We start from the raw sequence: 204,574 nt of genomic DNA on the forward strand, positions 1-204,574 counted from the left end.
AGGTGAATTTGGGGAGCGAGAGGCCGCGGAAGGTAGGGAACAGCTTTTGCGGGCAGAGAGAGGATGGAGACTGGGGAGGAGGGGAGAATACAGGAAAAGCACCCCTCCCCAAAAGCAGCTGGAGAGAAAGTGGAAAATTGGAAACAGCCGCAGGGACTAAACTAAAAAGGGACAAAGGAGAAAGGAGGAAGGAGAGGGCTTAAATTCCATTAAGACTGTAAACAAGGGGAGCGCAAGGGCTGCAACTCCGCAGCTCGATACCTGGCGGTGCTCTGGTGGGAAGGGCGAATCCCCAGGAACAGAGTGGGGTCTGGGAGGTTCTTGGGCCACACGGGGAAAAGCGGTTCCACTGCTGCAAGGACATTTGGTAGAGGCTTGAGGCAACCTGGGCCCAGTAGACCCCAGAGAATGGCCACATTCGCTGGTGCCGGAACAAGGTCGTTAAGGGTGAAGCCGGGTGCCAGATGTGTGTTGTGATTTTCCATAATCCCTGAAATGCTGCTGCTACACTGTCTCACGAACTTTTTCTGGGGCAGGCTGGCACCTGGCCACAGTCTCAAGGCACCAGTGGCAGCAGGGTCCAGGAAGCGTTCCTCGGTGCAGACGACATTAGGCCATTGCTCATTTGGCCATTGCTCGGTGAGACCCTCCTGTAGAGGGGTGGAATGGGTCAAAGCCACAGTCCTTCGGAAGTAAGGGGCCAGGGAAAACAGCCGCATCTGAGACAAAATTCGGGAGAGGTACTGCCTGGGGCCTGGTCATGGAGAGTGAAAAAGCAGCGAGTGGACAAGAGCTGAAGACAGAGGGTAGGTGCTCGATCGCTGATCTGGGAGAACAGACTGGGTAGCTGGGTGTCGCCATTTTCCCCCTCCTGCACATGCGCATACGCACCTACGAGCGCCGCAACAATCCACCCCAGTAGGCTAGCAGCGCCATCTAGTGGAGAGCGGAGCTGTTACACTGAGCCCCGCCCAACTGGGCCAACTTCACTCTTCAAGAACAGAAGTCTCGCTGCCGGCTTAGTTTATGGACTATAAAGCGCTACATAGACCGACTTCTAGGGGAAAACGAAGCAATTTCAGTCCTACTTCAATCTGTTAGCAGGTTCATCTATTCAACTTTCTTTCTTTTTTTCTCTTTTACACTCTTTCTTTTTCTTGAATACAGAAAGAGAAAAAATTTATTTTTATTTTCAATTTTTATTAAAAATATTTTTCTTTAATTTTTATGACTGTATTTTTTACTTTTGTGTAAATTTTTTCAAATTCTATTTCACTTCCATCATGTTATTTTAGTCTACTTCAGTGTATTCACCTTTTCAAATTTTCAATTTCTTTTTTTCTTTCCTTTTCTTTTTTCTTTCCTTTTCTTTTTTCTTTTTTGTTTCTTTTCTTTTTCTTGATTCGTTTCTTTTCTTTTTCTTGAATGCAGAAAGAGAAAAACTTCATTTTTACTTTCAATTTCTATTAAAAATATTTGTATTTAATCTTTTACTATATTTTTTGCTTTTACGTAAATTTTTTCAAATTCTATTTTCCTTCCATCATTTTATTTTAGTCTACTACAGTGTATTCACTTTTTCAAATTTTCAAACGATTTCTTTTTTTAATCTTTTTACTTTTTTCATTTCTTTTCTTTTTTCTTAAATACAGAAAAAGAAAAAACTCATATTTTTTTTTATTTTTATCAAAAATATTTTTCTTTAATTTTTTTCTACTATATTCTTTACTTTTGTGTATGTTTTTTCAAATTCTATTTTACCCCCATCATCTCATTTTAGTCTACTTCAGTGTATTCATTTTTTCAAATTCTCAAATGATTTCCTTCCCCCGCCTTTTTTTTCTCTAATCTGTCAAACCATTTTCAACACCCAGACCAAAACACACCTAGGATCTAGCATCATCTATTCGATTTGTGTGTGGGGGTGTGTTTTTAATTTTTAATTTTAATATTTTTTAATTTCAATTTTTCTATCTCATTAATTCTTTTTCTCCCTTCAAAATGGCAAAACGACGGAATTCACCCCAAAATAAAGAGCACGAAGAAATGACAGCCAGGGATTTAAGCAACACAGATACAAGAAAGATGTCTGAACCAGAATTTAGAATCACGATAATAAGAATACTAGCTGGAGTCAAAAATAGATTAGAATCCTTTTCTGCAGAGATAAAAGAAGTAAAAAATAGCCAGAATGAAATTAAAAATGCTATAACCGAGCTGCAATCACGGATGGATACAGTGGTGGCAAGGATGGATGAGGCAGAACAGAGAATCAGCGACATAGAGGACAAACTTATAGAGAATAATAAAGCAGAAAAAAGAGGGAGATTAAGGCAAAAGAGCACGATTTAAGAATTAGAGAAATCAGTGACTCATTAAAAAGGAATAACATCAGTATCATAGGGGTCCCAGAAGAGGAAGAGAGAGAAATAGGGGTAGAAGTGTTATGTGAGCAAATCATAGCAGAAAACTTTCCTAACCTGGGGAAAGACACAGACAACAAAATCCAGGAAGCACAGAGGACCCCCATTAGATTAAACAAAAACCGACCATCAACAAGGCATATCATAGTCAAATTCACAAAATACTCAGGCAAGGAGAGAATCATGAAAGCAGCAAGGGAAAAAAAAGTCCCTAACATACAAGGAAAGACAGATCAGGTTTGCAGTAGACCTAGCCACAGAAATTGGCAGGCCAGAAAGGAGTGGCAGGATATATACAGGGTGCTGAATCAGAAAAATATGCAGCCAAAGATTTTTTAAAAAAATTTTTTTTAAAAGGGGGAGCGCTTGGGTGGCTCAGTCGGTTGGGCATCTGACTTCGGCTCAGGTCCTGATCTTGCAGTTCGTGAGTTCAAGCCCCACATCGGGCTCTGTGCTGAAAGCTCAGAGCCTGGAGCCTGCTTCAGATTTTGTGTCTCCCTCTCTCTTTGCGCCTACCCCACTCACACTCTCTCTCAAAAATAAAAATTTTAAAAATTAAAAAAAAAAGAAAAATATGCAGCCAAGAATTCTTTATCCAGCAAGGCTGTCATTCAAAATAGAAGGAGAGATAAAGAGTTTCCCAGAGAATTATATTATATTATAATATAATAATAATATATTATATTATATATAATATATATAATATATATATATTAGAAAGGACCAGAGAACACCACCAGAAATTCCAACTCTACAAGCATCATAATGGCAATAAATTCATGTCTTTCAGTACTCACTCTAAATGTCAATGGACTCAATGCTCCAATCAAAAGACATAGGGTAACAGAATGGATAAGAAAACAAGATCCATCTATCTGCTTCTTACAAGAGACCCACTTTAGACCTAAAGACACCTTCAGATTGAAAGTAAGGGGATGGAGAACCATCCATCATTCTAATGGTCAACAAAAGAAAGGCAGAGTAGTCATACTTACATCAGACAATCTAGACTTTAAAATAAAGACTGTATCAAGAGATGCAGAAGGGCATTATATCATAATCAAGGGGACCTAACAATTGTAAACATTTATGTTTACAAGAAGACCTAACAATTGTAAACATCCACCAAGAAGACCTAACAATTGTAAACATTTATGTGCCAAATGTGAAAGCACCCAAATATATAAATCAATTAATCACAAACATAAAGAAACTCATCGATAGTAATACCATAATAGTGAGAGACTTCAACACCCCACTCACAGCAATGAACAGATCATCTAATCAAAAAATCAACAAGGAAACAATGGCTTTGAATGACACACTGGACCAGATGGACTTAACAGATATATTCAGAACATTTCATCCTAAAGCAGCAGCATATTCATTCTTCTCCAGTGCACATGCAACGTTCTCCAGAATAGACCACATACTAGGACACAAATCAGCCCTAAGTAAGTACAAAAAGATCGAGATCATACCGTGCATATTTTCAGACCACAATGCTATGAAACTTGAAATCAACCACAAGAAAAAATTTGGAAAGGTAACAAATATTTGGAGACTGAAGAACATCCTACTAAAGAATGAATGGGCTCACCAAGCAGTTAAAGAGGAAATTAAAAAGTATATGGAAGTCAATGAAAATGATAACACCACAACCCAAAACTGCTGGGACGCAACAAAGATGGTCATAAGAAAAAGTATATAGCAATCCAGGCCTTCCTAAAGAAGGAAGAAAGATCTCAGATACACAACCTAACCTTACGCCTTAAGGAGCTGGAAAAAGTACAGCAAATAAAACCCCAAACCAGCAGAAGACAGGAAATAATAAATATTAGAGCAGAAATTAATGCTATCGAAAGCAAAAACACAGTGGAACAGATCAATGAAACCAGAAGCTGGTTCTTTGAAAGAATTAACAAAATTGATCAGTTTGATCAAAAAGAAAAAGGAAAGGACCCAAATAAATAAAATCAAGAATGAAAGAGGAGAGATCACAACCAACACAACAGAAATAAAAACAATAATAAGAGAATATTATGAGCAATTATATGCTAATAAAATGGGTAATCTGGAAGAAATGGACAAATTCCTAGAAACATATGCACTACCAAAACTGAAACAGGAAGAAATAGAAAATTTTAACAGACCTATAACCAGTAAGGAAATCGAATTAGTAATCAAAAATCTGCCAAAAAAACAAGAGTCCAGGGCCAGATGGCTTTCCAGGAGAATTCTACCAAACATTTAAGGAAGAGTTAACACCTATTCTCTTGAAACTGTTCCAAAAAATAGAAATGGAAGGAAAACTTCCAAACTCTTTCTATGAAGCCAGCATTACCTTGATTCCAAAACCAGACAGAGACAACACTAAAAAGGAGAACTTTAGACCAATGTCCCTGATGAACATGGATGCAAAAATCCTCAACAAGATATTAGCCAACCGGATCCAACTATACATTAAAAAATTATTCACCACGACCAAGCAGGATTTATACCTGGGATGCAGGGCTGGTTCAATATCTGCAAAACAATTAATGTGATTCATCACATCAATAAAAGAAAGGACAAGAACCATACAATCCTTTCAATAGATGCAGAGAAAGCATTTGACAAAATACAGCATCCTTTCTTGATGAAAACCCTCAAGAAAGTACGGATAGAAGGATCATACCTCAAGATCATAAAAGCCATAAATGAACGACCCAACGCTAATATCATCCTCAATAGGGAAAAACTGAGAGCTTTCCCCCTAAGGTCAGGAACAAGACAGGGATGTCCACTCTTGCTACTGTTATTCAACATAGTATTGGAAGTCTTAGCCTCTGCAATCAGACAACGTGAAGAAATAAAAGGCATCCAAATCGGCCAGGCGGAGGTCAAACTTTCACTCTTTGCAGATGACATGATACTCTATATGGAAAACCCAAAAGATTCCACCAAAAAACTGCTTGAATTGATTCATGAATTCAGCAAAGTTCCAGGAGATAAACTCAATGCACAGAAATTGGTTGCATTCCTATACACCAACAATGAAGTAACAGAAGGAGAAATCAAGGAATCGATCCCATTTACAGTTGCTCAAAAACCCATAAAATACTTAGGAATAAATCTAACCAAAGAGGTGAAAAATCTCTACACTGGAAAACTATAGAAAACTTATGAAAGAAATTGAAGAAGACACAAAAAAAATGGAAAAAGATTCCATGCTCCTGGATAGGAAGAACAAATATTGTTAAAAAGTTGATACTACTCAAAGCAATCTACATATTCAATGCAATCCCTATCAAAGTAACAGCAGCATTCTTCACAGAGCTAGAACAAATAATCTTAAAATTTGTACGGAACCAGAAAAGACCCCAAATAGCCAAAGAAATCTTGAAAAAGAAAACCAAAGCAGAAGGCATCACAATCCCAGACTTCAAGTTATGCTACAAAGCTGTAATCATCAAGACAGTATGGTATTGGCATAAGAACAGACACTCAGATCAATGGAACAGAATAGAGAACCCAGAAATGGACCCACAAACATATGGGCAACTAATCTCTGACAAAGCAGGAAACAATATCCAATGGAATAAAGACAGTCTCTTCAGCAAATGGTGCTGGGAAAACTGGACAGCGACATGCAGAAGAATGAACCTGGACCACTTTCTTACAGCATACACAAAAGTAAACTCAAAATGGATGAAAGACCTAAATGTAAGACAGGAAGCCATCAAAACCCTCGAGGAGAAAGCAGCCAAAAACCTCTTTGATCTTGGCCGCAGCAACTTCTTACTCAACATGTCTCCGGAGGCAAGGGAAACAAAAGCAAAAATGAACTACTGGGACCTCATCAAAATAAAAACCTTCTGCACAGCGAAGGAAACAATCAGCAAAACTAAAAGGCAACCAACAGAATGGGAGAAGATATTTGCAAATGACATATCAGATAAAGGGTTAGTACACAAGTATCTTGATCAAATATCAAGATGACCAGACCAAAGGTGGAAATTTTTCTGCTAAACGGACTCAGCATGATTCTTTCTAAGCTAGAATAAGCAGGCCAAGAACAGATCCCAAGGCCTGGTCAAAAAGAGGACTCAGAGTAGCCTGACTAGAGGTAGGTCAAGGACACAGTCTTTGTCACACACCTCACTACACCCAATGAAATAATAATTGGAAGGGGTGGAATGTGCTAGCTGGACAATTGCGCCTCACAGTATGCCATCCTTCCCATATCTGGAAAAAAAAGATGGCCTTGATAAGCTGACTTCAGGGAGCAGAAAACCACAAGACGCCTAGTGTTCCATTCCCAAGAGATAATTTACATCAGTGACAATAAATACAGGAAAAATGAAATATTCTTCAAAATCTGTATTTATTTGTCTCTTTATATAACATACTTGTATGTTTACTTTTTTATTGCCTGAGGACTCTTTACATACTGGCCGCTTTATAACATTTTTTTAGAGGCTGGAGGAAACCCACTCTCAACACCACAAGCGAGAAAAAAAAAAGTTGCAATTGGCTGTTATCACTGTCAGTTATCTCAGTATGAAAGAGGGAAGTGGATAACCTTGTCCCCAAGAAAAGCAGAGCATGTAACCACAGTCGTAATCATAGATGGACCCATCCTGGTATGACCCTCCTAAGAGAGGAAGATCTCAGTTCAATGTGTTGAAGTAATTCAAGGACAAAAGTTCTCAATCTTTTACTCATGGCCTTTAAGAAGGGTCGATTAATTATTTTAAGGTCTGTCAAGGAAAAAGGAGACTAGGTTTTGACCCACTGTGCATGAGTTTGTTTATTTTAATTATGAAAAAAAAACCTAATAAATGTATTTCCCTAGAAATGGGTCCATGGAGGAAGCAACATAGCTTGGAAAGAACATGAGCCTTGGCCTTGGAGAGTTCAAATTTCGGCTCTGTGGCTGGGCTTCCTCAGTCTAGAATCTCATATATTTCCATTCTTACAAGTTTTCTTGAAAAATTTCCTTGATAATTTATACTCATCCATTTTTGTTGTTGTTCTTTCTAGAACTCCTACTATTCAGGGTTTTTTTTTTTATTCAGAGATTTTACATTTTAAGTATCTAAGAGCACTTTTTTGTTCTTGAATGTTTCTCCACCCCAGTCTCCTATTCTTTAATGAGTGCAAAATCTTCTCTTATTCCCAAGAATCCCAATAACATTTAAAAAGGTTTTTTCCAACTCTCTGACTTGTTTCCTCATCTTTCTTATATTTTAGTCTCTCTTTTATAGATTTTGCTCAAATATCTCTATACAATTGCTTGTCTGCTCATATTTAAGAATGTGTCACTAAAAAGATGATTGGAAGCTTTTCATACAAGGGTGAGGTAGCCCAAGTGCATCATTTTGTTGGGGTCTCTTGGGTCCCTCTCCCCAAATTCATGAGTTGAAGCCCTAATCCCCAAGTTGAAGTGACTGTATTGGGGGGTGGGGTCCTTGAGGTAATCAAGGTTAAATGAGGTCATAAGAATGGGACCATAATCCAATAGTACTGAGGAAGAGACACCAGAGACCTGTTTTTGTGATACAAAGAAGAAAAGCCATAGTGAGAAGGTAGCCATCTGGAAGCCAAGAAGAGAAGTTTCACCAGAAACCAACCCTGCTGGCACTTTTGTCTTAGACTTCCAGACTCTAGAACTATGAGAAAATAAATTTCTGGTATTTAAGCCACCCAAGCAATCTAATATAGAGTCCCACCCCTCTGATAGACTTTCTTTCTTTTGGGCTGGTCGGTCCCTCTGGATGCTCTCAAACTCCTGCCTGGGAGTTATAAGCCAGCCACTGGTGTTCTCAGAGCCAAGATGGGGAATGCACTGGAATGAGTCTGTTCAGTATATAGACTTTGAATTAATGCCCTAGCATTTAGCACAATGTCCCTGTCCTTAGCTGTGCCTGGTGTTGCGCAGTCCAAAGACCTCAGGTGCAGTCTCTCTAGAGGAAAAGCCTCCAGTCTTCTTCCAGGGTGGAAGATGGGGTGATCTAATTTCTTGCTGTACAAACTTTCAAATGATATTCCTGTTTTTAGCATCATCTTCACCCACTCTCAGAGAAACATGCCCCTAACTGGACGTTTTAATGCCCACATAAGAATGTAAGACAAGACCGTGGATACAAGAAACATGAATTAAAACTGTGATCCCCACATAAAGCCAGGGCTTTCAAAGGAAAGTATAGACTAGAAAGGATAGACTAGAAAAACACTCACTGACTTGCTGAGAGGAAATGACAAGGAAACTTTTACCTTGACTGTGAGTAGGAAAAAATATTATTCTCCCTTAAAAATTTATAAACAAGGGCACCTGGGTGGCTCAGTTGGTTAAGCATCTGACTCTTAACTTCGGCTCAGGTCACGTTCTCACAGTTCATGAATTTGAGCCCCACATCAGGCTCTGTGCTGACAGCGCAGAGCCTGCTTTGGATTCTCTTTCTCCCCCCTCTTTGCTGCTCCCCCCTCAAAAGAAATAAAAATAAACTTTAAAAAGTTTATAAACAGGGACAATGCCACACAATTCAATTTGTGTTATTAAGGAACCAGAAGCCAAGAAACTGACATGAAAATTGGTTCTATGTGTATGATCCTCCCAGAGTGCCTGGTCCTGAGTGTATGATGCTTCAAAAATGCTCGGCCTTGCAGAGGCAAATGGAAAACTACTTTGAAGGTACATGCTCTCAACACAGGCCACTCAAGTTGCCTACAGCTAATGTTAAATGAAGATGATCTCAAAATTCATAATTACAAGGCAGAAAGAAAATAATCATTTAAATGATTAACACACACACAAAGAGTAAGATTAGATTCCCAAGATCTTCACAAGTACAACAATCTAATAAGCACTACTGAATATAAATATTTAAAAGTATTAAAGATAGAGGTGCCTGGGTGGCTCAGTTGGTTAAGCAGCCCATGTCATGATCTCATGGTTTGTGAGTTTGAGCCCCACATCGGGCTCTGTGCTGATAGCTGAGAACCGGGAGCCTGGTTTGGATTCTGTGTGTGTGTCTCTCTCTGACCCTCCCCCGCTCACTCTCTCTCTGTCTCTCAAAAAAATGAATAAAAAATAAAATAAGATAAAATAAAATAAAATAAAATAAAATAGTATTAAAGATATAAGGCAAAGATTTAGAACCACTTATACAAATAAGTAACAAGATATTATGAAAGAAGAACAGGAATCTTTGATGGGGCGCCTGGGTGGCTCAGTCGGTTGAGTGTCTGACTTCGGCTCAGGTCATGATCTCACAGTTCATGATTTTGAGCCTCACATTGGGCTCTGTACTGACAGCTCAGAGCCTGAAGCCTGCTTCAAATTCTGTCTCCCTCTCTCTCTGCCCCTCCCCTGCTCGCGCTCTGTCTCTTTCTCTCTCAAAAATAAATAAACATTAAACAAAAAAAAATTTTTTTTAATGACAGGAATGTTTGGAATGAATTAAATATAATTTTTAGGAATGACACATGAAATTGTTGAAAATAAACACTCAGTAGATAGTTCAATATCAGATTAGACAGAGCTGAAGGGAGAGGTTGCACACAGAAGATATACCCAGAATGCAGGATAGACAGTTAAAATCGTAGAAAAATGAAAAAGATTAATAGATAATAGAAAAGCAAGTCAAACAGGAGTACCAGAAGGAGAGAATAGACAGAATGCAAGAAAGATAATATTTGAAGAAATAATGGCTTTGAAGAATTTGTTGCTCATGATATGCCCCGATTCGAGAGACCCCCCGAAAACAAACCACCAGAGTCCAGAGTCAAAGCCAAGCGGCAAGGGTCGTTTATTGCAGGTTCGAACCCGGTCCTCCGCGCACTCGTTGCTGGTGACGCTAAGAGGCCCTGAGGAGGATCTTACAGCTTCTTTTATAGACAGGCACAAACAAGTTAGGGATTTTTTGCGGTTACAGAGCTGTTATTGGTTGACATTTAAATTTGAACACTCACCAGAACTTGATTGGTTCCCGCCTTTTTTTCAAACCACTCAGCAGAACTTGATTGGTTCCCGCCTTTAGGTCAGACCACAACCGGGCACACCCTGGTTGGTTCCTGGAACGGCGGGGGGTGGGGGGGGGTGGGGGGGTGGGGGGGGTGGGGGGGTGGGGGGGGAGGTCTTTTCTTTGCAGTTGTGAGTACACCTGGTAATTTTTCTCTTAGTCTCTCACTCATACACTTTAGTCCACAGTGAATGTCCTTTTATACTAAAGAATGTAGCAGATCATATAAACCCTGTCCTCTGCCCACAGTATGATACAATGTGACACCAGTAACAAAAGATAACAGTACCATACACATTTGAAAATTTTAAACCATACTACATGGGTCAAAGAAGAAATCACAATAAAAATAGAAAATATTTAGCAATGAATGATAACGAGGTTACTATATACGAAAATTTGTGGAATGCAGTATATAATGGAAATGTATTGCCATAATAAATCTATGACTCTACAGTTGGTCCCCAGGCCAGCACTATGACCCAGGAACCTGATAGAAATGCCATTTTCTGTCTCCACCTAAAACCTATTGAATTAGAAATTTTGAAGGTGGAAATCTAGAAATCTGTATTTTTATCAAGACCTCCAGGTGATTCTGATGTATGCTTAAGTTTGTGAACCACTGCCTTAAATGTATATATTGGAGGGAATAAAAGAGAAATATTAATAGTAAACATCCAACTCAACTATTAGAAAAAGAACATTAAAATCAATTTAAAAGTAGGAGCACCTGGATGGCTCAGTCAGTTAAGCGTCTGACTTCAGCTCAGGTCATGGTCTTGCGGTTTGTGAGTTTGAGCCCTGTGTAGGGCTTGGAGACTTGAGCTTGCTTCAGATTGTGTGTCTCTCTCTCTCTCTCTCTGTTCCTCCCCACTTGCACTCTGTCTCTCTCTCTCAAAAATAAATAAAGATTAAAAAACTTTTAGAAAAGGTTTTAAAGTCAGTCTAAAAGTAATGGAAGGAAATACTGTTAACAGCAGAAATCTTCTTTACAATCTATTTTAATAGCTTTATTTCTATATTAGGACCCTTAAAGAAGCATTATCTTTGCTTTCAGGTTGAAACAATCCCAGTTTTCCTCCAGCTTGACTCTGACTCGGTAGTGTATCTGTGCAAGGAAGTTGGGCAAAGAAGAAAGTAACACATAGAACAACATTTCAAGATACCACATTCTAGATATCTATGCAGATATATGCATTTTTTCTTTCTATAGAGTCATAAGAAAGTATTAAAAATGGGTTTCTTTGGGGAGGAGGGACTTGGGGTAGGTAGAGTCATATTCATTTTTCCTTTTTTTTTTTTAACGTTTATTTATTTTTAGAGAGAGAGTGAGAGAGCACAAGCAGGGGAGGGACAGAGAGAGAATCCTAAGCAGGCTCTGTGCTGTCAACATGGGGCTCAGACTCATGAACTGTGAGATCATGACCCGAGTCAAAATCAAGAGTCAGACGCTTAACTAACTGACCCACCTGGGTGCCCCGTCATTTTTCCTTTTAAAATATTCCTACATGGGTGCCTGGCTGGCTCAACCAGAGACCACGTGACTCTTGATCTCAGGGTTGTGAGTTCAAGCTCCATGTTGGGAACAGAGCTTATTTAAAAAATAAATAAATAAATAAATAAATAAATCCTATTAAGTTTGGATTTCTAGTCTTATATCACTTTTCTTTCTAAAAGTGATAAAAGACTTATTTGAACTATGAGATTATGGGTAATTTTTATTTCCTGATTAAAAAGAGGCAAAACAAACAAAACACATGGTTAATATTATTGTTAAAAATAATAACAACCACAAAAACATGTCCAGACCTGGATTAGATCAGATCTTTTTTTTTCTTTTGTTCTTTCTTTCTTTCTTTCTTTCTTTCTTCTTTTTTTTCTTTCTTTCTTTTCTTTTTTCTTTTTTTTTTTTTTTTTTTTTTTTGCCTAATGTAATTCACAATCTCCTTCTGGGAGTAAATTAGCATGCCTGATAAAATGTGTAAATTTTCTGATAACTTCTAAAGGAACTGAAGACTGGTTCTAAGAAACCTACTCATCCAACTGTGAGTCAAGAGCCTAATTACCTCTAATCAAACACAATTTTCTTTTGTACCTAATCTATTTTTATAAAATGTCCATAACAAGAGCAAATCTTCTTTTAAAAAATTTAAAAATTTTTTAAATATTTATTTATTTTTGAGAGAAAGACAGAGAGGCAAGTGGGGGTGGGGCAGAGGGAATGGGAGACACAGAACTGGAAGCAGGCTCCAGACTCTGAGCTGTCAGCACAGAGCCTGATGCGGGGCTTGAACCCACGAACTGCCAGATCGTGACCTGAGCTGAAGTTGGAGGCTTAACTGACTGAGCCACCCAGGCACCCCAAGAGTGGATCTTGATAGACTTAATTGGTAGGCTCCTTTTCCTTTGCAGCAGCAATATTTATAATACATTTTGATAAGTGGTCATCACTAAATTACTTGTAAACGTTTTCTTTAACAATACTTACATATATTTTAAAATCTCAAAACATCTGGGTAATGTCCATCTCGGTTACAGTCTAAAAGATGAAGGCACGATGAATGGCAGCGTCATAGAACTATAGGAATAAAACGTAATTCTTTCGTTCTTTCGCGACCATCTGTCGGCCTACCATATGCTAGGCTTCGAAAAGTACTTGAGCATCTACCACGTGCCAGGCACCGTTCTAGGATCTGGGGATACAAACATGAACAAACGGAGTTGGGGGGAATAAAACTACAGTTCCCACAATGACGTGCTCTTCTGCCTCTTCCCAGGTGGGAGCTTCTTTCCGCTAGTCTCTTCCCAGGATTCTAGTTGTACAGGAAAGCCCCACCTGCTTATCTGCCATTTGCCCACGCTCTCGTTAGAAGATGGACTACAACTCCCACAATGCCTTCGGGGGGCACGCTAGAAGGGTTCCACCTGCTTCCCAGTCCGGTCAAGAGGGACTACAGTTCCCAGACTGCTCTGCTTCCTCTCTTGGGTGTTATTGCTCCTTTCCCGGTGCCGGACGCGGTAGAAGCGAGCGAGAGTGCCAGGTCCTGGGTTTTCTGTGTCCTTCTCCCGGGCAGGGACGAGGCAGTGACTTGACTCTTGGGCGCCGAGCCTGGGAGGGAGCGCAGGAGGCCGTCTTCCCTCCTGTCCAGCTCACCTCACACCACTATTCTTCTTCCTCACCCGCGGCCGCTTGGACGACTCCGGACCGACTACCTGGGACACGGGTGGCAGTCTCTGCAGCCGGGGCTGTGGCGAGGCCGCGGCCCTCGGGGCGGCGGTAGCGGCGTCAGCTCTGGGGAGGAAGAGGAGGGAAGATGGCGTCGGAGCTGGAGCCCGAGGTGCAGGCCATCGACCGGAGTTTGCTGGAATGTTCGGCTGAGGAGACCGCAGGGGTGAGTGCCGGGACCCGGGCGGGGACGTCCGGCCCTCGCAGGCCGCGCCCGGGGGGAGGAACTGACTCCTGGAAATCTCGGAGCAGCCCAGCTCTGACTTGGGGTAACGACCTCGCGGGGCTCTCTAGCCTCGCCGTGTGGGCAATGGTCCGGGGAGGCCACCGAGCCTGCCCCTCGCCCTCCTTCTTTATCCTCAAATAGCCCGCAGAGCCGCTCTGTCCGCTCGCCGCCTTTACATTCCCTTTTTGCCTGGGAGAACCGACTGCCTTTCCATTATTCCTCCTTACCCCTCCACTCCCAAGAAGTCCCCAGCACAGGGGCCTTTGCCCTTTATGCCAGCTCTTGGCAGAGGGGAGAGGAAGACGCTTCCTGATTTGGGGGTGTAATCGCCCTGCTTTATCTGCCTAATTCCTTTTCCTCAGGTTAGTGGAGCATTGCCTCCTCCACCAGAACATGCTACCCTAACCGGTTCCTCACTTTGTTTCCGGGACTACCCTTAGGCACCAAAGGATGCAAACGACACTGTTTTCCCTGTATCAGCCCCCCTCCCCCCCCCCCCCCCCCCCCCCCCCGCCTCCCTCGTCAGTGCGTTTTTGCCCAGGTTTGGTCAGTCCACATCGTTGGTAAATGTGCGGAAAGTAGCGTCTGGGCATGTTACTGAGTGTGAGAAAGCAGTGGAGGAGGCTGGGAGATTAAAAAAATAATTTTTCTAGGAGTTGGGCATAGCTGGATGGAAAATAAGTGTTATATAACTTTGAGAGAGTAACTTTCAACAAATAGAAACTAATAATGTGAGGTTTGGTCACTGCACAGTGGGGAGCAGTTAACCCCCAAACGTAAACCGTTCAAACCCAGTACTGTAATGAAAGCGTCATAGGAATATGCTCGTGTAAGTTGCAGAGTTGTAAAATGATTACTTTAATAAACTTGATGGCATCTTTCCTCAAGAAGGACAGGGAGCACTCATTAGAACAGACTGTCCAGGATGATTATGAATGGACCAAAACAACCTAGGCCTCACTTCTCAGGCCTCTGATTTTAGGGAGGGGGTGACCTTTGAACACATGTTAATAATCTTTATGAGCAAAATTTTAGTGGGGCACCGTGCGGCTGCTGGTGGTGAGGGGTTACTGTGTGTGAATTGTCAAGAGTGGAAGTCAATGACAGGAGTAGAGGTGAAAAGTTTAAAGTGATACATTGTTGAATGATGACTGTTGAATTTTTTTTTAAGTCAACTTGTTTAGCTCTGTTTTCATTTACTTTCTGTTTAATATTGCAACAACCCAAGGATTTTCCGCCCCCATCTGCCTTTCATTTATCAAAGAGAACAGTGTTACAAGGAAGCAGTAAAATAGTCAAGGTGACAGCTATTCCCAATGTCGTCATGTCAGTATCCCTATTGACATTACATTTGTTGTCTGCCTCAAAGTTTTGTTGTTGTTGTTGTTGTTGTTGTTGTTTTATTCCCACTGAATTTTGTGTGGCTTGGCTCCGAGATACAGGCTGTGTGCCAGATTTTTCCAGCTCTGAAAGTGCAAGTGATTGCGTTTCTCCAGCCCTGAAAGCTATCAAGTGATTGGAGTTTCTCCAACTTGTTGTGGAAACCAGTTCTAAAACTGGTACTAGAGACCAATGTAATAATTCCTGTGTAGTGAAATTCTCAAGCAGATATAGTGGGAGAAATTAAGGGAAAAGCAATTGAAATTTATTAATTTGGACTTAATTTGAGTTTGTGACAATCCCAGTCTGAGCTACATTTTACATTTGCTCTGTTTACTTTTAAATGGCTTTCTGAACAATAAGATGAAAAAGTGTTTGGTCTAAAGGCCAACAAAATTCCCAAAAGAAGACTACTAGGATATTAAAATTAAAATTATAAAATTAAGGGGCACCTGGGTGGCTCAGTCGGTTGGACATCTGACTTCAGCTCAGGTCATGATCTCACAGTCTGTAGTTCGAGCCCCGCGTCGGGCTCTGTGCTCAGCTCAGAGCCTGGACCCTGCTTCAGATTCTGTGTCTCCTCCTCTCTCTTCCCCTCCCCTGCTCATGCTCTGTCTCTCTGTGTCTCAAAAATAAATAAAAACATTCAAAAAAATTTTTTTAATTATAAAATCAAAAATTTTTAAACTAATCTTAAAATACAAGATTCTTCCAGCTATATAATCTGGCCTTACTTTGTGAGGGGTCTGTATTTGTTAAAACCACATAACACTTAAAACTATTCTTTCAGCTTGGTCTATAGCACAGCCCTTCATCACAAATTAAAATGAATTAAAAAAGCTTTCTCAGATTAAAAGCAAATTTTAGAGAGGGTAAACAGAGCGGTTATTTCAGCCTTTAGACCTTTGTTACTGATAATTTCTGGGATCACATCCATTTAAAATAGCTTAATAAGCTTAGTGTCATCTTTCCCACACTTTATTTACATACTGCTTTTTACATTCCTATTATGAGGAGGAAGGTATGTATCCTAACAAGCTTGCCTCACAAAAGCAGTTATGTGCTCTTTTCGATAATTGTAAGCTTAGGATATTAAAGTAGTCCTCTCTTCTCAGTTTTCTTTTTCTTGGTAGAATTGATTCCACAAGTTTTGATTTTTCTAGCATGTCTAATCTATCTACATTTTTTGCTCCATGGATATTATTATAATGTGCTCCATTGGGTGATTGTGACTTAAGAAGTATATATATTGTTTTTCCCCAAGTAGAATAGACCTTCTTATTATAGAAGTTTTATGTAGAGTTTTATGTCTATATTGGATATTTTTTGCTTTAAAATTTTGACAGTTTTGTATATAATTTACATATGTAAATTCAATTCAGTGGTTTTTAGTATATTCATAGAGTTGAGTATCACCATAATTTTAGAACATTCTCATCACCCCCAAAAAATCCTATACCTATTAGCAGTCACTTCCCGTTTTCCCCTAAACTCCTGAACTCTAGACAATTACTTACCTATTTTCTGTCTCCATAGATTTGCCTAGTCTGGAAATTTCATATGAATGGAATAATAACACTATGTTGTCTTTTTGACTAGTTTCTTTCACTTAGCAAATGTTGTCAAGGTGTGTCCTTGTTGTAGTATGTATCAACACACCATTTTGTTTTATTGCCAAATGATATTCCATTGTATGGATATACCATATTTTATTTATCATCGGTTGATGACATTTGGGTTGTTTCCATTTTTTGGATATTATGAATCGTGTCGCTGTGAACATTTGTGTGCATTTTTGTGGGGACATCCGTTTCTTTTTTTTTGTTTTTTGTTTTTGTTTTTTTGGTTTTGGTTTTGGTTTTTGGTTTTTTTTGAGCATATACCCAGGCATGTAATTGCTGGGGTCTATGGTAATTCTATGCTTAATGTTTTGGGGAACTGTTTTCCAAAATGACTGCATCATTTTATGTTTTCACCAGCAGTATGTGAGCGTTCCAGTGAATTTCTCCAATATCTGTTGAGTGTGAAGTGCTATCTCATTGCAGTTTTGATTTGTATTTCCTTCATGACTGTAGGTGCTGAATATCTTTTCATGAGCTTATTGGCCATCTGTACATCTTTGGAAGTGTCAATTCAGACTTTTTAACTATTTTTAAATTAGATTTTTTTTCTCTTTTATTATTGAGTTTCTGTATTTGATTTGTGAATGCTTTTACTTCATTTCTAGAACTCTAATTATAAGATTCGTTTAAGATTTTTCTTAACAGAGTCTTGAAAACTTCATTTTGGTACTAATGAGACTGTTGTTTTATAATTAACTTACATGTTGATCATCCTTGTTTGAAAACAAAATCAGATATGGTTAAAGGATACAATTTTTTAAAAAAATTTTAAAAACGTTTTTCAATTAATTAATTAACTTTTTAATTTACATCCAAGTTAGCATATAGTGCAACAATGATTTCAGGAGTAGATTCCTTAATGCCCCATACCCATTTAGCCCATCCCCCTACAACCCATAAAGGATACAATTTGAATTGGGGACTAGAATAATAATCAGATGCTGTAATAAAAGGCTAACCTCTAGGGAGTCTTTCATTTTTGTGTTTATTACACTTGCTCTTTATCCCAAGGCTTAAATTTAGCATTCAAAAAAGGAAAGCTCCTGGAAACGTTGTCATTGTCCGTTGTCGTAACATGTTTACTTTAGTGGAGTGAGTTGACAGTTTCTTCACTTCCTTTATGGATGACTTCTAATAAGATAGGTGCTTATTTGTTGTGCACACTGGTTTGACAGCCACAGTGTCTGAAGGACAAATTAACATGCAGTCAAATTACAAATCTCAATAGTTGGTCATGATGAGGAAACAGTTACAGTTAGCTTATGTTAGTTAGAGCTAATAAGAAAAGCTGTTGATTTCATTCTTCTGAGATACATGTGAGCCATTATTGTGGAAGGCAGCCAAAAAATTTTTTCCTCCTGTTCAGTTTTTCATAATTTTTTTTTCAATCTATATTGTTGCCAGTCACTAATTGAATATTTCTGGTATAGAATTCTTATGTGATTCTCTTGTTTTATATATTAAGTGTTTAAATTTAATGAAGTTAAAAATGCTTATAATAGATCCCAAATCTGTTAGGTGGTTTTAAATTTGGAGCATATGCCTGCTTTTCTTGAGCCAGATATGCAAATCTTCTTAATAATTTATAATAATATATTATAAACTGTATTTAGGATGAAATGCTCTACTAATAATTTGTAATATAATATCAGTACAAATTATATACAGTAATGTATATTATGTTATATATACTGTATTAAATATTATGGTATTATATATTGATAAATATGTAATAGCATACATAATATTATAATATATAAAATAGCATAGTCTATAAAATTTGCTGATTTTTTTTCTTAGTAGCTGATATTAGTTTCTGAATTTTTTGTTCAAGAACTCTATAAATAGAGGGGTGCCTGGCTGGCCCATTTGATAGAGCATGCAGCTCTCAATCTGAGGGGTCATGAGTTCAAGCCCCACATTGGGCATGGAGCCGAAGAAAGGAAGGAAGGGAGGGAGGAAGAAATCTATGAACAGATTTGACCTATCAGTGTTGTTGGGGCCACAGAGCACATAATTTCTTTTAGAAAGTATCACCTTTTATTCTCCCTGGATTAAAATCCTGCAAAAGTGGCTTCAAGAAAAATAGGAACATAGGGACTCCTGGGTGGCTCAGTCGGTTAAGCGTCCAACTTTGGCTTAGGTCATGATCTCGTGGTCTGTGAGTTTGAGCTTCGCGTGGGGCTCTGTGCTGACAGCTCTGAACCTGGAGTTTGCTTCAGATTTTGTGTCTCCCTCTCTCTCTGCCCCTGCTCTGCTTGTGCTCTCTCTCCGTCTCTCAAAAATGAATAAACGTTAAAAAAAAATGTAAAAAAAAAAAAAAAAAAGAAAAGAAAAATTGGAACATAAAACATAAGAAAAACAAAAATTGTTGTTAAAATAAAAGCTTTAAATGTATTGTAAATTAAAATTGCCTGAAACATAACTTCCTAGGATCATAGGAGTAAATTCTTTGAATCATAAAGCTTAATTTTTTATCCATAAACAGTAAATTTCTTAGGACAAATGGATTATCTTCATTCATGTTTTGAAATAGGGTTTCTGATAATGGGTGAAAAACTAGACATTTACCCTTAGATATGGCCAAAAAAAAAATGTTTTTTTAGCTCAAAGAATTAGATTCAAGTTTGCTTGTTGGTTGATGCCTCTTTGCCTTTTACTATTGACTACTGTTTTGTTTTGTTTTAGAGTTGCACTCTTTTTTTTTTTTTTTTTTTTTTTTTTTATTTATTTTTGGGACAGAGAGAGACAGAGCATGAACGGGGGAGGGTCAGAGAGAGAGGGAGACACAGAATCGGAAACAGGCTCCAGGCTCCGAGCCATCAGCCCAGAGCCTGACGCGGGGCTCAAACTCACGGACCGTGAGATCGTGACCTGGCTGAAGTCGGACGCTTAACCGACTGCGCCACCCAGGCGCCCCGACTACTGTTTTTTTTAACTAGCCCTTTTTATAATTAAGGACCTCTGTGTGTGTGTGTGTGTGTGTGTGTGTGTGTGTGTGTGTGTGTGTGTAATTTTGATTTCAAGTTACTTCTCTAAACAGAGAGAATCCTTAATCCTGCGCTGTTGTTTTAAGAGTAATTTAGTCTCTTAGTTGCATAAAGCAAACACAACTAAGTTGGTAACATTTGGAAAAGATAGTTTCAGTTTAGGGGTGAAAAGTTTTTCCACTGTGTTCTGTTACAAGCTTCAATTTAATCCCTTAACTAACAAAGTTTTTACATTTTTAGTACACATGAAAATATGAGGTTGATTAGAAAGTTAATATATATGTCCTCATGTATATTTAAAATATCTGTATGTAGTTATTTTTAGAGGGAAGGGAGTGGGTAAAGATTGTACAAGTAATAGTTAAAACGAAGACCTTATACTGTTGTCTTATGGTGTTAGACCTTACTAGAATGTAAACTCTTTACAAGGATGTACATGAACTTTAGTTGTAATCCATAAGTAAACATTGGACCTATGAGTTAGCAGTTCAGTTAACTGCATTTTTGTAGAAGTGAGTGCTTTCATGTATTCTGATTTTAAATGCTTACCTGGTTGAGAGCCAGAATAAGTTGCAATTACACAAAGCAACATGGGGGACAAAGAAACATTGCAGAATTGGCAGGGATAAATGACAATATAGGGGAAAGACTTAAGATGTAAGGAAACACAAAGGGAAAAGAAAGGAGGTAGTTTGAAGGATGCCTTATCTAGGGCTTATTTGGTTTGGTTTTTAGAGACTGCAGGCCTGGATCTAGTTTATCTCTGCTTTCATTAAAGCTACGTAGAACATCTTTCTGCAGTGTCAATGTTATAGGACAGTAAGTAGTATAAACATATTTATAGTCATTCAGGTAACAGATTTTACTAAATGCCCACTGCAGCCAGGTTATGTGTTAGACCCAGGGGGAAGTGGGAAAGGCAGAGGGAGTGAGGAATGGGCTGAGAAAGGCATCTTAGAGAAAGTGAAACATAAACTGAGAACTGAAGAATGAGTAGAAAGTAGCCTGAAAAGCAGAGAGAGAAGCAGTACAAGTCAGGAGGAGGAAACAAGTATGATACAAGACAAAGGACCTTATAAACCACATTGAGGGAATTGACAGGATGCTAAATACAAGGGGAAGCTGAATGACATGATCTCATTGACATTTTGCAAGAATCATGCTGGTAGGGAGGCTGGAAAATGGACTGTACAAGGGCAAGCTTAGTGGAAATGACCAGTTAGAACCTTCTTGCATTAATAATGGTGAAAGATGGGAGTGGGGGGTTTTGGGATAGAGTAGCAGAGGTAGTGCCTATGGAGATGGATAGATAAAGAAATGAGATGGATTCATCAGATTATTTAGGAAGCCTAGTAGACAAGACATGATTAATTGGATGTCGGGTTGAGGAAGAAGGAAGATTTTCAGGTTTTCCTGGTGTGGATACTTAGGTAGATGCTGGTATGTAAAATAGGGAAGTGGGGAAAATGCCGGTTTTTGAGAAAGGTAGTGGAGATCATGAGTTCAGTTTTAGACATAGTGAGTTGGTGTTTGAATCAGGAGTAGCTGTTTCTTCTGTTTCTGTCTACGCTTACCAATACTTCTGGCCACCAAATGTGAGTTTTCCCCCCATACCTAGCAATTCCCTAATTCTCTACAGACACCAAGTGGGTGTCCTACAATTCAATTCACTTCTGACACTATGCACCTGGAGTTAGCATCAGATCCCACAGGTTAAGGGCTCAGTCCCACAACACTGCCCCCCACTACTTAAGCTGCCAGTCACAAGCAGTGGGTCCTCAGGTTGCCCAGAACTTCTGTCTGACTTGGCTACAAATCGAGGGTTACCATGACCCTGCCTTCGAGTTCAATAATTTGCTAGAAGGCTCACAGAACTCAGGGAAATGGTTTATTTACTAGATTACTGGCTTATTGTAAAATTCTGTAGCTTAGGAATAGCAGATGGAGGAGATGCGCAGAGCAAGGTATGTGGGAAGGGGAACGGAGCTACCATGCTGTCTCTGAATGCACCAGTACTTACGAGTGCTCACCAACCCGGAAGCTCTTTGAACCCCGACATATAGACACTTTGTTATGGGGGCTTCATTACATAAGTGCAATTGATTAAATAATTGGCCATTAATGATTAGTGCATCTTCCAGCCCCTCTCACCTCCCCACGTTTCGGGGTAGAAGCTGTCATTTCCAACCTTATCACGTGTTTCGTTCCCTCTGGTAACCAGCTGTCCATCTTTAGGGGTTTTCCAAAAGTCACTTCATTAACCTCAGCTCTAGCTTGGTTGAAAGGAGATTGTTATGAATAATAAAAGATACTCCTTTCATCTTTATATCACTTACCACTTAGGAAATTTCAGAAATTTTAGGAGCTCTGTGCCAGGAATGGGAAGAAGACCAAATATATATTTCTTACTATAAATCATGATATCACAGTATCTGTTAGATATCTAAGTATAATTATTCAGGTAGTTGGACCTAAAAGTTTAGAACAGAAAAGTGGCTTTTGTTTGTTTCCATCAGGGAGAGCGAAGGGAAAAGGGCTTATAGAGAGTTTGATCAGGGAAAGAAGGCATAATTGATAGAACAAAGCCTCTTCTGGTAGACTGATACTCATGAGACTGGTTTATTAATCAATGAGAAGTGTAAGTGGCATATTGGCTATTCATGTTCACTGCATACTCTTCCTATCAGCAAACTGACAAGATAATTCAGAAGACAATCAGTATATCATTTGAGCAAAGCAGTAGAAAGAAAGTCAGATGGGCTCATTGGCTAGTGTCATGATGATCTGTGGTGGTCATTTGCATGTGAACTGCCTACAGAAGATTGCTGTAAGAGTCATTTTGAGGAGAGGGGATCATTTTACTCTAAGTAGAATTCTGAAATACTTGGCATTTTTATCAAGTTCTAATGAATTTTGCCCTTTTTGGAAAGAGTATACAGTTATGAGTGACGCCAACGAAATAATTTATAGGACTCTTTTTATCCTTATTTTTGTGCCTAAAAGAATAGAAAGTGGGTTTATTCAAATGAGCAGTTTGACATTGTGTAAGCCTACTTTTTCTTTTTTCTTTTTTAAAGAAATGGCTGCAAGCAACTGACCTCACTAGAGAAGTGTACCAGCATTTAGCCCACTATGTACCCAAAATCTACTGCAGGGGTCCCAACCCTTATCCACAGAAGGAAGACATGCTGGCACAGCATCTTTTGTTGGGACCAATGGAATGGTACCTTTGTGGTGAAGATCCTGCGTTTGGATTTCCAAAACTTGAGCAAGCAAACAAACCTTCTCATCTTTGTGGTCGTGTTTTTAAAGTAGGAGAACCTACATACTCTTGCAGGTAACATAGTGTAATTTTCTTTCTAAAAGCCTGTTTTTACCTTTTTTCCCCTGAAACCTTATGTTTTTGTTTTTAAATTAGGGAAATACATACATACTAAGAAGTGGACACAACAAATATGTATGGTCTCTTAACTAATAATGAAACAGATATTCATGTAATTATTTTCCAGGTCAAGAAATAGAACATCATCAGCATTCCAGCAAACCACTGTGTGCTTTCTCCCTCCCCTGTAATTAACTGCTGCCCTGGCTCTTGTAATAATAACTTCTTTGCTTTTCTTGTTAGTTTCTTTAGTTCCGGTGTCTCTTACTAATGTTCAAGGTATCTCACATTTGGCCAGTTGGATCCCTATCACACTAGCATCGTCCTTTGCACATTGCTGCCTTAGTTTTTGAGTGCTTCTTTGCTTTCTGGCACAAGATGTCCACAGCTCACTTTGTACTTAACTCCGATCCACATGTAGAATCAGCCATTTCTACCAGGAGTTTCATTTAAGGTAGGAATGGTAGTTAGAAACCATTATCTGGGTGCTCTATGTACTTACTTGCCAAGGATAACTTTACCTTTTTTTTTTTTGTTATTTCTTGTTGAGAACTGAGTGTACAAGTAGAAGATGGAGAGGAAAGTGTCCTATTTCCTTTAAGACCATCTATTCCTATTTCACAGAACTAGTCGTTGTCAACAGTTTCCTATGTATCCTTCCAGAAATTTCCTCTGCATATGCAGGCCCATATATATGGCTATCTTACACATATATGCAACCACACATACAAAAGGGAATATGTGTTATATATACTGGGCTAAATTTTCCTTTCTCTGTTTAACAAAATCTTGACTTCTGTCCATATCAGCTGATATTGCTAGATTAAATATTGCATTGTGTGATTGTACAATTTGTAGAGGCATTATGTAACATTTTTTTCCTTAACACTTTTTCCTTAAAATCTAATGAATTCAATTTTGGTTAAGGACTGTAGCTGTCTATGGTTGTCTTTATAAGCATGGTCAGAATACCAATGGAGATCTTTTTATGTTTTGAAATACTGTTCTAGTTTTTTGTTTGTCTTTATAAAAACTTCTTTGAGTTCTCTATTGATATTGGAAACAATAAATCTACTTCATGATGTACAGATGAGGAAATTGAGATACACTTGTTCCAGTAATGTCCTTTTGTAGCAAAGGGATCCAGTTCCAACACTTGTATTTGAATGTTGTATCTTTTCATTTTCAGTCTGGAATGTTTTCTCAGGGTTTTTTTTCCATGATCTTGATACTTTTGAAGATTACCAGCCAGTTATTTTTTAAATGTCTGCCCGTTTGGTCTATCTGATTCACTTTATGATTGGACTCAGGTTGCATCTTTCACGGGAATATCATAGAACTCACATGTTTTCATTATACCTTACCAAGTGGTATGTGATTTTGATTTGTTTGATAGATGGTGATGTTAGTTTTGATCACTTGATTAAGGTGATGTCTACAAGACTTCTCTACTGTGAAGTTACTCTTTTACTCTTTATAATCAATAAGTATTTTGTGGGGAGGTACTCTAAGCTACTAAATATCCTGTTCCCTATCACACATTCAATTTATTCATTTGTTTATATCAGTATGTATTCATGGAGGCCCATTATTCCTGTGCTCGAATAGTTCTAGCTTTGACTCTTGGGAGTCCCTTCAGGCTTTGTTATTTTCATGTCCTCATCATTCTTTGAACAATTCCTTGTTCCATCAGAGATGTTTAGGGCACGTCTTGGACTTTCCTCTGCTCTAGACCTGAAATTAATCATTTCTCTAAGGAGCCTGGTTCCATTTTAGTAGAGATTAGTGTTAAGAAATAAGATACTAGGTGTGCTTGTTGCTATTGGTATGTCACTAATTCCAGGCCCTCTCAGTGGATCTATATTTTATATCTGTCTATAGATAACATACTGAAAGAAATATTGAAAACCAGGCATTTACAATAATCTCTCCAGTTCCAATCCAATACCACAGGCTTCTCTCGTTTTCTCCCTTTGCATATTTGTAACTTCTCTGATGAATCTGCTTCTCATTATCCTAAATATATTTACTTATTTGATCACTTCCTTCTGTGCAACCATTCTTTTGCTGCTGTGGCCATTGCCATCCAGCTCTGCATAATCACCCTCCTTCCCCCATTTGGGCTTCATATGCTATTCTGGGCTATGGTGGCCTTCCTCCACCCTTGTTAGGGCAGATCTAAAAGAAGAAGTCTTACTTTAAGATGCATGGTCATGGGGGCTCAGTTGGTTAAGCATCTGACTCTTGATTTTGGCACAGGTAATGATCTCACAGTTCTGTGAGTTTGAGCCCCTGCATCGGGCTCTGCACTAACAGTTCAGAACCTCTCCCCCTCTTTCTCTGCCCTTCCCCCTCTCTCGTGCATGCATGCTCTCTCTCTCAAAATAAATAAACTAAAAAAAAAAAAAAAAGATGCATGGTCATGGCCCTTGTGCTAAATCAGCTGGGTGTCTCTCTTGACTGAAACTCCACAGTCCTCTAGCACTGCTTACTGGACCTCAAGTATCTCTGTGCCACTTTTGATTCCATAGTGGCCATTCTCTGGTAAACTTGGAGACAAGTCTGGTAAATAAACTCTGCATGTGCAGCCCAGCCCTTAGCCAAGAACTCATCCACAGGTGACCCCCACATACACTTCTGTCCCTTCCTGGTTACTTGATCTGCACATATTGCCTCTCTGGTACCCTGACTCAAGGCTGCTATCTGTTTTATCTGCTCCAAACATTGATCTAGTCTCAGCTCAGTGGGACCTTCCTGCAACACTTAGATTCTAGCTCACTGTGCCACAGGTGGGAATTCACACCCTGAGTGGGAGATCCTCATGTATTCATATGGTTTTGTGCTTGTGTACAGTAGGAGTCTGGTTCTGTTACAACCGGAAGTGAACGTCCCAATATTTATTTTAACAAAGAAAGTTGCTTATGTTTGTTGAACACCTTCTAGGTGCCAGATTTAATGCCAAGTACTTCATGTAAAGTTACGTTTAATCCTTCCATAAACTTCTGAGATAATATCCCTGAGGAAACTGAGGCTCAGAGTGGTTAAGTGACTTAACCTGCAGTCATAAACCAGGTAGTTTTGCTTTTTCATATTTTTAGGAAAAAAAAAAAAAAAAACCCAGCCCTTTTTGTGGTCATTCTCCTGGCCCCTGAAACTCAGAAATCTGGGAACTACTACTAGCAGTAGTAGTAATTACCCAGTAAGGCTCTTGTTTCCTAAGCAGAAAATCAAGTTACATTCCAGTACTGTCTTCTGTACTACAAAGTACGGCAAAGAATAGTAAATAAAAATATTTGGGCTGGAGACAGAGCTTTTGGTGACAGTATTGTGAACTTGGCCTGAATCCTTTACTCCCTCATTATCCTTGGTTAGACTAGTCTGTAAGGTACTCTTTCCTGATGAGAGATGTTTGGCACTTACAAAAGTCTCATGCGTATTAGATGCTCAGCAAATACTTGTTGAGGAAATGTCTATTACGTTGTTCAAAGTACGGAGGACAGTTTTAAAGGTATTAATTTGCTATTCCTATGTGAGTTAAATTGCTTGAGTATTTCTAATTTTTGCCCATTTCCATACCTGTCCAGTGGCAATATCCTGTTTATCGTAAGCCAGCTACTTTGGGAGATGTTATTCGTGATTCTGTACAAAAAATCCTTCCCACTCGAGATTTTTAACTTCAAATATTCAGTTATACCCAGCCAATTAATTAATAGGGCAGCTGGTGCTACATGTACACAACACATTGATCTCTCTTATGAATTTATTGCCATCTCATTTAATCTTCTAACCATAGGCACAGTGTTCAGGAATTTTGTTAGTCCCAGGAATTTCATATATGTCTGTGTGGGTCCATCCAGAGGAGAAGAGGTTAGGTACAGGTTTGAATGCTTTATATGGAGGCCTTCATTAAATTGTCAAGAGTTCTGGATCTTCCATTAACAGAAGATCAAGTAAGAAGTATCTTACTGTCTTTTTTTTTTTTTTAAATGTTTATTTGTTTTTGAGAGAGAGAGAGAGAGAGACAGAGACAGAGTGCGAATAGGGGACAGGTAGAGAGAAAGGGAGACACAGAATCCGAAGCAGGCTCCAGGCTCTAGGCTCTGAGCTGTCAGCACAGAGCCTGACGTGGGTCTCAAACCCACAAGAAGTAGGACACTTAATTGGCTGAGCCACCCAGGCGCCCTGAAGTCAATTTCTAAAAAGCAATAGCTGAGGCTGTTCTTTGTGTTTCTGTCCTTAATATACCCTTACTATACCCTTGACTCTCTTTAGATGTCAACAAAGTACAAATTTTCTCCTCACAACATGAGGTGTTCTCCTACTGATGGTGCCTTCCTTTTCATTGATCATATATATCCTCTAACTATACAGTTAGAATATCCAGAACTGGGATGAATAGATTAACCTAAACCGTCACACTGTAGTGAAATGAATTTAAGCATCCGACTCTTGATTTCAGCTCAGTTCATGGTCTTGCAGTGTGTGAGTTCTAGCCCAGCATCGGGCTCTGTGCTGATGGTGCAGAGCTTGCTTGGGATTGTGTCTCCCCCTCTCTCTGCCCCTCCCCTGCTTGCTCTCTCTTTTTCTCTCAAAATAAATAAATAAACATTAGAAAAAAATTTTTGTAATAATAGACACAAAACATACATTTGGCTGTATCTTTCCAAAGGTACAAAAGTGTATGCCGTGAAAAATAACCTTCCTTCTCCATCCCTTAATTTCCCCGTTTTCTTATCCAGAAGTGATCACTGCTAGTAGTTTCTGTGTATTCTTCCCGATGCAAAGCATTTATATATTATTCAGTAAACGCTAGAATATGACATAAACTGTTTCCACCTTGCTTATCTTATTTAAAATTTGTCCTTAAAATTGTTATATAATATTATATAGAGAGAGAACATGCTCACTTATGTTTTTAATGGCTGATTATTATTGAATGAATATCCTATCCTTTACTTACTAGCCTTCTATTAGTAGACGTTTCGGTTGTTTCTAGTATTATAAATAATACTGCACTGAATATCTTTGTATGTCTTTGTGCATATATAGATGTAGATCCACAGGATACATTCCTAAAAGTAAAATTTCTAGGTCAAAGGATGGATACATTTATTTCTCTTTTCAGACCAGCAGTAAAAACTGGAGACGAAATGAAAAGGAGATGATGTGCTAGTTTGAGGAAGAGAATCAATATGAGGGACAAACAACAGAAACTACAATGGGTGTGTGTTGGGAAAGTTTGGAAAATCTGTCTTCTAGCTAGCCTTATAGGGAGAAGAAACCAGAAAGTACCGGCTAGAATGTGGCAACCAGAAAGAGGAGGCAGATTGGCCAGTTATCTGAACTGTGGAAGAAAGAAAGCAGCGTCTGGTGACCTGCATATAGACAGATAAGTAGCCTGGGGTGGGAGAGAAAAATTTAATCTATAAAGGGCCCTATAGGGCCTAAATTTGGACCACACTCTTAACGGCTCTTTCTAAACTTTGCTGTTACCTGAAGTTGGCCACACTCCGGGTTAAAGGCTCTGTCCTTCACAACAAGACTATCCAAGATACAACTGCAAGTTTAGAGATTCTCAGGGACACCCTCAATTCTGATCAGCTGGCTGCAAATTTTGGGTGTCTCCACAGACTAGATTGCATAATTCACTAGAACAACTCCTAGAACTGAGGAAAATGCTGTACTTAAGACTGAAGTTTTATCACAGCGAAAAGATACAAATCAGAATCAGCCAAAGAGATACATAGGCAAGATTTCTGAATGCAAAGCTTCTGTTGTCCTCAGGGGCACATTATTTTCCTGGCACATTAATGCATGACAGTACACAAACAGTATTGGCAACCAGGGAATCTCACCCAGGCCCTGGTGTCCAGAATTTTTATTGGAGTTTCATCAGGTAGGCATGACTAACCGAATCATTGCCCACAGGACTTAATGTCCAGCTCCACTTCCCTTCCCAGATGTAGGGCTAATATTACGTGGCTGAAAGCCCCAACCCTCCATTCATATGGTTTGTCTTTCTGGAATAGCCAGTCCCCACTCTGTGTCATTCATTAGTATAATAAACTATCCGGTGGGAGGGGCAGCATAGTAACAAAGATACTCCTATCACAGGGGAAATTCTAAGGATTTAGAGTTCCCTCCCAGGAACTAGGACAAAAGCCAGCCAAATTCTTTAATTCCACAGTTGTTGAGAAAGTAAATGAGATCCTTTGTGTATTGCTTTCCAATATTTTTAGCACAAGGTAAACTCTTAGTAAATGGCCATGCTGGGGTCCTGCGGATGAACGGCTCCTTGTTAGTCCCATGTCTCATGTATTCCTATAAAACCCAGTGCCCTGGTAAAATGACATGGAGCGTATCACTTGGAAAGATGAAATATAGTTATTGGAATTCTAGGTGAGTTTCTAAACTAGATCCTTGAGAGATAAAAGTGGTTTATGTGTATAGGATAGAGATTTTCTTAAACTAGAAAAAATGATATTCAGGAGTCTTTTATGTGTGGTTCGTAGGAAGGGGATTTGTGAAGGGATTTAGGTTGGTTTTTCTGCAGTTACTGGTTCATAATTTCTGAACTTGTGTAGGTCATAAATTATTTTTGTCAGAAGAAGCTATCTGTTGTCAGGCAGTAGGCTAATATTTATGATATTTGTCTGTACTTAGTTAGCTATTAGGAAAAGTATAGTCAAATTTAACACTTGTTGGGGCACCTGGGTGGCTCAGTCAGTTGAGCGTCCAACTCTGGCTCTGGTCATAATCTCACCGTTCGTGGATTTGAGCCCCACATTGGGGCTCACCACTGTCAGGACAGAGCCGCTTCAGATCCTCAGTCCCCCTCTCGCTGCCCCTTTCCCACTTGCACTCTCTCTCAAAAATAAATAAACATTAGAAAAAAATTTTAACACTTGTTATTCCTTTCTAAATAGAGATGGTTGTTCTTTTTTTTTTTTTTTAACGTTTTATTTATTTTTGAGACAGAGAGAGACAGAGCATGAACGGGGGAGGGGCAGAGAGATAGGGAGACACAGAATCAGAAGCAGGCTCCGAGCCATCAGTCCAGAGCCCGACGCGAGGCTCGAACTCCCGGACCGTGAGATCGTGACCTGAGCTGAAGTCGGACGCTTAACCGACTGAGCCACCCAGGCGCCCCTAGAGATGGTTGTTCTTAGAGGCAATAATCTTAGTGCTGATTTTGATCATAACTCTGTTTTGCCATTTGATAACCATTAAGAAAAATAAAATATTAGTAGAATATGAAATACTTAGTGTGGTATAAATTTTGAGTTTAACGCTTCTATTAGATGTAAAGAAGTTAGGTTTCATTCCATTGTTTTCTTTGTATAGTTAAATTGAGAACTTTTTTATTATTATTAGATTTTTATTTATTTAAGTAATCTCTACACCTGGCATGGGACTCAAACTCATGACCCCGAGATTGAGAGTTTCATGTTCATCTGAGTGAGTCAGCAGGAGGCCTGACAACATTTTACTTTATTTTTTTTAACTATTTAAAAACTTACTGCGTGAATGTTATAGATAACCAAAGGTTATGGTTGGGGGTTAATGCTCCCATGAGGAATATTCTTAGCATATGTTTCCAGGTAGTACCTTATGATGCTTTACTGTAAACTATTAAATGGTTTTGCTCAGGTTTAACTTTTTTTTTTTAACTCTGATTTTGTTGGTCTTGACAGATGAAGTTATGCTAAAACTACTAAAAACCCTACATTTTTGAAGACTTTATCCAAAATACATTACTCAGACTGTGTGACCCGTTTAGATCAGTGAGGGCAGTGAGTGGAGGGTTCTGCTCTGGTTAGTTGCTTAATAGCATGTTACATCTCCATAAACTTAGCATCATGCTTTTTAGGGTCCAGCACAGCAAGGGAAGAGTAGAGCCAGAGGGTCTTGCCCAGCAAAGAAATTGCACCAGCTCGGGATTAGCCACCCTGCCCATGTCCCTTTAGTAAGGACTAATCAGAAGGCCTCTCTGTCCAACTGTAAAACAGGGTGTCTGGAAGAGATGCAAACTCTGTGGCTGAACATTAGAAGTCTCTTCAATGATTTTTTAGGGCTATGGAGTTGTTTTTCCTTCCTCCCAGAGTAGTTATGATAAAATGAGGTAATCTATATAAATAAAGTACTTGCAGAACTATATTTATATATGTAAAAAAATTTTCAACCAAACACTGAGTCTTCAGATGAGTTACTGAGCCATGAGTAATACATCAAGCAGAGGGGTAAACATACTCTGTGTGGAAATATAAAGCTCTAATGTGGAAGAATGAACCTCTTATTTCTAGTAAGAAGAGTTTGTTTAGTTTCTTGGTTTTTTAAAAAACTTGAAAACTTGATCTCTTTTTAAAAAGTTGAGTTCTATTTTAAGACTTTCTTTTTGACGTGAATACTCCAGAGATTGAAATCAATGCTGTGTTAGTTTAAAAACTTTTAGTTACCTCTGGGGCGCCTGGGTGGCTCTCAGTCGGTTGAGCATCCAACTTTGGCTCAGGTCATGATCTCATGGTTTGTGGGTTCGAGCCCCATGTCAGGCTCTGTGCTGACAACTCAGCCTGAAGCCTACTTCGGATTCTGTCTCTCTCTGTCTCTGTCTCTCTCTGTCTCTGTCTCTCTCTGTCTCTCACCCCCGCCCCCACCCCCCCCCGCCGTTTGTGCTCTCTCTTGAAAATAAATAAATAAACATTAAAAAATATGTATATATTAGGGGTGCCTGGGTGGCTCAGTCGTTTGAGTGTCCAACTTTGGCTCAGGTCATGATCTCACATCTTGCAGGTTCGAGCCTCGCATCAAGCTCTGTGCTGACAGCTCAGAGCCTGGAGCCTGCTTCAGATTCTGTGTCTCCCTCCCTCCCTCTCTCTCTCTCTCTCTCTCTCTCTCTGCTCCTCCCCCGCTCTCACTCTTTCTCTCCCCCCAAAATAAAATAAAATAAACATTTAAAACGATTAAAATATATATACAATATACATATAACATATATATTATACATAATACATGTAATATATGTTATATGTATTTATATATAATATATATAACATTATAGTATATATATGATTTACATATATAACTTACACATATACATGTTATATATAACATATATATTTACATAATATATAATATATGTTATATATGACATGTATTATATATTATACATATTATATATAATACATATTTTATATATAATACATGTTATATATGTATAACGTATTCTATAAATTATATATATTAGTTATCTCTAATTATGGATATGCAACAGGAATGAAATTATACTGTATATATTGCAGTTGTGGCTTTTTTTCCATTTAACAATTTGTCTTGGAGATCGTTCTCTGACAGTATATATAAATCATCATTCTTTTAAATGCTGTATTTTGATAGTAAGTTCAGGCCATAATTTATTTGATTGCTCTGTTAATGAAATTAGAAATGGGTACTTCGAGGGCTTTTTCCTATAATAAACTAGAGTGCAAAAAACACTCTGTACATATTTGTACACATCTCTTTTTACACGTCTCAGTATTTTTCTTTTAAGTTTATTTTTATTTATTTTGAGAGAGAGATAGCAAGTGGGGGTGGGGCAGGGAGAGAGGGAGACAGAACCCCAAGCAGGCTTTGTGCTGTCAGCACAGAGCCCGACATGGGGCTCAAACTCACAAACAGTGAGATTGTGACCTGAGCCGAAATCAAGAGTCAGACACTTAACCAACTGAGCTTCCCAGGTGCTCCTGTCTCAGTATTTTTCAAGGTAAATGCCTAGAAATAGAATTTCAATGCTGTGTGTTGTCACTGTGAGCTTCAGTATGTTGGAAATCCCCTTGTCTGCACTGCTCTCTCTGCCCTGGAAGATGACAGGGAGAGGGCAGTTGATATTTCCTAGGTAATTGAGATTCCTGTAGTTGTCTAAAAGGAGTCTTACATTCTTGGTTTACAGATTTGAGATCATTTTTGTTTACTGTTACCAGTTTGTTGCAGGATCAAACAGGAGTACCTGGCATATAATATCAACTTTATATGCATGCCTTTGTCTAGATGTTAGGAAATAGTAGAACTATGACTGGATTACTATGGGCTGATCCTTTCAGGTAAGGAAAATCAGATTTATATCACTAGAATTTTCCTCTTTGTACCCAATTGAGTTCTTTTTTTTTTTAAAGGGAAAATTTGTATATTTCAAAAGGCACAAATCTTAATTGTACATTTTTGATAATAGTTAACCTCATGTAACTCACATCCCTTCAAGATAGATTTCCTTCTGACTAGAAATTTCCTTCTTAGTAGCTCTAGCCCCTAGGTGACCACTATTCTGATAATTTCAACTTAGATTAGTTTTACCTGTTATAGAACTTCATAAAAATGAAATCACTCTTTTGTGCCTGGTTTTACTCACATAATATCTATCAGATTTATCCACGTGGTTATGATTACTGGAAATTGGGTTTCATTTTAATTGCTGAGTAGTAGTCCATTGTATGAATGTACTATAGTTGCCCATAATCCATTGTCCTATAGGTAAACATTTTAGGTTGTTTCCAGTTTGAGGCTATCATGAATAAAGAAAGCCTCTATGACCTTTTTTTTTTTTTTAACAATTCTATTTTTTTAGTGAAAAAAAATTTTAATTTAAAGGAAAGAAAATGGTAATTTATTTCATAAATCATATCAGTTTATGCCAGCGTTGTTTTAAATACAACATATTAAAGTACTAGGTGTTATTATCCTTTACTTAACTCTACTTCTGGTGTTTTAATATACCAAATAACATAAATCTTCCTCCATTAAAAATCTTCAGCTTTTGGGTTGTCTGGGTGGCTCAGTCAACCGTTGGACGTCTGACTTCGGCTCAGGTCAGGATCCCATGGTGTGGGTTTGAGCCTCGCATCCGCCTCTGTGTAGAGTCTGGAGCCTGTTTCGTATTCTGTCTGTCTGTCTGTCTGTCTCTCTCTCTCTCTCTCTCTCTCTCTCTCTGCCTCTCTCTGCCCCTCCCTGACTCGTGCTCTGTCTCTCTTAAAAATAAATAAACATTTAAAAAAAGTTTTTTTTAAATCTTCAGCTTTTTATGACACATTTTAGGGATATTAAGATACCATTAAAATAGACCTTTCTAGACAGTAATCTAATACAGTGAACATTCTTAGCTGATACATTAATTGCTGGCTGTTACCATTTGCAAACAAGTATTTTTATGGACTTATGTTTAATTTTTCATGGATAAATCCTTAGGAGCAGAGTTGCTGGGTCAGAGGGCAAGTATATGTTGAACTTAAGAAACTTCCAAAACTTTTCTCTGAAATGGTTTTTTGTTCCCACCAGTGATGTCTGAAAGTTCCACTTGCTCCATATCCTCCCCAACATTTGATGTTGTCATTTTTTTAAATTTTTGCTATTCTGTGTAGTGGTATCTCATTATGCTTTTAATTATCCCTAATGACTAATGATGTTGGTGCAATTTTACACGTACTTATTGCTCATTCATCTAACTTCTAAAGTGTTTGTTCCAGTCTTTTGTCTATTTTTTATTGAACTGTTTGTCCTTTTATTATTGAGTTTTGGAGTTCTTTATATACTGCGGATACGAGTCCTTTTTGTCAGACATGTTTTGTGAGTAGTTTCTCCTAGCCTGTGACTTGTCTATATGGTGTCTTGATGACAGAAGTTTTTAATTGTGATGCCAGTTTACCAGTTTTTTTCTTTTTGAATGATTGTTTCCTATGTTTAAGAAATGTCTGCCTTCCCCCAGGTAGCAAAGATAGTCTGTCTGTGTTCTTCTCTAAGTTTTCTTTTATCGCTTTTCTATTGTAGATTTTATGTCTGGGTTTATGATCTGTCTCAGACTAATTTTTTATATGGCTTAAGGTAGGGGTTGAGCTGCATTTATTTATATGTGGATGTGCACTTGTTCCAGTACCACTTGTTATTTTCTCCTTTGAATTGCTTTCGTACCTTATCAAAATCCATTTGACCGGGGCACCTGGTGGCTTGGTCAGTTAAGCGTCTGACTTCGGCTCGGGTCACGATCTCACGGTCCGTGAGTTTGAGCCCTGCGTCGGGCTCTGTGCTGACAGCTCAGAGCCTGGAGCCTGTTTCAGATTCTGTGTCTCCCTCCCTCTCTGCTCCTCCCCTGTTCATGCTCTGTCTCTCTCTGTCTCAAAAATAAATAAATGTTAAAAAAAAACAAAAACAAAAACAAAAACCATTTGACCATATAAGTATGGGTCTATTTCAGAACACTCTAATCTACAGTAGCCCCTTTTTATCCACAAGGGATATATTCCAAGTCCCCCAGTGGATGCCTGAAACCATGCATAGTACCAAACCCTGTATATACTATGTTTTTTGCTGTACATACACACCTGTGATCAAGTTTAATTTATAAATTAGGCACCGTAACAGATTAACAGCAATAACTAATAACAAAGCAATGGTTATAACAGTATGCTGTATAAAAGTTATGTGAATGTGGTCTCTCTCAAAATATCTTCTTACAATGTATTCACCCTTTTGGTGATGATAATGAGATGATAAAATGCCTACATGATGAGATGAAGTTAGGGGAATGACATAAACATTATGAACCAGCTTTAGGCTATTTTTAGCCCTCTGACCATGCATCAGAAAGATGATCATCTGCTTCCAGACTATAGCTGACCACAGGTAACTAATTGCTGAAAGTGAAACTGCAGATAAGGGGGAGCTGCTGTAGTCCATTCGCTGAGATGGCTATTCTTACTGCAATAACCGCATTTTCTTGATCACCGTAGGTTTGTAGCTAGCCTTGAATTGGTTACTATAAATCTTAAATTTCTGTGCCTTTAAATTTTCTTTTGTCTATTTCAGGTCATTTGCACTTTGTGAATTTTAGAATTACAGTTTGTCAGTTGTTATTTTTAAGAAAGACTGCCTAGGTTATGATTAGGATTGTGTTTAATCTGTGGATCAGTTGGGGAGAATTGACGTTTTAACAATGAGGTTTGTAGTCCTTGAACATCATATTTCTCCACTTATTAAGGTCTTCTTTATATTTTAAAAAATTTTTTATTTATTTTTGAGAAAGAGAGACAGAGAGCATGAGTGGGGGAAGGGCAGGGAGAGAGGGAGACACAGAACTCCATCCAGTCTCTGAGCTGTCAACACAGAGCCCAGTGTGGGGCTTGAACTCATGAACTGTGAGATCATGACCTGAGCCGAAGTCAGATGCTTAACCAACTGAGCCACCCAGAAGCCCCTATTAAGGTCTTCTTTAATCTCTTTAGCAGTGTCTTATAGGATTTATGTAGAAGTTGTGCATGCTTTTGGTTATGTTTATTCCTAGGTATTTTATGGTGGTATATTTTTTTCTTAGTTTCCCATTTTTTTTCTGTGAGTATAAAGAAATACAGTTTGTTTCTGATAATTGAACTTATGTCTTGTAACCTTGCAAAATTGGCTTAGCAGTTTTTGTTGTTTTTTGTTCCTTAGGATTTTTATATAATCAGGTCATTTCTGAATGGGGACAGTTTTATTTTTTCCTTTCCAGCTTTTTATTTCTTTTTTGTGCCTTACTGCCTTGGTGAAAGTAGGACATTCTTGCCTTGTTCCCAGTCTTAGGGGATATATTCAGTCTTTCACTATTAAGTATAATGTTGGATATAGTTTTCTCTTACATACCCTTGATCTCATTGAAGAAGTTCCCTTCTATTTCTAGTTTGCAGAGTTTTTAAAAAATATTACAAATCACTATTGAATATTGTTCACTGCTTTTATGTTGCAGCTTTTGGGATTGTCATAGTTTTCCTTTTTTTTTTTTTTTAAAGGTTTATTTCGTTATTTTGGGGGAGGGGGGCAGAGAGAGAGGGGGAGAATCCCAAGGCTCCATGCTGTCAGCGCAGAGCCCACTGTGGGGCTCAGTCCCATGAACAGTGAGATAATGACCTGAGCCGAAACCAAGAGTCAGGTGCTTAACCAACTGAGCCACCCAGGCACCCCATTATAGTTTTCCTTTTTTATTTATTAGTGATTGCATTGATTGATTTTTCAAATGTTTTTTCATTACTGAGATAAGCAGAGCTTGATTATCATGTATTAACTTTCATATATTACTGGATTCAGTTTGCTAATGTTGTGTTGTCTGTCATTTTCTTGTAATGTCTTTGGTTTTGATATCAGAGTTAATGCTGGCCTTATAAAATGAATTAGGAAGTACTTTTTCTATACTTTCTGAAGAATCTATGTAAAATTGATATGATTTCTTGCTTAAATGTTTGATAGAATTTGCCAATAAAACAAACTGTCAAGGCCTGGTATTTTCTTTGAAGGAAGTTTTTGATAACAAATTTCTTTGATACTTTTTACAGTTATTCAGAACTTTATTTCATCTTGTATCAAGGAATGTGTTTCATTGTATAATGTTAAATTTATTGATACTAAAGTCATACATAATATTTGCTTATGCTGTTGATGTCTGTGGTATCTATAGTGAGGTCCTCTTTTTCATTCCTGATGTTAGTAATTTGTGTTTTTCTCTCTTCAATCAGATTGATGAATCTTTTCAAAGAATCTGACTTTTGCTTTGTTAATATTCTCTTTTATCTGTTCTGTTTCACTGATTTCTGCTCTTACTGTTACTCTTCTTTTTGCTTACTTTAGGTTTAATATGCTTATATTTTATTCTTTAATCTGTCAGTTATTTAGAAGTATATTGCTTAATTTCCAAATACTTGAAGCTTTTCTAGATACATTGTAACTGATTTCTAACACAAATGTTCTATAAGGTTTTGGTCTCGAAATTTATTGAGACTTGTTTTATAACTCAGTCTTGAATGTTCCATATGCACTTAAAAGTTGTGTTCTGCAGTTGTTGGATATAATATTCTATAAATGTCAATTAGGACAAGGTGATGGGTACTGCCATTCAGGTCTTCTATATGCTTATTTATTGATTTTTATTATGACTAGCTTTTTTATCAGTTACTGAGAAAGGGGTATTAAAATATTCAGATGTGATTGTGGACTTATTTATTTCTTCTGTCCATTTATGTTTCAGTTATCAACTCTTATTAGCCACACAGATATTTATAATTGCTGTGACTTCCTGATTATTGATCCTTTTGTCATTATGAATTGTCAGTATCCTTTATTAATTCTAGTAATATTCCTTGTTCCAGGTCTATTTTATCAGATGTCAATATAACCATTCCTACCTATCACAGCATATCCATTATACTTCTGGGGTTTTTTACTTTATTCTGTGGTTGCCCTAGAGTTTGCAGTATATATTTACAATCAATCCAAGTTTACTTTGTCTGAGAAAGTTTTTCTTGCTCCTTCACTTTTGAAGAATAATTTTGCAGGTACAGAATTCTAGGTTGATGAGGTTTTTCCTTCAATATTTTAAATATTCCACTCTACTCTCTTCTTGCTTGCATGGTTTCTGAGGAGAAGTCCAGATATAATTCTTATCTTTGTTCCTCTATAGGTATGATGTTTTTCTTCTCTGGCTTCTTTATCTGTCATTTTCTGTAATCTGAGAATGATATGCCTAGGAATAGGGGTTTTTTGGCATTTATCATACTTGATGTTCTCTGAATCTTGGCTTGGTGTCTGACATTAATTTAGGGAAATTCTCAGTAATTATTGTTTCAGATGTTTTTTCTGTTCCTTTCTCTTTTTTCTCTTTCTTTTCTCTGGTATTCCTATTACACATACATTATATTTTTTGTAGGTGTCTCACATTTCATGGATAGTTTGTTCTGTTTTTCTTCCAGTCTTTTTTCTGTTTGCTTTTCGGATTGTTGAGATATTCTCAAGCTCAAGGATTCTTTGCTTAGCCATGTCCAGTCTACTAATAAGCCCACCAAAGGCATACTTCATTCTGTTATAGTGTTTTAATCTCTAGCATTTCTTTTTGGTTTTCTCTTAAGATTTCAGGGGGCGCCTGGGTGGCTCATTCGGTTAAGTGTCTGACTTCAGCTCAGGTCATAATCTCACGGTTCATGGGTTCAAACCCTGCATCGGGCTCTGTGCTGACAGCTCAGAGCCTGGAGCCTGCTTCGAGTTCTGTGACTTCCTGTCTCTCTGACCTTCTCCTGCCCCTGCTCACACTGTCTCTGTTTCTCTTTCTGTGTCTCTCTGTCTCTCTTTCTCTCAAAAATAAATAAACATAAATAAAAGTTAAAAAAAAAAAATTTCCAGCTCTGCTTACATTGCCCATCTGTTCTTGTATGCTGTCTGCTGTAGCCATTAGAGCCCGTAACATATTAATCACAGTTGTTTTAAATTTCAGGTCGGATAATTCCACCATTTCTGACATATCTGACTCTGATTCTGATGCTTGCTCTGTCTCTTTAAATTGTATTTTTTGACTTTTAGTATGTTTTGATAGCCAGGCATATGATATACTAGGTAAAAGGAACTCCATAGGCCTTTAGTGATGTGGTAGTAAAGCAATGGGGAAGGGCAAACATTATAGAGTCCTATGATTAGATCTCAGTCTTCTAGTGAGCCTGTACCTCTGGACTCGGAACTTCAAATGTGCTTCTCAACACTGCCCCCATCCTCATCTGTCTTTCTGTGGGGCAGGATAGCTAGAGTGGGCTGGAATTGGATATTTCTCTTTCCCAGGCCCGTTAGACTCTGATAAAACCCTAGCAGGTTAGGCTGTGATTACAGTTTCTTCTGAGGGCAGACTATTATTATTTTTTAAGTTTATTTATTTATTTTTGAGTGGGAGGGGTACACAGAGAGAGAATGAGAGAGAGTGAGAAAGAGGATCTCAAGCAGGCATTGCACTTTCAGCGCAGAGCCCAGTGCAGAGTTTTTAAGAACAGAATGCCCTTGCATATTTCACAATGGTTCCTTTTTTTTTTTTTTTTTTTTTTTTTTTAACCCCTGCTGGAAACAGGAGAGGATTTTTCTCTGATGTTCACTGTGAGAACTAGTAGAACTCCAGGAAATAAAACTCACCAAACGTGAGGCCCTGATGACTGGGTCACTCTCCAGTGCCCAGTGACTGAAGTTTTTAATCTCTCCGATGTTCACACTGAACTGAGCCTCCAGCAATTTGTCAGGTACAGTTCAGGTTTCCTACCTCACCAGTGGTACCTATAGAGGTTTGTGTTTGTTGGTTTCTGGTCTCACAAGTCAGTATTCTCTGTATTCATCTGTTGGTCTCTACAATTTTGGGGGTAGCAGTTTGTCCTGTGACCTCACTTCTTTTGTAAATCTAGGAATACTTATTGATTTTTCAGTTTGTTTAGCTTTTTACTTGTTAGGACAGTGTGGTAACCTCCAAACTTTGTACATGCTGGACTGGAAACTGGAAGTCTGCGTTCAATTTTAAGGATATTTTCCTGCATATAGAATTCTGGGTTGATAATTTTTTTTTCCTTTTCAACATTTTAAGGATGTTCCGTTGTCCTCTGACCTCTGTTGTTTCTGATAATGTCAGCTTTTTATTAGCATATCTATGGTGCTTTGTGTGAAATGTGCTGGTTTCCTCTAGCTGCCTTTGAGATTTTTACTTTTTATTTTTCTTTTCTTTTGAGAGAGGGAGAGAGCACGAGCGAGGGAGGCAGAGAAAGAGAGGGAGAGAGAATCTTAAGTAGGCTCCATGCACAGTGAGCACCCAACACAGGGCTTGATCCCACAACGATGAGATCATGACCTGCGCCAAAATCAAGAGTCAGATGCTTAACCAACTGAGCCACCCAGGCACTCCTGTCTTTGGATTTTAGCAGTGTGACTGTGATACGTCTAGCTGTGCATTCTTTGTTTTTGTCCTCATGAGGTTCCTTGAGTTTCTTGGAGCATAAGTTGATGGCTTGAACCAAATTTGGGAAGTTTAGATTATTACTTTTTCAAATATATTTTCTGCATTTTTTCCATTCCTGGGACTCCAGTTACACAGTAGTATAATTGAAGGACTAATTAGAACCACATAGTAGCGCATATATATAACTTATAAATATATGTAAAGTTGCTGTGAATATATGTGTGTATTATGAATATATTTACATAGATAGTGCATAGTCTAAACATTTTAATGAGAGATGCATGACCCAAGAGAGTTTGGAGATGACTGCTTTCACTAAAGCCCTAAAAATCTCAGGAATCTGTGTGTACTTCCACCAAACCAGTATACCTTTAATATGACAATTAACAACTGATCCTTAACTGTACACATTTGTCTTTCTGTTAAAGATAGGCTCCTAGAGAACAAGGATCTGGCTTTACTTTTCTATATAATTATGTAAAAACATAAAGACATTGGCTCTCTAGTTGATTTTTAGGAATCCAAAAATGCTATGACAGGCAAAGTAAAACTGGAAGTCACCAAAAATAGGAGAAGCACTGGAGAAAAATATCCCAGCCAAAAGATAACGTATGTATGTTATGTATCATATTCATATGATACAAAAGAGAGCTGGAATAGCAGTTTTCATATCTGACAAATAGAATTTATGGTAGAAAGCATAAAAGACACAAAAAGGCAACCAAATTAAAAAATGGGCAAAGAATCTGAATAGCCATATCTCCACATGTTCTTATTGGTTATTTTTGTACAACCTTGTGATACTACAAACTACTAAGTTGGACACTTTTTTTTCTTAACAAGCCATTGCATTGTTTTGTTTTGTTTTGTTTTTTTAACATAAGCCCTGCGGTCACCGTAGGGCTTGAATTCATGACCCCAAGATCAAGAGTAACATGTTCTACTGACTGAGCCAACCAGGTGCCCTAAGTTGGACACTTTTGAAAAGATGAATTGTATGTGAGTTACATCTCAATTTTTAAAAAGCAATCTGTATAAGGGTGCTTGGGTGGCTCAGTTGGTTAAGCGTCCGACTTCGGCTCAGGTCATGATCTCATGGTTCATGGGTTCGAGCTCCGCATCAGGTTCTGTGCTCACGGTTCAGAGCCTGGAGCCTGCTTCGGATTCTCTGTCTCCCTCGCTCTCTGCCCCTCCCCCACTCGCACCCTGTCTCTCTCTCAAAAATAAATAAAACATTAAAAAAAAATTAAAAAGCAATCTGTGTATTTGGCCTTAAGGGAAACTTCAGTTAATTCCCAGCTCAGAGCTGTACAGATTGTTCTCCCACTATAGTTAAAATTAGAAACAGCAAAAGGGTAGGTTAAGTATGTTTAGAAACTAACATTGCTAATGTTAAGTAAACAGATATCACTGAAATCACTAAGGAAATTTAGAAATGGAACTGAATGATAAAAACATTGTGTGTTGAAATTTTTGGGACATAGATAAAGGAGTATTTAGAAGGATATATATACCTTTAAATTATTTGCTAAGAAAAAATAAAGATAGCCAATACAGTGGAAACAAATGAAAATGAAAACACAACAATCCAAAATCTTTGGGATGCAGCAAAAGTAGTTCTAAGAGGGAAGTTTATACCAACACAGGCCTACCTCAAGAAGCAAGAAAAATCTTAAATACACAACCGAACCTTACACCTAAAGGAGCTGGAAAACAAACAAAATTCAAACCCAAAGGAGGGAAATAATAAAGATTAGAGCAGAAATAAATGATATAGAAACAAAAAAACCAAATAGAACAGATCAGTGAAACCAGGATGTGGTTCTTTGAAAAGATCAACAAAATTGATAAACCTCTAGCAAGATTTATTTAAAGAGAGAAGACCCAAATAACAAAGTCACTAGTAAAAGAAATAACAACCAACACCATAGAAATACAAACAGTTTTTACAGAATATTATGAAAACCTGTATGCCAACAAATTGGACAACTTAGAAGAAATGGAGGGGTGCCTGGCTGGCTTAATTGGAAGAGCATGTGACCCTTGATCTTAGGGTTGTGAGTTCAAGCCCTATGTTCAAGCCCTAAGAAAAACAAAAATGGAGGCATCACAATTCCAGATTTCAAGTTGTATTACAAAGCGGTAGTAATTAAAACAGTATGGTACTGGCATAAATAGACACATAGAGCAATGGAACAGAATAGAAAACCCAGAAATAAACCCACAACTATATGGTCAGTTAATCCTCAACAAAGGAGGAATGAATATACAATAGGAAAAGACAGTCTCTTCAATGAATGGTGTTGGAAAAAAAGGATCACTTTTCTTTCATCATACACAGAAATAAATTCAAAATTTATTAAAGACCTAAATGTGAGATCTGAAACCAGAAAAATCCTTGAAGAAAGCACAGGCAGTAATCTCTCTGACATTGGCCATAGCAACATTTTTCTAGATATGTCTCCTGAGGCGTGGGAAATAAAAGCAAAAATAAACTGTTGGGACTACATCAAAGTAAAAATTTTCTGTGCAATGAAAGAAACAATCAGTAAAGCTAGAAGACAGTCTTCTGAATGAGAGAAAATATTTGCAAATGACTTACCTGATAAAGGGTTAGTATCCAAAATATATAAAGAACTGATATACTGAATACCTAAAAAACAAATAATCCAGTTAAAAAATGGGCAAAGACACGAACAGACATTTCTCCAAAGAAGAGAGACCGATGGGGCCAATAGACACATGAAAAGATGCTCAACATCACTCATCATCAGGGAAATGTAAATTAAAATTGCAGTGAGATACCACCATAAACCTGTCAGAATGGCTAAAATCAAAACAAGAAACAACCAAGTATTATTGAGGACATGGAGAGAAAGGAACCCTCATACACTGTTGGTGGGAATGCAGCCACTATGGAAAATGGTATTGAGGTTCCTCAAAATATTAAAAATAATAGAACTAACCTGTGATCCAGTAATCACACCACTGGATATTTACCCCCAAAATACAAAAACACTAATTCAAAGGGATATATGCTCCGTATTTTTATTGCAGCATTATTCACAATAGCCAAACTATGGAGGCCGTCCAAGTGTCCATTGATAGATGAGCAGGTAAAGAAGATGTGGTATATGGGGTGCCTGAGTGGCTCAGTCAGTTAAGCATCCAACTTCGTCTCAGGTCATGGTCTTGCAGTTCGTGAGTTTGAGCCCCACGTCAGGTTCTGTGCTGACAGCTCAGAGGCTGGAGCCTACTTTGGATTCTGTGTCTCCCTCTCTTTCTGCCCCCTCCACCACTCGCACTTTGCCCCCCCCCTCAAAAATAAACATTTAAAAAATTTTTTTAAAAAGACATGGTATATATTACACAATGGAATATTATTCAGCTATAAAACGGAATGAAATCTTGCCATTTGCAACAATATGGATAGAGCTAAAGAGTATAATGCTAAGTAAAATAAGTCAGTCAGAGAAAGACAAATACCATATGATCTCACTCATATGGAATTTAAGATACAAGCAAAGGAAGAAAATAGACAAACCGAGAAACAGACTTTTTTTTTTAAGCTTTTATTTTGAGCAAGAGATAGCAGGGGAGGGGCAGAGAGAGAGGGAGAAAGAATCCTAAGCAGGCTTCATGCTGTCAGCACGGAACCCAGCTCAGAGCTCGATCCCACAGACTGTGAGATCATGACTTGAGCCGAGACCATGAATCCAAGGCTCAACCAACTAAGCTACCCAGGTGCCCCAGAAACAGACTCTTAACTGTAGAGAACAAACTGATGGGTTACCAAAGGGTAAGTTGGTGGGGGATAGGGGAAATAGGTGATGGGAATTAAAGAGTACACTTATCATGATGAAAAAAAGAAAAATAAAATGATTTTTTAAAAAGGCTGTACACACCTATCATTCCTGGCTCTGTCTGCTGAAAGGGCCTAGAAACAATGGAACTCCTGAAGCAGTGAGCACACTGATATAACTAAATATTTGCATAAATAAATAAATAAATGGGAGAGAAGGGATGTTTTCAGTAGTTTTTCCATACTGAAAATTCCAATTAATAAAATAGGAAGGAGGGAAATAGAAAGTCACCATTAGGCAAATAACACAGCAGTAATTGTAGACAAGATCCATTGGTTGATGCTAAAACGAGTGGCTGAAAGTTTGAGAAATAGACTATTTGCATAGTCTCAAAATATCTCTCCCCAAATAGATTTAGTTGCAAAAGATACAATAGCAACTTTGTAGTGAAGAAATCTGACAGACACCACCTTAACAAAGTAAGCAATGTTAACGCCACCAGTACTAAGACCTATCGAATCAGCATCATGTGCCCCCTGTTTGATGTACTGAGAAGGGCAAAGCACCACTTCTGTGACATCACTTCTGTGGTATTCTTGCCAGAAATGCATAACTCAATCTAATCGTGAAAACGTCAAACCCAAATTGTGTGACCTCTGCAAAATAACTGTGACAAGTACTCTTCAAAAGGTTATGGTCACAAAAATGGAGAAAAGACTGAGGAGCTGTTAGAACTTGGAGGAGACTAAGGAAACATGACGTCTAATGCAATGTGGGATCCTGTATTGTATCCTGAGAGAGAAAAAAGGATCATAGTGGGAAAACTGATGACTTTTGAATAAGGGCTGTAGTTCATAATACTGTGCCAATATTAATTTCTTTGTATTGTTAACCTTGGGAAAAATTTGGTAAGCGTATAAAGGAACTCTGTACTATTTTTGCAACTTTATGAGTAAAATTATTTCAGAGACAAAAAATAAAAATATACAGGGTAAACATTGAGCTCAGTAAGTTAGAAGAACAATTGAGTATACTCAAAGGAAAAAGAAGAAGAGAAAAAGTTCAGAAGATAAAAGATGTACTGACTCTCGGGGCGCCTGGGTGGCGTCCGACTTCGGCTCAGGTCATGATCTCGCAGTTTGTGAGTTTGAGCCCTATGTCGGGGCTCTGTGCCGACAGCTCAGATCCTGGAGCCTGCTTCAGATTCTGTGTCTCCCTCTCTCTCTGCCCCTCCCCTGCTCACGCTCTGTCTCTCTCTGTCTCTCAATAAGAAATAAACGTTAAAAAAAATTTTTTTTTTAATTAAAAAAAGATGTACTGACTCTGGAATTGTTATGCCATTTTTCTTGCAAGACTGAATAAGAAAAAGAGAATGTAGTACATAAGATTCAAAATGAAAATTGAAAATCATACTGCGTTTCTTTTGATGATATCATATCTTGCCAAGCTAGGTCCTCTACATTGCTGTGATTGGAAGCAGATACTTCGTGGAACAGGCAATGAAGGTTGCAGTGTCTACAATTTGATTCTAGGAGTTGAAAAATTGTCTAGTACCCAATAGGTACTAAGTTGTTTGAGTCTATTTGATGAGCAGAACAATTACATGTTTCTTTTAGTCAAAGGGTACCCTGAAAAAAAAGAAATACAGAGACACTGAAGGTGCCATGAACCAAGAAAGTTTGTTAACCTTTGAAATATGAGAATTATGAACAACTAAGTTCTTCAAAAATTTTAAAAACCTAGATGAAATGGATAAATTCATAGAAAAATGATAGGCAACTTGAATACAGTATGAGAAACATTAGAATGGTAATCAAATATCTTCCCTCCCACAAACCCCATACCTAGATGACTTTATAGGTAAGTTCTAACAATTTCAAAGGAAAATTCCTCTCTTACACAAGTTACTACAGAAAATGGAAAAAGAGTGAAAACTGCCTTAACTCTTCATGAGGCTAATATAATCTTGATTTCAATCCCTGATAAATTCAAGACATAAAACCGTTTTTTTCATTAATGTAGCTGAAAGGATCCTGAATAAAATATCAGCTTGTCTGCATCTAAGAATATTCTAGAAGAGTGATGCATCGTAATCAAATGGTGTTTAGTTCAGGAATCCAGACAGTTCATCTTTAAAACAATTATTAATGTAATTCACCATTTTAATAGTTGAGAGAAGAAAAAAATGTTTTCCTGATTTGATTCTATAAAGCATTTTATAAACTTCAGTAATTGTTTATGATATAAATTCTGAGCAAAGTATATATAAAACTATTGAATATTTGGGTGTTAGATTTTTAGAAGCTTTATTATGGACATTTTCAAACATATTAAAAATAGAGTGAATGATGTTATAGATCTGACATGTACTCATTGCTCAGCTTCAGCAATCACCAATAATATGGCAACTCTTTTTATACACACACGTATACACACACACACTTTTTTTTCTTGCCCTGCCGGATTATTTTAAAGCAAATTCCAGACTGCATGTCTTCTTATGAGTCCTCAGAATATAGCTTTTTTTCTCTACAACCATTAACATCCTAAAAAATTAACACTAATTCCTTAATATTATCTAATATCTAGCCCGAGTGGAAATTGTCCTGATTGACTCATAAATGTGGATTCAAAGTTCACACCTTGCATTTGGCTGTTATTCCTCATTTTTTCTTTTAATCTATAATAGCTTCTCTCCCTCTTTTTTTTTTTTTTTTTTCCTTTTCTTTTCTTTTCCAGTTATGTCCCTAAGAAAATGGGTCATTTGTTCTGTGGAATTTTCCACATTCTGGATTTGTTTGTTGTGTCCCCATGGTGTTGCTTAACATGTTTCTTTATGCCCTGTATTTCCTCTGAACAGGTATTTAGGCATAATTAAATTGTTATGTAGTATTGGAGGGGGGTATGAATACTAACTTCATGAATACTGATGTGTAACTTCTTAATTCTTCATGTCAGGAAACACATTATGCTTGTCTGGTTTTTTTGTTTAAGATGATCAGTGGGTTTAGGTATCTTGCAGATGCAACCATTATAAAGGTCTTCGTTATCCTTTTTATCTAATGTTTTAGCAGTCACTGATGCTTGTTGTCTAGATCATTATTTTTTATTAGGGGGTAGAAAAATATTCTTAGTTTTTTGTCTGTTAGCTTGTCTTCTATAGAAGAAAAACAGTCCCTCCTCATTCCTTTGATTAGCTTGAAGTTTATATAGGAAAGGCAAGATATATTCTTGATTTTTTTGTAGAAGAGCACTTTCTTTGTAAACCTACTGGGAACATAATACTAATGGATACCCTTTAGAGATGTTTTACTTTAATATTAAAGTAAGGCGAAGATGCCTACTATTACTGCTGTTGTTTAATATATTACTGGAGGTTCTTGTCAACAGCATAAAAGAAGAAAAACAAAACGGTGTAAAGATTGTAAGGAAAGAGAAAATTGTCATTACATACAGGCTGTATACTCATTTACTCCGGGAGAAAACAAAACAGAATCAACAAACTATTAGAACTGCCTTGAGTTCATCAAGGATACTAAAAATCAATACTGTTTCTTTTCATCATCCTTAAGCAACTAGAAAATGAGTTTTTTTTTTAAAGGAGATTGGAAGTTTATTGAATACACCACAAGGGAGCAGTGGGCAGGACAGCAAAGGAGAGACTGCCTAGAAAATGAGATTTTGAAAAAATACTTATTTAAAATAAAACCTAGAGAGTACCTAGATATTAGTCTAATCAAGAATATAAGGATTCATATAAAGAAAACTTTACAACTTCAGTAAAAGACTTAAGAAAGAATCATGGATGTGATAATTTACTCTTATAATGATGTTCTTACTCTTGAAGCTTATCAATAAATTCTGAGTAATCTCTGTCAAAATTTTAGCTGGATATTTTTGAGGCACTCTATACACTTATCCTAAGTAATGTGTCGAAGAATAAAGAAGAGTTTGTGAATAGCTGAGCCAGCATTTTCGAAAGAGAATAAAAGGGAACTTAACCTGCCAGATATTAAGACCTACTACAAAGCCATAATAATACAGTTTGGTATGGTGTAAGAACAAATAAATCACTGACACATATTAGAGAGCTTATAGACCAAAGGAGATGTGGGAGCTTTATAAAGATGACCCCATAACCAATAGATAAAAGTTAAATCATTTAGTAGATGGTGTTGGAAAAAAATAGCTCAGTATATATTGAGAAATAAAACCTTATTCTACATGATATACAAAGGTACAGTTGTATTCCACCTAAATGTGGAAGATAAAACCAAAAGATGAATAGAAGAAAAAGAGGAATATTTTTGTGACTTGGGGTTGGGGAAAGAACTTCCTAAAACCTCACAGTATAAACCAATTGCATGTGTGTGTATGTGAATTTAATTGCATCAGAATAGGTAGTACTATTTAACAAAGGACCCCATAGGCAAAATTAATACACAAGTGACAAACAGGAGACAATATTTGCAATGTTTAATATTGCCAGGTGCCATTATCCTCTAGATTAGATTCTGCAAATAAGATAAAAGAAAGCAATCCCAGCAGAAAAATGGGCAAAGACAATTTATAGAAAAGGAAGCCCCAAAAGTAATAAGCATATAAAGAGTTGCTCAAAGATACTAGCGACCAGGGACATGCAGATTAAAACAATATGACATTATTTCAAATATGTTGACCTTGCACATATTAGAAAACCAGATAAAACCAAATGCTGATGAAGATGCAGGGCTATAAAAACCCTCATACACTGATGGGGGTATGTAGCCACTCTGGACTGTAGCATGGCACTCAGAATAAGAACTTAACATGAATTATGACCCAGAAATTCTGCTCTTGAGTTTATATGCCAAAGAACGTCACAGACATATCTGTAAGAGAACATTTACACGATGTTTATTACAGCATTGTATAGTAGAAAGGCATTGGAGGTTGTCCAGGTGTCCAGTGCAGGGAGAGTAGAGAGAATATTTTGGGTACATGACATAGCATACTATGTAGCCATTGGAAACAGCAAATCAGATGTACACATACAAAATGAAGGGATTATGTTACAGACGTGTAAATGTAACGATGAGATATATAACACAATGAGAGTTAACATGCATTAAAAATACATGCACTCAGGCAGCTTTTCCTGCCAACACAGGTCCTGTCCTGTGCTTTAATAAAATCACCTTTTTGCACACACACACACACACACACACACACACACACACACACACAAATACATGCACTCAAATACATTTTGCAAAAACACATACAACTAAAAGGGCACACAATAAACACAGTAGAATGGTTGCCTATCAGGATACAGGAACTAGGCTCAGGTGAAATTTAAAGATGTTCCTAACTCCCCATCTCATTTCATGGAAGTGTAGGGATTCTTTTGTGTAGGATATGATCTGTAAATGTGTCTAGCTGGCAGTATGATGAAAGCAAATGAAACGACTGAAATGAAATGGGAATTTGATATCCCCAAATCTAGTGTGAGATCTACACATCTACATATCCAGAGTGAGAAGCAGGTTCTTAAGCTGACTTCATTGCTCAAAGATCTCACAGATCTTTGAGAATAATATTTCCTTCTAACACCAAAGCACTTCCCTATTCTGGCTCTTCTAGGATGGATTCCAATTGAAATGTTGTGATATATACAGTTATTTTATGACACTCTGATTTTTTTTTTTCTTTAACTTTACAGAGACTGTGCAGTTGATCCAACTTGTGTTTTATGCATGGAGTGCTTTTTGGGAAGTATTCACAGAGACCATCGATATAGGGTTAGTAATGCCCAGATAATAACCATACCCACTATTAAATTTTATATTAGATACCTTTTCTGTCTTTTTTAAATTCCAAGATTTAACACTAAAATGGGGGAGACTGGTTTAAGAAATGTGTTATTTTAACACCATTAAACATATGATAGCAGTGTAGAAATGAATTATGAATCCAGGCTTCCTGAATACATGGTTTAGGAAAGACAGCACAGATATCAGCTCCTGCATATTGCTTTTCAGCTAGTTTGTTTTGCTATTTTCTTATTGTTTATTATCTTCATAATTCTAGGTTTATGCAGAAGGTTATCAAAAATTAGAGGATAAAGATGAGAGGTAAAGGAAAGGGAAGGACATGGGAGAAAAGGAGTAAGGAAGTGTCAGGATTATACATTTAAGAAATGCTTTGTTGGTCATTGTCTACAGAAGATTTGTCATTTCTTAATATTAAAGAGGCATCTACTACATCGCGGAAGAGGGCCCAACTCCAGAACATAAGACCCACCTATTTTATTATTTTTCTACTGCTATAATGCAGTCAGTACTTTGAAAAAGTCAGGTATGTTTGCTTTTAAATCAAGGATATGAACAAAGACAGTTTAAGCTAAACCTGTCCTAAGCCTGTCCTGGTTCCTCTACTAGAAATTGAAGGCAAAGCCGTGAGCATTCAAAAGTTAAGGAAGTGTTAGTAGCTGGAACTTTTCACCCTCAAATGAAATAGTAGAGGGAATATTGCAATCTTATTATTAATTCAGGAGCCCTGTTGGCTCAGGACTTTTCCTCCTGTTTGTTTGTTTTTTTTTCACTCTACCCGAGTATTGCTAATAATGAACTAAAGCAGCTACAAAATTAAGACCCCTTGTGTCTTTGTATGTTTTTATTTTCAGAAGTCAGTAAGAGAATCCCAGTTTTCTTTAAGCTGTTCTATCTATATCTCGGGTAACCAGAAGAAGAATAAAAACTATAGGGTTATCATTTTCCAAATGGCTGCCTCCTCATGGTTTGTGGGTTTTTTGTGGGGTTTTTTTGTTTGTTTGTTTGTGTTTTGGCATATATCCCTGCAGCCCCTGGGAATAATTGTCACTTGTGGATTTACATTAATTATATTTTTATATATAACAGATACTTTCTTTGGACAGTATGTAATAGGGCTCGTTCTGAAATTTGCAGCAAATACCCACTCCTAAAACTCTCTCGTGCAGTATTTTTTTAAGGTAGAATTTCCTATAATTAATGAGTTGTATCTTGCTAGATTCCTTGAATCATTGCCATATCTTAGGGAAGTATGAATAATTCTTGAACCCTGCAGATGGTGAAAACCTTTTCTGACCAGACAATCCACTTTACATTTCCTGAGCTGCTTTCCTTGTCCAAGAATGCTATTTAGAGGGTGTTAGAAAAAGAAAAACAAACTATTTCTGTAGGTTTTGTTGGTGACTTTCTCTTATCAGATGCAACAATCTTCTAGGGAAAAATAACCATAGTAGTCTTTACAGCTCTTGAATCTGTTATATTACATTAGAGCACTGTAACCAGGTGACATTAATACCAACATTGTACCAAAGCCCAGCAGGAAAACCCTGTTGGTTTTCCTAATTAAGGAAGTCATGTAGGTAGGCACATTTTACCTCTTTAAACTAGACTAGACACTACAAAGTAGCTTATTTCATTTCAGAATCACTTAATTTAGGCTTATTTAAGCTTTAAAACATCAAGAGGTTTGGCATTTTATTTCATTTTACTCCTCAAAAGAAATGAAACATTTTAGCGATGTTATTTCCTTAGCACTTGCTATTCTTATTTATAATCTGATAGCCCTCAGTAAATACTTATTGACAAGATACTTTACAATTTTTTTTCAAGATGACAACGTCAGGAGGTGGAGGTTTCTGTGACTGTGGTGATACTGAAGCTTGGAAAGAGGGTCCTTACTGTCAAAAACATGAACTTAACACCTCTGAAATTGAGGAAGAAGAGGTAAAAACGTTTTCACAAAGTTGTTTTTAAGGAAATACTGTTTTAACCACAAGTTTGAAATATTTTCAGACATAGGAACTAGGTTATGAGAAATGAATAAGCAAAATAGTCCTGTCGCTCTTACCAGTGACTAGACCTACTTTGAAAGGTCTTTTACATTTTATGGATGTCATACCGTTGCTATTAGTACTCACTTGTCATTCTGGAAGTTTAATTTAATTTGGACTTCTATTTGAGGTTTTGTTTTAAGTCCTCATTTATTACTGAAAGATTATTTTTCCTATGTGTATAGATTAATTTTGTTGTTTTTTGTATATTTGTGTTGTGACTAAGATTTTGTAGGCCAGGTACCCTTCTTTTCTGTAAGTATACGTGGGAGCCAATTCTAATCACCATCTGGCATATCAGTGTCATTGGATATGTGATGAGACCAAGTATAAATAGCAAAGTACAAATTACAGTCACTCCAGCTGTAAATATGTGCTTTTTAAAATTCTTGATTCTGCATTATTTTCTCTGAATGATATTTGTAATGATATAGTAGGCTCTTACTAAATAAATACTTAAATCTCTGCTGCTGTTTCTGACAGTTTGATGTTTGATTCAACACCCTCATTTCAGATTTTATTTTTAAATGATAGAGAAGTAGATACATTCAAAGTACTTATGCATCGTTAGCAGCTCTGCTACAGATTTGGGGCAAGTGAACATTAATAGTACTTCCTGGTCCTCATACCTTACAAGTCTCAAATATTTGACCTGCACTTTATGGTGCAGGACAGAGTCTTTTAGACTGTGTTCCACTGTGCTTAGGACAGATTAAAATTTGTGTGAAATGATTGAGTGCTATGAAAAACAGATATTTTGTGTTTCATTTGCCTCGTGTAAGGCAAATGTGGTGTAGGATTTGCAACAGACACCCAGTGATTAGAGTTTCAGATTTCTCCACTTCTTTTGGAGGAGTTCTATTTTTATCTCTTTTATATATTGGATTGGATTTCCATTTGTAAAAATACAAGACAAATATTTGACAAAAAGAGCTGTACTTTTAATTTAAAAAAATGAAGACTGGTATAAAACTATGGGAGAAGACATTTGCAAATCATATACAGTAGTCCCACCTTATCCACGGAGGGTGTGTTCCAAAACTCCTGTTGATATCTGAAGTTGTGGATAGTACTGAACCCTATAGATACTATTTTTTTTCTTATTCATACATACCTATGATAAGGTTTAATTTATAAAGTCTAATTTTTTGTCAGTAAGAGACTGGTAATAACTAATAATAAAATAGGACAATTATAACAGTATATCATAATAGAAGTTAGGTGAGTGAGCGCTCACTCACTTGCTCTCATAATATTGTACTGTACCTACCTTTCTTGTGATGATGTGAGATGATAAAATGCCTACTTTGATGAGATGAAGTGAGGTGAAGGCCATAGGCGTTGTGACATAAAGTTAGGCTACTGTTGACCTTCTGACCATGCCTCAGAAGAAAGAGTATCTGCTTCCAGTCTCCCAACTGACCTGGTGGTGACCAAAACCATGGCTAAGGGGGGACTTAATGTATCTGAGAAAGGTTTCGTATTCAGGGTATATATCTTACAACTCAACAACAGAACCACAAACAACACAAAAATGGGCAAAGGACTTGAATAGACATTTCTCCAAAGAAGATATAATACACATGACCAACAAACATATGAAAACGTAGTCAGCATCATTAGTTATTAGGGAAATGCAAATTGAAACCACTTTACACCCACTAAGATGGCTATAATCAGAAAAAAAGGAATGTATGTGTTGGTGAAGATGTAGAAAAAGTGGAGCCCTGAAGGGTACATGCCTAAAGGGGATGCAAAATAATTCAGAGCCGTGGAACAGTTTGACTATTCCTCCAAAGATTAAACATAGAATTGCCATATGAGCCTGTAGTTTCACTGTTAGGTATATACCCAAAAGCACTGGAAGCAGGTGTTCAAATGAGTATCAACTGTAATGTCTATCAGTAGATGAATGGATAGACAAATTGTGGTGTACAGATAACGTACTATTACTCAGACATAGAAAGGAATGAAATACTGATCCCTGGTACAACTTGGATGAACCTCCAAAACATTATTCTAAGTGAAGGAAGCCAGACACAAAAGAACACGTATTGTCTGATTCCATTTATATAAAATACCCAAAATAGGTAAACTTGTAGACAAAACACACACTGGTGGTTGCCAAGGGCTGGGGAAGGGGAGAATGGCAAAAACTGCTTAATGGGTAGGGGGTTTTACTTTGAAGTAATAGAAATGTTTTGGAACTATAGAAAGGCGGTAGTGGTACAATATTATGAATGTACTAAATACCACCAATTAGTTTACTTTAAAATGGTTAGGTTTCTGTTCTGTGAATTTCACCTCAATAAATTACTTAGAAAAATCTTAGGACTTTTGTTACCTTTTAATCTTTGTTTTAGATAGACTGAAAATAATTTTTGAATAAAATTTGCTTGCAGTTACTCTGTTGACTTTATACTCGTACATAAGTTGGGTAGCTATCAAATATTGACGACTTGAGTTAATTTCCTGTTAAGAAGATGTTAGCAAGATTGCCTGCCTGGCTTAAGTTATATGGTTCTGCCTGGAGAATCTATACTGCAGCAACTTGACAGAGAATAAACCTCCACACTCTGCCATTTAATTCCAATTTAAGAATTCAGTTAAGAGAAATGAAGTCCTCAAGGATAAAACTGTAAGAGAAGCTATTTTTAAAATAGCATTTTGTTTAGCATTCCTGGTCCCCACTCAGTAAATTTATACATATATCTAGGTTTTTTTTTTATCTTTTATGCTTAAAATGGAAGAAAGCTATAAAATATTTGCAATGTACTTTTTTAGTCTGTCATAGAATTGTTTTTATTGAATGTAATTTTTTATTATACATTTAGCCTGCATCTTAAGAAAAAAGTTGGAAAAAATATACCTGTATATTATCAAGTATATACTTGATAATACACTTCTCTAGGGATAATGTTTAGCAGTTCCATGGATCTTCTTAACTCTTGGCATTTGGGATGGGACTTTTGTTGTTGTTAAATAGGCCAGGGATCAGCAAACTATGGCCCCATAGAGGCCCGTTACTGGCACCATCATAAACTAAGAATGGTTTTTATATTTTTAAATATTTGGAAAAAATCAATAGGATGGTGTCTGTGGCATGTGAAAATGGTAGGAAATTCAGATTTTGGTGTCTATAAACAAAACTGTACTGCAACACAGGTATGTTTAATTGTGCATTGTCTATAACTGCTTTTCCACTGCAACAGCAAAATTGAGCAGCTGTAACAAATACCCTGTAGACTACAAAAACTAAAGACTTAGTATCTGACTCTTCACAGGAAAAGTTTGCTGACCCCAGATACATGCTATCAGAAGCATTGTGTTTACTTATTTCCCACTCACTAACTGGCAGTAGCATCTCCCATCACTGTGGCAACAGTAAATGCCCAGTCAGGTTTCCAATGGGCCCTTTGGGCATGGGGATAAGTAGGGAGTCTGGACTGTCTCTTTTGATCATCTTCATAGGACCTATAAGAAGTTTCTCTTCCGTCTCTGCATTAGGAAGTGTTATGTTTCTCTTGCTATGGGTCTGGTAACTGATTCCGTTTCCTTTTGTTGAGGCTTCTGGGAAACAGAGCCAAATGTTTGGAAACAGTGCCTGTGTGTAGTAGCTATTTGGAAATTTATATGATCTGCCTTTACAGTAAACATATAATTTTCCTACCTTTATTCTGGTTTTGCCCACTTTGTACATCTATTTTTTTTAATACTGTCTCATTACACTGATGTATTCTTAAGTTGCTGTAAAACCTTTTTGGAATGAAATTTAATTCAGTAACAAATGCACTGAATGAACGACCTCGGTGAAGACTTTTTTTTTTACCTGAAATTTTCCCTTATCGATACTGCTCTCATCTCAAATGAATGCAGATTTGTGATTATTAATAGCTAAAAATTATGCCAAGTACTATACTTTGTTTATCTCATTTAATTCTCAGAACAGTCCTGTTAGATAAGTACTGCTGTTACAGAGATTTTATAGCCGCAGAAGCTTGGGTTTTAGAGAGATTTAAAAACTTGCCCAAAGTCTTTTTTTTTTTTTTTTAAGTTTATTTTGAGAGAGAGAGCACATGCGAGAATGCGAGAAGGGGAGGGGCAGAGAGAGAATCCCAAGCAGGCTCAGCTCTGTCAGTACAGAGCCCGATGTGGGGCTCGAACCCACGAACCATGAGATCATGACCTGAACTGAAATCAAGACTCAGACACTTAACCAACTGAACCACCCAGGTGCCACCCAGAGCATCTTAATGGTAATTTGAACTCCAGTAATGGAACTCTTTAACAGTGTATTGCCCTGATTTTATTTTTTTCTCCAAATTTTTATTTAAATTCCAGTTAGTTAGCCAGTGGAATATTAGCTTCGGGTATAGATTTTAGTGATTCATCACTTACATACAACACCCACTGGTCATCATAGCAAGTGTCCTCCTTAATACTCATTACCTATTTACCCCATCCCTCACCTACCTCTTCTCTAGTAACCATCAGTTTGTTCTCTATGGTTAAGAGTCTGTTTCTTGGTGGGACACCTGGGTGGCTCAGTTGAGCATCTGACTCCGGTTTCAGCTCAGGTCATGATCTCATTTTGTGAGTTCGAGCCCCACATTGGGCTCTAAGTTGACAGCACAGAGCCTGCTTGGGTTTCTCTCTCCCTGTCTCTCTGTCCCTTCCCCACTTGTGCTGTCTCTGTCTCTCTCAAAATAAGTAAATAAACTAAAAAAAAATTTTTTTTTAAAGTCTGTTTCTTGGTTTGCCTGTCTTTATTCCTGCCCCCTGTTCATTTGTTTTGTTTCTTAAATTCTACATGTTAGTGAAATCGTATGGTATTTGTCTTTGACTAACTTATTTCCATTAGCATAATACTCTCTAGCTCCATCCACATTGTTACAAATGGTAAGATTTCATTCTTTTTTATGGCTGAGTAATATTCCAGTGTGTGTGTGTGTGTGTGTGTGTGTGTGTGCGCGTGCGCACATGCATACATATACATATACCACATTTTTTCCATTCACCAGTGGATAGACATTTGGGCTTCTTTCATAATTTGGCTATTGTTGATGATGCTACATTGCACTGATTTTTAAAGTAATTTTTAGCAGTGGAATTTTTTTTTAATAAAAGTCTAATTTAAAAATCTTAATAGTAACAGATAAAAGTGGTATTATTTTTTTATTCCTGTATAATTAGCATACAGTGTTATATTAGCTTCAGGTGTGCAATATAGTGTTTCAACAATTCTACACATTACTCAGTGCTCCTCATGATTAAGTGTACTCTTAATCCCCTTCACCTATTTTCACATGTCCCCCCAACCACTTCCCCTCTGGTAACTAACAATTTGATTCCCTATATTTCAGAGTCCGTCTTTTGTTTGTCCTTTTTTCTTTGTTCAGTTGTTTCTTAAATTCCACATATGAGGGGCACCTGGGTGGCTCAGTCAGTTAAGTGGCTGACTCTTGGTTTCAGCTCAGGTCATGATCTCATGGTTTCTGAGTTCAAGCCCTGTATTGGCTCCATGCTGACAGCATGGAGACTGCTTGGGATTCTCTCTCTCTCTTCCTCTCTCTCTACCCCTCCCTTGCTTGTGCTCTCTCTCTTTCTCTCAAACTAAAAAAAAAAAAAAAATTCCACATATGAGTGAAATCATATGGTATTTGTCTTTCTCTGCCTGACTTCACTTAGCATTATAACTTATAGATTCATACACATTGTTTCAAATGGCAAGATTTTATTCTTTTTTATGGCTGAGTAATAATTCCATTGTATACATATGCTACATCTTTATCCTATCAGTGGTCACTAAAAGTGGTATTATTAATGAATTTATTTTTTATAAGTTGAATTGTGTATTAGTTACTTGTTAGAAAGTCAACTCGTGAAATAAGCGAGGTTGTTTTGATGACTGGTTTCTAGTTTATTACTAGTTTTAGTTGGGCAGTATAGAGAAATGTAATTTTTCCATATCCATAGCTTATTTGCATATGATAAGAGTTAAAATTATTATTATAATACAGTATATGCTTACATTAAAAAAAATTCAATGGGGCACCTAGGTGGCTCAGTCGACTGGGCATCCAACTTCGACTCAGGTCATGGTCTTGAGGTTCGTGAGTTTGAGCCCCACGTCGGGCTCTGTGCTGACAGCTCAGACCCTGGAGCCTACTTTGGATTCTGTGTCTCCCTTTCTCTCTGTCCCTCCCCTGCTCATGCTCTGTCTCTTTCTCTCTCTCCCAAAAATAAATAAACATTAACAACATTTTTTAAAATTCAAACATTATAGTAGTGTATCACATAAAAGACTAGTTTTCCATAACCCCACTGCCTTCTAACATAAGCACAGATGATCTTTTTAACAATATGCCTTGTATTCTTCTGGTTTGAAAGAAGAATAACTCAAGTTGACTCACTGACAAAGATGTGTATTTTCTAAAATAAACATACTCAAAGAACTAGTTATTAGTCATAGTTGATAATACAACATAGGATGAGATGGTCATTTATTTACTCATTCCAACTGACTTATGCTCTCATAAGAGCAATTTGAGCAGAAGTCTTTCTTAGTGTTTAATTTACTATTGTACATATGAGTAGACTTGCACAGCCTAGTATCCTTTCACTGCAGAAATAATTTTTAATCAGTGATCATTTTTCAAGAAGTTGACATGTGTATCCAAAAATAGCAGAAAAATCTGTATTCCTAGGCCTGCCCCAAATTTGGCCAATGTAATAGCAAAGTTACCAGTTGGTGATCCCCAATATGTAATATAACACATTTTAGAGTATATTTTTACATTACTATTTTAAAATACAGATAATTATATATTTTTAAACTGATGTACAATTCAAACAGGAACAGCTCTACCAGGTCCTGGGATTTTGTACAACAGTTTGAACACTACTGGCCTGGATTCTCAAGAATTGGCAGCAATTTCTCTTTCAGGATCTGTTCCGTGCTTATAAATCTTGTTTGTTGTAATTGTTTCATCCTCTGATGTCTTGTAACGTGGGACATAATTGTGAGAAATGGAATAATTGTAAGATAATATCACCAAGGAAACTGAATTTTCTACTTTCTATTTTGGTGTAGCATGAGGTTCATATTGTTATTAATACCCATACTTTTATGAATCCCCAGTTTGGTTCCTTCTTTGTATGGATTGTTTCACTATGTTAATCATTTCTAGCCTCTATAAGAAATAGTCAAATAAACTATGCTGGTAGGATAAAAAAATTTTCTTACATGGGACATATAAAGCAATCCATTGAGAAGAGTTGTGTAGGTTAAAAAAGTGCTGTGAGACTTTGAAAAGTCTTCTTACTCTTCTTACTTTTTCTTCTGTTCTTCAAGCTCTACACCCATCTCCTTTAGGAATCTTTGTCTTGTTTTTCCCCCATTCTTTTTATTCCTCCTCTCCATTTGTTTTGTGTCAGTTCTACTAGGCTTATCTTTGGTGAGGATGCGCAAAAATGTCTGTATCCTTCATGTATATTTGCAAGAATGTGTTGATTCCTATTCTATGATGTTGGAACATACTGATTTTCTTATTTGAGAAATGAATATAACACTAACTAGCCATTAAGCTAAATAACATGTTTAGATTTAAGATAAAGCATAAAGATTAAAATCGTGTAAAACATTTTGCCTAAAAGGTATGATAAACTCAGTGTATGTTTATAGTAATACTTTTTCACATAACCTAGAAATTTTGTGACATACTCCCAGTTAAGTATAAGATGCAAAGTTCCCTGTTCCATGCATACGCAACGTGCCCTGATGAAATAAAGTAGACAAGGGAATCAAGGGGTAGTTTTCAGACTTTGTTGATTTCTTCCCTTTAGAATCCTCAAAATCAGGCTCTCCTTCATACCTGTAAAACTAAATATTGCTGGTCTGCCCTTGGATATTCCTTTGTTTATTCTGGAAATTGGGATTAGGAGGATACGAAGCTATAAAGATGGTTTGATGTTAAGTTTTAAAGATCTTGGAATGCCATTCTAAAATGTTTAGATTTGTGCATTAGGCATTGGGGTGCCATTGAACATTTTTGATTCAGTAATTGGGATCATTATGAACAAAGTGTTTTAGGAAACTGGATTTGGTAGGATGTAACGTACAGGCTCAAACTGAGGAGAAGCCGAAGCTGGAAGATCAGCCGGCCGTTTACATTAGTATTTTGAGGTAAGGGAAGATGAGAATTAATGTGCATTTAAGATGGTTGCGTTTTTTTTTTTTTTTTCTGTTCTTTCAGGATCCTCTTGTGCATTTATCAGAAGATGTGACAGCAAGAACCTACAACATTTTTGCTATAATGTTTCGATATGCAGTCGAGATACTAACCTGGGAAAAAGAAAGTGAACTGCCAGCAGATTTAGAGATGGTGTAAGTGTGACACATTTATTCTTCATATTCGTATTTGCTCAAACTCAGTTTTAACCATTTTGATTCTAATTCCTCAAATTGAGTTGGAGCAAGGATAGAAGGATAGAGCATAATCTTTTCTTTTGTAATAATTACTTTCCCACAGAACAACTCTTTTATTTTATAGCTTTTAAATATGTGTGATCCACTTAGTTGGTAGAGGTTTCTCCCTGTTAATTGATTGGTTTAGTTAAGCCATGTCAGGGCTCTGCCCCTGGTTTCAGGCACAGGCAGTTTTCTGTTCTTCGTGTGATAAAACTGGTAACTCCAATATTTTTACCATTTGTAAAATGGTAATGTAAGTACATTATTGAGGAGGTTGCGAACATGTGACCAGAGAGCTGGATTCGGCCATAGCTGTTTTAAGGGCTTCCTTTTCCATGTGATGTGCTTGCCTCAAGCAACAGTCTCTTTAAATCTAACCGAGATTGTTGGAATTGTATTCATATTTAAGGTTGATTACAAGTTGAAGTGAGGGTCTGATGAACATTGCTGGTTTCTGTTTTGCTTTTCAGTAGTATTCTGGATAATTAGGTTGTGGGTTGTTTTTTTTTTTTAAAGTAAGGTGTTAGCTGTATCTTTTTGGAAATGTTGAAAATGGTACCTCAGGAACTTGTCTTCCCATACAGGTGTACCTCGTGGGTTTTGTAGGTTGGGTCCAGACCACTGCAATAAAGTTCGCCACATCAACTGACTCTTTTTTCACTTGAACACTTAGAGGCCATTATAGGGTTATTAATTGGCCTACTTTCAATATTGTGTCTCAGGGAACAGGGAGGCCCCAGGAGAGGAAGACAGACGGGGAAACAGCTGGTGGGTGGAGCAGTAAGAACACACACAACATTTATCAATTAAGTTTGCAATCTTATGTGAATATGATTCCGAGTGCCCCAAAACAATTAGGATAGTAACATCAAAGATCAGTGATCACAAATCGCCATAAGAAATATAGTAATGATTAAAAAAAAATTTGAAATATTGTAAGAATTACCAAAATGTGATGTAGAGACGGGACATGAGCAAATGCTGTTGGAAAGATGGCATTGATAGGCTTGCTCAACATAGGGTTGCCACAAACCTTCAATTTGTAAAAACAAATAAACAAAACCCCACAGTATTTGTAAAGCACAATAAAACAAGATGTGCCTGTACTTCAAGTTGGGAGCCATTGATCGAAAGCCCAAATTTAGACCCTAGAGCATAGAAGAGTTTTGTTTTTTAATTTTTTTTAATGTTTATTTATTTTTGAGAAAGATAGAGACAGTGAGAGCAGAGGAGGGGCAGAAAGAGAGGGAGACACAAAATCTGAAGCAGGCTCCAGGCTCTGAGCTGTCAGCACAGAGCCTGATGCAAGGCTTGAACTCAATGACCTGTGAGATCATGACCTGAGCCGAAGTCAGACACTTAACCGACTGAGCCACCCAGGCACCTCAGAAGAGTTTTGTTTTTACCTTTTTGTTCCATTGTAGGTTCAAGGCTACCAATATATAAGGGAAAAGAATCTAACTTGCTTCTTTTATAATGTTTTCCCATGTTAGTAAACTACCCAGAGACCTGAATCACCTATACCCATTTAGATTTCAAGTCCAGCTGGTTCTCCCTCCATCAAACCATTCTACTTCTGGCCTGCCTGGGTGGCTTAGTCGGTTAAGCGTCCGACTTCGGCTAAGGTCATGATCTCACAGTCCGTGAGTTCGAGCCCCGTGTGGGGCTCTGTGCTGACAGCTCAGAGCCTGGAGCCTGCTTCAGATTCTGTGTCTCCCTCTCTCTCTGACCCTCCCCTGTTCATGCTCCGTCTCTCTCTGTCTCAAAAATAAATAAATGTTAAAAACAAAAACATTCTACTTCTGTTCCTCTCTATTACTACTATCCTAGTCCAGATTAATTAATCATTCAGCAACATGGCCTCCCTAACTGAACTGCCATATCTATTCTTGTCCCTTAAGATTCATTCACACTGTAGCACAGTGAACTTTAAGGCAAATCTGACTATATCTCCTATTTTAAATCCTTCAATGCCCTTAGAATGGCAATATCAATTTCCATTGTAAGGTCTTCAAGATTTCTGCCTCTCTCCAACCTAATCTTCTCCCTCCCTGTGTTCCAGTTCCTAATACTTCCCTTTGCCACCTCAGGACCTTTGCATTCACCCTCCTCTAGCCCAGGTTTCTCAACTGTTGGCATTTAGGACCAGATTAGTTCTTTGTTATAAGGGCTGTCCAGTGCATTGTAGAATTTTTTTTGTTTTATTAATTTATTTTTTTAGTAATCTCTACCCCCAGCATGGGGCTCGAACTCACAACCCTGAGGTCAAGAGTCACATGCTCTTCCAACTGAGCCCATCAGGTGCCCAGTGGATTGTAGAATATTTAGCAGCATCCCTGGCCCTTATACACTAGATGCCAGTGACATTCCTGCCCCGGTCATGACAACAAAAAATGTCTCCAGACATTGCCAAATAGTCCTCTGTGGGGGACAGAGAATTGCCTCTAGTTGAGAACCACTGATAGCCAATTCTGACTTTAGGCGTCAGATGACTTCTGTGGCAGTTCTTCTCTGAAGTCCCAGACCTGTTTTGTCCAACGGCAGCATTCTGTTCTTCTTGATAAAAGCTAGTTCAGTTAGAATTACATGTCTAATATATATCTTCCCCATCAGATGGTAATGTCATAGAGCATGGGGACTGCAGATGACTTTGCCATAGATATGTGCCCAGTACCTAGCACATTCCCTAGAGCAAAGTATGCTCTTACTAAATCAGCCTGGAGCTAGAGAATATGCAATTAGATAATATATAATTAATGTTTTATGTCACAGAGAGAAGAGTGATACCTACTATTGCATGCTGTTTAATGATGAGGTGCATACCTATGAACAAGTTATTTATACCCTTCAGAAAGCTGTTAACTGTACACAAAAAGAAGCCATTGGCTTTGCAACTACAGTAGATCGAGATGTAAGTAATTTCATTATATTGATGTCAGATAATAAATTGAACTTTCATTACAGATAAATTATTCTGGGAATATTGAGTTAGAGGTATATATGTCTAGTCTATTTTTTTTATTTCATTTTAATATTGGCCCAAATACATACTGGGTATTACTGTAATCTGTTATTCCATAGAAAGTTTAGGAGGAAATGTAGATACAGTTGTCCTCATTCTACCCAGTGATTAGAAATAGTCAGTTATGAAAATAGAAAGTATAGCAGCCTAGAAGAATAAATGTCGTATTGTTTAAGGAACTATACTTATTAATGGCTAGAAAATGTTAGGATGGTTTTGAAGGAAAATATTTTAATTTACTTTTCATCATTGAATAGAATGAATGTTATAAATATTAAAATTGGCCAGAACTGTTATATGCATAAATATGTTTATTTGTTTACTGGTTGAACAGTTTTACTACTGAATATAATATTTTTACATGTTAATTTAAAATTTTTTCATTTACCAGGGACGTAGGTCTGTTCGATATGGAGATTTCCAGCATTGTGAACAAGCAAAATCAGTAATTGTGGTAAGTAATTTAGAAACATGCCCACAGTATTATTTTTTTTATTTAAAACTAGTTCTGTATTTTGTCATTTACGAACGCATTTTTCTGCTTTCATGAAGGTAAAGCCAGCATCAACCAAAAGTCATATTTAATATTTTCTCGAACATTGTATTATTGCTTTATCTAGTTTTTTTAAGCTGTGTAAGATTAATATAGAAAATGAATGTTTACATGAGATATATTTTCTGCCTTCCTATTTCTCTATCAGAGACATCTTAGTGTTTCATTGTTGTTTTGTTTTTGATAGGGTGTCACGTTACTTTTTAGGACTTAAACTGGCCTTTAGCACCAAGATTAGAATTCAAGGGAAGTTGTTTCTTGGTAACTTATAGCAAGGTATGCTGCATATATAATAGCACTTAGTGTATTATTTCTCTAAAAGAAAACTATTTCCCATGTTTATATTTATTTTTAAAAAGTAAGAATTATTTTAAACTATTTCATGTAAATGCATTTTATATAAATGTCCTTTTAAAAAATAATTTTGTGTATTGTGAAATATTTTAAATATACAGATAAAAACAGAAATGACACAGTAAACACCTGTATGCCCACATTATACAACATTTCCTCATACTTTATGTAAATAAAATTTTATGTAAATAAAATAATACAGAGTACCCAGTATTATTCCTTTAATCTTGCTCCCTTTTCTCCTACCCTAGGGATAAGTACTTTCATTAATTCATTTGTTCATTCTTGTGTGTGCCTCTATACTTCCATTTATTAAATCTGTCAACATTATATGTATTGATTTGGAGGCCTTTAAACATTATATAACAAGCTTCATACTGGATGTATTATACTGCAACTTTTCATTTCAGTGTTGGTTCTACATTTATGTGTGTTGATGCATGTACCTGTGAAGTGTTGCATTGATAACTTTACCATACTTTTTCCGTTCTCCTGCTGATGGACAGTTAGGATAATTCCCCCCTGCCCCCATCATTAACAGTCCTTTTATGGACATTGTTTTGTCTCCTTCTTGCATAGATGCAAAGGTTTCTGTAGGGTATATACCAAGAAATGGAATTTCTGAGTTGTTAGGATATCAGCATTTTCATCTTTATTAGATTTTGCCAAGTTAGTCTCCAAAACAGTGGTACTAATATACATTCCCACCAACAGTGTATAGAGAGTTCCCATTTCTCCACAGCTTTGTCAAAACTGTATGTTGTCAGATTTTTTAACTTTTGCCAATTTAATGTGTATGAATGGCATCTCATCAATTAAGTTTGCATTGCCTTAATTATTGAGTACCTTACTTCATGTTTATTTATGTTTTCTTTGAATTTCCTATTCGTACCCTTTACCAATTTTTTTCATTTAATGTTTAGGATAAACAGCACTCATAGATTATCGAGTAGGAACAAAATAGAAAATTGGACATAGGATATGAAAAGGCAGTCACAGGAGAGAAAATCTAGGCGGTCAGTGTATATGAAGAGACTCATTTGTTAGTAATCAGTAAAATGACAAGGAGATTTCATACTCATCAGGATGGAGAAATTAGAGTTATAAAATATCTTACTGACAGAGATGCAGAGAATAGGAATACTTGTGTAAAACTAAATTGCTACAGCATTTTAAGAAAATAATCTAGTAGCATCTATGAAAGTTACCTTTCCTAGGAATTTATCCCATAGAAATGTAAGCACTAGAAGTGTGTGTACAAAGATGTTCAGTACTGCTTTTTTTGGAGTCAACAGAAGACTGAAACAAAGGGAATATGAATGCCCTTCTCTAGAGGATGTTTGAATAAATCCACACCACAGAATATACATGAGTCATTAACAAAAAAAAAATCAGTTAATGCAAAGATGCACAAGAGTATATATAGTATCCCATTTTTATAAATCAAATAAAAATCTTTATAAATGTATACATACATAATATATAGAGATAGAGAAAATAGGCAAAGATGTACTGTCTTTTTTTTTAATATGAAATTTATTGTCAAATTGGTTTCCATACAATACCCAGTGCTTATCACAACAGGTGCCCTCCTCAATACCCATCACCCACCCTCGCCTCCCTCCCACCCCCCATTAACCCTCAGATTGTTCTCAGTTTTTAAGAGTCTCTTATGGTTTGACTCCCTCCCTCTCTAACTTTTTTTTTTTTTTTTTACTTCCCCTCCCCCATGGTCTTCTGTTAAGTTTCTCAGGATCCACATAAGAGTGAAAACATATGGTATCTGTCTTTCTCTGTATGACTTATTTCACTTAGCATAACACTCTCCAGTTCCATCCACGTTGCTACAAAAGGCCAGATTTCATTCTTTCTCATTGCCAAGTAGTATTCCATTGTGTATATAAACCACAATTTCTTTACCCATTCATCAGTTGATGGACATTTAGACACTTCCCATAATTTGGCTATTGTTGAGAGTGCTGCTATAAACATTGGGGTACAAGTGCCCCTATGCATCAGCACCCCTGTATCCCTTGGGTAAATTCCTAGCAGTGCTATTGTTGGGTCATAGGGTAGATCTATTTTTAATTTTTTAAGGAACCTCCACACTGTTTTCCAGAGTGGCTGCACCAGTTTGCATTCCCACCAACAGTGCAAGAGGGTTCCTGTTTCTCCAGATGTAGTGTCTTAATGTGGGTTGTGGGGATGGAATGAAGTTGGGGTAGAAGGATGCTCCAAACAAAAAAATGAGAAGGGGGAATAAAAATTAAAAATTGTGTTAGACTTAAATAGACATTTCTTCAAAGAAAGTATATAAATTACCAATAAACATACGGAAACATGCTCAACATTACTAATCGTTAGGGAAATGCAAATAAAAACCATGATGAGATACCACCTGAAACCCGTTAGGATTGCCGTTATAAACAAAAACAATAGCACAACATCGCAAGTGTTGGTAGGGATATGGACGAATTGCAACCCTTGTGCACACTGCCGGTGGGAATGTAAAATGGTACAGCCACTATGGAAAACTGTATGGTGGTTCCTTTAAAAAAAAAATAGAATTACCATATGATCCAGCAGTTTTACTTCTGATATATACACAAAAGAATGGAAAGCAGAGCCTCAGAGACATTTGCACAGCTATGTTCATAACAGCATTATCATTCACAATAGACAAATGATAGAAGCAACGCAAGTGTCTATTGATGGGTGAATGGATAAAATAAAATCTATATACATACAATAGAATATCATTCAGCCTTAAAAAGGAAGAAGATTCTGACACATGCTACATACAACCTGGATGAACCTTGAGGACGTTATGCTTAGAGAAATAAGCCAGTCACAAAAAGATAAATATTGCATGATTCTGTTTATATGATACCTCTAGAGTTTGGTAGGTATAGAGTTTGGGTTTTGCAAGATGAAGAGAGTTCTGGGGATTGGTTACTCTACAGTGTGAATGTACTTAACACTTCTGAACTGTACACTGAGAAACAGTTACGTTGGAAATTGTAGTGTTTTTTTTTTGAAGTATCAATAACATCACTTCTGTGCAGTAAAGCAAATTATTTAAATAAACGTGTAATTGCATTTAAGAAATTAAAGACCTAAAACAAATGTAAGCTTTTAAATAAATTCTAATGGTGGGGCAGATTTTCAAATATAGGACCAAAGATTCAGGTTACTCATAAGCTGTAACTTCTTACTTTGTTGTAAGAATCCTAAGATTCTTTCTAGAAAATTAGGATCTGAGTAAGGCAAGCCAAATGGTATTTTTCTTACACACATACATGAAAAATTCTCCTATAATGATGAGAGTGTAGTTACATTAAATAAAAATATTAGCTTTTTTCTATAAGATAGCCTTTTTAAGTTTGTTTTTTCATTCTACCATTTCTTTTTAAGAGAAATACCAGTAGACAGACAAAGCCACTCAAAGTTCAAGTTATGCATTCGTCTATTGTGGCACATCAGAATTTTGGTTTGAAACTTTTGTCTTGGCTGGGAAGTATTATTGGATATTCAGGTAGGTTCAAAAAAACTATTTTGGGAAAAAAAAATCAAGTGAAATAATTTCTTGCTTTAATTTCACATTTTAAAATACCATCTCAGAATATCTTTATGCACAGAAAAACCCACATTTCCCATATTTTGATCCACAGGATTTTTTATACGCATACAAAGGATTCTGTCCTCAAATAAATGCAGGAAATATTGGATTAAACAGTGGTAAATGACATTAGTCCGCTAATGAAATCTAAATCTCACAGACTTGATACAAGAACTTTTTTTTTTAAACAACATTCTGTGGAACTCTGTTCCACTGAGCAAGCTGGAGAATACAAGTGTAAATAAAACCTAAATGATTACCAGTTTAGAGGATACAACACTAATGTTGAAATTTTTGTTTTGACTCCTCCAGATTTTGGTTACTAATAATTTGCAGCTCTGAACACTTGCAAATTTGAAGTTACTGATTTGTATTTACTGTCTTTGTCTTTCCACAGTCCACAAATTAAATCATCTTTCTAACGTGGTGGTAACAGAACAAAGAACTCTCATGTCTAATGCCAAAAGTACAAGTTTGGCGTATAAAATATAACACAAAAGAGAAAAACAGGAATACATCTAAGCTGTTTGTCATACTGTTTTTCAGGCAAGAGAGGTGGTTTGGATAAATGACATTCTGAGGTTTATTATAAAGAGAATTTCTAAAATATTTATCTTAAAAGAACATTGCCACATTGTGAACTGACAGTTGAAAATATTGAGGTGTGGAAATTTAGGAGACCATGTTTGCTTGCCTTTTAAATAAATGTCTCTCCAGTTATTTTTGTTATCCTCGTATATTTGAGTTTTGGTGTTTTCTATTGGATACCTGTGTGCCAAATTCTGTGCTACAGTAGTAATGAATAGTAGTATCATGGAAGCAATTTTCTGCCAAGAAATTTTTTGAGATATTTACTTGAAATAATTTAAAGACTTTATCTTTTATTTAATATTTATGTAAGTGTTTCTTTTTAGCCTTGTAACAAATTTCTATTCAGTGACTTTTGGAACTAAATTTTAAAATTACTCCATTTTTACCTGATTATTTTGCATGCTTCTAGAAGACTAAAAACAGTAATTTTAATTATAAAGTATGAAACAAAAAGGTTATTGAAGTTTTGGCTATATGTTAATGCTTATGTTCATATTTGAAGAACTTTTTTTTTTTTTTTTTAAGTTCAGCATTTAGAAGATGTAGCAATTTGTCTTCCAGGACCTCTTCATAGTAGGTACACATAGGTACACAGGGAACATTTGTTTAATGAATGGAAGCATTTTGCAGAACACTAATAAATGGACTCAGATATAGTACAGAGGCTATGCATTTTTTTTTTAATGGTAGCACAATTCTATATTACACCTACCTTCAGTTATCATGGGATGTAACAGTTTTGCTATAATCTGGTTTAATTAGCATAGGTCCTTAAAGAACAGTATTTAAATTGTTTACAACATAAGAGATCGTTGACTTTCTGATAGACTTATATTTTGGTATTCTCGAATAAGAATTGGTATATAATGCAGGATTTAGAATTTTCCTCCTTTTTGTGAAAATGTTAATAAAATAGTTAATATATTTACCTTTTCTGAATAAATTTGACCTTTAGTAAACATGTAAAATTCTATAGATTCGTTAGAACATTTCTATTAAAATGTCATTTTATTTTAATACTTAAAGTTACTATTTCATGACTACTTTTCTTCCTGTTTTAGATGGGCTTCGCCGAATTTTATGTCAAGTCGGTTTACAAGAAGGGCCAGATGGTGAAAACTCTTCTCTGGTGGATAGATTGATGCTTAATGATTCCAAATTGTGGAAAGGTAATCTTTTAACTACTTTCAAGGTATAGGGAACCTTAAATAGGTAATTGGGAAACTTTTTTTTTTCATTTGGGAAGGTATTTAATAAATATACTTACAGTTTTTAGAATAAGTACATGTAGTCTTGTTCTCTGGAAGAAACAAAAACAGATTTTGGAGTCCAAGACCTAAATTAAATAACCTTTATATTTTGTTAGAAAACCATTTTTAGAAAAACCAATTTTTTGAGAAGCAGATTGCAGGGTACCTGGGTGGCTCAGTCAGTTGAGCATCTAACTCTGGATTTCAGCTCAGGTCATGATCTCATGGTTCATGAGATAAAGCCCTGTGCCGGGCGCTGTACTGATAGCACAGAGCCTGCTTGGGATTCTCTCTCTCTCTGTCTCTCTCTGCTCTGTTCCCCCCAGTTAATAAATAAACATTAAAAAAAAAGTAGATTGCAAATATTTTATACTGAATAACATGTACAGTTTTGCCCTTGAGACTTAAAAAACAATTGTTCACATAAATACTTTGGAAATGTAATTTTTGGTTTGTTTGATATATCCTTATTTTACATCTGCTCTTTTCGTAAAAGGTGCTAGGAGTGTGTATCATCAGTTGTTCATGAGCAGTCTACTTATGGATTTGAAATATAAGAAACTGTTTGCTGTTCGATTTGCAAAGGTAAGTAGTTTCTCAGTTTTGAAATTTAACAAAATAGTCAGGTTATATATGGAGTAAATATAACCTGTGATTATATCCAGGCTTTGTAATATTAGCAACTAATAATAATATGTTGCTTGTTGATTTTAAATCCTAAGAAACTTTGTAAGTGATCTTTTTATCTTTTATCAATAGAGTAAAATTCTAGCTGTAAGACTTTTCTTGTTCATCACCTGCCGCGATAATACAAATATCCAACTGTGAAATGTGTATGATCTAAAATGATAAATGAAGAATTTAAACTTATGCCGTGGCGAATTATGGTATTATTCTCATTGAGATTTGTATAAGGAAAAGATCATCTTAGCTGAAATGGCATGGATATATGGATGTGATTTTAAGAATCATGAATTCTTGGAGTTCCTGGCTGGCTCAATCAGAAGAGCATGTGACTATTTATCTCAGGGTCATGTGCTGGAGCCCTATGTTGGGTGTGGAGATTACTTAAAATAAATAAAACTTAAAAAAAAGAAGAATCGTCAACTCTTGGTTGTTGATATTGTTGAAGTATGTTCTCCCTTTCCATAGTATGTGCTTGTTTTTTTGTTTTCACCTGAATTAGGAATTCTTAAGGAAGCATATGAGGATCATTTGGGGAGCTCTTTCAAAAAAAAAAAAAAAAAAAAAAAAAAAAAAAAATATATATATATATATATATATATATATATATATATATATATTTGTGTATCATTCTTAAACTTGCTGAAAAGCAGATTCACCAAGAATGGTGTCTAAGCATGTGTCCTTTGAAAGAGCCATCAGGTGATTCTGATATACATCCATAAGAAAGAAAAGTCTGGTTTCATCAGAGACCATGTAACGCTGCTGTGGTTTAGCCCTGCCAGTATGCAATAACATCCCAGCATTTTAGAAGCTATTGCTCCTATTTGAGCTCATAAATTTCCATTGTGTGTGAGAAGATTGTATAGTGAACCGGTATTTATACAAAATTTAATTGGTAGAAGTCATTTCAGTTATCATTCTCATAGCAGTGTTATCTTAATTGATTCCTCCAGCACTGACTTTTCATTATAATCCTTAAACATTTGGTCAATGTGGATTAGAGGTGAATCTCCCCCTTGTTGTTTAGAATTACCAGCAGTTGCAGAGAGATTTTATGGAGGATGATCACGAGCGAGCAGTGTCCGTGACTGCTCTGTCTGTCCAGTTCTTCACTGCACCTACTCTGGTGAGTAGTGCTTGCCTTTTCTTTGTAACTGATAGCTGGCACTCCTTGCCTTTTTTTGCCTTCTTAATAGAACTATGAGCGTTTGCAGAGTGATTATGTGACAGATGACCACGACAGAGAGTTTTCAATCGCAGACCTCTCGGTTCAGATATTCACGGTTCCTTCACTTGTAAGTACGAAAAGATTAAGAAGAACTTTCTTGTTTTCCATTGACAGAAGTAAAGCCTTAAAATAATAGAGAATGAAGATCTGTATATTCCTGAATAGAATAATATTTTATTAGTGGATGATAGGACGTTAGGCACCTTCACCCATTCTAGAACATATCCTTCAGTATGTAATCTAAAGAGAAGAAATCATTTAACTTTAATCTCTCTACTTTCTCATACTACTTCCCTGAGGTTTTGAACTGATGAGTTAAAAATTAAACTGAGTGGTTTAACACATGCATCCATTAGAAACAGCATATTGTATACAAACTCACATTTTGAGAAGCTCCCTCCCCCATCCCCGTAAGGGAAAGGATAGCTAAGGCAACTGAATTACAATGACTGTGGGTGGTCTTGTACTAAGTTTCACTAGTTGCTCAGGAAGGCATCACTATGTTTTAGTGCTATACAGAAATTAAAATTCATATTTCATTTACTTAACAAAAATGTATTGAGCATCCATGATTTATCAGGCACAGTTCTAGGCTTTGGGAACACCAAAGTGAACAAAAACTGATGCTGTCCTTGGCCTCATGGAACTTAAAATAATGGGAAAGACTCACAGAATTCATTAATTAAAATTATAATGAAAACTCAAGAATTTGGTTGTTTTGGGGTGCCTGTGTGGCTCAGATCGTGAGCTCACAGTTCACGAGTTCAAGCCCTGTGTCAGGCTCACTGCTGTCAGTGCAGAACCCGTTTTGGATCCTGTCCCCCTCTTTCCTTGCCCCTCCCCCACTCGCTCGCTCTCAAAAAATAAACATTAAAAAATAAATAAAATTTTAAAACATAATTTGGTTGTTTTGAGAGAGAATAATAGATCTGACCTTTTCCCAAAGTTCAGAGACAGATTCTATAGGTAAGGCACCTTTATGTGGAGTCATGAAGGAAAGTTCATTTAAAGGGACCAGCACTTGAGAAAGTCTGGTGAGGTAGGAAAGTTCCTATACAGGAAACAGAAGGAAAGCCAGCACAGTTGAAGATTCTTGAACATGGAAAAAAATGTGACCAGAAATGAAGGTGGTGGGTGCCAGATCGTATAGAATTAAGAGTACTGTGTGGTTCTAACCAGGTACCTTTTCCAGTTTTTTTTGTTTATTTGTCTTTAATGAGCATTTTTCCCCCCAAATTACCTTTATGTTCATTTAGTACAGTTGAAGCTATCTGAAGTCTGTTTATCCACTAATGAGATATTATAGGCCAAATTAAAGATTTTGGTTTTTATTTGAAGACTATGGGAAGGCAGTGAAGAGTTTTAAGTGGTAACATTTACATCATCACGTGTGTGATTTTTTAAAAGATCATACTGTTTGTAATTTGGAGAACAAATTGACAGGGGGGCAAAAGCGAGTGTGGGGAACCTCATTAGAACCTGATGCAATGATCCAGACCAGAGTTGGTGGCAACTTGAGCTGGGATCGTGGCAGCAGATATGAGTGGTGAGAGAGATTTAGGTAGTAAAATCTATAGGACCGGCCAAACTTGGGTTTGAGGGGTCAGTTGGTGATTGGTTGTTAGATTCAAGGGAAAGTGTAAAGATGATTCCCAGGTTTGTAACTTGCAGCCCAATAAGTGTTGTGCCACTTGCACAGGGGGGGTTGGAGAATGAGTAGGGTTTATGAAGAGAAAGAGTGATGCTTTCATTTTAGTCAGGGATGTTTGAGAAGCCCCTGAGATAATCCCATGTGTATCCAGATGTTTCCTCCGTTGATCTTTTCGTCTATTTCCATGTCAGAACCCAGTTTTAATAATTTTAGCTTAATATTCTATTTTGATATCTTCTAGAGCTAAATCCTTTAGTATTAAAGATGAACTAAAATCAGTTTGTCAATTCTTCCCTCCCCCCCCCCCGCCCCGAAAAAGAAAGACACATTAGGATTTTGATTGGAAAGGTATTGTATTTATAGATTCTTTGCGAAGAGCTGATATCTTTGCAATATTAAATATCTCCATCCAGGAACATAATTTGTCCTCATGTGTGAGGTTTTATTTTATGCTCTTCGTACAAGCTTTATAGTTCTCTTGTTAGGTCATACACATTTTTAATTTGGCTATGGCTTGTATGTAGAAAAAGTACTGATATTTGTAGATTCATCTTGTATTTGGCCCTCTTATTAACATTTCTTCTAACATTTTGTGCTGATTCTTTGGGATTTCTAATAATCTACAAGTAATTTTTGTTCCTTCTAATATTTCAACTTTTAATTTTTACTTCTTGTGTGATTACTTAGAAACGCTAGAAAAAAATAGTGTATGTGTTCATTTACTCAGAGCTCATTTATTTAGCACCTTTATTGAGTAGGTACTGTTTTGGGCCCTGGAGGTAAGCATTGCAGTAAACAAAGCAGACAAAAGTCCCTGTTACCACGGAATTTATAGGCTGAGAAGAAACAGATACACAAACATTTGCATACTGTTTATAAATCAAGCGTTGGTAAGTGCTATGAAGTAGAAAAGCAGGTTAAGGGGATCGAAAGTGACAGTGGCGGGGGGGGGGGGGGGGTGCTCATATTTTATACATATCAGAAGGCCGCTCAGAGAAGTGGTTTTTGAACAGGAAACTGAAGGAAGTGGGAGATGAGTCGTGTGACTAACTGGTGGAAGCTGAATTCGTCTGAGATGAATGTGCACTTGGCATTTTGGAAGAAGGAACCCCAAACAGGCCAGAGTTGCTAGATAAATGAATGGTCAGTGATCTCACTGAGTTTAGGGATAGGGGTGAAGATGCAGTGGGTAAGGCCATTGCAAGAGCTTAGGTCTTTTGCCTGAAGAAAGTAGAAGAAGGCAAATAATAAAGAGCAGAAATTAATAAAACAAAGCAAATATACACGAGAAAAATCAATACAACCAGAAAGGTTGGTTCTTTGAAAAGACCAAAGAAGGGCGCCTGAGTGGCTCAGTTGCTTGAGCGTCCGACTTCAGCTCAGGTCATGATCTCACGGTCCGTGAGTTCGAGCTCCACGTTGGGCTCTGTGCTGACAGCTCAGAGTCTGGAGCCTGCTTCGGATTCTGTGTCTCCCTCTTTCTAACCCTCCCCCGTTCATGCTCTCTCTCTGTCTCAAAAATAAACGTTAAAAAAAAAAAAAAAAAAAAAGACCAAAGAAAAGGAATAGATTTCTAGAAAGTCTAATAGGAAAAATAGAAAAATTTAATTTAAATTTTTTTTTTATTTTTTACGTTTATTTATTTTTGGGACAGAGAGAGACAGAGCATGAACGGAGGAGGGGCAGAGAGAGAGGGAGACACAGAATCGGAAGCAGGATCCAGGCTCTGAGCCATCAGCCCAGAGCCCGACGTGGGGCTTGAACTCACGGACCGCGAGATCGTGACCTGAGCTGAAGTCGGACGCTTAACCGACTGAGCCACCCAGGCGCCCCAAAAAATTTAATTTTAAAAAGGACTACAAAAAAATCACCGATTAAAAAAAAAAAACAGATTTTTACAGATATTAAGGAGAAAAGAAGGCAATATTGGGACCAACTTAATATATTTGGAAATTTGGATGAAATGAACAGATTCCTAAGAAAATCCACAGGTTATTAAAAGAGAAATAAGAAACAGAATCTTTAGTTATAATAAAAATTTTCTCACAAAGAAGTCTCCGGGCCCAAATGGCTACACTGGAGAATTCTTCCAAACGTTTGAGAAAGAAATAACACTGGTCTTACATAAATTTTTCCAGAAAACAGAGAAGGAGAATATACTGGCCAGTTTAATTGAGTTTTCTGTAATCTTGATACCAAAACTCAACAGGGCATTCATTACAAGAAAAGAAAATTACTGGGGCACCTGACTGGCTCAGTCAGTTGAGCATCTGACTTCAGCTCAGGTCATGATCTCACGGTTCCGGTTCATGAGTTTGAGCCCCACTTGGGCTCGATCCTGGAGCCTGCTTCAGATTCTGTGTCTCCCTCTCTCTCTGCCCCTCCCCTGCTCGCTCTCTCTCTCTCTCAAAAATTAAAAAAAAATTAAAAAAGAAGGAAATTACCGTCTAATCTCTCTCACATATGATGTTGCATAAATCAAATCAAGCATTATAGAAAAAGGATAATACATCACAACCCCATTTGGTCTTTTTCCTTAATGCAAGAGCAGTATAGCATTTGGGGGGGAAATCAGCTGGCATTATTAACATGAAAAGAAAAAAATTGTATCAAATGCTTTCCCGGAATTCATAAAAATTCAACATTCATTCATAATTTAAAACAAAAATACCTCATAGCAAAGTAGGAATGAGAGAAAACTTTTAATAGAGTACCTAAGAACAAAACAAAAAACAGAAACCTAAAGCAAACATTGTACTTAATGGTATTAAAAGCTTTCCCCCTGAGATTAGGAATGAGAAAGATTCCTGCTTTTATTCACCACATGGTAGACTGCCATTCTTTCTGTAATTTCTTGAGATAGATGTTTAAGTCATTGACTTTCAGCCTTTCTTTGCTGATATAAGGCTTAAGTTTCTATCTAAGCACAATGTAAGCTGTATTTCATAGTTTTGTTATGTCCTATTTTTATTATACAGTTCAAAAACTTCACTGAGTTCCTTAGTGATCTCTTTCTTGACCCATTTTTTCTTCGTGATTAAATGTCTTAGAAATATATTGCTAAATTTTAAAACACTTGGGCATTTTCTAATTATTTTGTTATGAATTCTAGCTTAATTTCACTGTGATCAGAGAACATGCTCTGATTTCAGTCCTCTGTTGAGTGTAGCTTTGTGGCCCAGAATTTTTTCATTTTTGGTAAATGTCCAATGTGGACTTGAAAATAATGTATATTCTCCTTTATCATTGGGTGCAGTGTTTCTATATGTCACTTAGGTCAAGTGTGTTCATTTTCATTGTGTAAATCTTTTTTTGTTTTGTTTTTTTCTTTTTGTAAATCTTTTATATACATACTAATTTTCTGTCTGTTTGTTCCGTCAACTATTGAAGCATCTATAAGATGGGCTATAAGTCTCCCACAGTGATTGTTGGATTTGTCTTTCTCTTTTTGTTTTTTGTTTTGGTTTTTTTTAATGTTTATTTATTTTTGAGAGAGAGAGAGAGAGAGAGACAGAGTGTGAGCAGTGGAGGGGCAGAGATAGAGAGAGAGAGGGAGACACAGAATCTGAAGCAGGCTCCAGGCTCTGAGCTCTCAGCACAGAGCCCGACATGGGGCTTGAACTCACAAACCATGAGATCATGACCTGAGGTGAAGTCGGACGCTTAACCAACTGAGCCACCCAGGCGCTCCAATACTTTCAAATTTTGTTTCCTTGGAGTAATTTATCTAATATTATAGCAACAACTCCTTTTTTTTTTTTGGTTAGTGTTTGTATTGTATGTCTTCTCCATTGTTACATTTTTAAGTTTTATGTGCCCTTAAATTAAACTTGTATCATTTTTTAAAAGCATGTATTTCGGATTTGTTGTTTATCCAACAAATTACATCACTCCTAATGATGTAAGCAGGTTACTGCCCATTTAATGTAATTACTGGTGTATTTGGCTTTGTATTTGCCATCTTGTGTTTTTTTTTTTTCCTGTTTGAACCCACCTGTTTTGTGTTTTCCCCTTCTCTCTTACCTTCTTTTAGATTAAATAATTGTTATTTCTTTCCCCCCCCTATTAACTTGTTAGTTGTACATTCACTTAGTATTCTCTTAAGGGTGACTCAACAGCAGTTTTACTCAAAGTGTCAGTAATGACAGGATAAAAGGTTTGGACCAGAATGTGAACCAACACACTGTTGCTCTCAGCAAAACTCCTGCTGTGAGAAACAAATGTCAGCTAAATTAAACTGTTACAAGTAGTTGATTTGCCTTCTTGTCACAACTGGCAGCAAGCAGTTGGCAGGCCACTGGTCCACGGAGTAGCTTTCAGTAGCACTGCCCTTGAAGTTAGGACGTGCACCCCTGATATTGCAAGCAGGTACCGTATTTCAGCCCCTGAAGAGTGGAAGTCTGGACTTCACCATTCAGCCTTTGCTGGTGTAGATGGGGATAGAGCTACAGTTTTTTCCGTAGTGGTTGGCTAGAGTGGAGGGGTTATTGCTGGAAAGTTTTCTGTCCTGCTGAGTTACTTTTTTCCTGTGGCTGACAGAGCAGGCTTTTATTGGGGCTTTTTAAAAAAAGCCTGTGCCCATTGGCATTTTCAGGTTGCCAGCTTCTTAGATCTCTCTGCTGTGTCTTTTCTTGAGGTCTCTGAGGTCCCTAGCCAGTCTGCCTTCTTCTGGCCACCATTCTGAATCTTGTGGTGGTCTTTTGCATATGATGTCCAGAATTTTGGACATGGTGTACTTAGTGGGAGGACTAGAGAAAAGTACATCTACTCTCTCTTGCCTGATTCCTGAAGCAAAAATCCACTCTTTTTTTTTTTTAAGATTCCAGTTTTCTGGTAAAATCCTCCATTTTTTCCTCAATTTTCTGAACATGTAAATCTTAGCTGTGTCATGGTCTTATAATGTCATTATCTAGATCATTTGTATTCTATTCCGATTTAATTTTTTTGTAATATTTTACCCCTTTTGGTTTTTTTAGTCAATTGGAATGCTTAATAACTTTTTATTGGCATTTTGTCTTAGGTTTCAGCAGTCTTGCTATGATTTATGTAGGTTTGGTTTTCTTTATATTTATAGATATTGGAGTTTGTAGATACTGTATCTCTAGGCCGGTGGCTTTCTCGGTTTGGGAAATTTTGTAGTCATTCACATATGGTTTCTGCCCCATTCTCTTTCTCATTGCCTTCCGACAGGATGGTTTTCATTAGAAAATCTTATGACTCTGTGTAATATCTTCCTCCCAAGAATAGTCCCCTTACTGTGAGGCAGATAGAGTGAGGCCCATCAGTCTACTGCGGGATTGCCGTGACTCCAGGTTGTTTTGGCAAGACTCTGTCTTCTGGTCCATCCTCATCCCGCAACGTTGCCCTGGGAGGGCTCCCACTTTAGAGCCTGGAGTGCTCACTAGAGTTCCTCCCCTCTCTAGGCTCCTGAACTCAAGTTTTGTTTCCTCAGCTTGCTGAGGCTGCCACATCACTCCTTTGCCCTTCTAGACTTTCTGCCCTTAGACTTCTGTCCTGCACAGCTTCAGAATTTTGCAAATGTCTTAAGGGGAAAACTGGAAGAAAGTTGGACTCCATTCCCACCCTTGTGTTCTTGCTAGAATCCTGGGCTCCTCACACCATGGGACAGCTAAAATCTCAGGGTCTTCTCCCCATTATTAGCAGCTCTGGCAGACTCTTTCCTGGGATCTTCAGTCCCATTTTGCCACACTCCCAGAAGAGGGAGATGCTGAGGGAAAAGCAGCTGCAGGATGTTGGCTCACCTCCCTGTGCCGCTCCCCTTCTCGAAGGTTTTATCCCCTTGAACCCTTGTGGCCTCAGGGGGTCTCTAATGATTTCAGACTTTTTATTCTAGTTGATCTTTTCTGGTTGTTCTTGGTGGAAGTGTTGGTCCGCCTCAAGCTTATCCCATCATGACTGGAAGAATGCATGTAATAGTTTCTTGAAAAAGCACCATTAGTAATTCATATGCATATCCCTGCTTAAAAACCACTTGCCCTAGATATTAGTGAAATGTTTCATATGAGTGATAGAATCCCATTTATTGGTCTTTTGGGTTAACTGAAAATTCAGTCTTCATTTTTAAATAGTTTGCTCAAGAGCCAGTACTAATTCAAGTGACAAGACTATCTTACTTGTTCTAACTTGTTTTGATCAAATGTACCCTGATTTATAGTCAGCATTACCCCTGTATGCTCTATCATATTTAGTTTAATTAAAAGTGTGTGCACGGGCCATTATTATTCAGTAAAGTTTTTCAGAGTCTTAGGGGGAATGTTGGCCCATTTTGAATATGCTGTTAGATATGTAATGAGCCTTACAACACAAAATTGAATATAAACTACATAAAATGAATAAAACTGTAGTTAAGGTAAGTAACAGTAATATATTTTAAAGCAAAGTGAATTGTAGGCATATAAAAATCAAGCAGTGTTTTAGGGTGAGTGGTAAGCAGTACTGGAACTGTATAATAATGTTAGATATTTAATGTTAAAAATTACCTTGAAAGGTTAGCAACAATCTAGGCATGAGGTGATAAAGCCAAGCACCAACTATTTGTCCTTCTTTTCTGTTGGAACCTTGGAAAATGTGCTTTCTGAAGTTTTCTTTTTAGAAATAGAAATGCCTGAATAACTCCCATTTTGTTTCATCTGTTAAATTTTTCTTTTAATGTTTATTTATTTTTGAGAGACAGCGAGAGCACAAGCAGGGGAGGCACAGAGAGAGAGAGAGGGAGACACAGAATCCAAAGCAGGCTCCAGGCTCCAGGCTCCAGGCTCCGAGCTGTCAGCACAGAGCCAACACGGGGTTCAAACTCATGAACCACAAGATCATGACCTGAGCCAAAGTCGGACACTTAACCAACTGAGCCACCCAGGTGCCCCATAACTTCCCTATTTTAATGGGACAGTACTAATGGGCTAGCTGCCTTAATTGATTTTTTTTAATTTGGCACCCACGACAGTTAGAATCCAATCCAAAATTATGCGCTGGATAAACTCTTTTTAACATTCATCTGAAACTGAAAATGCTAAATAAATGCCTTTGTTGGTGAGATACACACTCCATGAATATTAAATTGTCTCTACCAAACTTCCATCAATTTTTGGTTATAAATCTTACCAGCAAGCTCTACAGAGTTTTTGTAAGTCAGTGAAATTTAAGTGTTCCCAAATCCCCTAATGGAGCAAACAAAAAACCAACAAAGAATATCCTTTTATCTTAACCTATCAGTACCTTCTCTTTTTCAAGCTGGACTTTTGTCTTTACTGTGTAGGAAACTGAACAGAAGTTAATCCTGTTGACTTTTGAGGTTCTTAGACCCTAACTCTTGGCAACGTGATGATGACTTTTGAGTTTTTCAAAGGAATATTTAACTTTATAGATTTTCTCTTTATCTGATGACCTCAGAACTTAACCTTTACATTGAGAACACAACTTTACTATATTCTTAGACTTCTGTCTTCTGTACTTTTTTGTCCTACTTTTTGGTGCAACTTTCTACATTGTTAAATGCTTAATGAGAGACCTAGTTATATAGTCCCCCAGCACCAATAATAACTTGAACCTAGTTAGTCTAGAAAAGTATGATCCATTGTGGAAGAGTAATAATGAGGCATTCAAATAATACTAGATCTTCTGGGGGCACCTGGGTGGCTCAGTCGGTGAAGCATCCGACTTGATCTCAGCTTAGGTCATGATCTCACAGTTCAGGAGTTCGAGCCCCTCATCCAGCTCTACATGGACATCGCGAAGCCTGCTTGGGATTCTCTCTCTCTGTCTGCCTTTATTTTTATTTAAAACTACTTACTGAGGCACCTGGGTGGCTCAGTCGGTTAAGTGTCTGACTTCAGCTCAGGTCATGATCTCACACTCCATGAGTTCGAGCCCCACATCGGGCTCTCTGCTGACAGCTCAGAGCCTGGAGCCTGCTTTGGATCTGTGTCTCCCTCTCTCTCTGCCCCTCCCCCACTCACACTCTGTGTCTCTCAAAAATATTTTTTTTAAGAAAATAAAAATTTTTTTTTAATGTTTGAAGTTGTGTTATTGAAGGCATGAGAGGAAATGTACACACTGTAGATGGACATATAAATTGGTGAGCTTCTTTGTGGAAACAATTTGTTGGTATCAGTCAAAATTTATAATGTACATACACTTTAACCCAGTAATCCACTTCTAAGAAATTATACTATTCATACATCCTTCCAGTGGTACACAGTTGATATTTGTTGCAACATCTTTTGTAATAAATAGCATAGGACTAGAAAAAGCCCTAATGTCTCATGTCTCACTGGTGAGGGCCTGCCTGGTTAAATAAAGTATGACAGAAAAGAATACCTAATGATAGATATAAGGAATGAGGGGGGATCGCCTGGGTGGCTCAGGTCAGTTAAGCCTCCAGCTTCGGCTCAGGTCATGATCTCACAGTCCGTGAGTTTCAGCCCCACGTTGGCTCTGTGCTGACAGCTCAGAGCCTGGAGCCTGCTTCATATTCTGTGTCTCCCTCTCCTTATGCCCCTCCCCTGCTTGCTGTCTCTCTGTCTCTTTAAAAAATAAACATTAAAAAATTAGACAAAAAAAAAAGAATGAGGGAATTTATATGAACTGATATGGGACAATCTCTAAAATATATGAAGTGAAAAAACAAGTGCGGAACAGTGTTTATAATATGCTGTCTTTTGAGGGGGAAAGATAGATGTAATTAAATATGTGCATACTTCTATCTACTTAGTAACATCTAACCCATATAGTATAAATGTATATATGTGTGTGTATATGCATATATGTATGTAGTATATACATGCACCATCTCTAGAAGAATATGCAGGAAAACTAACAGAGACTGCCTTTGCAAGGGGGACCTTGGGAGCTAGGAGACTTTTATCTGTGTGTGTGTGTGTGTGTGTGTGTGTGTGTGTGTGTGTGTGTGTGTATCATTTAAATGTATTTGCTTACTCAAAAATACATAGATATGTATATCTATACATAGAAACAAGAACAAAAATAAATTTTAAAAAGGAGATTAAGAAGAAATATCATACTGAGTTCTACAGAATCTGTGATATGAACCTCTGGATCCTAGAATAATTATACCATACCATTATAGGTATCTAAATGTCTCAGTTAAGGAAAATTTGCAGCCTGGTTCAGACCCCCTCACCCCGAGTTGTCTTTGAATAATGAGCCATGGATATGTCTCCTAACATTCTGGCATCTTTCTCCGTGATATAATTGTTGCTTCATACACATGGCAATTGGAGTAAGTAATTGTTATTTAGAAATACACAGTAATGCATTTATGATATTATATGTTTGCACTGAAAAAGGTTTAAACTTCAAAGAGCTAACCAATATTGGTGACTTTTTTTTAGATTTCTAGTAAATGGGTTTTGATTACCATGTACTCTGATATACTTCGTCCTAGGCTCGGATGCTCATCACAGAGGAAAACCTAATGACCATTATCATTAAGACTTTTATGGACCATTTGAGACATCGAGATGCCCAGGGCAGATTTCAGTTTGAACGATATACTGCTTTACAAGCCTTCAAGTTTAGGAGAGTTCAGAGCCTTATTTTAGATCTCAAGTAAGCTTTTGTTGAATTATCCAACCACTTGCAATTTATAAAATGTCAGTGTTTACCCATATATTCATTGCTATTTTTATCTTGTTCAGGTATGTGTTAATTAGCAAACCAACTGAATGGTCAGATGACCTGAGGCAGAAGTTCCTAGAAGGATTTGATGCCTTTTTGGAATTACTCAAATGTATGCAGGTATGTATAAACTGACACATTTTAAAGGGAAACACTGGGGGCACCTGGGTGTCTCAGCTGATCAAGCGTCTGACTTTGGCTCAGGTCATGATCTCATGGTTCGTGAGTTCAAGCCCCACATCAGGCTCCTCACTGATAGTATGAAGCCTGCTTAGGATTCTCTCTCTGCCTCTCTCTCTCAAAATAAATAATCTCTAAAAAAATTTTTCAAAAGTAAAAGGAAACACTTTTCTTTCTTTCTTTCTTTTTTTTTTTTTTTTTTTGGTTCATTGACCTGAACATCTTTTTATATTCTTTTCATTTGGGACACATTTCTAAAAGAATAATTTGGGTGACTACAATTTGGACCAAGAAGCTCCTCTTTAATTAGAAACTCTTAGCAAGGTGTAGAATGAATGAGATCCCAGCAGAAGTTCTGGCATCTGCTGTGTTGGTTTTTTTTTTTTTTTTTTTTTTTTTTGGTTATTCTTTTGGTTACCATTAACATTCTCTTTGGGGATTGTAATTTTACAATTACAATATTCTACAATTTTACAATTACAATCTTTTTAATATTAGGCTTACGTGGAAGCATTGTCAAGTTAATTATTTAAGAAACTATAATGTTTGATTTTTTAGTTTTAATGTTTCCATATTTCTTTTTCTCTCCTTGGTGTGATATTTGTATAATACAGTATAGATCTTATTCCCCTATGTTTAATTCCCTTCTTTGGAAACACCCCCATATACAGAACAGAATCTAGAAACAGAAGCCAACTGGTGTATTTAACCAGTTTTAACTGTAAGAAGGTAGATGATATCCCAAAATATCTGAGCTGCACCGTTATGATTCTTTTAATAGCTATCCAGCTTTCGTAAGCAAGAAATAGCAAAATTGACTGATCATTTTTGGAAGACATTCTAGTTTCTGTGTTGGGTGGTGGTTCATGATGTTTAGTTTATTATAATACTTCTGTGTTTTTTCTTATATCTGTAGAAACAATATCTACTTTGGTCATTTTATTTATTTTTTAAATGTTTTTATTTATTTTTGAGACAGAGACAGAGTATGAGCAGGGGAGGGGCAGAGAGAGAGGGAGACACAGAATCCGAAGCAGGCTCCAGGCTCTGAGCTGTCAGCACAGAGCCCGATGTGGGGCTCGAACTCATGGAGTGTGAGATCATGACCTGAGCTGAAGTCAGGCGCTCAACCGACTTGAGCCACCCAGGCGCCCCCACTTTGGTCATTTTAAATACTTTAGTATCCTCTATTTTCTGTTATTTAATCAGTTCTGACACACCAAGAGTAGTTAGGCTAGGTTCTAAAAAATGATATTCTTTTTTTTTAATTTTTTAATGTTTTTATTTATTTTTGAGAGACAGAGACAGAGCACAAGTTGGGGAGGGGCAGAGAGAGAGACACACAGAATCTGAAGCAAGCTCCAGGTTTGATCTGTCAGCACAGAGCCCAACACAGAACTTCAACTCATGAAGCGCGAGATCATGACCTGCGCCAAAGTTGGACACTTAACTGGCTGAGCCCCCCAGGAGCCCCTAAAAAATTATGTTCTTAATTAAGATTCTTTCAAAAATGTATATTCATATGAAATAATATTTTACTTTCTGTTTTTCTTTTGTTTTCGTTTTGCTTTTTTTTCTTTCTTTTTTTTAATGTTTATTTTTGAGAGAGAGAGAGAGAAAGAGAGAGAGAGAGAGAGACAGAGCTCAAGCAGGGGAGGGGCAGAGAGAGAGGGAGACACAGAATCCAAAGCAGTCTCCAGGCTCTGAGCTGTCAGTGCAGAGCCCGATGCAGGGCTCAAAACTGAGCCGAAGTTGGACACTTAACCAACTGAGCCACTCAGGCACCCCATGTTTTGCTTTCTTTTAGTGTCTGAGAAATTTTAGTTGCAGATTCAGAATAAGTATAAAAATTTTGTTGCAGTATATTGTAAAATATATTTATAAATTCAGTAACATTTTAAAAGCCTATCCAATTTCTTCTAATAGTTTGGTCTGTAGATGATAGGGTTAAAAATAATTTGAAGGATTGTTGCAGTGAAATATACATTTTATTGTTTAAAACATAAAAAAAATTGCCTCAAATAATTTGTTTTATACTGGGATTTTTAATTTATATTTTAGAGACTGTTATATAAATATGTAATTTAGAGTTGGACTTACACTACTTATTCTTGTTAAAACTTCTACTTTGTATGTTTTTGTAATCAATATATATTTCTTCTATATTATTTCTTAAGTGCCCATGTAAGAGAACAAATATAATTTTAATCCATTTTAAATCTTTTTGCTTCCTTTAAGGGGATGGACCCAATTACACGTCAAGTAGGACAGCATATTGAAATGGAACCAGAGTGGGAGGCAGCCTTCACACTACAAATGAAATTAACACATGTCATTTCAATGATGCAAGACTGGTGTGCTTTAGACGTGAGTTTCCTCTAGGGGTAGGGGGTAAGGCGATAAATGGAGGGGGGGAAATAAATTCCTCAGTAAATTCTGAGGAGATCTGGAGAGGGTAGTAGTGATACTTAACTCATAAAACAGCATATTTTCCTCTTACCTATAAATTCCACAAAAGTTAAAATTCTGAATCCTCAGGAAAAAATTGGAAAATAGAGGAAGAAATAATCCACTCTCTCTCTTCTCTTATGTTACTATCTTAATTTTTTCTATAATCCCATCTAGATTTTGAGCATATAAAAAGAGTTTAGAAATTTATCCAAAAGTAAAGCTTTACAATTGTTACATTTGTCCTGTCTTAAAATTATTTTGCTTTCCTTTGGCTATAAAGTCTAGATGAGAGCCTGTGTAAGTTGAGAGGTAAGAGAAGACTTCTGTGAGATCTGAACTATGTGTCAGAGTTAACTGGTCAAAGAGTAAAACATATTCCTGGCTGAGAGACAGCTGCATCATGCTCTGTGATGAGAAAGAGTATGGTTGGTCCAGAAGCTGTGAGAAGGCTCAGGTTGGAGCACAGAGGTTGAAGGTAGAAAAGTGGACAGGTGCCTGACTTCGCAGGGCCTTGGAAAGAAATTTGGGTTTTATTCTAACAAATTGAGATGCCACTAGCGGCTACCAAGCAGAAAAAGTGACATAACCCAGTTTACATGTTTTTTAAAGTTATTCTGTGTGGAGAATAGATGGAGGAGGGCAAAAATAGATTTAATAGATGGTTGGCTTTCCTTTGAGTTACTGGAGGTGATCAGTGGCCAGGTTTGAGAGAAATTTAGAAGGTGAAATTGCTGGTTTGGGAATAGATTGGACAGTGGGAAATGAGGGAAAGGAGAGTATTGGAATAACTTCTAGATTTCCACAGCTGTATGGAGATGTCATTCACTGAGACAGGGCACTGGAAGAGGGAGAGTTGGGGGAGGGAAGATTGAATTTGGTGTTGCCTATATTGATATTTGAGGTACTTACGTACTTTTCGTCGAATTTGAGGTGCTTATTCAATGTTGTAGAAACCCAGCCTTTTGAATAACTTACAGAAAACCCTCTTTTTTAGGAAAAAGTGTTAATTGAAGCTTACAAGAAATGCCTTGCTGTATTGATGCAGTGTCATGGTGGTTTCACTGATGGTGAACAGCCAATCACGTTAAGCATTTGTGGACATTCAGTGGAAACTATCAGATACTGTGTTTCCCAAGAAAAAGTTAGCATTCACCTCCCAGTTTCTCGCTTACTTGCAGGTAAAGCATTTCTCCCCTCCCCCCCCCAAAGGACCCTGAAATCATTTTTTAAATTGTTGTTTGTGACTAATATTTATTGAGCACTTAGTACACATTATACTGAGAGTCTGCTAAGCATTGACTTAATCACCATCCGCCTGTGAGGTAGGTATTGTTATTGAATTTCCTTCACGGATGGGAAGACTGAGACACAGAGGTGACTTGCTTAATGTTATGCGGCGAGAAAGAGAGTGGGGATTGTGAGGTGGTTTGGCACCAGAAGCCATCTTTATAACAACCATACCATAGCACTTCTTCAGACTTTTTTTTTTTGAGAGAGAGAGAGAGAGAGAGAGAGAGAGAGAGAGAGAGAGAGAACATGCATGAGGGAAGGGCAGAGAGGCAGAGGGAGAGAGAATCCCAAGCAGGCTCTGCACTGTCAGCACGGAGCCCAATGCAAAGCTTCAACTCACAAACCATGAGATGATGACATGAGCCGAAGTCAAGAGTTAGAGGCTTAATCTGAGCCACCCAGGTGCGCCCCCTTCAGACTTCTTCACTGCACTTAATCACCTGTTGTTACTGCTTAACTCAACCCAGATTCAAGGTCTGTGTTGTTAAATTCAAATTGCTGTATCACTTAAGTGATTGCTGGTAAACTGAAACCACCCCCAAATTTTTTTCTCTCCCTCCAAGCTTATTTATTGATAACCTTTTTAGGGATAGTTTTTTAATCATGAGTGGTTGATTTACAAGTCATTTATATTTGGTACGATATTTGAGGCTGCCATCTTGCAGCAACCAAAAACTTTGAATATACATTCGTCCATCTCTGCAGACTCATTTCAGTGTAGCTTCCTTCTGTATTTCTTGATTGCAGGGATTCTTTTTTTTTAATTGTAGGAAATCTTATCCTGCTCACATACTGTTGTTCCCTTTAGTTCCATTTTTAACTGAGAGAGTAGAAAGAAGTTCTAAAGGTAGCTATTTTTACTCATTGCAGCATTTGTAATTCATCTTAAGTGTATGGCTCAGTAACCTAATATGACGTGAAAGTGGGGTGCGTGTGTGTATGTGTGTAAGAAATTGTAGAGAACTGATACCATTTCTTCCTTAAACGTTTGGTAGAGTTTGTCAGTGAAGCCATAAGAACCTGATACTTTCTTTTTTGGAAGGTTATTAACTACTGATTCCATTTCTTTAATGGATGTAAGTTAATTCTAGTTATCTGTTTCTCCTTGTATGAGTTTTGGTAGTTTGTGTTTTTCAAGAAACGGGTACATTTCATCTAAGTTATCAAATTTGTGGGCATAGGGCCATTCCTGGTATTCCTTTATTCTTTTAATGTCCATGGGATCAGGACTAATAATCCCTGTTTTCTGAAGGCAATTTTTCATTGTTCTGACCATTATCCCATCTTCCTCCTGCTAGAGCCTAGCATTAGAATAGTCTTCTGGAAGTCGTGAAGATTTAAGATAACTTAGCCACCTGGATATCGGTAGTACAACAAATGGAACAACAACCAAAAAAACAAATGGAACAACAAAAAAGCACTTAGTATGAAATTATGATTGTGGGAAGAAATCTCTTATTTCTGTAACTTGTTCAGGCCCAGTTGTGTTTCTGTGAGTGCTTTGAGCATCCTGAACCTGTTGATAGTCAATATGAGCAGGTAACAGCGTGGTGTTGTGGAAGAGTATTCAGCTGGAGTGCAGGAACGTTGGTCCTGTTTACTGCTCAGCTGCTGATCTTTGCTGCCTTTAAAAATCTGGTTGTATGATGGAGGCTGATGCTGATAGTTACCCACAAGGAAAATAGTACCCTTCAGATGTACTAATTTCTGCCTAGGTGTCTACCGCTCTCAGACCTTCTCAGTGAACATTTTTGAGCATTCTACTCACTGTTGATAAAGCTTGGCCTGAATGCTTATAATCTAATTGAAGAGCTAAGGACACACATACAAAATAGTTCAAGAACAACTTGGAGTGTGTACTAACGGAGGTTGAGTGTCAGAGTGTCAGAATGAAACTCAAAATGTAGGTCTTCTCGGGTGACAAAAGCCTTAAGCCAGGCTTGACCCACATGGCCAACACCCACTGATAAGATTATAAAAACCATTCCCTGTTTAGACAACATAAACAGGATAATTAATTCTTAAGTAACAGAATTAACTAAGGTGGAGCTATACAACAGCCCTTTGCAGTCAGGAATTTAAGAGGCTTTGATCTTAAACTGGAAGTTCTGGGGAACTTAATTCTGAGATCAGGATCCACGCAGACCATGAATCCCAGAACCAGTTTCCCTGTTCACTTGCCAGAAGGATCTCTCCTACTATACTTTAAATGGGAACAGACTCCATAGCCCAATGAAACATGACCCTTCAAGTTGGCATAACATATATAAATTGCTTTAATAGTTCTATAACTGCTTTTGTGTGTTTGTATGTCTAACATTTATCTCCATAAAATGTCATCCGTGTATATCAGTACATGTAATTAAGACTGTGGTTCTAAATGTGCCTTTGATCCAGAGGTTCATTAGAATATCAATTAAAAAGCTTCATTTATGGATGCAATTCATTTTCTATCTTAATTTGTAATGGGATAAGTTCCCAAAGAAAAAGAGAAAAGAAGTTAGATACAAAGTTGAGTGAATATTTAGGACTTTTTTCTAAGTGACTTGCAGTTGTAGAAATACTTTTTTGTTTATTCTTCCATGCAGGTTTACATGTATTATTAAGCAAAAGTGAAGTGGCATATAAATTTCCAGAGCTACTACCTCTAGTAAGTAGTACTAACATTTAAAAGTAAATACCTATGTATTATGTTCCATGTATTTGAAATCAGTTTGAAACAAACTTTATTAAACAAGAGTTCTCCAGAAAAACAGAACCAGTGGAAGAGTGTATCCACATGCATGTGCACATGGGTATGTAAGTATGGAGAAAGAAAGGGACAGAAAAAAAATGGATTTATTGTAAGGAATTGGCTCATGCACTTATGGGCCTGACAAATGTGAAATATGCCTGCCTGACGGTCTGGCATGGCAGGCTGAGGACCCAAGGAAGAGTTGATGTAGTCTGAGGACCAAAGGCAATCTGGAAGCAGAATTTCTTCATCCTGTGTTTTCTCTTAAGGCCTTGAACTAATTGGATGAGGTCCACCCACATTATGGAGAGTAATCTGCTTCACTCAGAGTCTACTGATTTAAAAATTAATCACGTCTACAAAATACCGTCACAGCAACATTAACTGGTGTTAATCAAAAACGGTACCATGGCCTATCCAAGTTGACACATAAAATTAACCGTCACACGAACATACTACTGTTTTATATAAAGTTTCCATCCCTATCAACCAGTCTTCTTTATAGAGTTGAGATTTTTGAGTATTTTTTTTTTGTTTTATTTTTTGTCTTTACAGAGTGAACTTAGCCCACCCATGTTGATAGAACACCCTCTTAGATGTCTTGTTTTATGTGCCCAAGTACATGCAGGAATGTGGAGAAGAAATGGGTTCTCTTTAGTAAACCAGGTAAGTGTATTTTTAGTTTATGAATAGTTTTCATCCATTCCTTTGACTTCTGTGAAGGTTGTAATTTTCAACATACTTAAGTCATTGAAAGTTGAGTAACTATATTAAAATTGTTCAAGAAGATAAATGTAATGTTAAACCAAAATGTTTCTTGGAACTTTTATTCATACTTTGTCAAGAAACAATATCAAAAGTACAAATGAACTTAATTTTCTTGATATTTAACTTGAGATCATTTTTTAGAACAACAAATGTAATATAATAATTCAGATTTCATCCCTTTAAATTGTGGTAAAAGTTCTGTTAGATGGTTGTCAGAGGGGAGGGAGTCGGAGGATGGGTAAAATGGGTGAAGCTGAGTGGGAGGTATAGGTTTCTAATTTTGGAGTCAGGATGAGAGGCACAGCATAGGGAATAGAGTCAATGGTATTATAATAGTGTTATATGGTGACAGATGGTACCTATACTTGTGAGCACAGCGTAACGTGTAGACTTGTCCGATCACTGTCTTGTACACCTGAAACTCATGTAACATTGTGTGTCGACTCTACTTCAATCAAAAAAAGCTCTATAGTAATTAGCTCTGAAATTGAGGTTTTAAGTTTTAGACTTCATCAAGTCTTGGTATAGATAAGGTTTTCCCCCCATTTTTCGTAGCTATAAACCTTACAGAAGTAACTTTCTTGGGAGAACCAGAAAGTTAGCTGCAAAATGTGAACCATACAGTGAACACTGAAATCTCAAAATTTCTAATTAATTAATCTCTGCTAAGATAGCATTAACTGTTGAGGAAGCCACATTGTGTGTTGGTGCGTGTGCACACACACACATTCACACTTGCATTGAACCCATGTGCTCTTGGGGATTGGGGAGAGGAGGGACCTGCACAAATAAAAACCTATTTGCCCAATGTAATTATTATTTTTTTTTTTTTAGATTTATTACTACCATAATGTGAAATGCAGGCGTGAAATGTTTGACAAGGATATAGTAATGCTTCAGGTAATGAATTAAAAGCATTAAACTTACAGTTCATTGGGAATTGTTTTCCTTGTTATTTCTACAGAACCCAGTCACTTAGGATTACTTCCAAATCTGTAACTTTAGCCTAGCCTTGTCTACTGAGCTCCAAACTCATATGACTAAGAGCCTGTAGAACATTTTCATCTAGATTTCCTGGACACATCTCAGATTTAACATATTCAAACTACTCTTATTTCCTCCATACCTTCCTCCTATCTTGTGTTTCCTATCTTGCGTGTATTGTTCAACAGTGTATATAGTTGTTAGAGTCAGAAACCTGAAAGCCGTCCTTTTTTCATTGTCCCCAACCCCCTTAAAGCCCCAACCCCCTTAAACTGATTTGATTTCCAAGGCTTGTGAAACTGACCTTTCTTAAAATTCTCTGAAATTGCCATGCTCTGTCTTAAGTCTTAAACTCTGCACATTTCTTTCTTTTGCTCCCTAGTTTGCCCACCCTACCTCCTTCCTTTTCCATTTACCTAGTAACTTGTTTTCCTGCATGTCTAAGTGTTCAGGGTCACTTTCTCCAGAAAGCCATTGCAGACACACAATAATGTGGCTACGTATCCCATTTGGGAAGGCCCATAGCATGGTGCTCATCCCCAGCGTAGCTTTCATAGCTCTGGATTGTGGTTGCCTATTTACTTTTTGTCCCCTCCACTAAATCATGGCAACTATATCTTAGTCCCTGTTTGTCTGTTGTGCATAGCACAATACTTATCACATAGTAGTTTTTCCATATTATTGCTGTGGATTGAAAAATTATAGAAAAGTTATGGAATATAAATTCCAAAAATGATTGGTTCAAAATAAATTAAAATCCAAGTTGATTTAGAATTTATACAGATGAAATTAAAGGAGAATTAAACTAATACTTAAAAGCTGTTACTTCAGTTAGTATAGTTTTTATCAGCAAAAATTAGTTTGAGAGTTCTTGGTAACAGTCTAATATCATGTATATAAAAAGTACTAGAAGCTTAATTGCCATATCACATTTCTCTCTGAGTCCACATACTAGACGGTGACAGGAGAATGCTGAAATAAAACTTAAGAACTGAATTCATGGGGTTGCAAGTAATTCAAAGCATTAAAAGGAAAGAGAACCTATAGTCCATGTTACTCTGATGTGTTGGTTTAGGGGAGGGTTGTTTTGTTTCTATTTCATTTTGTTTTACCAACTTAGATTCTTGTCCACACTTGTAGCTTCCACAAGTAGGGAATTGGGCTAAATGGGTTTTCATCTTGTATTGGGATTGGTGACTAAGCTGTTTTCACCTATGCAACCCAAAATATCTTTCACTAATTATTTAGTAACCCTTTTGACCTCCCTCTTTTCCTTTATCTCAAACATTAAAAAAAAAAAAAAAAAAAAGACAGGTGTCTCTATGATGGATCCGAATCATTTCCTGATGATAATGCTCAGCCGCTTTGAACTTTATCAGATTTTCAGTACTCCAGACTATGGGAAGAGATTTAGCTCAGAGATTACCCATAAGGTAAGAGCATGTTTTATAAGCCCGTTTATAAGCCTCATTTAAAGAAGTATCTTCCATTCTTTTGGGGTACATTCATCACCTGAGATAATACAGTACTGGTATTCTTATCTCTGAACTTTCTCTCCCCCCGCTTGCTACAGGATGTAGTTCAGCAAAATAATACTCTAATAGAAGAAATGCTATACCTCATCATAATGCTTGTTGGTAAGTTTGGATTGTTTGCGACCTTTATAAATTACATTGGCTTTTGTGGTGGCAAATAGTTCAGAATTTCTGAGCTATGTTTCTTTTAGTTGAGCGGTTCTTCAGTTTGGGGGGAAGGTTAGAGCATCCACGTCTTTCTCCCCTCTGGTTACCGTAGCACCGAGAGTGATGGTCCTGTGGCAATTTGGAACAAGAGAGTAGACCCACTGAAGTAGAATTATCTGAAAGGCTCCTTGTCTGAGGAGAAAGAAGGGGAACAGAAGAGCAAGCAAGAATAGGATATTTAGGATCTATTTACTGTTACTTTATATCTTAGGGATGTTTCCTCCCATGGTTTTGTGTCACAAAACTGTTATCTTGGCTTTAGATACAATAATAATAATAATAAATTAATAGAGACATGTGGCTAATAGATGCAGGTTTCTTTTCTTACTGCCTGTATTTTCAGTCTTGTCACCTCCATCTTTCCTATTCTTTTATCCTATACCTTCCCCACCTCCTCTGCTATTTTAGACTCTGTTAATTCATAGAACAGAGAATCCTGGCTACTGTCAGGAGGTGATATCTTATTTGCCACTAGATAGAAGGACAAAGGAAGGCTCCCCTCCCTGCTACCATGTGCCACATGGCGGGAAAGCAGTTTCCGAGGCTACTGGTTCAACTACTGCTGTACCACTTTTCTACTACATCCAGTTCCTTCCTGCCTTCTGATCCCATTCTTTCAAAACAGCAACCAGAGTTTTCTCTCCTCTGCCCAAACCCTGCACTCACTTGTTGTGTCTGAGCCTCAGAGGTTAAGAGCTGCTCTCACCCTAGCTTGTTGCCAAGCCAGTTGCTACCTTCCCATTGCATAGAAAGAAAAATATATTGTGTTGCATGAATTATAAGTATATACTGCTTAAGTATGCTGGTTATGTTAAATGTGTGGATATGTACTTTTGCATTGACAGGAGAGAGATTTAGTCCTGGAGTTGGACAGGTAAATGCTACAGATGAAATTAAGCGAGAGATTATCCATCAATTAAGCATCAAACCTATGGCTCATAGTGAACTGGTGAAGTCTTTACCTGAAGATGTAAGTACCTATACCTTAAAAAAGAAATTTAGAAATTCTTCCCTCCCTGTCAGGCTAGTGTGTAGAGATTACTTCTGTATACCTTTTCCAGTGATAAAGACTACAGTTCTAGGACATGTATAACTCCTACTAGTCGCTCTTACTAGAAATAATTAGAAGGGTGCTTGGCTGGCTCAGTTGCAGAGCATGTGACTCTTGAACTTGGGGTCATGGGTTTGATCCCCATGTTGGGCATAGAGATTACTTTAAAAAAAATGTTTTAATGCTGAAAAAAAAAAGAGAATACTAGGGATGGGGGATAGAAAAGAGCAAAGAAGTAGAATCTCTTACAGGGAATTCTTAGAAGAGATAAGGATGCTAAATAAAAGTAAACCTGGTCTTGGGGCGCCTGGTGGCTCAGTCGGTTGAACGTCCAACTTCAGTTCAGGTCATGATCTCGTGGTTCGTGAGTTCGAGCCCCGCGTTAGGCTCTGTGCTGACAGCTCAGAGCCTAGGCCCTGCTTCGGGTTCTGTCTCCTTCTCTCTCTGCCCCTCCCCCGCTCACACTCTGTGTCTGTCTCTCTCTCTCTCAAAATAAATAAACATTAAAAAAAAAAAAGTAAACCTGGTCTTGAGAACTGAATTTATGTATCCAGTAGATAAGGGCTTGTTATAGAGTCTTTACTACAAAGTTGCCATGGGTGGTGTAATGTTTAACCTAGTGTATTGGAGAAGGAAGTGAGAAAATACCTGCCCGGCTGTGTTGAGCAAACTGAAATTTTCCAGAGCTTTTTCCTTCTGAAGCATTCAAAAACTCTTCTTAGGGAGCCATCTCTTTTCCTTCTAGTGAATGTAAAATAATGTTCATGGGCATTCAGAGGCTAATTATAACTGTTTCTCCTCTAGGATCTCAAGGTCTTTGGCCACCTATTTTTCAGCCACAGGGTTTTTCAGATAGATAACCAACACTTATGGTTAGGAGTGGTCCTTATTTCCTTGAGGCTTTTCAAAATGTTTCCCCAAATTTGAAACATAGATCAAAACTTTCAACCTTAATGGTCATTCTTCTGGGATTTAAACCCCTATTTGTTTCATAGTAATACTTCCTTTAAACTTTGCATTATGAAAAATTTCAAATATCTATAGAAATAGAAAACATAACAGAACCCATCTCCAGTTTCAACTAGTCTTGTTTTATCTTTACCCCATCCATGAATCCCTGCCCCTCCCACCCCCGGATTATTTTGTTAAGAATGTCAAGTTAAGGGGCGCCTGGGAGGCGCAGTCGGTTAAGCGTCCGACTTCAGCCAGGTCACGATCTCGCGGTCCGTGAGTTCGAGCCCCGCGTCAGGCTCTGGGCTGATGGCTCGGAGCCTGGAGCCTGTTTCCGATTCTGTGTCTCCCTCTCTCTCTGCCCCTCCCCCGTTCATGCTCTGTCTCTCTCTGTCCCAAAAATAAATTAAAAAACGTTGAAAAAAAAAAATTAAAAAAAAAAAAAGAATGTCAAGTTAAGCCACAGATGACCATACACGCTCTCCACCATCCAACCAAAACCACAGCGTGAGTTTGCAACAGGGGAGGGAAAAAAAAAGAGTCAAAACTTCCAAGGCCCTGGTTTTTTTCTTAAAAGTACTTGAAAAAGGAAAATTCATTTGTGTTTTTTATTTACATTTAATATTTTTTGTATGTATTGTTAGGGGTCAACCATTTTTAATGATCTCAGATGACCAAACCAGCCTTTGGAGTGTTCTCTGTTCTACTTCTGACTTTACTTGTGGTGGACCATGTTCGTTATAATTCCAAAGGAGAAAAAAAAACTTTGAAAAAAAAAAAAAAAACAAACAGAAACAACAACAACAACAACAAACAGTCTTAATTCCGAGCATTCCAGTAACTTTTTTTATGTATGTACTTAGCTGTACTATAAGTAGTTGGTTTGTATGAGATGGTTAAAAGGGCCAAAGGTAAAAGATTTCATTTTTTTCCTTTTTTGTCTGTGCTGTTTTATTTATTTTTTTGGCCTGTTTGATGTAGGTGTACTGTTGTACAACAGTAATCCAGAATTTTATTTTGCTGAGCTGTTCTATCCAAAACAAAACAAAACAAACCAAACGAACAAAAAGCCCAGAATACCAGATTTACCATTTCATCTATAAATAGAATTGTATGTGTGTAAAACAGTGGTTCTCGGCCAGGGACAACTTTGCCCCCACGAGACATTTGGCCAGATCACCACTCAGGGCAGGGTCGTATGGTGCTCCTGGCATCCAGTGAGCAGAAGCCAGAGGTGCAGCTGAATATCCTGCAATGCACAGGACAGAACCCCCATAGCAAAGAATTGTCTGCTCTAGATGTCAGGGCCAACATGGAGAAACTGGTCCAAAAGGACTTTTAGGAAAACTTGTCTATCCGTATGCCACGATCACACCTAAAAGAACAATAATTAATAATTTCTTAATACCATTAGATATCTAGTCAGGATAAAAATTACTTGTGCTTTTTTAATACAGGAAACGAATCCTGAGTTGCTAGATGAGAAAGCAATTACAGTTTCACTTCGACTTTAGAATAAAGAAGAATACAATTTAAAACAGCATTTTAAAATACATCTTGTACAAAGTAATGGCAACTATATTTGCCAAACATTTTTGACCAGAGAATTCTTTAATTAGAATTCCTATTAACATCTTGTTATGAATAGGATATGATTTCGGAAATGCTGTTTTACCAAAAATAGATAAGAAATTAGTGTAACCTTCACGAAATGCTAAATATCTTACGTAAATTTTAAATGTTATGTGTACTTTGTGCTTTTAAGTTAATTCCTTTTGAAAGCTGTCACCTTGAAACCGTAGGATAGTGACTTATTTTTAACTGTATGAGTTTGAATGAATGTTAGCTTATCAACTAAATTTCCCTTGTTATGTATTAATAATTATGTTTACTATGGAATCCTCGGATATAAAAACTGGGATAATAGTATAGCCACTTCATAGAGTTGCTATGTAAGGCTTAAGAAGAGAACAGCACAGGGGCACCTGGGTGGCTCAGTGGGTTAAGCATCCAGCTTCAGCTCAGGTCACGATCTCATGGTTTGTGGGTTTGAGCCCTGCATTGGACTCTGTGCTGACAGCTCAGAGCCTGGACCCTGCTTCTGTGTCTCCCTCTCTCTCTCTGCCCCTCGTTGCTCACGTTCTGTCTCACTCTCTCAAAAATAAAAGTTAAAAAAGAGAGAGAGAAAAGCACAATGTTTAAAGTGCTAGCAGATACACAATTAACATGAAACACACTTGTTTCTCATACTGTTAGGAGAACAAGGAGACTGGCATGGAGAGCGTAATTGAAGCAGTTGCGCATTTCAAGTGAGTTTACTTCCTGTTGTTTCCAGTTCAGTTGTTTTTAATATATTAATTTTTCTTGGCGTTTCCTTTGATGGAACTGAGAATGAAATTGTTGCCTTCAGAGAGTGACAGCCTTTTCAGATACATAATTCTGAACTAGATTTCTCACTGTCCTTTCACTCTTCTGATCTAGCTCTTCACTCAGTAACTAAAATTGATTTATGAGAATGTTCGCTGTGCTCAGAACCAGTGTTCATAGCTGATAGTTTCAGATAATTGACATTAAACTGAACAGATGACCTAAGGCAGTGCATTGAGCTTTCTTAAAACTGCTTTCTTCGTTTTCATTTGAATGTGCCTCCTAAGTTATGGGATGGCCTTTGAATACTGCCTTCACTCTTCCAGTGCATTGCCCAGTCAGTAAACCAGTTTATCCCCACTAAGGTTGTTGAGGCAGCTTCTCAATGCTGCTTTTTCCTTGCTCCCACCCCAACAGTAATGTCTTTATTTTTGTTGATTATAAAGATACAATATATGGGGACATCTGGGTGGCTCAGCCAGTTAAACATTGACTCTTGATCTCAGCTCAGGTCTTGATCTTGGGGTCATGAGTTCAAGCCCTGCATTGGGCTCTGCACTGGGTGTGAAGACTAAAATTAAATTAAATTAAATTAAATTAAATTAAATTAAATTAAATTAAAAGATACAACACTTGCTTTTAGAGAAAATACAGAAATACATATATAATATATATAAAAGGTGTATATATATATATACACACATATATATATATATATAAAAGATTCTCTAAACCTTAAAATTGTACCTACTTTTTTCCACTTCTACTCTGATAAGTAGAACTTATCAGAGATATCTTTATATGTCAAAATTTAAAAATTATTATTACTTTTAGTGATGTTCAACTGTTTAGAGGTGTCGTAATGTGCATAACCTATTCCCTATAGTTAGACTTTGAATTGTCACTACAATGACCATCACATTCACCTGTCCAGTTAGGATTAATTCAAAGTGGATGTGTCGGGCAAAATGATGTACATAGAGCTTTGCTGTAGATTGCCAAATTAACCCATAGAAAATAGTAACAGCTTACATCCACCAGAAGTAAATGAGAGCTTTGATTTTTTATTCTGTTATCTAAGCTTGTGTCATAAATTAGTGTATGACTTTAGTAATAATATTTTAAGGACTTTTTTTCCATAGAAAACCTGGATTAACAGGACGAGGCATGTACGAACTGAAACCAGAGTGCGCCAAAGAGTTCAATTTGTATTTCTATCACTTTTCAAGGGCAGAGCAGTCCAAGGTAATTGGGAAAATTTAAAGTGTACTGAGGAAGATCTGTGTTTCTTTGTTTTTCCTAAACAACTTTTACTGCTTTTCAGAGATTGAAAAAGGATACATTTTTATTATAGGAAATTTGAAAAATATAAAAAGTATAATGAAGGAAAGTATAGATTACCTAAAATATCACTTCCTAGGGGCGCCTGGGTGGCTCAGTCGGTTGGGCGTCCGACTTCAGCTCAGGTCATGATCTCGCGGTCTGTGAGTTCAAGCCCCGCATCGGGCTCTGTGCTGACAGCTCAGAGCCTGAAGCCTGTTTCGGATTCTGTGTCTCCCTCTCTCTGACCCTCCCCCGTTCATGCTCTGTCTCTCTCTGTCTCAAAAATAAATAAATGTTAAAAAAAAAAAAAATTGTTAAAATATCACTTCCTAACATTTTGGGTTCCCCCTCCCCATGTTTGCTACATACATAAGATCTATATAATTATATACATAACCACACATATGTAATTGTATTTTACTGGCTTTTGAAGACAGATTGTCAACCTATGTAATAGTCAGTTAAGCCATTTTATGTTCATTTCAGAATTGCTACTACTTAACATGTTTTCCCATAGAAATTTATGGAATTTTCCTCATGAGTCTTAGTCAAATTTTGTCTTTTAGCAGTCTACTCTTAAAATACTTTTTCAGTAGATGGCGTTAATTAAACTTGAACATGAAGCTTTTGTTTAGTTTTAGATGCGTGTTGCAGAGCTCAGACCCAAATAACTTTTTTGGTTTTGGTTTGTATATGTTTCCCCTGCTTTTTAAAATAAGAAAGAACTCCTTGGGGTTTGGGGGGTGGGGGGGATGGTTAGTGGGGAAAAAAATAACCTTGATGTGTCGGTGTGGGGAGGGGGGGACTATATATAAAACTAAGGGTAAATCTCTTCTCAAATCAGAAGATGAGAGGCACCTGGATGGCTTAGTCAGTTAAGCATCTGACTTCGGCTCAGATCATGATCTCATGGTTCATGAGTTCGAGCCCATCATTGGGCTCTCTGCTGTTAGCATGGAGCCTGCTTCAGATCCTCAGTTTTCCGCCTCCACCTCTCCCCCGACCCCCGCCAACAAAAAAAAATAATAAAGTAAATAAATAAGTAAAATGAAATCAGAAGATGATATGACAAAGACTAACTTAGTAGTTTTGGGTATTAGGTGGTTGTGCATTGCTAATTCCCTGTCCAAATGTCTTCCTTTCTTATTAGGCAGAGGAAGCTCAACGGAAATTGAAAAGACAAAATAGGGAAGATACAGGTACTTTTAATCTTTCTAAAACTCTCTTGTCAGTCTCTTCTCCTTGTTAAACGTTTTCTATCGACTATAATGATTATCCTTGATGAAGTGAAAGATTTAAATATATGCTTTCCGAGGGAGCATTCAAGGCTAATAAATATGCAAATATAGGAATAATTAGTACTGAGTCACCTTTGGGTTACTGATTTTGTCTCAGATCCTAAGACATTTCTAGGGAAAACAAAGCTTTCCTCTGTACTGCTTCTATTTTTGTAGCTGTTTTTATGCATTTGACCTTGAGAAGGCAAAATATAGTTTTAACGTGTATTAGTGGATATTCTTTGAATGAAGACCTATCAAAAGTATCTAATACAGGGATAGGTTTGTTTGGTTTTGTTTTTTTTTTTTTTTTTAAGCATGTTCTACAAAGAAACCAATAATAACTTTATTTGTGCAGCACTTCCACCTCCAGTTCTGCCTCCATTTTGCCCTCTGTTTGCAAGTCTGGTAAACATTTTGCAGTCAGACGTGATGTTGTGCATCATGAGGACAATACTGCAGTGGGCTGTAGAACATAATGGATATGCCTGGTCTGAGTCCATGCTGCAAAGGGTAGGTTTGAAGACATTTATTACTTATATTTCAGTGTGTTTTTGGTAAAAGCCAGAATATTCTTGTCCATATCTATATACAGACAACTTAGCACAAAATGCCATGTTACCTTAATTTGAAATATAGTAATATTATTACTGTTTTTTGTGTCTGACAGTGAAAATGATAGCCAGGCAGATATGTTTTTGTACCACATGGTTGTGGTTCCCTTTTCTTGTTGGCCTATCTGCTTCTCATTGATTGTTGGTGATATGTCTTTGTTTATGCAGTACTCTGACGTTTGTATAATGTGTTATCTTTGACCTGTGTTTTTTATTTAATTCCCTCAAAACCCCCGTGGGTTCATCAGTATGTGTATTTTGCAGTTGAAGAAATTGAAACTCACAGACTAATGGTCTTATAGCTAGTAAGTGACATGTCTAGAACCTTGTTGGTATTTTACTTTATAGCTTTGATGTAAGTCATTCTTGAATTATTTATTTATTGAATTCACACAACATCCCTTTTGGGTAGATACAACTTTTTCCATTATGTAGATGAGCAAGTCAGTTTTCAGTGAGATTCAGTCAGCTTGTGCGTGTCACTCAATTAGTAAATAACATAATAGTAATTATTCAGTTAATAGACTTAGCCTACTCTGTACCTTATTCTGTGCTAAGTACTTTTACGTACAGTATTTGCAATCTTCAGAACTCTAAAGGGAAACTGGTTTTTTCCATTTTAAAGATGATGAAATTAGGCTCAGAGGGATTCCCTGAAGCCATGTAGCTTGAAAGCAGTGAAGCCAGGATACAAATGAAAGTGAGCATTCTTCCAGAGCCTTCTTCCAAAGCTACTTTTCTTTCCATTGTCTCAGCAGCCTCAAGTATCTCATTGGCTAAGATGTGTGTATACTTATACCCCCCTCCCATTTATAAATATGCTTAAAACATAAAAGCACAAAGCTTTGGTCTACTAGAGACCATCAGTATTATCTGAGCAAAAGATTTGTCGGAAATGATGGAGAAAAAAAAAGAGTGAAGGCTATTTACCTTTTGTGTACATTTGCTTTGTGTCATTCAAGCTAACCTAATTCATCCAAGTCTCCAACAGCCACAGTAGCTTTTTGTGTGGGGAAACGAACAGACGCCCTACATACATCTCCTTCAAAAATTGAGGAGCAGGATAAGAGCAGTAAAAATGCAAATAGACTCGGTGTAATTTTATATTTTCTTAGAAGCCTGGTAAGGAATTTTTTGCGAGATATAAAGAAGAACTGTTAACATCATTATAAGTTATGTGGCATTAGAAATAAAAGTATCTGTCTTTCTGAGATGATTAAGATTTTTAGTCCTTAGAGAAATTTAACTAGAGAGTATTGTAGACTAGCTCATTACATGATAGATGCTTTCAGCTCTAATTATTTGGCCACTGAGATTCTTTGAAGATTTTTTTAAGACCATAGTATAGGGATAGCATAAAACTGAAAAGTACATATTATATGAATGGTTGGTCAGAGTTTGAATTTAATAAAAATTAGTACTTCAGCCTGTTTTTTTACTGCACTTGGTCTTCAGTGGTTTGCTTTATCTTTTCTCAATCATGAACATTTTTGTTATTTCTTACAAAAATATGTACTTGGTTTTTGATTTACTAAAAGTTACAAAATATTTTATTTGAGGTGTTACATTTAATTGGAATGGCACTTCAGGAAGAAAAACAGCATTTGGACAGTGTCACAGAAGAGCATGTAGTAACATTTACCTTCACTCAGAAGATATCAAGTATGTATATACACTTTTTACTAAACTAATTCAAGATACCAGTGATTTTAAATATGGAATATAACCTCTTATTTGCTCATGTAAATTCTAAACAGGTTATAATGGATCCAAATTTCTGAGGCTGTATGTATTCATCTGTGTGTTAAAGGTACTATATCAGATCCTGATATATATTCATAAAAATACTTAGGGACTGTGCATACTTAAAATACATAAATTTTAATTTATAAACTGAAAACCTTAATGAGGAGTCCTTAGTTTGAAATCAATATAGTGCATACATTTAAATTCTCACATATGCTTTTGAAAACACAAAGTATGCTATCAGGATTTCACTTCTACATTATTGCTATTACCTTATAAAGACACTGAAAAGAAGAAAATGTGCTATAGGGAATTAGTGTATCATTTTATATAAAGTAATGTGATTTTTTTCTCAAAGGCCAGGAGACTTTTTTTCTAGCTTTTTTTTTTTTTTTTTAATGTTTAAATTTTGAGAGAGCGTGTGCATGAGGGAAGGGGCAGGGAGTGAGAGAGAGAGAATCCCAATCAGGCCCCACACTGTCAGCATAGAGCCTAACGCAGGGCTCAGTCTCCCCAACTTGAGATCATGACCTGTGCCAAAATCAAGAGTCAGACACTTAACTGACTGAGCCACCCAGGCACCTCTTTACTAGCTTTTTATTATTAAAAATTTTAAACATACAGGCAAGAGTTAGTACAGTAAACATCCATGTACCTACCACTTAGATTCAGTAATTAGTACTTTGCTATATTTACTTTAATATTTGCACACTTTTTAAAACCATTTGTTTTAGCCATCGTGTTTCTTCTCTAAGGAAAAGGTTTTCCTTTACTGATTTTCAAAATAAGCAGTTGGTCTAAAGTTGCCTTCAGTGGTGACAACTGTAAATCTTTTTTGTTTGCTTAGGATGGTTGTGTTTTTGGTTTTTAATATAACTCTTGGAGGGCACCTGGGTGGTTCAGTCTGTTGACTGACCAACCCTTGATTTCAGCTCAGGTCATGATCCCAGGGCTTTGGGATTGAGCCCCGTGTCAGGCTCCGCACTGAGCGTGGAGTCTGCTTAAGAGTCTCTTTCCCTCTCTCCCTTTGCCCCTCTCCCCTGCTCACATGCTCATTTTCTCTCTCTAAAAAAAGAAAAAAATACTACTCTTTGATTTTTATTTATTCAGTGTTTTATAGTCACATATCAAGATTTCCTTTTTAAAATAGTTTCTTTTTGAAGCTTAAACTGCCAATCTTGGTCACTGGGAATCTATTCAATTGGCTTCACTGTTCTTTTGACCCAAGCCCATTAGTATTTGCGCACCACATTGCTTTCTGGCACAAAAGATGCCCCAGGCGCATTTGTGCTTTCCCTGCCCCAGACCTACAATCATCCATTTGCTGAGGTATTTTAAAGAATTTGTGGTGGTATCCTGAGAGTGACAGTAGGTGTTATGACAGGAGTGGTCTTATTTGCTGCTAGTTCTCTATTTTTCCCCTTTTGCCCTCATCCAGGAAAGTGGGAGGAAGACAGGAAACTGCCTTTGCCCACTGAAGACTATGTTGTTAGGTGCCAGCCTTTCCCTATTCTTTTCTCTGTCAGTATTTCTTTCTGTGGATTAGCATTGTATCTTGTGCCATCTTTTTTTTTTTTTACTTCAGGATAACCACACAGAAAACTCCCTAATTTCATCCACTCATCACTATACAATCTCAGATTCTGTTTCTCTTTTTGTCTTTCTTTTCAATAATCATCATTTTCTCTGAACATTCTTTATATTTCTCTTTAAATTTTTTTAAATGTTTTTATTTATTTTTGAGAGAGAGAGAGACATAGTGTGAGCAGGAGAGATACAGAGAGAGAGGGAGACACAGAATCCAAAGCAGGCTCCAGGCTCTCAGCTGTCAGCACAGAGCCCGACACAGGGTTCGAACCCATGAACCACGAGATCATGACCTGAGCCAAAGTCGGGCGCTTAACCAACTGAGCCACCCAGGCGCCCCTCCTTATATTTTTCTTTAAACATTTTATATAATTAAAACACACTGTTTAGGGGCACCTGGGTGGCTCAGTCGGTTAAGTGTCCGACTTCGGCTCAGGTCATGATCTCACAGTCCGTGAGTTCTGGCCCCGCGTCAGGCTCTGTGCTGACGGCTCAGAGCCTGGAGCCTGTTTCAGATTCTGAGTCTCCCTCGCTCTCTGACCCTCCCCTGTTCATGCTCTGTCTCTCTCTGTCTCAAAAATAATATACGTTAAAAAAAAAAATTAAAAAAAGAAACCACACTGTTTAGAGTCAAATCCCTAAACTATAGCCACAGAACTTTAGATCTGAAAGAATATTAAAGAGCGCATAGTTTAGTCTCTTCCCCTCCTAGGAATATTTTGCCTAAATGGCAGCACTTAAAGAAAATCAAGAACTGGACATTTCTGACTATAAAACTAAATCAGCTAACATTAGATTAAGTATACTCTTGAGATTATGGACTTGACATGTATGTCTTTCCCTCAAATAAAAAATAACTTACAGAGAGAGAAATGGATTTTATTTTGAATCTAGGTTTTATTAAAAGACCAAAACACATTGATATATTTTTACACACACACACACACACACACACACACACACACACACACACCTGTAATCCAGCTCTTTTCTTAGACTTTGTAAAATCTGAGGTAGTCCTTTCAGCTGGGTTTTTATTTAATCTTGCTAAAAGCTATGTTAAAATAATCATTTGGTGTAAGATGTCCGTTTTGAATGATGAAAGCATTCTAGTTAACAATTTGTTTGAAAAGTACAGATATATTACATTTTTAAGAAATATTGAAAATCTCTAAAAAGCAGAGTTGTAATTAAATGATGGGCAGATGATGTTATAAGCAACTTTATTTATCTTCTCATGCACAGTAATAAGCACTGTGAAGTGGTAGCTGTTGTTATCGTGAGTTTTATTTTTTCTGCCTTAGAACCTGGTGAAGCCCCAAACAACTCTCCTAGCATACTGGCTATGCTGGAAACACTACAGAATGCTCCCTACCTAGACGTCCACAAAGACATGATTAGGTGGATATTAAAGGTAAAATTTCCTGCATCGCTCTGCTTTTTTGCAAGAAACATTCAGTGTTTGTTATCTTTAAATTTTGATAATATTTCATAGCTTCCAAATAACTGATCCTTTTTGTCATAGACTTTTAATGCTATTAAGAAGATGAGAGAGAGTTCGTCCACCAGTCCCGTGGCAGAGACTGAAGGAACCATAATGGAGGAGGTATAAGAGGCAGCATGTGGTCCTACTGCAGCATTGTAGCAAGTTCACTATAAGTAATTTAATTTGTCTGCAATAAGTTGGTAGTTGATATTCACAAAAAATGTGAATTCCAAGAAACGTGCCACTGTTTATCTTTATTTATTGTAGCAATTTTTTTTGCTCTGCCTTTTTTTTAACAGGTTAAAAAAATCTTTTCTCTTGTTTAGATAAATGAGATTATAAAATAGTTTTTAACCAGTATTTACAATAAAGATAGTTCTCCCTTGGGGTAAAAATGTGCATTTAGCATCTAATGGTCTAATTAAATGAAGCATAATTTCAGAGTTCAAGAGACAAAGACAAAGCTGAGAGGAAGAGAAAAGCCGAGATTGCCAGGCTCCGCAGAGAAAAGATCATGGCCCAGATGTCTGAGATGCAACGGCACTTTATTGATGAGAACAAAGAACTCTTTCAGCAGACTTTAGAACTGGATGCCTCTGCCTCCGCTGTTCTTGATAATAGGTAAAAAATAATCAACATTTTTTAATCTCTTGACCATTGGTTTCTCAACTAGAAAAGATGTTGCTTTTCTTCCTTAGAAGTATATTTTTGAGGCGCCTGGGTGGCTCAGTTGGTTAAGCGTCTGACTTCAGCTCAGGTCATGATCTCGTGGTTCGTGGGTTCGGGCCCTGCTCAGGCTCTGTGTTGACAGCTTGGAGCCTGGAGCCTGCTTTGGATTCTGTGTCTCCCTCTCTCTCTGCCCCTCTCCCGCTTGTACACTCTCTCAAAAATAAACATAAAATAGGGGCGCCTGGGTGGCTCAGTCAGTTGAGCGTCCGACTTCGGCTCAGGTCATGATCTCACAGTTCATGAGTTCGAGCCCCGCGTCGGGCTCTGTGCTGACAGCTCAGAGCCTGGAGCCTGCTTCACATTCTGTGTCTCCCTCTCTCTGCCCCTTCCCTGCCCATGCTGTGTCTCTCTGTCTCAAAAATAAATAAACATTTTTTTAAAAAATTTTTTTAAATAAATAAACATAATATATATATGTGTATATATATGTGTATATATATATATATATATTTTTTTTTTTTTTTTTAAAGAAGTACACTTTGAACCCTGAAGTAATTTAGAAGGGTTGGTAGGTAAATTTTACAGCTTCCAATTATAGGAATTACTCTTAGAATTTGAATTTATTGATATGTTTATACGTATATATCTGACTATAGATACCATGTTTCTGCTCAGGATGATGGGTCACACAGAACACCCTTGACAGTCATAAAAGAATGAGTGCACTAGGGTCAGTTAAGTGAGTGTCTGGCTTCTGTGTTGCATATTGGATTGCTGTGAGGATTACAGGAGATGGTTTGATCTATGTGAAAGACTTCTGCCGCTCAGATCATCAAAACCACATGTGTGGAATATGTACCTATCTGGAGTCCACTGTTTTATGATTAAATGGAAACTTCTTAGGCTCATTGATGAAACTCGTACACTTTTTATTGCAGCCCTATGGTTTCAGATACGACACTTACAGCATTGGGCCCAGCACAAACTCAGGTCCCTGAACAGAGACAGTTTGTTACCTGTATATTGTGTCAAGAGGAGCAAGAGGTGAAGGTGGAAAGCAAGGCAATGGTCCTGGCAGCATTTGTTCAAAGATCAACTGTATTATCAAAAAACAGGAGTAAATTCATTCAGGATCCAGGTAAGTCATTCAAAGCTAGATCCTCTCCTCCCCCTTAATGACTGCCACTCAGGTGTGACACAGAAATTTTATTAATCTAATAATAACTCTGTAGTGTTGGTGGTGTCTTAGGCAGCTTTACCGTAGGCAGAAATTTTCCAGTTGACAGATGTGGAAACACTCCAGCAGGTTAACTATCAGTCCTGAATTACATAGCTGGTAAATAACAGAGATTCAAAAAAAAAGCTTTTCTTTGTGATAGAACATTAACATACTTGGTACTTAACAGTCTTTCCCATTCTTTAGCACACTTGTAAAGTCCTAGTAATTAGTTGGCACACTGAAATAATAATAATTTTGTCTCATGGATCGATCCAAAATGGAACCTCTTGGGAATGGTTGTGTGAGTTACGTATGTGAGAAGCAGTCCTTGAGCCAGATTCTGATGTGAAGTAGTGATAATATCACGGATAGCGTTCCCCAGAAAGCAGATTCTTGAAGTAGAGATTACCGTGCAAGGCATTTGCTTGGAAGAGCCTTGGAATCAACATCTCTGGATGGAGAGGAGGGAAGCAGGTTTGGGCAAAGGGAAAAGGTGAGCTTCAGTGCAATCCCCCAAAGGCCTCTTCCTACCCTATGGGAACTCTGGAGCTGGATGGCCCTTTGGAGGTGTCCTAAGTTGGAGCGAGGGGGACTGGTCTTTAAACCCCAACACTGATCAGTGACTGGTTGTGGGCCACCTCTGGAAAGAGGTGTGACTTTGAGTGAAGCAGTTGTCCCTTAAAGAGGAATAACAATTAAGTGCCCTCTTCCAACTGCTGAGGAACGAGTAGGCCATTCATTCCTCCAGGGGCATCTAAGCTGCACATTATTGTTTCCATCACAGACACTTTGATATCAATACTCTTAGATTTGTTTCTATGTGCATATGCCTCAAGACTTCCAGTAAACTTCTTGAGAGTAGGAGCTGTGTCTTAGGAATTTGCAAAACGCTTATTTAGCAAGTGCCTTTTACATTGTAGAATTGAAAGCCCACTTATAAGATAGCCTTTTCTCCATAAGGAAAGTCTTCACAGTGTGGATCTCAAGCACCTAGTTGAGAAAGACTGATCTGCTTCATCTTAAAAAATGATCATTTCAACTAAGCGGTTTATAAATTTCATTCTAGGCCAAAGATAAAATTATCAATTTTATTTAATTAGTTATTTTGTGAAGAAAAAACTTGGGCTGTCTATAAGCAGGTTTTCCAAATGCTTTCACAATTTATATCAGAAAAGATTGTATTTATGCTGTGACATTTGCACTGTTCTGGTATATAAGCCAAACTGAAACTTGAGTAATTGTTTGTAGAATGTTGTAGAATTTCTAAGATTACTAATTTACATAGAGAATTCCAAAAATTCCAAAAGCAGCCAGGCACCCATCTTATGTTTATATTCATGTTTTCATCTCCTTTGAATATAAAAAATTAGCACCAGAATGGAAGGCTCTGTCTGAATTACTCTCTTTCCCATCTGGGCTGCTGTCCTGGACATTTTGCTCCCCCTTTGGCTCTCATTTGTGACTCTCCTTTGCATTAGTGTATTTAGGCAGACTCTCCCCTAGGGGGCGCCTCATTGCTGCCACAACACCTTTACTGTGACCCAGGTGTCCTAAAGTATTAAAGGCAGCCCAGTGAAGAATATTCCTCTTACCAGCTCAGGGCTTTTGGAGGGAATGGGAGTCTCTCAGTGCCCTGAAAGCGTGGAATGTTCAGAAGATTGGATGTACGTAATACAGAACTCCAGTTTCAGTTAACAATTCAGGGATGTTTAATTTGCTCAGGATGATGAAAATTAGAGTCTTGCTTTCTCAATAATCCAGGGTCTTGCATAAATTACTAGTATCTCAAAGGAATAAACTAGCATTCCATTTCAAGTATGCGACCCCATATCAAGGATTTCACAATTTAAAGTTGTACATTTGTTATAGGAAGATTAAATGCTTGGTTTGTTTTGTTTTGTTTTGTTTTTTGTTTGTTTGTTTTGTAATGCAGAAAAATATGATCCATTATTCATGCACCCTGATCTGTCTTGCGGAACACACACTGGTAGCTGTGGGCACATTATGCATGCCCATTGTTGGCAAAGGTAATTTATATTCTTAATATTAGTCAAGAGAAGCTTATCCGAAGGCTCAAAATTAACTTTTTAAATAAAGGAAATTTCATTCTAGAGAAAGGGAGAAAGAACTAAAGATGGTAAAGGAAAAACTGTGTATCACTGCCTGATAACAAAACTGAGTTGCTTTGTCATATGTGTTAAAGGAGTGACTTAGAAGCTTCATAGTATATCAGCTATATCTTTTAATATGGGGATCTGTGTGACCTAACAAACTGGATGAAGAACAAGATTTTTACGGTGGCATAAACCCTAGATGAGTAGTGTCTTCCCAGGGTGTGCACTCTTGATTCTAAAGGTGTTAGTAACTTGCCTTGTTACTTCCTGAGATTGTCGTGGCTCCCCGAACTAAGATGGGATCACCTTGAATTTGCTCTACTTTGGTACTTTCTATGCTTCTGCAAAACCAGCAAATCAGTATGATTATTCTGGCACTGTGCTAATTGAATTATCATGTACTTCCTCTAAGAAGTAGCCACCAGCCCTGGGGAGGTGACAAGACAGCACAGGGACCAAGAAATTTGGAGATGTAAATTCTTGTATTGTGGAAACAAATTAGTTAAAACGTTGAAGCTTGTGGCTCTCATTGAAAAGAATTACCGTTGTTTTTGATACCTCATGTTCTCTAATTGTAAAGGTATTTTGATTCCGTTCAAGCTAAAGAACAGCGAAGGCAACAGAGATTACGCTTACATACAAGCTATGATGTAGAAAACGGAGAATTCCTCTGTCCCCTTTGTGAGTGTTTGAGTAATACTGTTATTCCTCTGCTGCTTCCTCCGAGAAATATTTTTAACAGGTAAGTTTGGGCTCGTAAAACCTTTGTATTTAAGCAGTAGTTTCCTTTGAAGATAATGAGATAATTAAACCAGGGTGGGGGAAAAATCACTCTAGGTAATTGCATAATGTTGTCCAGATACTTTTTTATTTAGTCATTTCTTCTGGTAGACCAATGAAATAAGATTTTGGTTTTTAAAAAGAAACGGGCCAACATTTTGTAGTTTCTTGGTCATCCATGTACATTATAGAAGGTATAAAATTCCTGTGTGTTTATGAAAACTGTCTCTTTTGTTTCTAGGAGCCTACTTTAAATATTTTCCTCATACTTTGCAAGAAATGCCCAGGAAATTGATAGGCAATAGAGGAACTGCTCAAATTGACTTTATTGACTACTCTAACAGTTAAATATAATTTTTTACAATCTTTTGGCTGACAGTACACCCTGAGGAGTTGGTCTGATAAATGCAAATCTACTAATGTATTAAAATGGAACATTTTTGTTATTTCATAATCTCTAGGGTTCTTCTTGTTAATAGAAGCGTTGGGCATTGTCATTTCAGATGTGAATTCAATACCGTCTGCTATTCAAATCTGGTTTTTATTTACCAGTTTAGAATTGTGCTGTCTACCTTACATGCACAAATACTGATTCAAGTTTTGTGAATATGAATCAACTGTTAATTTCTGTGCTATGTGGATTCAATTCAAAATGAAGTTCTTTTCAATTTTAGGATTCAAACTATGGTGTCTTAGTTTATGCTACCACAAAATCTTCTTAAAATGCTATTAGATTTGAGTGTAAGCTCCTACTTTTTAATCATAACAGAATATCATGGTGACCTAATCTGCCTTTGAACTGAAAAATTAATCATTATTAGATTAATGCACATAAAAAGAAAAAAATTACCTTTGTTGTGTTTTACCCATCCCATGAAGGTCAATTACAACGTAGTCATGAAGAACACAGGCTTTTTTGGAGTCTGATATACCTGGGTTTGAATGCCAGATCTGTCCTCTGTGTGGCCTTAGTCAAGTTTCATAGCTCTCACCCTCAATTTCCTCATCTGTAAAGTAGGGAAAATAATGTAACCTGTTTCATAAGATTATTGTGAGGATTAATTCTAATACTGTAAAATGCTTGTTAAGTTTCATATGTTAAACACTCAGTAAATACTAGTGGTGGTACTGTAATTGTGCTGTTTAAGAAATATTAGCAAATTCCAGTATTGTGAAAAAAGAAATTTTTGACAAATAGTGTTATTAGCATCATAGTGACAGATAATACATTTTCATTTCCATTGGCAGGTAACTATTCTTATTGTTTTAAGGCAACAAATTTCCCCCTAGCTTTTTTTTTTTTTTTTTTTTTTATTTGAAGTGTGTTTAAATTATTAGGTCCATGATCATTTAAAGAATCTTTTTGTGTCATAAACTAAGCAACAACAACAGAATACTAAACAGTCTGTATAATCTTTTCTAGCAGGTTAAATATTTCAGACCAACCAAAACTGACTCAGTGGATTAGAACAATATCTCAGCAAATAAAAGCATTACAGGTTCTTAGGAAAGAAGAAAGTACTCCTAGTAAGTTCTGATAACTTGCTTTCATTTTTCCCCTAAAGTCTGAGATTATTGGAAAATGTAGTTTCAGAAGAAACTATTTAAGAATATTTCATTTTGGGGCAACCTGGGTGGCTCAGTTGGTTAAGCGTCCGACTTCAGCTCAGGTCATGATCTCACAGGTTGTGAGTTTGAGCCCCGTGTTGGGCTCTGTGCCTAGAGCCTTCTTCGGATTCTGTGTCTCCCTCTCTCTCTGATCCTATCCCGCTCATGCTCTGTCTCTCTCTCTTTCTCTCTCTCTCTCTCAAAAATAAACATTGAGATAGCTTACAAAAAAAAAAAAAAAAAAGAATATTTTATTTTAAGTAGACTCCATGCCCAACATGGGGCTTGAACTCATGACCCTGAGATCAAGAGTCTCATGGCCTACCAGCTGAGCCAGCTAGGCACCCCTATTTAAGAATATTTTAAAAGTGAAACTTCTCATCTTAAAATTTGACTTATTCCCCTCCCCCCCTTTTTTTTAGAGTGAGAGCACATGAGCAGAATTGAGGGGCAGAGGGAAAGAGAGAGCGTGTGTGTGAGAATCTTAAGCAAGCTCCATGCTTAGTGCAGATCCCGATGCAGGACTCAATCCCATGACCCCAGGGGATCATGACCTGAGCTTACATCAAGAGTCGGACATTCAACATAAATACTTTTCACTTCTTCCCCCATTTTATTGAAGAGCTTCTGGGGGTGGGGAATATAACTGAGTATTGCAGAGCCAGCTGTGGTTCTTGGTGGACTGACTCACTTTATTGTTGGCATTACCAAAGACCTCCCAAGTTTCATAAACATGTACTGCACTTAACGACCTGTGCGAAAGCCATCTGAGCAGAATTTATACCATTGGTTTTTATAGAAACAAAACAACATACTCTCCTTACCTTCCCTAGCTGTGTTCTGGTGGCTATAATATTAGGAAAAGTGTAGTTGATCACAGAAGGTGCCTTGGTTAATCAACAATAGTATTTCTCATGCTCTGAATGTATCTCGTGCCAGTCTTTATTAATGGAAATTTTTCCTGTCATTTTTTAAATTTCTTTGACCTATATTCAGAATAAAACTTATGAGTAACATTTATAGAAATGCTGTAGACTGATAAATAATAATGTAAAATGCTTATTTCTGTCTAGATACTGCTTCTTCAAAGAATTCAGAAAATCTAGATGAATTACAGCTTCCTGAAGGGTTTAGGCCTGATTTTCATCCTAAGTGAGTATATTATTTTATTTCTTTTAAATTTGTTCCACTTGAAGTGAAAAATATAGTGGTTAGAATATGATTTGTCAAGCTAGGGAGCAAAATATTATGGGACATTGATCTTGAAATCTGAGGTTTAAGCATTACATGATATTTATTGTGAGTTTATTGATAGAAACCAGTAAAGTGTAAATTCTGGAGCTAGACTGCTTGATTCAATTCCCAGCAGCACTACTTACAAGCTGGGTGACTTTTTTCAAATTGCTTGACTTCTGTGTACCTTAGTTTCCTCATCTGTAAAGTACAAGTATTAATATCTATCTCATAAGTGTTGTGACATAATACATGTAAAGCCACCTGGATGCTGTCCCTGGCATAGTAACTCAAGAAAAACAGTACTGCAGGAGTGTTGATGCATAGGGGCACTACTTGTACCCCAATGTTTATAGCAGCACTTTCAACAGTAGCCAAATTATGGAAAGAGCCTAAATGTCCACTAACTGACTAATGGGTAAAGAAGATGTCGTTTATATACACAATGGAATACTACTTGGCAATGAGAAAGAATGAAAACTGGCCATTTGTAGCAACGTGGATGGAACTGGAGAGTGTTATGCTAAGTGAAATAAGTCAGGCAGAGAAAGACAGATACCATATGTTTTCACTCATATGTGGATCCTGAGAAACTTAACAGAAGACCATGGGGAAGGGCAAGGGGCAGGGAAGTTACCGAGAGGGAGGGAGGCAAACCAGAAGAGACTTAAATACTGAGAACAAACTCTGAGGGTTGATGGGCGGGGAAGGGGAAAGTGGGTGATGGGCATTGAGGAGGGCACCTGTTGGGATGAGCGCTGGGTGTTGTATGGAAACCAATTTGACAATAAATTATATAAAAAATTTTAAAAAATAAAACTTAAGACAACTAGTTTAGCTTTGAATAAACATATAATAAAGACACGTAAACTTGAAGAAGAAAAAAAAACAGTACTAAAAAGCTTAAATAGAGAAAACATTATTTCTTTGCCTCCTACTTCCCCTACCCTCACCCCCATCGCCAGTCCTATGATTTGTTTGTTTCTTCCACCATTTACTTCCATATATCTAGTTAAAATGCGTAGTTGACTGATTCTTGACTGATCATTTTTAAGCAGTTTTCTTTCTGTTGCCTGGCAATTTAGAATTCATCTCTTACCTCTGCCCTGTCTACTGCTCTTCACCGGTGTCCAAGTAGAGTTATTTCATGATTTTTAGTTAAATCAGTTGGCAGTTTTACATTATAATTATTTCTACTGGTAGAAGATACGTGTTGTTATTTTATTTCCTTTCTTTTATATAATTGTCTCTTTCTGGTGGTTAATGATCACCTTATTTTTTTCATGTACTTGGTTTTCTATGTGTGTATTACTTCCCACCCCTGCCCCCTACCCATAGTGTAATAGATCTGTCAAATGTCTAGCAGTAGCTTTTGTAACTGCTCAGGTGCATCAGATGATCTTCTATCCTAGAACTTCCTCCCCCCAGCCTACCCCCACCCCCTCCCGGAGCCTCTGTCTGCCTGCACTGATCAGGACAAGGCACAGCTGTCACCCTGAGACTTCCCCTGGCCATGCCCCTCTTAATTTACTCCCTTGTTTTGCATAGGTGCACTCTCCAGCAGATTCCTAAGAAAGAGTGCCTGGGTATTAAATTTTCATGTCTGAAAATACACTTACTTATCCAGATGCTTAGTTTATGGCTAGGGTATAGAATTGTAGGTTAGAAGTAATTTTTCATCTAGATTTTGAAGGCATTGTTTTCTGAATTCTAGCCATCTGTCGAGAAATTAACATTATTCTAATTCCTGTTCCTTTGTAACTATGACTTCTGGAAACTGTTGGGATCTTCCCTTTAATTCCCAGTGCTCTAAAATTTTTCTGTGATGTTCGGGTATATGAATCTTTTTTTCACTCATTTTGCTTCATTTTCAGTAGACTCTGAAGATACATATCCTTCAGTTACGAGAATTGTTCTATATTTCTTAGACAATTTTCTCCTTTTGATTTTTCTGTTCTTTGAGATAGTCCTGCTGTTAGCTCTCTGTTGACCCTCTTGGACTGATCCTCTAAGAAATTTATCTTGCAAGTTTGCTGGTTTCTATACTGTCTTTGTTATCTGTGCATTCTTTTTTTTCTACCGGTTTGTTTTGGTTTATCTCTTTGGTCTTTGATTCTTTCCTTAAATGTTTACTGGTCCTCGGGTGACTATTCAAGAATAAGTCACTGAAAAGCTCATTGGATACCTGGTGGGCAGGTTGAAATTTGCTGACCTGTAAACTTCACAGTGAAATGATCAGGCCCCCACCAGTCTTTTGTGTGGGATCCCCAAATGCCAATGTGTAAAACGGCTTCCCCCTGAGGATTCTTCACTGGAGAAACTAAAATCTATGGCAGTGGGTATGCATTGCCAATGTGCTTATGATGGAGAAAGAGGTCAAGGGTCCTTTTTTAAGATTCAGTATGTAGACTTTCACCAAATACCTTGTTTTCAGCCCTGGGCCTCACCCCTGCCAACCACAATAAAGTATAACTCCTCTCACACAGGCATAGTTTGCATGTCTTTAATTCCTGCTTTGCACACACTATTTCTAAATAGTTTAAGTGGTTCAATTCCAACATAGCAAATGGCTGTTAAGAAACTAAACCATTTGAGGGGTGTCTGGGTGGCTCAGTCAGTTAAGCATCTGTCTCAGGTCATGATCTCATGGTTCGTGGGTTCGAGCCCTGTGTCATGCTTTTAACATGCTGATAGCTCAGAGCCTGGAGCCTACTTCAGATTCTGTGTCTCCCTCTCTCTCTGCCCCTCCCCCTGCTAGCACGCTGTCTCTCTCTCTCTCTCTCTCTGTCTCTCTCTCTCTCTCTCTGTGTCTCTCAAAAATAAATAAACATTAAAAAAAAATAAAAAGAAACTAAACCATTTAATTAACGTGAGCACATTATTTTGAGCTAATTATATACATGTTCACTGCAGGAACCCCTATTCTGAGAGCATAAAAGAAATGCTAACAACATTTGGAACTGCTACTTACAAGGTGGGACTGAAGGTTCATCCCAATGAGGAGGATCCCCGTGTACCCATAATGTGTTGGGGTAGTTGTGCATACACCATCCAAAGCATAGGTAAGAGATTTATAGTTGTGTCTCGCTGTAAGTCACAAGTGTACGCTAAGATGCATTATGTGTAAGAGCCTGTATTTAAATGAGGTGTTTAAAGTGGCAACAGCATGAAGAAACGGCATAAAGATTTTGAAGCAGGCAGTGTATACTGACAAACCATTAGACTGATAGTTTATAAATTAAGCACAGCAACAGAGAACTCATTTTGGTGGTGGTTATAGCTTCTTGTTGGTTGAGGGGTTGTGTTTTCATTTTTACTTTTTCATCCAGAGTTAATTCTTGTGAAACAACTTAAAGATTTCACAACCTGACAATATCGTGCTTTCAAACATGCATAACATCAGATTTATCATCTTAACCATTTTTAATCCACAGAAAGAATTTTAAGTGATGAAGATAAACCATTATTTGGTCCTTTGCCTTGCAGACTGGTGAGTTTTTGGTTTACTCAGTGCACGGAGTGGGGGAGTGGGAATTCAGTGGTTCTGCTTGTCTGTAATCTGAAGAACTTGAACTGGTTGTTTAAGGATAGGTTCACTTCTTTCATAGTAAAACCCATTTTTTAATTTTTTTTTTAGTACGTTTATTTTATTTTTTTTTCAATATATGAAGTTTATTGTCAAATTGGTTTCCATACAACACCCAGTGCTCATCCCAAAAGGTACCCTCCTCAATACCCATCACCCACCCTCCCCTCCCTCCCACCTCCCATCAACCCTCAGTTTGTTCTCAGTTTTTAAGAGTCTCTTAAAACCCATTTCTTTATAATGATACAAGAATTCTTTATGATTTTCTTTTAAACAGAGTTGAGCTCTTTTCATCCAGAGATCTTAGTTAAATACATGAAAAGTGGGAAAAAACTAAAAACCATTCTAGTTCTTGAATTTTTAATGCTGTAATTAGAAATATAAAACAGAACACACCCTCTACCACATTTGACTGCCTTTTATGAGCAACATGTAAATAAGTACAGATTAATGTCAAAACAGTATAGTTAATGCTGAGAAAGGTGAGGAAGGAATATACAAAGCTTGCTAATTTTTACTGTGTAGTTAGTATCACTGCCAGCTATTCAAGTTTAAGATCATAAAACTGCCCTTAAGAACAAAATCATATCAATTTATTCATGTAGTCCACCTGGGGAGATTAAAAAATGCCTAGGCTCTACATGGGTCAATTAAATTAGAGTCTCTGGAGAGACTCTGGAGAGTCTTCACCTCTGCTACAGTGCCCTCAGCAGACTCCTCCTCTTTATGATGGCTCTTCAAGCTTTGGCTTCCCTGGGAAACCTCAGAGCCATGCTCTGTGAGTGGGATATCCCTCTTCTGTGGTACTGCCTCCTTCAGTTGTCTCTTCCCCCTTTCCTTCCCCTTCCTCTCTAGTCCCCCCCACACACACATTCCTCCCCCTCCAGCCAGGGCTGTAGCTCCTTGAGTGCAGGAGGAGTGGGGTGAGTTTTCATTTTAAGATCCTCAAAACCAAGACTAATGCATAACAGGTCCTCAATACCTGTTGAACCAAACAACATTACAAAAAAATTAGAAAATAGAGAATGAAGCAGGAAAAAAACTATCAACACACCACTTGTCTTTTTCATTAGTGTGTCTAAACTTGATTAATTTTGTTCCAGCTGTATTCTGCACTTCACATCAAGAATTTTCTCATTGCTGCTGCCTAGTCCCCCTAACAGTTTTTGATGGTTGCAGACACCTTGATTTGTTACATCCATCTTCTTGCCCATAGTCTTCCCAGTATTTAGAGGATTTCCCACATTTTCCAGCATCTCTTTAGAATAAATATAGAGAAATACTGCATCACATTCTTGAGAGTCTTTGTTGTTTACTATTTGTTTTGATGCATGTATCCTTTTCCATAGAGAACCAGCAGCTTGGTTGTAAGGAGGTAGCTTTGGTTTATTCTGCATACAATTAGATAGATATTCCCCATTCCATTCATTCCATGTTAGAGACAGGTCATTACGAATGTCACGGATTCTGTGCCATACCAGCTAAAACGATCCTAGAGAGATCTCATGTGAATCCAGCTTTGCTTTGACTAGCTGTGCTTTGAACTAGGATTCCTGAAAGGAGAGAATTATAGTTGACCCTTGACAACATGGGTTTGAACTGAACAGGTTCACTTATATATGGTTTTTTAACATACATACATACGTATACACATACATATACAGTATATATATATACGTATAAACACATACAAAATGTGTATATAACATACAGAAATGTGTTAATCAACTGTTTATGTTATCAGTAAGGCTTCTAGTCAACAGTAGGCTATTAGTTGTTAAGTTTTGGGACAGTGACAAGTTATATGCAGGTTTCAACTATGGGGGGAACGTGGTTCAACTCCCCCAATCCCACATTGTTCAAGGGATCAAACGTACTTCATATGCTGGCTTCTTTGTTAATTGCATCTATCTCTTTATTTCAGGATGACTGTCTTAGGTCACTAACAAGGTTTGCTGCAGCACATTGGACAGTGGCATCACTTTCAGTGGTTCAGAGACACTTTTGTAAACTTTTTGCATGTGAGTATTAACATGTGTACCATATATGTTACAGTAATTTCTCATCTGTGATTTCATTTTTGGTGGTGCAACTTTCTCCATTATGAAAAATATTTTGGTAATACTGTTTGCCTTATGTACAAGTTCTAGCTTACAAGTTCATATATATCTTATAAAGAGATGAATATAAACTAGGGTATATGCATTTTAAAAATAATGTAATGCTTATGTTGGCATATGAGGTGTGCTAATGTATTTTTCTTTAACCATTTAGCATTGGTGCCAGATGACAGCCATGGAGACCTTCCATGCATATTAGATATCGACATGTTTCATTTGTTGGTGGGTATCTTGTGACTTGTGTTTGAAGTTCTTTATCTTACTATATAATTATATCTTAGATTTGGTGAGTACTGTAAAGGCAGACAGGAGAAGTTGTCATCTGTCATTCTTACTACTTCTGAGTATAATTCTTTTCCAAAAGAAAATGTTAAGGAATGTAGTTGAGAGGCTTGACCTCTCTTATTTTGCTTTGTAACTGAGGTCAGTAATTTGACCTCGTTATGTTTTTAACCTATAAAGAAATAGAAGTAACACTAGTAATGTAAGGTCAGGCTGCTGCTGACCCATACAGTGTTTTGGGGCAGATGAATCCTGTGGTCACGTTACTTAGCAACAGACAGCCCTTTTTTGTGATTTAAGGAGAGCTATTTCTTCTGAGCAGGTGCAGTCTAGTACCGAGGCACACCACTAGCCAAGCAGTGGGTGGCTCACTTTCAGCCCCACCTCAACTGGGTCCCCTTACATGGGACACTGAGTGCACCCCCACACATAGCAACCCCACGTGCTGTCCCCTTAACCTTTTGGGGCATCAGATTCTGAACCTTTAAGTTGGTTAGTACCTATCTCATATGATTGTGTCCGAACTCAATGGAAGGAGCAATGTGAAGAGCCTAGAACAAGGTGTCCCTAGTAATTGTTAGCCATTGTTACTGTTTCCATTGCTCCTGTGAAGACCACCACCACTAGCACCACTCGTCTGGGCAGCAGGAGGCTAACAAGAGAACTAGCATCTACTGTACCTGACCGTTTTCACATCCATTCTCAGCCCTTATATCCTTACTGCTGTGGTATTAAAAACATATATATGTTATCTCTAGTTTACCTGCAGGGAAACTGAGGCTCAAGGTGTTATCTAAAAAGCTCATAAAAAGAGCTGGGATTCATATCTAGATTTTTGTATATCTCAAATCCGTGTTTTTTTCCACTACTTACTCCCTAGAAAGATTTCAAGTGTTACCTTTATTACTACTAATAAGGTCGGTATTAGGGAATCACTGGGCCTGTGAAATGATGGTGCTTGTGAAGAGCCCATTAGTCTGTATGTCATTTCATTTCGCCAGTCCCAGTGGAATTTCTAAGATGTGTACCCTTTAAGAACAACGATTTCTGCCGGGGGCGGGGGGGGGGGTGGGTTGCGGGTGCAGGGGGCTGAGCTCTGAAGGGGATCATGTTAAGAAACTGGAAATGTCTTCAGCCATGGAAGGAAAGGTGACCTGTCTGACCATCGGCATCTGGTATCTAGGTGGGCTTGGTGCTCGCTTTCCCCGCGTTGCAGTGTCAGGATTTTTCTGGGATCGGCCTAGGCACTGGAGACCTTCACATTTTCCATCTGGTCACTATGGCACACATCGTACAGATCTTACTTACCTCGTGTACAGGTAACTCCTCTTTGTCAGATTCTTGAAGGAGGAAGTACTTGAGTTTTCTCGATTAAACAGAAAAAAGAAGAGGAAGAGGTGCCTCGGTGAGAATAATGCGTAGATTATAATTAGGCTACTTCTTTTTGCTGTTCACCGTCATGGGGAAAGTTTTCAAACAAATTCCTTTCTCCTATTAAAATCCCCTAGCAATGTGACTGTTTTCACTTACTCTTTATTTCATAAGTTGAGCTAATAGTTGAGTGCCACAGAATTGTTTAGCTGATTTTACTCACAGCCTGCTGCCTGGCACGCTGAAGTACATCGGCTTCCTCTCCTAAAGCCTACTGGCTCCTCGTCAGGACGGAGAGTGACGCTGCTCACACCCGAGGGATTAAAGTTCTTTGTATTTTGTGCACAGATTTTCATGTATGTGTTAAGTGCATGAATATATGTGAGTGCTGAAATAATGCGGTCATTCATCCGTTTAATAAGCAGATACGGAGTACTGATATTTCCATATGTTTCAGAAGAGAATGGCATGGAACAAGAAAATCCTGCCGGTGAAGAAGAATCAGCAGTTCTTGCTTTGTATAAAACACTTCACCAGTGCACAGGAAGGTGAGGTCATAATCCTTACATGATAACAGTTCCCCAAATATGAGTAGGTGATAGCATGAAAACGGAATTCATTTGTTAAAAAAAGGGAAATTGCTGCCTGTTGACATGTTTAAAAGAGAAGATGAGGAAGTGAACCCCAGGACTTCTAAAATTTTTTTTTTTTATACTTTTTTTTTTTTTTAATGTTTATTTTTGAGAGAGAGTGCGAGCCGGGGAGGGGCAGAGAGAGAGAGAGAGACAGAGAGAGAGAGAGAGGCACAGAATCTGAAGCAGGCTCCAGGCTCTGGGCTGTCAGCACAGAGCCCAGTGCGGGGCTCAAACCCACGAACCATGAGATCGTGACCTGAGCCGAAGTCGGACGCTTAACCAACTGAGCCATCCAGGCACCCCAAGAAATTTTAATATACTAATGTGATTGGAAGTCACTGAGAAAGGAGTAACATGCAGAGCTTCCCACATGTATTTGGCCACAGAACCTTCTTTTGCTCAGAGGATCTGGCAAAGTACTATTCTAAAGTATATGTTGTCTTGTTAGGAATTTTATTTTTTTAAATGTTTATTGTTGAGAGAGACCAAGCGAGCGGGGGAGGTGCAGAGAGAGGGAGACACAGAATCTGAAGCAGGCTCCAGGCTCCCAGCTGTCAGCACAGAGCCTGACGCAGGGCTTGAACTCACCATGAGATCATGACCTGAGCCGAAGTTGGACGCTTAACCAAGTGAGCCACCCAGGCACCCCAGATATTTTTAAACTAATATGTAGGACTGGCCAGAGTGCAAGGGAATTATTAGAAATCCACGTATTGTTGGAGTCATTGTGACTTGTTACAGCAGTTTCCTTAGCTTTTTAACAGTGTCTGTTAAACAGGTCATAATCTCATGGTTTGTGAGCTTGAGCCCCACATCAGGCTCACTACTGTCAGCACAGAGCCCGCTTCAGATCCTCTGTCCCCCTCTCTCTGCCCCTCCCCTGCTTGCATATGTGCGCGCGCGCTCTCTCTCTCTCTCTCTCTCTGAAAAATAAAATAAACACTAAAAAAAATGTATGCCAAGGACCCTGATGTTTATTCTTGGACTGAGTTATCCCATTTCTGAGAATACATGCTAATAATGTATTATGAGAATAATGCTAATAATTCAACATATAGAAAAACCTATAGGCGGGGCGCCTGGGTGGCTCAGTTGGTTAAGTGACCGATTTCAGCTCAGGTCATGATCTCACCGTTCGTGGGTTCGAGCCCCTTGTTGGGCTCTGTGCTGACACCTGAGAGCCTGGAGCCTGCTTCAGATTCTGTGTCTCCCTCTCTCTCTGCCCCTCCCCTGCTCACGCTCTGTGTCTCTCTGTCTCTCAATAATAAATAAACATTAAAAAAAAAAAAAAAAGAAAAACCTATAGGCATAAAGATGTACACTCTGATATTGTTATATTAGCAAAGAATTTAAAGCAATTGCAGTGTTTGCTTGCAGAGGAATAATTTGCTGTAGGTTATGTATTCCAGAATATTACAATTCTAAAAACAGTTATGGTTTATGATGTTCTGAAAAACAAGCTAATTTTAAATTTTATATGTTACAGTTAGAGCTATGTAAGACATAAATGAGTGTGAAAATAGTTTGCCAGAATGATAGTGTTGATAAAAGGTTCTAGAATAGTGGATAGTTTTTTATTTCAGGTATTCTGTCTATATAGCTATATTACTTTCATAAAAATTTTTTTAATGTTTATTTATTTTGAGAGAGAGCACAAGCAGGGAAGGGGCAGAGAGAAAGAGAGAGAATCCTAAGCAGGCTCTCACTGTCAGCACGGAGCCAATGCAGGCCTCGATCTCACAAACATCAAGAGTCAGACGCTTAACTAACTGAGCCACCCAGGCGCCCCTACTTTTATAAATTTTAATAACAGCATTGGAGGCTATAGCATTATTTATACCAGACATCCTGTAATGGGGCTGCCCACTTTTTTAAGCCTCTGTTCCACTGATGCCAAATAGCAGTTGTCCCTGTTCTCATACTGTTCCAAAACTAAAATGACCTTTTCTCATTAGGTTTCCCAATTATTTTTCTCTTTTTAGTGCCTTGAGAGAAACACCGTCTGGCTGGCATCTGTGGAGGAATGTCAGAAATGGAATCATGCCATTCCTGAAGTGTTCTGCTTTGTTTTTTCATTACTTAAATGGAGTTCCTTCCCCACCTGAAATTCAAGGTAATTTCTACTTTCTTTCAAAGTGTGAGAAAGGTATGTAGTCTTTCACTCCAGCAGTTTATAATTAAGGTGCCTTATCAAAATGAAAACTTAGAACGTAGCTAATTGACTGTGGTGATGTGCACCATTATAGAATAAAAATGCATACTTATGTATAGGTCTGATTTTATTTGGATCTCAGTAAGTGTACTATTTTTGTACATTATTTTGTCCTATTTTTGTACATTTACGTGTACAATACATTCGTTTGGCTTTCAGATGTTAAAATGTTCAATTTTATGTTACTTGTAACCTGGGTTCTTCAGATAATAAAAGAGGAAAACTCACAACGTCAAACGTTTCTTGACTTGAAATGTGTGGCATTAATGTTCAGAATACCCCTAATTACGCATATGTGATTTTAATGTAGGAATTCATTTGCTATTTTCAGTTGATTCCTATGTTCTGTTTTGATTCATTTCACAAAAGTGTAGTACAAAGGCAGACTTGAAGTTTATGGTCTTTGTACCTCATAGTGCCTGGCGCAGGCCCTGGGGAGCCTCACGTAAGGCTGCCCTCTCAAAGTCCGTTGACCAGCAGCTTCGTCCAATGAATAGTCTAGACTTCCTAATCATTTGCAGCGATGATTAAAGACAGTGCTTAAATCCATCTCTCATGATGAAATCATCTCCTGTTTCTGCACCGCTTTCTACTTTTCCAGAGCACCCGTGTGTTATGACTGTCACTTAATGCTCACACATAACCCCAGTGAGGTAGATCGTGCTGGTCACCATTTTGCAAACGGCAAAACTGAGTTACCAAGAAATGGTGACCAGTTTGGCGTGGGAGTTGTCTGGCTCCACTCTCAGCTGTGTCATTTCCTGTGGACCCCTTCCACGTGCCCTCTTGTGAACTTCTACCAGTTATGTATCTAGTAAATTCAAACTCTTTCATCGTGCCCTTTTTTTTTTTCTTTAAGCTCTGCTCTTGTTTACTCTCCTACAGGATCTACTCTTAGTTGTTATATGCATCACTCTTTTCTTCTCCATTTGCAGTTTCTGGAACAAGCCATTTTGAACATTTGTGTAACTACCTTTCCCTGCCAAACAACCTCATTTGCCTTTTTCAAGAAAACAATGAGATAACAAAATTACTGATTGAAAGGTAATGATTACACACTCTTCTTCCATTAGATTGAGTAGTTCTAAGGAAACAAACTTAGATTTATCACATATTACAAAATTCTCAGATAGTGAGCCTGTGTGATCGATCAGTCTGTGTGATTTATTCTATAATGATTCTATAATGATTAGGCCTTCTTAGTTAACAATTTACCTTTGTGGTTAGGTTTTTGCCAAGCTAGTGAACAGCATAAGCAGATTTGTTTAGAAGGAGAGTAGTGGTAGAAATGTTTATTTCCTTATATTAACTTACTTGTTAAGGATTCTGTCGTGTAGATTTTTGGAACTGAAAAACCTTGAGGGTTATCTAGTCTAGTACCCTCACTTTATATTCGAGAAAATTGAAGTCTAGAGAAAGTTACTTGTCAATCATGTCAAGTTAGTTAAGATGAAAATTTGGCTCTTTTACCCATAGAATGGGAAATATTGGCAAGTCATATATCTGATACAGGATTAGTATCAGAATGTATGAATATATGGCCAGAATTCTTACATCCCAACAAAAAAGCAACTACCCATTTTTTTAATGTTTATTTATTTATTTTGAGAGAGAGCACGAGCCAGGGAGGGGCAGAGAGAAAGGGAGAGAGTCCCAAGCAGGCTCCGTACTGTCAGCATGGAGCCCGACCCAGGGCTCGAACCCACAAACTGTGAGACCATGACCTGAGCCCAAATCAAGAGTTGGACACTCAACAGACTGAGCCACTCAGGTGCTCCAGAGCAACTACCCATTTAAATAGAAGCAAAGGAGTTCTCCAGAGAAGATACACAAATGGCCAATTAAGCACACAAAAACATGCTCAACAGCACTAGTCATTATGGAAACACAAAAAAGAACCACAGTGAGGTACTACTTCACAACTATTAGGATGGCTATAATCAGAAGGCAGACAACAATAACACATGTTGATTGGCGAGGATGTCAATAAATTGAAATCCGTGTGCATTGCTGATAAGAATAGAAAATAGCACAGCTGCTCTGGAAAATAATATGGCAGTTCCTCAAAGAGTTAAACATAGAATTATCATATGATCCAACAATTTAACTTCTAGGTATATATTGCAAAAGAATTTCAAACAAAGACTCAAATAGATACTTGTACAACCATGTTCAGAGCAGCATTATTCTTGGGAGACAAAAGGTAGAGCAACCTAATTGTCCAACACAAGATGAGTAGGTAAATAATATGTAGTTTACATACAGTGAAATATTACTCAGCTTAAAAAGGAAGGAAATTCTGACTCCTACTACAACATGGATGAATTCATCTTAAAAACATGCTAAGTGAAAGAAGCCAGTCACAAAAGAAAAAATACTGTGTGTTTCCACTTATATGAGGTATCTACAGTAGTCAAATTCGTAGAGACAGAAAATAGAATGGTGGCTGCCAGAGGCTGGAAGAAGGGAGGAACAGGCTAGTGTTTAACAAATACAGAATTTCAGGATGCCTGGGTGGCTCAGTCAGTTAAGTGTCTGACTTCGGCTCAGGTCATGATCTCGTGGTCCGTGAGTTCGAGCCCCATGTCAGGCTCTGTGCTGACAGCTCAGAGCCTGGAGCCTGTTTCAGATTCTGTGTCTCCCTCTCTCTGACCCTCCCCCATTCATGCTCTGTCTCTCTCTGCCTCAAAAATAAATAAATGTTAAAAAATAAAACAAAATAAAATAAAATAAATAAAATAACAAATATAGAATTTCATTTGGAAAAGTTGAAAAAGTTCTGGAGATGAGGCTCCTGGGTGGCTCAGTCGATAAAGCATCCAACTCTTAATTTCCGCTGAGGTCACAGTTCATGAGTTCACACCCCTCACCAGACTCTGTGGTGACAGCATGGAGCCTACTTGGGATTCTCTGTTTTCCTCTCTCTCTGCTTATCTCTGTCTCTCTCTAAATAAGTAAATAAACATTTAAAAAAAAAAGTTCTAGAGATGAATGGTAGTGATGGTTGCCCAATAATGTGAATGTACTTAATGCCATAGACTTGTACACTTAAAAATGGTTAAAATGGTAAGTTTTATGTCATGTATATTTTGCCATAATTTAAAAAGAATTTAATAGGAGTATTCTAACTCCAAATACTAAAAGGTTGTCGTTAATTCATACTGGTTTTTCCAGAGTGTCTCAAATTAGTGGGTGATAGTTAGGCTTTTAGAAAATCACAGGTCATATTCTTCTGATTTTAGAAGTTGAAGCAAAATGTGTATTCCTCCAAGCTTCTTTTGATGCAGTAGATATATTAAGGCAAAAAGGTTTATTTTTCTCTTACTGGATTTAGAGAGGAAAAAAATCTAGTTCTAACCCTTCAAAAGTTAAGTGTTTTTTTTTTTTCTATTTACTTTGAAGTTGGTGTCATCACATTGAAGTTAAAAGATATCTAGAAGGTGAAAGAGATGCTATAAGGTAAGTTAAAGATTATCAAAGATTGGGGGCGCCTGGGTGGCTCAGTCGGTTAAGCATCCAACTCTTGATTTTGGCTCAGGACATGATCTCACAGTTGGTGAGTTCGAGCCCCTCGTCGGGCTCTGTGCTGAGAGCACAGAGCCTGCTTGGGATTCTCTCTCTCTCTCTTTGCCCCTCCCTCCCTCCCTCTCTCTCTCGCTCAAAAAAAAAAGAAGATTATCAAAGACTTGGTTGGGTGGTGAGAGGTAGGCAACAAGCAGGTTGTAAGTGTGCCATTCCTTTAAAATTGACCTCCCAGACCTTTATAAAGTAATTCCAGGAGGTAGAACATCCTCCTTTCATACTTTTTTCTTCTTAGTCTAACGAGAGTTTATAAAAGAATCAGATTTATGAGGAGCGCCTGGGTGGCTCATTCGGTTGAGCATCCAGCTCTTGATTTCAGCTCAAGTCATGATCCCAGGGTTGTTGAGATTGGGCTCTGTGCTGAGCATGAAGCCTGCTTAGGATTCTCTCTCTGTCTCTCTCTCTCTCTTTCTCTCTCTGTCTCTCTCTCCCCTTCTGCCCCTTTCCCCTGCTCCCATGCATGCTTTCTCTCCCTCTCATTAAAAAAAAAAAAAAAAAAAAAAAAAAAAAAAAAAAAAAAATCAGAATTATGAATATAAGTATAGTGCATTATTCTTGGCAGAAGAAACAAATAGCAAAGTTACTGTGTTTTAGAATGTTAGCTTTTTTAAAAATGTAGGTCCTGATGCACCTGAGTGGCTCAGTTGGTTGAGTGTCCAACTTCAGCTTGAGTCATCATTTCACGGTTCGCAAGTTCGAGCCCCACATCAGGCTTGCTCCTGTCAGCCTGTCGGCACAGAGCCTCCTTGGATCCTCTTTCCCCCTCTCTCTGCTCCTCCCACACTTGCACTCTCCCAAAAACTAAATATTAAAGTAAATAAGATAAAAATTAAAATGTAGCTCCTTTTCCAAGTTTTTGTTAGCTTTGTTTTTCCCTTTTATTATGGAAAATTTTAAACTATCCAAAAGTATGAAGAATAATATGAGGCTCCACATTCCTGTCACTCAGCTTCAGTGATTATCAAATCATGCCTTTTTTTTTCTTCATTCACTTTTTTTAACCCCCTTCATTCCTTTTTGACATTAGCTCTATTTTGATTCCATAGTAAAGTGTGCTATCCTGGGTGATGACAAATGTATTTCATCTGTTAATCTCTCCTTGGTTCTGTTGTATACATCATCCATAAAAATCAGAAAGCCAGAGGAGATTGGCTGTTCTATTTCTTTGATATTATAAATAGCCTGTCCCAAATCTAGAGATGATAGCACCCTAATTTTAATAGGTTGAGCCATGTGGAAATCTGATTGTTATAAGTCAAAAATGGTTGAATATCGCCAGTTTCATATGGTTCAACCCTACTGTCATGTGGGACAGTAGTTCTCTACTTGAAGTATACATCATAATAACTTTGGGAACTTTTTACTCAGGCCTAGAGGTGCCTGGCTGACTCAGTCGGTAGAGCATGAGACTCTTAATCTTGGGGTCATGAGTCCAAGCCCCACATTAGGTATAAAGATTACTTAAAAATTTTTAAATCTTAAAATAAAAATACCCAGGCTCCTACCTACCAAATCCAGTTTCTCCAGGTAATCTGGAGTAAGAATCTGTCTCAGTAACTCCCCCCGGCTGTCTGTCCCTGCAGTAGGGACAGAAGGGGCAGGCCATGTCGCACAGTGTGTGCTGGGCATAGGTGAGCACTGAGAGCAGGTCCTCACATACCAGTTGGATTTGGATCTTTTACCTGAATTAACTTGTCACAGAACCAACAGGGCCTGGTATCGCTAAAGAAAGTCTGTGTTTTCTATTGCCTTCTCTCCTCCAACTCATTTCTGCCTCAAGATCACCCTTAGTAAGCATATCTTTTGTGTCTTACCCTGAATTGTATGGTTGGGCTCTCCATTACTGTGCTGTTTCCTTAGAAGCCCAGGGAGGAGTGTCTTCCCTTCCTTCTCAGAGCTCCCACATTCTCACTTTAATGGGGGCAGGTACTAAGTACTGTCTGCTACCTCGATAATGTATTCTGAGCTCTTCAAGTAAAAATGTAAACCCTAGGGCCCTGTGTTATTTAAGAGGGCCTTTTTAGGGGCACCTGGCTGGCTCAGTGGGAGAGCATGGGACTCTTGATCTGGGGGTTGTGAGTTCAAACCCCATGTTGGGTGTAGAGCTTACCTAAAAAAAACAAAAGATAATAATAATAAAGACACTGCATCAAAAAAACCGAGTGCTGTTTTGATTTCTGACTATGGCTTCTCATACCATTCATGCCACTGTGGTAACACCCAGTCACCCAGATTCAGTGTTCATTTTTTTTTTTTTTAACTAAGAGTTACCTGTCATTGTTATAATAGGACTTCTAACTTGTTTTTTATGTGTTTTTGTTGGTGTGTTTTGTTTTGTTTTAGCTATCCAAGAGAATCCAACAAATTAATAGACCTTCCAGAGGATTACAGCAGCCTCATTAATCAAGCATCTAATTTCTCGTAAGTTCTGATATTCAAGTGTTGAGCCTTTCCTACCATTGGAAGCACTCACTTCTCTACACAGAATTTAAGGGATTTTGTTGTTGTTCAGCCTCGTTTGGGTAGGGGAATTATAACGTTGGTTAGAGTTTTACCCTGCCCGACTTGTAACAGCATCATTCCAGCACGCTCCAGAATAAGATACGAGAAACGGGGCAGTGGGGGACAAAATGTCACTACTGGTTATCTAAATAACCATTTACACTTTAATAAGAGCCCTTGGTAATGTTTTTAAATGTTTGACATAGAAGCAGTATAAATAATAATCCATAGTATGAAAAATGGAACGTTACCTAGACGGTTGAAGCTGCCTTGTGTATTTCTCCCCTGGTGCTTCCTCCTCCCCTCACAGAGATCTACTGTCTTCCCAAGGTGTTGAGCCTTCCTGTGCATGTACACGTTAGCCGCAAATGTTTATATTCCCAAGCAGCATATATTTATTTCACATGTTCTAGGCTTTAAAATGGCACTCTACTGTATATACTCTATAGTTTTTGTCACTCAGCAAACTTCGTTAAGAGTTTTTATACATTCGACATACATAACTTATAATTCATCACTTCTCCCTCTTGTGTAGTATTTCATCACAGGATAGCAGAATTTACATGTTTTTTTCTCCTATTGATTTTACTTACCGCTTCTCCAATTGTTGATAGATTATTTCCCATCCATGGTTTTTGCGTGAGGTGTTCCCAATTTTAGAAATAAATTTGCCTGGGCCATAGAATATAGGGCTCTTTAGCTCTACTTGATATTGCAAAATTTTTCTGGGATGGCTTTACCACTGTCAGCTCTTTAACCACTCTTTGTTAGAGCAATGACTTGAGCGCTTTCTGTCCCATGGAGGTGCCCCAAATCAGGTGGTGATAAGAGCAGAGCCCCCACTCTGTGCCTTGTGTGTGGAACTCTGCTGTGCTCCCAGAGCTACTGCTGTCAGACGGAACTGGAAGGGGAAGACGTGGGAGCCTGCACCGCTCACACCTACTCCTGTGGTTCTGGGGTGGGCATCTTCCTCAGGTGAGGCCCGCTGGGAACTTTTTCCTTCGCATCTGCCATGGTATATGAATGTTGAGGGACAGCACAAGAAACTACTGTGTTGCAAAGAATTTTGAGACTGCTGTTCTCCTGTGTTTTACTCATTCGAGGAACAGGGGAGCTTCCTCTCGTCACAGCTCATATTTGGCTCATGCTGTCTCTTTGCTGCTGCTTCCATGGTCATCCTTCCCACCTCCATGACAATTCAGTTCTGCTTTCTTTGTGCCTCATTCTAATGTGAAACTGTCCTTGATTTTCTGCCCAAATCCAATCAGAATTACTTCCCTTGTTTCCTTATGGCTTGGGATCCATACATATCGCTGGCTGATGTATATACTGTTGACCCTTGAACAACACAGTTTGGAACTGTATGCAAGTCCACTTATATGTCAGTTTTTTTCAGTAAATACAGTACTGTAAATGTATTTTATCTTCTTTCTGAGTTTCTTCATAACTGATAACATCTTTTCTCTAGCTTGCTTTGTTGTAAGAAAACAGTAAATAATACATAAGACATGCAAGATGTGTGTTAGTCATTGTCTATGTTATCGATAAAGCTTCCAGTCAACAATGAACTATTAGTAGTTAAATTTTGGGGGAGTCAGAGCTTATACACAGATAATTCAACTGCACGGGGAGGTTGGCACCCCTAACCACCGTGTTGTTCTAGGGTCAACGATGGTTGTATATATTAGACAATATACAGCCAATACTTACTAGTGACTACTGTGTAGTGGGCTTTGAGAATGCAGTAGTCAGCAAGACAGACAAAAATCTCTGCCTTTGTGGAGCTCATTTTCTAGTGTGGGAGATAGAAAATAAATAAGGCTGATACGAATTTAGAAAGTGATACACTCAGAGGACAAAAAGTAAAGCAAGGAGAGAAATATGAGATGGCAGACGAGGAGTTGGATTTTTAGTTAGGGAACCAGGGAAGGTTCCCTGAGAAGGTGACTTTTGAATAAACACCAAAAGAAGTAGGAAGAAAACTCTAGGCAGGAATAGCAATTGCAAAATTACTGGGAAATGTGCCTGCTGTGTTCAGGAAACAGCAATGAGGCTAGTGTCGCTGGAGAAGTGTGCACAAGGGGAAGTATTGTGGGGCCTGCTATGTCCTGGTGACATACCAGAGTCAGATGGAAGCCAGTTCAGGGTTTGAAGGAGAGAAGTGACATGAGTGTGAGCTCCCCTGGGGCATAGATTATATCCGTATCTTAGGTATCTTAGTCCCCTGGTACCTGACAACTTCTTACACATGACAGGTTCTCAATAAACGTTGAATTGAGCTGAATTATTAATACACAAAAAAGGTCAGGCAAACCTCTCAAAGGGTTGGGGAGATCCATTTTTAAATAGCCCTTAGGAGAAATATAAAAGTAGCATTTTCTCTTCTCTGGCATATTTCAAAATTCTTTTGGTCATGTACAGTGTTGCGTTGTGTTTCAAGTCAACCTAATTCAGAATGTTTTTGTACATTTTTTCAATGAACAGTTTCTTCATAATAGCTGTTAAAATATCAGTCACTATTTTATGCTTAGAAGTTAATGATCTTTCTCTGGGGCGCCTGGGTGGCGCAGTCGGTTGAGCGTCCGACTTCAGCCAGGTCACGATCTCGCGGTCCGTGAGTTCGAGCCCCGCGTCAGTCTCTGGGCTGATGGCTCGGAGCCTGGAGCCTGTTTCCGATTCTGTGTCTCCCTCTCTCTCTGCCCCTCCCCCGTTCATGCTCTGTCTCTCTCTGTCCCAAAAATAAATTTTAAAAAAAAAACGTTGAAAAAAAAAAAATTAAAAAAAAAAAAAAAGAAGTTAATGATCTTTCTCACACTTAATTTTTTAAATGCTAGTGTTATATGAGTCATCGATTCCTAACCCAATATGTCCCTTGCTGTATTGCCTTACAATGCAATCGTTACTGGTTACAATACAATCAGTTTAATTACTTTTAAAACTTGGGTGGATGTGTTGATACTTTAAGTGTCTCTGCTATAAATGCTGTTTCTTCTCTTCCAGCACTAGTGTTGTTTATTTTTATAAGACTCGAGTCCATTAGGAACTGAATCCAGACATCCGTTACTAATCTAGAATGTATAAACGGTCTCTCTACAGAGTACGGGAATGTCAGGTGCTATTTTTAGCTGGCAAAACCAAAGGCTGTTTTTATTCTCCTCCTTACCTTGATGACTATGGGGAGACTGACCAGGGACTCAGGTAAGGGCCCATGCTGGGGGGCTGGGTTGGCTGACCCTGGGCCTCCAGAGCCTTCAGTACCTGGTGAATGTGGTAGGCCTGAGTGAGGTCTGCCTGCCAACAGCCCAGGGGCTGTAGACCTTCTGTTCTGGTGGAGGTGGACTCTTCCAAGGAGGGCACCCTGGCTGCCTCGCTCGCCATTACCTTTCCCAGCCCTCAGAATTTCATGATGGCCATCAGAATAGACAAGAGGAAAGAATAGGAGAGAGTACAACTTTTTCCATTTATCACCCCAGAGAACCGTTGAAATGGCCATGTGGCATCCACAGCATCAGAACACTGTGGCGATAGCCTGTTGTGACTTGTGTGGCTTTGTATGAGGAGACCCAGTGTTGTTCAGGTGATATAAAAGAGCAAATCTTAATTGATGAGAGATGTGTGTGGGGCTGGCTCTCGGTAGAGCATGGAACTTGACCTCAGGGTTGTGAGTTCAAGCCCCACATTGGGCTTGGAGCCTACTTTAAAAGAGAGAGAGAGAGAGAGAGAGATGCGCTTATCTTATTAACTTAAGAGTCTGGGAACAAAGAGAACATACAAAACAAGACAACAGTATATGAGGCTTAATCACTTCTCCTCTGGCTGCTTCTATTATATCATAAGAAAATGCTAATGACACTTCCCTCAAGCACTATAAAAGAACTTCTTTCAGACCATCTTTTCGCCCAGAGGAGGTGAAAGTCTTAACCTAGACAGAACCATCCAGCCTTGGGGCGGAGAAAATGAACGCCTGGAAACCAAAGCAAGAGAAGTAGGGGGCTGCTCCGGGCACTCAGCTGCAAGGTTACCCGCATATGCCACCTGGTGCTGGTTCTCCTGTTGCCCCAAGGAGTGTGGGCTCATACGATAAAGAGCCCTGGTTAGCGAGTGAGAGGACCGGTGTGCCCTGAAGCAGGAGCAAAGGCCACCAGCATGAACTCACCAAAACCTTTGCTTTGGGTAAATTAGACCCAGAAATTATTCACATTTGGCTGCTTTGCTTATTAGACTCTGGCTGAAAGACAGCACTCCGGGGAACATTTTTACCCTTGCAATTTTCCTCCCATTCCCTCCCCTGCCTCCTCCCTTCTTACTTAACATTTTAGCAGCAAAGTAGATGATGAATGGGTAGTTTTAGCTTCTCCCCCTACACCCTCCTGCCCAGGCCCACCCTCCCTTCCCTCACCCCAGTCTGAGTTAAGTGTAGCTCGCATGCGTTTTTCCTCTTCTTTTCGGCACTTACTCCCTTCAGATGCTCCTAGCCAGCCTTCAGAGCTAATGTGTTATTAGCCACGGTATCGTGCAGAACAGGAATTTTGCAGAGGATCTTAAACCAGTACTTGTAACTGTTCCTAAGTCAGGAAAGGTTGGGGTGTAATAGATGAATAAACAGAATGCATCCTGAGTGACGTGCGTCTTCCTTCTAGACGGGGAAATCCTTTACACTTGTGCAAAGAGCGATTTAAGAAGATTCAGAAGCTTTGGCACCAACACAGTATCACGGAGGAAATTGGACATGCACAGGAAGCAAATCAGACACTGGTTGGCATCGACTGGCAGCATTTATAATTACTTCACTACCAAAAACAGAAACTTGGAGTTTTATAACCCAGTTGGCTTTTCAAGAAAGAGAATAGGAAATAAATTCTACTGAATTTGGAAATCAATTCTTTATTTAAGCTTTCCTTCCTAGTTTTGTTTTCATAGTTTCTGGCTCCAAGGACTGATGAAAATCACCTTCCATCAGCGGATTTTCTTGCACTGTTTGCTGTGTCCCTCAAACGTAACTGCTTGAGTTTTAGGATCCAGCGAGAAGCACTCTCTTCCCCAGCTGGGCACAACCCTTTGTGGGCATGTGACTGTGTTTGACCATTCCCAGTAGTCTGAGCCATGTTACATTACTGATCACAAGGAACTCCAGGCCTGAAGCTGATTCGACAGCGGCAGGAAAAAGTCTCTGTGGTCTCTCGGGGTCACACTTCTTGGTCCCTTTCAGTGACTCTCACCACTGGGATTGGGTCGCTGTCCCCTCCGCTGACGGGACCCTACCTCTAAGAGCAAAGCAGTGGATCTTGAAAGCGGCAATCCCTTGTCTCCATCGCTGTGAGCGGGTTGGGGCATGTGTGCACCTGTGGGACGAAGGGGAGAGGCATTTGCTTCGTATGCTGGGTGGTTTTCAGGGCTATAGAAGTTGGGTTTTTTTGTTACATGGTTTTTTGGTTTTTGTTTTTTGTTTTTGGCAAGACTTTTGGCTTTGAGAGAAAAACTCATTTTAAAGGGCTTTTTGAAACCTTAGAATATCCTAATTTTTCAGACAATATATTCCCATTTCTAAGACTAAACCGAGAGATTGTATGCATCCTGAATCAAACACTAGGAGAAAAAATTAGAACTCGGTGTTTTGAGGTTTCCCTACCCCTTCCAGCATTTCCTGGAATAGATGAACTGCTGTTTACCTGCTGGCTCACTTAGTACATTCCTGGGACAGCCTGTGTGCCCAGGCTTTTTATTATTTTTAAACATTATTGTTCTTACTAAGAGGTGCCTTCCCAGAATGATAGCCACTTAGTAAAATAGCTTTTAACTCTTAATACTACACAGCCACTCTCGTTTGATACATGTGTGCTGAGAGCTTGAATATCCACGGAGAGTGATGGCAGATTTAGTGGAGGAATACATTCTGAGCCTCTCCGAGGTGGGGCTAAGGGACAAATGAATCATAAGAGGGTCTTGGATTTTTTTAGCCAATGAAAGTAACCCTTTCACTCAGTCCGTTTTGAATTGCATCTAAAAGTTCTGTTCCACTCAGCTTTGCATACACTGCAGTAAACCCAGGAGGAAGATCAGGATTCCAGACTTTAGGCTAAAATAAGTGGGAATGCAGAAGCCACATTCACTGCTTCTTCCACGGTAGTGTGTGACAGGAACCCATCCTCTGAAAGGATGACCTTAACCCTTTTTGCTTGGGACTGGCTCACCCAGCTGAGAGGAGGACCAACAGGAAGAAAATCCAACTTAGGACCCAGCACTCTCCCCCATTTTCTGGCCTTCTGTTCATAAGATCTGAGGCTGTGGATGGCACAATGATTTTAATGTTTATTTTGGCCTTTTTCACATCCCCATTCCTTTAGCGTTAAGTCCAGCTTCTCTTGGCTTTTCTCCATATCTTCACCAAGCTTAAAGTAAGTCCAGGTTCCCTCTCTGTAAATGGATTATAAACATTTTTACCAAATCATAACAATACTCTGGCTTTCAGGAATGACTTCATAGAAGTCTGTTGTTAGCAGAGGGTGTCCCTGGATTTCATTCTCTGAGAATGTCAGGGAGTCTGATGAATTTACATGAAACAGCAACACACGCACCCTTCCAGTTTCTGGTGTGTGCATCATTAAGCTAATTGTCTTCCCTACCTAATGAATCATCTTAGTTTTTATGATTTTTTCTGCATGTATTATGTTTATTGTAGAAATGTTTATATAACATCCTTTCCATATCAGGGAAAATCATATCTGTTTAATAAATTGGCCATAACTTTAATATCTGTGGACATCTTGTAAAATTTGGAATGTATCATATGTAAAAAGTTTAAAGATATCCAAATAAATGCTTTAGGTGTTGACATTACTTTGAGTCTGCCTACATTTTCTTTGTTTTGTTTCGCACACTTAAATGCCATGGAAATGTTCCCCATGTCACCTTGCTACAAATAAAGTGGAACATCTTTATTAGCTTGAAAATTAAGAGGCTTATATTATTAGTGTCAGTTATGGCCATTAGCCAAACCAACTTGACCTTACCAGAGAAAGCTGGATCATCATTTCAGCTGATTAAGCTTCATATTCATTGGCTGCAACAGCTCGTGAACTTCTGAACCATTTTGAACCTCGAATCACTGGGGAAACAGAGCACTCAAAGTCTCTTCCAGGTATATGACCTGTCTTCAGGTTTATACTCTTCTTGCTCTTTCTTCCCTGGTAATCTTCAGGTCCTTGTTCTTACACACTCCCCAGACATTCTCTGCTTATGAGAGACACGTGGAGGAAGGAAGCTATGTCCTTAATTTGCAGGAGAGTCATTGCCTACAAGAACTCTGCTGTGCTTTTCAAAATCCTCTTAAAACAGAAGGCATAAACTAAGAAAGCAAGGTTTCCATGTGTTCTCCCTGTCTTCTAGCTTTTAATGCTGCTCCCAGCTTACTCTCTTCCCTGGTCCAAATGTCAGCAGTTCCAAGGGTCATTAAGCCCTCTGACACACTCCTTGCTCTGTCCTTATTCTTGTTTTTTTTAAGTCAAGTGTATTAAGGTATTTTACAAATAGTAAAATTCATCCTTTTTAATGGACAGTTTTATGTATTTTAACAAAGGCATACAACTACTGCTATCAAACAGAACAGTTTTGTCTGCCCAGGACGTTCCCTCAAGCCCCTTTTGTGGTCACCTTCTTCCCCGGTCCTGACCCCCAGACAACCACTAATCTTCCTGTCCCTTTGTTTTGCCTCTTCCAGAATGTCCTATAAATATGTATCACATGTAGCCTTTTGAGCCTGGCTTTTCTAAGAAGACTAATGCATTGGAGAGTCATCCGTGTTCCTTATGGTTGCTGAGCGGTGTTCCACTGTGCAGATGTTTGTGCAGTTATCAGGTGTGAAGGACATTTGGGCGGTTTTTGGTGATTATGAAAAAAATGAAAATGTTATTGTGCAGGTTTTTGTGTGAAACTACATTTCCATTCCCCTTGGGTAAATAGCTAGGAATTTTCTCCTTCTGTCTTAACCTGCTGTATTCCGTCTTTGCACAACATTCTCTAACTTTGCTGTTTATATTCATCCTCTGTTTGGAAGGACAAAACACCATCAGAAGTTAAAAGACTGATGTTTCCCCCTCCTTCAAGCAAATCTCCTGTCCACTGAGGACCAGGAAGGCATCCCTCTCCCCCTGGTCTTCCATACCATTCGCCCCCACATTCCTGTCCCTAACACACGGTGCTGCTGGCTGGCCACCCTGTCATCGGGAGCCGTGTTCTCCTCTAGTAGCAAGTCAGAGACCCGAGTTGTCTTGGTCTCCCTTCCCTCCCCCACTCGGCCCTGCTCCTGGCTAAGCTGCAAACCTGCTGGCCTAGCATTACAGGTGCCCGGACAAGGAGGGAAAGGGGAGCGTGCCGAGCAAGCACCTAATCTTATTAACCTATATTGAGGTTACTTGGGGTTTATTTGCTGGTGGTTCAGTCCTGGGCTTGAACGTGTTGCAAGAAGCTATGGGTTCTTGAACTGAAGCCACAGATTCCAGCACACTTGTCTTCCTAAATGTTCAAAATAAGCAGCTAGTACCTACTTCTTCACTCTGGAGAAAGTGTTTTAAAAGTGGAAAAGGCCTAATGTGCTGTCTTACCTCTCACCCTGCCCCAAGGAAGGGCTGCCAGACTTGAAAACCTGGTTGAGTCCCCTGGGAGAAATGAATTTATACTGGTCCCAGGAAAGCCTGAGGTTAGACACAAGGAAGACCCAGGTCAGAGTCTTGTTGGCTGCTACCTGAGAAGCCCTGTGAAGTGCAGCTCGCCCTACGTCTGCTTAAACCAACTGGGGATATTTATCATAGGGTCAGTTCACCCTTGGTCCTCCCAGCAGCTCTCAGATTCTAAGGTTGCTTACATCTGCCCTATAACCTGGCCCCACAGAGACTTGTGTTTCCTTGTTTGGGAAAATACGTTTTGACCAGAGCAGGGAAAAATGGTTTGGAATTTTCGCTTAAATCACTAAACTAAGATTCCACACATGAAAATATTAAATAAATTCAGCTCTGGTCTGAACTGGTCAATGTGGAGAATATTTGGGATAGCCTTATAATCAGTGTTCTTGCAGATGAGATGGTGAGAGGGAGAGGTGATGCCCTGACTGGTAACCATGCTTCCCTTTAGGGTCAGGTTCAGTTGGGTTTTGTTAACAAATACTGGCTAGAATTGGGAATCATGTGATAACATACAGTCGAATAGGCTAAGACAGTGTTTAACACAAGTGATTTTCACACAATATAATTTTTAATGTCTATCATACAGCTGTTAACAGCACAGTTACACATGAGCCTAGAGCACAGCACTTTCTCGATGATTCTCAGCACTCCCGAGGGGAGAGAGTTCCAGGACCCTTGTCAGAGGTGGCTGACTACCTCAGCATTTTCAACGTGGACCATTCTTTGGTCTCAAGGAGACTCCAAAGTCTAATTAAATTAAACCTGGGGCCAAAGTCTGAGAGTGTCCAAATGTTTGTTTTGTTCTGGTTTGGTTTTTTGGGGGGTTTTTTTGTTGTTGGTTTTTTTTTTAGTATTTATATATTTTTGAGACACAGACAGAGCCTGAACGGGGGAGGGGCAGAGAGAGAGGGAGACATAGAATCTGAAGCAGGCTTCAGGCTCTGAGCTGTCAGCACAGAGCCCAACACGAGGCTTGAACTCACGAACCCGTGAAATCATGACCAAAGTCAGATGCTTAACTGACTGAGCCACCCAGGTGCCCCAAGAGCAAGAGTGTCCAAATGTTTTAATGCCTGGGAGAATGAGAGCCCCAGAACATGCCCCAGGCAGCACCCAAAGTCTTATTGTCTCCCCACTGAACACTCAGCACAACAGTGAAGCCATTCTCTCCTTCCCCTAAAAGCTTCCCTTTTCTCTCTTCCCTGAAAGAAGGTAAAATTTCTCTTGGAGTCACTAGCTCAGGAAGATGGACTGAGTTTCAAAGAATCTTTAATACAGAGGCATTCCAGAAATACTGCTTTGCAGGATAGGTATCTGGGGAAGGAAACAGGAAGAAGCTTCCAGAGGATGCTTTGCCCTCCACTGTAGACCATTAGTGTCACCCGTGTGGGCTGTTGTGGCCACCTGTGTGGGTCTAAGAGGAGAGGCCCAGTGTCCAGAGGATAGACTCTTGTCTCATTGTTACTCCTCTTCCAGTGAAGAGCAGCCACCTAGTCCAGTGCTTCCACAGACAAGCCAAAGGAGGTCACCTGGCACTTCAGGGGCATGATGTTGCCGGAACAGCCAACAACCTGACTTCCTCAGCCCATAGCTCACTCCAGGCTAAGCGAGGGCATGGGGATGTGACACAAGAGTAGCCTTTAACTATGTTTTTGGTGAGGAAAATAATCCCCTGTCTTTAAGTTCTCTTGCCCCATGATTGAAGAATTCCTCTCGTGGGCCCTCAGTGCTTTGGAGAGCCCATTACTCTTAGAAAAGTATAACTATCCCCCGCCCTGCACAATTACACAAGCAAAATGGCTGTCCTGTCAGTCTTGGCATTTAAAAACAGAAGAATGACGACATGGCCAGTACATTTTTCAGACTCCTGTGCTTATGCACCAAGTGACACTTTGGATGTAGAATGAAACAACTTGGAGCCTGTAATGGCAAACTCTTAAAAAGGGGAGTTGCCCTCAGTGCAGCCAGTAGTAGCCTCAGGGTGGAACTGAATTCATGTGCTATGAAGAGTGATCCACTGAGAGGCGCCCTGAGTCCACCATGAGGGCATATCGGGAAGTAGTGGGCCTGAGCCGGGGCTCATTCACTAATATTTTAAGTCATTCAATAAATGTTTGCCAAATGGTTTTAGGGACCCTAAACTTTAAATCCCACCATCAGAAAGAGTCTCTGTAGTAAGATGGCTGCCCTCCTTGGGAGATTCAGATTGGATAAGTGGGGTATCCGCTTTCTTGGAGTCCGCTACTTCTCAGTGTTCAGGAGGGGAGGGGGCCCAGGGCCATCAGCCAGCCTCTGGGGCCTGGCCTGCGTCTGCACCCTCGGCTTCCACCTGGTTACTCTTGCCCAGCTTTTTCAAGCTCTCCAGAAAGGCCTTCCAAGTCTCCGACACGCTCTTTTCCAGAAGCCAGCCCTCACTCTCGCACTCAAGGTCTTCGGGGTTCGACACACTTTCCAGTGCTGTGTGCAGGTAGCGTAGGCCAATTGTGATGGACACCTGGTGGGGAGAAGAGACTTAGAGGAGGTCTGGGAGAAGTAGGTGGGGACTGAGGTTGTTAGGAAACCCTGGAAGCCACCAGCCTCTTCACCCCGGGGGCCCTTCGAGTGTGACAGGCTCTGCTGAGTCTGGGTTGGTGAGGGCCTACCCACCAGCCTGGCCTGGTGCTCAAAATAGCTGTCTTTTCTCCAGCCTCATCTCCAGCCCTATTCTCCTGCCTTTCTGGCCACCCTGGGCTTCTTTGGGTCCCATCCACACTTTCTTCTCACCAGCCTTTACCTCTTGTTGTTTGCCTTAAATGTTGTTCCTCTCCACGCTCCCCCTTCAATTCAGCTTCAGCCCTCAGTGAGTGACCCTGCTACCCATTCTGCCTCCTCTTTCTCTCCAGTCTCACCCGTTCTGGGGGGATTAGTCCTAGGTTTCTCCTCCTTGCACGCCCATCCCGTTCCTAGCACATTGTTTGGCACATATGAGGTGTTGGGTAAACTATTTGCTAGACAGAATTAAAAAGTCACCTCCTTTTCGACAAGCAATATTATCATATGTGGTTTCCTTCTACTTCTGCTATTTTGATTAGTGTGGGGATGAGTGGGTGATTTGTTTGCGTTTGTTCACTAGCAGTCGCTGTAGCAGGCTGTGGTGCCAAAATGCCTGGGTTCAAACCCCAGTCCTGATACTTAGCCAGCCATGTGGGTAAGAAACCTCAGTTTACTCATGTGGTTTGCAGATTTTCAGATGGAGTGTCTCCTGCCTCTTGTGCATGCTGTGACATGTCAGGATGTGTAGAGCATTGTACGTGGTGCCCAGTAAGGATGAATAGATGTGTCAGCTGTAATTGGTTATTAGTGTGGTAAGTACTGTTTGCATCTTTCCAATGTATCGTGTTACCCTTTGTTTCTACATAGATTCCCGCTTTACTCTCTTACATTTCTCCTTTCGTGGTATAACAAACTCTGAGCTGGCGAGGCCTGCTCATGGAGACCGTCCACCCCCGATGCATCTTGTTCACTCAGTCTCCCAGCCCATAGAACAGCACCCGGTGGTGGTAGGGCTTCAGTAAACATCTACTAAATGAATGCTATGGGAGCACTTTATAATTGCAGTGGTAGATGGCATTAGTGATTGATGTTTTAGGTTTTCATTATTGTCATTGTCCGTTGAAAGTTTAATATAATGTTTATGGTGAAAAAACTCACCTCCTCCAGGACGTCCTCCTGGTGTACATACTCCTACTCTGATTCCCTCCTCCTTTCCTGAAGTAGGCCCACTGCTGCATTATGAATTTTGCACTTGGTCATGGTCCTCCCTTTGGTTCATGAGTTAGATGTCACCTCCTAACTGGATTGTGAGGCCCAGGAGAGCAAGGCTCAAGCCAGAGCCCTATCTTACTTTAGCCATCCTCATGCCCATCACAGAGCTCTGCTAACTGAAGGCCTCAGCTAAAAGTCAAGAGCATTTACTCCCTGTTCCCGGTGAGCTGGTCCTCATCTCATACAGTCACTAGCTTCCTGGAAAGGCGAGGAAACTGAGAGGCAGCCAGTGGAACCCTGTTTTCCCACTGTTAGCCTTTCAGTCTTTTCATGGGTTTTCAGGGTACATGAGCTTCTGACCTTCCAGCAGTAAGCTTCTCACCTCGCTCTACCCAGTCATTCCCAAGACTGTGCCTCAAGTAGTCAACAACCAGTAAAACGTCATTCATTTGCCTTGACATGAAAAGAAACCCTCCCTTCCCCAGCCAGCCTACCCCCAGACAATACAGTACCTGCAGTGTGATGTGGTGAGTTAGAAGTAGTCATCTCAGCCCAGGGCACAGCTACATGTTAAATTCCATAGCACTAAGGGAGCGACTTACTTAAAGGAAACTTTCAGTGAATCTCCTCTAATGGGCAAACTTTCCCCACTGATATTTCTGGTTTTGGACTTCTGGATTTTGGAGTGGATTTTCTGCTGCCAGCTGAAAGCCAGAGCCCCTGAGTCACCCTCTGTACCACCTTGGTTTACCACTCACAAACACTTGCTCTCATTCAGCACCCGGGACAGCACCCAGCACTCAGGTGTTTAAGAAATAACTCAGGTAAATGAATGAATGACATCTTGCTACATCCCAAGTTCTGTACAGAGAGGAATTAAGCCTTATAGGTGAAATCAGATAAATCCACAAATAGTTCGAATAACAGGTAAATTGCTACCAGAATCTTGAGAGAAGCACAAATCCAAATAGCTCCCATTTCCTGGACATAATACATATCACCCCCTGTTCCCCCCCAGGAATCCCAAAGCTAAGTGCTGTCGGTCCCATATAAAGAGATGTTAAGTAACTTTCCAAGACCCCAGACTGAAAAAACAAAGGCACATGATGAACCTCTAAAACATGCAAAGTGAAAGAAGGCAGACAGAAAAGGTCACATATTTTCATGGCATTTATATAAAATTTTGTCCAGGATGGATAAATCCACAAAGCTGGAGCACAGATTAATGGTTTCCAGGGGCTGGAGGGGTTGGAGGCAGGGGGGCGGGAGATGGGAAGTATGCTGCTTAATGGATAGGAGCTTCTCTTTGGGAGTGATGGAAATGTTTTACAACTAGATAGAGGTGGTAGCGGATGTTGTAGTAGTTGTACAACATTGTGAATGTACTAAATGCCATTACATTGCTCACTTTAAAATGGTTCATTTTCTGTTCTGTGAATTTCACCTCTATCAATTATTTTTTGAGTGACAGGAAAGAAACAAAAAATAGTAGAGGTGCTGGGGTTTAAACTTAGGCCTGCCTGCCTCACCCACAGCAAGGCTGAGGGCTGCTTCTGAGGAGAGAGGCAAGCGCCCCAGGCTGGGCCCCACCCATTAAATCCAAAAGGGGCAGGTGACCCCCACTCCCCTCGCCCCCAGCTGGCCCAGAGCCTACCTCAAAGAGCCAGACGAGGAGTGTGACGGCACCCATGGAGTTCATGAGGCTGCCGTAGTAGCTTAGCAGGGCGGCCCTGCAGCCACGCACCCACAGGTTGAGCTCCTCTGTCTGGTGGTTGTAGCTGTAGTGAGCCGAATTGTTGGTGAGCTGGTACTGAATGCAGGGCCGTGGCGAGTTGGGGTTGCAGCAGCTGAAGGGAACACCATCCACCAGGTATCGCCCGTCCACATTGCTCTTGATGCGACTGGAGGAGAAAGATTAGGGGCTTCTCAGACTTCTCACCAGGGGTCAGTTCCTCCCATCCCACAGCTCTGAAAAGCTGTAATATTCATTCATCCATCCATCCATCCATTCATTCGTGAAATAATAAAGGCACCTACTATGTGCCAGCCACTGTTCTAGAAGCTGAAGGTGGAGAAATGACACTAAAGAACCAATGTCCCTACTTCCTAGAGTTTGTGTTCTTGAGGGTTGAGACAGATGATAAACCAAGAAGCGAGTAAATAAGGAATACAGAAATGCATCCAACCATGCTTTGTACTGCCAGGCCTCTGCATGCAGCAATTTCTTGGAACCATGTCAGCCTGGTAGGACAGGTGGTGACTGGAACAGGACTGCCTAGCATTCGTGGCCAACAGCCTTTGCCCCCCAGCCCCTCTGCAACCTTACCTCTAAAAAGTCACTAGGGACCAAGGCTCCCTCTGGCCAGATGGGTTCTGTTCAGTATATATTTCCAGAAGGCCTGCTGTAGCCCAGGGCCTGTGCAGGGACAGGGAATGAGACTGGAAACAGTTACAGTCCTTGCCCTCAACTTGCTTGCTGTCCACAGTGAACTCTGCCCCTAGCCAGGTGGGATCTCCTTACTCACCTGAAGGCTGCAGCCCGTATTACTTTTGCACTTCCATTTGTAAGTATATATTTGGTTAGGGTGCACCATACATTCATGTGGGTTCAGAATTCAAAAGGGGCAGACATCTTTACTCTGAAAGTTCTCCCCATCCTCATCAGGCATCTGAGTGTGTCCTACCTGACCTGAGTGAGGTTACCCAGGTGTCTTTATGCACCAGAATTCATCAAGCTGCACACTTAAGATTTGTGCACCTGAGTGTATGCATGTTATCTTGAATCACAAGGTTTTTTTAAGTTGCACAGACTTTTACAAACATGAGAGTAGAAAGTATAAGAATAGAAATGTAATTATTTAAAATAGAAACTATAATTCCAATTCTGGGTATCTATCTGAAAAAAATGAAAACATTAACCTCAGGGGCACTAGCTGGCTCAGTCAGTGAAGCATGCAACACTTGATCTCGGGGTTGTGAGTTCGAGCCCCACATTGGGTGTAGAAATTACTTAAAAATAAAATCTTGAAGAAGAAAAAAAGAAAACATTAAATCAAAAAGATACATGCATCCCTGTGTTCATTGCAGCATTATTTACAAAAGTCAAGACATGGTAACTACTTAAGTGTCCATTGATAGGTGAATGGATAAAGAAACTTTGGTACATACACACACATACGCACACGCAAGGGCACACACACACACACACACACACACATTGGAATATTATTCATCTCTATAAAAAGAAATCTTGCCATTTGCAAAAATGTGGGTGGATCTTGAGTACATTATGCTAAGTGAAATAATAAAGACAAATACCATATGATCTCACTTACATGTGGAATCTAAAAACAAACCAAAGAAAGTTGTGGTTGCCAGGACAGGTGTGGGAGATGGGCAGAATGGGTGAAAGTGGCCAAAAGTCCTGGGGATGTAATACACAGCATCGTGACTATAGTTAATAATGCTGTATTGAAAGTTGCTAAGAGAATAAATCTTAAAAGTTTCTTATCACAAGAAAAAAAAATTCTGTAACCTGGTATAGTGATAGATGTTAACTAGATGCATGGTGGGGCTCATTTCGCAATATATGCAAATAGCAAATCATTATGTTGTATCCGAAAACTAATGTTGCATGTAAACTATACCTCAATAATAAACATAAATAATAGAAACTGTTTTCAACATTCATTGAAATGATAATTGCAGTGTTTAGCTTCGAAATGTCCATGTTTTTGTTTTTTTGTTTTTTTTTTTAATTTTTTTTTAATGTTTTTATTTTTGAGACAGAGTCAGACAGATCGCAAGCAGGGGAGGAACAGAGAGAGAGGGAGACACAGAATCCAAAGCAGGCTCCAGGCTCTGAGCTGTCAGCACAGAGCCCGACGCGGGGCTCGAACTCACAGACTGTGAGATCATGACCGGAGCCGAAGTCGGACGCTCAACCGACTGAGCCACCCAGGCGCCCCTGAAGAGCCGAAGTCGGACGCTCAACCGACTGAGCCACCCAGGCGCCCCTGAAATGTCCATGTTTAATCTCCAACTCATTCTTGTCCCTTGGCCTCCAGATCCCCCCAAACTGTAGCCAACTGTCTGTCCTTCTAAAAAGACTTCATACCTGATAAGCAAACACAGATTCTGCAAATGTTTTTTTTCTTCTTGTTTTTTACCCAAATGATAACGTCCTGTGTTGAACCTTTCTTTTTTCCCTTAGCAGTATCTTAGAGATTTTTTATATCTATCAATAGAGAGTATTCTCCAGGTTTTTAATGAGCTACACGGTATTGCCGTTGCACAGATGGTCCTGGGGCACTAGTCAGTTCCCTACTGATAGATGTTTAGGGCTTTCCCAATCTCCTGTTAATTTAAACATTGTGCATATTGTGGCTATATCTAGAGGGTAAATTCCTAGAGGGGACATCCCTGCATCAAAGTGTGGCTCCATCTGTGACTGCCCTAGATCCCTGCCATATTTCTCCCTGGCGTTTGTAGAATCATACCCCCAACAGACATGCACAAGAGAACATACCCTTCATGCTGTACCCACACGGGTTCGATTTTTGATCTTTGCCAACCTGAGAGATGAAAAATAGTATCTCAGGGTTGTCTCAATTGCCATTTCTCTCATTATGAATGAAGTTGAGTATCTTCTGATATGTCGAAGAGCCATTTGTGGTTCCTTTTCTGTGAACTGTTGATCAGTATGATTAGGACTTTAGGAAGGTTCTGTACAATGTGGCCTCCTTGGTTCCAGAAAAGTCCTCACCTGGGTTCTGGTGACCATATTTCCAATGGTCTGCAGTCCCTGACCTCTACTTCCTAGACAGGACCCCAGCCGAGAGAATGGGTGATCCTGGGTGCACAGGACACCTGAACTTACTCCCAGCTCATCCCTCTGGACAAGGTCCTTACCCTCTCTGGGCCTCAGCTCCCTCATCTGTAAAATGGAGTTGACATGAGGATCATATGAAGGGATGTGTGTAAAAGGTCTTAGAAACGTGGCTGGCAGATAATAAGTGCACAGTGAATGTGAACTCATGGCTGAGGCTGGGCAGGGTGGAGGAACGAGAGCCTTCACATGTGCTCCGTGTGCCCTCAGGCAACAGCTGTGGCAATGGAACAGACCATTCAACACCACTGGGCAATAGTCACTTGTGATCGGGTGGCAGGGTCTCTGCCAACTGTGAGGAAGAGGCTCTGAGAGGCTTCTGTGAGGATAGCAACCATGTCTGTGAGGGCAGAGCTCACCCCTGGCCTGAGGCCGTATCAGACATTTGTCACTGGCTGAAGTGGTTGCTACTGAAGTACTTACTTGAGCCCAACTGACTGCACCAAGAGCACAGTGGGAGCAGAAACCACTCTGCTCTCCCCCTGCAGCCCGTAACTCGGCACCTGGCGGCGGGGCCCGAGGTGGTCCCGGGTGGGAGGACTGAAGCAGAAGGGCTGTCAGTTTGGGTCTCCTGCCCCCCTCTTGAGGGGCCAGTAGTCCCTGGACACCTCAGCAGACAGTAGTCTCCCACCAATGACCAGCCCCGGCAGGCCTCTTTGAGGCTGGGGTCTCCGAGCTCAGATGCTCTTCGTCCCTCTGCCTGACCTGAAGGCTGTCCCTTGGGCCTGCTCCCAGCAGCACAACATCCCACCTGGGCCATTCCCAATGTCCCCATGAGAGGAGTGGGTATAGTGGGAGGAGCCAGCCTTTGAGTCGCAAATCTACATTTCTGATCTGTGGGACTTCATCCTCTGGACCTGTGTGAGGTGGGGATAACTACAGCCCCCTCTCGGCAGCCGTGGGGAGCTTTAAATGAGGCAGTGTGAGGAATGTGCTTGACACAGGCCCTCAGAGAAGGCCCCACGCAGAGCCACCTGGGCAGGACCTTGCAATCCACCAGATTGTTCTATGGAGGCAGAAGTGGTGCCCTGAGCAGGGCAGGGCGGAGCCTCACCCAAAGCCAAACAGGAAGTGGAAGACCAGCCCACAGCAGTTGCCCACTCCTCCCCTCAGAGTTTTTTCAGAGCCTCACAGGTCTCTCTCCTATGTGTTGGCTTTTCTATTTAAACTTTGTGAGAAAGCGTGATTCCCTCCCTTGTTCCCTGTCCCAGAAGCCCTTTCCTGTCCACCATTCTCTCTCCTTATGCACTCTCAGGTGTCTCTAAGCTGGGGTAAAGCCTACAGACTTGCCCCATACATAGTACATGTGTATCTGAAGTGAAGGCCAGGCCTGCAGTTGTGTGGGCTGAGGCCAGGAGAGGCTCTGAGCTACTCTGCAGGCTGGCCTTCTGGAGACCACTTATCTTCCCACCTCACCTCACTCACTGCCCCAAATGGGGAAGCCACCTTGCTAGTCTCCTTAAGGCAGAGCCGTGTCTCCCCCCCCCCTCCAAACCTCCCCCTCGCAGACTGGGGATTCCTCAGGTCAGGGCTTGTCTTGCCTCAGACTGAGGCTCCCTGAGGACAGGGTTGTCTCCTGCCTCAGACTGGGGCTCCCTGAGGGCAGAGTTGTGTCTCCTGTTTGTGTCCTCCCTCAATACCTACAGTACTTTATATCCAAAACAGGTCCTACCTTAATCAAGACCCTTACAAGCCCTGGTGAGCCCTGAGCAGAGCAAGATTTGTAGCCTGGGAAATACTCTGATATAAATAGCCAGCTCACCACCTAAGGAGCTTTGTCTTAAGAGGGTGAGTGGGGCCTTAATCTGTGGTTAGAACCAGGACAAGCACTGAGTAAACAAGGTGATTCTACTACGGGAGAGGGAGGGCTATTTCTAGAATTGCGGGACTCCAACAGATCTCAGGCTGGGGGTCCGGGGAAGCCACAACCTCCATGAAGCCAGGCCTGCCTCCCCCATGCTAACCTGGGTCTTCTCCTCAGGGAGCCCCAGCCTGAGGAGAAGACACACCCCTGCCTCAGGGAGCCCCAGTCTGAGGGGAGACACAGCCTTGCCCCTGGAGAGCCTCAAGCTGAGGGGAGACACAGTCCAGCCCTCAGGGAGCTCCTAGCCAAGGTCTAGTCTTCTTGAGATGTCTATAAATTGTTCAGGAAGAGTGAAAGGAGCCTGTAGCCTGTAGGTTCCCTGGGTGGGATGAGAATGAGAGGGCTTGGTGCCAGCTTTTCCCTCAGGCTGAGGGCTCGAGGCCAAGCCCTCCTGGCTGACGGTTTCTGGTGCCAAGGCCTTTTACCCCGAGACACTAAAGCTCTGCTTATCCAGAAAGCAATGGAGACCTTGAAAGGAATTGTCATAAACTAGCTGAAGACTTCATGTCCCTCCTCATGTGATGCAGTAAGATATACACAGGGCACCCTAGGAAGTGTTCTTGCCAAAACCAAACCTGAATCCAAGCACACCTCAGCCCTGACTATTGGCTTGTGGGGGAAACACAGGGGACTGAAGAACAAGTTAGATGACACCACTTGGCTGCAACTGCTCAATCCAGAATGTGAGGAACGAACTCTTCAGAACAAGTGGCCCAGTTCCTCCAGTACTCACATGGCTGGACAGTAACCGTTACAGAGAAAAAGAGATGAAAGAGATCAGAGAACCAAATGCAAAGTGTGGACTTGGTTTGGATCCTGATTTGAACAAATCAACTGTAAAAGATACTTTGAAACAATAAGAGAAAATTGAACAGACCAGATATTAGATGAGATTGCTGCTGGTTTTGTTGGGCATGATTACTATTGTGCTTATATCAAACAAAAACAAAAAAGCAAAAAACAAGCAAACCCTCTGTACCTGTTAGAAATGCCTCCTAAAGTATTTATAGGTGAAAGGAAATGAAGGTCGGGATTTGCTTTAAGATACTCAGAGGGTAGGGGCGCCTGGAGGGCTCAATCGGTTGGGTGTCTGACTTCTACTCAAGTCATGATCTCACGGTTCATGAGTTTGAGCCCCGTGTCGGGCTCTGTGCTGACAGCTCAGAGCCTGGAGCCTGCTTGGGATTCTGTGTCTCTGTCTCTCTCTGCTCCTCCTCTGTTCATGCTCCATCTCTCTCTCTCTCTCTCTCTCTCTCTCTCTCTCAAAAATAAACATTTAAGGGGCACCTGGGTGGCTCAGTCGGTTAAGCGTCTGACTTCAGCTCGGGTCATGATCTCGTGGTTCATGAGTTCAAGTCCCACGTCAGGCTCTGTGCTGACAGCTCGGAGCCTGGAGCCTGCTTCGGATTCTGTGTCTCCCTCACTCTGCCCCTCCTCTGCTCTCTCTCTCTCTCTGTCTCTCAAAAATAAACATTAAAAAAATAAAGTAAACATTTAAAAAAATAAGTAATAATTAAAAAAAAAAGATACTTAGAGGGGATAATGTGTCTTTGGAAGGGGGATATAGATGAAACAAGAAAGCGAAAATGTGCATATTTGTTGAAGCTAGGAAAGGTGTACATGGAAATTCAGGATAATCTCTCCGCTTTTGTGAATGCTTGAAAGTTTCCATGATAAAAGTTGAAATGCAATAAAATAAAAGAAGCGCTGGCTGAGAACTCCAAATCTGTGTCTCGATAACTTGCTCTGAAGATTCAGTCGCATCCCTGGACTCTGCTCCTCCCTCCGAGGGCCTCCCCCAGTTATAAGGGAGCATCTCCCCACCCCCAGAAGCACCACGCCGGAGCCAGTGAGAAAGTAAACACAGAAGGCAGAGCAGAGCCCAGCCTCGCATGCCCAAGGCCGTGGGGAGCCTGGGCGGGATCTCTGGTTCCTATGCGGCTACCTCGTGATTTTCTGAGACCCTGGCACAGAAGCACTGGAATCTAGTCACGATCCACAGAAGTTTCTCAAGCATCTCTGCCCACACCTTCCAGTGTCCCTCTGGAGGAGGACAACATGGAGGACAAGAAGGGGTGAGAGGGGACAATGAGGCGCCACCCCCAAAGTGGCCTGGAGAATTCGAAGTTTCGGTCAGTTAGGGCATAGATTCATTTAACAAGGAAACTGTACAAGGTGACTTTAACATCGCTGCAAAGCAGCACAGCAGAGCGGGAGGAACAGAATTAGAACCTGGCACTCCATACAGTGGGATTCTTTGTCATCGAAAGGAAGGAAGTTCTAACAAATGTGGCAACCTGGTTGAACTTGGAAAACGTTATACCAAGTCAAAGAAGCCAAGCCTGGGGCCGCCTGGGTGGCTCAGTTGGTGAAGCTTCTGACTTCGGCTCAGGTCATGATCTGACGGTTTGTGGGTTCAAGCCCCATGTCAGGATCTGTGCTGATGGCTGAGTTTGAAGTCTGCTTTGGATTCTCTCTCCCTCTCTCTCTGCCTCTCTCTCTTTCAAAAATAAACATTAAAAAAAATTTTTTTTAAGGCCAAGCCCAAAAGGACCAATATTCTGTGATTTCATTCAAATGAGATATCCAGGAGAGGGAGGTCTATAGAGACAGAGAGGAGATTATAGAGCAGGGCCATGGAAGCTAGGGAGTGAAAGCTGGAAGGTACAGGGTTTCCCTGCCTTGTGATGAACACATTTTAAAGTGGACTGTGGCATTGACTAGTGGCACAGCTCTGTGAAGAGGCCAAAAACCATTGAATCATCCACTTTAAATGAGTGAGTTGTAAGGAATGTGAGTATCTCAATAAGGCTGGTTTGTAAAAGTGTACCCGCCCCCCCCCCACCGCTGAGATCTAACCTGAGGCTCAGATCTTTTATCTATCAAATAGAGATGACAATACCTGCAAAAATTACAGACGCCCCAGAGAGGGGTTTTGTGCAGAATAAATGTGGGACCTGGCAATATAGTGATAAGGGGCAGAATAGGGGGGTGGGAGATGGCCACTGGGCTTTTTGAACCTGGGACCACTGGAGGGGTGAGGGGTGGGGAGGTTGTCAATTCTTATAAAAAGCCTTCTGGGGCGCCTGGGTGGCGCAGTCGGTTAAGCGTCCGACTTCAGCCAGGTCACGATCTCGCGGTCCGTGAGTTCGAGCCCCGCGTCAGGCTCTGGGCTGATGGCTCGGAGCCTGGAGCCTGTTTCCGATTCTGTGTCTCCCTCTCTCTCTGCCCCTCCCCCGTTCATGCTCTGTCTCTCTCTGTCCCAAAAATAAATAAAAAACGTTGGAAAAAAAATTAAAAAAAAAAAAACCCTTCAATTGATATTGTTTAGATCAGGAGCCTCCAGGAAACAGCCCTTGATCTTAAAGATTCCCTTGAGAAATCTCCAAAAACCAGCCACCCCTCCATGCTTGTCGGGACCACAAGCTCCGTGCTCAGTTTCCTGGGGGACCAGTAGTGGGGGGCATACCTAAGGAGGTCCTAGGGAGCCCTGTGGGCAGGAACCCAGCCCTGCTCTCAGGAGCTGGACTGGAAATGTTCCCTGTAGCCCAGTCCAGCGAGGTGTACATGGTGTGAAATGGGAAGAGATCCCCCACAGCCTGCAGGAAGGACCAGAAGTCATGGGCACTAGGCACTGCCCATGTGCAGGACCAGTGTCACTGGAGGATCTCGGTGCATTTTCTGCAGACTTCCCACCCTCTGGCCAGCTCACTGCTCCTGGGATCGCCTCCCAGAGTCCTCAGGGTCAACCAGGAGACTGAGGCCCACCCCAGCCTCTTTGTTGGCCTCTCTGAACTTGGTGGTGAAAGGAAAAAGAGAAAAAGATTAAGCATTCCTTTTATTTTTTTTTTAATTTTTTTTTAACGTTTATTTTTGAGACAGAGAGAGATAGAGCATGAACGGGGAGGGGCAGAGAGAGAGGGAGACACAGAACCGGAAGCAGGCTCCAGGCTGTGAGCCGTCAGCCCAGAGCCCGATGCAGGGCTCGAACTCACAGATGGCAAGATCGTGACCTGAGCTGAAGTCGGCGCTTAACCGACTGAGCCACCCAGGCGGCCCCGAAGCATTCCTTTTAAAAAATCTTGGTGGAAGGGGCGCCTGGGTTGCTCAGTTGGTTGAGCGACCAACTTCAGCTCAGGTCATGATCTCGCGATTTGTGGGTTCGAGCCCCGCATCGGGCTCTGTGCTGACAGCTCAGAGCCTGGAGCCTGCTTCAGATTCTGTCTCCCTCTCTTTCTCTGCCCCTCCCCTGCTCATGCTATCTCTCCCTCTCAAAAACAAATAAACATTAAAAAAAAAAATCTTGGTGGAAGATGACCCAACTCCCTCAACCTGCCCTCCTGCTAGGCCCCACCCCTGCTTCTCTTTGCTTCTGCTGCTCCTGAGGGTGCTGCTGAGAAAAGCCAGAAAAAGGTAAGTGCTTACCACTTCTCAATGCTTGGCCTCTCAAAAAAAAAGAAAGAAATACACTTTATATGGTTCAGGGGAGGATTTGGGGAGTCAGCTTTGTCCGGTAAACTTAATAATCCTCCTAAGTAAAGCAGTGAAGATAAGAACAGGAAACAATTTGAGCGTCCAGGGAAAGGGAGGGAAAAAGTGCCTCTCCACGTTGTCTCATTCATTTCTTCCTTCCTTCTTCCCACCAACAGATAAAGGTTGTGCCAGCGCTGGCCCTCAGGCAAATCCAGCCCCATGAAGCTTTCTAGACACAGCACCGAGGAGCCTGCCCTCGCTTACAGGTGTTGCCCACTGTCATTAATGTGAGAGTCTGTGGGACACAGTGAGGTGGTCCTCTCTCTGCAACAGTGACCCTATCAGGCTGTACCCTCAGCAGTACAGGAGTGTGACTGTAGGTGAGGCATTTCAGGTCTACCATTGTGTCTTGAGACCAGCTTTGTGGCAAGTTAAAACCAAGGTACAGTTTCTTCCCGGAAGCTTAGCCTAAGGGAAGTAGGAGAGAGACAGAGGGGCAAAATCCTCAAAAGAAGCTTGGTATTCTAACAGAAGCAAAGAAGAACAACCTGAGGTCCTCCCTGAGTATAATATGATGCACCAATTAAACATGATCATTTTAGACAAGTCCTGGATGACATCACTTGCATGTAAAATCTGAAAAGCCAAACATCTAGAAACAGAGGCTAGCATGGCAGTCGCTGAGGGCAGGGAGAGGGAAGGGAAGAGACTGGTCAAAGGTTACAAACTTCCAGTTTTAAGGTGAGTAAGTTGTGGGGATCTCATGTACGGCCTGGGGATCATAGTTAACAATACCGTATTATGTGGGAATGCAAGCTGGTGCAGCCACTCTGGAAAACAGTATGGAAAAAACTAAAAATAGAACTACCCTACGACCCAGCAATTGCACCACTAGGCATTTATCCAAGGGATACAGGTGTGCTGTTTCGAAGGGACACATGCACCCCATGTTTATAGCAGCACTATCGACAATAGCCAAAGTATGGAAAGGGCCCAAATGTCCATCGATGGATGAATGGATAAAGAAGATGTGGTGTATATATACCATGGAGTATTCCTCGGCAATCAAAAAGAATGAAATCTTGCCATTTACAACTACATGGATGGAACTGGAGGGTATGATGCTAAGTGAAATTAGTGAGTCAGAGAAAGACAAAAATCATACGACTTCACTCATATGAGGACTTTAAGAGATAAAACAGATGAACATAAGGGAAGGGAAACAAAAAGAATATAAAAACAGGGAGGGGGACAAAACAGAAGAGATTTATAAATAAGGAGAAAAAAACAGGGTTACTGGAGGGGTTGTGGGAGGGGGGATGGGCTAAATGGGTAAGAGGCACTAAGGAATCTACTCCTGAAATCATTGTTGCACTAGATGCCAACTAATTTGGATGTAAATTTAAAAAACTAAAATTAAAAAAAAACAATACTGTATTATGTACTTGAAAGTCGCTAAGGGAGTGGACCTTGAATGTTCTCACCGCAAGAAAGCAATGGCAATTATGTGCCGTAATGCAAGTATTAGCTAATGGTAGGGTGGTAATATAAGTGTATCAAATTAATGCCTTCTGCACCTTGACCGTACATAATGTTACTTGTCAATTATATTTAAACAAAGCTGGGTGGGGGGGGCATAATTGTTTTGGACATTATGCAAATACTATATTATCAGATTACCAAATGGGGTGCTCAGTTGTATTTATACCATGGTTACAGTATTTATTATGTAAGTGTTCAGGTGACTGAACAGGAATGTGGAAAAATGAAAGCCATTTTCTTTTTTGTGGGTGAGAACCTGGCTTGAATTCCTTTTCCTGTTTTCGTTTCTCTTAATGTTGTCACCATATTTTCTTGTGTAACAGAGAAACTGTTCAGGTCACTGGAGTTAAGATAGTTTCACTCCAACAAGTTGGTATGAAGCATGGAGGTGGGGGGTTTTGTTTTGGGGGTGTTGTGGGTTTTTTTTGCTTTTAGTTTGTAAGATTTTATTTTTAAGTAATCTCTGTACTCAACATGGGGCTCAAACTTACACCCTGAGATAAAGAGTCTCATGCTCCGATTGAACCAGCCAGCTACCCTGCATGGAGGTGGTTCTGATCAAGCTTACAGTTTGACTGAAAATTTAGACCTGCCAACCACTGAGAGTAGAGCAACCTGGAGAATTTCTCTGCTCTAGGACAAAAGGAGATTTGGGGATTACGGAGAGATTCTGTAAGTCTCTCCAATGACAAATCGGTGCAAAAGGCAATCAAGGAACATGACAGGAAAAAAATGATAGCTCTTTCTTATTTGCTCACAAAGGCTGTTTGTACCTTCAGCTTCTCCTCCTCTCCCACCCCCATCCCCAGGAATTCTGCTCATCCCTCCTGGGGCAGCTTGTGCAAATCATGCCACCTTGTGCCGTCCCTGCAGGCCTGTCACCTCGGAAGGGCAGAGCCAGAGCCATTTATAAGCCTCTCCTTAACTAGGGATTTGTAACAGTAATCCTCACCCACGGAAAAAATAGAATCCCAAGCAATGACCTTCAATCTGACTTCCCTTCCATGTGAGGTGCAGCTAAGCTAGCCATCTGGGCTTCGTGGGTGTTGTCCGGGCTCCGGCCATGCCCTGCTGTTAGTATGCCCGGCACCCTGCATGCAAGTTCCCTTGGACTTGCCCGCCTTACTCAGGAAAGCCATTCGGACCCCTCGCCTCAGCCAGGGAAGGGGTTGAGCGGGATGGAAAGAAGAGGTAAAAGAAAAGCCAGTGTCTCAGGACCGGCTGCCCTTTCCCTAGAAAATGACCTGAGACCCACAACGGCGAGTCTCTTGGGAAGAACAGTGTGCTGGAGTGAGCCGCTATTACCTCTAGCACAAAGGATGAGTTTCTCTGTTCCTCACCAGTACCTCCCTACATCACACTTCAGGATTTTATTTTTACACACACCACAAATACTTCAGAAACTTTATCGCCTCACACTATCATGATTCAAGAAATAAACACCAGCAGGCATTTAATAAGCACTTGCTGTATGCCAGACGCTAGACAGAGCTAGGAGGTGACCTCCAAGATTATCTGTTCCAGGGGTGCCTGGCCAGCTCAGTTGGAGAAGCACGGGACTCTTGATCGTGAGTTTGAGCCCCAGGTTGGGTATAGAGATTACTAAAAAAATTAATTAGTTTAAAAAATTATTCCAATGCCTTCATTTTAAAGATGGGCAAGGAATGGGGCGCCTGGTTGGCTCAGTCCGTTAGGCGTCCAACTTCAGCTTGGGTCATGATCTCGCGGTTTGTGGGTTCAAGCCCCACATCGGGCTCTGTGCTGAGAGCTCAGAGCCTGGAGCCTGCTTCAGATTCCGTGTCTCCTTCTCTCTCTGTCACTCCCCCTCTCCTGCTTTGTCTCTCTGTCTGTCTCTCTCTCTCAAAAGTAAATAAACACTAAAAAAAAATTTTTTTTTTAAATGGGCAAGCAAGAATCCAGAGTGGCAAGCCACTCACCCAAGATCACAAGCTAATTTACAGCCAAATTATACAGCCAAACCTACAGCCTAGACTTCCTGACTGCCCTGTCCTCTGCTCTTGCCACCACACCCAAGGACGAACACCTTGAGAGTGGATGCTGGTGTCAGAAGGTTGGAAAACAAGGGAACTCACCAGGGAATTTAAGCTTCTGGGACTGAACCCATCAACATCGAGTGAACAAGACAAAAAAGCCAAATAACGTCTCAGTAGATGTCATCTATGAGTGCCTCATCCCTACGGTATGAAGTAGACACACATGCCTGGCTGGGGCTTCCTCCCTGGAGACTCCTGTCCAAGCAACTTATATAACTTGACACCTTCCTCCCACCTTAGCCGGACATTAGGTTGAGTGTATGATACCGCCATCTTTATAGGTCAAAAATGTTAGCGTATTGGCAATTTCATATGGGCCAGCTGAATCCAGCCTCACACACACAGTACTAAGTCGTGCACACAGAGCACCCCATGGGCCTCCGAGTCCCCAGCTAGCTCTGACCCCAGGACTGGAGAGCACTCACTCTTTGACTTCTTTGGAGGAGAAGTCCAGGTAACGATTGCTGATCCACTGAATCTCAAACCAATCTCGAAAGCCATTGTTGCCGCAGCATTTGAACTCGATCTGTAGCAGGTCGATGGTCTTCTTCATGAAACACCGGCCGGGGGTGTCTGTGTCTCGGTAGTACTTCATGCCATTCTTGAGCCCGTGGGCCAGGGTGCTCTCCAGGGAGCCCCGCATTAGGAAGCAGCAGAGGGCCACCAGGAAGAGGACAATGTTGAAGAGGACACAGACGACCAGATACGACTTCAGCCAGGGCTTCCACTTGGCATACTTGGAGGGGTCCAGGGCGTCATAGCAGATCTTGCCAGCCAGAGAGTTGAAGACGCAGGACAGCACCCCCATCCCTATCAAGGAGTTGGGCACAAAATGGCTCTCTGAATTATTCATCACATCACTCCTCTTCCGCAGCTCGATCTTAAGGAACAGCCCTAGGCTGAAGATGACGATGCCAGCCAACACGGAGAGCCAGTTCATAAGCCAGAGCCCTTGGGCCAACTTGACCCGCTTCTTCTGGTCAAACTTGACTTTCAGCAGCGCCATACTTGCTGGGTGCAGTCTAGGCAGCTTCCCAGGACACAGCAACCACTCCTGACCTTAGTGAGCCCGGGGGCTGAAGATTCAGGGCCTTGGGAAGGGAGCAGGTGGCCCACGCTTCAGGGAGCTGCTCCGGGAGCTGCCCATGTTGAGCCCCTTAGCCTGGGACCCCCGTTAACTCAGTAGTGGTAACAGGGGCCTCAGAGTCGCCGCTCATGAAGGGGCCAGTCTCCGCAGTGTTGCGGCAGCGTCCTTCCCAGCCAAGGAGGGAGAGCCTGAACGCTGCAGATTAAAAGTGGGGTCCACAAGACCTCACGCTAATCTCTTTAGCCAGCTTCATCCCATTAGATAAAGCCGTGCTAGTTTCAGAACATGGCCAGAAGGAGCTTCCACGAACGCCCCGGAGCAGAGAGCTCTGGGTTCAACATGAAGAATCAGGAACAGAAACAAGACTGGCCAGGGGAATGGGCTCTCCCTGAGGTCTGGCTCAGATCACGGGTCTCCCCAGAAGCCCGTTTCCAGGCCAAACTCCTTCAAATCTGAAACTTTCTATGAGACAAAAGACATTGTCATCCTAGTTGAAAAAGAAATGACAGATTGTAAGAAAACAGTTACAACACGTAAAAAAATAAAAAATTAGTAAGCGTTTGTTTTTTTAAAACCCCCACAATTGCACAGTCAAAAGATCAAAAATTGGCAAAACAGGTAAAAGACAGGAACAGATGATTTATAGCAGGCAAACTTGAAAAGTCCAATCTGGAAAAGATGTTCAATCTGAGTAGAACACAGGGAAGTGCAAGTAAGATAATAATAAAAGACCAAATTTGATCCATTGGATTGAGCATCTATCAAAATTCTGTCACCCAACAGTATAAACAAAAATAATAGAAATGGAGATAGAAATGATGAGTCTGTAATTTTTTTTTTAATTAGCAGATTTTATTTCTTAAGGCAGTTTTAGGTTTACCAAAACCAAAAAAAAAAATTTTTTTTTGAGGGGCGCCTGGGTGGTTCGGTCAGTTAAGCATCCAACTTCAGCTCAGGTCATGATCTCACGGTTTGTGAGTTCAAGCCCCGCGTCAGGCTCTGTGCTGACAGCTCAGCGCCTGGAGCCTGCTTCGGATTCTGTGTCTCCCTCTCTCTCTGCCCCTCCCCTGCTCACATGCGCTCTCTCTCTCTCTCTCTCTCTCTCTCTCTCTCTCTCTCTCTCAAAAACAAATAAACATTAAAATTTTTTAATTGGAAAGAAATTGAAAAGAAAGTACAGAGAATTCCCATAAACTCCTTTCCCACAACCAGTTTTCCCTAGAATTACCATGTTGCGTCTGTGTGGTACATTTGTTATAACTAATGAACAAATATTGGTATTATTGTTATTATTAACTAAAGCCCATAGTTTACATTAGGTCTTGCTTGTTGTATTTTACATTCTGCGAGCTTTGCCAAATGCATAATGTCACACATCCACTATTATCAGATCATATAGAATCGGATAGGAAAATTTCACTGCTCTTAACAATCTCATGTTCCACCTATTCCTTCCTCCTTTCCTCCCTGCCCAACTCCGGGCAGCCAGGCTCTACAGTGTTACCTTTTCCAGAATGTCATATAATTGGAATCATAGCCTTTTCAGACTGATTTATTTCCCTTAGCAGTATGCACTTGGTGTCTTTTCATGTCTTTTTTGTGGCTTGATGGCTCATTTCTATTAATTGCTGAATAATATTCCACTAATATGGATATACCACAGTTTATCCATTCACCTATTTAAGGGCATCTTGGTTGCTTCCAATTTGGGGCAATTATAAATAAAACACTGCTATAAATCCTTGTATGTGGGTTTTTCTGTGGACAGAACTTTTAAACTCATTCGGGTAAATATCTAAGAGTACAATTGCTGGGTCATATGGTGAGAGTATGTTTAGCTTTGTAAGAAACTGCCACATTATCCTCCAAAGTGGCTGTACCATTTTGCATTCCTACCAGCAATGGAGGAGAGTTCCCGTTGCTTCACGACCTCGCCAGCATTTTGGGTGTTAGCATTCTGGATTTTTGGCATCTCACTGTGGCTTTAATTTGCATTTCCCTGATAACATATGATGCGGAGCATCTTTTCATATGTTTATATGTCTTCTTTGGTGAGGCCTCTGGCCCAGGACTTTTGCCCACTTTTTAATCGGGTGGTTTTGGGGCTGTTTTAGGCTGTGACTTTTTGGAGCGTAATTTATCTATCTCCATTAAAATCTAAAACACACATTCCCGATGACTCAGCACTGCCCCTTCTCAAAGAGTCTATGCATAAGCACAAGGAGTTTTAAGAACAAACCAAGTCTGTCCTCAAATTTGTGCCCACCTAATACCATGCTGCCCATCAGCTCAGGGTAGTAAGTGGCTCAGCTCTCCCACATGGAACCTCCTTTCTTCCCTTATGTGGGGAAAATTGGATCCACTACATCCACTATTCGCATGCTCCTCTTTAAGATCTCCAAATTACTAAGAATCAAACGAGTATTTCTCCAGAGAGGGGACATATGGAACAAAGCTATAAGACGTACGTTTTTTTCCCTCCAGCTCAGTCACCTGAGAACAAAACAGCTATTCCATTGTTCCATTCAAGTTTGAACTCTATTTTGGGAGTGGCCAAGGCCAGGTTCTAAGACACACAGGAAAATTAGTCTTATTGTTTTATTGTCACACCACATTTTGGATTGAAAACAACATTATCCGGAGTGATCACTCTTCTAATAACCAAGACTTGGCTTCTAAACAAGCTTTGCCTCTCCAAGGAATTTCAACACTTCACCATCGGAAACATTGAAAAGAATGTACTGCAGTTTCCAGAGTTTGGCTTTGTTTTTGGGGTTTTTTTTTTCCCCCAAAAGAGAATGTTCAGACAACCAGAAGCATGACCGGACTCAGGCGTCTCACACACACAGAATCTGAAGACGCCTGTCCTGAGAGAAAAAGGGTGTGGGTGACAGTGAAACGATCTCAGGGAACTCCTTTCCAGCACACAGCACGCATGTGGACAAGAGAAATCAGAGGGAAGGAGAGGAAGAAAAAAATTAATGTAGAAACAAGAAACAAAAATATAAAAATAGTTCTCCCCGGGATAACCCGATTAGCCAAGGGCCTCTTTTTCCTCAGTTGATCAGTTGTACAGCGTGAGGAGGGACAGAGTGGAGCCCCGGGCTAGTCTGTGGATGCCCCCTGGTGGCCAGAAATAGAATGACTTCAATGTTTGGAAAAGGGGAGATTTCCCCTCTCCAGCTAGAGTGGGGCCATTGTCTACAAAGGAACAAAGAGAAAAAACAGACATTAGAAATGTCGTTGGTAGGGGCGCCTGGGTGGCTCAGTTGGTTAAGCCTCCAACTCTGGCCTAGGTCATGATCTCGTTGTTCCTGAGGTCGAGCCCCATGTCGGGCTCTGTGCTGACAGCTCAGAGCCTGGAGCCTGCTTCAGATTCTGTGTCTCCTATCGCTTCTCGGCCTTTTGGCTAAGATCAAGTGCAGATTCTGTGTCTCCTTCTTTCTCTACTCCTCTCCCACTAGTTCTCTCTCTCTCTCTCTCTCTCTCTCTCTCTCAAAAATAAATAAAACATTTAAAAAATTGTTTTAAAGAATCATACATGTTGCTGCATATAAGTGTAGCCTGTTTAGATCATACCACATATGATCTATGTGGTATAGATCATACCACATATGAACCATTCTCCTGTCGGTAGATATATGGGTGATTTTTAGTGGGGCTTTTTTTTTTTCTTGTGTCGCTTTTATGAACAGAGCTGCTTAGAACATGTTGTACATGAAAAAAAAAAAAAAAAAAGAACATTTTGTACATGTCTCCTGCTGAGCGAAGCTTCTCTGGGGTATAACCCTAAGAGAACTGTTGAAGAGGAGGGGGTGTGAATCCTCACCTTAACACAGTGATGCCAAAGTGGTTTCCTTAAGCAGTCAGGGCTGATTTGTTCTCCCGATGTGAATATATGAGCCACCTCCTCTTACTATTGAGTCAGACTTCTTAACTTCTGTTTCTCTGATTGTAATTGTGGCCTTCATTTGCATATCCCTGGTTACTAATGAGTTTGCGTAACTCGTCATAAATTATTTGCCAATATAAGTAAGTTCCACAAGTCAATCACAAAAACACCAACAAGCCCAATGAAAAATGGGCAAATTGGGCTTGTTGGTGCTTTTCTGATTGACTTGTGGAACTTACTTATATTTTTCTATATAATATTTATTGGGCATTTATACCTGTCACAATTATTTTCTCCTAATTGCGACTTGACTTTTTGCTCTCTTTATGTCATCTTTCAAAGATCATAAGTTCTTATTAGTAAAATTTCATATAAGTTCTTTTTTTTTTTAAGTGTTCATCTTTTTTTACTGTTTGTTTATTTTTGAGAGAGAGAGCACGAGCAGAGGAGGGGCAGAGAGAGAGGGAGACACAGGATCCAAAGCAGGCTTCACATCGACAGCAGAGCCCGATGTGGGGCCCAAACCCGCAAACTGCGAGTTCACAACCTGAGCCAAAGTTGGACACTTAACCAACTGAACCACAGAGGTGCCCTTCATATAAGTTCTTAATGGTAGAATTTTCCAATTTTTTCCTTTGTGGTTAGTGCTTGTTTTAAAAATTATTCCTTGCACCCTACATAGATACTATTATCCTCCATTGCCTTCTAGAAGGTTAATCGTTTCCCTCTTCTTAAGATTTTAATGTTTTCAGGGCACATGGGTGACTCAGTCAGTTAAGTGTCCAACTCTTTTTTTTTTTTTTTAATGTTTATTTATTTTTGAGACAATGCAAGAGACAGAGTGCAAGCAGCGGAGGAGCAGACAGAGGGAGACACAGAATCTGAAGCAGGCTCCAGGCTCTGAGGTGTCAGCCCAGAGCCCGACACGGCGTTCGAAGTCACGAACCGTGAGATCATGACCTGAGCCAAAGTCAGACGCTCAACCGACTGAGCCACTCAGGCACCCCTAAGTGTCCAACTCTTGATTTCAGCTCAAGTCATGATCCCAGAGTCATGGGATTGAGCCCATGTTGAGCTCCATGCTGACCGTGGAGGCTGCTTAAGATTCTCTCTCTCCCTCCCTCATTCCCCTCCCCTGCCCTCTCTCTCTCTCCCTCTCTCTCTCAAAAAAAAAAAATAATAATAATAAGATTTTAACATTTTCGAAATATATGTGTGGTGTGTGTGTGGTATGATGAAGGGATATGATTTAATTTTCTTCCCTGTGGATAATCCCAGCACACCATTTATGAAATAGTCTGTCCTTTCCCCAACAGTCTGCACTGCCCAGTCCTAAATTAGGTTTCCATACATGCACAGATGTATTTTTGACTTCTCTCTTCTGTCCCATCAATTGTTTTATTTATTCTTATGTTTCATCAAACATTTTAATTAAATAAGTCTTCATATCTGATAAAGGCAACAACATACCTTTTCCTTTTTCATCAATAATATCTTGCCTGCTTATAACTGATGTATAAAAATGTTTTGCTCTTGGGGCACCTGGGTGGGTCAGTCGGTTAAGCACCCAATTCTTGGTTTCCGTTCCAGTCATGATCTCACAGTTTCATGAGACTGAGCCCCACGTGGGGCTCTGTGCTGACAGTATATAGCCTTCTTGGGATTCTCTCTCTCCCTTTCTCTGTCTCTGCCCCTCCCCCACTTGCACTCTCTGTCTCTCTCAAAACAAATAAATGAACTTAAAAAATATTTAAAATGTCATGCTCTTATTACCACTAATAATTTCTCTGTTGCTTATTTTGGAGTTTTTATGTGTATGACCATATAACCCACGAAAAGTAACTTTTGCTACATCCTTTAAAATCCTCATAATTGGGGATGCCTGGGTGGCTCAATCGGTTAAGTATCTGACTCCGGCTCGGGTCATGATCTCCCTCCTAGTTCCTGAGTTGGAGCCTCACATTGGGCTCTGTGCTGACAGCTGAGAGCCTGGAGTCTGCTTCAGATTCTGTCTCTCCCTCTCTCTCTGCCCCTCCCTCACTTGCGCGCGCTCTCTCTCTCTTTCTCTCAAAAATAAATAAACATAAAAAAATTTTTTTAATCCTTTGTTTTACTCCAACAACTAAGATTTTCAGTACAATTTGAATAGAGATGATGACAACAGGGATCCTTCTTTTGATCTTGATCTTCTAAATGATTCACCATTAAGTATCACGGCTGCTATAGGTTTTAGCAGGTACCTTTAACAAGTTAAGGAAGTTCCCTTCTATTTCCACTTTGCCAAAAGTGTGTTCTCATAATTTGATGCTGACTTTTATAGGAGGCTATTCTACCTCTACTGAGATAATTGTCTGAATGTTTCCCTTAATCTCTTAATGTGATAAATTAAATCAGTCCTTTTTCTAAATTAATTCAGATCAGACTAGCCTTGTCTTTCTAGAATAAACCCTAGTACATTATCATCTTATATACTTCTGGATTTGGTCTACTGCTATAATGTTATAATCTTCACAAATATATTTGAGTTAGATTGGCCTATAATTTTCCCTTCTCATAAAGTTCATGTCTGACTTGAGTTTCAAGGTTATGCAGACTCATACCATGGGATGGGGGTAAATTCCTTCTTTTCCTATATTCTGGAAGAGTTTGTACCAGGATGATATTACTTCTTCCTTACATGTTTGATAGAATTTACTGTCAAAACCCCTGGAGCTGATGTTCTATTTGTGGGAAAGTTTCAATTATGGCTCCAATTTTTGAATAGTTATGGAACTGCTCAGTTTTTCTGTTTCTTCCGTGGCAAATTGTATTTTTCAAGAAACGTATTCATTTCACCTAGATTTGAAATTATTGGCAGAAAACTCTTCACTGTATCTCCTCATTCTCTTTCTAATATGTGCAGCACCTTGGTTTCTTCTATGGTTTATATTTGCCTTCTCTCTTATTTCTTGACCCAGTAAGCCAGAGGTTGGTTAGTTTTATTAATTTTTTCAAAGAATCAGCTGATAAGGCTATTTGTTGGTTTTTCAATCTCTGTATTGTGTTTATGTCATTGATTTTGGCTCTTCTCTGTATTTCCTTCAATTTCTGCTATTCTTTTTCTAACTTCTTTTTTTTTAAGTTTATTTATTTTTGAGAGAGACATAGAGAGAGTGAATGGGGGAGGGACAGAGAGGGAGAGAGAGAGAGAGAGAGAGAGAAAGAGAGAATCCCAAGTAGGCTCCACACTGTTAGCACAGAGCCTGATGTGGGGCTCAAACTCACAAACCATGAGATCACGACCTGAGCCCAAACCAAGAGTTGGACGCTTAACCAACTGAGCCACCCAAGCGCCCCTTGTTTTTCTAACTTCTTAAACTAGATGCTTAGCTCATTAATCTTCAGACTTTCTTCTTCTATAAGCAATTCAAGGGCAAAAAGAACCGTACTCTTTATGGATAAAGCACAGATATACATAATAAATAATAAAGCCCAGCACACAAATATACAGTAGTATATCTGTGGTCTTAAAATTACATAGACAGGGATTACATAGGTGATTAAATAAAAATGTCTGAAACGTTTCCTTAAGGGGATGATAATAAAAGAAAAGTTGAGAAACACCGCCCTAAGACAAGGATCTGCGAGAAAGTAGTTAATTTGGGAAGTTCAAGTGACACCAATTGGGAGGGAAGAAGATACAGGAGGGAAGGCAGCCACAAAAGAGTGTGCTCTCAGGCCAGCTGCCACAGAGGGATTATCCAAAAGGAAACACCTCCGAGTTATCCCGTGTGCACTGAGGGAGCCCAGGTGTTTGTTTATTCCCTAACTCCTGGCCAGCTTTTATTGAGGGCTGCTTCGAGGGAGTAATTCTTTGGCTCTTTTGGCCCACCACACAAGACAGCACGATGGCTTTGGACAGTCTTGGGAACCAGAGCCTTCAGGCACCAAATATCACCAGTAGCCTGCAATAGCCCTGCTGGGGCACAATAAAAAGTCCAAGAGATATAGGTGGTCAGTGGCCCCCTCTGTTACACTATTATTACTTAAAATAATAGAGGGGCACCTGGGTGGCTCAGTTGGTTAAGCGTCCGACTCTTGATTTCGGTTCCAGTCCTGATCCTAGGGTCATGAGATTGAGCCCCACGCTCAGCGTGGAATCTGTCCTTCCCCCGCTCATGCTCGTTCGTGCACTCGCTCTCTCTCTCTCTCAAAAAAAAATAATAGAGGGGCCCCTGGGTGGCTCAGTCGGTTGAGCGTCCGACTTCGGCTCAGGTCACGATCTCGCGGTCCGTGAGTTCGAGCCCCGCGTCAGGCTCTGTGCTGAGTGCTCAGAGCCTGGAACCTGTTTCAGATTCTGTGTCTCCCTCTCTCTCTGACCCTCCCCTGTTCATGCTCTGTCTCTCTCTGTCTCAAAAATAAATAAATGTTAAAAAAAATTAAAAAAAAAATAATAGAAAGTGCTCTTAGGAAAAATTTTCCAATATGAATAATAACAAGCAGCACTTTTTATAAAGCCCCCTCGGGGACGTATCTGTCACGTAGGTGCTGCTGGACTGAACCGTTAGTGGATTCCTTATTGTCAGTCACATGTCATCAGGCCGCTTCAAGTCTAACCCATCTTTCCTAGAGATGCTGTGTTATAACTTGTGTTTCCAAATGCAGGACACACAGTTAATACCATTAAAATACCAAAGTTGAAGATGACGAGAAATGAAAATCAAGTAGGCTACAAATATATGACAAACATAAACTAAATATGTATGCAGCCAAAAAAGGTAACTTGTTACTGTTCCTTTGGGGGAAATTTTGTGCACAAACTGGATCTACTAAGGGTTCTTAAACCACAGCTTCAGTGGAATGTTCCTGGTACATGTCCATAAGCATTCTCATTGCTCAAGGACCTTGAAAGTCATTCAACATTCCTGTCATGTTTCTGAGAAATTTCCAGTACTGATGAGATGTACATGAATGCCCCTCTCTCCTCCCTCCTTCATTTCCTCATCAAAGACTAGGGCTGACCTTTGTGTAAGCCTTTGGTTCTTTTATTTTTATTTATTTACTTTTTAAAATTTGTTTATTTTTGTGAGAGAGAGGCAGAGAGAGAATCCCAAGCAGGCTCCACACTATCAGTGCAGAGTCCCATGCAGGGCTCGCACTCATGAACAGTGAGATCATGACCTGAACCGAAATCAAGAGTCAGACGCTGAACCGACTGAGCCACCCAGATGCCCCAATCTTTGGTACTTTTATGTTAGCATTGGAAGCTTCCCCTGTTCATTTATTTTTTCTTTTTTCCCTTCCTTCCTTCCTTCCTTCCTTCCTTCCTTCCTTCCTTCCTTCTTTCCTTCCTTCCTTTCCTTCCTTCTTTCCTTCCTTCCTTCCTTCCTTCCTTCCTTCCTTCTTTCCTTCCTTCTTTCCTTCCTTCCTTCCTTTCTTCTTTCCTTTCTTCCTTCTTTCCTTCCTTCTTTCCTTCCTTCCTTCCTTCCTCTTTCTTTTCTTTCTTTCTTCCTTTCTTTCTTTCTTTCTTTTTTTTTTTACTTAAGCTCTATCCCCAACATGAACTCACGACCCCAACATCAAGAGTCACATGCTCCACTGACTTAGCCAGCCAGGTGCACCACCCTGTTCTTTTCTTGTAGAAGTCATTCTTTGGTCTTTCTGAGAAGTTTCTCCTCTGATATCTCATCTTTTCTTGAACGTTTCCAAAGAGACAGTGATTTTGCTGAAATCACTTCTTGACTTGGAGACATACTGGATTCTCTGTATCTAATTATGCTGACATGCATTCTGAAGTTTTGCTATCACATGGATGTTGGCTGAATTGGCCTGCACTTCCCACCTCCTTCAAATCTTTCTTTCCCTTAAAAATTGTGCCTCACAGAGAATGCAACAGCTTGACCTCAGAGATTATCTCATTCGCTTTTCTTTTTTGCTCTATCATCTCCAAATATCCTGATTCTTTTTCAAAGAAACTGAGGAAATCCCGGAAGCCTTCCCAAAGGAGGTGACATTTGGCTTGTGCATAATTTTGGCAACTGTACATGGACTCAAGTGTGAGAACTGCTTGAGAAAAGGCCAGGAAGTATGGCAGGTGTTTTGTACTGAGTTTCTTCCATTTGTTCCTCCAAATCCATTCTTCACTTTCCTCCACCCTGTTCTTGTGTCCTGGCAGATGACTGATGTGGACTGTACCAACAGACTTCCTTGCCCTGCAGTTTCCAGTTGGCCTCAGCCAATGAAGGGCACCAACAGAAGACAGTGGCATTTTTTTCATTCCCGTAGTAGCCCCCATCCCTCCACCAAAGGCCGCAGCTCCTATCAGGTAGTGCTGTCTCTCTCCGGGTTCAGGTGACAGTTTTGTGCCTTCAGCCATAAGAATGAGTGATAACAGGTATTGCCCCGTCTCTTACTGTTTCTAAACTCTACCCACAGCTGTGTACACAGCTCCTGATTTAAGTAAGCTCTTCTCAAATTATCCATTTTGAGTGTGCCATCTGTTTCCTGCCAGGTCCCTGATTGATACAATGTGTTTGATTAATGGGTATTAGTTCAGACTAGTTGGAGCATGAAGCGCGTGTGATGAAACAGCGAAACATCACGTAGGCGCAGTAGGCTGGGAGCGGTGGTGAAGGGGCCTGTCTTCCAGGCCGGGGAGCGCAGCAGGCAATGGGAACCTCAGGGGGTTTTAGACCAGGAGAAGCGTTTAGCAATCGGAGATGGGGAGATGAGTTAGGAGACGATTACAACTGCTATTACAGGAAGGTAACCTTTTGTGATTATCAGATTGGCCGAGCACCAAAGATGTGACAGCGCAGCATGCTGATAAGGGTGTGGAGGAATAGCACTCTCAGATATCGCCAGTGAGGGCATAAACTGATACACCTCTTTGGAAGGCAACGTGATCATATCTGTCAATGTTATAAATGTTCGTAACCTACTGAGCCAGTAATTCCTCTTCTAGGTATTTAGCCTACAGGTAATACTGCACACACACTAAATAATTTATTGGGGCGCCTGCGTGGCTCAGTGGGTTAAGCGTCCGACTTCAGCTCAGGTCACGATCTCGCGGTCCGTGAGTTCAAGCCCCGCGTCTGGCTCTGGGCTGATGGCTCAGAGCCTGGAGCCTGCTTCCGATTCTGTGTCTCCCTCTCTCTCTGCCTCTCCCCCGTTCATACTCTGTCTCCCTCTGTCTCAAAAATAAATAAACGTTAAAAAAATTTTTTTTTAAATAATTTATGTAGAAGGCTATTCGTTGTAGCATTTTCCTAATGGCTGAAGACTGGAACAACGTAAATGCCCATCAATTAGGGACTGGTCAGCAAGTATGGCACTGTCCATAGAAGGGGACACTATGCAGCAGTTAAAGAGAATGAAATGGCTCTATATGTACTCACATGGAAGATCTCCAAATATAACGTTAGTGACAAAGGTAAGGTGCCTAATACTATACACAATATGCTTCTATTTGGGTGGGAGGATAAAAGGATATCTTGCACTGAAGTTTGTAAATGCAAAGACCAGAAGAACAAAGGAAACCAGTACAGGACGGTTGCTTTTTGAAGAGAACTGTATGGCTGGGGTCAAAGGAAGGAGGAAGATTTACTTTTTATTCTAATCTTTTTGTACCCCTGCATAAAGTATCTAGGTTTTAATATTAGTTCTAAAAACCAGACCAGGAATAGCTTCCTTGGTGAAATAACACACAACTGAAAGGCATTCGACTAAAAAACACTTTATAATAGAACATTTGAATTCCTGAGCAGAATGTTGAGCTTGTTTACCGGGTAAGTAAATGGACTCGAATTGTCTTCCTTGGTCTTGTCAGTTCTTAAAGTTCAGAGTAAATAGTATCTGCAAAATTGGAAGGCAGGCCTTTGAACAGTAACTGCTTCCTTCTGTGACTGTTGCTAATGCAAGTAGGTGGTGGGCAGAGATGTCAGGGAATTCAAACCCTGGATGGGTGGTTGATACAAATGCCTTACTTCAGGTCTTTTCTTTTCTTTTTAATTTTTTTTAATGTTTATTTATTTTTGAAGGAGGGAGAGACAGAGTGTGAGTGGAGGAGGGGCAGAGAGAGAGGGAGACACAGAATCTGAAGCAGGCTCCAGGCTCTGAGCTGTCAGCACAGAGCCCGACGCAGGGCTGGAACTCACGAGCTGTGAGATTATGACCTGAGCCGAAGTCAGCCGCCCTGCCGACTGAGCCACCCAGGTGCCCCACTTCAGGTCTCTTCTAAACTGGAGAGGTTATAGGGCACTACCCCACCAGGGTCCTCGGAATTTCTCTCTCGTGATTGTTCTTTCGTTCATTTGGACTTCATCTGGACTGTACACTTGAGAAAGGAAGACCACATGCTTGTTTACCATGGCATTCTTAGTGCCCAGGGCTGAACAGGTGCATAGTAGATGCTCAAATATGTGTTCAGTTGAATTGAACGTGGCTTTCGGTCATGTTGCCCCTGCACCTCTTGAAACTTAAAGCTGGGTAAATAATTGACCCTTCATTTCCCCTCATCTTACTTGCAGTGGCCAAGTTATTTTCTTCATAAGAGAAGAAAAATAGTCAAATAATGTGATGAAGTTTTTGAGTTGGTGATGAGACTTTTTAATTTAACGCAGTGTAATTTAACCTCTGTGATGCTAGAGTAATTGCATGTTGTTTCTAACACATTGTATTACCGTGTAACATTACCCTACAAAGCTGAATCTTTTTATTGTCCTGCTTTAGTGCATTTCCTAATACAAATAAAACTTTTTTGGCAATAATAACTTCTGCATTGCAATCAGAACTTGAGCGTTAGAATTTATATGTATATTGGCCATTTCTCTTATTCATTTAAGAGGGGTTGAGACTGAAGTGATACGATGGAATACTGTACTAAATTATGCCTAACAAAGCCAATCATAAATGAAATATAATAAACTCTGATTGCTTAACTAATGTGCAGTTTTACTGCTTTCCTAGAGTTGATTTTAACGAAAATATATGGTATTTACACTTACTGGTGCAATATACTCTCATTGTAATGACCATTAAGTTTGCTTAATAAAAAACTTACTAAAATAACTCTAATTAATGCTTTTCTGAAAAGTAATCTCGGGGCACCTGGGTAGCTTAGCTAGTTAAGTGTCTGACTCTTGATTTTGGCTCGGGTCATGACCTCATGGTTTGTGGGTTTGAGCCCTGCATCAGGCTTTGTGCTGACGGCATGGAGCCTGCTTGGGATTCTCTCTCCCTCTCTCTGCCCCTGCCCTCCTTTATGCTCTTGCTTTCTTTCTCAAAAATAAACTTAAAAATCTTTTTAAAAATAAAAAAGTAATCTGTACACCCAGCATCAGGATTGAACTCACCACCCAAGATCAAGAGTCACCATGCTCTAGTGACTGAGCCAGCCAGGCACCCTCTAATTAATGCTTTTAATTCAGAGGTGTGACTATAACTTTTTTCTTTTGTCAAAACAAACAAACAAACAACCAACCAGGGCGCCTGGATGGCCCAGCTGATTAAGCGACCAACTCTTGATTTTGACTTAGGTCATGATCTCATGGTTCGTGAGTTTGAGTTTCGTGTCTGTCAGGGCAGAGCCTGCTTGGGATTCTCTCTCTCCCTCCCTCTCTGCACCCACCCCCCGCTTGCCCAGTCTTTATCTCTCTCAAAATAAATAAATAAAGTTAAGGAAATCATCATAGTTTAAGTTTAGGGAAAACAATAAAGTCTAACTTTCTGAAATGGCATAAAGACTGGAGAGGACAAGAACAGGCAAGATCTGCTAAGCATAGAATGGACGTGATCTGGAAGTCTGATGTTACAAACTGGCCAGCTCAAGGATCAGATGCAGACTGCAAAAAAGTTTTGCTTGGCTTGTCCAATGTTTTTAAAATGCCTAAATTTATCTTCCAAGTCACAGGTCCCCCATTCCCTATTGACTTTCTCCCAACTGCCTTACTCATTGACTTTACCTGCTGGGCCCTAGTAAGCATCAAATGCCTGGAGAATGGCGACATCATTAAAAGAAATAACAGAACTTGGGAAAGAAAGAAGTGAAAATGGAGATTTTAAGAATATATGAATTTGAAAGGCTGATGAACCCACTGACAGAACTGTCCACGTAGGTTGAGAGTTGAGGCTCTAGAGAGCATGGACACAAAGAAGCTAACGACAATCCTGGGCATCTCTCAAGTAAGGGCTGTAAGTCACCAGAATCACAATGACAGGGGAAAATGCAAGAGAAACAGTGTGGAGCAAGGCTATGGAGGTCGGAAAGAGAGAACTTCAAAAAGATACAGGAAAGCCCAGCTGAGATTAGCTAGCATTAACTATGGCTCAAACTGCCGTGATTTTGTGATTTTATTATCTATTACAAACTGCATGGATTTTTTTTAGATGCAACTAGTTAACGGTCCTATAAAAGTGCAGTCCACAAAAATGAATCGCAAGCCCGTTAGTGCCAGAAGCATGGCTTTTCCTGAAGGGCACCTGGTGTTAAACTATCAGTCTTTAGGAGCGTAGTTTTCCTAGTCCCTGTTTATTTCTAATGTGAAGATATGTTTGAGAATTTCATTATATGTTGTCTCTTTTTCTTACCAGCATTAATTCTCCTGAGCAATAGATTTTTTTAATCTCTCCTCTTTGGAGATCTTGCAAACTGTGAAACTGATTAGGATTCTGTTTCAAGTCAGCTGACAGCCGAGGGGGGAAAAAAATTCTGGTTTCACCTCCATCTAAAGAATAAAGCTTGGCAGGCCACATTTTTTTACTGGCTTCATTTCTGCCTCATTGACTCTACCCTTGTTCCTCCTTCTCATTTGTTATCTTGTTACATTTCACACATCCAAAAAGCCACCTTAAGTCCTTTTTTGGAACAAGCCAGAATATATAAATATTAAACATATACTTAAGGTACTATAAGCACTTTAATACTTATGGTCGCTATTAAATTCAAATCATGTCTACAGATACAAGGCACTAGACCCCAAAAAGCTTTTCGAAACTCTTAGAACTTTCCATTTAAGAATATGGGTGAGAACACAGAGCAAAAACCAAATTTATAATAGTACACAATCACAGCAAAATTTGAGTGGAAAAAATTAAGACTCGGCTATATATGTTTCTGTGTGAAGATATGTAACATTTATTCCTGAGAATTTAGGAAAAGCAATTTGCCCTCTTTAATGACTCCGGAAAGCTCTTTCCAACTAACGCTATTCAAAATCAGTACGTTCCAGTGGTTGAGAAGGTGGGCTCTGGAGCCAGGCCACCTGGTTTCCCAGTCCCCTTGAGCTGTGTGACTCTGGCAACTCACCTACCTCGCTTGAAAAATGGTGTTAACAGAACCTACCTAAGATTTTCTGGACTAAACGTCATGTTTACATGAGTAAGGTGCTTAGAACAGTGTCTACAACCTTTTAAGTGAACAAAAAATTTGGTAGCTATAATTATTTTGGTTTCACAGTTGGTAAGACTCATGAGTCTCCTGGGGTCAATGCCAAAACTTTGGATCCAAACAAGTCGATGAGTAGCTGGATTCCGGAAGCCCAAGCTAATGTGTACCTGAAGACCAGAGTCCTTCCACCGCCCTGCTGAGTAATACCTATGGAAGTGAAAGTTTCAAGTCAAGAGCTCTCAAGGGCTAGTGTTTTAAGGTTTGATAACATACTTCCACATTAACTGCCTCCTACTAGAGCCCTACAAATTCATTTATTAAGTATTTATTGAGGGTCTACTTTATCATGCAGTAAGTTTTAAATACACAAAGCATTAATAACCAACATACACAGACACTCTTTACCTCTGTTTCAAACTATCATAGTCAATTAATTAAAGCTACTACACATTACCAAAAGAGCAAAAATGCTTCAAAGTGTTAGACCTGTTGTGAATTTAATGGAAATCACAAGTAGGAGCCTAACACAATCTCAAGCCTTAAAATACCGAAAACATACAAAGCGCCATAACAGTAAGTAAACTTTGAGATCCCAGTAGCAGGAGTCGGTCCCACATGGGAAGTTTTTGGTAGGAGTGAAGAATATAGTCACAACTGCTTAGTCCCACTGGACCATTCGCTCTTCTTCAGGAAGAATACTCCAGTTTGGGGAGGCCATATCCCGGGCCAGCCAGTTAAAATCGTCGACGTCGTTCCAGTTATTTTTGCTCCTATCTAAACCAGAGCCCTCGAAGTCCTTGTCGATACCCGGGTAGCTCCAGGTATAAGGGGCGAACTGGATCCCACTACAGTCTTCCACGATAGCCCTGCTGGTCACCTGCAAGAAGATGCGGGTGTCTCTCGTAGTGTGTACGCGCAGCTGTTGGCAGGCCACGGCCAGCACGCAATCACTGCAGTCCTCCAGGAACACAGAGGTGGACACCGGGCCGCAGAGCACCGTGCAACTTCGGGCTTTGGCCAGCCGCAGGGTGTTGGGATTGCCATACAGTCTGACTGTGCATTTGCTCAGTTCGGCCAAAAGAACGTCACGCTGGTGCAGCTCCTCTGCCCTCTTCTCCAAGACTTGGGACTCCACGTTGGAGAAGCCGAAGACCCAGCTGGAGCCGATGCCTCCCTCCTCCTTCAAGGGCGGCGGGGAGGCCAGGATGCCTTCCGCCGCCGGGGCTCCAGGAGCGGAGTCTACTTTGGCGGCCGAAGCAGCGTCCTTCCTCCGGGTCTTGAAAGCGAAACGCTTCTTGGGCTGCAGCTTCTGGCGCCGCTCGGCCAGGGTCGTCTGTAGCCGCGTCAGCGCCTCCTGTCCCTGCCGCAGGTCGTAGGCGGCCAGGAACAAAACCGAGTCGTTGACAAGTTTCTGCAGGCCCTGGAGCCGAGAGGCCGCCTCCTCCAGCCGCTCCATGGATTCTCCGCCCTCCAGAAGCTCTTCCACGGCCGCTCGCTCCCGAGCGAAGGCGGCAGCGAAAAAGTCGCTCTTCTCCTGCTCCACCTCCTGGTTCTGCCGCTTTTGCTTCCGCCTTTCCACCTCCAGTTGACGCTCTTGCTCTCGTCTCTGAAGCCGCTCAGGCACCAGGCTCCGGTCCCGCTGCGACCCCACGGCCCCATTCGCCGCAGCGGCGGAGCAACTAGCAGTCTCCATCTTGACTTCAAGCTTCCTTTCTCCTGCCTTGCTTCCTCCTGGCGCGCCCTGCGAGAGGCCTCCCACCAACGCGTCCTGTGATTGGCCGGACATGCTTACGTCAGCCCCGGCCTTATTTTCTTAGCCCATTGGCTCCTCCGCGTCGGAGAGGGCGGGGATATGAGGCGGGGCCGATTGACAAGGGGGGTGGGGAGACAAAGGTCCTTGCGGATGGGTGGGGTGGGAGACAGGAGGGGGAAGCTTTTTTTCCTCTTAAAGGGGCAGGACTTATATCCGGGATTGTGGGGTGAGTTGCAGCAGCGGCAGCTGCACATGTGGGTTTGTTTATAAGAACAAGGTTAGAAACTCGCAGGCCTCCCCCTCCCCCCAGCTCCTCCCTACTACCCCCTTACAGGCCGGAGATCCGCTACTGGTGGGGGGAATGTGTGCGTATGGTGGGTGGGGGGACAGGTAGTGGTGAGAAAGATGGAGGGGGGGGTGGAATATTGCACCGCCCGGCCCGCGTCGGAGGAAGCGGCAGCTGGAACAGCTGGCTAGGGAGCCGCTTGCATGCCTCTGGTTTTTTCTTTTCCCTTCCACCACCCCCTCCCCCAACCCATTCCTGCCGCCCCCAAACCCTCATTCTACCCGCCTTCCCCCCTCAGCCGCTGCAGTTCCGCGTGGCCTGGGTCTCCTGGATTCCCGCAGGCACTTACGGGGGCGGGAGTAGGCGAGGGGCACTGGGTTGGGAGAGACTGGGTTTCTCACTGCAACCGGGTTCCGGGGGCCCAGGGGCAGTCTAAAAACGGATTACTATTTTTTTGGCCAATTGCTGCAGTCGGAGGGGTGGGGGCGGGGGAGGGTGAGATTCCACACCCCCTTCCTCTTCCTCCCACGTCCGCCCCCCCTTCGAGGTCAGTCGCTCTGCAGCTGCGCGCCGCTGGCCGCGCGGGGGTGAGACCCGAGCTCGGGGTTCTGCTGCTCTCCCGTGGGACCGTCGGTCTTTAGGAAAGCGTTGGGGGAAATGTTACATTATTTCTAGGGTGGTGGGAGGGATTTGTCACCGGAAGTGAATGAGCCTAGCCTAAAGTCGGGATCAGCCGGAGGTGTGAGTGGGCAGCCAAGCCGGCGCAGTCACTAGCAAAACGCAGGGCCACCGGCCGGCTGAGAGCAGGGACGCCGCGGGCTGCGGGCGCACGGCAACCTCGCGTGCTCGGGGCAGCCCGGGGAGCGCAGGGCGCGCCTTTGACCGCGCCCGCCTTCCCAGGCTTCGGTTTCACCCTGATCTCCACCCCCGTTCGCAGCCTCCCATCGTTGCTAATTGGCGTATTTGCCCAAGAAACTGTCCGTTGAAATTTCACTGATACACCTGCATTTTGATGCATAGAAAGATGGGAGGAAACGAGAGAATTACGACTTATTTCCAGTTTTTCACGCCCCACTCTCCTCTTTCCGTTCCCACTTAAAACAGCAAAACACACGTAAATTCCCGTATTTTTCCACTGAAAGCAAGCACACATCGCACTGTTTGGCAAATTGTGCGCCCCGGGGGACAGGGGTGGGGGTCCCGGGTGTTTGTGTGTGCAGCAGATGGGAACCGGAGTGCTGAAAAAATCCGGTGCTTAACGCTTGTAGTATATATTCTTCGTTTTCCTTCGCTTTGTTTCATGTGCAGACTAGACGAGGCTTTTTGTGTGGTTTGGTTATGAGGCTGGTGAAAGAAATATAGCTGGTTGACTTGTCTAAGCCATACGGAGGCGTACAATAGCTGCTTCATTTTATGAAGAGTTGATTTCACCAAGGAAGGTTTAAAGAAGATTTATTTTGCTAGGGGGAACGACCCCAAAAACAAAAACCTGACCTGCCTCCCTTAAGTTTTTCAGCAATTGAATCTGTCCCACTCAAGTTTGGAGCCAACCGAGGTTTACTGGAGCTGCAGGTGCAGTGAGGCAACATTTCTGCATTAGCCATAGTGGACTATGGGTGGTCGTTAGTGTCTGTATCAGACGTGGAATTGAATGTCATTAAGCCTTCCCAAGAGCTTCATTTCTGCCCCCAAACAGGTTTTGGCATAGAGGCCAAGAGACTTTGGAAGTTTCTGAATATTTTAAGTTGGGCAGTTCAAACTTTTATGAGAAGAGGTAAAGGACAAAAAGGGACAGGTTGTTGGAGGCAGTTTCAAAGACCGATGTTGGGCCTGCGTGGTCAGTGGCGTGGTCATCATGAAGGATTGGCTTGACTGTTCTTTACAGACCCCAGCACAGCTGCAAGCCAAGGTAGGTAGGTGGTCAGAACATGAATATAAAGCTACGTTTCAATGTTCAAAAGCAATAGGAGGGTTATAAAACTGCCAGCAGTGCCGGACTGTATTTGTGTCTTTTTTCTGACATTTGAGGGCAGACAATTCAGTGTGCATCCTTGAAATGGATCCCAGCTCCTGGGAGGTAAGTGCCTGTTGAGTGGAAGGAAAGAGGGTGATGTATTACAACGATGTGAAATGTGGCAAAAGGCAAGCAGCTTGAGAGTTCTGAATCCTACTTTCATAACCTTCAGGAGTTTGTGAATCAAGTACTACCCCTCTTCTAGACATCTTGAAAGAATTCTAAGGTATTACAGACTTTAAAAATTATTTAACAAAAATTTATGGTTTATGGTTCTATTTGTTAGATTTACTTTATAAGAAGATCCTGGAATTTTCAAGCATAGGAAAGGGGACAGTAGAGGTGATGTGTATGTATCACCCAAGCTTCAATAATTACTAACTGACAGTCCCATTTCTTCTGAATCTCTGACCACTTACACACCCCATCACCCTGATTATTTTACAGCAAATCCCGAACATTATATTATTTCATATTTCATAATCTATAAATATTTCAATGTGTCTCTCAAAATGATGAGGACTACCTTTTCAAAGTTTACTTATTTATTTTGAGAGAGTGAAAGAGAGTGCGCACAGGAAGGGGCAGAGACAGAGGGAGAGAGAATCCTAGGCAGGCTCCATGCAGTGTGGAACCCAATGCGGGGCTTCACCTTGTGAACAGTGAGATCGTGGCCTGAGCTGAAGTTGAGAGTCAGATGCTTAAAGCAACTGAGCCACTCAGGCGCCCCTACCTTTTTAAAACATAACCACATATGGAGTGCCTGGGTGGCTCAGTCGGTTAAATGTCTAACGTCAGCTCAGGTCATGATCTCATGGTTCGTGGGTTTGAGCCCTGCGTCGGGCTCTGTGCTGACAGCTCAGAGCCTGGAGCCTGCTTCGGATTCTGTGTCTCCCTCTCCCTCTGCGCCTCCCCTGCTCATACTCTGTCTGTCTCTCAAAAATAAATAAAACACTTTCAAAAATAATTTAAAAAGGGGCGCCTGGGTGGATCAGTCGGTTAGGCGTCCGACTTCGCCTCATGTCACGATCTCGCGGTCCGCGGGTTCGTGCCCCGTGTCGGGCTCTGGGCTGATGGCTCAGAGCCTGGAGCCTGCTTCCGATTCTGTTTCCCTCTCTCTCTGCCCCTCCCCCGTTCATGCTGTGTCTCTCTCTCTGTCTGAAAAATAAATAAACATTAAAAAAAAAATTAAAAAAAAACCATAACCGCATATCACCACACTCCAAAAAAGTAGTGATATTTCCTTATCATCAGAGTTCCAGTCTATATTCATATTTCCTTGATTATCCTATAATTTCCCCATTTTAACTTATTTATTGAGTAAGGAGCCAAAAAAGTTCCATATAATGTGTCTAGCTGATATGTTCCTTAAATCACTTTTAATCACTTTTAAATCCTGCCCCCCTACCAATTGTTTTGTTAGAAAAACCTGATTGTTATTAGTTCAGTAGAGTTTTCCAAGTCTGGATTTTGCTGGTTATGTCTCCATACTGTGTTAGATGTTAAGTATTTGTCGTAGTCATTTGATCTTGTAATGTCATAAAGTGAATGTTTATGTATTTATGCTGCAGGAAATGAAAGTATCTCCGTACAGAAAACAGTTTTTGGGTGTCTAGGCAGCCAGGAGTAAGTCCTTTTGCTGTTCTGTGGAGTTTATCAGAGACCCTGTGTGGATGAGAGATACCAGGCAAATAAACAGTTCCAGGCCGTTTTCTGGTAGCTCAGTTCCAAAAGAGGTAGTATCTTTCAGCAGACATTGACTATTGGATATAAAGCACTCATTAAAGAGCTCTCCATGCAAGTGTCAAATGTTAGGCAAATTTTCCAACTTTCCGGACCATGAAAGATGACCACGTGAAGGCATGTGCTGTCCTTGAAAAGACACCACGTTGGTCCGGGAAGCAGGACAGGAGCAGGCCCCTTCCTTCCACCTTTGCCCCTGGCTCTCATATGCTATTCAAAACCCTTCTCTTTCTGGAACTATTTGCATCATTGTGCATCTAATGCCTCGCCCAGAGGCTGGCACCGTTTAGCACCGTTTATTAAGCCAGCATCAGTTTATGAAGCACTTACTGTGCCCCACGCCTCCCCCACGGAGCCCAGGAAGGCCTTCAGGCTGCCAAGGTGAATAAAGACAGGCATAGCCTTTTTCCTCTTGGGGAGGCCTAACCTGGGCAGATAAAGGCACAAATTGTAAAATTGTAAAATTGTAACAGTGACAGTGTTACAGAGGAAAAGAGGAACAGTGAGTGCCTCCAGGGGGAGGTTTGACCTTGCTGGGGAGGTCGGTGAAGGCTTCCTTGGGAGTTGAGCTGAGGCTGGAAGGGTGACCAGGAATCGATAAGGAGAAGTGAGTGAACACTGGAAAGTGTCTTCTAGATGTATGGGCTCATGGAGTCACTGGTGACCTTGTGGAGAGCTGTGCCAGAGGACTGCTGTGGGCAGGAGGCATACCACACGAGTGTGAGCAGGGATGGAACGCCGTAACTGAGCTAGTGACACACAGATAAGTCTTTGGAGAAGTTTGACCATGAGGGGGAAGGGCCACTAGCTGGGGGTTGGGAGGAAGCCAGTGAGGTGTTCTTTTTACAGAGAAAACATAGGTTCATAATACAAGGATCCTGAAAAGGTGGGGGCAGGGGGAAGGGGGGCCGGGGGTGGGGGGAGAGGGGGGCTGGGGTGGGGAGTGGGGGCTGTCGGATTCAAAGCACAGGTGCAAGGATCAGCCCTAGATAGAGAGCTGGGGCAGATTCTCTATTGCAAGGCTGTTTTAACTTTTTATTGTGCATGTTTCCCAACACAAACTTTTTGACCTCAACCCACAGTCACAGATACATGGTAACTGAAACAGAAGCTTTAAGAAACAGTAAATACTCTTACTGTGTGCAATAGATACTATTTTCTGTCCTACTTACTGCATTTCAAAAATGCTGATCAAGGCCCCCTACATTAAACTGCAGCGTTTGTTCTTTTGTAAGGTTTATGTATTTATTTTGAGAGAGAGAGCATGAGCAGGGAAGGGGTGGGGGGGGGTGGGGGAGGACAGGGGGGAGAGAATCCCAAGCAGGCTCCATGCCCAGCGCAGCGTGGAGCCAGAGGTGGACTCAGTCTCTCAAAGACAGTGAGATCTTGAGCTGAAATCAAGAGTCAGACCGACTAAGCCACCCACTACCTCCTAAACTGCAGTTTAAACATGCCACATTAGCAGGGAGGGTGCAGCTATAGGGAAATTTGTATGTTTGGTAATTGGCAGATAAGTCAGATGGTTTCTGGGTTCTCTGTAAAAGTGGGCAGTGAGGGGCGCCTGTGTGGCTCAGTCAGTTAAGTGTCCAAATAGCTCAGGTGATGATCTCATGGTTCTTGAGGTTCTTGAGTTCGAAACCCGCTTTGGGCTCTGCGCTGACAGCTCAGAGCCTGCTTGGGATTCTCTCTCTCCCTCCCTCTCTCTGCCCCTCCCCTTCTTTCTCTCTGTCTAGAAAAGAAACAAAATTGGGGGAGTAATAGGTAATTAGGTTTATTCCCCCCCCCAGCTTTATTGACATATAATTTGATAAATAACACTGTGTGAATTTAAGATATACAACGTGATGGTTTGAAATATATATATTGCAAAGTGATCACCACAATAAGTTTAGTTAACATATCTATCACCTCACGTAGTTACCTTTTGTGTATGTGTCTGGTGAGAACTTTTAAAATCTTCTCTCGAGGCGCCTGGGTGACTTAGTCAATTAAGCGTCTGACTTCTGCTCAGGTCACGATCTCACAGTTGGGTGGGTTCGAGCGCCACATCGGGCTCTGTGCTGACAGCTCAGAGCCTGGAGCCTGCTTCGGATTCTGTGTCTCCCTCCTACTCCCCCAGCCCCCGCCGTGCACACGCACTCTCCTTCTCTCAAAAAATGAATAAACATTTTAAAATTTTTAAATAATAAAAACAAAAGATCTACTCTCATAGCAACTTTCAATAGATGATACAATTAACTATAATCAGCATGCTGTACATCATGTCTCCAGAACTTACCCATCTTATACCTGGAAGTTTGTACCCTTTGAGCATCTTCACCCATCCCTCCACCCCCTGACTTTTAAAAGCATTATCTACATTTGCTATGACTGGTTTCTCAGTTATCATTCCCTCCTCAGCCCCTTCCCCTACGACTTCTGCCTCTGCCACTTTATTTGAAAGTGAGAGTGCCCACCTCCCTCCTACCTTCAAATCCATTGCTGTTTGTAGCTCAAAGCACTCGAATACCCCTTCTTGAAGCACGGCCTCTGGTTCTGTCTTAGTCCCCTGTCCACCCCACATCACTGCTGCTTCTTGTCTCCCTGACAGACTGAGAGACAGACAGAGAGAGAGAGAGAGAGAAACAGAATCCCAAGCAGGCTCCACGCCCAGTGCAGCATGGAGCCAGAGGCGGGGCTGGATCTCTCAAGGACAGTGAGATCTTGACCTCAGCTGAAATCAAGAGTCAGACCGACTGAGCCAGGTTTCTTTACCAGTACCCCTCTTCTCACTCGTCTCACCTCCTTGACCAGTTTACCATCTCCTTGGCCTGCTGTCCATGTGCTGACCACCTCTCTGATGCTTACCTCCTCCTCCACCTATCTCCTGAACCCAAGCCTGAACTGCCAGTACCTTTCTAGATATTGCCATGTAACCATTTACTATCCTTGTAACTGTCTTCTATCCAAAATACCTCATCTTAAGTAGATGGCCTAAAATGAAGTCCTTATTGCCCCAGTGGTGTCCTTTTTCTTCTGTGTGTAAGTTTCAATCCTATTTTGCTGCATGATCATCCCCAAACTCACCGGCTTAACAGTAATTTATTATTTTTCACAGTTCTGTGGGCTCAGCTGGGGCTGGAGGCCCCAAGACTGCCTCACTCCCAAGTCTGGGGCCTTGGTGCTGGCTGTCGCCTGGTGCAACTCACTGCTCGGCCTCTCTCTCACGCTTGGTCTCTTAGCACGCGGTAGTTCGAGCTTAAGCTTTGCGTGCTGGCTGGCTTCCAAGGGAGCACAGGCAGATGCCACGAGCCTCTTAAGGCTCGGACCGGAATTGGTACCGTGTCACTTCTAGTGCAGTCATGGGGTCAAAGCAAATCACAAGGCCAGCGCAATTCCACAGGAGGAGAAACAGACTCCGCCTCTTGATGGGTGGAACAGCAGTCGGTCAGGTGGAAGGGATTGGCAGCCATCTTTGCAGACGACCCACCGTGCTGTGTGTGTGTGTATAAATATATAAGTCGTTTTGTTAAATCTTACATGGCATTTACCGTGTGCCAGGTGATGGCTGCACACCTGCATGTATTACCTCATTCAGTTGAAACATGCCCGTGATGTAGGTACTATTGTTATCCCCATTTAACAGATGGATAACTGAAGAAGCGACAGTGACTTCCTCGGGACCAAGAGCTACTAAGTGGTAGAGCTAAGATTCGAAGTGGGTCAGCCTGGTTCCTGGGTCCAAGCTTTTTAACACCACCCGTCTGATCATGATACCACACCCGATTGTACTGACAGCGCGTCAGTAGGCTTCCGAGCCCTGTACCTCCCCAGCCGCATCTCCCACCGTCGCCTTTACTCCAGCCACACCAGACCCTGCCAGGACACCTACACACCATGCCCGCTGCTTCCATTTGTACCTGCCGCACTTACTTAATCAACACCGACCGTAGGCTTGGCCCTTTGCTAGGTGCCGAACACACACACATGGCTCCCTTGGAGCTTACAGCCTAAACGAGGGACACAGACAATGTCGTGTGATACATACTAAAACGGGAAATCTTGGGCGCACTAAGATCACACACAGTAACCTAACCCAGACCAGGGGAATGGGGTGGGGGGATGTCTTTTAGTAAATCGCAGCTGCATCCTGCAAAATGAGTGATCTCCAGCCAGGAGAAGGGAGAAAGCAGTCACTCGTGCATGCCTTTCCGCAGGTACTCATAGAGCGCCAACTATGATCTGGGCACCGTTCTAGGTACTAGGAATACAGCAGTGAAAAAGACAGAAAGTCCCCGGCTTGATGGCCAGGAAGCTAGAAGAGCTCCAGTGCCTCTAGCAACAGAGACAGGGCATGTGTAACAAACCTGGACGTGAGAAAAAGAGCAACGTCCTCAACCCTGGTTGCCTGTTAGCACCTATGGAAGGCTTTACAAAATCCTGATGCCCACGGCCTTCCCATGAATAGTTCAGTCGTAACCCCTGGGAGTGAGACCTGGGCACTGTTTTTTTTCTTTTTTTTCTAACGTTGCTTTATTTTTAAAGAGATAGAGTGCAAGCTGGGGAGGGACAGAGAGAGAGGGAGACATGGGACCCAAAGCAGGCTCCAGGCTCTGAGCTGTCAGCACAGAGCCCGACGCGGGGCTTGAACCCACGAGCCGTGAGATCGTGACCTGAGCTGATGTCGAGGCTTAACCGACTGAGCCGCCCAGGCACTCCATACACTGGTATTTTTTGAAGCTCCCCATGTGGTTCTAGTGGGCAGCCAGGGTTGTAAGCCACCGCGTTACATGTGTTGTAACCTCTAAGTTGAGGTTAGAGTAGTGAGCAGGGGCCAGACCGCCAAGGGTCTTGTAAATCCCGTCAGGCTGTTTTGGCTTAATCTTGAAAGCACTGGGAACTGGTGAAGGATTTCAGCAGGGTAATGGCAGAATCAGATTCTTTTTCTTTCTTTAACCAAGGATCAGGCTGGATCCTCTGTGTGGAATAGATTCACTTGGAGCAAAAGTAACAGTATGAGTTTGGAGGCTGTTGCAGGAGCCCAGGAGAAGTAGAGATACGGGACTATGGTGATGGATGAGGACAGAGAAGGAAGGGGTAACGTGTGAGAGATGTAAGAGACTACACAGGACTCGGACTCACTGGAAGTGAGGGATAAAGGAGGGCAGAGAATAGTGGAAGGTACTGGCTTGAGGAGCTGGGTCCATGGTGATCCTAGTACAAGAGACAGTGAACCGGGAAGATCATGTTTGGAAAGAGCTGGTACGTCCGTTTGCGACCTGCTGCTTGCTTTCTTGTCCTGCTGCCTGTGATCCTATGCTTAATCTCTATTTGACAGCACTCGCCTCCTACGAGACCTATTTTACACACCTCTTCCAGGAAGCCTATCAGGATTATTCCTTCCATTGGCTCTGGATGAATGTTTATCAGGTTGTGAAGTCAGTATCTATTTACAGATATGTATTCTACAGCTTGGGCTTCTCCAAGCACAGAAGTGTTTTATTCCATGCTGTCTGCGTAGCAGAGTGCCCAGGACACAGGAAGTGCACGATAAATAGATGTCAAATAGATGAGTTGATGGCTAAAGAGCTGGGTCAGAAACAGGAGTTCTCCTAGGACTGTGATTAGAAGTGGGTCAGGGGCTTCTGGTTCTCATTTCTAGGGTAAGGGGCAGACAGACAGAGTCCAGGGGCAAAAGAGGGTATTTGCTGAGCTGATCAGTAAAGAGGCTGAGTTAGAAGCACCAAAACTGTTGACTATAAAATAGAGAGACATATAATCAGCTATCTAAATTGTCTTTTAATAAATGCAGGATGGGTATTAAGAAGGGCACTTGTTGGGGCGCCGGGGTGGCTCAGTCGGTTAAGCATCCGACTCCTGATTTCAGCTTATGTCATGATCTCACAGTTTGTGACTTCCAGCCTGGCATCAGGCTCTGTGCTGACGGTGTGGAGCCTGCTTGGGATTCTCTCTCTCCCTCTCTCTCTCTATCCCTCCCCCACTCATGCTCTGTCTCTTTCTCAAAATAAATAAACTTTAAAAAAAAAAAAAGAAAAAAGGAGGGTACTTGTTGTGATGAGCATTGAGTGTTCTGTGTAAATGATGAATCACTAAATTCTACTCCTGAAACCAATATTACACTATATGTTAACTAACTGAAATTGAAATAAAAATTCGGGGAAAAAATTGTCTTTTGAATATAATTTCGAATTCCTTTTGTGGCAAAGGCATGTCAGTCTTTTAAAGCTTCCCTGCATCTGTTCTTTCTCTTATGTCTCTTCCTCTCAGTAAAGTGGGGTGATGGTAAAAAGTAGACAGATCCGAGTTTAAGTTCTGATTACTAGCTGTGTGACGTTGAGCATGGTACGTAACCTCTCTGAGCTCAATTTCCCCCAACGGTAAAGTGGGGGGAAAGAAAGATCTATTTCTCCCAGGATGGTCGTGATGTGAAATGAGGTAATAAAATAATGTGTGGGAAAAGTACCAAGTATTGGGCCAGGCCTGTAGTAGGCCCCCGACAATTGCCAGGTTCCTTTCTGCCTTCCGGTTGCTGACCTTTGTTCCTTAGCACCTACTTCCCAGCCCTCTAGACGAGCGGTGGGACCAGAATGTGCTATGTGCATGTGACCTTCTCAGAAAGGGCCCTTTAATGTCCAGCCTTTCTGCAATTCTGGGGCATGTTTAGGCAGATTTTGCATGCAAATAGTGCTGCAAAAGAAAACCAGAGAAATCTAGAAAGAGGGAGCCGGACAAGGTCTGCTGGACCCTTTAAACCCAGGACAAAAGCTAGCTTATGGTTTAAGGAAAAAATAAGGATACACGGTGATTTTTTTTTAAATTTTTTTTAACGTTTTTTTATTTATTTTTGAGACAGAGAGAGACAGAGCATGAATGGGGGAGGAGCAGAGAGAGAGGGAGACACAGAATCGGAAGCAGGCTCCAGGCTCTGAGCCATCAGCCCAGAGCCCGACGCGGGGCTCAAACTCACGGAGCGCGAGATCGTGACCTGAGCTGAAGTCGGTTGCTTAACCGACTGAGCCACCCAGGCGCCCCCACGGTGATTTTTTTTTTTTTATGACAATTAATTCAGTTTGAAGAACTATACTGAGAGATCATATCATTTTTTTCTCTCTCTGTTTTTTAAGTATTTCTTTTATGATCGCCTACCTGAAATCTTTACTTTGGGGAAACCACTGATCTAATCTTACCTCACCTTACAGGGAGTGTAAAACAGTTGTACGTTATGTAATATTAATGGCTATTTTCTCAAACACTAAACTCTCTGTAGACACCATAAGGGCTGCGGTTGTGTCTACCGTTTTCTCTATTCCATAATCCCATCATGCTTGGCATGAAAGGCTCACAATAATTATCTGTCAGAGGAATAAATTAATTATTCAGCCCGGGCACTTCAGAATCCTAGTTTTTTGTTTTTGTTTGTGTTTTTTTTCAAGATCCAAAAACCAGTTTCTTTTTAAATTACATATGTGTGTATATAATGTTTTTATTTATTTATTTAAAAAAAAATTTTTTTTTTAACGTTTATTTATTTTTGAGACAGAGAGAGACAACATGAACGGGGAAGGGGCAGAGAGAGAGAGGGAGACACAGAATCGGAAGCAGGCTCCAGGCTCTGAGCCATCAGCCCAGAGCCCAATGCGGGGCTTGAACTCACGGACTACGAGATCATGACCTGAGCTGAAGTCGGACACTTAACCGACTGAGCCACCCAGGCGCCCCTATAATGTTTTTATTTAAATTCCAGTTAGTTAACATACAGTGTAACATTCGTTTCAGGTGTACAATATAGTGATTCAACACTTCGTACCACACCTGGTGCTCATCACAACAAGTGCACGCTTTAATCCCCATCACTTACTTTACCCATCCCCCTGCCCACACCCCCCCTCTGGTAACCATCAGTTTGTTCTCTGTTGTGAAGGGTCTGTTTCTTGGTTTGCCGCTCTCTCTTCTTTTTTTGTCCCTTTACTCGTTCGTTTGTTTCTGAATTTCCGCATATGAGTGAAATGATACGGTATTTGTCTCTTTCTAACTGACTCAGCATTGCACTCTCTGGCTCCATCCATGTCACTGCAAATGCCAAGATTTCATTCTTTTTACGGCTGAATCATACATATTCCATTGTACATATACCTCATCTTCTTCATCCATTCATCAGTCAATGGCAACTTGGGCTGTTTCCATAATTTGGCTATTGTGAATAATGCTGCTATAAACGTCAGGGTGCATATATCCCTTTGAATTCGTATTTTTGTGCTCTTTCGGTAAATATCTAGCAGCGTGATTGCTGGATTGTAGGGTAGTTCTATTTTTAACTTTTTGAGGAATCTCCATACTGTTTCCCAGAGTGGCTGCACCAGTTTGCATAGAACCCTAGTTTTTAATGACATTTATTTTCATTGATGGAGCCAGTAAACTCCTTGAGGGACTCTGTTCCTCTAATGCCCAGCAGGGCAGGTGCTCAGCAAGTGAATGAGCCTCCTGGTCATGCAGAGATGAGACATATCCAAGAGAGGATAACCCAGGAACCTGAACGATAGGGAGGAGCCATCAGGTACTTCCCTTGTATTATCTCATTTGATCTCCATGGTAACCTTGCCAGGAAGGTAATAATTTGAAGCAATAGCAACTTTAAGATTCATTTTTTTGTTGTTGTTTTGCTTACTTCTTTATTTTGAGAGAGAGAGTGTGCGCACTCACGGAGGGGCAGAGGGAGAGAGAGAGAGAGAGAGAGAGAGAGAGAGAGAGAGAATCTCAAGCAGGCTTCATACTGTCAGCACAGACCTGACACAGGGCTCTATCTCAGGAACCTTGAGATCATGACCAGAGCCACTATCAAGAGTCCAATACTTAACCAACTGAGCCACCCAGGCCCCTCAGTTTTAAGATTCTTTTAAAAGATATTGCTGAATTTTAACTCCCAAACAGATCTGAGTTTTTAATACAGATTGAGGGGGGTGGAGGTGGTGGGGGTACCTTTTCTACTTCCGTTTCTTTCTTCTTCAGTGTGAAGGGAATAGTGACCCACAAGGTTTTGAGATAACTTAAAGGCTTTTGTTGCAACGCTCATTTATTAAGATCAAATGCTTTTAAAGTATCCTGGCAGTCGAAAGTTAAATAAGAAACAAAAAAATTACTCCTCTAAAACTCTTCTGCCTAGAACTTTTAAGGTCTTAAGTAGGACTTAATGATTTGCTGTAAAATGCCACTTTGCTGGGAAATGCTACAAACTACTATATTAAGACATAAGTTCCAACCCAATAAGGTCATGAGATCCATTTAGTAGATGGCGGTCTGCATTGTTAAAAAAATGGCAAAAGAAGGCTGCCTAGCTGACTCAGTCAGTAGACCATGCAACTCTTGATCTCAGGGTTATCAGTTTGAGCCCCACATTGGGTGTAGAGATTACTTAAAAATAAAATCTTTAGGGGCACCTGGGTGGCTCAGTTGGTTAAGCCTCCAACTCTTGATTTCGGCTCAGGTCATGATCTCACAGTTTACGGGATTGAGCCCCGCATCAGTCTCTGTGCTGGGAAGCACAGAGCCTGGTTGGAATTCTCTCTCTCTCTCTCTCTCTCTCTCTCTCTCTCTCTCTCTCTCTCCCCCCCCCCCTTCCCCCATGCTTTCTCTGTCTCTCAGAATAAATAAACTTAAAAAACGTTTTTAATAAAATCTTTAAAAAGGGAAAAGAAACAGAAGATGTCAGAATGCATTGTGTTGCAGAAACGGGTTTATATTATGTATATATGTTTTATGTATACATATACATGACTTGCCAGATAAAATGTATTTCTTTTTATAGGTTATAGTCAAAAAAGTTTGAAAAAAATGGTTTTGTGAATGACGCCTTGACATTATGGTGTTCAAAAGCATTCATTGGCAAGGATGAAGGGACATTTTTTTGTGTCATTATCAAGTGATGGCAATAAGGAAATATGGGTGCTGAGCTAATTTCCTGCGGAACGTCTTGTCAAGTGGGGACCTGTTTGTGCTGCACATACTTTTCTCCTCCTTTCATTTGTAAAAATACTGAAGGTTTGCTCATAAAAAGTGAAAGATTTGGATGAGGGACCAATGGCATATAAAGTTTAGGAATGTGCATATGTAACAGGCTACAGCGAGAGGTTTTGTGGCTCTAACAGTTGTGAATTCTACTCTCTGGAAGGGAACCCAGGGGTCCCTGCCATGTAGTAACTCGAAATTTGCTGAGGCACGAATCTGAGTACATCCTAGGAGGCCTATGGGTAGGGAGATAGTGATTTCACTCATGAGTGAGCCCCGCCCCCTGCCCTTCATCTCCATTTTTTCTATTGTTTTATTATTTCAAAAAAGATTTTTTAATGTTTATTTATTTTTGAGAGAGAGAGAGAGAGAGACAGAATGTGAGCAGGGGAGGGGCAGAGATAGAGGGAGACACAGAATCCGAAGCAGGCTCCAGGCTCCGAGCTGTCAGCCCAGAGCCCGACACAGGGCTTGAACCCACAAACTGGGAGATCATGATGTGAGCTGAAGTCAGATGCTTAACTCACTGAGCCACCCAGGCGCCCCTCTAGTCTTTGTTTTTAAGAGCATAACTCCCTTCAGGTAATAAGGGGTGTTTCCATCTGAACAATGACCATGAAGTGAAAGGAGAAGTTTGTGATGTGAAGACATGTCAAGAAAGATAGCTTCTTGACAAAGGTGTGGGTGCCCAGAAAGCCACAGCTGCTGCAGGTATCCTTGTGTTCTACAAGCTGGTCATTCCCCCCAGGTCTCGGGAGGAAGCTGTGCCATATGCTTTCCTGCCTCTTTAGAACCTGGGGGGTTAAGCCAGTCAGTATTCATTTCCTGTATAGCCTCTAAAAGATAGAAACTTCGTGTGTGGAAATTTTCATGTTTGTTTAAAAAGAGGAGAGATTGTATGTTTTGTGTATAGGTTTTGTTTGGTTTCTGCTTACTGGCCGGCGCTTCTGGATCGATTGCTTTGGGAACGAGTGTGTAAAGCTCTCGGATAGTACCTGAAGTCGTTACGCTCTTTAGGATTCTGTGTTCCCTGTCTCGGGTTGGCTGAGAGTTGAGGCCTTCCCGCCACTCCGGAGGGGAGAGGAGCAGTTGGGGACAGGACAGGGATCGTCAGTGGACAAATCAGGACCTTCACATGTAGATGCTGACTCTTTTGAGAGCATTGCAATAAAGTCACTCCTGGGTTGACTCACGTGCCCTTCCTCGAAAACACATAAACCGGGTAACTGCACATTCTCCATTATTGGTTGACCTGAAGCTGGCATTCCGTAATGTGCCTGTGAGTCACAGTTGGAACGTAGGCAGGGGGGAAAGAGAGGAAGAGGAGAGAAGCATGTTGGTTTATCAGGATATGAGAAATTGTGCCTCCTTTTTTATTAAAAAAAAAAGGGGGGGGCGCCTGGGTGGCTCAGTCGGTTAAGCGTCCGACTTCGGCTCAGGTCACGATCTCAAGGTTTGTGAGTTCGAGCCCCGTGTCGGGCTCTGTGCTGACAGCTCAGAGCCTAGAGCCTGCTTCCCAGTCTGTGTCTCCCCCTCTCTCTCTCTGCTCCTCCCCTGCTCATGCTCTGTCTCTCTCTGTCTCAAAAATAAAAACATTAAAAAAAATTAAAAAAAAAAAAAAAAAGTTGGGCTGAGATTCAGTCATGCTGTACCTTAGATGTCACCAGGAGTCCACCTCTGCTTTCTCAGCTCTGCATATGCAGAGGCTGAGTGGGCGCCTCACCTAAATTGATTAGGTCCAGGGAGAACTTGTCCCTACCACCCCAACCACCTGTGGCCATGTGTTGAGTGCCTCCTGCCTCCAACGCCAGCCAGGCACCTTGGTACAGTAACACAGCACATTACTTTTTCATTTTAAATGTTTATTTATTTTTGAGAGAGAGAGAGAGAGAGAGCGTGAGCACTACTAGTAAGGGAGGGGCAGGGAGCGAGGGAGACAGGATCCGAAGTGGGACCTTAACCGACCCTTAACTCTTGATGGACTGAGCCACCCAGGCGCCCCAATAACAGCAAACACTTAGTAAATGTTCCTATAATATATTGACGCAAGATGCTATAGTTGGCCCTGGGATGAGGGTGTGTATAAAAATGAACAAAACAGGGGGCGGCTGAGCTGCTCAGTCCATTAAGCGTCTAACTTTGGCCCAGGTCATGATCTCACAGCTAGTGGGTTTGAGCCCCGCATCGGGCTCTGTGCTGACAGCTCGGAGCCTGGAGCCTGCTTCGGGTTCTGTGTCTCCCTCTCTCTCTCTGCCCCTCCCCAGCTCATGCTCTGTCTCCTCTCAAATGTAAATAAACATTAAAAAAATTTTTTTCTTAATTGACCAAAGCATAGTCCTTGCCTCCTTGAGGCTCATGACCAAGGGATGGACATGAGGACAACTAATTATAAGTCAAGCCAACTGCAGTGTGCGTTACAAAGGAGAGAGGAAGTTCCATGGAAGTACAAAGGAAAGACGGAAGGGTGCCGGGCCATGGCAAGAACATGAGCAGAGCCGGAGAGGCACCGGCAGTATTTGAGGAGCTTGGAGTAACACCACGTGGCAAGAGTGGAGAGTAGTCGGAGGGAAGGTAGAGGGATGTGGTGGATGATGGGCCGAAGCCCACCTTCATCATCCTGAAGTCACTGGGGCCCCTTCGGAGGTTTCGAGCAGGGAGCGAGGCATCCACTTTGTGTTTTAGGAAGAGAAGTTGATGAGAATGGATTGGAGCAGGGGAGATTACCTGCCAGAGGCCACTGCAATGGTTCGTTGGGTGAGTGACAGGGCTTGACCGAGGCCAGTGGAAATGCAGTGGAGGGTACTCAAGAATGATTTGTACTCCACAGCCAACCTGTGAATTTATAATGGGCGCGAGCCTACCCAGGCACTGGAGTGGTTAGGTCAGCTGGCCAGAGCACACCTTTTAAAATTGAAGTACATTAATAATCAAAGGATTACTTGGTGAAAATGGAGGTAAGGCAAAAGGAGCTGGATGGTCTGCAATGACCTTTCACTCAATCTATAGCAGTTCTTGTATAGTAATAATAATAAAGCTCAGTCTCCAGCGGGTTGTTACTCTTCTCTGGAGAGATACTTGGCCCGCTGCAGCCGGAGGCACTGCTCTCCTGGCCAGCACTGCAGAGAGGCTGGTGGGTAGCCACCAGGATCTTTTGGTTGCAAAAAAGGAAACTCACTCATAGGCGCGCAAGGAAAATGAGGAATAATTATAAGGAAGGAAAGTCTTCTAACCCAAATGCTAGAAAGGCAACCAGGTCTCGTGGGGCTTAGAATATCATCAGGCAGGGGTGCCTGGGGGGCTCAGTCGTTTAAGCATCTGACTCTTCTTTTCGGCTCAGGTCACAGTCTCATGGTTCATGAGATCGAGCCCCACATCAGGCTCTGTGATAACAGCACAGAACCTGCTTGGGATTCTCTCTCTCTGCTCCTCCCCAGCTTGCACACACATACACACACACACACACACACACACACACACTCTCTCTCTCTCTCTCTCTCTCTCTCTCTCAAAATAAATAAACATTTAAAAAAATGAAGAAAGAATATCATCAGGCACTTTCTCCAGCCCTCTTCCCTCCCTCCACACCCAGTGAGAATCTCTTCTTCTCCCTGACACACCGACCTTCCTATTCCCGTCCCCTTGCATGGGCCCCATTACAATTGCTCCAAAATTGTGGCCTTGACCCTTAGTCTTTCCAGCCATGTAGTCTGTTCCCCACAGCTGAGTCAGTTTCTGTGTCCCAAGTATTAATACAAGCAGAGAGGATCCGATTGGTCCAGGTTTGGTCCTGGGTCTTTCCCCAATCTAGTTAGGCTGAAGATGTGATGTGATAGATTCTTTGACAAAAAACAAAATGATGGTAAATAATGGATAACTCTAGTATTTCTGGTATTAATGTTCAGCTCTGCCAGACTTTATGAATGACTCTGTGTATTAGTTGTCTATTGCTGTATAACAAAATACCTCAAAATTTAGCAATTTTTAAAAAATTTTTTAAGCAATCTGTACACCCAATATGGGGCTCAAACTCAACCCCACAATCAAGAGTCACATGCTCTGCCAACTGAGTCAGCCAGGACCCCCCCAAAATTTAGCAGTTTAAAACAACAAGCATTTATTATATCCCAGTGAACCCCCGGGAACCATTTAGCTGGGAGTTTCTGCCTCAGGGTCTCTCATGAGGTTGTAGTCAAGCTGGTCTCTGGGGTTGCAGTAACATGAAGTGCGGGCTGGGAGACGATCTACCTACACAATAGGCAGAAAGCCTTGGTGCCTCACTGACTGTTGGCTAGAGACCCCAGTTCCTGGCCATGTGGGTCTCTCCATAGACTGAGTGTCCTTAGGACATGGCAGCTGGCTTCCCCCAGAATGTGTGATCCAGAGAGAGCACCTCAGATAGAAGCTGCTGCCTTTATATTCTCACCTCAGAAGTGGTAAACAATCACTTCTGCCCTATTCTGTTGGTCACCGTGGTACAAGGTGGGTGGGGTGCATAAAGGTGAGAATACTAAGAGGTGAGTCTACCTGGGGACATCTTGAAGATTAGTTACCACACTCAGTCAACAGACACTTATTCAGTATCTACTTGTGTGCCAGGTGCTAAGAATTCAGAGCTGTGTGACACAGTTTCTATCCATGAGGGGCTCTCTGTCTAGTGTGGGGAAGCCTTAGAAAAACAGACCACCATGTGTCCCCTGAGCTCTTCCCGCTGTCCAGTCATCTTTCACACTGCCAGCATACTTATCCTCATAAAATTCAAATCTGTTCATATCAGCCTCTTATTGAAAGCATCCTCAAGTGGGTCCCCTTTTTGCCTAAACAGGTTTTGTTTTTGTTTTCGATTTTAATCACCACCACAGTAACAAATACTTTTTTTTTCTGTAGGAAGACAAAATACCATATGATTTCACTTATGAGTGGAATCTAAAAAAACAAAACAAATGAAGAAACAAAAAACAGAAACACAACCATAAATACAGAGAACAAACTGGGGGTTGCCAGAGGGGAAGGGGACGGAGGGATGGGCAAAATGGGTGAAGAAGAGTGGGTGATACCGGCTTCCAGTTATAGAAAGAATAAGTCACAGGGATGAAGGACACAGCGTAGGGAATACAGTCAATGGTCACCATAAGAGCATTGTATGGTGAGGTAGGAGCTACGCTTGTGGTGAGCATAGCATAACATACACGGTTGTTAAATCACTGTGTTGTGCACCTAAAATTAATGTAACACTGTGTCAACTATACTGCAATAAAAATAATGAGAAATTTTTTTTTTAATTTTTTTTTCAACGTTTTTTATTTATTTTTGGGACAGAGAGAGACAGAGCATGAACGGGGGAGGGGCAGAGAGAGAGGGAGACACAGAATCGGAAACAGGCTCCAGGCTCCGAGCCATCAGCCCAGAGCCTGACGCGGGGCTCAAACTCACGGACCGCGAGATCGTGACCTGGCTGAAGTCGGACGCTTAACCGACTGCGCCACCCAGGCGCCCCAATAATGAGAAATTTTAATCATTGCCACAAGAAGAAATATACACAGTAAAACCTTGGTTCGTGAGCACAATTCATTCTGGAAACATGCTTTGTAATCCAAAGCACTCGTATATCAACGTGAATTTCAAGAACCATTGGCTCAGTTGTGATCATGTGATGTTCGCCGTCATGTACTAATCGTATTGCAAGACCTCGCTCATTTATCAAGTTAAAACTTATTAGAAATGTTTGCTCGTCTTGCGGAACACTCACAGAACAGGATACTCGCAACCCAAGGTTTTACTGTATATATTTTTAATTGAAGTGTAGTTGACATATGGTATTATATTAGTTTCAGGTGCACAACACAGTGATTCACCATTTATATACATTATGAAGCGATCACCAGGGTAAATCTAGCTACCATCTGTCCTCGTAGAAAGTTGTTACATATTATTAACTATATTCCTATGCTGTACATTGTACTCTCATGTCGTATTTATTTTTTATCACAAACCAACACATATAATAGATGCATTTATAATGAAAACAAATTTCACAAAAAAAGTTTACCTCGCTACCTGTGATATATTCAGGTATTTTCGATTCCAGGCTGTTTCATTTTTTTCTGAAAGCGAGTCACAATCTCATGAATTTTACAACCTACTGAATTGTGACCTGCAGTGTGGAAAGCAACAGGCTAAAAAGTCGTCCAGACTCCCTGCCAGGAGCTACAAAGCCCCCCAGCATAAAGTTCCTCTCCCTGGAGTTCTCTCCTATTTAGAGAGCTCTTACTCATCCTTTAAAACCAGGCTTGAAAGTGTCTCCTCTTCCCCTCTCTTCTTGGATAGAATTGCCTGCTCCCTCCTCTGGCCCCTAGAGCATTTCACTTGGTAACTATCCGTCAGGCTCTAGGGCCAGCCCCGGAGTCTACAATGTATTTTCATGGAGTCTCTCCAAAGTATGTTTAGGTAGAAAGACATGGAGCAAATTAGCATCACACAAATGATGATGTTGCAAATGAGCGATGTGCAGGTGGAGGGTGTCGCGCACGTGGGTTTCCTGTTGATGGAGCCGCGTGCTTGCAGAAACAGGATCCCTCCCCTTGAGGGCCACAGTCTCGCCCGCGCGTCCATCTCAGGTACAAGTCGCACCGGAACTTGCCGCTGGGGTTCATTGCCGCGGTTCATTTTAGCTGCTCAGGTCTCTTTCTTTCTTTTTTTTTAATATATGCTTTTTTCATTTGTTTGTGTTGATAGGGACAGCCTGGTGAGAAATGGAGCTTCAGGCAGCACAGATAGAAAGATCTCTCTATCTGCACCCGCCCTGCGGGGTGGGGGCGGGGAGGGTTTCCTTTCTGAAGTGGTATGGAAGGAGGGTTTTGAGGTTTTTGAATATTTTCTTCTAAGTATCTAAGAAAGAGATTTGTTTGCCCACATTTACACTATCTTGGCAGGGTAGCAACCTGACAAAATATTTTCTGGTTGGTTTTGCCTTTACGTGGTTTTTATTTTTTTGAGGGGGAAAAGAATCTACACCTTGGTTAAATTCTACTGAAACACAGTGGCTGTTTTCTTTTGACTTAAGGGTTGATGCCAGTAAGATGCCTAGGTCCAGCCTCTTGGGAGCTGCTGATAGACCATTCTGTGAGCCATAACCAGAAAAAAAAAAAAAAAGACATAAGCAAAAGCAATTAAATTATTCCTTCTCCAGTATTCTCATTTCTGCATTTGCCAACGGCTGTAACTGCCCAAGGATATGTTGACTTGGTTATGGTGTGTGCATATTTGGGGGAGGGAAGTGAGGGGTGAAGACAGACTGTAAACAGATTATTACTGTAGAGTATGAGAAGTAGAATAATAGAGGTATGTATTGCATGCAGAGAGAAGGGAGTCATTTACTCCCAGCAATATTTTTCAAATGAGGGTCACCTCTATTAGTAGATCATGAAATCCATTTACAAGGTAGCTAATAGCATTTCTATGTATTTAAAAAAATTTTTTTTAATGTTTATTCATCTTTAGGAGAGAGAGAGAGAGAGTGGGCGGGGGGGGGGAGGGGTGGGAGCAGAGAGAGTGAGTGACACAGAATCTGAAGCAGGCTCCGGGCTCTGAGCTGTCAGCACAGAGCCCAATGCGGGGCTTGCACCCACGAACTGTGAGATCATGTCCTGAGCTGAAGTTGGAGGCTTAACCGACCGAGCCACCCAGGCGCCCTGGTAGCTAATAACATTTCTAAAAGAGACTAGACTGAAATACAGTTGACAACATAGGGGTTAGGGGCACCAATTCCCCCACACCCTTCAATGTGTAGTCAAAAATCCATGCATAACTTCTGATTCCCCCAAAACGTAGCCACTAACAGCATACTGTTGATGGGAAGCCTTGCTGATAACATAAATGGCCAATTAACACATACTTGGTATGTTATATGTATTACGTGCTGTATTCTTTTAAGGTGTTTTTTTTTTTAATGTTTATTTTTGAGAGAGAGAAAGAGAGAGCAAGTGGGGGGTAGGGGTGAGGGGAGAGAGAGAGAGAGAGAGACCGAGGATCCAAAGAGGGCTCTGTGCAGACATCAGAGACCCCGATATAGGGCTCGAACTCATGAACCAGTGAGATCGTGACCTGAGCAGAAGTGAGCCACTTAACCGATAGCCACCCAGGGGTCCCTTACCGTGCTGTATTCTGACAGTAAAGTAAGCTAGAGAAAAGAAAATCTTATAAAGAAATCTACAAGGGGGGGTGCCGGGGTGGCTCAGTCGGTTAAGTGTCGAATTTTGGATCAGGTCATGATCTGGCAGTTCTCAGGTTCGAGCCCTGCATCCAACTCTGTGTTGTCTTTGCCCTGAGCCTGCTTGGGATCCTCCGCCCCCTCCTCCCTCTGCCCGTCCCCCGCTAACTCTGACTCTATCAAAATAAAATAAACTTAAAAAAAAAAAGTGGGTACCTGTGTGGCTCAGTCGGTTGAGCGTCCAACTTCAGCTCGGGTCATGATCTCACAGTTTGTAGGTTCAAGCCTCTGTCAGGCTTGTGTTGACAGCTCAGAGCCTGGAGCCTGCTCTGGATCCTGTGTCTCCCTCTCTCTGCTCCTCCCCTGCTCATGCTCTGTCTTTCTCTCTCAAAAATAAATAAACATTAAAAAAATTTTTTTTAAAGATTCCTCTCTCTCTCTCCTCTGCTCACATTCTCTCTCTAAAAAAATAATAATAATAACAACAAAAAAAATTCATATGAAAGAGGGGCACCCAGCTGGCTCAGTCTGTAGAGCATGTGACTCTTGATCTGATTTCGGGGTTGTTAGGTCAAGCCCCACTTAAAAATAAAAGAAAGGAAGGAAAGAAAGAAAGAAAGAAAGAAAGAGAAGGAGGGAGGAAGGAAAGAGAAAGGAAAGAAAGAAAAAGAAAGAAAGAAAGAAAGAAAGAAAGAAAGAAAGAAAGAAAGAAAGAAAGAAAGGAAGGAAGGAAGGAAGGAAGGAAGAAAAGAGATTCATCAGGAAGAGAAAACACGTTTACAGTGCTGTACAATAAAACAATCTGCATATCGGTAGACCCGTGCATGCTCTTCAAACCCTTGTGGTTCAGGGATCCACTGTGTATCAAGTTGCATCCTCCATGGTAAATTTAGATATTTTTTCCCAAAACCTTTGTTTTAGTTACATATTTATTGCATGGTAATGTGAGATCTATTTCTTCGGAGTGTCAGGCACAGATGTTTGAAAGCCACTGCTTGTAGGGGATGGAAGAAGTCACCCCCAGAGGAGGTGGCATTTGAGCTGGGCTTTGGAGAATGGTGGACGTGCCCCCAAAGAGGAAGGGCATTCCTTACAGAGGGAAAAGCATACGCCCACACTGGGCAAGTCTGTTCCGGGGCAGGATGTTCCCCGTGACTGCACCGCAGGGTCCTGGGAGATGAGAGGCTGCAGGTGCTTCTGGGAGGCAGGTGGAGTAACTAATGGACCACTTGGCAATATAAATGTTGGCACCCCAGCCCTCCCCAGAAATTCCAAGTCTCTGGTAATGGGTTTGGCCTTGGGAATCTGTATTTCTAATACGCTTCCCTGGGCAGTGAGGTGCTGATGGGGGTGTGACGAAACCAGCGCTAGGTTTGCAGAGGTGATTTTTGTAGTAATTTAGATAGAAGGTTGAATGGAAGGAAGTAACATGGGGAGGCCAAGCGAGACAGAGATGAGGACCTGAAGTGAGGTGAAGGCAGTTGGAGAAGAAGGGCTGCATTTGAGGGAGATTTTGGAGGTGGGTTGCATGAGCTAAGGAAGTAAGAGAATGAGAAGGAATCGTAAATAATCCTAAAATATCTAGGGGGTTGGTCTATGAACACAGAGACTAGAGAGACCACATTCAGAAGGGGAGAGGATTACTGGAGTTTTGGTTTGTGCCCATGGCAGGGCAGGAACAATTCAGTTTTCACCATGCCCCATGTGAACCTTCAGAGCATATCCGTCCTTTGCTCTGATTGCCTGTCTCTGAACAACCTTCTGATTGTCTTAGAGCGGACTCAGGTTAATCTAACTCACAAGGGACTGATACATACACACCCAACTGCTGGTTGACCGGTATGATTTACAGTGAGGGATGTATACACATTTGCAGGTGTAAAAGTACTTACGCCTTTGTTCAGGGTATCAAAATACCTGGAGAATGGAAGCAGTATTTAAAAGATTTAGGCGAGAGAGAATTGTATGGTTTGCAGAGTGTTGCATGTGGGCTCTAAAAATGCCTGATTAACTTTGCTGTGCTCAAATACGAATGTGGCTCTTCAGTGATCAAAATACTTTGTGGAGGTTACAGTGTCTACACTCCCTCTATCTTAGAGGCTGACTTTCTCATCAGATTCTGAGGGTGCTTTAATTTTTTTTAACGCTTATATATTTGGTGGGGGGGGGGGGGGAAACAGAGAGAAAGGGAGACACAGAATCCGAAGCAGGCTCCAGGTTCTGAGCTGTCAGCACAGAGCCAGACGCAGGGCTGGAACTCACGAACTGTGAGATCATGACCTGACTGAGCCACCCAGGTGCCCCACTGAGGGTGCTTTAAAGCAGGAACTTAAAGCCTATGAGACTCCTCTTCTACTGCCTCTCTAGTTCACCATCCTCCTGGGCCTGGTGGTGGGGAAAGAATGCTCTGTTTAGGAGAGGTTAGGAGTGCCGGCAGAGCACCAGAGAGGCTGGGGAGTTGGTGACTGACACATCCCAGCCATGCCTTCCAGCCACGTGTGATGTCCTCCTTAACCTGATGACTGTCCTCCCCCTCACATACTCTGTGGGGAAGCAGGCTAGATGTGTAAGACAGCAAGGCCAGTGGGAGTGCTGAATGCCTTTTTTTTTTTTTTTTTTTTTTTTACAGTTCTGTTATACTCCTTATCCTTGTACTAGAAGCTTGTAGGAGTTCAGACTTTTTAAAATCTGTCAAGGAAAATAACCAGCTTGAAATATGTCATGACTAGAATAGCCTTAGTCTCTACAAAGATGATTTAAAGTGTTTATATTCATGTATCAAATAATGTAGGCAAGGTTTTGAAAACAGTTGTAATCCAATAAATTGCTTGTTTGGGATTGCTTTGAAAACAGTTCCACGTTACTTCTAATGATAGTATTAACAGTCACAAGAATAATGGTAACTATTATTGGATATTACTATATATCAGGTTCTTTTTCAAAGTTTATCTATTTTGAGACAGTGTGTGCACATGCATGAGCAGGGAAGGGGTAGAGAGAGGGAGAGACAAAATCCCAAGAAGGCTCTGAGCTGTCAGTGCAGAGCCTGGCACGGGGCTCGATCTCAAGCACCATGAGATCATGACCTACGCCAAAATCAGGAGCCAAGCCGGATGCTTAACCACTGAGCCACCCAGGAGCCCCACTACATATCCGGTTCTAAAGCAAGGATTTTGTACACCTGACATCATTTAACTGTCCCTCCACCAACCTGAGATATAGGTATGTTACCTTCATGTTACAGATGAAGAAACAAAGGTAGGAGAAGTTTGAAAAGTAGGCAAAGAGATCACTTGGCTAAAAAGTGGCAGTGATAGAGCTCTAACTCTTGAGAGTGGTGGGGAGTGGGAGGAGGGAGAGGAAGAACCATTGGCTTCTTTTGCCTGTGATCCATTGGGCAGTGGTTTTATGTGGTTCTAGGAGACTTACTGCACTCCCTTGATATGTATATGGTCTCTAGTTATAGATTGATTTCATGTGTTCTAATGCATCTTGTAGACTGGGCTGTTTTTCTTTTATCCCACAAGTACCGATTGTGAGCTAACTACGTACAAAGTACTCTGCTAGGCCCTCAGAGAATAGTAAGCCCTTGAGGAGCTCCCCGTCTAGGAAGGAACATGAGAGAGAGATTAGGTTGAATCATAGGAGACGGCCGTTGGGAAATTACATGGTACGTACTAAAATAAATCACTGATACATAATTAAAATAAGGCAACATGGTATTAGCTAAATATTGTGACCTCTCATACCTTTCAGCTACCATGCTACACATTTTGCATGCACTAGTTCCTGAATCCCTAAAATAACTCTCAGACATGATTATAATTGTTCCATTTTATAGATGAGGAAGTAGAGGCTCTGAATGGTGACGTGAGTTGCCCAGAGCCACATACCTCGGATGTGACAAAGGTAGAATTTGAACCCAGGTCAGCCTGAGTACAGAGCCAACGCACTTAAGCCCCAGAGTATAAGTACTTTAGAGGTACAAATAAAGGTATATGCCTTATTTATACACATTGACCATTTAAAAATTTTTATTTCACAAACACTTTATAGAGCACTTACTCATCTGATATATTTTGGTATTTCTGTGATCAGGACACATCTGGTCATGCATATCGCTACTTACTCTCAGCATTTGCACTCTTCCCCTTCTGAGAATGGCCCACCAACCAAGGGGAACATTTGGAGAGAAAAGACAAACAACAACGACGACGACATGTATTTCACCTTGTATTATGTGGACATGGAGCCTTTATTTATGACGTGTATTTGGAGGCACAAACACATGCTAGAACATTTCAATTATAATTTAATTTCTTCCTTTTTTTTTTTCCTATGTCCACTTGCCCTTCTTTCTAAATCACACACAGAGATGGGAATCACAGGAATGACCATTTAAATTGTACATACTTTGCAGGCAGTACTATTAAAGTGATTTGTATATAGTCAAGCCACTAAGAACTTTCCTCTTAAAAAGCTTCCAAATCGTACATTCGGATACCAAAATCCTGTTGATATAAACCACAGTTTAAAATTTTATGTATAAAGGCATATCCCTTATTTTAAAATGTTTTTTTTTTTTTAATCACATGGGAAAAAATAAAGTTTTTATTTTGTTGTATTATTTAACGATGTCCATTTTGGTGGTGATCTGGTGAATCTGAGATTCTCCCCACTGCTGTTCTGGGATTTTGCAACACACCCCAAAATTTAAAATTAGATTGGACAGCTGGCATTCTCAAAGTATGTTGTCACAAATTAGAGGGCTGTCCCCTCTGCTTGTGCCACAGTATTGAACTCTGTTTAAAACAGGAAGGAGGGTTTGTTCCCAAGATCCTTTTTCAGGCCTTGAAGAGGGGGGAGTTTTAGCATCAACCTGACTTGGGGTCCCCCACCAGCCCTTATGAGATTGATGACCCCAGGCAAATTACTGAAATCATTGGGAGCCTTAGCTGCAAAACCAGGGCGATTAAACCTTACTCTACAGGCTTGTGTGAAGGTTTAGCCAATGATGTATATAAGTGTGTAGGTGGTACTTAGTAGGCTCCCAGGAAATGTCGGTGCTCTTACACTTTGGACATTCTTTAAAAATCCTGCAATGCCCCACACTCTTTTTAAGTGTATAAATTCAGTTCTGTTTGGCGATCTTTTAAAGTCAAAGTTGTGTTTCTTTGGGGTTTTGGGTGACTCGGGGGAATAGCTTCCTGAAATCCATTAATATTTCATTGGAACTGTAGAGCAACAGCTGTAGAACTTGCTTGGTAGGCCCTAATTGCCATGAATAATCCATGAACTCTTTTGAAATGTAATTCTTCGGAATGGGTATTATAATTAAATTCCAGCCAATCCAAGGGCACTTTAAAACATGTTTAAAAATTTCCCAAGCCAATTAGAAAACTGGTTGGTCCAACTGTCGAGTGTAGAGAAATATGCTAATTTATGCAAAGACTACTGTTCCAGGAAGGCCCTGACTGAATGTGAAGCACATTTTCTGAGAAAACACCTCGGTGATACTATGTGATACTAAATCACTGAATATATTTTTAAGGCATGTCCAAATACAAAGCATACATTGTGAATGACAGAACAGCAGTTACTAGGGCAAGATGTGGTTTGTTTTTTACAAAGATTTTGTATCTTGAATGTGACAACATTGTATGCCAACCTTTACATTTTTATCTTGTGCAATATAGGTTAGTTACAGTATCCTTATAAAAGCAAGCAAGGTGCACTAGTGTTATGTTTTTTAATCCTAAGGGGGTATAGAAACTAAACAGTTTCCCTTAATTTAAATCTAGAGATAATTGTTATTTGAAACTCACCAAATATCTGGGGGACATGGGTCTGAATATTCTGTTTATCCGCAGGACTCCCACTGCTCTATGTATTACAAACTAACTTAAAAGAATTTGGAACATTTCTGGGGCTTACATACGGAGTTTTTAAAAATCCAAATCACCATTCTCGTCCAATCCATCGTTTACCTGCCCTTGATGTTTATTTAAAAGAGAACGAGACCCCCACTGTATTTTTGTGGGCATTTACAGGAAAAGTAAATATAATTAACCTAGACACAAAGGCACCCCTTCCCAATCCACACTATCATAATTAACATTTACATAAACGCTCTGAAGGCTAGATGGTTTATGGAGACGTCTCGACAGTTTGAGATTTGAGATTAAAAACGGGTGGTAATTATACTTGCACCAAAGAGTGTTAAAAGAGTGGGTAGCTCCCTTTTTAAGACTGGGAATCATTTAATGAAAATTCCACAAATGTAGTAATAAAGGATATCTACATAAAGAGAAGGCAGTAGGAATTGGATGTTTTGAGAGTGACTTAATCAGCTCCTGGCCTTCATCTTGGCCGCTGAAGTTGTGTTGTGTTTTGTTTCTTTTTAATGTTGACTTACAGATATCACAGATAAGGTTTCACAGCATTCCGGAATGGGAAGAGAGGGTGTTGCAAAGGAAAGCCTAGTACATTTAAAAGTTAGAATGAATCAGTTATTTGCCAAATAACTAAGTAAAAGTGTTGTTTTAGTTTTAAAAAAGGTATATGCAAAAAAAGAGTATTTACTGGTTCTAATCAGAGTTCTAGACAAATATTGTGGGTTTTGTTTTTTAACCCCCCAGCGCCCTCCTCCCCCGTCGAGCTAAAACTGGTGTGTGCGTGAGTGTGTGTGTGTGTGTGTGTGTGTGTGTGTGTGTGTGTGTGTGTGCAGGGCGCCTGCAAAGAATAGCACGCATCT

General features: G+C 40.3%; 3 protein-coding genes across 14 annotated transcripts; 1 reads left to right on the forward strand and 2 right to left on the reverse strand.

Moving 5' to 3' along the window:
* The first annotated feature begins 13,030 nt into the window (after window positions 1-13,030).
* Window positions 13,031-137,066, forward strand: UBR2 (ubiquitin protein ligase E3 component n-recognin 2). Of its 12 annotated transcripts, none has more exons than XM_007085189.3 (47): window positions 13,031-13,821; window positions 22,951-23,210; window positions 50,524-50,602; window positions 52,463-52,576; window positions 60,939-61,069; window positions 63,926-64,064; window positions 64,567-64,629; window positions 68,497-68,617; window positions 70,354-70,461; window positions 71,039-71,127; window positions 72,257-72,355; window positions 83,533-83,696; window positions 83,786-83,885; window positions 86,184-86,312; window positions 87,391-87,574; window positions 90,275-90,336; window positions 90,976-91,086; window positions 92,023-92,088; window positions 93,483-93,605; window positions 93,746-93,809; window positions 94,760-94,884; window positions 98,173-98,225; window positions 99,426-99,528; window positions 100,757-100,805; window positions 101,242-101,396; window positions 103,057-103,159; window positions 106,135-106,244; window positions 106,356-106,436; window positions 106,759-106,937; window positions 107,924-108,123; window positions 110,138-110,231; window positions 110,899-111,060; window positions 112,522-112,625; window positions 113,780-113,858; window positions 116,853-117,001; window positions 117,374-117,429; window positions 119,450-119,546; window positions 119,800-119,867; window positions 121,111-121,246; window positions 121,756-121,846; window positions 123,916-124,046; window positions 125,081-125,189; window positions 127,548-127,604; window positions 130,071-130,148; window positions 131,034-131,204; window positions 133,326-133,427; window positions 134,870-137,066. In XM_007085189.3, the coding sequence occupies exons 1-47, from the start codon at window positions 13,744-13,746 to the stop codon at window positions 135,009-135,011; spliced, it is 5,268 nt and encodes a 1,755-aa protein (XP_007085251.2). In that variant the 5' UTR covers window positions 13,031-13,743; the 3' UTR covers window positions 135,012-137,066. The 12 variants fall into 12 exon arrangements, with proteins under 12 accessions (XP_007085251.2, XP_007085250.2, XP_042842304.1 ...); XM_007085188.3 differs by lacking the exon at window positions 72,257-72,355 and adding an exon at window positions 72,426-72,524; XM_042986370.1 differs by lacking the exon at window positions 72,257-72,355 and adding an exon at window positions 72,426-72,524 and having other exon boundaries at window positions 121,759-121,846.
* Window positions 137,067-140,570: 3,504 nt separating this feature from the next.
* PRPH2 (peripherin 2) lies at window positions 140,571-158,537 on the reverse strand. Its single transcript, XM_007085187.2, has 3 exons — window positions 157,898-158,537; window positions 144,306-144,552; window positions 140,571-141,401 (listed from the first exon to the last, which is right to left on the reverse strand). Exons 1-3 carry the CDS (start codon window positions 158,476-158,478, stop codon window positions 141,189-141,191), a joined length of 1,041 nt encoding a protein of 346 aa, XP_007085249.2. The 5' UTR covers window positions 158,479-158,537; the 3' UTR covers window positions 140,571-141,188.
* Window positions 158,538-173,327: 14,790 nt separating this feature from the next.
* On the reverse strand, window positions 173,328-176,260 carry TBCC (tubulin folding cofactor C). Its single transcript, XM_042986379.1, has 2 exons — window positions 176,205-176,260; window positions 173,328-175,584 (listed from the first exon to the last, which is right to left on the reverse strand). Exon 2 carries the CDS (start codon window positions 175,507-175,509, stop codon window positions 174,475-174,477), a length of 1,035 nt encoding a protein of 344 aa, XP_042842313.1. The 5' UTR covers window positions 175,510-175,584; window positions 176,205-176,260; the 3' UTR covers window positions 173,328-174,474.
* Between the last annotated feature and the right edge of the window lie 28,314 nt (window positions 176,261-204,574).

This window comes from Panthera tigris, chromosome B2 (genome assembly GCF_018350195.1).
Source record: "Panthera tigris isolate Pti1 chromosome B2, P.tigris_Pti1_mat1.1, whole genome shotgun sequence".
Classification (NCBI taxonomy): Eukaryota; Metazoa; Chordata; class Mammalia; order Carnivora; family Felidae; genus Panthera; species Panthera tigris.

What these genes read in the sequence shown, in the direction of transcription:
- UBR2 (XM_007085189.3), top strand. Translation starts at nt 13,744, where the DNA reads ATGGCGTCGGAGCTGGAGCCCGAGGTGCAGGCCATCGACCGGAGTTTG. An exon ending in GGTTCTCTTTAGTAAACCAG is followed by an intron (nt 91,087 to 92,022) that starts GTAAGTGTATTT and finishes TTTTTTTTTTAG; the next exon opens with ATTTATTACTACCATAATGT. An exon ending in GTCCTTTGCCTTGCAGACTG is followed by an intron (nt 117,430 to 119,449) that starts GTGAGTTTTTGG and finishes TCTTTATTTCAG; the next exon opens with GATGACTGTCTTAGGTCACT.
- PRPH2 (XM_007085187.2), bottom strand. Translation starts at nt 158,478, where the DNA reads ATGGCGCTGCTGAAAGTCAAGTTTGACCAGAAGAAGCGGGTCAAGTTG. An exon ending in TCCTCCAAAGAAGTCAAAGA is followed by an intron (nt 144,553 to 157,897) that starts GTGAGTGCTCTC and finishes TTTCTCCTCCAG; the next exon opens with TCGCATCAAGAGCAATGTGG. An exon ending in TCCTCGTCTGGCTCTTTGAG is followed by an intron (nt 141,402 to 144,305) that starts GTAGGCTCTGGG and finishes TCTCCCCACCAG; the next exon opens with GTGTCCATCACAATTGGCCT.
- TBCC (XM_042986379.1), bottom strand. Translation starts at nt 175,509, where the DNA reads ATGGAGACTGCTAGTTGCTCCGCCGCTGCGGCGAATGGGGCCGTGGGG.